At 41.8% G+C, this 269,474-nt stretch overlaps 1 protein-coding gene and 1 long non-coding RNA gene across 2 annotated transcripts in view; both read left to right on the top strand.

The window, feature by feature from the left end:
- The first annotated feature begins 100,740 nt into the window (after nucleotides 1–100,740).
- Nucleotides 100,741–235,320, top strand: LOC116516503. The gene is made up of 3 exons (XR_004256361.1): nucleotides 100,741–100,787; nucleotides 184,924–185,143; nucleotides 235,259–235,320. It is a non-coding gene; the product is annotated as an uncharacterized LOC116516503 (long non-coding RNA).
- An 18,424-nt stretch (nucleotides 235,321–253,744) lies between these two features.
- PKNOX2 (PBX/knotted 1 homeobox 2) overlaps nucleotides 253,745–269,474 on the top strand; it is a 114,976-nt gene continuing 99,246 nt past the window's right edge. Inside the window, exon 1 of the mRNA XM_032229576.1 lies at nucleotides 253,745–253,846. Coding sequence (XP_032085467.1) covers nucleotides 253,760–253,846 — 87 coding nt within the window. The 5' untranslated portion in view covers nucleotides 253,745–253,759. The remainder of the gene's footprint in view (nucleotides 253,847–269,474) is intronic.

Genomic DNA, 269,474 nt, shown 5'->3' with positions numbered 1-269,474 from the left:
GGCATCTAGGAACAACTCCCTTGGCTCCTCCCCACTGCTGACATCTGGATCACACTCCCTTGTCTCCTCCCCGCTCAGGCGCCTCCTGGTGGCCAACCAGCCTCTCTGCGCCCTGCTCGGAGTCGGAACCCTGTCCAGGGTCCTCCACATCCTTCAAAGCCGACTCATAGGGCCCCTCCCTGTCAGAGTTTGGTGGCAGCTCCAACCTGCTGGGCCACAACACAAATGTATGCACACCATTAAAAAAAAGCTGAAAAGTTTACTGCTCACATCAAGCAATGATGGATGAAAAAAAGGAGTTTTCATAGTGCCACATTGAGGAACTTGAAGGTTTAAGAGAAAAGATGGGTTTTAGATCTGAAGAAAAGAATAAAAGGAGCAAAAGAGTCATAGAAAACCACCCCATGCTTGAATCTGTGAGAAAAAGATACAAGAGTTGATCAAAACTTCCAGAGACCATTGAGATACCACTTTTCAGAGCCTGACATGACAAAGATTTCATGTCCTTTCTTAAAACTTTAATATGCTCATTGGACAAATCCGAAGCATCCCACCTACTGTAGGTTGTTTGTGCCATGGAGCACGATGGCTCAGTGGTTAAAAGAGGCTGAGCTCATCAGCTGGAAAGCTGACATCCTGGGTTTGAGACCTGAGCACCATGTGAGGGGATGAGCTTCCATCGTCCCAGCTCCTACCAACCTAACAAATTAGAAAGCATGCAGATGTGAGTAGATAAATAGGTATCACTTGGGTGGGAAGGTAAGACCATCCCGTGCACCTTGGAGTATAGTATGCTGGTCACATCACCATGAATGTGTCCTTGGTCAACGCTGGCTCCCTTGGATAGGAAAGGGGAGATAAGCACCGCCCCTTAGAGTTGGACACGACTGGACAAAGGAAACTTTTACCTTTACCTTAAGATCTGTATCGGCCAGGACTGTCTGATTCAAGTTGGAGTGAATTTATTTCTCCCCCTGCCATGGCTTATTTAAAACCACAGCAAATGGATATTCTCCTGTAAATAATTTCAGCCCTGCAGAGTTTACGCACAGTCTATTTTCTCATTAGTAGTGACTGATTGTGTTTCCATTTTTTTTTTTAAAAAAAGATCTTTGGATATCCAAAGATTCAAACCAAGAGTTGTAAGAGATAAGAACAAAAGTCACCTAACTGGCTGAACTAATTGTTCACTTTTACTTTCTCTTACATGTGAACTTTGGCAAGCCATCAAAGTTATAAACAAGTTTGCAAATGTGGACCAGTGTCTCAGGGGCTGGAAAAAATAAGAGTGGGATTAAATTAATTTGGTTTGTGCATTGCATTGGCTTCTCCAACATGCTTTAGAAGTGTTAGAAGGCCAGCTCTGCAAATTGCCCCATAACTGACTGGGGAATTCTGAGAATTGTGTGTTTTAGATCATCTGAAGGGAATTTCCAGGTTCAGAAAAGTTGAGGTTGTGAATACTACCATTGACCCGATATTTTCAGGCTAGAGTTCCCATTATCCCTGAACTGAGGCAATCCAACATCTTCATTACTAGTGATTCTTCACCCTGCTCCCCATTGACAATCCCCCAAAGGAATACATGATATCTTCCAAACATTTTTGTGCACAAAGATATAACTTTGGAATTTATAGTTTTAGTAGTGCCGTACTGGCTCGATCATCAAATATTAGAACGGGAAGAAACAAGCACTGATGCAAATAAAGAAACATTCTGCTGCTGATTTAAAGACTAGTGAATTGCTAAATATTTTTATTAGCTGCTTGCTGGAACTAATTTCACGCCCCGTAGATATGGTGCTTAACTGGAAGTAGCGTTAAATTATTCTCTTCTAAAGACAAACTCCTCTTTGCCATCCCAAAGCAACCACAAGGTGGCGGGCTGTCTCTCCAGCTCTCATAGAGACAGCCTAAAATCAGAGCTCCATATGGACCACTTTGTCTCCCAATTAAAGCAGAGAGCTTTGGGATCAGAGAGAAGAACTGCATTCCTCTTTTCCCATAAATTAAGACTTTAATTTCACATGAATTATAAATTCTAAGAGGTTCTATTTTCCCCTTATTCGTTTTCTCCAAAGCATTATCTCCCTATGGAGTTCACCACCTGTAACAAGAGACATCGTATTAATATTCAGAGTCGTGGAACCTGAAGCTCTTGAGATGTTGGTGAACTAAAAATCCCAGCAGCTTGACACAGCATGCTCAGTAGTGAAAAATGGTAAGCATTGCCATTCAGCAACATCTTGGAGGCCATAAATTTCAGCTAAGATATTGTTAGAACACCAGTTAGTACATAATCGGTATTCCTGTTTTGATCTCATAATAGATCGTAGCCATGGCCAAGGGAATAATTCAAAGGCTTTTCTGGCAATGTCCAGATAAACTAATGAATGTGTTTGTTGAATGTTTAGAAAGAAGTGGAAGCAGAAATGACCAGAATGCAGCAAAAGACTCTACATGGTGATGGGCTGTCTGATATTATTGAGAAAAGGCACAAGTTAATCCAGTGATCCTGGAAGCTTCTTCTGGCAGTGTCTTAATAATCACCCAGCAGACAATATGCAGGTTTCATAACTGTTTTAAAATACTGGTATATATATTATCAATTCTAAGTAGGCATGAGGAAACTACATATTCAACCTCTTCTAATACTATAATACAAACATAAATTAGAATTATTGGAGAAAACTATAGATTCACTGTATAATGGGAAGGGAAGGGAGAAGTGATGAGAGGAGTAAAAAAATATTCTAGAAAATATATAATAAGCACCTAATTAACTTAATATATACTCTCTGCATAAATGAAGTGGAAACTATTAGAAACATCTGAGTTGAACCAGAAAGTCCTCAATGGACTCCGAGGTATTCAGATTTTTTGATCAACACATTTTAGAATGTCATTTCATATTATAGCAGAGGTGGGTTCCTACCAGTTCGCACCTATTCGGTAGAACAGTTTCGTCAAATCTACCGAACCGGTTAGAAGAGGTTCCACCAGTGGACCCGGAAAGCAGGCCACACCTACAGAAGAGGTTCCAAAATTTTTTGAAACCCACCACTGGTCCTTGGATAGGATTATTCTACACTATCATGCTCATATTTATAAAACTCAGTGCCTCTGTGAAAGGTAAGGATGACTACTGCGTTTGTGGTGCAATCAGAACATTACGTGTGTTGAAGTTGTTTTAACCCAAACCAAAGATGCCTTTTAAAAAACAAGTTTACATCATATTCTTATGCATGGCAGTGCTGTGTGTGAGGTAATTTAAGGTGGTTCTGACAAGTGTCGTCGGCATCTTCATATCCGGTCACATGGGCGGCAAGCCACTCCCACTAGGTCACATGGCCGGCAAGCCACTCCCAGAAAGGAAGCCACACCCACAGAGTAGGTTCGAACCATTTTTGAAACCCACCACTGCACTACAGGATCATCTAAGTGTGTCTATCTGTCTAAGATAGAAAAGGGAAAGAATAAAAACAAAGGTGCAAGTAGGAAGCAGGCCCAGGGACAAGAGGTAGTAGTAAGAAGCACAGCCGCCATTTTGGTTTGAGGTAACTGGATGTTTTGTGGCTGGTGAAATTAGGGACTTGTCAGTGCATTTTGAAATTCATAGCATGGCCGTTGTTTGGTGAATGGATCAATCCAGTCCATGGTAGCCATTGGGCCTCAGTATTTATAATACAGTGGTGGGTTTCAAAAATTGTTCGAACCTACTCTGTGGGTGTGGCCTTCTTTGTGGGAGTGGCTTACCACCCATGTGACCGGATGGGAGTGGCTTGCTGCCCATGTGACCGGATATGAAGATGCCGACGACGCTTGTCAGAACCACCTTAAATTACCTCACACACAGCACTGGCATTTGATGATTTGACGAACCGGTTCTACCGAATAGGTGCAAACTGATAGACACACTTAGACGATCCTGTAGTGTAATGAAAATGAAGACGATACTAAAGGGCTGTCACTTTGCTGTGAAGCATTTCAGTTGCTTCTACTCTTCTTTTTTCTCCATTGCCATGATCACCATCTATTTTCAGACAGGGTGGAAAAAATGGTGGGCACTGAGAGATGTGTCATCCTAATTGAGGGGTGCTTTTCCTAGTTTGCCTGGTACCCTCTTGGCTGCTTTTTCAGTCAAAAACACGCTTGTGGTACCACATCATTTTAAACATCTCTCCACTTGTTGTTTTACTCCTTGTGGCCCCAAACTGGTGGTCTTGACCAGCTGCACTTCTGCACGTTTAATATGTAGTTAGTTTTTCTTGCTGGTTTACATTTTTAATCCCTTCTGCGGGTTGTGTGGAGAACCTGGCAATCTGGCATCCGATAAGGATAAATAATAAATAAAATGCATGAATTATAAACATGTTAAAGTTAATTAAAACAGCGAAGCCTCTGAGGTATCAGTGACATTTGCCCTGAGCTTCCCATATTTGTTTTTTTTAACTGCCCAGATGTTTCACCCATTCTAGATATCTAAGGCTAGCCACTGTTTAATTTGCCTTTCCACAAGACCCAAAGTTAGCATCTTCCAGAGCATTATGGGAAATAAATGGTGGCTGATTTTCATCACCTTAGGACCTCCGGGAAAGCTGCTGTTTTCCACCCTTCCCGCCAAGTGTTTTTGAAATAAATGTTCATTTATTGATTTATTTATTTCCTGCCTTTATTGTTTTTACAAATAACTCAAGGTGGGGAACACATCTAAATCCTCCTTCCGTCTGCTATTTTCCCTACCACAGCAACCCTATCAGATGAGTTGGGCTGAGAGTGACTGGCCCAAAGTCATCCAATTGGCTTTCATAGCTAAGACAGGACTAGAACTCACCATCTCCTGGTAATAGACCCAAGGTGGCCTGTTGTGGCCTAGCAGGAGCCGTTGGAGCTGCCACCAGACTCTGGCAGCAAGGGGCCCTCTGAGTCAGCTCTGGAGGATGTGGAGGACCCTGGACAGGGTTCTGACTCTGAGCAGGGTGCAGAGAGGCTAGTTGGCCACCAGGAGGCACCTGAGCATTGGACCAGTGGGGAGGAGACAAGGGAGAGTGAGCCGGAAGCCAGTAGTGAGTTGTTCCTGGATGCACGCCATCGAAGAGCTACTAGGCGTCAGGAATAATTACGCAATTACAGGAGGTAATTGCACTCAGCTAATGGTCATTAGGCTCCTCTCCAGACTATAAAAAGGCTACTTGTGCACACGCCCTCTTTGCAGAAGTCAAAGCAGGATTGATGTCGGAGGACATTACTGTGAGCTTGGCAGGCTGGATTGCTGCCAAGCCTTATCTATGTTTATTGCTGCCTGAGTTTGTCTGAGTTGCTGCCAAGGTCCTTATCTATTTGTTATGCTTGGCTTTCAGCCACCGAGGTTTTGGTGTCTTGCTATTAAAGTACATTCCAGTTAAGCTTGTCTCTGCATTCGTTACTGGATGGAGGAGGGGGTCAGAACAGTCACCCAACTGGCTTTCATGGCTAAGGTGCAACTTCTACTCACAGCCTGTTCCTTTCTAGCCTGGTGCCTTAATCGCCAGACCAAATTGGCCATGGAGCCCCTTCATTTTAACCAATCCTCCTTCAAACCTTGTGATCAACCTATTTCAGTTCTACTTCCAATAATGCCATTATTCCCTGCTGTATTTTGGGTTTTCAATGAAAGAGAATGCTACTATTGTTCGCAACCAGCTCAAGTTCAAAACCAACATGTAAGCAAAAATAAAACCAATTATTCATTGTGATAGAGAGAGATTCCATCACATTTATTTTCAACATTGGGCACAATGCCGGCTTAATTTTCCTCACAATTTTTCCTTGAGATTTATATTTGTTCTTTAACTGGCCCAAAGATAAGATTTTTGCCCTTTTCTAATGCAAACAACAAGGAAAAGAAAGTTCAAATAATATAGCAGTTTTGTAATGTCTCCTCTGGGGATAAGTATATTTCCCCCTTTCTCACAGGAGCTCATTTTGTATTATCTTTCTCTTGCTGATGGCGGAAATCAATTTTAATAGAACTGACAGGAAATGAGGATGTAAAACTTCAAATAGAACAAATCCTGCAAGGTTCAGAAATAATAAAATGAGATATGAAGTCATTTAAAAAAAAGTTTTAAAAAAATCTGTTATGTTCAAACACACAGCTTTCTGGAAAGATCTAGCACAATGGCTTTCGCTGACAATGCCTCTCCAATAGTTTAGCCAGAATATGATATTATAATGATAATGTTCTGCAGAGCTGAACTATAAGAATATAAATATAAATTGGTAGCAACATTTTAGGAGAAGGATGATAATTTCCTATTTGGGGAAGGCTGTGTGTTTGTGAGAGAACATGTATGGTAAGAAACATCACTTGATTTATCTTGTGTATGAATAAGAAGAAAAAAAAAATCAGTGGATCCATTCTTCTGCTCCTGAGTCACATTGTCAGATACCGCAAGAAAAACCTTACACAATTTTATTCTGCAAATTTTGCGTCCTCATCACCCTCAATTCCTAGGGCCTCGGAATTCAGACTGAATTTTTGGAATTCTGTTATTCCCAGTGCCTGATCCAGCCAGAGTTTGGATTTCTGCCCTGTTTTTGATACAGCCAATTACAAAACACGCTTAAACGAGTGTGTATTACAATCCTTTAATATGTGAAGGTGGGGGAGAGAGAACAGAAAAGTTAATAGAGAAGATTAATTTCAGAGCAAATCAAAATTAATCACCTGCAATAGGTCCATCTGAAGAATAGCCCTCTTGAAGCACTGCCATTTCCTTTGCAACCTTGGGGGGGGGGGAAGGGGATTAACTGGAACTTGTGTGTAATCAATAGTTTATAGTGTTTCGAGGCACCATATATTAGAGCTTAGTAAGGACGTGGAGAAAGGCATGATTTAGGATGAGTTTCAATGTCTTATTTTTGGATATTAGATTTACAAGAACGCTTTCCACCTGCACATTTGATGTCAGAGAGAACAGGACTGGCTCGTGGCCAGAGATTTTGTGGTGGAGGCTTATGGGGGTGGAGAAGCATTGAATCACTGAAGATGTGCCAGAAGATAAAATGCAGGTATCCTAATCCTTTTGAAAGTAATTTGATTACATTTCTTCTCGGTGAATGATTCAGTTGAACACTGCCTGTACAATTTTCTTTTGGTATTTTCCCAAGAAAAACAGCAAGGACATTTTATTTTTGTTCTCTCTCTCTCTCTCTCTCTCTCTCTCTCTCTCTCTCTCTCTCTCTCTCTCTCTCTCTCTCTCTCTCTCTCTCACTCTCCCCTCTCTCCCCCTCTCCTCTCCCTCTCCCTCCCTCCCTCCCTCCCTCCCTCCCTCTCTCTCTCTTAGCATGATAACCACAACTTGGCAAAGTAAGCCAAAATATCCATGAAGGAATAGGCCAGGTGAGTCAGGAACGCTAAATAGGAGACATGGCCAACTTGTGGCCTTAACAACTCCATCGGGCTATCAACTCCATCTCAAAAATTATCTGCAAGGGATAAGTTCAGTCCGCTGGCAAGAAACAGTTTCCTTTCCAAGTCACAAGGACTTTTCAGAACCCCAGAAGTGAGGTTGCCTTCTTTATCTTGAAGTGGTGGGATGTTATTCCAGTGAGTGGGGGCCATGACAGTGTAAAACTGAAGTAAAACTGGAACAATCTCCCTGTGGAGATTCAGACCCTCACCACCCTTCAGGCTTTCCGCAAAGGCGTCAAAACCTGGCTGTTCCAGCAGGCCTGGGGCTGATGAGTTCCCAGCCCCACTTGAATTGCTGTGAATGTTGTGTTGCTTTTAATCTGTTTTGTGTATCTTGTTTTTGTCTTGTTTGTTTTTTGTATCTCCCCCCTTCCCCACTTGTTTGTTAGCCGCCCTGAGTCCCTCGGGAATAGGGCAGCATACAAGTATAATAAACATACAAACATACAAAACTGAAACCCTTGCAGATTGGCCTGGCTACTAAGGAGCCATGACAATACCTTGTCTCTCCACCTTTTGGTTCACTTCTGTAGAATGAACCTCATACCCTACATAGAGGACAAACATATCCAGGTGGCCCAAACTGATAAACTAATGAAAGCCATGCAGTCGTTGATAATGAAACTCAAATTCTCCACTGTAAAGTAGTTCCAACATATGGGGGGAAAACAAGCCTGTGTTGCCCACCTCTTCAGGATACCGATGTTTTCCCTAGACTAAACAGACCTGGAAGTATCTTACCCATAGTCTACATTATCTCTAGAAGAACAATCCATTTCTCTTCAACATCCTTGGTGCGCTCTCAGCTTCATTGTTTTCTTACAGACTTTTCATCATCCAGTTATGTTAAATGATGTCAGAGAGCATCAAGGATCTCACAGTTTAGTCCTGAGCCTCAAATACTCTCTTCTGTCAGTACCATACTCCTTCCCCACTTTTCGGAATAGGTGTGACCACCTCCTGACCCTCACTGATTTTAGATAACACACAGAGGTTCACCTCTGATAATAAGCTATGATTTGCTTATCCTTAATTTGTGGAATAATCCTATTCTGACCCCCTCCTCCGTCCAGTAACGAAAGACGAGACAAGCGTAAAATGGAATGTCCTTTAATAACAAGACCAGAATCTTGGTGGCTGAAAGCCAAATAAACAAACAGATAAGAACCTTGGCAGCAAGTCCGACACCTTGGCAGCAATTCAGACTAACTCTGGCAGCAATCTAGCCTGCCAAGTTCGTTTCTCTTTAGTCCAAGCGTTGACTTCTGCAAGAAGGGTGTGGCACAAGCAGTCTCTTTTATAGTCTGGAGAGGAGCTTAATGACCATCAGCTGAGCGTAATTACCTCCTGTAATTATGTAGTTGTTCTTGACGCCGAGTAGCCCTTCGACGGCGTGCATCCCGGAACAACTCACTGTTGGTTTGTGGATCACTCTGTCTTGTCTCCTCCCCACTGATCCAAAGCTTAGGCGCCACCTGATGGCCAACCAGTCTCTCTGTGCCCTGCTTGGAGTCGGAACCCTGTCCAGGGTCCTCCACATCCTCCAGGGCCGACTCATAGGGCCCCTCGCTGTCGGAGTCTGGTGGCAGCTCCAACAGCTCCTACCGGGCCACAACAAATCCCCAACTGGCTTACTTCAGTCTCTATACAAAGTCATGAAACATGTTTCATATACCATAGCATCTGTATTCCCTCAGCACATTAAGCCCAAACTGGACCAAATGTATGACTGCTCAGCAGGATAAGTAAAAGCAGACGGCTGAAGAGCCCAGCCTGGAGGGTAATTTTGCAAGAGGCTATCAGTCCATCCCATCTCAGGTGCACCATATCGTGGATGTCATTATAATTACAGGCAATCTTCGACTTAACGATCACAATGGAGCCCAGCATTTCTGTTGTTGAGGGGGACATTTGCGAAGTGAGTTTTGCCCCGTTTTGTGACCCTTCTTGCCCTTTTTGTTAAGTGAATCGCTGCAGTTGATCATCTAGTAACCTGGTCATCCAGTGAACCTGGCTTCCCCATTGACTTTGTTTCTAAGACGGTCGCAAAAAAGACGATCGCATGGCCCCGGGTCATTGCAACGGTCACAAATATGAGCCTGTTGCAAAACACCCAGATTTTGATCACGTGACCATGAGATGGTGCAACAGTCACAAGTGTGAAAAACAGTCATAAGTCACCTTTTTTTCAGTGCCATTGTAACCTTGAATGGTCATTAAATGAACTATTGTAAGTTGGGGACTAAACGTCTCTCTGTAACAGCAATATACCTACCTAGCTGCTTATAAATGCAGCCCTTCCATTATCCAGGATTTTTATACTTACTTGAAAGTAACAAAAAAGAGAGAACTTTTCTTCTACACAGATTATTTCCTGGCAGATCTCAATTGGATTCAGTACAGCTGGGTTAAAAATGCTTCCTCCGACATATATGCATTCACACATAGAGAGATCTACAGATGTACATTTCTCTCTCTCCACCTGTTGGTTCCCTGCTGCAGAACACATCCTATACCACCACCACCACCACTAGGACAAACATGGCCAGATGGCCCAAGCTGAGTTCTTAAGAGAAACCAGGCAGTCATTGATAATGGAACTCAAATTCTCCACTGTACAGTGGGTAATCATCATTAGTTCCTTTGGTGTTCCCCATAATAACATTAATCAGGAAACCCTCATTATATTTTAATAGGGCTGCCGTATGTTAATTCGTAGCAATGCTATTGCAGTTTGGCGTTAGCTAATGCCCACTTATGGGAAAGTGATTCATAAGTCTGTTTCAGAATAAAGCTTATGAATTGGGTCTGGTTATTAAAGAGGGGGAAAGAATGTTTTCCTAAATATTAAGGCGTTAGTATTGTGAAATTGTTCCCACTGCTTAAGCAAAAGAAGACACAGAATAAAGCACAAAGGCAATTAAGCCAGTATTGTCAGTATTTATTTGTAAAAAAAAAAATTTATAATATTAGCCATCCATCTTGCCACACGATGGGCAGTTTGCGATATTAATTGTAATGTTTAATTATGCATCATTTCAAATGACACTCCATATGAGTCCAAGCTACTTTTAAGACATGACCCCCCCATTCTTATGTGGGGCAAAGCCTCAGGATGTAAATAAATGGATGGCTAAGAGAGGCAGCGAAGATAAGTTTGGCATAACGATTAGTTAAAGATGTTAAAGTTTCTCACTTTTTCTTTCCGTCTTTCGTTTTTGTCAGTTACATAAAAATTCACTTTTTCAGTTTCTCATTTCTCAGGTTAGAGTTCTTATTTTAAAAATCCACTCGAATGGTTATGCACGGCACACACCTCCAAACTTATTTGCAACCCCTTCTCTAATGTGCTCTGTTTTAGAAGCATCTGAAGCAAAGTGCATTTTTCTAGTGCCAAATTAAATGAATTTGCATTCAGCCATTAACTTTAAAAAGTTCTTCATTCCCCCACTGCTAAGAAGACAATGGCAATATTAGAGTGAACAGTTAAAGCTCCAAAGAGGAAGCATCAGTGTAGTAACTGGCGGAGCATGAGATACACCAACTAGCCTACATGTAGCCATGGTTTATTGATATAGTCCTATGATGTGGAACAGACATTGGGACGAGCTTATACCTTTTCTAAAAAGGTATACATTTTCATGAGCTGCAGCTCACCTCTCTGAGCATATTAGTCTCCGAGGACCTTCCACTACGGATCTCAAAGTAGCCATTTGGAAAAAAAGGAAGTTTAGCAGCATGATTGAGCAAGAAATTGCTGATTTCACATATATTGTTTCAGCCTCTCTCGGGAGGTTGCAACAGGCACAGTGGATTTTTCAGACATTATAATTGTTGTTAATAAGATCCTTTCAATCTGTCCCATGTGTATCAGGCAATTTGCATAAGCAATCTGTCTTCTCCTTCTTTTCATCCACCTCTTCCCAATGTAAATCCTGTGTCAGTTCAGGCGTTCTATGGGTCTGATGAAGTGAGCTGGAGTTAACTTATTCTTCTTTACAAAATGTGTTAGACTGAAGAGTTATTACCAGACTCCTGATTTTGGCCATTATAGGCTACCATAGCTCTCCTCCTACCAGGTTGTCCTCCCAAGAGTCTGGACAACATGCCTTCCAGAGGTCGGTTCCTACCAGTTTGCACCTATTCGGTAGAACCAGTTCGTCAAATCTACCGAACCGGTTAGAAGAGGTTCCACCAGTGGACCCGGAAAGCAGGCCACACCTACAGAAGAGGTTCCAATTTTTTTTGAAACCCACCGCTGGTCCTTGGATATGATTATTCTACACTATCAGGCTCATATTTATAAAACTCAGTGCCTCTGTGAAAGGTAAGGATGACTACTGCGTTTGTGGTGCAATCAGAACATTGTGTGTGTTGAAGTTGTTTTAACGCAAACCAAAGATGCCTTTTAAAAAACAAACTTACATCATATTCTTATGCATGCCAGTGCTGTGTGCAAGGTAATTGAAGGTGATTCTGACAAGTGTCATCGGCATTTTCATATCCGGTCACATGGGCGGCAAGCCATTCCTATCCGGTCACATGGGCAGCAAGCCACTCCCACAAAGGAGGCCACACCCACAGAGTAGGTTTGAACAATTTTTGAAACCCACCACTGATGCCTTCCATGATTAAGGTGACCAGATTTTCAAATTGGTAAAGAGGGACACCTTTGACCGGGGGGGTGGGGGTGGGGGGCTTGATTAAAAATTTTATACGGAGCAACAAATTTTTTCATACAACGCAAAAATAGTATTGTAATATTTTTTTATTTCAACATAACTACAATTTACAAATATAAATTGTAACTGTTGCCAAACATCAAAATTTTGATCACGTGACCATGAGGATGCTGCAACGGTCACTAAGTGTGAAAATGGTCGCTAAGTGTGAAAAATGGTCATCAGTCACTTTTTTCAATGCCATTGTAACTTTGGTCACTAAGCCCATTATACCACCTTTCTTGCCACAGTTCTTAAGTGAATAACTGCAGCTGGTATTTTGTATTTTGGATAGAATCTTTTTTTAAATAGCCTAAGACAATTTAAAAAAAGAATCCACACAGAATAAATTGAAGTAAAACATTTCAAACTATTCTTTCTATGCACAATATATTTCAAAGTATTGTGCATAGAATTTTTAAACATGGTTTCACTTCAATTTATTTGGGATAGAATCTTTTTTTAAATAGTCTAAGACAATTTAAAAAAAGAATCCACACAGAATTTTAAAAAATCCTATGCACAATGAATAAAATATTATTTTAAAATACATTAAAAAAATAAAAGAAAAAAACCCAGCTCACTTACCAGCAGGCTTGCACTACAAGTAAACCCAGAATGATGTAGATGTTAATACAAAGAACTGAGCAAATTGAGATGGTGAAATTAGTCAGGGAAATATTTTTCAAAGAAACTGCCACCATTTTTCAGAGCAGATCTCCAATCTCCGTGCCCCTCCCCTCCAGAAAATCCAGGAAGTAACACTCACGACCTCTCTAGCCATATCCTGGAGCTCTATGGTACCTGGTCATTTTTTCTTATAAAAGTGAGTAAAAGGGGCGGGGGGGGGAGTCCGTTTTGTTGCTTTAACATTTTAATATCTTCAATGAAAGTACTGAGACAGAGAGAGAGAGGGATTAGACAGGGTGTCTTTTGTCTTGCCCCGGTTAGGATTTCTTAAGCAAATCCACTCGGCTTTCAACATGAAGCCAGAAAATGGGGACTTTTTAAAAACCGCCCGGGACACGGGAAAAATTGTTATAAAGCATGACCATCCCGCTGAAATCGGGACATCTGGTCACCTTATCCATGATCCTCCCTATCACCAATCATAGAAGTCATAGTTAGCTGGTGATACTTATCTTTACCATTTCTGTCTACTTCCTGACTTTTTACCACCTTCTTAGCAGCGTAAAACTCAGTGGTGGGTTTCAAAAATTGTTCGAACCTACTCTATGGGTGTGGCTCCTTCGTGGGAGTGGCTTGCCACCCATGTGACTGGATGGGAGTGGCTTGCCGCCCATGTGACCAGATATGAAGATGCCGACAACACTTGTCGGAACCACCTTAAATGACCTCACACACAGCACTGGCATGCATAAGAATATGATGTAAACTTGTTTTTTAAAAGGCATCTTTGGTTTGCGTTAAAACAACTTCAACACACGCAATGTTCTGATTGCACCACAAACGCAGTAGTCATCCTTACCTTTCACAGAGGCACTGAGTTTTATAAATATGAGCATGATAGTGTAGAATGATCATATCCAAGGACCAGTAGTAGGTTTCAAAAATTTTTGGAACCTCTTCTGTAGGTGTGGCCTGCTTTCCGGGTCCACTGGTGGAACCTCTTCTAACCGGTTCGGTAGATTTGACGAACCGGTTCTACCAAATAGGTGTGAACTGGTAGGAACCCACCTCTGGTAAAACTCATCCATCTGATCTTTGCTGGAGACGTGTGACGTGAGTGAATGACATTCATTTCATTTCATTTCATTTTATTATATTTATATGACATGATGAAGCAAGTACATAAGCAAGTTATCTAAAAACCAGAACTACTGATGAACTGCCCAAGCCTATAGTCCTTTTCTTGAAAAAGTGCTTTTTGGTCATGGGACATCTCATCATGCATGGTGGAATGTAGTCTGGAGACCTATGAGGAAGTCCCAGAGGGCAAAGAGGCAGTGGACTTTGGAATGTCTGATAGGCAGAAAGAGGGCAAGGATGGACCCTCCTTGCCATAGCAGCTCACAGAATGAATCTAACGTTAGGCAGATCGTTGCTTTAGTCTGGCAAGATTCTGTCTGTGGGCAGGGGTGGGGGGAACTAATGGGAAATAACTTTATGTGTTGTTCTCAGTTCTTGGGCCTGACATATGAGACCATAACTACTATGCTGGTATCCATTGAGTGATATTCAATGCAAACATTTAATCTTAATCCATTTGTGCATCAAGAAAGTAAATTAAGAATAGACAAATCCAATGAATTTTTGCAGACAATAAAACGTGTCCCTGCAGAGCCTAATGCAAAAATAGACAAGTCACACCAGAGGCCACTTGTTTTTAAAGTCAAAATTCAATCAATACAAACTTGCAAGGATATAATTTAAATGGGGATAAAAAAAAATACTGCAACCTAGTAACTAAAACCACTAAAAATGCAAAGTTTATAGTCCATCTGTCTTTTTGCTTCAGGGAGCCAGTATTAAATTTATTGCTAAATAAAACAAATAAGCTTCACAAAAGTTGGTGCTGAAATCTGCATACTCAAGAGAATTAGCAGAACTCTCTTGTTATGATGGCTGATTCTCAATTTGCATCTTTAAAGAGTTGTGACCACATCTAAGTTCCTGAATGGTCTTATACCTTTGGAGTCCTGCTTGGTTACCTTTTGAACAGGTGCTGTATGTGAGCAGGATTCTGCAATAAGGCTTGGGGGTAATGGTAAGAGAACAAGAATCAGTAAGGATAAAATATTGTCCCAGCCAAAACTGAATGCCATTTACCTTTGGGAAATAATCACATTTGTATCACTATTATACATATATATTAGAAAGCCTGCAGCTGATAAACAGGCTTTTTTTGTTCCATTTAGCATGTGTAATTCAACCTCCATTCCCTTTTGCACTGTAGAAGTTCTAGGCTTGCCAGTTTCCCCTGGCACAGTGTGTATGTGTATGTATACAGCAGTGGTGGGTTTCAAATTTTTTTAGAACCTCTTCTGTAGGTGTGGCCTGCTTTGTGGGAGTGGCTTGCCAGCCATGTGACTGGGTGGGAGTGGCTTGCTGGCCATGTGACCAGGTGGGAGTGACTTGCCAGCCATGTGACTGGGTGGGAGTGGCTTTCTGGCCATGTGACCAGGTGGGAGTGGCTTGCCAGCCATGTGACTGGGTGGGCGTGGCCAACATGTAAAATGTGGTGACACTCACTTAACAACGCCCTTGCTTAGCAACCAAAATGTTGGCTCAGAAACTGGCATTTGAAGCACGCAAGTCTTAAAGCTGTCAAGTTACAAGACCTTTGCACCCCTAACCCTTTAGGAAAAAAAACCCCAGGGGTGTTACTTGTGGACTTCAACTCCCAGAATTGGACTTCAACTCCCCAAATTCCTCCTCCAGTCATGTTGGCTCAGGAACTCTGCCATTTGAAGCATGCAAATGTTCAAGCTGTCAAGTTAAAGACCTTTGCACCACTAACCCTTTGGGAAAAAAAAACCATAGGGGTGTTCAAACTTGACAGCTTTAAGACTTGTGGACTTCAACTCCCAGAATTCCTCCTCTCGCTCTTCATCTTGATGATGTGTGGATGGGCGGGGGTGGGGGGGGTGGGGAGGGAGCTGGAACTGGTTGTAAACAGCACTGTGTATTTTTGGAACCTCTTCTATAGAAGAGGTTAGAACTGGCAGGAACCCACCCCTGGTATACAGCTCCCCCCCCCCCCCATTCACCTCCTTTAGTTGATTGCCGCTTGCTTTCTCTGTCTTCTTATTTCAGCACCCTCCTACTGCTTATGGCAGGTATGGGCAATTCATTTCCCTAAGGGACCACATGAGAAATGGACTGTTGGGGAGGGCTGAACCTGTAGAGCTGTGAAGGTTCATAGGCTTAGGGTAAGCCATGCACGCAACACACCTGCATTGCTTTTATTTTGAAGGTGACTGGTATTTCAATTATTCCATCAGAATAGAGCTGGAAGGGACCTTGGAGGTCTTCTAGTTCAACCCTCTGCTCAACCCAGAGACCCTAGACCAGGGGGGGCGAACCTTTTTGGCACTGAGTGCCTAAATTGGAATGTGTGTGCATGTCCATGGGCCAGAAACTCAAAGACCAGCTGGCCTATGTGCGCATGCCTGTTTTTTGGCTGTTTTTCAGGCTGTTTGGGGGGGCATTTTGGGGGTCTGAAAACAGCCTGAAAAAGGGGCTTGCTTTTTAAACCAGAAGAGCAGCTGGTGACGGCAATCATGCCCACAAAGAGGACTCTCTATGCCACCTCTGGCATGGAAGGGAAGAGCCGAGGTGGCGCAGTGGTTAGGGTGCAGTACTGCAGGCCACTTCAGCTGACTGTTATCTGCAGTTCAGCGGTTCTAATTTCACCGGCTCAGGGTTGACTCAGCCTTCCATCCTTCCGAGGTGGGTAAAATGAGGACCCGGATTGTTGTTGGGGGCAATATGCTGACTCTGTAAACCGCTTAGAGAGGGCTGAAAGCCCTATGAAGCGGTATATAAGTCTAACTGATATTGCTATTGCTATGGGTACCATAGGTTTGCCATCACGGCCCTAGACTATTTCAGATAGGTGGCTGTTTGTCTGTTTGTTTGTTTATTGGATTTATATGCCGCCGTTCTCCCAAAGGACTCAGGGCGGCATACAACATTAAAAAAAACCCCACATATTACAAAAGTTAAAAGGGAAATTAGATAGTATCCAAAAACAAACCCAATTAAGATTAATAATAACATTTTAAAAATTAGATTAAAATTAACAATTAAAGTAGTAGTAGTAGTAGTAGCAAACTTTAGTAGTAGTAGTAGTAGTAGTAGTAGTAGTAGTAGTAATTGTGATATTACTATAGTAATAGTAGCAAATACGCATCAGTTATAGTGGTGTTAATTAGTCCAGTGGCATCAGTGCTGTATTCATCAGCCACAATGGTGCCTCACTGCCCAAAGTTGTAGGAGGTAGGAACAACCTAAGGGACAATTGGAAAAAACACACTGCTCTATTTTTTCCTCTATTTCCACAAGTTAAAAGACAAAAGATTTACTTCTGAAGGAATGACAGCCAATTATTAATGGCGGTTCTGAGATTTATGGTGATATGGATGCCGATTCCCTGAGCCTGTAAGAACAGGTTCTGTTTCTTTGGAATGAAATATGAGAAGCTTTTGGCATTTTGTGATACACAATTTATTTACCGCATTTGCAGGATTAATGTGGAATGTGGTGTGTGTTGGTTTCAGAATTCCGGTAATAGCCTGCTGTCCTATGAAATTCCTGAGGAGAAGCTCTTCACCCTTGGTGTAAACATCTTTTGTCTTTTAACCCCAATCTTTCAACTCACCCAATCTCATGACCCAAAATCCCTGATCTCAAACCACATTGATAATAAACAATGCCAGTTTGATTGGGAAGGAACAAAAACCATCGGCCGTTTGCCAACACCCGCCACACGTGTGAATTTATTGAAGCCTGGCATTCTCCCAAAGGATAGATCCCAAATTTAGATCCAGCATATGAATCAGTGGTGGGTTTCAAATTTTTTTAGAACCTCTTCTGTAGGTGTGGCCTGCTTTGTGGGAGTAGCTTGCCAGCCATGTGACTGGGTGGGAGTGGCTTGCCAGCCATGTGACTGGGTGGGAGTGGCTTGCCAGCCATGTGACTGAGTGGGCATGGCCAACTTGTAAAATGTGGTGAAACTCACTTAACAATGCTCTTGATTAGCAACCAAAATGTTGGCTCAGAAACTCTGGCATTTGAAGCACGCAAGTCTTAAAGCTGTCAAGTTACAAGACCTTTGCACCCCTAACCCTTTAGGAAAAAAAACCCCAGGGTGTTCAAACTTGACAGCTTTAAGACTTGTGGACTTCAACTCCCAGAATTCCTCCTCTCGCTCTTCATCTTGATGATGTGAGGACGGGTGGGGCGGGAAGCTGGAACCGGTTCTAAACCACACTGTAGATTTGTGGAACTTCTTCTATAGAAGAGGTTAGAACTGGCAGGAACCCAGCCCTGATATGAATCCATAAGAAACCAGGCCATTTGAACGACCAATCAAGAGAACCAATCAGCTGCCCAGAATTTAAATATAGTTCCAAACAAACAAGACACCTATAAGCTAAAGAGGGATAGGACAAGAAAATCTTGCTGATGATATTACTTAGTTTGGTCACGAAACGTTCAGAAATAAATTGAAACAAGCTTGGAGAGCAAACTTCCGCCAAAAATCACCCAATCTCAGTCTGAAACCATTGGAATAAGAAGCGTATTCAGTACAGGTAGTCTTTGACTTACAACCCTTTGTTTTGTGACCATTCAAATTTACAGAGGACTGAAAAAGTGATTTACAGCCAGTCCTCCCACTTACATCCGTTGCAGTATCCTACAGTCACATGATCAGGATTTGGGCACTTTGCAATTGGCATATATTAATGACAGTTGTAGCATCCTGGGATCAAGTGATTGCACCTGCAATCTTCCCAACTAACTTCCAGCAATAGCAATGGCCCTTAGACTTATGTACCACTTTGCAGTGTTTTCCAGCCCTCTCCAAGCGGTTTACAGAGTCAGCATAATTGCCCCCAACAATCTGGCTCCTTGTTTTACCAACCTCAGAGGGATGGAAGGCTGAGTCAGAGCCTTGAGCCTGGTGAGATTCGAACTGCCCAATTGCAGTCAGCCGGCAGTCAGCAGAAGTAGCCTGCAGTGCTGCACTCTCACCACTGCGCCACCGCGGCTCTGCAAAGTCAATGAGGGAAGCTGCGTTCACTTAATACTGGCAAAATTCACTTAACAACGGCAGTAATTTGCTTAATCAAAAGAGGTGGTAAAATTGAGTGTGGCTCACTTAACAACCACCTTGCTTAGCAGCAGAAATCCTGGTCCCAGTTGTGGTTGTAAGTCAAGAACTACCTGTATTACTGAATTGTTTGGGTATTGGCTTGAGATTTTCTAGCTTCGTGGAAACTAGAAATTTGGGGAACATCATTAATGTTTCTGCCTTTTTTCCGTGTAAATGTATGTATTTTTTTTTAATTCTTTGCTTGTGTGCTCGCTCTCTCTCTCATTCAGCAGATTCATGAAATAGTAATCAGGTTCACTTTTGACTGCCCCATAAATGGATTCATTGCCCAGAAGTGAGTAATGTGATACTCTTCATATGTTTTAGAACTACATTGTACATCATCAATCAATCCCTGGCACTGGGCATTTGGACTGGGGCTGAAGAGCGCTTATCCCCTAAGCCCGAAGAGATTTTTTTTTCAAGTTACTGCATCATTTGGTTTAACAATTGGGGGAAAGACAATCCTTTTTTTTAATCAACATAAATATATTCATTTGCATTGAAGATAACTTCATTTATATAAAGAATTCTTCCTCTTTCGAATACCTAAATGTGTACTTCCACAACAATAATTTTAAAACTGTGTGCTTTTGAAAGTAGATTGTTCAATAATGTATTCCTTTTCCATCTTATGCATATTTAACAAGCTTTTTCTGTTTATGTACACATAAACCTGTAAGCATTAATTTCCCATTGCAACCTGACATAGTTCTCTGTTAGAGAAATTGCTCACTAACAATAATATAATCTTATAAAGAGAATTTAATTATTTATCTCAAAAAAGTAGTGAAATTACTTTGCAATCAAACTCGGTGCATTTTTCTGCAAGTTGTTTTCTTCCCTAAGCTTGTTAGGCAAAAGTGTAAATGTTATGAATTATCTGGGCTATTTCACTCGTATAGTGTTTATTATTTTAACAAACTTGGAGTGAACTTTTTTTTCTTGTCGCCATTATAACAGCTATTAAAAAATGTCCTTTAGAGTAAACTATTAGCACATTGAAATTATGCTTTTTGCCAGAATATCTTTTCACAGTGCGTAATAGAAATGGTTATCAGTTTTTTGCAGAAGTGTTGTAATATAATTCCTTGTGTAGGTGTGGTCACCCATGGCCCAGTGCATAACGGGGCATGCAGAGCCACGCTGAACCACATAGGAGAAAACAAACTCCTAAAACTCCATAACATCCTGATAGTTCATAACATAACATCCTGAGATGTGCCCTACCAATGACGCCCAGGATTTGACCATATATAGACAGAACTTCCCTGAGCAGTAGATTAGAAATTGTACTTTTACAGGTTGTTTTTAATCACATGCTGATTGCTCCTCCTGCCTTTGTCCTATCTCAATAAAAGGGGCTTCCAGAGTCCAATCTGGGTCGCTCCATCCCAAGAAAGATCGTGTCCATGTCTTTTCTCAACATTGGCCTCATGGACGACCCACGGGTACTTCGCATTTGGTAGCAGAGGATGGTTACTTCACACAGAAGGGAAGAAGAAATACTGATTGAATATAGAGAATCTGATCATTAAATGCAAGAAAGTGCCTAAATATAGGTAGTCCTCAAGTTATGACCGTTCATTTAGTGACTGTTCAAAGTTAGAACAGCACTGAAAAAGTGACTTATTACTGTTTTTCACAGTTATGGCCATTGCAGCATCCCCATGATCACCTGATCAAAATTCAGATGCTTGGCCACTGACTCGTATTTATGACGGTTGCAGTGTCCTGAGGTCATGTGATCCCCTTTTGCAACCTTCTGATCAGCAAAATTATTAGGGAAGCCAGATTCAATTTAACAGCCGTGTTACTAACTTAACAGCTGCAGGGAGTCTCTTAACGATGGGGCAAAACTCACTTAAGAAATGTCTCACTTAGCAACAGAAATTTTAGGCTCAATTGTGGTAATAGGTTGAGGACTACCTGTATATTTTGAGAAAGGACGGGCATACTGATCAATTTTGCATGTGCTCAATTCTTATTGTTCGGCTACTGAATTTTGCTTTGGTCTCATTAGAATGTCAGCTTCCGGATTTAGATCTTTCCCCCAAAGTCTTACCCAAACCTGCCTGCAAGTTTATGGTGTGCTATTTCCCTGTGCATACTTTTCCTAATATGAGGATTTTTATTCATGTTTTGCTGTAATAGAAAATGATATTTTCCTAAAGTCCAGCAAGAGCTTTGCTTTGGTCCCATTAGAATGTGGAGGATGGAATTTTTGGTATTAAATATTATGGATGTTTAGCTAAAACAGGATATGAGGATTTGATGTTAATGAGGATTTTATAAACAAGTAAATGAAATGCTAGCATGTGGTTATGGATTAAATCTTTGGCATAGTTAAGGATGAAAGATGTTTAAATAACTGTAGTCAACTAAAAGTGGAGGTATGATGATGTCAATATGGTAAACATTTGAGTTAAGATATTTGAATTAATATGAATTAATGGAAGAGATGCACAAAAACATGTTGTAACCAGCTGATATACTTTTTTATAATATATACCTGTGTTTTTTCTTTTCTTTTTTTCTCTTTTGTTTTTTCTTTTTTCTTTTTTTCCCTGCCTTGTTTTCTGTTTTTTGTCTTTTTTGTGTTTTGATTTTTTCTTTTCCCACTGGTGTGGGCATGTGTTGTTTATGTAACAAAATAATAAAAAAAATTAATTAAGAATGTCAGCTTCCGGATTTAGATCTAATTTCCCCCAAAGTCTTACCCAAACCTGCCTGCAAGTTTATGGTGTGCTATTTCCCTGTGCATACTTTTCCTAATATGAGGATTTTTATTCATGTTTTGCTGTAATAGAAAATGATCTTTTCCTAAAGTCCAGCAAGAGTAAGGAAAAGTTAAAATCATAGAGAATAAAAATAGGATGTCTACTTGTAAGTAGAAAGAAAGGAAAGGATCTATCAGCATAAATCTTTGACACTCAGACTCATTAATAAATGGGGGACATTAAAGTTAACACCATACTTTACTACAAAATGCATATTCATGCATTCAAAAGTTGAATGCCTAGATAATTGGTTGGTGGACTTCAGCTTCTTATCAAGTGGTCGTTTCTACTATGTTTTCCTTTAAATGTTGAAAGACGATTGTCTTGGTTAAATTGTAACTTTGGAGTTAACTTCATATTATTTATAGAATTTATTCATATTATAATTTAAGCAGGCATTTAAAAGTACATAATATAATATTATCTATATTTCATTGAGCTTTTCCCATGTTTCCAACTCCCCGTCTTAATTTATGTACTCTATATTTTAAACCTTATGGTTATTCTCTTATGCTGTGTTATGGCAGTATATGTATTATGATATATCACCACATTACATTATTAATCATGTATTATATTTTTATGACAGAGTTGCACTATGTTGTTCCAGGGTTACTACAATAAAGCTGTTTTGATTCTGATTTTTATTCTCATGCTGACTTCTTCAGAAGGTGCTGCAGTCAATCAACAGCATCTCAGGTAGAACTAGGAAAGCTTTGTGATTAAAATCCAGACGTTATGGATCAGAGGAGGATATTGTTTTGCGACCAGAGGTTATTATTCTTTTTTGATTTTTCACAACTGGGGGGCGGGTGTTTAAGTAATGATATTGTAGGACTTATATTTTCAGGATTTGGGGAAGCAATTGGATGAAAATTCATGCATTAAATCCACCAGAGTTCTAAACACCTGTTTTTGGGCTTATTGTGTGCACGTTTTTTTTTTTAAAAGGAATGTTTTGTCATTGAATTTCAGTGTGCTGTGATCTTATGGAGGGAAGAGAGGAGAGGAGAAGAGAGGAGAAGAGAAGAGAAAAGAAGAGATCTAATGAGAACAGAACTGCATATAGATCATGAGAGATGGGTTTTCCACCTATGATACAAGGGAGATACTTATCAGACAGCATCATCTCTTGTTTCGGAGCATAACTTCAGAAATAGAAAATGGAATGGAGACTCCCCATCTTCTTAGTTGAAGCTCTATCAATCTACTGCTGAACTACACTGTGGGCTGAAGGAACAAATTTGTATCTTCAGAAAGACAGTCAAGTTCCAGACATGAATAATTGTGTTGTCTTGTCATTTGGGGGAGACATGCAGAAATATTGAAATGATTTCTTTTGTTACGACTTGGCTTCTTGCTTTCATTTTTCTTCTAAGAACAATATGCAAATGTTCCCCTTGACCTAGATATGAAGATATAAATTTTATCTTTTGCCTTAGTTATTTCTCCTACTCCAATTATACTACTACCTTCCTTTCTCTTCTCTTCCTGGAACTAAATCTAGCTGAAAAGCAACTTAGCGATGAAGGCAATTTTTATAGCTTCGTGTCTCCCATTGCTCTTGTGGAATAATAATGAGCGTGTGAAGACCATCCTGTTTTTTGATTTACAAGACACTCCGAGGTCTCTACTGTAGGTGGAGCCCAGAACAGGAAAGAAAAATTATAAATCATTAGTCCCTTCAAACTCTCCAAAGGCATTCTGACAGGGAGGGAGAACCCAGAGTTGCTCCAAGAGATTCCTCCAACAATGTTTGTCACGCTAACACGCTGTGCCGATAGCAATCTGGCTGTGTCTTGCAAAGAAATCTTCTCCATCTGTCTCATTGTCTGAATAACATCCCTCTGATTTATTGCTTTGGTGCAATAGCAAGGAGGCTGTGTCAGAGCTTAGGGACAACAGTGTCAGGACTCAGTGACCTGTTTCTTCACAGTTCTGAGGAAAAAAAATATAAAAAAACCTTGTTAGCTTCCAACTAGCATCCTTCTTAGCCTGCCTCTCTCTATTCAATGCACCCTATTTGTTGTGGCCCAGCAGGAGCCGTTGGAGCTGCCACCAGACTCCGACAGCGAGGGGCCCTCTGAGTCTGCTCTGGACGATGTGGAGGACCCTGGACAGGGTTCCAACTCCGAGTAGGGTGCAGAGAGGCTGGTTGGCCACCAGGAGGCACCTGAGCCTTGGACCAGTGGGGAGGAGACAAGGGAGAGTGAGCCGGAAGCCGGTAGTGAGTTGTTCCTGGATGCACGCCATCGAAGAGCTACTAGGCGTCAGGAACAATTACACAATTACAGGAGGTGATTGCACTCAGCTGGTGGTCATTAGGCTCCTCTCCAGACTATAAAAATCTACTTGTGCACACGCCCCTCTTTGCAGAAGTCAACACAGAATCGAATGTCGGAGAACTTTGTATGAGCTTGGCAGGCTGGATTGCTGCCAAGCCTTATCTGTGTTTGTTTCCCAAAATTGTCTGTGCTGGGTTGCTGCCAAGGACCTGTCTGTCTGTTAATTAAATGCCATAATTTATCTCTGGCTCGGAGTGTGCTTTGGTGTGGAACGAAGGGGGTCAGAACACCTATCCATGTGAACAAATCGGTTCTAGGGAAGCATTGGTTTGCTTTACAAGTGCAGTGTTTGTCTGTAGAGATTCTCAGTCATGGTTGTCTCAAAGGTGCTTTTTCAAAAGGCAGCTGGACTGTTTGTTTTTTTCCTTGAGAAAGAAGAAAAAACTGTTTTGCTTCTCAACCAAGAAGCTTCATCAGTTGTGATGATGGAGGCAATGCATCAAAACAACAACATTCACCATCTTAACTGAGGAAGCTTCTTGGATGAGAAGCAAAACGTGTTTTTTTTTCCTTCTTCCTCAAGGAAAAAAAAAAAACCCAGTCCAGTTGCCTTTTGAAAAAGCACTTTTGAGACAAGGGCAGTGTTTACTTAACAACAACCATCATCATTTTATAGCCACCACGTTTATTTAACTACCACCCATAAAAAATGTTGTAAAATTGGATCGGTCATTTACGAGTATTGCAACATATGACCTTACCGGTCAGGCTCCATCCTAGTCTTATGTTAAGGACTTACCTTTTCTTAAAAATTTAGATCTCTAGTACCAACTATGTAAAATATACGCATAGATTTATTTCGCAAGAAAATGTGTTCACACATATGCATTTAAATGCATTTAAATTTCCCCATCACCACCAAGAATGCAGAAATATTTGGCTTCAGAGTGGAAGGAATTCATGAATGAACTCAGTAAAGTTGGCACAGGATGGAAATATTCCAATCCAGGGATCCCTGGAACAAATTCCTTGAACTCAGCACAGCCTGTTTCTGTGCACAACTGCATTGTCAAACAATTCCATTTATTAATGACCTGCTCTTGAGAATACCATCTAAAAGAACTCTCTGTTGGATGGTTAGCTTATTTCTAAACCCATTATATCTTTTTATTTGCCTGCCTCCAACTGAGACCCACTCTATTACTGTCAGTAATTCTCACACGTAATCTGGTGCCCGAAGGCACGGCCTCCCAAGTTTAAAAAGATTGGTCGATATCATTATTGCAGTTGCCCAGAAAAATGTCGTGACACTCCAGAGCTATCATTGACAGCAAGCTCCCATAAAGCTGATTTAGGGCTCAATTCTTCAAACAACACCCATCCGGAGACAGTGGAAAAACACACACTTGCACACATAGAGAAAGGAAGCAAGCGTACAAAAAATAGCTGAAGTTCAGACTACACTTTGTAAGTACAGCTTCTCAGCAAAAACCGTTTACTTTCAAAGGGTTCTTCAACCCGTGGCACGACAAAACCGCGCTCGCCAAAATAGCGGTGATAAAACCGCATTGCTAATGCCGCGACATCATCACCGCGCGTCATCACCGCCGCGACAACAGCACAGCGATGGAAGGGCGCTTTAAAACAGCGCGGCGGCAGAAAGCCAATTTAAATTAAGGTAAGGGTTAGGATTAGGTTTAGGGGTTTGCTTTAGGGTTAGGGTTAGGTTTAGGGTTAGGGTTAGGGTTAGGGTTAGGTTTAGGGTGCTGAGTGCTTCAGAAGGCGCGGATTTGACCTCCGCGATTATGTCATCGCGGTAGGGTCGCGTTTTTCCTTAGCGCTTCAAACGGCGCGGATTTGCCCTCCGCACTTATGTCAGCGCGGATAAGGGCTTCGCGGTTTTGTGGTGGAACCTCTTCAACCAATTCTGCTCAGTGAGTTAATTGTCTTGCCGAATCTTTCAGCTACACAGTTAATGGCTTATAGCAGGGGTGTCAAACTTGATTTCATTGAGGGCCGCATCAGGGTTGTGTTTGACCTCTGGGGGCCAAGGTGGGCAGGGCCAGCTCAGTGTCACTCGTGTCAGGGGGGGGCAAGTGATCTGCCAGTGATCTGCCAGTGAAATTGCTGGGTGTGGTGCTGGGTGTGATGTGGTCTGTGCTGTGTTCATCCTTGAGATAGTGAAGTGCAAGCACTTAAAGTCCAAGTGATCTGCCAGTGATCTGCCAGTGAAATTGGGCTCCCGAGCTCCGTTTTCGGCTGTCACAACCTCCTGCAACCCTCTGCCAGTGGAAATGGAGCTCGGGAGTGCCTTCCTGAACTCTGTTTTCGCTGGTGGAGGGTTGCAGGAGGCTGTGACAGCTGAAAAGGGAGCTCGGGAACCTAATTTCACTGGCAGAAGCACCGCAGGCTGGTGCTCTGCTGTTTTCAGTGTGGCCCTATGGGCCAATTCTAAGTACCCCTGGGCAGGATCTGTCTCCCAGGCCTTCAGATTGACACACCTGACTTACAGTTATTCACCTGGTGACCATCCACAGTTACAGTAACACTGAAAAAGTGACTTATGACCATTTCACGCTTACGGCCGTTGCAGCCTTCCCATGGTCATGTGATCAAAATTTGGACACTTGTCAAATGGCATTTATTTATGACAGTTGCAGTGTCCCAAGGGCATGTGGGCACCTTCTGACTAGCAGAGTCAATGGGGAAGCTAGATTCATAACCATCGTGTCACAAACTTAACAACTGCAATGATTTCATCCACAACTGTGGCAGGAAAAGGTCATAAAATGGGGCTACATTTATTTAACACTGTCTTGCTTAGCAATGGAACTTTTGGACTCAATTATGGTCATAGATTGAGGACTATCTGGTGTATATCCCATCTCCCCCAGTGTGTCCTGGCACTACCAACTCCTCCACTCCAACCACTTGAGAAAACTGGGCATAATTTTGATCAAGGTTGTATAGAGTAGAATGGGATTCCTAGATGCTACATCCTATAAAGATCAAACATGCATATTTTTTTCTGGGTACATTTAGAAATTTTATACCCATCTGTAGAGTATAGAAGGTGGAGATCTTGCATTACTCAGGAGCAAAAGAAATGGTGTGTACCTCTTCAATTTTTGCACAATGATGGAGGGACAGCAAAAATGGAGGTCATACTGTGATGTGTAACTTGAGATCCAATTCTTGCAAATAGTTGGGGATGCATATTAAAGAAAAAGGATTAATCTAAGTTAAAGCACTTCCTTGTCATCTGAAATGGGCTTCAATCCAGGAACAAATCTGACTTTAGCAACCTGGCATGATTATTCCCACATGAAATATATTTTGTTCCTTAAAAAAAAAAAACCACTAGATTTTGAAGAGAAGGTGCCTAGTTTATGCAGAAATCTATTAATTTGTAAAAAAAATTATTATTATAACCATGGCAAGAACTATTATAAATGGTTGATGCAGGCATTTAGTGCAGCATAATGGGCTGCTAATGTACAAAAATGAAAATAAGAGTGCAAGAAGAAAAGGGAAACTACATCTCTCACACAAACTAATCAAAGCTACTTTAAAAAATACATTCCTACACTCAGCAATTCAGTTATTCATATTTAAATTGGGTTATTTTAACATTAAGAATACCCTCAGAATTAATCATGCAAACTAGCGCAGGCAGCCCAAATGTCTAAATATTTCTCTAATCAAAACTCCTGGCGATAAAATGCTGTCCAAATGCATAGGATGGTATTCTGCTAATACCGTTGATTTGCCGAAAGCTGAGTTGCAAGCCACCAGGAAACATAATGGTTTATCTCACATTAATTCTGGAATAAGGGACATCAGTGGTGGATAGTAAGTGCTCCCATCTTAATTTTGGGCTCTGGGAAAGCAACAGCTGCAGAGTCTGAATTGTAGGGTATCCAAACCTCCCCTTCAAGGCCAGTGTTTTATCTCTGATCTAGGAGAGAAGAATTCAAGTCACCTTATGACCCACCTATGGAATGTTGCCCGGGAGCCATAATTTTACAGCTGAATAACCTAAGTTGGAAAGTCTTAAAACAGTTATGACACAAAATCAGTGATTTTGAGTACTGAAGACGGCAGGTATGAGGAAGAGCAGGCCTGTTCCCCCCCTCCCATAGCTTCATGGATATTAGGGATCTTAAATGCATCCCCCAACCTCAAATAGCATCCTTTTCAATAGGACCTTGTAGTATTTTCAGAAAGGGAGGGAGGGAGGAAGAGAGGGAGCGAGGGGTAGGGTAGGGAAGGAAGTATGACGGGAAGGGGGTGGGGAGGGAGGGAAGGAAATAGTAGGGAAGATAGGAGAAGAAGGAAGGAAGGGAAAGAAAAGGAGGGGAAGGGAAGAATGACAACAAGGGGGATGGAAAGGGAGGGAAGGAAAGAAGGAGGAAGCAGTAAGGGGGAGGGGTAGAAGGAAGGAAGGAAGGAAGGGGAAGGGAAGAATGATGGCAAGGGGAGATGGGAAGGAAGGAGAAAGCAGTAAGGAGGGAGGGAGGGAGGGAGAGTGGGTGGGTGGGAGGAAGATAAAAACCTGCCATTTTTCCATGTAGTTCCGGAGTAACTTGTCTTTCCTTCAGCTGCAGGAGCGCTCTCCTTGGTCCTGATCCCCTTTTCTCTTGCAGGTTCTTCTACAGCAATTAGAAGAATTAGAAGAATTGGTTTCCTCTTTTTGTGATTCTTTGGGTTTCTTACCTTTTACAAAATATATCACTGTAACTCAAGCAACAGTTCCGTGTTTCTGCCACCTACTGTGCCAAGAAATCTTGCTGTGTTTTCGGTTTCCTATTTGGAGCATGTGATATCTGGGGATGAGGTCCCGCACAAGAAAAGGTCAACAATGTTACGCTCTCGGCCAAGTCTGCGGAGAGCTGCCAAAAACTCCTGGAAATAACCAAAATAGAAACAACTTCTGGATTCTTGGCCATCAAACAATTGCTTGTCCCTCTCTCCCCCGCTCCTTCTGTTTCTGCCTTCTTCTTCTTCTTTCTGTATTTTTTAAATTCAAATCTTGAATTGAGCCATATGGTACTACTGCTATTTAAATGGAACGGAAATTTGCCAAAGAGCTTCATGGTAAGTGAAGACGTATTGATATGAATTCATATTAACTGTATCAAGAAATAAACTCCCACTTTCCTAAGTGTACAAAGGGCTAGGTTGGCATGTCATCCCCCATGCTAAAAAGAACTCCAGTTTGAAATATTATTACATTTGTTCACACAGTTAGCCAGCTGTTTAGACTGGATTTGGCATTTTTATTCACCTCTCGAGACCTTTCCAAGGACCTGGGCTAGGCAGATGTTGGTGTTGGATGATGTTAGAGGTAATTGACACAGGATGTAAGCTGTTCCAAATAAAGCTGCCTTTTGCAATTGACCAATGGTGACTTTGTCAATGCCACCAACGGTGTTCAAGTGGTATGCCAATTGTTTTGGGATTTCATCCAAGGTGTTGTCGTCATCCTCCTCCTCCTCCTCCTCCTCCTCCTCCTCCTCCTCCTCCTCATCATCATCATCATCATCATCATCATCATCATTGCTTCCTTCTGCCACAACCCTTCTCCTTCTATTTGCGGGTCTCTGTATTTTGTGATTTTCTCCAGTTCTTTTTGCAATGTGCCTTCAATATTGTTAAACAACACCTTCCAATCTCCGATCCTTGGGAAAGACTCTAAAGGTGGACAGAAATGGCAAAACCAGCCGAAACATCTGACTAACCTGGAGACCAGCCTTAACCAATTTAGATGCTGCCCAGTTCCCCAGGGGCATTTGACTTGAATAAACCCACCCACCCCTTCTTCCTCCTCCTCCTCGAATCCTGACTTAGAAAGCCACTGCTCTATTTTTGATCTGAAGATATTTTCAATCAAATGGCGAGCTTCCCCTTTTTGTACAAATAGTTCCACTTTACTTTAATTATGGCTTTAAAAATATAAATAAATATTTGGAAGCCCCAGTGGGCTGATTTTGTAATACAAGCACTTTTTTGAAATAACGGGACTGTAAGGAATATTTCTGTGTTTGTTTGTTTGCTTGTTAGTTATCCATCCATCCATTCATCCAATATGTATTGGTGACCTGATGAAAAAGTGACTCTGGGCTGCATACAATTTTTTTTTAAAAAAAACCTTTCCAATATGTTCAACTAATTCTAAGCAAATCAGGCGGCCCAGTTTCGTTTCCGTGATTCTGTGGACGTTGGGATGGTTGTTCAATGCAAGGATTGGTTGTAAGTAACACTGCAATTTCAAATGGTTACTAAATGAATCAAACTACCGAAATAAATAGTCTGGAACCCACAAGTCCTAGGTGTGGTGTGCGAACCCAAACTAATAGACGTTGTCAACCACACCTTTGGCTCGAAGGCACTTCATGGTTTATCCAATCTAGTTTCACAGCATCTCCGGTTTGAAGAAAAGTAGAGAAATAAGGTAGAAAATGGCTTTGAGAGTTTATTTCCAGCCGTTGGTTTGTTTCTTCTTAATGCCTGCAACACAAAAATGATACAACAGCAACTGGGGCAGGTTTTCCTTACCCATATGTCAACCCATGGCTGCCTGGGGAATTCTGGGTGTTGACACGTCCACACGTGTTAAAAGTTCGGCAACTTTGAGAAACGCCGATTTAGAGCAGGGGTCTCCAACCTTGGCAACTTTAAGCCTGGGGGAGTCGAAGTCCTCCAGGCTTAACATTGCCAAGATTGGAGGTCCCTGATTTAGAGCATCGCAAGCAGCTTCTCTCCCCAGCCTCGCGTCTGGACACACAACCCCACGGGCCGCTTCCCGCCGGGTCCGCCGCGTCGGTTAAGCAGAGCGAGTCCGCTAGGGGGAGACAGGCCGAGGACCGGAGGGGAGGGGAGGGGGTAGTGATCCCGGGCGCGCGCGCGCGCGTCGGGGGCGTCTCCAGCGCTCGGGGCTGGCCTGGAGGCGGTGCGCGGGCGGCAGGAGGGGGTGTGGCCGCGGAGGGCGGGGCCGGCTTGACGCGCGGCAGGGCCAGGCAGTGAGTATAGGCTGCGCTGTCAGGCCGGTGTCAGTCTGATGAAGATTGGCATGCAGGTAAGCTGTCATTCAGAGAGCCGAGTTGCGGCGCGTCGCAGACTCACAGGGGCGGGCAAAGCGGGCTGGCGCTCGCAGCAGCAGCAACAACCAGCCGCTCCTGCTGCTGCTGCTGCTCCTCCAGCAGCCGCGAAGGGCTAAGCGGGCACCGGCCGCCAGCGAGCTTTGCAACGGGGGAGGAAGGGAGGCGAGCGGGGCTGGTTCTTCGGGGCTGGCTCCGCTCCCTCCGGCCATCCTCCTTCGCCCGGAGTTTTGGCTCGGCTAATTGAAGCCTTGGAGCGGGGGGGGAAGAGGGACGCCGCCGGTTGGGGTGGACGGGGCGAAAGAGTCGCCGAGCGGGCGGGAAGAGAAACTAGTCCGGGGTTTCGGCGGGGCGGAGGGGGGGGGATTTCCAGGGCTGCGCTGCAGGTGCCGGGGAAGCCAAGCAGCAGAGCCCACAGGCGGCGGCCCGAGCCCAGCGGCTGGGCTGGAAGCAAAGGGGACCCGGGCGGGAGGGGGGGGCGAGTGCTGGAGGGGGGGCTGGCGAAGGGGGCGGGGAGAGGGGAGCGGGGGCTGCTTGGGGGGAGTTTGCGAGGCGAAGTTGCGGGAGAGCCGGAGGGCTCCGCTGAAGGCGGCCAGGAGCCCCGCGCGCGCCCGGGAAGGGAGCGACGGCGGCGGCGGCGTCCCGTCTTTCAGGGCTCCGGCAGGGGAAAGACTGGATCGCGGCTGCGGAAGGCTCGGGAAAGTGGGGAGCCGCCGACTCGGCTCGGAAGCGGGTTCACGGCGGAGCCGGGGTTGGGGTCGCCGGCGGAGGGGCGAGGCTGCCTCGGGCGACTCCGGACACCGAGCCGGACGGCCACCAAGCGCTTCGTCGCCGGCCGGGGACGGGGATCGGGCGGAACGGGGCAGGCGCGGGAAGGGGCGGCCGGCAGGGGGGCTTCGGAGGGGCCTGGCGGGCAGCCGTTGCAGTTCAACCGGGCGAGGCGATCCCTTGTCCGCGCGGCGGCGGCGGCAGCGGCCTGGCGAAGGCGAGGCGGCCGATGGGGAGGCGGGGACGAGGACGGAGCGGGACTCGGAGCGGCTTCTCTCGGACGGAGGAGCCGCGCAGTCTCGCCGGGGCTGCCGAGGACCAGGAGGAGGGAGAAGAGGGGGGGCGGCTGGCGCTTGGTTGGCCGGAGCGGAGCAGCCTCCGGGCCGCAACTTCAACCGGCCGCCGCTTCTTTTGCCGGGGAGACAAAGGGAGGCGCGTGGCTCTCCCCGCCGGCACCTCTCCCCCCGCCGTCGCCCAGCCGCTGGGGGGCAGCGGGGCCAGCGGAGCTCCCCGTCCTCGCCTCCTTCGGGTTTTCCCCGTCTCCGCCGCGGCTCTTCCGCCGGTTCGCCACTGACCGGCTCCCTAACTCTCCTTGGCCGAAAGCGGCCGGCGATCCGGGCGGCTCGGAAGCGAGCGAGGCCGGCGCGGCGCACTTCTCCTCGAAAGCCGCTCGCCGGGCTACGGACGAGCGAGGCTCTCCCTGCCCGCTCCCAGGGACCCGCGGACAGGCGAGGCGGCTTCCCGAAATGCAGGCGCGAGAGAGGAGAGCCGAAGCGGCGCCCCCCGGCTGTCTTTTGGCCGCCCTGGCAGAAGCGGCCGACCGGGCTTCTCTAGCGATGGTTCCGTCCTTAGACAACCGGCCGCTTTTAACCCGGGGCAGCGAATTCCCCGTGTGAGCGAGCGAGGGTGGCGGGGATCCCTTTGGGCAGCTGGAGGCGCCGTCTTTGCTCCCAGGTCGGGGGCTGCGTAGAGTCGGGTAATAATATTTCCCGGGATTGTTGATTTAGTGGGCTGATGAAAGAACCACCCGATTGTAAACTTAGAAAGCAAAGAAAGCTTCTTGGGTTGAGATTATTTTTTTCGATGGGGAGGCTCTTCGTTTCCTTCGTTGGTTCGGTTCAGACAGAGAATACCTCTCTCGCTCTCTATTTTCTTCTTCTTCTTCTCTCTCTCTCTCTCTTCTTTTTCTCTCCTCCTTCCCCTTCCTCTTCTCCCTCCCTCTCTCTCTCCCCTTCTCTCTCTCCTTCTTCTCTTTCCTCCTTCCCCTTTCTCTTCTCTCCCTCCCTCTCTCTTTCTCCTTCTTTCTTTCTCTCTCTCTCTCTTCTTTTTCTCTCCTCCTTCCCCTTCCTCTTCTCCCTCCCTCTCTCTCCCCTTCTCTCTCTCCCCTTCTTCTCTTTCCTCCTTCCCCTTTCTCTTCTCTCCCTCCCTCTCTCTTTCTCCTTCTTTCTTTCTTTCTCTCTCTCTCTTCTTTTTCTCTCCTCCTTCCCCTTCCTCTTCTCCCTCCCTCTCTCTCCCCCCTTCTCTCTCTCCTTCTTCTCTTTCCTCCTTCCCCTTTCTCTTCTCTCCCTCCCTCTCTCTTTCTCCTTCTTTCTTTCTCTCTCTCTCTCTTCTTTTTCTCTCCTCCTTCCCCTTCCTCTTCTCCCTCCCTCTCTCTCTCCCCTTCTCTCTCTCCCCTTCTTCTCTTTCCTCCTTCCCCTTTCTCTTCTCTCCCTCCCTCTCTCTTTCTCCTTCTTTCTTTCTCTTTCTCTCTCTCTCCTCCTGTCTCTCCCACCTCCCTATCTTCTCCTTTTTTCTCTCTCTCTCGCGCTCCCTCTTTCTCGCCGTAGGCGGCTTCTTCGGCCGCGCCTTCGGTTGTCCTTCCGAGGGGGCCCGAAAGCGGCTCGTGGTGAACTCCGAGCCCCCTCGCCCTTGGGAGGGCAGTAACTTAGCCCCAGATTTGCATGTAAGGATCTGCGGTAAATTAATGATGAAACGGGGAGGAAAAGATGGTGCGGGGTGCTGATTCCCAGCGGGACTGAGCAAAGAAACCAACAAGCTGGGTTTTAATAAAACAAAAGCGAGCCTGTATTCCACCGCGCTTCCTTTCCCCCCCACCCCTTGGAAAACTACTTTGTCTTGATTTATGGAAAACGGTTATCCGGCCCACAGACCTGCTGGACTCTGAGCTGGTAATCTAAGCAGGCTTGGATGGATTTGAAAGGGACTTGAAATGCACAGGACAAAAAAAAAAAGCCAAGTGAAGTTCTAAGGAAAGGTCGCAGTGCCCCTAATGCACAAAAAGAAGCCCTTTCCCCACTGCATTTCCTAATTTGTTCTATATTTTTTTAAAGAAGGAGAAAACTTTTCCTGGAAGTCTACAAATGAAAGTTGTGTGCAGTGTGATAGGCAGCTTAACTCTTGTATTTAATTAGATAGGTGAGTTATTTTTCCCTTTTCCCTTCCCCTTCCTTTTTCTCTCTTCTCCTTTCTTTTCCTTTCTTTTCTTTTCCTTTCCTTTCCTCTCCTCTCTTTCCCTCTCCTCTCTTCTCCTTTCCTTTCCTTTCCTTTCCTTTCCTCTCCTCTCCTCTCTTTCTCTCTCCTCTCTTCTCCTTTTCTTTCCTTTCCTCTCCTCTTCTTTTTGCTTTCTATTTTCTCCTTTCTCCTTTCCTCTCCTTTCCTCTCCTCTCCTTTCTGCTTTCTCCTTTCCTCTCCTTTCCTTTCCTCTCCTCTCTTTCCCTCTCCTCTCCTCTCTTCTCCTTTCCTTTCCTTTTCTCTTCTCTCCTCTCTTCTCTTTCTCTCTCCTCTCTTCTCCTTTTCTTTCCTTTCCTCTCCTCTTCTTTTTGCTTTCTATTTTCTCCTTTCCTTTCCTTTCCTCTCCTCTCCTTTCTGCTTTCTCCTTTCCTTTCCTTTCCTTTCCTCTCCTCTCTTTCCCTCTCCTCTCTTCTCCTTTCCTTTCCTTTTCTCTTCTCTCCTCTCTTTCCCTCTCCTCTCTTCTCCTTTCCTTTCCTTTCCTCTCCTCTCTTTCCCTCTCCTCTCTTCTCCTTTCCTTTCCTTTTCTCTTCTCTCCTCTCTTTCCCTCTCCTCTCTTCTCCTTTCCTTTCCTTTCCTCTCCTCTCTTTCCCTCTCCTCTCTTCTCCTTTCCTTTCCTCTCCTCTCCTCTCTTTCCCTCTCCTCTCTTCTCCTTTCCTTTCCTCTCCTCTCCTCTCTTTCCCTCTCCTCTCTTCTCCTTTCCTTTCCTTTCCTCTCCTCTCCTTTCCTCTCCTGTCCTTTCTGCTTTCTCCTTTCTCCTTTCCTTTCCAACTTGGGCTTTAGTAATACTTCTCTCTCTCTCTTTTAAATCCTCCCCTTCCTCCACAGTTCCCAGGCTTGTTTACAGCAGCCCTTGGAGATAGGTTAGCACCAAGGGAGCAGCAAGACCCCCGCTCAAAGCAGATTTCCTGGCTGAGAGGAAATCTGAACAAGAGTTTCTAAATCTCAGCAACTCCATGGCTACATTACCCCGCCTTTGCGTGCCAAGATTCGAATGGACTTCTAGTGAAAGTAACAGAGGAAGATGATCTGGTCTTGGGGCAGGGATCCCTGCTTGGGGCAGGGATTCTACAGAATCTGTCCTCTGTGCAACAAACGTTCAGGATGCAAACATATTTTTGAATAAACCTCTTGAAATGTTGCTTTTCTTTAGAAGTCGGAGCTGCTGTCTTTTTTGCTTCCTAAAAACAGTTGTGTTCACCGAGCAGCTGAACCTGAGTCCATTAAATGCTTGAAGGCTGCACTCATGCAACACATTAAGCTCGGTTAGTTTTACGCTTTGTTAGAGTTTGGGGTGAATCTTTGCTTTGATTCACCGGATTCTATAAATATAGGGAAAAAAGGGGGTAAAATTATTAAATCACTTAGGGTGTGAACATGGTTGCTGATTTTGCATATCATGGTTTAGCCTCTGTAATAAGTCACAATGGATCCTAGTTGATGGATTGATCTGTCACATTACTTATCACGCTTCATCTTAGCATGGAATTGGTAGGTCAGTCTTCAAAGATCAGATTTTCAATGAGCTGCCAGAGTATATATTCTATACAGAGAAATGGTGACCTACTTTCTACTCCCCAACCTATTTTTACAGCGCAAGGTATTTGCATTTTAGAAACAGAGAGCGATAAATGCTACGGTACCGAGGAGGAAGACAATAACTGGTGTGGAATTCATAGAAAGTGCTTACGGTTAGCAATAGTTTTAACATCATTTATAAAAAAAAAGTTTCTTGTCCGTGAGGTCAAATCTTCCCATCTTGGCCAAACAAACATTTTGGAACTAAAACTGGATCCCTGTTATGGACCTGGATCTGTTATGATGCCCGTTGACTCTGATTCTGAAGGTTCCACGTTATTGTTATTGGTTCCTTGAATCAGTCCTACCGTAACCCCTGGTGACATTTTTGGCAATTGCTCACCATTAGCTTCTTCCTGGTGCTGAGAGGGAATGATTGGCCCAAGGTCGCCCAGTGGACTTTATGCTTAAGGCATAACTCACAATCCCCTGGTTTCTAGCCTTATGCTTAACCACTAGATCAGTGTTTCTCAACCTTGGCTACTTGAAGATGTCTGGACTTCAACTCCCAGAATTCCCCAGCCAGCGAATGCTGGCTGGGGAATTCTGGGAGTTGAAGTCCAGACATCTTCAAGTGGCCAAGGTTGAGAAACACTGCACTAGATCAAATAGGCTCTCTCTTCATGCTGGAGGTAACTTACAGCAATTGGAAGTCTTATCCTCTGTGAGCTGGTTTAAACTCTTTTAAGCCATCAAAGTTTCCTGCCAATGCTCCCTTTGTGTTATTAGAACACATAACGAAGTACAAAGCTATTCCTCAACCGTATCCATTCAGTAAATTTCACCTTGGCTTCCCCATAGTGGTGGTACCTTCATCCTTTCGTTAGGACACCGAAACCCCTTGTTGTATTATAGGGAGAAGGAAGCAAGGAAGCAGATATAAAAGGCACTGCTCGCATGAAAGCTGTTGTGATTTTAACAATAATTAAATATAGGGGACCAATACTAGCAATAAACCAGGCAGAGTTGACTAGTTAATGTGGCCTCAGGCAAAACATTGGGAAACACAGCTTCCTGTCCAGTTGGTTCACCTTTGGTGAATTGAATAACACCGTAAGATTTATGGGCCTATAAATTATCAAGCAGTAAAGCTGCAAAAAAAGGAATGATGTGGTTCTTAGATGCTGTGCAAGAGAATATCAGGAGTTCACACAAAGGGTGAAAAGAAAGGCAACAAGGATGGTTAGGAGACCAGAAAAAAAAGTCCTAGGAGAGGCTGAAAGAGTTGAATATGTTTAACCTCAAGAAAAGATGTCAGAGAGAGGGATATAGTAGCATTGTAACCTCCCTGCCATGTAGAGGAAGGGAGTGATCTGTAAGTTGCCAAGAAAATTGTAGTGGCTCATTACTGCAGGCCCCAGGTGTTAGTATCAACCCAGGGTTTGGAGTACAGAATAATGATCTTGTTCCAAAAAGGCAGGTTACAATTAAAAGATGAGTGGAATCGTAGGGACAGTTTGACATTAGGACCAATTCTCAAAGAAGGTGATGAATCCTTCAGTGAGATGTTCAAGCAGATGTCCGTCCATCCATCCATCCATCCATCCTTCCATCCATCTGTCTGTCCATGCATCCATCCATGCAATAGCAATAGCAGTAGACTTATATACCGCTTCATAGGCCTTTCAGGCCTCTCTAAGCGGTTTACAGAGAGTCAGCTTATTGCCCCCAACAATCTGGGTCCTCATTTTACCCACCTCGGAAGGATGGAAGGCTGAGTCAACCCTGAGCCGGTGAGATTTGAACCGCTGACCTGCTGATCTAGCAGTAGCCTGCAGTGCTGCATTTAACCACTGCGCCACCTTGGCTCTGTCTGTCCATGCATCCCTCCCTCCCTCCAATTTCTGTGGCTGCCCAATTCATATATGTGATCAGACAGCCAGTTGGTTTCTTGTATGGATGAAGAGGTTGGGATCTTCCAGTGGTTGGTCCTATTGTTGGTCACTCATAGCTAGATGCAAGTAGGAAAAGGCCCTTAGACTTGTGGAAGCATATCTTCTCATGAAGAAAGGTGCAAGAAGACAAGATTGTGGAGTTGTTCTTTCTATGAACCATCTTAAACCTCTGTTCGGGAATCAGTTTCTAGAAGTAAATCTTCCAAAGTAGTTCTGAAAACCAAGGGTTTTCAATATGTTGTCCTACATAAAATGGCCTTGTTTCAGAGCTAGATCATCCCAGTTACAATTTCTGGTTCAAGGAATTTACTTCTGGAAGCCATTTTGAAGCTGCATGGCCCAAGATAAGGTTTGGTATTTTAGAATAATTCTGTTTCAGGATGTGCAAACATTTTACATTCCTAGTCACGTCTTTCAATATGGTTTTAAAGTAAGAAATTAGAGGGCAAGATTTGTTTTAATGTCCCCTCCCCATTTTTTTTCATGAAAAATCCTTAAGAATTTGCTCAGCTCTCCTGTTAAGACCGAAAGATGAAAACCAAAGGATCAAGTTTCTTGACACAATTTATCACCTGTAATTTTGTATTCCAGTTTATTTAGCAAAATATAATATGCGTGTTAATTGTTTCACATGGGAAAAATGCCTCCCGAGTCTCTTTCTCCCCACCCTGCAAAGAATAACATTTCAGTTTGTAATTGCAGATTTTTTGGCTTGCAAACAGTCATCATCCTTTTTCAGAATGTAATTACCCAGGTATGTAGATATCTGAAGAAACATTTCAGGAGGGAAAGTTTTCATGGAAACTTGGGGAGTGGCTCGCACATAGGTTTGTTTCGCAGGTTTAGACAATAAAACACAATTTATAAATAGTTTAATAAAAAATGCAGCGGCATTAACATAATTACTGAGGTTGCAAGTTTAGCTTTAGCAGAGCTGGCTCGGAAAGTGTGGCGGAGAAAAGTTGTGTGTGTGTGTGTGTGTGTGTGTGTGTTGTTTGGATTGCAACAGAGCTAGCTTTCTTTGGTTTCTGGTTACACGAACCTTCCATGAAGGACCTTTACACAAAGATCTGTCTCACTGAATGCACATCCCTCCATGTAACCCTAAACCAAGCAGGATATTTTAAAACTGAAGCAGTGAAGATTAGATTAGGTCTCCTTCAAACCTCTCTCTTCTCTTCTGTTATTATTTTTGGCTGGAATGTGGAGGAAGGCAGCTGTCTCTGACAAGGGTCAGAATGTCAGTTTGGGTTTCAAGAATGGGTGGGATTCCTCCCTCCTCCCTTGTTTTTCTTTCGTCTTTTCTACAAGTCCCTTGGAAAAATCAGGGTGGGATGTTCGTATCCCTCCGAGTTGAGAGAAGACCTCTGCACAAAACTCTATGATGGGCAGGAGAGCTGATCTCCAATTGCAAAAATTGCAATTCACAATTGCCTGTGATAAAATCATGTCTGAACTCCTCACGTTGTCATTTGAGTTTGCAGTGCAAGCTGCCTGAAGTGTTGAATAAACAGAAATCTGGGAGATAAATAATAAACACCATGAAGCATGATAAATACTGCGCGTATTCATGAAGGCACAGGTAGTTGAGATTTACTCAAGAGGTATAGGGAGATTCTCAACCAACCAGGTCACGGTTGCCCCGAACATGCTTTTTTCAAAAGGCAACTTGACTTTGTTTTCCCAAAAACAAAATCCAGTTGCCTTTTGAAAAAAAGCTGCTTTGGGGATATACCCAAGGGGTGTGGATTGGTTCAAACTCCAAAGTCTCCATTCCTCGTCCTCTTAGTCCATCACTTTTTTTGAATGGGAAGGACATAAGTGGGAGGGTCTGTTCTCTTAAATCTAACTTAAAAGACATCAATCTTCACAAAGACAAACTGGTTGGCCAAGAAGGACCCAGACTTTGTTCCCGAGATCTCTGGGTATTTATCAATGTCCCTGCAATACAGATAATATGTGTAATATTAGTGTTGCCAGTCACAAGACGTTTTACGAGTGTCTTCTCCTCAACCACCTCATAGTTTCCTGCTCTACATCTTGTTCAGCGCAGGAGGATCTAAAGGGAAGTAGCAACTGGAGCTTGTTGGTTCGCCGCATTTTTATAGAGGTTAAATACCTCTATAGGGCTGAGGTCTCTGCGTAGCCAGGTAGCCTAAGAAAGCAGGGTTCCTGATCACATGCATTATGCTGCTTCCTTTCAAGCGCATCTGAATAGACCTCCCTCCCAGCCTCCGCACAGGGAAGGTTGTAGACCCGAAGTTTCTGACAGAGCAGCTTTATGGAGTAGCTCCTGTTCAGTGAATGGGTACAAGCAAAGTTGGAGAAGCTTTCTCTACTCAGCAAGGGTTTAAACTCATTTAACTCATTTGTGTTGTGATGCTCTTCCTTCCCTGAAGCAGATCTTGGATGACTGCAGAATTAGTGCTCCGCATTTGAGAGCTGAGATAATGATCTCCAAACAGATTGTATGGAAGGTTCCTTCACCAGGAGACTTCCCCAAAAGTCTGTGTTTTATTTCCAGAAAGCACAAGGAAAGGCAGTCAGCTGCTGAATTATCTTTAATAATGTAAAGATCTTGCCTTGCCCCTAAACACAACTGTTAACCCTTCTGCTTCACAGTAGTTTTAGTTACAGCTAGGCAGATTTTTCCCAATCCAATTAGTATTTTCAGAAGGAAGGGAGTGATGGATTATCTTGGCTTGCTAATCTTGATCAAGAGTTGGACAAAATGATAAAATGCAGAGGTTGGTGAAGAGAAACCAATATAAACCCTTGTAAATTGGAGCTGAAAATAATGCAAACTTGTACGCCGGCAAAACTCCTTGCAAAGAACTTTGATTTAGGCTAGGCTTTAAATTTAATACATACAGACATATCTAACATACTGTCATGCGATCCGCTTTCATGGTAAGCAACATTACATAAAGTGCAGAAGACAAGAATAAGTTAATGAAATTAAAAGTCCTGAGATAAGAAAACATAGCTAAATTCAGTTTATACCATATCATTCACTATATCTTTCCATACTTTTTCCCTCCTTCCTTCCTTCGAAGACTTCAGTTAGTCCAGAATGCAGTCGCATTAGGTACACCCACGTTACACCTATCCTCCGCGAGCTGCACTGGCTTCCCGTTGGTCTCCGGACACGTTTCAAGGTGCTAGCCGTTACTTTTAAAGCCCTATATGGTTTAGGACCTGGCTACCTGAGAGACTGCTTCCTGCCATTTACCTCCCAGAGACCTATAAGATCGCACAGACTAGGCCTCCTCCGGATTCCATCTGCCGGTCAATGTCGGCTGGCGACTCCCCGGGGGAGGGCCTTCTCTGTAGCGGCTCCGGCCCTATGGAACAATCTCCCCGTGGAGATCCTGACTCTTACTACTCTTCCGGCCTTCCGCAAAGCGATTAAGACCTGGCTGTTCCGGCAGGCCTGGGGCTGTTGATTTATCCAGCCCCATTCTCAGCTATGAATATTGTTAATTTTAATGTCTGTTTTTTATTTTTTATATGTTCCCCCTTCCTGCTTTATCTGTAAGCCGCTCTGAGTCTCTCAAGAGCGGGCGGCATACAAACCCTAATAAACAAACATAAACATTTCCTTCCTTCCTTCCTTCCTTCCTTCCTTCCTTCCTTCCTTCCTTCCTTCCTTCCTTCCTTCCTTCCTTTGATGTATTAGAAAGTGGTAGTTTCAGTGGCTACAGAATCTCCTGCATTTCAAGCCAGAAAATTACATTATCCTCAATTACAAAACATAATCAAGAATAAATGAGAAAAATTAAAATGCCAAGCTGAATTTTGTATCAGGCTCAGCTTTCTTCTTATGTAACTTCTGTATTTCACTGGAATCAAACTTTGACTACATTAATATATCAAATCCAAAGTGGATAATAAAAGAGTTGTAATCTCATCAATTTATTTTACAACTCTGCAAATAACTATACAGTATATCATCATTAAGTGTATCTGCTAACACGTGCAGATTATCCTTTCCATATTTTGGTAATTAGTGTTTCTTTTTTTACAATTCCAGTTAGAAATATATTTGATTCCACATCTCAAGGATCCTTTTAAAAACAAAGCTTTGGTGCTTTGATTTTGGTTCAAATGGTTTGAGAAGTAGCAAGAATTCTCCTCCTGATCTTTTATGTCAGGGTCATAGATTTGAAATAGGACTATGCCAGTTAGGCTTCTAGATGACAGTAAAGCATTCTCTAAGACTTTGGTGCCATCTAGAAGCTGTCCAGATCTTTGCAGCCTAGATATGATACCACATCCTAAAACTGAATCTCTCCAGCTACACCACACTGGGTCTCATCTAATGAATAAGGAATAGGCAGCTTTTTAAATATAGGGATCTATGCATTTGGTTTCTGCAGGCTTTCCTCTGAAAATTGAGCCTAGTCATTTAGAGAAAGCAGTTACCATACTATCTGACTTATTTTTTTTAATCTAAAAGACATACATTGGGGATTTGTGGGTCTCTAACCTGCATTCCTTAAAATAGAGATGAATCTTCATCAAATGGACATTTATCTTTAAACACACATACCGGTACAAATAACTGTATTGGTAAAACTCTTGATATTTCTACTTAACTCAAGATCTGCTTTGGTTAATTCCCACCTTAGCAATTTTCTCACCGGAACATTCTCCGGGGAATGTTGCGTTGCTGTGAAATGTCTGAACAAGGTGTTAGTAGATGTAGGATGGATGCATTATTTATTTATTTTTATTTATTCAGCAAGTTTGTTTAACCACCCATCTCACAAAGCGTGACTCCAAGTGGTGTACGCTACACAAATACATCCGCGCAAATTGTACTCCAAGGAATCACAGTGTCCCATGTAGACAGCATAATAGCTGATGGCATAAATTCTGGGCCTTGAATCTCACAACTGGTAAAGGCTGGTCTTGACCCAACATTTTCTGATGTGTCAGAATAGAATAGAGACTATAAGAGAGCTAGTTTGGTGCAATGGTTAAGACACCCGGCTAGAAACTGGGAAACTGGGAGTTCTAGTCCTGCTTCGCGCACAAAGTTGGCTGGGTGATCTTGGGCCAACCACTCTCTCTCATCCCTAAGAGGGTGACAATGGCAAACCAAGAAATCCTGCCAAGAAAACCTCATTGAATTGTCCAGGCAGTCTCTGAGAATTGGAGACAAATGAATGGAAGGAAATAAAAATAAAACGTAAGGTCCTAATCTCCAGACATGGCAGGAAAACATTCTTGTCGGAAATGACTCTTCAGATGTTGCTGAATTCTCAGTGCCCCCTGAGCAGGGCCCATGGTGGAGAGTGCTAGGCACTAAAATACGCTAACATCCGGAAAACTGAGCTTGTGGCTCTGGTTTGTTAACAGTCAACTTAATAGATAGATGAATAAACTATCCACGATACTTCATGAGCCGTGGTGGCACGGTGGTTAGAATGCAGCATTGCAGGCTAATTCCGCCGACTGCCAGCAATTCGATCCTGACTGACTCAAGATTGACTCAGCTTTCTATCCTTCCGAAGTCAGTAAAATGAGGATCCAAATTGTTGGGAGAGATGTGCTGACACTGTAAACCACTTAGAGAGGGCTGTAAAGTACTATGAAGCTGCATATTAGTCTAAGAGCTATTGCTATACTGGAAGCCTGCTACCTGATTCTCCTAATATACCTAGAGTGTGAACGATGAACTATGAAGTCTATGTGTGCACAGCATGCTTAACCTTAATTTGGGTTTGACATAATACATTGAACCGTACAACCAGCCAAAATGCTAAGGTTTACATAACAGTCAACCAAAAACTTAGCTGAAGATAAACTATACGAGTGATGTGGATGAAACTGATATTTGACTTATTAAGGATTTTGTCTGCTAGCACCAATATGGCTTTATATGAGTTTTGGATAATGATATAGATATCATTATCTATATCATGATATGATATAAATATAAATTTATATCAATGATATGATACAAATCCTGGCAATATAGATATTCCCAGGATTTCTGTAGAAAACCGTTGAAGCACATTTTCTTCTGTGCTCCTGACATAGTTGACCTAAAACTAAATCTCGAAGAGAAAATATCTTTCTGTGTCATGGAAATATTTTGTTAGCCAAGATCCGGGGGCTGTAATTCAAGAGTATATGTTATCCTATAAAGAACAGTCAGCTAGCAGCATTATATTAGGAATATAGCAATAGCACTTAAACTTATATATTGCCCACAGTATTTTACAGCCCTCTCTAAGCAGTCAGCCTATTGTCCTCAATAATCTGGGTCCTCATTTTACCAACCTCGGAAGGATGGAAGGATGAGTCAACCTTGAGCCCCATTAGGATCGAACTCAGGCTATGGGCAGAGTAAGTGTGCAATACTGCATTCACCAGGGATATTAGCATCATATGGTAAACCACGTTTAGGATATTTATTTATTGATTTATATAGCTGGCCATCTCATCATGTCATTCTGGATGGCTTACTCACTTAAAGTCAATACAATTATACAATGTAAAACAAACATGAGTTAAAGGGCCAAAAGCAGTCCAGACCAATGAAAACTACATTATGATTTCTAACTAACATTCTGACTCTCATGCCTGGGAATATCTATCATTGTCTGCAGAGTAAGATACAATTAGCTGGAACCATTCAGCATTGTAACACACTGCAGTATGCCAACATTCCAAAAAGAAAAAGAAAGAAAAAGGAAGGAAAGAAGGAAGGAAGGAAGGAAAGAAAGAAAGAAGGAAAGAGATAGATAGATAGATAGATAGATAGATAGATAGATAGATAGATAGATAGATAGATAGATAGATAAGTAGGTAGGTAGGTAGGTAGGTAGGTAGGTAGGTAGATAGATAGATAGATAGATAGATAGATAGATAGATAGATAGATAGATAGATAGATGATAGATAGATAGTTAGATAGATAGATAGATAGATACATAGATACATAGATAGATACATAGATAGATACATAGATAGATACATAGATAGATTGATTGATTTGGGAACAGGAATTTCAATATACTGAAAATGGATTTTTGACTTTCTTGATCACTTCTGTTCTTCTAAGAGAATAAAAGAGAATGAACAATGAATGCACAAACAGTTCTTAATATACATTTTTTTGGGAACAATATTAGCTATTCCTCAGTCCCAATTTGGACTCATCCCAGTACTATTGCCATTGGGAACAGAACAGTGTGAATTCATAGAAGCATCTTGTAAACAAGAAATCCACAAGGGAATGCAATTTTTTCAAGCATCGGATTTCTATGTTAAGCCAAAGCCAAACCAGACATTATGACCTACAATAGTACTTACAATGGCGAGGCCAACTATTATAGTTTATAAATAGTGGGCGAATAACCTGGGGAATTCTGGGAGTTGAAGTCCACATATCTTAAAGTGGCTAAGGTCAAGTGTTTCATTAGAGAGAGAGAATGGGTATATTATTGTAACATTGTGCGTATTGTATTTTATTATATTTGCTGTAGTGTAGTTAATAAATGAGATGGCACATTTTTGTCACTCTACTGTCTGAATAAAGACAAACTTAGTGACACTTCTAAGAGAAGGAAAAGGGCTGGGAAACCACAAAATTTGCACCATGTTACAAATCGTATAACTTACATATTTCGGTTAAAGGATGGAAGCAAGTACATAAGACCAAGGTTTATGTTGTGATATCATGATGTATGTTGCAATATGTTTGAATCATTGTGGTATGTTATAAATATCTATCATGACATCACTAGAAATAACATCTGGCCATGAGCTGCCACTACAAGTAGAAGGATTTTGAAAGAAGAAGAAGGATTTAAAAAGTAGAAGGATTTTGGCAGAAGAGGGAAATTGTCATAGCAATAAAGTGGGGAGGTAAAGGGGAAACTACTTTCTGTTTGATATTTTCTTGCCTGTATCTTCATCAGTGATGGATTCAGAATAACAGAATAACAGAGTTGTAATGGACCTTGGGGGTCTTCTAGTCCAACCCCCTACTCAAACAGGAGACATTATACCATTTCTGACAAGTGTCCAGTCTCTTTTTAAAATGAAGAGTGATGAAGCACCCACAACTTCTGAAAGCAAACCGTTCCACTGATTAGTTGTTCTCACTGTCAGGAAACTTCTCCTTAGTTCTAAGTTGTTTTTCTCCTTAATTAAGTTCCATCCCTTGCTTCTTGTCCTTCCTTGAGATGCTTTGGAGAATAGACTGACCCCCTCTTCTTTGTGGCAGCCCCTCAAATATTGGAACCCTGCTATCATGTCACCAACCCCTAGTCCTCCTTCTCACTAGACTAGCCATACAAGTCCTCCTAGATTCCATTCCTTTCCTCCTAGATGCTACTTCTGCCTATAGGCAAGAAAGCCTCTTCTTTTTCCAGTAAATGCATTCCTTCTCCCTTCCATAAAGGCTAAAGCCAACCGAATTTTCACTTTCTCTAGATGAAATGACTGGATTAGCCTCTAAGAACAGGACATCTTGCCGAATGAAATATTTAATGTGAAGTGTTATGGCTGGGTGACCATGTATTTATATGCTGAAGCTTTACTTGCACGGATTCGTCCATCTGCTGTCACAGAAGTTTCCGATAGCTACAGCTATGAAGGCATGTTGCAGGGCAGAAGGCGTGTGGCAGGGCAGATGTCGCATGGAGACTGAGTCCCAAAATGTGTTCTGTTGTGCAAAGAGCTTCAGCTCTGGGATTCTCATGTGTGAGAGAGGGCAGCTGTCTTCTGTTGTTACTTGTAGAACAGAAAGTTTGGCGTGGATCTTGAACATGGTTTTATTTAAATCCCAGAGGAAAGGGGTATTTTGTGCACAGGAAAAATGCCATCTCTTTCATCCTTAGCCTGAGCTTCCAAGCAAGCAAAGAGATCCAGAAGATGGATCTGTTGGTGCTGTCTGCTAACTTATCCATTCGGCAAGCAAGGAGAGTTGCTCCATTTGATCACTCTGGGTGCAAAGCCCAATGGAGAATTGCTCCATTTGATCACTCTGGGTGCAAAGCCCAAAGCCATTTAAATATTTAAATAGTTCTTTGAGGCTTTCGAAACATGCAAATTGCACCAGCTGAATGGGAAGACCATTGACGTGTTACTGTTTGTTTAACTGTATGCCTGGGGGATGGTGAGGTTTTTTCCCCCTGCAACCAGCAGCTTCAGAAGAGGGATCTTCCAGAGATCTGCTGCACATCCGGGTTACTTTCCTCCTCTGTGTAATTCTGATCCTGTTAAGTATCGGCCTCCTTCCCATCCCAGTTGATAATGTCGTTTGGATTGGATTCCTCAAGCAGCCAAGGAATTTAGCAGGCAGAATGAATAGATTATGAAGGAAAGAGGGTTCCTAAATTAGGGACAGTCCCAAAGGTGCTTTTCCAAAAGCCAACTGGACTTTCTTGGTTTTTGTTCCTCGCCCAAGACGTTTCTCCAATTTAGTTTTTTTTTCTTGGATGAGAAGCGAAACATTTTCAAAGAAAAGAAAAACAAGAAAAATCCAGTTGCCTTTTGGAAAAGCAGCTTTGGGACAAACATGACTTCTATAGACAGAATGATTGACAGTTTCCTGGTCATGGTAAAGTGGACCATGGGAGATTCTACAGAGGTAGAAAGGACAACCTAATTTTGCAAAGATAAGAAGGGATCCCTTTTTTCCACGGGTGAAATAAAAGTATGTGATGCAAGAGACAAGAAGGGAAAACTCCACATTTGATTATTGTCCCCAGTAGCTTGGAAATAGCTATGATGATCCAGCAGATGGCAACCTTCATTGTGAATCAATGGAAGAAGTGTCACACGCAAGGTGCTAGAGATTAATTCTGTCCCTTATTTCCACCTTAATGGACTCCACTGATTAATGGTATGAAAAACAACATCTTCCCTCGAAATAATTGGGGGCTACCTGGATCCATGTCCGTGGGATTTTCTTTGACCATGAGCTGTAGAAGACCACGATCTTTATGCTCTTATGCAGTGGTGGGATTCAAATAATTTAACAACCGGTTCTCTGCCTTAATGGCCAGCTGGGTAGGTGGGGCTTAGTGGTCACGTGACTGGGTGGGTGTGGCCAACTCAATGTCACTCCCGTCGATCGGTGCTTCGCCTTGGCTCTTACAATGTAATCAGGGTTAACCGGAGAGACAGTTTCTATAAGCAGGTCAACAAAGATGAGGCTAGAAACAACACCAGAATGTTTCCTTCCTGCCTTCCTTACAGGATTAGCCCTGTAAAGTGGGGAAAAACAAAAGGAGATTTCTTCCAACAACCGGTTCTCCGAACTGCCTGGAAAGTTACTAACCGGTTCTCCCGAATAGGTGCGAACCGGCTGAATCCCATCACTGCTCTTATGGTATCAACCCCTATGCAGGTGCTTTCTTGATTGGAACAGTGTACGTTCCAATTTTGGCTGTGAGCTTTGGCTGTTGAGGTGTCTACATCACTCCGAACACGCGAGAAGGCATTCTGGCACATCACCATGTGTCTTTCTAAATAGAGGCATTATTTACGCTGGGGGAAAAAGATGGCAGACATGCTATGGTCCTTGACTTACAGCCATTCATTTAGTGATTATTTGAAGTCACAAAATGAGTTACAACCGGTCCTTGCACTTGATTGTTGCAGTAACACCATGGTCAGGCGATCAAAATTTGGTTTCTTGGCAACGGGCATATATTTACCACAGTTGTGTTACTACAAGATGATGCAACTATCCTTTGTGATGTTCCCAGTTGGCTTCTGACCAACAAAGTCAATGGGGGAAGCTGGATTTGCTTAAGAACCAAATGTTTTACCTAACAAATGCAGTGATTTGCTTAACAACCATGGCAGAAATGGTCGTAAAAGCAGGTGCTTCACCATCACCTTGCTTAACAATGGAAATTCTGGTTCCAGTTGTGGTTTAAGTTAAGGGCTGCCTCTATGTACTTTGGTGGTAGGCATGTAAATGTCTCCTCTGCAGAAGTTGGGTGGGTGGGGCTAAAACACTGGAGTTCAACCCCCCCCTCTTTTCATGTTAATAATTGTCTGTGGCCCCACTATTCAGAATCTGTGGGGCGGGGACTTTAAAGACTTCAGTCTGGTTTCCCACATCTGATGTAGAAGAAGCAGTGACATTGCTGTCTCAAAACGGTTTTGTGATGTTCTGAGCCTCAAATGCTATATAAAGTCACATAACTGTTTGAAATTCCTTCTGTGTTTTAATTTTTATATTTGTCATATGTTGAAAGTTTTCCTTATTTTAGATCATCATCATTATCATCATCATCATCATCATCATCATCATCATCATCATCATCATCATCATCATCATTCTAGCCATTGTCTACTGCAGGATGAAGGCCTCTTCTTCATGTTTCCAACTTATATGGTCATGAACTTTCTTTTGCCAATTGGGCTGCGATACTTGCAGATCTCATTGCTCCATATTGCTCTAGATCTCTTTCATGGATGGTTTTTATACAGTGGGATCCATTCAGTGGTGGGTTTCAAAAAAATTTCGAACCTGCTCTGTGGGTGTGGCCTCCTTTGTGGGAGTGGCTTGCCGGCCATGTGATCTGGTGGGAGTGGCTTGCCAGCCATGTGTTTTCTTTCTTTCTTTCTTTCTTTCTTTCTTTCTTTCTTTCTTTCTTTCTTCCTTCCTTCCTTCCTTCCTTCCTCTCTCTCTCTCTTTCCTTCCTTTTGTCTCTTTGTCCCTTTTTCCTTTTTTTCTTTCATCTCTCTCTCACTTTTTCTTTCTTTTTTTCTTTTTTCTTTCTTCCTTTCTTCCTTTCTTTCTCTTTCTCTCTCTGTGTGAGTCCCTCTCTCTCTCTGTGTGTGTGTGTGTGTCAGTGGTGGGTTTCAAAAAATTTTGGTACCTCTTCTGTAGGTGTGGCCTGCTTTCCGGGTCCACTAGTGGAAACTCTTCTAACCGGTTCAGTAGATTTGATGAACCGGTTCTACCGAACTGGTGCGAACTGGTAGGAACCCACCTCTGGATCCATTCCATGACTGCCTTGGTCCACTTGCCATCAGTTCTTCTTGCTATGTGACCAGCCTGCTTCCATTTCAATTCCCTTGAAGATATCATATACTTTCAGTTTGTTCTCTAAAACATGTGCAGGTCCTTCTACCTTGTCTTGTGACAACTGAGCATGTATCTTTCCATGGCTCACTTGTAGCTTTTGTATTGATTGTGAGGTTAGTGTCCATGTTTCATTGGCATATGTTAGAGCAGGTAACACACTGATTGAAAACCTTTCAGGCACGGGGGGGGGGAGGTTGTATAATAATTTAATTATTATACTAATTTTAAATATATTTCTCTTTTAATATAAGATGTTTTGGACTTGGAAAACAAACAAACAATGAATGAATGAATGAATGAATGAATGAATGAATGAATGAATGAATGAATACTGTGCCAAAGCACCTTCCTTCCTTAATTTCTCCATTATCCTCTTGATGGGTCTTGCCTTTAACTTACCCATTGACTGAATCCACAAGGTATTGTAAGCAATACCATTTTTTGCTTCACATTGGGGTGGCGGGTTGTTGTTGTTGTTTTGAGATCACTGAACAAATTGAACTTTATATAACTTTGTGACTGGGTGCATCATATAAGTCTGGCCAATTAAGATTTGCTCAACATGGCATAGTTTAACTATGACTTACACATCTGTAGATCCAGCTGGTTTTAGGGAGCAGATTGAAGCTGGTTTTGCTTCTTTCCCAGGGGAAGAAGGGGAAGGCATTTTGAATTCTCTTAATTTTACCCTGATATAGTTGTGATCTAAAATTATCACCAGGCTTTGAAGGTAAATATTGGAATTGATACAACAACTTGGCAGCTGCAGGAAAGCAGCTGCAAACTTAAGACCTGTTTTTATATCTGAATTTGTTCATGCAAGCTGAAGTTTGTTCCCCATCAGCAGCTGTCTCTCCTGAGCTGACGGCATGTAAGGCTTTTTGGCATCTTCTACCCTTTGGAGTTAGCCACACTTCCTATTTAATTCAGGAAGAGCTACATGCAATCGTGCTTCCCTCCTCCTCCTCCTCCCCCACCCCAGCCTTTTAACTTATATTTAGAAGATGTTTCCTTAAGAGGAACTTGCAAATCCCCTAAACTAGCAGTTTTATTTATTCATTTGTGTACATCTGTTGGTCCTAAACAATCAATCTTCTCTTGAAAAACGTTAGGGAACCATAACAAATTATCACCATGGAGAATAACTTTACTTATTAAATGACTTTGGGGCAAAATAGTTACTGCCCCTGTCTCCATGTATCTCTAGATCTGGAGATAATAATCTGACTACTTTATTCTTTGATGTTGCTTGCTGAGTATTTTGCAGTTCAGGTTAACTCCATACTGAATCTTTGCAGTCTTCCTAAGTCCTGTTTTTATTCAGCAGCTAAGCCAATTAATAGGAAGCTTAACTGAAATGTATTTGCAACTTCAAAAGAGGAAGAAGAGGAGGAGGAAGAGGAAGGAGGAGGAGGAGGAGGAGGAGGAGGAGGAGGAGGAGGAGGAGGAGGAGGAGGAGGAGGAGGAGGAGGAGGAGGAGAAAGTATCACTGCAGCCATAAAGTTCTGCAGGATTTATGGGCGAATTTTCCTATGAGCAGGAAAAAATTAAACTCATTCTGGCCCCTGATATCCCATATTTAGCTCACATAGCATTCTATATCTCAAAGAAAAAAGGTAGCTTGGCAGATTTTCAGGTCGATTTTATGATTATTTTATTTACATCCCACCGCAGGTGTGTTGATGGGGGTGTGTATTTGTAGTTTTAGAAGACAACTGTGCCACATTGGTGGCCAAGGACTGGAGCAATTTGCAGTAAGCATTAGATTGTATGACATAATGAGGAGTATGGATTTGAAAATTAATGTATCCAATATAGTTGCATCCGACAAGGGAAACAGAGCAAACAATTCCTAATTAAACATAAGTGGCGAAAACTGAGATGAAGGTGTGTACCTTGGTTAAGTATTAACTAAAGATAGGAGAAATTCCAAGGCAGGCATAATATAGGCAATGATCAGTATCATAAGTCACAAGTCCCTGTGCACCCTCAAGAGATCTAAATCCAGCCCACCTTGAATGTCTTTCTTATCTCCTGCTCATTTCCCTTGACCACTAGTTGGCCTGATTCTTGTAGAAAATTTAAGCTTGTAATAAATGTTTATATTCATTTGAACTGCCCGAATCTCCTGATTTCCCCCCATGCTTGACATACACGTTGGTATAAAATAGCAGCTCAGGTAGTTTACTATGAGGAATTCAAAACAAAGCAAAAATGACTGGGTATAGGAATGTGATTGTAACTATTATGTGATGGTTTGGTATGTCAGGACAAACTTAAAAATATGTTGCATTGGGATAGGAACTGTGTAGAAGATCAAGCAGAATTGGGGGGCAGACTTAAGCACATCATTTAAAGTGCTTGCATTCCCATAAGTGGTCCACACTCTTTATCTGGTGCCAATTTAGTGTTGAACTTCACTTGGCCACATTCTTGTGTATAGATTTGAATAATTCTTCATGCTTCAACTTCACGAATAGTCCTGATTCTTTGTGCCAGGCAACTGTTTGTCATCAAACAAGAAGGGAGAGTTGAGAATGAATGAGAGCTGAATTGATGCAGATACAAAATCAGTATCCTGTATACAAAAAAATACATTGTCATAGGAGAATGAATGAGTTTCATATTGTAAAACAAATATAAAAGAAGAGTGAAGGGTTGAGAGGAAGGGGGAGATTGAGAAAGCTGTTGGATGGAGTTGATCTTCAAGAAGTGAAAAATACGAGCAACTGCTTTTATATAATTGATTTTTGATTTTTGATCATGTGTTTTTATCCTGCTGTATCTCCATCAGTTGGGTCTGAATGTGGCTGTTGTAAAAAGGTTGTGTCTCATTTTCATTGAGCTAATTCACAGAATCTCTCGTGTTTATGACCTGTGCATGATATAAATTTATGAATTGAATACATTGAATAAATTCCTGGAATTATTCAATAATCTGCCTATTGAGTTCAAAGGGAGAGGGTCAATAATAGAGAAGCTATTTGGAGGTCTTTCTCAGTTGTGAGTTGTATTTCTATGGATCGCCAAATATGAGTATGATTTCCAAGGATAATACCTTAATTGGATGATGACCTGTAAATTGTCTCAGAGTCTGTAGGATGCCTCGAGCAATTGTCTCTGCCAGATAATCTCTTCAAAGATTTAAGTTAAATATATTAGTTCAAAATATGCTGTGTTCTACAATTACAGTCAGATATAGCTAAATAAAAGAATCTCATTTACCCTTAGGTTCTAATGAAAAGCCACTTTTCTAAATCAATCTCCAAATTTGTTTTATAATCTGGTAATGGTCATTTGTGATCTCTAATTTTTTTGTTAAAGTGCTATTTTTCAATCTGGAACTCATAACTAATTTGGGCCCTGTAACTAATTTGTGGGATCATATTAATGAAGTTCTTTGTCAGGGAGGATTTTGTGTCATCTTGAGTATGGGAGATTATCTAAATCCCTACATGGAATCTACTAAACATTCATATGACTATGTGGCTGATGCTTGTCTTTTGAAGGGTTAAAGGCTGTCCGGAGAAGCCAAGGATGAATTGGCTAAATCTGAGTGGTAGCCTCCTTCTGGGATGTATTTCATGGTATGCTTTATTTTGTACTTGGCTGTAGATCATGGATTTTGGAACCGTAACTATTGGTTATGCTTGGCTGAAAAAAAGATCATCCCTGAAGGAAAGTTATCTCAGGACATCATATTCAGACAGCCCTAAAACTTCCCTTTTCTAACATTCCCAGTGGTACATTTGTGCTTAAGATTGTCATGAGAAGAGCCCTCTAATTTAAGGCCATCATGAGGAAAGCATAAATATGGAGACTGTTGTGAGATTCTACTATCTTTCAAAATCTGAGCAGTGGACAAGCAGTTGCTAAACCTAGGCAAAGAACTTCATGCAGCAGGACTTAAAAAGGAAAAGAAAAGGCAGCCAATGGCCAGCAGGTTATGTGGCCCCAAACCAGTGGTGGGTTTCAAATTTTTTTGGAACCTACTCTGTGGGTGTGGCCTGCTTTGTGGGAGTGGCTTGCCAGCCATGTGACCTGGTGGGAGTGGCTTGCCGGCCATGTGTTCTCTCTCTCTCTCTCTCTCTCTCTCTCTCTCTCTCTCTCTCTTTCCTTCCTTTTGTCTCTCTGTCCCTTTTTTCTTTTTTTCTTTCATCTCTCGCTCTCTCTTTCTCTCTCTCTCTCTTTTCTTCCTTTTGTCTCTCTGTCCCTTTTTTCTTTTTTCTTTCATCTCTCTCTCACTCTTTTTCTTTGTTTTTTATTTATATATTTCTTCCTTTCTTTCTCTTTCTCTCTCTCTCTCTCTCTCTCTCTGTGTCAGTCTGTCTGTCTGTCTGTCTGTCTGTGTGTGTGGCAGTGGTGGGTTTCAAAATTTTTTGGAACCTCTTCTGTAGGTGTGGCCTGCTTTCCGAGTCCATTGGTGGAACCTCTTGTAACCGGTTCGGTAGATTTGACGAACCGGTTCTACCGAATAGGTGCGAACTGGTAGGAACCCACCTCTGTCCCAAACCAATCTGAAGCAAACTGTCTCAGAACTGAATCCTTGCTTTAAATCCCTATTATGTCACCAGTGCTTATTTCCTTCTGTTTGCACAGCTGCTACAAAATCCAATATTCTTATGCTGTACCACATTCCCCAGGCTCATCCATGAAAACAGCATAGTGATAACACACAAAGGGCATAAAAAGGTCCCGGTGTGGCAATGGAAAGGGAATAGTCCTTATTTTGTTTTATTGCAGAAGAATCGGAAAACAGAGAGATTCAAATCTATATCCACTAGAAATGTCTTTTTCAAACTTGGCAGCTTTAAGATGTGCAGACGTTACCTCCGAGAATTTCCCAGCCAACAGACTCTGGGGGTTGAACTAAAAAGGAACTTCCTGGCAATGGGAACAATTAACCAATGGGACAGCTTGCTTCCTGGAATTGTGGGTGCACCATCAGTGGAGGTTTTCAAGCAAGGATTGGACAACTTCTTTAAAAAAGGATAAAGTTTACCCCTCAGTTATTCTTGTTAGGTATAATTACTGATTGTACAGTTGTAGAGACTAACTTGAACTTTGCATTTAATAACTGCAGCAAGACTTTTGGTGGCGCAATACTGGAAGAAGGAAGATTTGCCTACTATTCAAGAATGCACATTAAAAGTAACAAACCTAGCAGAGATGGCTAAAATATCAGCATATCTCAAAGATCACTCAAATGAGAGATACAAACTGGAGTGGAGAAGGTGGATTGACTATACTCAAAATAAATATGGGACTAAGAAATTCCAGTTTATGACTGAAGAAACAAGGAATGATATAATCTGTTTAGAGTTAGCCTAGCAAAGAGAAGTTAAAGCTCAAATGAAAGATGATACTAACTTTCTTTTTTTTTAAAGTTTATCTTAGAATATCTTTGTTAAAGAATTTTACCCTGTATTGGTTCTGGGAAGTTGGGGATTGGGTTGGGTGGGGAGGGTAGGGGGGAGGTAAATATTTGTAAAAGTTTTGTTTTTAAATTTTTCAATTAAAAAAAAAAGAAAGGATTGGACAACCATTTATCTGTGATGATATAAGGCCTCCTGCTTGGCAGGGTTCCACCACAAAACTGCGTTCGACTAAACCGCGCTCGACTAAACTGCGTAGCTGACGTCATCAACAGGGCGACAACAGCGCGGAGACAGAAGCACACTGTAAACACTAAACCTAAAATTAACACCTAAACTTAAACCTAACCCCCCTAAACCTAACCCTAAACCTAACCCTAAACCTAACCCTAAACCTAACCCTAAACCTAACCCTTAACCTAACCCTAACCCTAATCCTAACCCTTAACCTAACCCTAACCCTAACCCTTAATCTAACCCTAAACCTAACCCTAACCCTTAACCTAACCCTAAAGCTAACCCTAAAGCTAATCCTTACCTTAAGTTGAATCGGCTTGCTTTCAAAGCGCTATTTAAAGCGCCCTTCTTTCTCCGCGCTCGCTGTTGTCGCCCTGTTGATGACATCAGCAACGCGGTTTAATCGGGCGCGGCTTAGTCGAGTGCGGTTTTCTCGTGCCACGCTTGGCAGGAGGTTAGACTAGAAGATCTCCAAGGTCCTTTCCAGACCTATGGAAACTTAAGTCTGCACATCTTAAAGGGGGTAACGTTGAGAAACACTATACCAGAAGAAAACTCCCCAATCACATATGCCACAGAACGATGATTTTTGTTTGTGTTAGACATTAGATATGTGAGGCAAAAAATAAGAATTGTATTTAAATAATACTCTGTAATTTGAATGAAATCAAATGTCATTTTCCTTCTATGCCTTGGCATGCACTTGGCTCTACCATCCTACTTAGGATGTCACTTGAAGGCCATGTCTTGTGGTAGAAGTAGGGAAGGTTTGAAGCAGTGGTGGATTTCAAAAATTTTTAGAACCTCTTCTGTGGGTGTGGCCTGCTTTGTGGAAGTGGCTTGCTGGCCATGTGACCAGGTGGGAGTGGCTTGCTGGCCATGTGACTGGGTGGGAGTGGCCAACTTGTAAAATGTGGTGAAACTCACTTAACAACGCTCTTGCTTAGCAACCAAAATGTTGGCTGAGAAACTGTGGTATTTGAAGCACGCAAGTCTTAAAGCTGTCAAGTTGCAAGACCCTCGCACCCCTAACCCTTTAGAAAAAAAACTTGACAGCTTTAAGTCTTGTGGACTTCAACTCCCAGAATTCCTCCTCTTGCTCTTCATCTTGATGATGTGTGGGGGGGGGGAGCTGGAACCTGTTCTAAACGGCACTGTAGATTTGTGGAACCTCTTCCATAGAAGAGGTTAGAACTGGCAGGAACCCACCCCTGGTTTGAAGGCACTTGCAGTTAGGGTATGTCCATCTGTTGTGAATCTAAAATGATTGTGATTGTAATTTCTCCATCCTTGACCAGGGAAGCTGATTCTGAACTCCTGAGATGCAGGAGATGATTTCTCCCTAAGAAGATGTGTCATTAAAGAATACCTTTTTTATGACCATCAGGTTTATTAAAACATGGGAGGTGGGGAAGAAGTGATTTACAAAACAATACAATACAATAGCAGAGTTGGAAGGGACCTTGGAGGTCTTCTAGTCCAACCCCCTGCCTAGGCAGGAAACCCTATACCATTTCAGACAAATGGCTATCCAACATCTTCTTAAAGGCTTCCAGTGTTGGGGCATTCACAACTTCTGGAGGCAAGCTGTTCCACTGATTTGAAAAGGGACTTGCCAGACCTCCTTCAAACTTATCATAACAACAGTCTGTTGAGAGGTGTGTTTTTCTATAATTTATTGTCAGCTCTCAAGTAAAATGCACACAAATATCTGAAAATAGATGGTGGATGTGGCTTTTCCAGTAATGCAAAAACTCAGAGAAAAGATCTTGGCAAATAAATCTAGTAGTAGTAGTTGTTGTTGTTGTTTCCCTCCTCCTCCTCCTCCTCCTCCTCCTCCTCCTCCTCCCTCCTCCTCCTCCTCCTCCTCCTCCTCCTCCTCCTCCTCTTCCTCGTGGATTACAAGTACCCCTAGTAATTTTATTTGTATAGCTTTCAACTTTAATAAGGTGTTATGAAGCCTTTAAAAACAAAACTAACAATAATCTATTTTTGCCCAGCGAGTGTGACCTCCATTTACATTTTCCCCAGCCACAACCTAATGCTTTGTCCTGCCAAAAGAAAGGAACAAGAAGAAAAGAAATGAAATCCACTCTGAAAAAATAAGCCATCTTGCAAACTCTTGTTTCCCCGCCTTGTCTATGCAATGTTAATGAATCAAAATGTCATGGATTGTTTTTAGATGTATTGTTAATATCTTATAATATCTTAATATTGTAAGCCACTCAGAGTTACCACACACTAAGATGGGCGGCTGATCAATTTTGCAAACAAATAAATTAATGGATAGTTAAAATAAGGGAGTTTGTTTCGCAGTTTAAAAATGCTTTACCAAAGAATGTTTGATGAACCTCTTGGGTCACACTTCAAATTGCAGCAGTTTAACTTAAAAACTGACCCATAATTATTTTCATCTGGAAGCTTGTTAATGGAAGAGAATCTTACAACATTCAGAATGAAAGATTTGAATATGATTTTGAGCTCAAATCTTTTTACCGCTGACCTGCTGTGATGAGAAATTGGCCAAGTTGGGAAAAGTAGATGCAAGTGAATTTTTGACTTTTATCAAACCTTGCATGCAATGGCAGGGAGAAGTAATATTAAAAAAATCTTCAAGGTGGTTGCAGATTTTGAATTCTCTGCCTTGCTTCTTGATTGCACTTTTTAAACAAGAGATGTATTATAATTGAGTGCATGTTGTATTTTCTGTTTTTAAGTTGTACTGCCTTGTGTTTTAATCTTTTTAAATATTTTTTAAATTGCTTTTATGTAAGCCGCCCGGAGTCCTTCGGGATTGGGTGGCATACAAATCTATTAAAATTACAAATTACAAATTACAAATGTAACTTATCTGAACATACATCTATTGCTGGTCTAGATTCGATCAGCTGGTATGTATCTCGAAGTGCTCTAATATTGTGGTGTGCTAGGAGAAGAAGGGAAACCCAGGATCATGTCCATCCTCAATGAGGAAGTTCACTGGGTGAATTGCAAGCAATCTCTCTCCCTCAACACAGCCTAAAGTTGCATGCATTTCCTTCTTTCTCTGTGGAGATTCTCAGTCATCCAGGTCATGGTTGTCACAAAGCTGCTTTTCAAAAGGCAACTGGACTTTGTTTTCCTTGAAGATGTTTTGCTTTTCTTCCAACAAGCTTCTTCAAAACTTCAGAAGCTTCTTGGAGGAGAATTGAAGCATCTTCAAGGGTGGAAAAGCCCAGATGTCTTTTGAAAAAGCACCTTTGGGATTCATTCTCCTCTTTGCTGCGAACATCTCAGTGCCCTCTAAGTAATGGCAAAGAGTGAGTTTTCTAACCCTTCTTTTAAAGGTAGACCTTGACTTACTACCATAATTAAGCCTGGAATTATAAGTCATACGTCCTTTCAGTTGTTAAGCAGGTATACCATGTGACTGGACCCAATTTTATGACTTCTTTTGTGGCAGTTGTTAAGCAAATGCTATAGTCATTTAAGCAGAATCAATTTTATCCAGTGGGTGACTTTTACCAGAAATTGGAGTAAAAATCTGAAACCGGCCAAAAATATGAAAAGTCTTGGTCATGTGACTGTGGGATGTGGCAAGTGGCTGTAAAAGCATCCAAAATGTGATCAGGTGACCATGCAGAGGTGTCTGTCAAAATTGCATGCCTATCAAAATTCTGAAATTGGTTCATAAATACCTTTTGAGGAGTCAGTTGTAACTTTGAATGATCACTAAACTAGTCATAAGATGAGGAACATCTGTATTTTTGCTTTCATGTAGTGCATTGTGGTTGTTTGAATGTTTGCAACAACAATTTGAAGATCTATGATCGATCTACCAAATCTACGGATCATTAACCATGGCTATTATTTCCTATAATGTGTGACAAGATTTAAAAAGTGCGAAGCTTCGGTGTGCCCCCCCCAAAAGTTAAGTGAAATGCTTCTCACTATCATTTGTAATATTGACGAAGACAATTGCTTTTATGTTTGTGGAAGGAACCACTCAACAAACCACAGTTCATTCTCCCTTTATTTAGGCGTGACCCGTCAAAACAGCGGTCGACAAAACTGCGCTCGACGAAAGCGCGTACCTGACGTCATCAGCAACGCGACGAAAAAAATTAAAAAATAAATAAAATTAAAATTAAAATTAAATTAAAGCAAGCCGATTCACATAAAGGTAAGGGTTAGGGTTAGGGTTAGGTTAAGGGTTAGGGTTAGGTTTAGGGTTACGTTAAGCGTTAGGGTTAGGTTTAGCGTTAGGTTAAGGGTTACCGTTAGGTTTAGCGTTAGGTTAAGGGTTAGGTTTAGGGTTAGGTTTAGGGTTAGGTTAAGGGTTAGGTTTAGGGTTAGGTTTAGGGTTAGGTTTGGGGGGGTTAGGGTAAGGTTTTCGCTTTAATTTTAAATTTACCGCTCACAGCGCGATGTTTTCGTCGCGCTGTGATGACGTCACGTACGCGCTTTTGTCGAGCGCGCAATTGTCTACCACGGTTTTGTGGTGGAACCTATTTAGGAGATATTCTCTTAGTCCTAAATTTATATTTCATTTTCCTGGTATTAGGTATGAGAATTTTGCATTATAACTATCAGTAGTGGGTAATCCCCTCTCTATAACTTACTGGGAGATTAATCTCTCTCCCCATCCTTTTAAAGATATATTATTTTTAAGTTTATTTGAAGGCACTTTATAGCTTAGTAAAGCCTTTACGATGTTTTCTTTAAAAAAAAAAAAGCTACTATAAGCATACAGGGGTGGTTTTAGAATCGCAATTACAAGCTTCTTTATCCCCCAGCAAATTCCCACTGTGACAGTGGATGTAAACTGCTTCAGACATTTTAATGCTCCTAAGCAGTAAATCCAGAGGAGAGAAAAGGTGGGGAGGAAATTCAAGCACCTCAGTTTGTGAAAATGAGAGATGTCACTTCTTAATGCATGCGACAAATAAAACTCTGCAAAATCGCTTTGCGTCTCTTAGTGGAATATGCATATGTGCGTATATAGGTAGTCCTCAATTTATGACCACAACTGAGTCAGAAAATTTCTGTTGGTAAAAGTCTGGATGCTGGAAAACCTGGAGAAAACAGAATAGAAAACAACTGCAGGAAATCACAAACCATAAAAATCCTGCAAATAGAAATGGAAGAGTTGTGGCAAAAGAAAGCAAATATAGTACCAATGGTAATAGGCCCCTTGCAATTCCAAAACTTCTGGAGCTTCACTTGGAACACCTTCAGTCAATTTACCATCAGTCAATTACAAAAGAAAGTTTTATTCACAACAACTAAAGACGTATCCTGCAGGGGTGGGATTCAAATAATTTAACAACTGGTTCCCTGCCCTAATGAACAGCTGGGTAGGCGTGGCTCAGTGGTCATGTGACTGGGTCGGCGTGGCCAACTCAACATCACTCATGTCAATGGGCGCTTCGCCATAGCAGTTACAATGTAATAAGGGTTAACGGGAGAGGCAGTTTCTGTAAGCAGGGCAATAAAGATTAGGCTAGAAACAACACCAGAATGTTTCCTTCCTGCCTTCCTTACAGGAATTAACTTGTAAAGTGGAAAGAAACAAAAGGAGATTTTTTTCCAACAACCGGTTCTCCCAACTGCTTAAAAAGTTAACAACCAGTTCTCCCGAATAAGTGCGAACTGTCTGAATCCCACCACTGGTATCCTGCAATAATACATTTAACACCATCAAACAACACCTCTCTATCCTAGATCCTTGGGAAGGACTTGGGCTCAGTGGTAGTCGTAAGTTGAGGACTACTTGTAGATTCTGGGAGTTGAGGTCAACACTTCTTCACATTGCTAAAGTTGAGAAGCATTGATAGAAGCCCTTTTAATCCAATTCTTTCTGTGGACAGAAATGCATACCAAATGTTCACCATGGAGAGTTATTCTCCTTATATATTTTCTTATCCGTGTGACTTCATTCGTGCAGAAAAAAATCTTGGAAATTTCATCTAGTACATTTTGTATGTTGGTTGCTTTCTAGCTAACAGCAGCTCCAACTCCCTAACCGCAGTGATTAATTTAGCAGCATTAAAAAAAAAAAACCTGGAACATTTTGTCAGCTGAGCTGCTTTCTCTGTTCACAAATTTTCGTTTGTGAACTGTTCTTGAAAGACATTGTTGTCGTGTCATTTAGGGCTATTTTTTTTTTAAAAAAGAAAATTTTAAATGCATTTTTTAAAACCTGTTTGCAAAGAGCAACAGATTTGTGTGGCAAAGGTGAGTGCAGAAGGAAGAATACAGAAGGAGAGGAAAAAATATTTGGATTTAAATTAGATGCTCTTACTCCAAACTTATTACACTACATTGGCAGGAATTTCCATCTCTTCTTCTATCTCTCTTGAGAGACCAGAAACTGAGGATCAGTGAACCAGACATAATATTCATTCATTTAATTTGATTTTTAAATTTTATTCCAAAAATGCACTTCATGTTTTCATTGCCTGTGATTGTTGAACACAGATAACATTCACCTTTGAATCTTGAATCTTCCAACAATAATTTATTTTCATGTTTGTAGGTTCAATTTACTTTGTTAATGTGGTAATGTATCAGATAAGGAAAGAATCTTTGCAAGAATGGCAAACTATCAATATTATCTTTATTACTAATCACAACTACTAATAACAACAGGATTTAGATGCTGGCTTTATATGGCCCCATCTCCCACTGCAGTTGGTTTCATTGTGAATCAGCTTAATGTATTGTGCAAACCCAATTGTTTTGATGTTTTGAATAACAGAAAAACAGGGAACTTTGGAGGTCTTCTAGTCCAACCCCCTGTTCAAGCAGGAACACCCTGTACGATTTCAGACGAATGATTGCAATGTCCAATCTCTTCTTAAAAACCTTCAATGTTGGAGCACCAACTTTCCACTACTGATTGTTCTAACTGCTTTATAACCTAATGTGTTTTATAAACTAATGTGCTGTATGAATTCAGGTGATTGGTCGTCCTTCAATAAGCTATTATTAGCCAAATCATAGTATCTCAACAGCAGTAGTGGGTTTCAAAGTTTTTTAGAACCTCTTCTGTAGGTGTGGCCTGTTTTGTGGGAGTGGCTTGCTGGCCATGTGACCAGGTGGGCGTGGCCAACTTATAAAATGTGGTGAAACTCACTTAACAACGCTCTTGCTTAGCAACCAAAATGTTGGCTCAGAAACTCTGGCATTTAAAGAGCGCAAGTCTTAAAGCTGTCAAGTTAGAAGACTCTTGCACCCCTAACCCTTTAGAAAAAAAACCCCAGGGGTGTTCAAACTGGACAGCTTTAAGACTTGTGGACTTCAAGTCCCAGAATTCCTCCTGTCGCTCTTTGTCTTGATGATGTGCAGATGGGTGGGAGGAGGGAGCTGGAACTGGTTCCACTGTAAATTTGTGGAACCTCTTCTGTAGAACTGGCAGGACCCCCCCCCCCCCCCTGCTCAACAGGCAGGGAAGCATCTTCCCAGCTCTTCCTAAAGACTTTGGAAATTGAATTGGAAATGTCTATTTATCAATCATGGGGCTATTTTGATTCTAGCTCTTATATATGAGTAATTGGTTGTGTAGTTGTCTTCCAATATGAATTTGCTGACAAAGTGAAGCTTAGATCGTGTTCTCGGAAGAGATTCTCTCTGTATATGGGCTGGGTTCACTCATTGTATCAAGACATGGTCTGACCATGATTTATTGAATAATTCAGTTTGGTTGAGTCTGGTCAACGTTCATTTACAAACCACAGTGGCTGGACTCACACAGGCTAAGCCAATATCAAGTAAAGCATTTTTGGCTTTTCTTTTGATGGCAATTTGAAGTGAGTAAAGTTCTAAAACAAGATCCAGCTGCTTTTGCTAATTGGACACTCATTGGTTCTCATGCTGGCTGGGAGTTTCTGGAGTGTCTGTTTTAACACAACTGGAGACAGAAAGGTGGAGCTGACCTTGACTAAGTAATGTCTGAGACTCAGCTTACATTTTGGATCAGGAACTAAGCATACTGTCCTTCCTCTTACAGAATCACTTTGGTGGCCTTCCTGAGCTTTTCATTTTGTACAATACAATACCTATAGGAGAGTGATGCTTAAGCATTTAAATAGCTCTGGCAGATCCTGGCTGAGTTTTTGCCTTCCCTCTTAAGTTATGAACGAAACTCACGCTATTTGCAATCTAAAAAGGTTTGCATAAAGCAGAACTCACAAAATACAGTGGCTGGAGCGCTCAGGGAGAAAAATGTCATTACCTCGGTCAGTTCTGAAACAAATTTGGGTGTTGATAGCAGAGAGAAAGAGAGAGAAAGAGTGAAAGAGATGTTTAAATAATACACATTTAACAATTGCTTTGAATTTTATATCCCAACTGGAATTCTTTCTTTCTTTTCCTATTTTCAAACGTGACCCGAAAAATGCGGGCATGACATAAGCGTGCGGACAAAACCGCGGCGAGAAAACCGCGATGTCAATATAGTGCCCACAACAGCGCGCCCACAAAACCGCGCCCACAAAAGCACGATTAGAGTTAAGGTAAGGGTTAGGGTTAGGGTTAGGGTTAGGATTAGGGTTAGGGTTAGGGTTAGGGTTAGGGTTAGGGTTAGGGTTAGGGTTAGGGTTAGGTTCAGGGTTAGGGTTAGGGTTAGGGTTAGGGTTAGGTTTAGGGTTATTACATTGTTTTGGCGTTGTTTGTTGAAGACACGCTTTTGTCGGCAAGCTTTTGTCTGTGTGCTGTTGTCGGCGCGCTGTTGTGGGCGCTATATTGACCTCGTGATCTTGTCAGCGCGGTTTTGTCAGCGCGGTTTTGTCGTGCGCGCATTTGTTGGTGAACCATTTTCAAATCGCATTTGCAAACATGGATTCTATTGGTCCTGGGACTAGCAGGAAAAAGGAAAACTAAACCTTTAGCTTTGGTAAGATACATTTTAACAGGACTAGGTGATTTAGAATGATTATCTTGATTTTTATAGTCTCAGCAGCAGCTCTTCTTGAAGGCCCTTTGTTGAAGACTTCTTAGGTTTGCATACAGGTAGTCCTCGACTTACAACAGTTCATTTAATGGCTGTTCGAAATTACAATGGCACTGAAAAAAGTGACTAATGAATGATTTTCACACTTAGAACCGTTACAGCATCCCCATGGTCATGCGGTCACAATTCAGACCCTTGACCACTGACTCATACTTGTGATGATTGTAGTGTCCTTGTCAGCCTCTGTTTCGCTACTTGCTTTCGGCTGCCATGAAACGGGGAGGGGGGGCATGGTATTTGGGAGGGGAAGTTTTCTGTACAGGAGTGATTGTAAAAAGGGAGTTTGTTCTCACCATCTACTGCGCGTGCTGCAGATAGTGGATTTGCCACCAAGGCCAACTGTCCGGCATACCAACCTGATGATGCTTTTTGAAGATGTCTCCCACATGACACCTGAGGGATGTGCGGATTGGACTATGGGATGGGGTTACCAGGGGGAGGGAGTTGGGTTCACATATTGATATCTATGATTACGCGCGCTTTTGCCTCAGATCTTGCTTTGCCTAGCTCAGTGTTTCTCAACCATGGCAACTTGAAGATGTCCGGACTTCAACTCCCAGAATTCCCCAGCCAGCATTCAGTTCTGACTGAAAGAACTAAAAATCTCCTTTTAAAACAATAGATAGGATTGCTATTGTGCAGGTGTATCTCACAGCAGCCTAATTAAACTTGCTCTATAGTTGGATTGTTTTAAATATGTTGGTTGGATTTTGATCTATGGCCTTGAGCAGCTGGAATTGCAAAGGCATCTGATAAATTGAGTGAACAGAATCAGTCAAGGAAACCGCACGTCCTTCAGGTAGATAAAGCAACAATGAAAACTTTCATAAAATTCTCTTCAGCAAAGGCACAAAAAAACATTTCTAGAGATGTAAACATTATGCCCAGACTTGTCATTTTGAGGTAACCAATATGATTAGCAATCAGCCATTTGAATTAAATGTGCCAACCACTGAATCTTGCAGATTTCCTTTAGGTTTGCATCCCAATTTCAATGGAAGAAAAACTTGGGTTTGTAAAATGACAATCTCCTCCAATGGCTGACTTCATGTAGGAGAAGAGCAGGCAGGGTGGAGTTAAATGCACCATCAGTTTAGAGTCCTTGCATTGCCACAAGAGATCCAATTTCAGCCTCCCTTGAATTTCATTGATTCTCACCTAGCACCAATTTAGTTAGCTGGCTAGATTCTTGTGTATAGGTTTGAATAAATCTTCTATGCTACCACTTTACAAAAGATCCTGATTTTTAGCATTTCACACAACGTGCTAAACCCACACAACAATGCAGTGGCTGTGCTTACTTCAGCATGCTGTGCACAACCAACGAAGGGATATTAGGCATGATTGAAGGTACACAAGTTACTCCACTAATACGTACTCAGTACTCACCCTCATTTTGATCTGTGGTGCAAACCCAGCTACCTTGTGATCAAGACATTTCGAGAGATTGAAGGAGGCAAATCAGAAAGAGAAAAAAATAATCCTAATCCCTTCTCATAGGGTTTAATTTTCTTATAGCTCAAAGTACTGTAGACCTTGATGCCCTATTTCTTTAGCAACAGGGTTCTCACTGTTTTTCTTGGGTGGCTAATTCCACCATCTAATAATAGTCCTCTCCATTAGGAAAAGCTCCCTGCTACCAGATATTATACATTTATGATGTGATTGCTATCCCACCCACCCCATCTCTCTCCCTCTCTCCAGTCTCACATAGAAAACTTTTTGTAGCCTCCTTCTTCCATCCTCCAGTCTTGATAGCTTCAAATACTTCTTTCTAAAGAAGGAAGCTGTTGGTTGAGTTTTCTCTGCCGCCCCATCCAGTGGTGGGTTTCAAAAATTGTTCGAACCTACTCTGTGGCCTCCTTTGTGGGAGTGGCTTGCCGCCCATGTGACCGGATGGGAGTGGCTTGCCGCCCATGTGACCGGATATGAAGATGCCGATGACACTTGTCAGAACCACCTTAAATTACCTCACACACAGCACTGGCATGCATAAGAATATGATGTAAACTTGTTTTTTAAAAGGCATCTTTGGTTTGCGTTAAAACAACTTCAACACACGCAATGTTCTGATTGCACCACAAACGCAGTAGTCATCCTTACCTTTCACAGAGGCACTGAGTTTTATAAATATGAGCATGATAGTGTAGAATAATCATATCCAAGGACCAGTGGTGGGTTTCAAAAATTTTTGGAAGCTCTTCTGTAGGTGTGGCCTGCTTTCCGGGTCCACTGGTGGAACCCCTTCTAACCGGTTCGGTAGATTTGACAAACCAGTTCTAGTGAATAGGTGCGAACTGGTAGGAACCCACCTCTGACCCCATACCACCAGAGCCTGAACCCCAACTTCTTTCAGAATGTTGGGACAGAGACTCCACGGAGAATTAATACCAAATAAAGTTCTTACACTAGAGGGTTCTTAAGGGAACAATCTGGCTTCCTAATAAAGCTGGTAAGATAGCTGGAATGCAGCCAAGGTTTTCTCAAGGTAGGTCACCATATTGTTTCCTTCCCCATAACCATTTCTGTTCTGATTTTACTCTACAGAAAGACCATTTCCCTTCGTTCAGGTTGATATTCCTGGGGATAGTTCCGCTTTTATCTCTGTGTGAATTACGGAAAGCTTTTCACTCAGAATTAATTGTACCCTTCGAGGGGCTTAGTGCACCATCTCTAGTCTATGATCTTGTCGAGTTGGGATCCCGGCAGGCTGTGACTTTGGAAGACGTTGTTGGGGTTGGGAGCCATGAGGTTCCATTGTTGCAAAATGTGGCACGAGGCAGAGCGGTCTCTGCGTAGAGTGGCCTATTACTGCAAAAACAGGCCCCCCAGATGAGTGCTGTACACACACCGCCTCTTCCAGATGGGGGGCCTTTTCATTTTAGGCTTAAGTCAATTGCTCCGATTCTGCCGGCACGCTTTCTCGGTAGGGGGACGTGAGTTGTTCAATGCTGTGAGTTAGTGAGAAGAAAGACTGTCCCTGTTTGATCTTCTCAAGTCGCCAACCCTTTATTTTTAGAAGTGAAAACAAAGTCAGCGCTTTTATGCGAAGGATTGAGAAATAGTACCTGCAGTGCAGGATGCTCTCAAAGTTTCTTTTCTATTCGTCAGGAGGAGGGGCTCCTATAAGGCTTTCTTTCCTTCTCTCCCTCCCTATTTATTTTTTTCTCCCCCAGCCAATTTCTCTTTTAATAGTCATCTTTGCAAAAAGAGTAGAAATGTAATTTGAGTGCCACTCTGAACACAGAATAATAGAGTTGGAAGGGACCTCGGAGGTCTTCTAGTCCAACCTCCTGCTCAAGCAGGAGACCATATGTCATTTCAGACAAATGGTTGTCCAGTCTCTTCTTGAAAGCCTCCAGTGATGAAGCCTGAAGGCGACCTGTTCCGTTGGCCGAGCGCTCTCACCATTATGAAATTCCTCCTTAGTTCTAAGTTGCTTCTGTCCTTGGTTAGTTTCCAATCATTGTTTCTCATCTTGCCTTTTGGTGCTTTGGAAAATAGTTTGATTCCCTTGATTTTGTAGAAGCCCCTCAAATGTTGGAAATACAAATTTTGGAGATACTCTGCTTAAAATGATAAATATCTTCTGCATATTGCAGTTGTGTTGGGAGAGGAAGGGATGGGATGCCTTTGGTAATGACTGTCTGGTGTACTTATGATACATAGTCCTCAACTTACAACAGTTCATTTAGTGAGTGTTACTGTCTTGATTTTGTAGAAGCTCCTCAAATGTTGGAAATATAAATTTTGGAGATACTCTGCTTAAAATGATAAATATCTTCTGCATATTGCAGTTGTGTTGGGAGAGGAAGGGATGGGATGCCTTTGGTAAAGACTACCTGGTGTACTTATGATACATAGTCCTCAACTTACAACAGTTCATTTAGTGAGTGTTACTGTCTTGATTTTGTAGAAGCTCCTCAAATGTTGGAAATATAAATTTTGGAGATACGCTGCTTAAAATGATAAATATCTTCTGCATATTGCAGTTGTGTTGGGAGAGGAAGGGATGGGATGCCTTTGGTAAAGACTACCTGGTGTACTTATGATACATAGTCCTCAACTTACAACAGTTCATTTAGTGAGTGTTACTGTCTTGATTTTGTAGAAGCTCCTCAAATGTTGGAAATACAAATATTGGAGATACTCTGCTTAAAGTGATAAATATCTTCTGCATATTGCAGTTGTGTTGGGAGAGGAAGGGATGGGATGCCTTTGGTAATGACTGTCTGGTGTACTTATGATACATAGTCCTCAACTTACAACAGTTCATTTAGTGAGTGTTATTGTCTTGATTTTGTAGAAGCTCCTCAAATGTTGGAAATACAAATTTTGGAGATACTCTGCTTAAAATGATAAATATCTTCTGCATATTGCAGTTGTGTTGGGAGAGGAAGGGATGGGATGCCTTTGGTAATGACTACCTGGTGTACTTATGATATATAGTCCTCAACTTACAACAGTTCATTTGGTGAGTGTTACTGCCTGAAGTGACTGAAGTTATAGTGACACTGGAAAAAAAGTGACTTGGGATCTTTTTTCACACTTAGGACCCGTGGCGCATTTCCATGTGATCAAAATTCAGCTGGCTTGGCAACCGATTCATATTTATGACAGTTGCATGTCCTGGGATCATGTGACCCACTTTTGTGACTTTCTGGCAAGCAAAGTCAATGGGGAAGCCAGATTCATTTAACTATTGTGTTACTCACTTAACAACAGCAGTGATTCACTTACCAACAGTGTCAAGCAAGGTAATAAAATGGGGCACAACTCACTTAATAACTGTCTTGCTTAGCAACGGAAGCTTTGGGCTCCATTGCGGTTATAAGTCGAGGACTACGGTACCTGTGTTGTCCGTGTATTTTTCTACTTACCTCCAAATAGTTTTAAAATGTAGGTTATTTTTCTCCTTTGTTAAGATAAATACATACAAAAAAGCAGGTATAATCTATAGTACAGCCAGAAGCACTGAATGCTGATTTTTTTAGAAGCTTAAGGAATGATTACTGTGTTAAAATTTCATGCTTGTTGTTAGTCTTTTTCTAATTAACATGATTTTCTTTTTAGTCTTACCCAAGATTTATCTTCTTTGCTGCTCAATGTCAGCAGCATTTTTATTCCTATGTCTATGTCTCCATGCATTTAACCGTGACACAAAGATGCCCTGACAATATTTATTTTCCACTTGTCCCTTGATGCTGTCCTTACCTTGTCCTAGCCTTTAAGTTCTCATTAGCTGTACCGTCTTGAAGCACATCCAACACTGGCCACCAATAACCTCAACTTATAAAGGCTTTTTCACAAAATTCCATGGAGGGAGGGGGGGAGAACCAGTGACTGCCAGCGACTTGGGAATACAAGCAATAGAGTCAGGATAGGTATCAGCTATGAGAATAGCAAATGTCATGGAGTGTTTTCCTTTCCAGGGTGAGTTGATAGCAAGTCAACTCAACGGTGGAGAATGGCTCCTGAGAGAGATGGGGAACTAGTAAAAAGGGAATGAATATAAAGGGAGGCAAATAGCAGAAGGGAAAGTAAGAAAAAAGTAATCTAACTTTTTTATTGTTTAAAGCCTATTAACAATCCCCAGGAAAAGCAAAATAAATAACAGAAGCCTAGCCAATAACCAGCCCTAACTCTGACTGATCTCTGTTCTTGTATTAGACAATGCATCTGTGTTGACACAATCTGAATTTGAAAGGCAGTATTATTTTGTGTGTGTGTGTATGTATGTATGTGTGTGTGTGTATATATGTATGTATGTATACACACACACACACACACAGAGTATATGTTGCATTTGTGCTGATAAATAAATAAAGGGAGACTAGTATAGATCTATTTCAAGCTATTTAGCTCTCATCAGCTAGCCATACCCTTACTGGGAATCAAACCTGGGCTGTATTACATATTAGGCAGTTATATTAGCCATTAAGCCACAGGCTCTCCTCCTTTATCAGCTAAGCCAGGGAAATAGGTATGTATTGTGTCACATAATGGCTTTCTGCCTGGATGGCTCCCAGAGTGAGCCGATAGACAGAAAAGGGAAGCAGTATGCTCCCTCCCATATTTGGGCATACCAGGGGTTGTGACACACATATATATATACACATTGCCAAGACAATTTCAATCTTACATGGGAAAAGACCCGAATACAACAAGACCAGCATATACTAGTCTTCTTGTATTCGGGTCTTTTCCCATGTAAGATTGAGATTGTCTTGGCAACGTTTCAGTGAGGTCTCACTTGCCATCTTCAGGCTGGGGTTATTGGCTTCGTGCTTGTGCAAGTAAGGCGTGGTCGGAGCTGTCGTCTTTCTATAAATCTTGGTGGGGTGTGTGCTGGCTTTGTTGCTGTAAGTGGGTTGATTGGCTGTGTAGTTGCATCCTGATTGGTCAGCACTCCACACACCTCCACCAAGATTTATAGAAAGAGGACAGCTCCGACCACGCCTTACTCGCACAAGCATGAAGTCGAAAACACCAGCCTGAAGATGGTGAGTGGGACCTCGCCGAAACATTGCCAAGACAATCTCAATCTTACACGGGAGAAGACCCGAATACAACAAGACCAGCATACCTACACCCGTGAAAATCTATGAAAACAAATAGATATATCTTTTATATATCTTTATATATCTTTTCGTCTCTTATTTCTACATGGAATAATTGCTGCAATGGATTTTTTGAAGAATAGAATAGAATGGAATAGAATGGAATAGAATGGAATAGAATGGAATAGAATGGAATTCTTTATTGGCCAAGTGTGATTGGACACACAAGGAATTTGTCTTTGGTGCAAATGCTTTCAGTGTACACAAAAGCTATAAATGACAAATCATTATCATAGTTATCATAAAAATACATTCATCATAAATCGTAAGATACAACACTTAGTGATAGTCATAGGATACTAAATAAGTAATCAACATAAATCATATTAGGATACTAAATAAAACAATATAAATCATAAGATACAAGCAACAAAGTTATAATCATAAAAAAATAAAGAAATAGATAATAGGAAAGATGAGAAGAATAATTTGGATAAACTTTGCAAATCTAACTCTGCAAACAGAAATCAAGGTGAGTCCAGCCCAGGTCACTTTCTGCAGCTCCCTCCACTTCACCTTGATTCTATAATACATTTTATTAGGACAATGATAGTCCAGGCTAATGTATCTAAGGAAGCGCCTGATACCATTGGAACTAACCAGTGGAATGCAAGACCTGTAGAATGGTCTAATTTGGCTCCCTTGAGGCCAAAGAATTTCGACTGGTGAGGTCCAGGAGAAGTGCCTTTTGTGCTCTCCCACCCTCAGAAATATTTTCCCATCGGAAGTGAGATCACCCTGGCAGTGCTGGCCTTTTTGGCCGGCCACTTGGCCACTGGGGGTGTCTGAGAAAATAGAGAAGATTCTCACCCCCCAGGCTACCCATCAGCTTGGCTTTTAATTTTAATTTATAGCTTTGTATTCTACTTTAATTGTTTTTCACACTTTTCAACTTTTATTACATTGTAAGCGGCCCAGATTTGCTGTATTAATGGGATGGGCAGCACAGAAACCCATTAAACAAACAAATAAATAAAACCCCTCTGTGTCATCTCCTGGCCAACTTTTAAAGACCCCCTGCTGGGAGACAGAATCATCCGGGCATGGAGAGAAACAAAATGTTGGAGTAAGAGGGCCCTTGATCTGATCTATTCACACAGTCCTACTTTTGACAGAAGGGATGATATACTTATAGGTGTTGGGTTTAAAAGCACTATGACTATATATGTATTGATGGAAGCAGTTAGCTTCCTCCCATAATTTGGGCTTACCAGGGGTTGTAAAAATCTAATAGATACCATTCACCCTGGCTTCGCTGATAACGGATAAGAGCCTGTGGCCTAATGGCTAAGATTTCTGCCTAGTATGTAATAATGCCCAGGTTCAAATCCCAGTAAGGGTATGGCTAGCTGATGAGAGCTAAATAGCTTGAAATAGATCTATACTAGTCTCCCTTTATTTATTTATCAGCACAAATAAAAAAAAAACACCACAAAATATAACAAAGGCAACAGTAAAAATATTGGGTTTCTGTCATGATAGACTCTTGTGACAAGCCGATTGACAGATGATGGAAGGAGTTAGCTTCCTCCCATAATTGGGGCTTACCAGGGGTTGTAAAAATCTATCTATCTATCTATCATCTATCTATCTATCTATCTATCTATCTATCTATCTATCTATCTATCTATATATATATATATATATATATATATATATATATATTTAGTGTCACAAATAAAACACACACATATATGTGTGTGTGTGTGTGTGTGTGTGTGTGACAGTATATATACTGTTTGTCTTATTTTTTAAACAAAGAAGGAGGAAGATATGTTATGTATATTGAAATGGAATTATAAATACCATCAACACAAAATGGAGCTTGCTCAGAAGCTGAAATACACCATGTGAATGAGATGAAGAGTGGGAAGCAGAGGAGAGAAGTAGGGTAGGAAGAGAGGGATAGGAGAGAGGGCGGGGGGGGAGATGAGGAGAATAAGGAGGAGTGGAAAGGGGAGAGAGGAGAAGGAGAAAGAAAGGGGAAGTAGAGTAGAAGAGGATGTTGGAGGGAAGAAAGGAGGTAGGGAGGGGGAGGAGAGAGGGAGTTGAAAGTGATGGATAAGGTACAAATATGGTGTATGGAGAGCAGAAGAGCCAATAATTGTTTTTTGGGAGCCGATGGTATGATGAATTGATGTAAATATTTAATAATACAACATGATATTGGCTATGTAATAGTATACATGTGATTATAGGTTATGAAAATGGAAAATAAAAAAATATCTTGATTGAGATACACTTATAGAAACCTTCTTGAGGAAAATAAGTTGACTTCTTGGCATAATCTTGTCGTCTATTGCAGCTCCTGCAGGGAAAACTACTATGGAAAATTTCAAGACAAGCTCTTATCCAAAATAGAAAAAAAAATGTTTTTTTTTCCTTACCAATTAATCAAGGTTGTTAAACAGTGAATGAAATGCTACTTCCTACTTACTTCATCTTAGAATCATTGCTACAAACCATATTCTTTTGTGATAGAATGGTTGCAAAAGCCGAAAAGTTGAGAAGCACTTCTTCCCAATAACAAATAAATTCCACAGATCAGAATTTGAGAGTTCCCTAATTTCAACCATTCCATACAAGTAGTCCTCGTTTAACGACTGGTCACTTAGTGTCCATTCAAAGTTACAAAGTTCCCCAGAGCTACTTATGACTTGAGTTCCGAGTTCCAATGACTGGCCTGTCTCCCCCCCCAAAAAAAACCCCCCCACATGATTGTATTTTAGACGCTTTGCAGTTGGCTCGTACTCACAGCCATTTGCGCTGTCCCCCAAGACTGCAATTTTTGTTTTTTGGACTTCCAGTTTAGAAAAAAAGGGGGCCGCTTAATGCCATTGACTTAATGACTGCTGAAAAAAAGTCGTGGCCATCACAACTTATGACCATATTTCTCTGATTCATTGACGGTCATAAGTTGAGGATTGCCTGTACTTGCTTGGAAAAGCACCAAGTTGTGGGCGAGAATAGTATAAAAAGAGTTGCACATTTTTTTTTGTCAAACTAGGGACCACATTTAACATTTGAGTGGCACTTTATTTATTCAGATTTATTGTAGCCACCAGTCAGTGGTGGGTTTCAAAAAAATTTCGAACCTACTCTGTGGGTGTGGCCTCCTTTGTGGGAGTGGCTTGATGGCCATGTGACCTGGTAGGAGTGGCTTGATGGCCATGTGTTCTCTCTCTCTCTCTCTCTCTCTCTCTCTCTTTCCTTCTTTTTATCTCTCTGTCCCTTTTTCCTTTTTTCTTTCATCTCTCTCACTTTTCTTTCTTATTTATTTATTTATTTATTTATTTATTTCTTCCTTTATTTCTCTTTCTCTGTGTGAGTCTGTGTGTGTGTGTATGTGTGTGTGTGTGTGTGTGTGTGTGTGTCAATGGTGGGTTTCAAAATTTTTTGGAACCCCTTCTGTAGGTGTGTCCTGCTTTCCGGGTCCACTGGTGGCACCTCTTCTAACCGGTAGATTTGACGAACCAGTTTGGTAGATTTGACGAACCGGTTCTACCGAACTGGTGCGAACTGGTAGGAACCCACCTCTGCCACCAGTGGATTCAGTGGGGCTCGCAAAACCATAAAAACACTTAAGACCAAACCATATGGACAGTCCGAAGTAAACGCAACACAAATCTAACAAAACAGCTGCCCTCTTCCCAAAATATACAATAATACATTAATCTCAGTCTTGGGACGGATGCCAGGTTTTAAAAGCTTTTGAGACCCCTCTGAGAGAGGGCACTGTCCTTGTCTTGGGGGTGTGTGTTCCAGACCCATGTTCAAGAATGTCCCCTCCTCTAACTTCACTTCATTTTAAATGTATTAACTCTATGTAAACAAGTTAATGTTAGTATGATTGCTATCAAGCCATTAAAAAAGAGACTACAATTAAGATGCAACACTTGGAGGGACATCGGGAGAACACAGATTCTGTGCCCCAATGTAAAATGTATTAATTGCTTGATTAATTGTCAGTTTTAACAACCACATAAATATTCTTCATGACAATCTGTCCTTGACCTGGTCTTTCAGATCTTCCAAAGGTTGATGTAAGATAGAACAGAGTAAATAGACTTGTGGTTTAATTTAGAACAAAGTATTCTCTCCCCCCCCTCCCTCCATCCCTCCCCCCTCCCTCCCCCCCTCTCCATGCACGTGCATTTGGGGAGGTTTATGTGTGTTTTATATTCATTGACAGTACAGTATTTTGTGCAGATGAGGTTTTTTCCCCTATCTAATCTTCTTTTGAGCAGGGAAAAATTCATCTCAAATAGGGTCATTTTCCTGTCTCTGGTAAATTCTGGGAGTCTTAATTCTTATCGTTGCACTAATAATTTGCACCTCCTCAAATGCACACCTCACCTTTGTTCCACAAATAACCTCGATGATGCAGAGGTGTGCTGTGAGCAGCGCCAAGCATCTGAAACAAATGTCTGGTTTAACTCGCCTGGGGATGGATTGAAAGGAGGTGGGGTTCAGGAATAGCGAGCAGAGAAGGAGATTTCTGTTGGACATATTTGTCAGTTTAATAGCTTAAACCATGCCCTCTAGGAACGCAGCAAATTAGAATTTTTGCTTCTCCTTGAATAATGGAAGGTGTTGTGCTTTAGCGAACCCCCTCCCATCTCGAGATAAGTGGCAGATACCATATTCAACTCAAATTAATCCTCATTCTTGCGTTTGCCACACTTTGCTTCTCCATTTGTTTGTTTGTCTTTCAGGTTTGATATTTCATTTTGCCAGTTCCCTGCTGAGCCGGTATTTGGAGCTGGTTTACAAGCTGCTTTTCTTTTTTGCTGATGATGTGCTTGCTTCAAAATATTTATTTATCTAAAAAAAAAAAAAAAACCTCAGGAGTTTGGGAGGGAGGGTTCCCCTCTAACAACCTCTGTCGTGGCTGGTCCAAGGAACTGGCTGGCTTCCAGCTACTGACATACACAGTTCTTCATGAAACCAGACAGAATTAAACCCTTTGTTTCCTGTTCGGCAGAGGGAGAGGGGAGGGATGGAGGAGAAGGAGAAGGCACACCAAGATATTGGAGTTCTCAACAAGACCATCTTTGTATTAATTTAATTAGTTAAATGGGGGAAGGATGGGTGTAATAAATACATTTTTAAGGGGTTAAGACAGTTGTGGCATACCAGAAAAGTGATTTACGTTCCATTTGCCGGCTGAAGTGTGTGGATTCTTAATGACTTGGAGTTCATCATTACAACCTTTTTTTAATATATATACAGCTTGAGCAGTGGTGGGTTTCAAAAATTGTTCGAACCTACTCTGTGGGTGTGGCCTCCTTTGTGGGAGTGGCTTGCCACACATGTGACTGGATGGGAGTGGCTTGCCACCCATGTGACCGGATATGAAGATGCCCACGACACTTGTCAGAACCACCTTAAATTACCTCACACACAGCACTGGCATGCATAAGAATATGATGTAAAAGGCATCTTTGGTTTGCGTTAAAACAACTTCAACACACGCAATGTTCTGATTGCACCACAAACGCAGTAGTCATCCTTACCTTTCACAGAGGCACTGAGTTTTATAAATATGAGTATGATAGTGTAGAATAATCATATCCAAGGACCAGTGGTGGGTTTCAAAAAAATTTGGAACCTCTTCTGTAGGTGTGGCCTGCTTTCCGGGTCCACTGGTGGAACCTCTTCTAACCGGTTCGGTAGATTTGACGAACCGGTTCTACCAAATAGGTGCGAACTGGTAGGAACCCACCTCTGAGCTTGAGGATGCTGACATTTGTGTGTTAAGTTTGTTGTCCAGTAAAAGGATTGCTGTGAGTCTGTTTCAAAGCTAGTTCCAAAACTTTTTGGTTAACAGGATGGGGAGATTGCATTAGCTGGAAGCAAGAGGGCACTTCAACTGTGCAATTTCCTAAACTCTAAATTTCAGCTTTACTTCATCCCTCTGCCAACTTTTTGTCATCCGAAGCAGGAGACCCCAAACCTGGTCCGTGGACTGGCACCAGTCTGCAGCATGCCAGAAACCGGGCCCCATAAACAAGCAAAGCCCCATCCGTGTGATGCAGGCAGTACACAAAACCACACCCCCTCTGGCCCATGGAAAACACTTTCTCCGCAGAACTGGTCCCTGGTGCCCAAAAGATTGGGGCCACTGATCTAAAGCATCCATCTCCTTCTATGGATTGACTGTAGAATGTGTTTATATTTCATCACACAGTGATTCTGTGGAAATGATAACACGTTGGCTCAGCTCCCTAAACCTGTTTGAAGCAGATAATTCTAAAGATAGGATTTACTTCCTAAAGCTAGTGTCATCCCAGCCTTTATTTATGTATTGGTTATTGTAAAGCCAATTGCAACTATTGAGGTAGGGTAGCAAGGTTTTGTTTCAAATTTAGATATGCACATAACACCTTCCCCAAGATCTATTAACTAATAACCAGGCAGTCCAACAGGTTAAAAATAGCATAAATAAATTCAGGTGCCAATTTGCAAACCTGTGTAATTGAATTTCTAATGAATAGCTGCCGAGGAGAGAGTAAGTCTTAGGATTTATTCTTGCCCTTCTAATCTTGTTATTTTACAAGTATTCTAAAGTAAAAATATTTGTGGGGATTTGGAACAAACCAGAACAAGTAATTAAAAATGATCAATAGTGCACACTTCAAAAATTCATGTTCCACTGTTAGTTATTTAGTGGTTAAAGCATGTAAATACTCTTAGTAAGTAACTGTTTTTCAGCTAAGTTATCAAAGCTTTTTTTAAAAATAGCCTTACCAGATGCTGCTTATTTTGAGCATAGCCCCATGTTTCCATTTGACATTTAATAGGATATTATAGTGGCATTATTCTTCTCCATGAGATCAGGAATGTTGTCTTCCAGGAAATAATATTTCCACTCCAAAGTGATCATTGCTGGTCAATACGTACAGGTAGTCCTCAATTTACAACCACAAATGAACCCAAAATTTCTGTTGTTAAATGAATTTTGCCCCATTTTATGGCTTTTTTTTGCCATGATTGTTAAGTGAATCATTGCAGTTGTTAGTAAAGGAATCTGTCTTTCCCACTGATTTTGCTTGTCAGAAGGTAGCAGGACAGGACATTGCAACCGTCATAAATATGAACCAGTTGCCAAGCAGCCAAATTTTGACTACGGGGATGCTGCAACAGTTGTAAATGTGAAAAATGGTCAAAAGTCATTTTTTTTCTCTGCTGTTGTAACTTTGCTCACTAAATGAACTATTGTAAATTGAGTACTACTTGTATTACATTATTTAGGCCTCTCCCCTTTTTAATTTTTCAATAATGATGTTGGTGTTACATTTTTGAACACTTCGAGATTCCTCTGAATCTGCTTATGCCTTTTTCTTAAGTGGAAGATGCTTTTTTGGATTGAATCTAAGCTTGGAATATGAAGATAGTAGTATGGCTGCCTACCTCAATCTTTTGTCATCATTGTCCGCCCCCCGCTCCCCACAGCAGGGATGGGTTTCTGTCAGTTCTAACCTCTTCTATAGAAGAGGTTCCACTTATCTACAATGCTGTTTAGAACCGGTTCCAGCTCCCTCCCTCCCAGCTCCCTCCCTCCCCCTGCCCGTCCGCACATCATCAAAATGAAGAGCAAGAGGAGGAATTCTGGGAGTTGAAGTCCACAAGTCTTAAAGCTGTCAAGTTTGAACACCCCTGGGTTTTTTTTCTAAAGGGTTAGGGGTGCAAGAGTCTTGTAACTTAGCAGCTTTAAGACTTGCGTGCGTCAAATGCCAGAGTTTCTGAGCCAACATTTTGGTTGCTAATCAAAAGCGTTGTTAAGTGAGTTTCATCACATTTTACAAGTTGGCTATGCCCACCCTGTCACATGATTGCCAAGCCACTCCCATCCAGTCACATGGCCAGCAAGCCACTCCCACAAAGCAGGCCACACCTACAGAAGAGGTTCTAAAAAATTTTGAAACCCACCACTGCCCCCCCAGTTGTGAGAATCTCACCTCCCAACACTTGGGATTATTGGACTGGGGAAGAGCAGGTTAAACTTTTGTGTCTCCGTTAATCTCAGACGTGTTTGTCATGCCCTGTTCCCTTGCTGATATTTTTTTTTAATTTTCAAAACTGAAATTTACATTTAAATATTTAATAACTATCTTTGTATACATCTTATCTTTCAACATACATTTCTGTATGCAGTTTAGCCTTGTAAAGTGCCTTACTAACATTACAGCCAACAACTCTTGCAAAATTTACAAAACAGTAAATTTCAGAGGTTAAACAAGTTCTACGTATAAGTAAATCCCTTTAATTCTGTTTCTCTTTTTGGCCTTCTTTCCATGCCACTTCAATTCTAGCTTAAGCACTTAATTCTGGAACTGATGTAGGTGCACTTGCCATATATTTTATCTGGTTATCATCTTCCACAAATTCCTTTTAGATGTTTGTCTGTTCCTTCTTGAGCTCCTGGGTATAGATTTGTGTGTGTGGTTTTTTAAAGAAAGCTTTCATTCTTCTCCACAGACAGCAGAGTTACTGATCACTGTATAAGTGCACATGTTTGTGATTTGGAAGATATGTTTAGGAGTACAAGCTGCATTTCTCCACCAACTAAGCAATCAAGAATGGTATGTGAATCTTTATACTTGCATTTAAAAACCATTCTTTTCTAGGTCTGTGGACGATATTTCTCCTCTCTATTCCACACCAATCAGTTCTATGTGCAGGGAATGTATATTCTAAACTTAATAGCAATAGCACTTAGAATTATATAACATTTCACAATACTTTACAGCCCCCCCCCAAGCGGTTTACAGAGTCAGCATCTTTGCCCCCAGATGCTGAGTCAACCTTGAGCCAGTGAGAATCGAACTGCTCAACTGCTGGCAGCTGGCAGTCAGCAGAATTAGCCTGAAGTACTGCATTCTAACCACTGCACCCCCAAAAGCAATAAGGATTCACCTGTGTCCAGTGTTTTTTAGTGTTTTCATTGACTTTTTTTTAATGTGGCACCCAACAGCATATATATTGTTTCACTGTGCTTTATAGCCCTTTCTAAGCAGTTTACAAAGTCCAAGTATTACCCCAATAATCTGGGTCCTCATTTTACTGACCATTGGAAAGATGGGAGGATGAGTCAACCTTGAGCCGGTGTGAATCAAACTGCCGACAGTCAGCAGAATTAGCCTGCAATACTGCAATTTAACCACTATGCCAACATGGCTCCAATCAATCTTTTTTGCATAACAATTCTGGTTATGAATTAGCAGTAGTTAACTGATCATTCCAGAACTACATTGAGAGGATATTATTTTAGGAACTCAAATCTTGCAACTTCATTTTTCACAGGTTAGAATCAGGTACTGTGTAACAATACTGATACCTTTCATTTAGCCTAGAATCTTTTTTTTCCAGTGCTTTCTTAACTTTGCATGGTCACTAAGGGAATTACTGTAAGTCGAGGACTACCTGTATTTCAAGAATAATTTAGTAGCGCTTCACAGCTCCATAGGTTAATGGTCATATGATAAATCCCATTTTTGCTTACTATAAAATTCTTGCCCCCTTTTTATTGTTAGAAAAGAAATAACCCCACAGAAATGTTCCCCCAAAGAATTTAAAGTGACTGTCAAGAACTGATTTGATTGATTTGATTTGATTTGATTTGTCTTGTATGCCGCCCACTCCCAAAGGACTCCGGGCGGCTCACAATAGACAAAGGAAAGGGGGAAAACTAGAGAAAGACAACACTTTAAAAACAAAACCACAACATTCACAATTTCCATGGGGCTGGATATTTCACAGCCCCCCCCCCCCCGGCCAGCTGGAGCAGCCAGGACTTGGTGGCTTTGCGGAAGGCCGGGAGGGTAGTAAGGGTCCGGATCTCGACAGGGAGATCATTCCAGAGGGCTGGAGCTGCAACAGAGAAGGCTCTCCCCCGGGGGGTCACCAGCCGACATTGGCTGGCAGATGGAATTCGGAGGAGACCTAACCTGTGAGATCTAATCGGTCTGAGGAACAGCTCTTCCTTTCTTTTCCTATTGCAAGCACCCCAAATAGTGTGTTTTTCTTCTCCTCTGCTACAAGTTCAATATGAAGATGCTTCAGAAACTGCGTGGCTGTTGCTTATCCCACAGAGACCACTTAAAAATCACTTCTTTCTGGGGCTAAAGGTTGCAGAAGAGACAGGTCCCCATTGACCTTTGTCTCTTACCAATCCATTGAACAGGAGAAGAATTCCTAAGTCTTCTTTGCCGCTAGGGAATAAAATGTGAACTTCAGAAGTTTAAAATACCCCGAGGATGAACTCTTGTCTTCAAGGCCAGATTAAAATGCAGCCTAGATCCATAGGTAGAATTGAACTCTCTGGGCTTTCAACCTTCTTTGGCAGCTTCTTTACTTATTTATGTTTGTCTACCTCTCTGTCAAAGAGCCTGTTTGTGTGTGTGCACACCAGTGCGTGCATACACAATGCCTTTGGAATGTGTATTGCTGTCAATATTTCCATCCAAAAGAATCAGATTGTGTGTAAAGAAAGCCTCTCCTTGAAATTTCCAGGACTGGACTGTACAGTGGTAAAAATGCTTGAATAAATGGGCTTCAATGTGCCGTACACTTTCCATACATTATGTGTTTTTATTTTCAACAACCTTGTAAAATAGATCAGGATGATAACCTAAAGCCTTATCCAGCTGTTGAGTGAGTGGATAAGGCAATGTTGAACATCTGTTTTTTTGGATTAAGGGCCATTTAGCAGGTTTGTCAAGAGCCACAATTGAAATTTGAATTTATTTTTAACAGTTGCATGTTATTATACCAATGCAAAAGATTGGTTTGCTTTTAATTGCGCTGAGTGAGAAATAAAATACAGTGGCATATACGGTAAATGTAGCCTGCTCAACTCTCTCTTACCAAACATTGAACATTGGAATATTTGTTCTTGAAAATGAAAGGATGGACGATCCATGTATATAGTTATTGGAGAGACTGAAATGATTGTAGGTCTTTATACATCTGACTCCACTTTACAACTTTTTTTACTGTTGCATTTGCTGAAAACCACAGGGTCCTTGATCCAATCGTCCAGCCCAGAATATTCTTCCTTGAAATGTCCAATCCCAGATCAATTATCTTGATGTACAGAGAAAGCCCTTCTTTTGATGCAGCAATCACATCCATTCTCCCAGCCATCCTACCACCTCCTTCTCTTTTCCATGGCTTTTATGCAGAACAAGCCACAATGATTGCTAGTTTTCTCATGGACTAGACTGTTCAGAGGAACTTCCAAGCCACTGGTTTCCTTCAGGAGATATTACTCATTCAGGTTGCCAGTAATTCACCAAGACTTCATGCCAAAGATTTCCAGTTCTTCTATCTCAAATCCTTTCTTAGCAGGAGATAAGAGGGAGTTCAGTGTTATATATCTGAAGTGTTTGCTCCTTTTGTCTGCTGTGGCCCTCTTCCCTAAGGCAACCTCATAAACAGGGAGCAGCAGCTATTATCAATAAATGTTTAATGCCATCAAGGCATTAGACTATCAGCAGTAAATTACAGTGAGCTGTATATTGCAGGATTGGTGAAATAGGGCCTGGGGAAAGTAGGACACCCCCCACCCCCCCGAGCTCCCCAAATTTAAATTAGTGGACTGTTCCAAATATCGCGTTGAGTGATTTCTTTGGAAAAATTGTGAAGATGTCAAAGATAGAAGGTTGGAATATTTATTCTTGGAAATGAAAGGATAAATGATCTGGGCATGCAGTTATAGAAGACACTGAAAACATTGTTGGTCTTTATAGTTTACAACTTTTTTTTCCTGGTTTTCAGCTTTTTCTGGCAAAAAGAATCTGTCGGAATGAATGGACTCACTTTATTTTCACAACATATAAACAGATTTAACCATAGTTTCAATTGGGAAAATGTGACAATCCTAAACCAGGCCATGTCCAAAAATGCCAGGGAATTTCTAGAAGCCCGGCACCAGTTGTTGGGTTTCAAAAAATTGTTCGAACCTACTGTGTGGGTGTGGCCTCCTTTGTGGGAGTGGCTTGCTGCCCATGTGACCTGGTGGGAGTGGCTTTCCAGCCATGTGTTCCCCCCCCCTCTCTCTCTCCTTCCTTCCTTTTGTCTCTCTGTCCCTTTTTTCTTTTTTTCTTTCATCTCTCTCTCACTTTTTCTTTCTTTTTTCTTTCTTCCTTTCTTCCTTTCTTTCTCTTTCTCTTTCTCTCTCTGTGTGAGTCCGTCTGTCTGTCTGTCTGTGTGTGTGTGTGGCATTTTGCCTCTCCCTCCCTCCCTCCCTCCCTCCCTCCCTCCCTCCCTCCCTCCCTCCCTCCCTCCCTCTGTGTCTCTCTATGTCAGTAGTGGGTTTCAAAAAATGTTGGAACCTCTTCTGTAGGTGTGGCCTGCTTTCCAGGTCCACTGGTGGAACCTCTTCTAACCGGTTTGGTAGATTTGACGAACCGGTTCTACCGAAGAGGTGCGAACTGGTAGGAATCCACCTCTGCCCGGCACTCTGACAAATCAGCATTCAATAAACACATAGCCATTAACAACTTCTATAGACTATGCAAAAGAGACAGACAACCAGCCCAAGAGGGAAAAAGACTCCAGTACCTCTCCCCCAGATGATCATAGATGAGCTCCAAGGTTAACTTCAGACCAACAATCAAATAAGCAATACCCCAGTCAAGAAACTGCCGAAGAGCCATCAGTAAACAGCCCAACCAAAGAATCCCTAAGACCTCCCTCGCCCACATAGACAAGCAAGTCACCAGAATATAAACTGACAGCAAAGTTTAAGTTTTAAGTTTAAGTTTAAGTTTAAGTTTATTAACATTTATAGGCCGCCCTTTTCCCTGGGGGACTCAGGGCGGCTCACATAAAATCAGGAAGGGGAATACAAACAATGACGTAGACACACATAAGTAAAAATAATAGGCAACATTCATTCATCATTCGGGAGGGGCGGCTATCTTTGTCCCCAGGCCTGACGGGCTAGCCAGGTCTTAAGGGCTATGCGGAAGGCCTGGACGGTGGTGAGAGTACGAATCTCCACGGGGAGCTCGTTCCAAAGGGTCGGAGCTACTACTGAAAAGGCCCTCCTCCTTGTAGTTGCCAGCCGGCACTGGCTGGCAGATGGAATTCGGAGGAGGCCCAATCTATGAGATCTAATTGGTCGCAGGGAGGTAATTGGCAGAAGGCGGTCTCTCAAGTACGCAGATCCACTACCATGAAGGGCTTTGTGGGTGACTAATAGCACCTTGAAGCGCACCCGGAGATCGACAGGTAGCCAGCGCAGCTCGCGGAGGATAGGTGTTATGTGGGTGAACCGAGGTGCACCCACAATCACTCGCGCGGCCACGTTCTGGACTAGCTGAAGTCGCCGGATGCTCTTCAAGGGCAGCCCCATGTAGAGCACATTGCAGTATTCCAGCCTAGAGGTCACAAGGGCCCGAGTGACTGTTGTGAGAGCCTCCCGATTCAGGTAGGGTCGCAACTGGCGCACCAGGCAAACCTGGGCAAATGCCCCCCTGGTCACAGCCATCAGGTGGTGGTCAAAGGATAGCTGTGGATCCAGGAGGACTCCCAAGTTGCGAACCCTCTCTGAGGGGTGTAAAATTTGACCCCCCAGCCTGAGTGATGGAATATTGGTCGAATCTTTGGGAGGGAAGCACAACAGCCACTCGGTCTTTTCTGGGTTGAGTACAAGCTTGTTAGCCCTCATCCAGTCCATAACGGCCTCAAGGCCTCGGTTCATCACGTCTGCCGCTTCATTGAGTTGGCACGGGGCGGACAGATACAACTGGGTATCGTCCGCATATTGATGGTATCTTATCCCGTGCCTGCGGATGATCTCTCCCAGCGGTTTCATGTAGATGTTGAATAGTAGGGGGGATAAGACCGAACCCTGAGGCACCCCATATGTTAGGGGCCTAGGGGTCGATCTCTGCCCCCCCACTAACACCGACTGCGACCTGTCCGAGAGGTAGGAGGAGAACCACCGCAACACGGTGCCTCCCACTCCCACCTCCCGCAGTCGTCGCAGCACCAGTAGCACTGATGATGTTACCGAGTTAGAGTAATGAAACGTCTGCACGAAAACAAGCAAGCTCAGAGAGCCCCAAGGGCTCCTTGAATGGACTCACTTTATGACTTTTGCAAGAAAGGTCGCAAAGTCAGGTCATACATATGGGTGCCTTGATGTACAACTATCCTTAGAATGGAAATCCCAGGCTCCCAGATCCCAGATTTGTACATCAAGAACTACTTGTATTCAAATAAAGCATTGTATGCACGAAGCTTTACCAGAGAGAAATTGTGCTTACTCAACATTGTGCAGTAAGCATGGTTCTGTTTCCTTTGTTACAGTCTTTAGGGGCACAGCAATAATCTCATTACTTATTCAGTTCCTTTTATGCTTGTTTAAACATGCCCAATTACTGATAAATGCTTACCTCCCTGTGCAGGGTGGATATAGGTAGTTCTCAGTATATCTCTGGGACACTGTGAGAAAATCAGTGTTTATCGTAACATTTTCCCCCTTGGCAATCGGTCTCTTGAATTAAGGAGTCATTTAAATTCTACACCGAGATCATCCCTCGAAGGATGTTTTTTTTCCTCCTTTTTTAGAAAGTTTTTTTCCCCTTTTCATTTTTGCAGTTTGCAACATCCTGTGACAAGGGATTGATGAAAATAAAATGCAAATCTGTCCGTAACATTTCTATTTAAAAACAAGAAAGTATCTTTGCGAATGTAAAGGAAATAACTCAGTGAAGAATGTAAGTTGTCTTACATGGAGACAGATTTTGTTATTCTCAGCTAAACTAATTCTCGGCTAAATTAATTCTTCAGTTGTGAGGTTTTGTGTCTTTTATTTAATTTATTTATTTATTTTAGATGCCCAGTAGCCAGAAATTTTTTTTAAACAATTCCTGAGAAGAAAAAGTGACTTCTGAATTATTTATTTATTGCATTCTTCAAAAAAAAATTTACTGATATTTCAGGGTAGTAGAAAAGTGTTAATTTGGTAGGAAGGGAGGGTTATCATTAAGTGGGCTGTACTGTTTTCTTTTAACTGCTTTTTAAAGAGTGCTTTCCACTACTACAGAGACTGTGGAGCTGCAACTAATGGCAGCTTGGGGACATTCCTTACTGAGAATGTCTCAGTGGGAATGACACTACATCAGGACATAATGTCATTCCCAGGGGCATTTTTGTTCCCCACAGTTGTTGGCTACATCAGTGAATCCAGAATCAGAATTGCACAGAGCAGTTTTTTCCCCCCATTCTTATGCTGACCAAAAGTATTGAACTTCAAAAATATATAATCCTGGGAGCTTCCTGGGTGGAGCCTGCTGGTGGTGGCAGCAAAAAACCAGCTGCCTCCGAATTCCTGGCTACGTACCTGTTTAGAGGATCTTCCATCTGACGTCTTATCAGGTTTTCTTATCCTTCAGGCAAGAAGGAAAGAAGAAATTGTTTTGCTGGCAAATGCTCTTCGATTTCTGCAGCTTTTGTGCTTGCAGGGAGAGGGGGGCTAGCCCAAAGCAGAACGGCTGTCCGTGCTGGGAACTTCAAACTGCCTTGTGCAGGACAAAGTAGGTCTCCCCCACTCAGTTCAAAGTTTTGATTGATTTAATCTTATCACGAGCTGGATCCGTATTACGTGGGCAATAATTGTTTATCAAGATTTTAGCTTCTTTTCTTTTTCTCCTCCGAAAAACTATTTACTTAGAGGCTTTTAAAATGGCGCCGAGCAGGCTGGTTTCTCCGGTAATAATGAACACTTTTTGTTAACTATTACAAGAATTCAAAACAAAGGAGAATGCTTATCATTTGTTTTACAATCGGCCAGCAGAAGCTTTTTAATTAGTTTCATTTCTACAAGATTTTCACTCCCTCATTAATCTTGCTTATCTGGAAGTTAAATGGTGATGAATGTGTCAGTGGGAATGACACTACATCAGGACATAATGTCATTCCCAGGGGCATTTTTGTTCCCTACAGTTGTTGGCTACATCAGTGAATCCAGAATCAGAATTGCACAGAGCAGTTTTTTCCCCCCATTCTTATGCTGACCAAAAGTATTGGACTTCAAAAATATATAATCCTGGATAAGAGAGATCTGAATTTCAAAGGCTCTGAAGAAGATCAAGGTGAAGAAAGACGAGGTAAACTTAAGGTCCAATCTCTCCAGCCAACTCTGAAAATGGAAGCAAACAATAACATTTTAAAATGCACTGAGGCATGATAAGCTCAGATATTTCTAAACTTTGCTTCTCCTTTTACTACTCTACTTCCTAGGGATATGTTGTATGGCCCTAGGTGACTTTTCCAGTTCTTAGGGGTGGAGATTTGTGGCCCTCCAAATCAGTGGTGGGTTTCAAAAATTGTTCGAACCTACTCTGTGGGTGTGGCCTCCTTTGTGGGAGTGGTTTGCCACCCATGTGACTGGATGGGAGGGGCTTGCCACCCATGTGACCGGATATGAAGATGCCGACGACACTTGTCAGAACCACCTTCAATTACCTCACACACAGCACTGGCATGCATAAGAATATGATGTAAACTTGTTTTTAAAAGACATTTTTGGTTTGCGTTAAAACAACTTCAACACACGCAATGTTCTGATTGCACCACAAACGCAGTAGTCATCCTTACCTTTCATAGAGGCACTGAGCTTTATAAATATGAGCATGATAGTGTAGAACAATCATATCCAAGGACCAGTGGTGGGTTTCAAAAAATTTTGGAACCTCTTCTGTAGGTGTGGCCTGCTTTCCTGGTCCACTGGTGGAACCTCTTCTAACCGGTTTGGTAGATTTGACAAACCGGTTCTACCGAATAGGTGCGAACTGGTAGGAACCCACCTCTGCTCCAAATGTTTCTGAAATACAGTTTCCCGCAGTCCTGGCCATTTGTAGGAGAAGAGCAATCAGAGCTGGAGTTAAGTGTGTCATCGGTTTAGAATCATTCCATAAATAGTCTAAATTCAATCTGTCTTGAATTCTGTTGACCCTTATCTGGTGCCAATTTAGTACTGAACTTTAGTTGACTAGATTTTTGTGTATAAGCTTAAGCAATAAATCTTCTGCACTAAAATTTAATATATGGTCCTGATCCTTTGGGCCTGACAATTATATTGGGAATAGTAGTTCAACAATTCCTGAAAGATTCATACCTCCCTTATCTCCCTGTTTACCTGTCTTTCTTTTCATGGACCAATGAAAATTTTTTGAGTCCTCAAACAGGAGACTTTACCCCAGTAAGAGTTTTGTTAGATCTAAAGTGCCTTTATCCTGGAAATACTAAAAATGCTATATTTAAAATTTGATAACTCAATTATCCAAGGTTTTTTTAAAGGGTCCAAATACTGTATTGCTGATTTGTATCAAGATTTTTATTCATGTGCTAGGGAAATTGTTATAGAAAGGACTTGGATTAAACCAGGGTTTACTAATAACAGTCAAAATAATGCAGAAACTTGGGTTACCAGATGGGCAGATTCTATATAACTAATTTGATATTTTATTTTCCATATTTTATTGGTACCCAAAGAGCTAGTTCTTGTCCCTAATATTTGTGAAATTTAATTCTAAGGCAACCTTGATACTGTGGTCTTTGGGATCTGCTAAGGGCCCACCTTGAGCAACCAATCAGCATTTGCTTGAAGAGCAAGATGTAACTGAGAAAAAGAACCTACTTAAATGCTTATTATATACTGGGAATTTTATAAATCCTCTTACTGGTTTTGAATTTAGGGTCTCTGGATGCATAAGAGGCTGAACAATATTACAATGTAGAGTATTTTGCCTTCTATGACTGATGATGTTTCCCTCCCTGTTCCTTGCTCTTCCTCCCCTTGTCCAATTCTACAGCAGACAACCAGACACATTTGTTATCTTCTGTCAGATGTTAGGAGATATAACTCATGTGTTTGTATGTGCACACTTTTAGTCCCCTGTGAAGAAGTTGAATTAAGAAATCATTCTGTTAACTTAAGATCCAGTTCCATCAACTAATATTTCTTTAACGCTTCCCTGCTTCCCTCTTAGAAAACCTCCTGCCATGTTGACAATCAGTAAGTCATAAATCACCAAAACATTAGTTTCCATCTTGTTTTTCTTGCCTAATGTTCAGAAGAAAAGCTTATTAATGAAGGCATTTTAATAATGCCTTACCATGATTACATGTGTTTGAAAATACACTCAGCCCCAGATTATTTACAAGTCTTTGTCATCTACCAACAGAGAATAATGTTACCTAGTTTGGATAACGAAATGCCTGCAAGAAAACAATCAAGTTCAGAGAGGACCAGTAACCCCTCTTGGTCATATCTTTGTGTTAAACCAACCTTCCTTCCTTCCTTCCTTCCTTCCTTCCTCCCTCCCTCCCTCCCTCCCTCCCTCCCTCCCTCCCTCCCTCCCTCCCTCCCTCCCTCCCTCCCTCCTTCCACATTGGAAGCATAACATTTCAAATATATAAAACAAATACACGATTTCCTTTAACTTTTTAGTTTGGATTGTCTGCTGTATCAGCTGGTTTATTTTCTGTAGAAATAATCGAATAAAACATAAAGCCTTCAAATCAAATGTATGCAAATTAGTAGAATAGGGTTGTTGGTGTCTGAAGCAAATTGTACTTTCAACTCCAGAACTGAAAAAAGATAGTTAACTGATTTTATCCCCTAGACAAATGTGTCTTCCGACCTCAACTTCTAGAGTTCAGAATGAGCATTAAAAATGCATGAGTCTTATGCATCTTGAATAATTCTTCCTGTCAAATCCCCTTTACTGAGTTCTCTCCTTTAATGTTGGAGAGCATAGTTGAAGGTCTGAGAAGGCTTTACAAAAGCCATGCTTCAAAAGGGAGGTCTGAAAACATTTCACAGGAATGTATTGACAAGCTTCCCAGGATGGGGTTGGATGTCAGGGTCAGGCAGAAAGTGTGATGTTATTTTATCTGGGGAATAAGTTGTTTAGTAAGCAAGGAACATTTTTAATCTTTCATAAACGCCCAGAAGGCTGGGGATGAACATTAAGTAGATTTTTGGATGGTGCAAGGTGATATCATGGATCTATTGGGAATCCTCATTTCAAACAAAATATATGATACACACACACAAACACACTGCTAGGTAAGCTCCCCGTTGGGAGAGCGAGTACGTTCAGCGAAGCGTTGTGAGAGTTGTATTGGAGAACACACAAACCAGCATACAGAGACACCGTAGTTTCAATAGGCTTTTACTTTCGTGGAAATAGAGATATCAGAGTCCATCAAACAGTCCAAGTCATACACTGATAAGACAGTCAGTCATCAATGTCTTTCAGTTAAGGGACAATCCAAATAACATAATCCAGTATCATATAAACAGTCCGGTACACAAAGTTTGCTAACAGTTGCAAACCTTACAATAGCTCACGGCACTTTCTAACAGCCAGCTTCCAAAACACTCAGATCAGATCAGCCCAGCATCTAACGAACAGAGAACTAATAGTCATTCTGGCTCCCTCTTATGGCCGATTGGGGAAAACAGCAACCAATCACATTTTACAGTTTGATTTAAAGAAACAGGTATAGCATTGTTACATGATTTATATATTGCCAACCCAACCGTTAGATTATATTCCTAACACATACATGCATACATGCGTACATGCATGCATGCATGCATGCATACATACATACATACATACATACCAGAGTTGGGTAGTTGCCGGTATTAGCGGTGGCGGAAGGCTCCACCCACCATGCGCAGAAGCGACACACTGGGGAGCGTGCTCGAACCAGTAGTAAAAAGATTAGCAACCCACCTCTGATACATACGTTTATAAGAAGAAAGGAATAGGAAAGGAATAAAAGGAATAAAAGAGGAACAGAAACCAAAATGCAGAAAAGAAACATAAAGAAATGATTTCCGATTTTCTTTCACAGCTCTTATAAGCATAAATGTAAATTAACCACCACATTGTTTACAATTTTTCTATAACCTATCTTTTTCCTAATCATTTCACCTGTGCCTCATTGGCAGAGGTGGGATATTCTGTCAGTTCGCCCCGGTTCAGACAAACCGGTAGCTGCCAGTAGCAACTGTAGTGGGACGCTCTACCCAACTATCCAGATGTCATCACTGACACTCTGTGGGCGCTCCTGGTTCCGAACTGGTATCGATGTTGAGAGGATTTCATGCCTGCTAATTGGGCTGGGCAAAGTGTTTCAGTTGCTTCAAAATGCTTCACATAAAGCAATAAACCCACCCCTCCTCTTTCTAAAGAGCAGTACAGTCCCATTGCTTTGTTATCCCTTATTTCTGGGCTTTTCTTAGTTTTCTTAGATTATATAGTTTGTTCTTTGTATGTACACTGAGAGCTTATGCTCCATTGACAAATGGTGTGTCCAATCACACTTGGTCAATAAAAATTCTCTTCTTTTCTCTTCTCTTCCCTTCCCTTCCCTTCCCTTCCACTCCACTCCACTCCACTCCACTCTACTCCACTCCATTCTTTTTGTGCACCTGAGAGCTGATATTTCTGACCCTTCCTGGAAATCCCTAAAGATGATTTTGGAAATGCAGAGGAGACCCCAGAATCTTCTTAAGCCCATGGAGGAGGCACATTGCATTGTTGCAATTGATGAGACACAAGGCACGTGTGCTTAGTACTGCTCTACCAGCTACCTGCTTATTTTTAATCACTGTTCTAAGCTGGTGTGACTATCAAGCCTATGCATGTTCCTAGGAAAAAAATACAAGTGCCTGGACATCAATGGTGGGTTTCAAAAATTGTTTGAACCTACTCTGTGGGTGTGGCCTCCTTTGTGGGAGTGGCTTGCCGCCCATGTAACCGGATGGGAGTGGCTTGCTGCCCATGTGACCGGATATGAAGATGCCGATGACACTTGTCAGAACCACCTTAAATTACCTCACACACAGCACTGGCATGCATAAGAATATGATGTAAACTTGTTTTTAAAAAGGCATCTTTGGTTTGCGTTAAAACAACTTCAACACACGCAATGTTCTGATTGCACCACAAACGCAGCAGTCATCCTTACCTTTCACAGAGGCACTGAGTTTTATAAATATGAGCATGATAGTGTAGAATAATCATATCAAAGGACCAGTGGTGGGTTTCAAAAAATTTTGGAACCTCTTCTGTAGGTGTTGCCTGCTTTCCGGGTCCACTGGTGGAACCTCTTCTAACCGGTTCGGTAGATTTGACGAACTGGTTCTACCTAATAGGTGCGAACTGGTAGGAACCCACCTCTGCTGACTTACCATGAGAAGAAATGGCAGGTGGAATCCTATTTTCCTCTCAAGGAATCCTTCTGTGTGTAATTTATCAGCATGAAGAAATCTTGGCCTTCTTTCTTGATATGCCAGATAAAAGCTTTGTTTGCAGGTGCAAGATGCAGAAATCATGTCCCCGGATTTCTTAGTATCGATCTGTCTTTTCTACCTCAGATGGGGTCCTTGATACTACAGGTAGTTCTTGACTTAACAACTATTCATTTAGTGACCATTTGAAATTACAACATCACTGAAAAAGCGGGCCTTCTAATGGGTTTTCAGATTTTCATAGTTCATTGCAGTATCTTCGTGGTCACTCGATCAAAATTTGGGGGTGTGGAAACAGAAATGTATTTATGATGGTTACAGTGTCTTGGGGTCATGTGATCACCATTTGTAACCTTCCCAAGCTGTCTGTCAAGCAAAGTTGAGGGAAGCCAGATTCAATTAACAATGGCATGATTCACTGAACAATCATGGCAAAAAGATAATAAAATCAGGCACAATGCATTTAGCAGTTGTCTTACTTGGCCACAGAAATGTTGGGCTTAATTGTGTCATAAGTTGAGAACTACTTCTAGATTCAAGGTTGGCTGTAGGAAAACCCTTGGTCTTTAAACCTGTCCACAAAGACCATATGATATATTGATTGTTTTCTAGTATGATTTGATTGCTTATTTGTACCCTATGACTATCATTAAGTGTGGTACCTTATCATTCGTGACGAATGTATCTTTTCTTTTATGTACACTGAGAACATGTGCACCAAAGACAAATTCCTTGTGTGTCCAATCACACTTGGCCAATAAAGAATTCTATTCTATTCTATTCTATTCTATTCTATTCTACTCTACTCTACTCTACTCTACTCTATTCACTTATAAAACTATGTTTTGAGAGCCTTATTGTATGCACCATGCAAGGATGAGCTGTGTCTTTTGTTTTCAAATGTCCAGCCCAAACCAATATTAATTAGAATAGTTATAATGTGTCTTCATTTATTTGGCTGTTGCTTGAGCTGAGTAGTATTCCATTTATTCTAAGTCTCTGAGGTAATGATTTTTTTAAAAAAAATTATATAGGAAAAGAGTTGAATTTTAAGGATAGTGCCAGGTGATGTCATCTGCCATGAATAGGAATTGATAGTACAATGATATCCTACATAAATTTCAGCTGTCTGTCCTAATATAACTATTGGAGGAAAAGCAATGATTTTTTTCTAATCTAGCAAGCACTTGGTTCAACCAAATTAAACTTCAAACTAATCAAATTAACTTCACCCTGCCTTTTTTTTTCAGTACAGCCTACTTACCATTCTTTTTATGTGATCCCTAAATACATTTGGTACTAGTCAGTATGCTTATCCATAGCTGATAATTAATGGTTTTGGTACCATTGCAGATTACAGTTAAAATCAACTTTATTGATTGCTTATGTTGTTAATGCTGATTGATTAACATTATGACACACCAGTGCATTTTTCATTCCATTGGAGTAAGATATTGGCTGAAACAGATACTAAAGTTTATGAAGATTCTTAGTCATCCAGGTCATGGTTGTCCAAAAAGTGCTTTTTAAAAAAGGCAGATGGACTTTTTATCTCCAGTTTACAACACAGTCCTTTCAGTAGTTCCAAGAAGGTTCCATACACCCATTTGCACTATTCAGGTGACCCTGAGCTCACAGGTAACCCTCCCAGTGGCCTCAATGGCTCTCAGAGAGAGTTCTAATGACCTCTAGGCTGGAGTACTGCAATGTGCTCTACATGGGGCTGCCCTTGAAGAGCATCCGGCGGCTTCAGCTAGTCCAGAATGCGGCTGCGCGAGTGATTGTGGGTGCGCCTCGGTTCGCCCACATAACACTTATCCTCCGCGAGCTGCACTGGCTACCTGTTGATCTCCGGGTGCGCTTCAAGGTGCTTCTTACCGCCTATAAAGCCCTTCATGGTAGTGGATCTGGGTACTTGGGAGACCGCCTCCTGCCAATCACCTCCTCGAGACCCATTAGATCTCACAGATTAGGCCTCCTCCGAGTGCCATCTGCCAGCCAGTGCCGGCTGGCCACTACGCGGAGGAGAGCCTTTTCTGTAGCAGCTCCGGCCCTCTGGAACGATCTCCCCATGGAGATTCGTACCCTCACCACCCTTCAGACCTTCCGCGCAGCACTCAAGAACTGGCTATCCCGTCAGGCCTGGGGGTAAAGACTTGATTCGCCCCCACCCGAATGATGAATGAATGTTGTTTATTTTTAATTACGTGTTATGTTATATGTTACTGTATGTATCCCCTCCCCATATAAGTTGTTAGCCGCCCTGAGTCCCCTCAGGGAAAAGGGCGGCCTATAAATAAACTTATTCCATTCCATTCCAGATGACCACAAGGAATATAAATCCTTCCATTCTCCACCATGCAGTCAGAACTGAAGAAGCTTCTTGGATGAGAAGCAAATCTTCTTCAGGGAAAGTCCAGTTGCCTTTTGAATAAGCATCTTTGGGAGACTAAAGTTTGTTTCATAAGATGTTTCCTGGATGTTGATGAATTACATTCCAAGACTAGATCATAAAACTTAAAAAACAACCGTACACAGCCTCAGATATCAGCAAATTCTAATAAATTGGTGAAGATGTTGAGTTTGAACATAGGAAAGCTTTATAGACTGGACTACAAATATAGCATTTGTATAAGCTATTTCAGAGTGCTTATCATTTTGGAAACATTCTTAAATATCATTGGTTTGAATGGCCAGACAGTTTCTCTATTAAGAGTTGGATTACTTGGGAACGCTGATTCCTTATGAAATCAGCACTGCAAAAAAGGCATGTTCTCAGTTTTCAATTTCATCAAAGGCCCAGGGGCATCTTCAATAAGAAAGGGAGTCTCTCTTGTTATCTTGCCATAAGTGCATCCCTGATTACAGAAGGAAGGGCATTGGGCCACAATATAGAGAAGCCCCAGCAATATTGAATTGGATAACTTATATCGGTACAATATTGTGTGGGTTGCAATTTCCTTGATTTGTTATAAAGTTGATATAGCTTTGGGCAACTGCAAGGTTATTTTGAAGTCCCATTTTTTCTAGCCTTTGTTTGATGTCCTCCTTTGTTTTATCAAATCTCAGGGTTGAAAGGAAATCAGGAGACATATATAAACCTATCCTGGCCCTTGGTGGACACTACATGCCTTGATGGTTACTGCTTCAACAGCTTTGGAGGGTTTTAAGACATTGCTTTAAAACCCAGGCCCGAAGCAATATCAAGATAAGTGTGGCTATTACAACCAGTAGTTGTCTCTATAATATAACTATCAACTTTCACAACAAACATTCATCTCTTTCTAGTCACTAGGATCTCAAAGTATGTTTGGAGATAAATTCCACCAGAGTCGATGGAACTAATCTTCAAATAAAAGTGCATTTTGATTTTAAGCAATATTGATTGCAATCATTCAGTGTGCAGTAGAGGAATAAGTTATATCTTTGGATCATATCATCAGTAAGCAATTTATGGGTGAGCGAAGGTACCCAGCTAAATATAAATGCCTATGTTTGTGTATGTCTCTTTCTCTGTGTGTCTTTTAACTTCAGAATTCCGATAGGTGACGCTTAAAAAAGGATGGTTTGAAGAACCATCTCTGCAGATCCTGGAATGACTGCAAGATGCAGAAGATTGTTCTGATCCTTTGAAATCTGATGCCACTTGAATTGTTATTTTGGGGCAATTTCTTACAGGTCTGTGGTCTAGTAATAAAAAAGAGACCAAAAGAGACCATCCTTAATGGATGTACTGAATATTTATTTTAGAATAAGTAAGAGATTTCACCAGTGCACAAAAATGTTGGTTTCCTTGCCAATATAATGGAAGACATGCTTATTTTTATAGTTTCCTATATGGAACACAGGAGCTTGAAATAAAAAGAAATGCAATAAAATGCCTCTCAAAACTCTGTAGATATTTATGGTAATATACCCAGCTTGTGCAGAAATAATACGTTTATTAGTAACTTTGGTAACTTCCAAGACAATTGGAGCTTAAAACAAAGAAGAACTCAGCCAAATGTCACTACCTCTTATATATTGCTTTCCATTAAAAGTAGATTATTCTGAATTAGCTAGGGAGTTCAGATGTGACAGAAATGTCACTTTATTGCCTGGGTTTTCACTGAGCAGCCTGGAAAACAGTATAAGTTGGTTAGCTGAGTTTTTTAAAATTGCGTCTACAGCATGGAACACGCCATTGTGACCAGAGGTGGTATATATCAAGGGAAGTTCTAATTGCATTTTAACAATAAGAATGTATATACCTTTGCTTTTACTGCCTTTTAAAAACACCATTGGCTATGCATGGTTGCAGATTATTTTTTTTCTATTGTAGCCACCACTTGTTAATTTACCTTGGTCTGCATTTTCCAGATGGGGTAATTTTGTTAATCTTGTTATAGTGAATACATTATTTACCTACATCTATTGGCCCTTGATAGAGTATTAGATTTGTTTTGGCATACAACCAGAATCTTGTATACAGAGGCTGTATGTGCCTGAAAGTTGTGATCGGATCACAATGCAGTGAAGAATATTTTCCACCTTTCTGTTTGGTTTTGGGGTTTCCAAATACCTCTTTTCTGTTTGGCTTTCCAAAGAAATAGAGTTGATCTGTGTTAGAACATGGTAGTGATTTAATCCATGTGGAACTTCCCTGTGATTGGATTCTGATTCATTAGATGAATCATTATAAGCAACGATTATACAGTGCAAGAACATCCCCTTTGAATAAAAATAAAAACTGAATAAGGAATTACTAATCTCAGCCAAAATATCTAGGAGCGTAGAAGTTACGCAGGGCCAGATCTGGCTAGTACTTGGATGAGATGAACACCAGGGATGTAAACCAGACTAGGAAGAACATCAAGAAAATCTTCATAGTTGTGTCTGTTAGGAATATAATCTAATGGTTGGGTTGGCAATATATAAACCATGTAACAATGTTGTACCTGTTTCTTTAAATCATACTGTAAAATGTGATAGTTTGCTGTTTTCCTCAATCAGCCATAAGAGGGAGCCAGAATGAGTGTTAGTTCTCTGTTTGTTAGATGCTGGGCTGATCTGATCTGAGTGTTTTTGAAAGCTGGCTGTTAGAAAGTGCCATGAGCTATTGTAAGTTTTGCAACTGCTAACAAACTTTGAGTACTGAACTGATTATATGATAGTGGACTATGTTATTTGGATTGTCCCTTAACTGAAAGACATTGATGACTGACTGTCTTATCCGTGTATGACTTGGACTGTTTGATGGATTCTGATACCTCTATTTCCATGAAGGTAAAAGCCTACTGAAACTGCGGTGTCTCTGTATGCTGGTATGTATGTTCTCCAACACAACTCTCACAACGCTTCTCTGAATATACTCGCTGTCCCAACAGGGAGCTTACCTAACAGTGTCCATGAAGTCATCAGAAATTGAGCTCAACTTTGATGAACTCCCGTGAAAAAGAAATCTAGATAGAGATGGTGAAAAGCTACCAGGCAGCCCAAAGAATGATACTGTAGGAGCTCATCCTTCAGTAGGATCTTTCTTACCATTTGTTGGGGCAAATAAGGGAAAGCTTGAGTCAGTCTTCCCTATTGGGGTGACACTGCAAGGGCTCCACTATTGAAAAACCCAGATGGAAGGAATTTTTGCACTAATATCTTCTCTTGGGAAATTACTGATGTCATAGAATTTAGCATGTGGTTTAACAGGTGATAATTAAAGGCAAGGACCTTCACTTGATGCCTTTGCCTACCTTGTCAAGAAAGAGGTAAGACAATTATACTCCAGCCACCTATATTTCATGAACTTTCTCTACTAGTTTGATAGAATTTCCAAAGTCAGTTATCTTCCAAGTATTGCCTTTTGTCTTTCTCCTGGTGACATTATAGCATCACCCATGGAAAATCTGAAGTCCTCTCCTTCTCCTTCTCTCCAGCATTATCTGCTGTGAAGCCAGGTTTCTGGCTTTGAGTTTCCAAAGCATTCAGTAGAACAACATTTTTTGAAAGGGTTACTGAAGCCCTGATGGAGACCTCATTCTCTATTCCAGGAACACTCCTCTCCCCCCTGTGTTGCCTCTGGGCTGGATTTTGTGGGTGTTACTACAGCTGTGCATGCTGGTAATGATCCTTACACAACATATTTCTGGTCTGCTATGTTCCCTGGAGGATCTTGTGAGCTTCAGTTGAACTGGGTCTGTTTTATGAGTGATTTAATGTGGTGTAAGCAATCTGCGTACATTGTGTATGAGTGTGTCAGAATGAGACAGAACGCACTGCTGCTGTTGATATCACATTATTTTATTAGAGTTTCAAAGCTGATATTAAGTGGACATGATTTCTTCCTATGGACCATTAATTTTGTTTTATTGCTGGCCTGATGGCCGTTACCCTCCCCTTCTTGCCAATACACTCCTCCATTAGGCTTGTACAATTAACAAAATATGAACTGTTTAAGGCATTGCTTTGAACAACGAATGGTGCAAAAGAGGGGTGGGAGGGTGTAGAGGAAAAAATTGTGGTAATGGGAGGCTGAGGAGTGGAAGGAGGCAAAGAAGAAGAAGATTTGTAAGCTCTGGAAGATTACGAGCTCTTTCACACGAGATATTTTGTGGTAAAGGGCAGATACATATGAAGTTTCCCATTGGGTAACCATGCACAAACTGGAAAAAAATGCCCAAGATTAATGTAAGAAATTAATCATGAATGGCTAACTTGTTAACCAGATACTTGTAATACTTTTGCATATGATTCAAATATCTTTAGTTTGAGAAAAAAGGGTGAAGGCAATGTGGAGAGACCTATCATAAAAGTTATTTATTTTATACAGACAGGAAAAAAAGGAGTTATAATCTAAAGCTGCCCTTTCCCGTTTTCTTTATATAATTCTCTAAATCACATAAAGTAATTTAATCTAGCAAGGCTTTAAAATTCTAGATTTTGGGGGGTAGGTATGTTTTCTATCATTCAGTGCTTCTGTACGTAGCTTCACTTAAATATAATATGTGTAGTGGTTCACATTTATTCTTTGAAAAAACTAGCCCTTTAATATACAGTTCCCTGATTATCCAGGATGCACTTTTGTAAATTGACATTTTTCCGATGTAAGAACTGTTTCTCTTTACATCACTACATAACACTTAGACTTATATACCACTTCACAGTGATTTAGAGTCCTCTCTAAGTGGTTTACAATGTTAGCATCTTGCCCCCAACAATCTGGGTCCTCATTTTACTGACCTCGGAAGGATGGAAGGCTGAGTCAACCATGAGCCAGTCAGGATTGAACTCCTGGCTGTGGGCAGAATCAACCTGCAATTCTGCATTCTAACCACTGCACCACCATGCTCTACATTTTTCAATGTGTAACTTTTATAGATGTATTTATTCTTGAGCGTGTTGCTCATACACATTTTTGTGAAGATTTTGATGTGAGAAAAATGGATGATAACCAATGTATTAGTTACACCACTCAATGCTGAAACAGAGACTATTTGAACTCTTACATTTATCCATTCCTAAAGGAATTTGTCAGAGATTTATTTTATATGTCTTATCAGCACTACTGCTGACAGAAAGTTTGAAACTGAGCTTTGGTTGGCTTGAATCTTAGTGTTCCACTCACTGTATCATATTTGAGGATTTTAATTTAATGGTGGGAATCCTCAGATCTAATGACGTAAAACAGTATAAAACTTTTACAGACTAAAGTCAGTCATAAAACAAAATTCCACTGCAGCAAAAGGCAGCTGTAAAACTGTGTTTCCTTTCAAAGCAATTGTGACAAGAAATGAAATAAAAGAACCCAGTTAATGAAGAAATGCAGTTTAAATACATCAGAAGTTAAACTTCCCATCTTGCTTTAACCTTCGATGATGGGTTAGTTGTAAACATATTTTCATCAATTAGCAGGTATTTTTGAAGTGGAAGATTGAGGCATTTGTTTTTCTAAAGATTTATTACTACTGGTACCATTTTAAAGGAGGTATTCAATATGAGGCAGAATCCTGATCTTTTGGCTAAATCTCCTTGCTCCTTCAACACTCAGTCCCATATCCTTTAGACTTCCAAAGAGTGCTCAGTCCTTCATAAATTAGTTTCTGATTTAGTTATCTGATTACATTTTCACAATTCTGATTATATCTTAACTTTCCAACTTTGGATTTGTCCTTTTCCTTTTCCAACACTTGTCAATGTTGCTCCATTCTTGCTGAGATTTTGGCCCTTTCTAATACAATATTCTCTGCTGTATTCACAGATGGTTACTGGAGTTGGATCCTGAGACTTCTGTCTTTCAAGCTGGTAAGTGAAAATTGTTTCTAAATTATCCCGACCTTGGATGTTAAAAATCGTATCAGAAGTGTGATGTTTTTGCCGTGCCACAAGGTGTCTTATAAGCAAAGTAACCCTTACTGTTTTAAAGCTTTAATAAAATTAATATGTTCAGATTGGATGAAAAAAAGCTCATAGGGAATCTGTTTCTTTAGTTAGGACTTTCTGGGTAGTAAACTACAGTGTGCAAAATCTCTTTGAGCTCTGCAAACCTGTGGAACTCTCAAAAAAATTGAAGTTGATACTAAAAATAAAGCTGACAAAGCTAATAGCCAGCATTTACTTTGATTTCTTCACCATCTTTATAGAAAAAGGCCAAATGGATTCTTCCTTTTCAAAGCAGTGCCTGGTCTGACTTGACACTTTCAGAACTCCTGTTGACTTCTGATTTGTAACTCAGTCAATCAAAGTAGAAGCATAGAATCATAGGGCTGGAAGCAGTGGTGGGCTTCAAAAATTGTTCGAACCTATTCTGTGGGTGTGGCCTCCTTTGTGGGAGTGGCTTGCCGCCCATATGACTGGATGGGAGTGGTTTGCCACCTATGTGAACGGATATGAAGATTCCGATGACACTTGTCAGAACCACCTTAAATTACCTCACACGCAGCACTGGCATGCATCAGAATATGATGTAAACTTTTTTTTTAAAAGGCATCTTTGGTTTGCGTTAAAACAACTTCAACACACGCAATGTTCTGATTGCACTAGAAACGCAGTAGTCATCCTTACCTTTCACAGAGGCACCGAGTTTTATAAATATGAGCATGATAGTGTAGAATAATCATATCCAAAGACCAGTGGGGGGATTTCAAAAATTTTTGGAACCTCTTTTGTAGGTGTGGCCTGCTTTCCAGGTCCACTGGTGGAACCTCTTCTAACCGGTTCGGTAGATTTGACGAACCGGTTCTACCGAATAGGTGCGAACTGGTAGGAACCCACCTCTGGTTCATACTAAAAATAAAGCTGGCAAAGCTAATAGCCAACATTTACTTTGATTTCTTCATCATCTTTGTAGAAAAGGCCAAATGAATTCTTCCTTTTCAAAGCAGTGCCTGGTCTGACTTGACACTTCCAGAACTCCTGTTGACTTCTGATTTGTAACTCAGTCAATCAAAGTAGAAGCATAGAATCATAGGGCTGGAAGAGACCTTGGACATCTTCCAGTTCCAACCCCCTGTCCAAAGCAGAGGTCCTTATATCATTGGGCCATCATGCCACGTTCCGCCTTTGGCACCCTGGACATTGTTTCCTTTGAGGGTAGGCAGAGTGGGTGTTGTGATCATGTCTAACCTCAACCCTTGGGGAGACTTCTCAGTTGGGGATGAAGTCAATCACAGATAATTCTGTGATTGTCAAGAGCCGAGATGGCACAGTGGTTAGGGTGCAGTACTGCAGGCCACTTCAGCTGACTGTTATCTGCAGTTCAGCGGTTCTAATCTCACCGGCTCAAGGTTGACTCAGCCTTCCATCCTTCCGAGGTGGGTGAAATGAGGACCCAGACTGTGGGGGCGATATGCTGACTCTGTAAACCGCTTAGAGAGGGCTGAAAGCCCTATGAAGCGGTATATGTCTAACTGCTATTGCTATTGCTATAATTAAAATCCAAAGCACAAGGCTGGAAGCAGTCTCATGAAATGACCAACCTTTCTATTATTTATTAATAGTATCAATATTTATTATGGTCCCAGACCAGCATAAGGTTTGTTGCCTGTTAGCAAATGTGACACTTGTATGGGCTTGGCAGAGTCTGCCAAAGTGTCAAGCTTCTGTCATCCTAGGAAGGATCCCACTAATGACTCAGCCATTGGTATGCACTAACAGTAATAGGTACACATGTTAATGGCCTCAGTCATGGTGGGGATAACATTAGCAGAGGCTATACATCACTATGAAGAAATGCTCCTAGATTACTTCCGATATGCCTGTTCAACTTCTCTTCCTAGGCACTAAAACTGCCTACATGGAGAACGTGGTAATAGCTATATCCTAGTTTAAACTACATCAAAACTTTGAGTAGTTTGGGGGCAAAACCAAAATATCATCTGGTGGACTGAATTGAAGGGAAAATTGTTGCAGTCAAGTAAATTGATGCACGTCAATAACTAATCATATATGATTTTGGGGCGGGGAGGGAGAACATCTCAAAAAGGCCTGCCACAAATTTTAAAGGCAGGGGACTGAGGATAAACAACGTAAGTGCTGTGAATTGGCCAGGAATAGAGTAAAGAAGCTCCAGTTTCTGCAAATCTCCAGAAATACAAACCAGAATATTTTGAACTCACTAGCTCAGAACTGACTTTAACTTTGAAGCTTGTTTGATGAAGAAATGCTACCAAATATTTCCTGTTAGTGCTGGTATTTTGTCTGAGCAGTGAGGATTTTGGGGGGGATTAATGTTTTGCATGTGTGCTTCCTATCTGATTTTCTGCGTAGTCTTTCTGTTTTGCTCCCCTGGATTCCTAATTTTTGGTTCCCTGTGACTCAGACTTAATCTTGGTTAAACAGTTGAATCTTTTCCTCCCCTGATCATCTTTAAATGGTTTACAAAGTCAGCACATTTCCCCCAACAATCTGAATTCTCATTTGACTGACCTTGGAAGGATGGAAGGCCAAATCAACCTTGAGTCCATCAGGATTGAACTCCTGGCTCTGGGCAGTCTGCAATACTGCACTTTAATCACCAGGGCTCTTGAATATTGTTTGAAAGCTTAAGTTGAATAGCAATAGCAATAGCAGTTAGACTTATATACCGCTTCATAGGGCTTTCAGCCCTCTCTAAGCGGTTTACAGAGTCAGCATATCGCCCCCATAATCTGAGTTCTCATTTTACCCACCTCGGAAGGATGGAAGGCTGAGTCAACCTTGAGCTGGTGAGATTTGAACCGCCGAACTGCATATAGCAGTCAGCTGAAGTGGTCTGCAGTACTGCACTCTAGCCACTGCGCCACCTCCTTTTTCAGCACTCTTTGATCCTCTGAAAGAAAGAGATGTCTTCAAATATATGACAGAGAAAGACATTTAAGAAATGTGGGGAGGTTTGGGACAATCTAAGGCAAGGTAGTAGCCTTTTTTCCCTTCCCTAACAGTCAGGCACTACTTCCAGTTCACTCATGGATGCGCTTGATGCACAGTGCAATAAAAATTATTCTACATATTCGGGGGCATGGTAGGCCTGGGTTGCTGCTGGTTCCAGCAACCTAGGCCGCCAAACCACTACCGGTTCTGCCGAACCGCTCCGAATCCACCACTGATGTGTGGACTTCAATTCCCAGGATTCCCCAGCCAGCATGTTGGTTCAAATCTGGGAATTCTGGGAGTTGAAGTCCACACACCTTAAAGTTTCCAAGGTTGAGAAACACTGCCATGGAATGTTCCTATCTAACTCGATTTCATTGAGGGTCACATCAGGGTTGTGTTTGACCTGGGGGATGGGGTGAGCTGAGTGTGGCCAGGGTGGGCATGGCCAGCTCAATGTCACTTGTGTCAGGGGTGCCTGAGATGGCCCGAGTGGGCTCTATTTTCGGCTGTGACGGCCTCCTGCAACTCTCTGCCAGCGAAAACGGAGTTCGGGAGGGCCACACACAGAGCCACATCTGGTCCTTGAATTTGACACCCCTGTTCTATGGCATCGTAAAGGCATTAATAAAAGAGTGGTACATTGCAGAGGAGAAGCCGATACAAGACTCCCAGATTCCTATGGAATCCAGCACAGTAGCACTGATATTTCCATGCAGAAATGCCAGGTTTAGTCCCAGCATCTACAGGTGGGGCTGGAAACACGTTGAACTCTGGAGAACCACTGCTAGTGGTTAAAGCTAATATTAGCTTCAATGTCACTTAAATCTGAATCAGTATACATCTAATCAGCCCTTGATTTACAATCACAATTGGGATTACTTTAACATTGCTAAGTAAGGCAGTTGTTACGTAAGTCATGCCCAATATTCCAACCTTTTTTGTCACAGATATTAAGGAGTCATTGCCGTTGTTAAATGTCTTACGTGGTCGTCAAGCAAATTCAGCTTCCCCGTTGACTTGTCTTGTCAGAAGCCAGATGTGAAGATCACAAATGGTGATCACATGACTCCGGGACAGTGCAACTGTCGTAAATACAGTCCGATTGCCTAGTGCTCAAATTGATCACATGACCATGGAGATATTGCAATGGACATTGCAAAAGAGCCATGGTGGCGCAGGAGTTAGAATCCAGGATTGCAGGTTAATTCAGCTGATTGACATTTGCCAGCAGTTTGGCAGTTCAAATCTCACCAGCTCAAGGTTGACTCAGCCTTCCATCCTTCCGAGGTGGGTAAAATGAGGATTGTTAGGGGCAAGAGGCTGACTCTGTAAACTGCTTAGAGAGGGCTGTAAAGAATTATGTAGCGGTATGTAAGTCTAAGCACTATTGTTATAAGTGTGAAGTTTGATTGTAAATTACTTTTTTCAGTGCTGTTGTAATTTTGGTCACTAAAAGAAGGGCTGAAAGTTGAGGATTTCCCATTAAGCAGTTTTCTTTGTTCTTATATTCCTGTTTTATTCTTACAAACCAAATCCAGCCAGATTTCTGTTCAAATTATGACTGCAGAGTAATGTTCATTTGTTGCTCATCTGTTAGTCACAGCTAAAATTATACGAAGCGAAGGAGACTGGCAAAGGATTCTGTCCTCCCACACAGAAGGAATGGTAATCAAAATGTTTAGATCTTATGGAAACAGTGAAACAATCTCAGGAATGCTATTAAAACAACGACAGCATTTTAGCAGATAAGTGAGCTATCAATTACTGATTTTTTTTTGCAGACATGGAAGATCTGTTCACAGTATAACTTTTGTTCTCAGGGTTTATACAATATTTTAGATTCAGTTATTTCACTTCTATGAATGTCTGTCATATCGTAGACAGAGGCTGATTGATCCTGGCATCCGAAAAGTGACTGTATTGCAGTTCAAAAATTCATGGGTTGTTTTTTTTAAAGCCAGGATTAGACTTTCAGGAAATGTTAAGGAGTAGAGGCAAGCCTCAAAAGAGTTCTTCAATTTCTCTGAAAGCTTCAAAAATGTAAGAGTTTGGTTAGAGAGAGCTAGATACACTTACTGGCATTCTGCCTTCTCAGAATTTTTCACGTCGAATTGCTCTATCCCAGTTAGAGTACTATTATCACAAATTGTCTATGAAGATTTTCAAATCATCCAGGTGATGGTTGCCCCAAAAGTCTTTTTTCCAAAAGGCAACTGGACTTTCTTGATTTTATTCCTTGAAAATATTTTGCTTCTCATCTATGACCCTTTTTCAGTTAGAAACGTCTTGGTTGAGATGTGAAACATTTTCAAGGAACAACCCCCCCCCCCCAAAAGCCCAGTTGCCTTTTGGAAAAGCATGTTTGGGACTACTATCACAAGGGGACTTCACAGAGCAAGTGGGGATTCCTGCAGGAAATCTTTCTGATGAGAAACCTTGAAAGACACACGCTAGTAGCACTGGTTGATCTTGCGTGTGAATCAGAGTTGGGTTCCTACCAGTTTGCACCTATTCGGTAGAACTGGTTCATCAAATCTACCAAACCGGTTAGAAGAGGTTCCACCAGTGGACAGAAGAGGTTCCAAAAAATTTTGAAACCCACCCCTGGTCCTTGGATATGATTATTCTACACTACCATGTTCATATTTATAAAACTCAGTGCCTCTGTAAAAGGCAAGGATGACTACTGCGTTTGTGGTGCAATCAGAACATTGCGTGTGTTGAAGTTGTTTTAACGCAAACCAAAGATGCCTTTTAAAAAACAAGTTTACATCATATTCTTATGCATGCCAGTGCTGTGTGTGAGGTAATTTAAGGTGGTTCTGACAAGTGTCATCGGCATCTTCATATCCGGTCACATGGGTGGCAAGCCACTCCCATCCAGTCAGAAGGGCAGCAAGCCACTCCCACAAAGGAGGCCACACCCACAGAGTAGGTTCGAACAATTTTTGAAACCCACCACTGGTGTGGATAGGTCTGCAGAATGGCCGGGTTATACCTACACTTGTAGCTTTATTGGAAGTAGGTCTTCTCCACTGAAGAGTTTTGCAGAAGCATGGCCATTGCAAGAAGCACCACAGGGGCTGCTGTTTGATGACCTTGTAAATCTTAAAAAGTCAACGTAACCTCATCTATGGATGTTTTTTTCTTTTACAAAAAAGATGGATAGACCCATCAGCAATAAAACTCCACCTTAGCTACTGGAGATCTTTGCAGCAGACCTCTTTCAATCCTTACTGTGGGGAATATTCTTTGCTTTCCTTTTTGTGTCACTCGGATGCTATGCTTGGCTTTTGATTGGCTCGGTTTTCTTTTCCTTTCTCTCTTCAGAAGCGTTTGCTAGCCATTCTGCTTGCATGAGCCTTTCCTGTTTTTTTGAACCTTTGTTATTGATCTGGGAAGCTCAACACGCATTATGCCGAAAGCTTGATAACCAGATCCACATTCCGTCCCATTGGGGGGAAGGAAAAAAAGAGAACTCCACATGTTTCGCCAGCTGTTTTAGCACAAAACGCCTCTTGCTTTCTTTATGAAACTAACCCCTTTGATCATCCCCTTGGAACATTGATGTCAAAGGTCAGGACAGATATAAAGACTCTGAGATGGGCCAAATGTTAGCAGTGGGACCAGCATAGCAAAGAGGAACCGTTGCAATGCTGCATTTGGTAATGTGCAATTAAAGTATTTTCTTGGAATTCCTTTTGGCTGTGCATTTCAACGCATCACAAGATCCCTTGGCTGGGTTTCCACATTCAAATCTCATGATAGAATGGAATCAACCCACCCTCTGCTATGGACTTTGCTTTGTTTTAAAGCTAGACTACGGTCTGTTATGCATGCAAGAGATTTAGAGGGCATGGAGTCAAAATGTGGCTTGGTTAGGGTTGGATTCATGTGTTCAGTGAGCCACATTTTAGCCCTTTGAAGAGGAGAGCCGTGTTAGTCCATCTTTGCAAAAAAAAAAAAAAAATCAGGAATCCGGAAGCACCTTTTGCCACTAACAAAGGGATTAAAAATTCATGAGCTGCAGCTCTCTTCATCAGATGCCTATGATTCTAATCCACGTTGTGTGGCCTATCACTGTCCTGTGTTCAGTAAACAGTAAACCACATCATAGTTTACTATGAATTTAGCTCCAAGGACTGAAGATGAGAATAGTTGCGATGTGCAAAGGTAATTCCACGTAATTTGGGGGTGCAAAAAGATGTCCATGTTACACTGAAAATCCCAGAGCAGGTCTCTGTAGGAAGCCAGAACTCCAACCTGAGGTCAGGTGGGAATTTATTTTGGAACTCTTTTGTAATAATAAAAAAAAGAAGGGGCACCAAGTGGCTTTAAAAAGGTCAGTGCCAATGTTCCTCCCACCTTCCCCCCAGTTGGTACAACTGACAGCATGCTGGTAGATTGCATATAATCCCTTTGTACGGTTCCTGCTTTGCTAGGTGAGCACAAAAGCTTTGGGGAAAAGCTCGGAGGGTTGTGCTGCAGAATGAAACGAAGAGGCAATTTGCCTTGTAGAAAGAAGAAGATGCTTCCTTGTACCTTCCTTCCTTCCTCCCATCCTTTTTTCTTCCCTTCCTTTTCCTGCATCTTCTCTCCTCCCTCCCTTCCATCCTTTCTTCCTTTCTTCTTTTCCCTGCCTCTTCCTCCCTTCCTCCCATTCTTTCTTCCTTCTCTTCCCTGCCTCTTCTCTCCTTCCTTCCTTCCTTCTCTCCACCCCCCCATCCCTGCATTGAAACGTAAAGCCACTAAGACAAAGACAGTTTGCCAGCTCAAAATCCTTGTGGCGATAGAATCAGGGAGCAGCAGGAGAGCCGCAGTTACTGCAAAACAATGGTTTCTACTGGGGGTGGGTGGGTAATTTTGTCACACGATTTATCTTAAACCTCCTGGAGGGATTTTCCCTTTTGACCTCGGAAGCGGGGGCACATCTCTGTGAAAATAAGCCTTTGATGCTAGCTATCCCCAATATGATCAGGATTTCCCCCCCCTGACATTCAAGGTTGAAGTGTCTGGTTTTCTCCTTGCACCACAGGGGAGATGGGGCAGCAGGATGGAAAACCTTGGATGCTGGCTGTTGGGAACCACCTTAGAAATGCCAGCCTAGGTCTCATGAGTTAATCAAGGTTGGCTGCTGGCTGGGGGAGAACACAAGAAAGAGAGTCTAGACCAGATTTATCTGACCTAGGGGTTTTGGGTGCATTGGGATAAGACAACCCTACAAATAAGAGCAAAAAAGAAAATGCTGAGAGATATGAATGGAGCTTATAACATACTTTCAATGTTCATCTTTTTAAATGGCATTTAGTAGATTTGCGTGAGACCAATTGACCTGAAATCAGTAGTTCTTTCTAAATCCTCAACTGCAATGTGCTAATGCTTTCAGGGCAACAGATCTCCACCACCTATGCCCAGAGCCCTTGAAAAAGTCATATTTGAAACAAGTTGGGACTGATTAATAAAGTTTTCTTCATCAGCATTTGAGACTCTGTCGTGCCAGCAGAAGATAAAGCAGAGTTTGGGGGGGAGGGGTTAAGTGTGCTATCCGCTTAGAGTCATTACGTTGCCACAAACAATCCAAATCCATCCCCTCTTGAATTCTGTTGACCCAATTTAGTATTGAATTTTAGTTGATTAGGTTCTTTTCTACAGGTTTGAGCAATAAATCTTGACCTGCTACTTAACCAGAGGTGGTATTCAGCCAGTTCTGACAGGTTCTGGAGAACCAGTAGCAGAAATTTTGAGTAGTTCAGAGAACCGACAAATAGGCTGGCCCCGCCCCTGCTGCCTCCCAGCTGCTCTTCTTTTGTTGCCCTGAACAGGAGAATGAAGCTGGAAAGCAGGTTAGAGGGGTGGGGAGGGAATGGGGATTTTGCAGTAACCTTCCCTTGCCATACCCACAAAGCCACGCTCACAGAACCGGTAGTAAATTTTCTTGAATCCCACCTCTGTACTGAATGTATGATTCTGATCCTTTGCGCCTGACATTTTTTTGCTTCGTGTTGTTGTGCTGCCCTCTCAGAACATTCAATCATTGATCAGTATCATTCAATCATTGATTGATACATACTTAAACTTGGGAGTTCCTATGCTTATAAGTGGGAATGACTTGTCATTAGTTGAACTCCTGCATTCCTCCTTTCCTGTAATCAGATGTGTAAAAGACTTTGGGAGATGGGGCAAAGAATGCTACCGAGGGCAGTGGTCACCAACCTTGGCTACTTTAAGACTTGTGGACTTCAACTTGTGGACTGAATTGAAGTCCACAAGTCTTGAAGTTGCTAAGGTTGGAGACCCCTGGCCTAGGGAATGGTCAGATAAGAGATAGCATAGCCTGGAGCTGGATACTGGATAGGGCAAGAGACTAAGAAGGGACTCTCCCTAATTTCTTGGGTTGCAAAGCAGACAGGGGAAGAACAGTACATTTGGATTTGCAAGAGTATGTTAAATAGCATTACAATAAAGTAGAATTAGCTTATCTAATTCTAAGATGCCACAGTGGTTAGAATGCAGTATTACAGGCTAACTCTGCTGACTGCCAGGAGTTTGATCCTGACCAGCTCAAGGTTCACTCAGCCTTCTATCCTTCCGACTTCAGTAAAATGAGGACCCAGATTGTTGGGGGCAATATACTGACTCTATAAACATCTTAGAAAGGGAGCTGTAAAGCACTGTGAAGCGGTATATAAGTCTAAATGCTATTGTTGTGGCTATCTGATCATGTTTCCTGTCTGGTTTGACATTTTCCCGTGGCCATTTTCAGAATTCAGTTCTCAGGAGCTTGAGATGTCATGCCTTTTTGTTTGCTTCTGCCCTAGTTAATAATCTCGACTGAGTTTTCTGAATCAATAAACCAGTCCAATAAAAGACAGGATACTGGAAAAAAAAGTGTTTGACATTTAAAGCTTGCCTTCATTTAATGTGTTACCCTTATAGGTTTCTCTTTTGCCACTGGGATTCTTATGCGATCTTCTGCTTCTTTCTTGACTTCTCAAATGCTCAGGAGAATCTCTTTCAGAATAAGAAACCAATTCCATTTGGCCACCATTGTCCATTAATGTGACGTACACTTAAATGTTAAAGCTGTCACCTGCTTAATTCGACAGCATTCAATGGATTCATATGAATTAATCGGAGAAGAATGAACCCCAGTTTAGTCAGGGATTCGTTAATTGGTTAGTAGTGATCATTTCCCCCCTAAGCAGTTCAGTCCAGCAAATTAAGGCTCAATTCAGGAGGTCAGTGACAGCCTTTTAATGAATTGAATTAAACCTCGAATCTATCAAACAGTTTTTTAACTGATGAAAATATCCTCAGCTGGGTATTTAATTTTTTAAAAATTTTAATACTGAGGCAGGAACTTCTGACAGCAGTTTGAGCAAAGACACTCACTCCATTTTGTGCAGGAAGAAATATCTCGCTGAAATAAATTCAAAGTATGTAGTGCATACAGGTAGTAGTAATACATGTGCTTTCCTATGAAAACTGATACAGATTTGATTGATTTGAGTAATGGGCTGAAATAGTCTTGGTATATTCTCCTCCTCCTTCTGTCTTTTGAACAGGAGTACCGCATAGCATTGGTAAGATCATTCTTTCCCCCCTGTGATGACAGTTGGGTTAAGAAAGAATTATCCAGTTATCTAGAGAACTTTTATGGCTGAGGATAAATTTGATGCTGATTTGCCTCTTTCCTCATCCAACAGCTTCACCACTACAAGTACTCCTTGACATACAACTATGTCATTAGAACCAGAATTTCCATTGCTGAACAAGACAATTGTTAAATGATTTGCACCCAATTTAAGGTCCCTTTTTTGCCACAATTGAATGTTGAATGTTGATTTTATTTATATGCCGCCCTTTCCCCCCGAAGGGGACTCAGGGCGGCTCACAACTCAACCAGGGAAGGGGGATACAAACAGAAAATTAAAACGACACAAAAACAATACATAATTTAAAATACACAACAGTCATACCAATTCGAGACGGGGGCAACAGTTCTTTAGCCCCAGGCCTGTCTGAACAGCCAGGTTTTAAGGGCTTTGCGGAAGGCCTGGGGGGTGGTGAGGGTTCGAATCTCCACGGGGAGTTCGTTCCAGAGAGTCGGAGCAGCCACAGAGAAGGCTCTCCTCCGGGTAGTCGACAGTCGACACTGGCCGGCGGATGGAATTCGGAGGAGGCCTAATCTGTGGGATCTAATCGGTCTAGTGGAGGTAATTGGCAGCAGGCGGTCTCTCAAGTACCCAGGTCCAATACCATAACAATTGTTAAGGGAATCCAGTTTCTCCCTTGACTTTGCTTGTCAGAAGCTGGCTGAGAAGATCATAAATGGCGATCACATGACTCCAGGACATTGCAGTCCTTGTCAATATATGCCGGTTACCAAGCGTCCAAATTTTGATCACTTGACCATGGAGATCAGTGGTGGGATTCAAATAATTTAACAACCAGTTCTCTTCCCTAATAACCAAATGGGTAGGTGGGGCTCGGTGGTCATGTGACTAGGTGGGCATGGCCAATTCAACATCACTCACATCCATGGGCTCTTCGCCTTAGCTGTTACAATGTAATAAGGGTTAAATAGAGAGGAGTTTCTGTAAGCAAGGCAATAAAGATTAGGCCGGAATGTTTCCTTCCGGCTTTCCTTACAGCCCTGTAAAGTAGAAAAAAACAAAATAATATTTCTTCCAACAACCGGTTCTCTGAACTGTTTAGAAAGTAAACAACCGGTTCTCCCGAATAGGTGCGAACTGGCTGAATCCCACCACTGATGGAGATGCTGCATCGTAAATGCAGTTGGAAGTCACTTTTTTCAGGGCTGTTGAAACTTCAAACGGTCGCTGAATGAATGGTTGTAAGTTGAGGACCAGCTGTACAAGGCATTGATTGTCCTTCAGTTTGATGAAGGAGAATTTCCTTTCTGAGAGGAACTGAATGTTAATGGAATTCTCCTGGGTGCTGTGTGATGCTTTCTTAAGGGGTGCCACTGATGTATATGGAGATTCTCAGCCATCCAGGCCATGGTTGTCCCAAGGGGCTTTCTGGTTTTCCTTTGAAGACATTTCACTTCTCATCCAAGAATGAAGAGCTGAAGAACCTTCTTGCATGCGTGTGTGTGTGAGAGAGAGAGAGGGAGGAAGGGAGGGAAGGAAGGAGAGAGAGAGAGAGAAAGAGAGAGAGAGAGAGAGAGAATGCTCTGCCTTTCATTGTTCTATCCTCTTTCCAACTGTTTATAATTTTTGATTGGAATTTAACTCTGGTAGGAAAAGCCAGGAAGGCTGTAACCCCCCTAAAACAGCGGCACTAGGGGTGGGTTACAGCTGCCGCTACTGCCACTTTGCTCAAGGGTGTGCGTGCACTGTGCATGTGCACACACACTTCATTCGCGCTACGTGCATTTGCGCTGTGCAACAAAAATGGCTCTGCACATGCGCAGAAGGCAAAAACAAGATGGCGGGGCCTATGGCGCCACCGAGAAAACCAGTTTGGTATCGTGGCAGGTCTGGGTCGCTGCCGGTTCCAGTGACCCAGGCTGCCAAGTTACTACCGGTTCAGCCGAACCGGTAGGAACCCACCTCTGAGTGGCACCCAACCTTTTGGGCACTGGTTCTATGGAGAGGGTGTTTTCTGAGGACCAGAGGGGTCATGGCTTTGCATGCTGGCTGCATCCCATGGAAAGGACTTCATTTGTTTGTATGGCCCAGTTGTTGGCCTGCACAGTCCAGTGCCATTCCATGGACTGGGGGTTGGGGACCCCTGCCCTAAAAGATTGCTGTCCAATGAGAAATGCACAGCACATACCTCAGGCAGGTAATTAAGCAAGCACAGGAACCTTGCACATCACCATGAAATTTCACTGAAGTTTCTTCCCCATTTTGGAAAACAAACAGAACAAACCGATAAACAAATGCAGAAGACATGCTTATCAGACATCACCAACCTGAATGGTGCAACGTAGCCTCCCCCCCCCCCCAAATGGGCTGCCCATAATGGGGCAATGTTTCATCTCTGAGAAATGCTTCGAGGGAGTGCGGTCTCCTTCAGAAATTTCGAAGAGATGGGAACCCCGTTTCAAACTTTAGATGACCACAGCCATCCGCCAGCTGCACAGACCAATTTTGTTTTTCAGTCAGAACCTTGAACGTAGCCAATTATTTTTATTACCCAATTGGATAGCTTTCGGACGGCGTACTCTGTACAGAACTGAATGTCTGAAAATAGTCTTTGAATAACCCTGGATTCCTTCCCAGAGGATTGCTTTACGCCCTTGGCCTATAATTGTTTCCCAGCTAGCTCTGTTGGCAGGGCCACTTCTACCAAGGAAAGCTATAGAACTGTAGGATGACCTCTGGCACAGCAATCTGGAACACTTAAGAGGACCATCAAAGGGCAGTTGGTTTACAGCTTCTTCATCAACACAAAAAAGATCCCAAATGCCCCTTAAAGACCAAGGATAGCAGAGTGGAGGCCTGGCCAAATTGCTCTCCTTTCTCCCCGTATGACTGGAAATAGTTCCTGGACACCAGATATTTTTTCCCCCCTACTTTCACTATGAAATGATATTCCCAGATGCCATCAAACAGAAGCCCATCTGTTTTGTCTGGATCCGCTCACATGTGGAGCGGCATGGTAGCCAGCTAGAAATAGATTTATATATTTTGTTTTGATTGTGGTTTAATTGTGTAATAAGTAAAATTAGGGTTGTTATATTTTTCCATCTGTGGTTCTTCCGTATCACTTCCACTTGCATTCTAGAGCCGGGGAGGGAGGGGGCAACGGGAAGAGAGAATATCAGCCTTCGTAATTTTCCATCTAGAGGTGGCTTATTTCATACCCTGGAAAACATTTCCAGGATCTTTGCTTGCAGAATTAGGAAAAAGGAACCGGCATTCACAGAAGGCAAGCTGAACAGAAAAAAGGGGTACGTTTTATTTTTTTTATTTTTTTTAAAAAAGCTTCTATGAAATGCCTCCAATTTTTATTGTGATAGTCTGCAACTAAGTTGTGGAAGTAAAACACAGACAGGACCAGTGATGGGACTCAAATAATTTAACAACCAGTTCTCTGCCCTAATGATTTCTTCCAACAACCAGTTCACCAAACTGCTCAGAAAGTTAACAACCGGTTCTCCCGAAGTGGTGCGAATTGGCTGAATCCCACCACTGCCCAGGACCCATTCCCTTTCCTTGACTTTACACAGCCATATTTATTTATTTTTATTTTACTCTTTTATTTATATCCCACCTTTATTATTTTTATAAATACTGAACAGCTGTAAAGGCAGAGCATCCAAACTGCGATCAAGTGAACACAGAGAGGACGAGGCCATTGGGACTTCACATACAATACAGGCCAGGGGAGGTCCTTCATAACTGTGGCACGACAAAACCGCGCTCGTCAAAATAGCGGTGATAAAACCGCGTCGCTAAAGCCGCGATGTCATCACCGCCGCGACAACAGCGTGGTGACGGAAGGGCGCTTTAAAACAGCGCGGCAGCAGAAAGCTGATTTAAATTAAGGTAAGGGTTAGGATTAGGTTTAGGGGTTTGCTTTAAGTTTAGGGTTAGGTTTAGGGTTAGGTTTAGGGTTAGGTTTAGGGTTAGGGTTAGGTTTAGGGTTAGGTTTAGGGTTAGGTTTAGGGTGCTGAATGCTTCAGAAGGCGCGGATTTGCCCTCCGCAATTATGTCATCGCGGTAGGGTCACGTTTTTCCTTAGCGCTTCGAACGGCGCGGATTTGCCCTCCACAATTATGTCGGCGCGGATAAGGGCTTCGTGGTTTTGTGGTGGAACCCTTCATAACTTCAAGGGGTTGCTAAGCTACCAGCTATAAATTAAGGACTACCATATTGTCCCAAAGGTGCTTTTTTCAAGAGGCAACTGGACTTTCTGGTTTTTGTTTGAAGACATTTTGCTTCTCATCCAAGAAGCTTCTTCAGCTCAGAAGACAAAACTGGAAAAGCTGAAGAATTCTTCTTGGATGAGAAGCGAAACGTCTTCAAAGAAAATCCAGGAAGTCCAGTTGCCTCTTGAAAAAGCACCTTTGGGACAACCATGACCTGGATGGCTCTAGGATCTCCCTAGGGAAGGACTACCATACCTTAGTTCTAAACTGGAGGCTTCCACAGGTTATGTTTTAAAAAAATCAAACCGGCAGCCACAACAGTATGATTGAGTAACAGTCGTGGTGGCGCAGTGGTTAGTATGCAGTACTGCAAGCTACTTCTGCTGCCTGCCGGCTGCCTGCAATTTGGCCATTAGAATCTCACCAGGCTCAAGGTTGACTGAGCCTTCCATGCTTACCAAGGTGGGTAAAATGAGGATCCAGATTGTTGGGGGCAAAGAGGCTGACTCTGTAAACCGCTTAGAGAGAGCTGTGAAACACTGCGAAGCGGTACATAAGTCTAAGTGCTATTGCTGTCACTATTGATACTCCATCTGATTTTTACATGTCACACATGTGCACCCATTATATATGTATACAGATAGTCCTCAACTTACAACCACCAATGAGCCCAACATTTCTGTTGCTGTGCGAGATACTTGTTAAGTGAGTTTTGCCCGGTTTTACAGCCTTTCTTGCAACAATTGGTAAGCAAACCATGGCGGCTGTTAAATTAGTAACACAGCTGTGAAGTGGATCTGGCTTCCCCATTGACTTTGCTGGTCAAGCATTTGCAAAAGGGGATCACGACGGAACACTGCAACCATCGTATATACGTACCAGTGGCCAAGCATCTGAAAATTGCTCATGTGAGGATGCTGCACCAGTGGAAAGTGTGGAGAACACTGCATTTTTCAGTGCCATTGTAAAAGGTCACTAAATGAATGGTCGTAAACTGAGGACTACCTGCAATGGATAGAGCTTCCTTTGTGGCCAGTATGTTGGTGTTTTTTTTTTAACCATCCCCTGCCGACAGTCTTTAAGGCTGCTGATTCAGATCATGAGTAGCCTGTCAGCGTTCCAAGTATCATGTAGAATTAAATCAGAGACCAAGGCAAAACTATCCTTAAAGTTCCAATTTAATAAATCAGACATCTTGGCATTATGCTATGGAATCCCAATACTGGAAATGACATCAGAATCCCACCCAGTTAAAAGTTCATGATCTTGTCCCTACACCCACAATCCACTACATGGTCCAATCTTCTTCTTCCACGCTGGCATCCACACCCAGCTGCTTCCGGTCAGGTGTACTAGTGCGGAGACAAAAGACGACCTTGGCTTCTAGAAAAGAATGATAACAATACATTCCACAATCTTACTCCTGTCTATTCCCCCCTCCCATCAACTATACTAATGAAACAGCATAATGAAATAAAGGAAAGTGTGGCAGGCCAAAATTCTAAAAGGAATATAATTGCAGGCCTGACATAGCCTTGAGCAACATGATTATATGAAGCTTCCACCACTCCCCTCCGGTCTGTGTAGCCCATTGTTGTAACTCACAGTTCCATAACTTTTTACCTTTATCAGAAGGGAGGCTAGTTCATTGCAGTTCTTTTTTCCTTGGGCAGTTCTGGAGGAGGTTAGAGGGATAAGTCACTTGTCACCTTTCCTTCCTTTAAATTGAATTAGCAGGTTACAGTGATGTTGTCGCTGCTGTTTTAAACCGAGCCCAGAATAAATAAAGTTAGCATCTAGCTTAGCTGGAGGGAAAGGTTGTAAATTTTTATTTTCTTTCAAGGCCGGAGCAGCTTAATCGAAGATAACTCTTAGGAATTGTGAAACATACTTGGGGACTTAACATTTGGAAACAGAGAAGGTGCATTCAGTGTAAAATGCAAAATGCCTGCATGAAATGAAAACAGGATTTTCAGTCTTGCCTACAAAGGTGATAGATCTGATTGCATGCTTCCCCTTTTCAAAAAAAATTCTGGTTTTTTTTTCTGTTCAGTAAATCGTAGCTAATTTTTCATTATTATTTCTTTATCATCAACAAGCAGTCATAGGCCCAATACTTGCTGCAATAGCTTATGCATGCTGTGAAAATAACATCTCGATTAAGAGAACAAAAAGAGTAAATTCAGAATGTTATGTTCACGTCTAATGTATTGATGGGAAAAGGTGGCGGGGGGGGGCGCTCTTAGAAACACTATGGCTACAGAGCAGATGAGATCATTTCAACGCTTTCCTCCTTCCCATGTCAACAGAAAGTAACAATCAACTATACCACACTGTATTTTTTGCTGAGTTGCAGCCATGCTCAGATTGTCTATAGTTCAGAACAACCTCAGCTCTTGCTATGAGGAGACATGGAAGTCATTCAGTTGTGGGAGCAAAGCTTTGACGTAGCACTAGCACTGGCAATAGCACTTAGACTTATATACCGCTTTATAGCCCTCTCTAAGCAGTTTACAAATTCAGCATATTGGCCCCAACCAGAGGTGGGTTCCTACCAGTTCACACCAGTTCGGTAGAACCGGTTCGTCAAATCTACCGAACTGGTTAGAAGAGGTTCCACCAGTGGACCCGGAAAGCAGGCCACACCTACAGAAGAGGTTCCAAAAAATTTTGAAACCCACCACACATACGCACACACAAACACACACACACACAACGACTCACACACAGAGAGAAAGAGAAAGAAAGGAAGAAATAAATAAAGAAAGAAAGAAAGAAAAAAGAAAGAAATGTGAGAGAGAGATGAAAGAAAAAAAGGAAAAAGGGACAGAGAGACAAAAGGAAGAAAAAGAGAGAGAGAGAGAGAGAGAGAGAGAGAGAGAGAGAAAGAAAACACATGGGCGGCAAGCCACTCCCGTCGGGTCACATGGCCGGCAAGCCACTCCCACAAAGGAGGCCACACCCACAGAGTAGGTTCGAAAATTTTTTGAAACCCACCACTGGCCCCAACAATCTGGATCCTCATTTCACCGATCTCGAAAGGATGGGAGGCTGAGTTAACCTTGAGCTGGTCAGGATAGAATTCCTGGCAGTGGCAGATTTTGTCTGCATTACTGCATTCTAATCAACGCACCACCTCAGTTTGTTCAAAGATCTGGACAAACTCACTTCCCATAAATGTCTGTCCCCCCCAGCTTTTGAAGAAGAAGAAAAATCTGTAGGTCAGAGTTTTTCAAAGTGTAGTCCTAAGACCCCCTTGGAGTATGAAAATGCTAACTTCTATCTCCGACTTGCCAAAGTATTTCTTTTTTCTTTTGCTTTCTTTCTCGTCCTTGGGATATTTTAGAATTTCTTTGGCATCTTTTGAAGGCATCTCTCTGGCTCTGCAGCCTCCTCTGAAAAAGCTGCATAGGAGGAGTTCACTCCTGAGCTCTCGTCTTGAAATTAATGGAAGTATGAGAAATCAAGGAGGATGTAGACTGCAGAAAAGAGGATTGTAAGAACACAACCAGAGTGGTCTTACATACCTCAGCTACCTGGTCACTAAGGTGAGCACAAAAGCATTATGAAACCCATGAAAAGTCACCTTTATTTTTTCTCCCTTGGAAAAAGGAGGAGGAGGAGGAGGAGGAGGAGGAGGAGGAGGAGGAGGAGGAGGAGGAGGAGGAGGAGGAGGTGAAAAAATATTTGGTCTGGTCAAACTCTTCAAGATTTTCCTCCTACTGGCAAGATTGAATTCATGCTTGAAGTTGGGCTCCCATTAAAGGACATTATTAATGCGTATTCCAAAGGGGAGCGAATGGAGCGATGTATTGGCCTTTTAAGCATCTCTGGTCCAGTTCATTTAGTTATGGCTCATAAACCAATGAGAACAGTTCTCCCTTGAGTTTGGTAGAGAAGTCCCAGAAACATTTCTCCCCTTCACCATTCTGTTTTATACAACGGATAGCCAGAATTCCAGCTGGGTTGTCCTTATAGGGAGTCTAAGGGAATTTAACTGGGATACACACACACACACACACACACACACACACAAGCACATATACATACACACATACATATAGATACATACACACATACATACATACATACATACATACATGCATGCATGCATGCATACATGCTGTTTCAAGACATATGGTAGAACAGTGCATTACTTAAAACTTCCTTTTTGGCCATCAAAGCTTACTTATTGATCTTCTTTAAATGTCTGTTTTTATCTGCTGGTGGTGCAAAACTATCTCAAATACATAATCCAAGAAGAGATTTTGCATTGACAAAGCAATCCCTGATGACAGCTATTCTAAGGGTACATTTTGTCAATATTGTATAGGTAAAAATTAGAGCATGCTTGCGTTGGCTCCAATTTTCATATCCCAAATCATGTTGATATAACTTCTTTGCAGAGAAGAGGGAACCAACTGATCCTAAATGTTGTTGGCGTTTTAAGACTTTGCTATCTCGATAGATTTCTAATAGTAGATCATATTTCTGTGCCAAACAGCTTTTTGGTGTGAACCAGAAATAACGTATCCATACAACTGGAGTGCCCTATTTATTCCTGGCATGCTTTTCTGTGCCTTGTTTCAATCAGAAAAATATAAAAATAATAAACGAGACATTTCAATTGGTTTATCTTACTTGGGAGTCAGTTTGGGGTAGTGAGTAAAGACTCAAGCTATAACTAGGTCAGTAAAATGAGGACTCAGATTTTGGGGGGCAATATGCTGACTCTGTAAACTACTTAGAGAGAGCTGTAAAGCACTGTGAAGCGGTATATAAGTCTAAGTGCTATTGCTATAATTGTTAAGGAAATTGGATGGAATCTTTGAGGTCATCTAGTCCAACCTCCTGCATGAGCAGGAGACCCTATACCATTCTAGTGGCTGTCCAATTTCTTCCTAAAAGCCTCCAATGATGGAGCAACCCACAACTTCTTGAGTCAAGTCATTCCACTGCTTTATTGTTCTCACTGTCAGGAAATTTCTCCTTAGTTCTAGGTTGATTCTCTCCTTGATTGGTTTCTATCCATTGCTTCTTGTCCTGCCCTCAGGTGCTTTGGAAAATAGATTAGACATTCCCAGTTCCTGCAACCATTCTTCATATGTTTGAGCCTCCAACCCCCTAATCGTTTTTGTTGCTCTTCTCTGCCCTCTTTCCAGAATCTCAACATCTTTTTTTTAGATTGTGGTGACCAAAACTGGATGCAGTATTCCAAGTGTGGTCACATTTGATTAGGAAAGGGAGAGTATGAGATATAGCCTAACGTTTGTCATGAAAGTCAACTAGGTGACTTTGGGGCCAATTTCTCAGCCACTGAAAGATGACTAGGGTAAGTCATTTCTGAAAATGTTGCCAAGAAAACTGCAGGGATTAGTTCTGGTGGTCACCAGGAGTCAAGGTTGACTTTTTATATCACTTAGGGAAAAAGCCAAGTGGAATTAGCAGAATGCTCAGGGGGAGTTTATAATTAATTTGTAGTTGTGGCTTCACGTTGCAACAGGGGTGTTTAGATTTTCAACACTGCTGCATTTTTAAAATCAGTGTTTTCACTCCCAGTATTGAGTTCCTAGGAAAATCAATTCAAATGGCAACAATATCATATCAAGGTAAATGTAAAAAGGACAATGCCCTTTAAAAAAAAAGTATGTGTTCCTAATGGGTGATCATTTGTGTTCTTCGTCCACAGTTTTAATATACTGAATTATCCTTTGTTATTGATTGCATCTAAAGACCCTTGATCTATTGCCATAAGTAGCAGCTTGCAATTTAGAATCTATCTATGCATCCTTCTTTTTTAAAACGTGTGGCAAGGCTCCAGTTTAATAGGTGTTTAGAACTAGAGTAATTAATGTGAAATATCATATCCTCTAGCATTTCACAGATGAAAATAAGGGCATTGTTATGTACTTGTAATGCCCCTGTTTTCACGCCAAGAACTGCAGCTCCCCAGCCTCACAATTACACGTTGCTAAAGGCCCTTTGCTAGCTGGATCTTATGCTCATTTACTTTTGCAGTAGTCAGGCTTGCTTTAGTGTTAAAAAAAAACACACACAAAACACCCAAAGAGCTTTTGTTCATTAAGCTAAAAGATGCATTGGAAAAACACAATTGTCCTCCACATTAGTGTCTGTTCAGCAGTTCAAAACAACCTTCATTGTTCCATGTGCAACATGACAAACTGTGCATTTCAAGGTGATTTTAGCTGCATTCATTCAACCTGTTCACCCAAGGTTAAAACTGAGGAGTAGAAATGAATGTGTATCTTGACTTTATTGCTGCAGACAATCAGTACTTCTGGTGCATTATCACACTAACCAATCTACATTTGCTAACACTTATTTTTTTCCCATCGATATATTGTGTAAAGTTGGGAACTTGGAATGTTGTGTTCTGGGCACCTCTGTTGTCCAGGAATATCATCCTAGAACATTCTAATGCTATCCAGGGAAATATGATCTCAACTCCTATTTATACACATAATTGATGGAGGATACCTTATTGAGCCAAGAACCTGCAGGAAAAACCTCCAGGAAGAACATAAACTAAGGAGAAGTTTCCTAACGGTGAGATTAATCAGTGGAACGACTTGCCACCAGAAGTTGTGGGTCCTTCATCACTGGAAACCTTTAAGAAGAGATTGGACAGCCACTTGTCTGGAACGGTATAGGGTCTCCTGCTTGAGAAGAGATTGGAGTAGAGAACTTCCAAGGTCCCTCCCAAATCTGTTATTCTGAATGGGGGATAAATATGGTAACCCTCACCTTTGGGAGGGCTGCTTCCAGGTAAACCCACCAAGTAGCCATTTGGCTGAGGTTTCTTTCCAACCGAAGCTAGTCCTGTATGAAAAGCAATCAAAGGAAATGATGGAGAAGATTAAGGAAGCAGGAGAAGGTGTATACGTGGAGGACGTAAAGGATGCATGTAGTGACAGAATGCTCCAATTTGGATCCCAGAGCCGAGGTGGCGCAGTGGTTAGAGTGCAGCACTGCAGGCTACTTCAGCTAACTGTTAGCTGCAGTTCGGCGGTTCAAATCTCACCAGCTCAAGATTGACTCAGCCTTCCATCCTTCTGAGGTGGGTAAAATGAGGACCCGGATTGTTGGGGGCGATATGCTGACTCTGTAAACTGCTTAGAGAGGGCTGAAAGCCCTATGAAGCGGTATATAAGTCTAAGTGCTATTGCTATTGCTATTGCTATCCTATGTTTTGTTGAACAATAGGCACTTCCTTTCCAAAAACTTTTAGCACAGTTTTTCTCAACCCTTGGCTGCTTTTAGATGTGTAGACTTCCCAGAATTCCCTACCTAGCCACCTCTTAAAATTGCCAAGCTTGAGAAACGCTGGACCGATTTGGACATACAGATTAAGGGGTCTGTTGGAACTTCCACGACACCCAAAATCTTCGTTGTTTTGAAAGGCCGGCCTGCCATCGTGCAGGTGGAGATGTAGCTCCCTGGTTTTTCTTCAAACATTTATTATTCAAGTATGTTGGATGCCTCCTTGACTATTTGGATAACATGTCACTTAATCTCCCAGGTTTAGCACAGCTAAGGGCAGGCCCAAACTGAAATAAAACCCTTTGGGGCTTAAAAGATCTTACAGATGAAAGGACTTCAGGGACATTTATATGCTTGTGTGGTATCATCATTCCTATTCTGGTTAATCAGCTTCATCTACAAAGACACGCAGCATCTTCATTTTAATTTAAGTGTTGTTCCTCCCCCCACAACCCATTCAAATCTGCCTGCAAAGTATAGACTTTTGTGGATTTTTTCCCTCTTTTTCTTAAAAAAAAAAGAAGAAAGAAACACTGCTCTTCTGCCAGTAGATTGCAATTTACATTATGCAAATAGGCATTATGCAATCAAGCCATTTTTACCGAAATCTGGCAAGGAAAGCCTGTTGATGAGATGCAAAAAAAAATAAAATAAAAAATAAAAAATAGATCCAGAGCCCTGATTCTTCCGCCTCCTGCTGCTCCCACCCACATTTCTGAAACGCTTGGAGGGGGAAAACCTTTCCATTAAGAGTCTAGTCAACTCAACCCTGAAGAGGTAAAATGGAGCCAGCATAGAGGATGAATGGATTCTGTGAGCTACTGAAGCTACTTTTTCAATTAATGGCTTTGTTTAATCATACCCCCTGTCCAGAGGAGGATTGTCTTACGGATAATTTCATTTGCCTAACGAGATTTTGCTAATTAAATCTCCTTTTGGTTGGTGTGACTCTCTCTCCCTACAGGGATATGGGGGGAAAACGTCGGTGAATCTTCTTCTCCCCACCCCAAGCTCGCCCCACTGTTGGCTAAATAAACCTTTCCATTGCTACGGAAGGAAAACAAAACTCAAACCAAATCAGAAATGCTCGTCTCCTAACAGCGACTGGGAAATTAATTAGCTTTCAAAGCTCCCAGAAATGATGCTCTGTTGTGTGCAAGGCAAGGGTGGGTGATTCAATTCTGGCCTTCCAGACGGCTTTAAAGCCAACCAGCTTTATTCCGCCTCCCCTCTGGTTTTCAAGCTTTCTGCTCAATCAAGGAGCTGCAGTTGTTTTGTCCACATTTTTTTTCCTCCTCTCTGCGGAAGTGGGTCCCTGCAAATTCAGATCCTGGGTACAACCGCTAACTTTGAAATGCCCTTCCAAACCAGGACCAGCATTGAACGCCAAGTGATTAACGCACCCCATAATTCTAAAATGATGCTGGAAGCTTGCTTCTTCTCCTAATGGTTTGTATGACGCTGGAATTGCAGTTGCCTGAATATTTCATTGACGCTCTGGGCATCTTCTCCATCGCTCTCCTCCATTTCATAATTAAATCCTTTCGGAGCTGTTCTTCTGTTCAGTCAGGGCTAGCTGAAATGCAAACGACAAGCGCTGTCAGTAATGACACATATTGCCACTTGGCTCTGAGGGCACCGTCTTGGCCCAAGGTGTAGAAAGTTCATCCGTACCCCATAGTTTGTGGTTTATTGTGCTGGCCAGGAATAGAGTAGAGCGTCTTCTTTACATTTGCAACAGGGCAAGCCCGACATGAGTTTACAGCTCTCTGGGATCACTTCCAGGCCAGTTTTAATCTCTCTCCAAGTAAACCACAGCTTGGAGACATGATGGGTTTTTAATGGAAGCCTGGCCAGGTTTCAAGGCCCTAAAAAGAGGGCTCATCAAAAGCCCATTTTACTCAGGGACCCCCTCATACCAGGAGCTGGCTTGGGTGTGTGAACAAGATGATTCATAATAAAGCTGGGTTCCAAATGGTACAGATCCTTTTGAGTGGAAAACCAACTTTTTTCCAGTGGAATTGGAAACTGGAAGAAAACACCCAGCCTCCTTCCAAATTGCAGGAATACATTGTCAGTTGATTGATTTGCTCTGCTGTCTCATTCTGGCCATAAGCATTTTTCTAGACTTTTTTTTTTTCAAAGGGAATGTTTTCCAGACTTTCTGAGTGACCAGACAGTTTCTGTAAACTATATATTTCACGGGGCACTTCTTGTGGGCACAAAAGCGAAGAAAACACAAGTAGAACATGAGTCAAATAATGACTGAACTACACAAGGTTTTAAAAAATGTCATATGTAGGTGGTTTTACCATTTTTTAATTAATGTTAATAGAAGCATTGTGAGTGCTTGGTAGCCGTGCCCCTTGGATTTACAAAATTCATTTCTCATCTCCGACATGATAGTGACTTTTAATATTTTTTAAAAATCCATTGGTGCCATGGAGAATGTCCCTATCTATTTTATAATTTCTTGAATGTTGCTTAGGGAGGCCAGTCAAGGGCATGAAAAAATATTGAGGAGGTTTAAGTCATGTGTGTGACCTTGGACATCTGCACACTTTCTCCCACTGATCAAAAAGAAAATGGGACATACACAGTAACTTAATGTGGTGTATAATCTTATCCTTTGTTGAACTTTTTCTAAAGCCACAAGAGTAGTTGGCCTCTCCCCCAAGTTGATGGTTGGAAGGGAAGCATAATGACAAGAATCTCACCTGAGTACCTGTAAGTTGAAGGTATGGAGTCGGGAGAAAGTATCTTGATTGAATTGATTCTGCAGTATCTCCGTGATGTTGGGCACTTCACAATAGTGAACAATATTTATGTCTCCCGACCAGCTCCTGTTGGTGTCAATGACAAATCCTTGATATGCTCTGTAGCAATTTGTGGCAATGTAAATCATAGCTAACAGTTTAATGAACTGTAGCTCTACTCCTTGAAGTTCTGCTCTTCCCTGTGTGCTGTCCTCCTTTTAAATCAGTTCAGGGATACTTCACTTGCAGTGTGATTGGTGAAAAAATTGGCAAGGTATAAAAGAGATCTCTCATGAAGCCTGAACTGAGCCTTCTCTTCTTACATTCAGCCCATCATCAGAATCTTGTGCAGGAAAAAGAAACACAATGTGCCAACTTCACATTGTTCAGTCTATGAAATGATGGCTCCAAACAATTATTCTCTTCGAGTTAGCCTTTGTGGGTATGCGTGGGGTATTTAGCTGCTTGAGGACAAACTTCATACTAGTGATTGAAATCCTTATTTTACCTACTAAGAATTTATTTTTCATTTACTTTTAAGCAGTGTCTTTTTTGTTTTTGTTTTTTTAAAGCTGTCTGCATTCTCTTTATTTGGTTGCTTGGTTGTTAGTTTTATACCACATCCTTCCTTCTGGAAATCAAGGTGGTATGCACAGCATACCCTCCTCCCATAGAGAGCGGAGGTGGCACAGTGGTTAGAGTGCAGCACTGCAGGCTACTTCAGTTGACTGTTAGCTGCAGTTCGGCTGTTCAAATCTCACCGGCTCAGGGTTGACTCAGCCTTCCATCCTTCCGAGGTGGGTGAAATGAGGACCCAGACTGTGGGGGCAATATGCTGACTCTGTAAACCGCTTAGAGAGGGCTGAAAGCCCTATGAAGCTGTATATAAGTCTAACTGCTATTGCTGTTGCTATTTTTCTCCACAACCTTTCATGGATTTGATTGAGTTGGGTTGGGTTGAGTTGAGTTGGGTTAGACAGAGAGATCATGATTATCCTACCTAAGGAATTTCTGTGCCTAAAAGTGGACTTGAACTAGAAACTCCCCCAATCTCTCCAACCACCATCAAAGAACATTGTAAAAATATATACTCACCACCACAACATCCAAATATCTGCAGATAAGAAGGCTAGTGAAGTTCTCTAGAGCAACCACACCAAGACACTTCTACATGGGCCAGTTGATATATCCTTGAATCAAGAGCACCAACCTTATTATATTTTTGATGCCAGATATTATCCCCAAATTTTCCATAACGAACAGGTTAAAGGCTTGCAGACAAGGCAGGAAGCTTGGGGAAACACTTGCTTGGCTTTGTCAATGAGAATGCATTCAACAGCCCAGGGCATGTTTCTGCTAAAAGAAGACCAGTAGCCTCAGACAGAAAGTGTAGCTGAATTATTTGCCTGCCTAATAAAAGCAGTTCTGCCCATGTCTGAGGTGCTTTCAGAAATATATCTTAAGCTGTCCCAACAGGTGGCCAGAAATCTAATACTCATGAGTTCCAGCCTTATTGAATCCACATTAGTGAGAAACATTTGGCCGGGAGCCCAGAATGCCACCCTGGGATGAAGGTGGGGGATGTTGCAAGAGGCAGAGGGCACAGCTCTGACACCAGTTCAGACCTTGTGAAACAGAAAAAACAAACAACAGGACCCACCAAGGGTCCTGGCTTCCGCTCCTGCCTCTTGAGCAATAGCACTGGTTGACTCCCAGTTCCACAGGAAGCAAGAAGGGGAGGCCAAAATAATTGAGGCCTCTTTGGGAAATTCCACCAGAGGTCTGTAAGGCTAGTAACCAAGGTGCAGAGAACAGTTACAATAAAAATGCCTGTTCAGTTACAAGAACAGCCAAAAACCAACCAGAAAAATGAACGTGTAGATGAGAAGACATTTCTCCAAGATTCACTTGACGAAAAGCTTCACTATCCATTTAAACTAAAGTCTTGTACCTTGGGCTGATTAGATCACATCTGCAATTGGAGCAGATGTAAGCAATCTAACAGTGGTGGGTTCCTACCGGTTCAGAACAGTTTGGCCGAACCGGTAGTGGTTTGGCAGCCTGGGTCAGCGGAACCAGCAGTGACCCAGGCCTGCCATGTCCCCAAACCGGTTCTCTAATTTTGTTTTTGGCTCTTGTGCATGCACAGAAGCATTTTTATAGTGCTGTGCATGTGTGCACGCAGCACGCATCAAGCACGCATGCACTGTGCAACCATAAGCAAACCAGCAGTAGTATCTGCCAGAACCCACCACTGAATCTAGAGAAATGTACAGATTGAATGTTACCACAATTTTGTTGCTCTATGTCAGGGTTTCCCAACCTTGGCAATTTTAAGATGCGTAGATTTCAACTCCCAGAATGCCCCAGCCAGCCATGTATCTCACACCTCAAGAACTGGTATTTCCAAATAACTAAGCAAGATCATCAATGTACATGTGCATGCTTGTAGTAGAGGATGGCTAGGTATCTTACTTCAGTAACACCAGGTGTCTATTTAGTTGAACATCTCTCAATAGACGTCTTCTACTTGAAATAAGTCTGGAAACACATGGCCACATGAAATTCCTATCCCATTTGTGGATGGAGAACTACAGGGGATTGAACTGACCTATCAGAATCTTGGAGGGGAGGGATCAGATTGCTGGAAGGTTGGTGATACAATAGTACTAGCACTTAGGCTTATATACCACTTCGTAGTGCTTTACAGCTCTCTCTAAGCAGATTGCAGAGTCAGCATTTTGCCCTCAACAATCTGTGTCCTCATTTTATCAACCTCGGAGGGATGGAAGGCTGAGTCAACCTTGAGCCCACCAGGATTGAACTCCAGACTGTGGGCCGAGTTTGCCTGCAATACTGTATTCTAACCACTACGCCACCATGGCTCATCATGACACAACACAATGGAAGCAGGTCAATCATTTACCTAGGTTTTAAAAGTGCAAGAACATGAAGGTCCTTCCATGAGAATTTCTCCATGTTTTTCTCTCTCTCACATGAGAAGAGAATGCCAGAACAAGTTCTTTTTCAACAAATGAAAGGAATTTGATAGAAAAGAGATTCCAAACAAATCTGAACATGTCCTCTGTGTTTCTGGTAATTTAAATAAATAAAGAGTGGGGTGAGTCTTAGTCTAGATGACAGACTGAGGAACTGCTCATGGTGTTACCTGCTAGGATGACCTGTAATTATTTCTTGATGTAATTTTGTAAATATAAATCTGCATACACAAATGTTATACAAATCTTTGGAGGGATGATACATAAATATTCATCCTACTAGAGCAGTGTTTCTCAACCTTGGCCACTTGAAGATGTCCGGATTTCAACTCCCCAAATGCTGGCTGGGGAATTCTGGGAGTTGAAGTCCGGACATCTTCAAGTGGCCAAGGTTGAGAAACACTGTACTAGAGATACTTAAAGTGGTCTTCAGCGGAGAGCATTAAAGAAATGGTACTGATTGTGTTTTAACAAAGTACTTCCAAAGGATAAATATAAAGTTATTGTTTGATTAGGAACTAGTACAGGTAGTCCTCGATTTATCACCACAATCGAGCCCAAAATTTATGTTGCTAAGTGAAACATTTGTTAAGTGAGTTTTTACCCATTTTACCACCTTTCTTGCCTCCGTTGTTAAGTGAATCGAGCGATTCACTGCCATTATTAAGTGAATCTAGCTTCCACCTTGATTTTGCTTCCCAGAAGGTCACAGAAGTTGATCACATGACCCTGGGACATTGCAACCGTCATAAATATGAGTCAGTTGCAAAACGTCCAAATTTTGATTATGTGACCGTGGGGATGCTGCAAAGGTTGTAAGTGTCAAAAACAGTCATAAGTCACTTTTTTCACTGCTGTTTAACTTTGAACAGTCATTAAATAAACTGTTGTAAGTCAAGGAATACCTGTACTATCAAACAGAATAACCACCAGCAAACAGGGATTGTCTCTACAAATTTAAAACATAGATCAGTTGGAAATCTCCAGCAATCTTTTCTGTCAAGAAAAGTGGGGTGATGGTTAGGGTGTTGTTTACAGGAGCTTAAGAAGCATCTTTACGTTGATGCATTGATGCCTAAAATACTTCTATTTTGTGGGATTTGTGCGCATTTATGGATTAAAAGCCGCTGCCCTTTTGAAGGAGAAAGAGAAGCAGTCAGATATTCCATCCACTTGGCAATCAAGGGATTCTACTTTGCTCCTCCTTCCCTTCCTCCCTTTTTTTTTTAAAAATAACTCTTATTTTGGGCATATTGCAGCTCCAAAATTCTATTTTCTTTATTTCAAACAGCCGCATGTCAGCCTTCTCTCCTTGCCCTGCAGCAACATCTGCTCTGGGAGGAGATGTACACCTACACCCTCTGTTCCAGCTGTTCTATATGCCGTTGCTGCCCACAGCTATCAGGGCAACGCCATGTGAAGTGATACCACAAGTATTTGCAATGTGCTTTCTCTCCCTTCCTCCAGGAGGTGCTAAGAGAGAATAATTCCCAAAGGGGGGGGGGACCCTAAATCTGTGCATTGATTGGTTTCCCCCACAGCCCTTTAAAAACAAAAATCTGATGATGCAAAATGAATTGAGGTTTTGTTCGGGTTTTATCTTCGGTGTTCAGCTAAGCTGCACTCAAAGAGGATTATCACATTATATAAAATACAAATTTAGTTATAACTTATAAGGTGAGGGGAACTCATCCCTGGGGTGGGGTGGGAGCGTGGGTGGAGGGACTGTGGGAGGAGAGCCGGAATATGCTCTACATTCTGTAAAATTTGCATTTTATGCAAGCACATTCATTCTACCCTATTTCACCTTAATCCTTCGTCTTCCTCTAATCCGCAGGAATATCTGTATGCAACCTCATATGCATTAAAAGGTCTGCATTTTCTTGTACACAAGAAAATGCATGTATTTTCATGTATTTTTCATCAGGGAATTGCCTCAGGTTTAGAGAACTGCGGGGAAAAAACCAAAAGAAACATATATGTTGGTTTGCCTATCAATTTGGAAACTATAAATTCATTTAAGTGTTATTGAAATATGGGCCAAGCTCATTTTAGCCCCACCCCTGGCATTAACTATATTTGAAAATCAAATAGGTCATTCTGTAACTGTCAATAAGAAGGTCAACCAGTGGAATTTCTCTAAGAAGTTGCTTGGTGTCACAAGAGGAAAACCTCAAGAATAATTCCAAGCTAATATATTTCCAGAATCAAAGCAAGTAAAAATATACAGACTTGAAGGAGAAAATTTAGGGAGAAAATCCTATGTCGGTGTGTTTTTCCATGTGCATATGCACATGTGTGTTTACTTTCAGATGTTCCTACCTCAAGAGCTCTGATGCTGAGGATGGTGTATATGAAGAACTAGGTTCACCGACAAAAGGGCGACCAACAAAAGCGTGCCCGACTAAACCGCAGTGACAAAACCGCGAGTTCTAAAGCGCTCCGACGAATGAGCACTGAATCACGCCGACAATAGCGCGGCGACAGAAGCGCGCTGTAAACCTAAACCTAAACCTAACCCTAACCCTAAACGTAATGCTAACCCTAACCCTAACCCTAACCCTAACCCTAACCCTAACCCTAACCCTAAACCTAACCCTAAACCTAACCCTAAACCTAACCCTAAACCTAACCCTAAACCTAACCCTAAACCTAACCCTAAACCTAACCCTAAACCTAACCCTAAACCTAACCCTAAACCTAAACCTAACCCTAAACCTAACCCTAACCCTAACCCTAAACCTAACCCTAACCCTAAACCTAACCCTAAACTTAACCCTAAACCTAACCCTAAACCTAAACCTAACCCTAAACCTAACCCTTACCTTAACTTAAATCGCCCTTCTGTCGACACGCTGTTGTAAATCGCCCTTCTGTCAACGCGCTGTTGTAAATCGCCCTTCTGTCGACACGCTGTTGTAAATCGCCCTTCTGTCGACGCGCTGTTGTCGGCGCGCTGTTGTCAGCGTGTTGATGACGTCGCAGTTTTAGCAATGCAGTTTTGTCGGCGCGCTTTTGTCGTGCACGCTTTTGTTGGGTCAAGGAAGAACTATATGGGATATTAGGGTTCTAATTCACCAGCTTGATACCATCTCAATCAATTGGATTTCAACCAATTTCTCCGATGCCTACATGAAATGAGGGAGTGTGGGCCAGTCTTCTTTGTTATCACCAAAATGGTATATAATGTATTGGTTCTGAACATACAGTTGATAGATTCACTCTTGTTGTTTAGGAAACTTTTGAAAACCTTGCCCCAAAGGTGCTTTTTCAAGAGGCAACTGAGCTTTCTTGTTTTTCTTTGAAGATGTTTCGCTTCTCATCCAAGAAGCTTCTATAGCTCTGACTGGATGGTGGAGAATGGAAAGATTTATATTCCTTGCGGACAGCTGGTCAACGACTCTCTAAAAGAATGCAAATGACCAGCTGTCCGCAAGGAATATAAATCTTTCCATTCTCCACCATCCAGTCAGAGCTGAAGAAGCTTCTTGGATGAGAAGCGAAATGTCTTCAAAGAAAAACAAGGAAGTCCAGTTGCCTCTTGAAAAAACACCTTGGGGAAAACCAGGACCTGGATGACTGAGAATCTCCATAAACGTTTGAAAACCTTCCTTTTAAAGTGGTGTGTTGATATTTGAAGCCATCTGGGGAAGAAAGATAGCTATCTTTTTTTGTACTTTTGATTAGTTGTAGTTGAAGTCTGATTGTAGTTTAAGATTGCTATTGCTGTTCTTGTATACCAGAAGTATGAAATTGGAATAGTGTAGAAACTCGTGCCCTTGTGACCTCTAGGCTGGAGTACTGCAATGTGCTCTACATGGGGCTGCCCTTGAAGAGTATTCGGCGACTTCAGCTAGTCCAGAATGCGGCCGCGCGAGTGATTGTGGGTGCACCTCGGTTCGCCCACATAACACCTATCCTCCACAAGCTGCACTGGCTGCCTGTTGATCTCCGAGTGTGCTTCAAGGTGCTACTTGTCACCTACAAAGCCCTTCATGGTATTGGATCTGGGTACTTGAGAGACCGCCTACTGCCAATTACCTCCACCAGACCGATAAGATCGCATAGATTAGGCCTCCTCCGAATTCCATCAGCCAGCCAGTGTAGACTGGCAACTACCCGGAGGAGAGCCTTCTCGGTGGCTGCTCCGACCCTCTGGAACGAACTCCCCGTGGAGATCCGGACCCTCACCACCCTCCAGACCTTCCGCGCTGCCATTAAAATCTGGCTGTCCCGGCTGGCCTGGGGTTAAAGATTCTAACCCCTACTCGAATTGCATGACTGTTGAGTTCTTAAATGATGTAGTGTCTTTATGTTGTATATTGTTTGTCTTTCCCCCCACCCCTTTTGAACTGTGAGCAGCCCTGAGTCCCCCCAGGGAAAAGGGCGGCATACAAATAAAGTGACTAAAATGACTAAATATGGATGGATGGATGGATGGATGGATGGATGGATGGATGGATGGATGGATGGTCGGACGGACAGACAGACTGGGAAGCCATGGCAGTATGTGATATGTACTGATTTCTTCCTTTGATATTTTGCAATAGTTAAACCTGAGGAACTACATTTGTTCTTGAGTTCATCCAATTTAATGTGAGTGTAGACAACTGCCAAGAATGTCTCCTTTGGAGACAAAATCTGATTGAAGGGTTGTAGCAGTCTTCCTTTGTCACTGTAGTGCTGTTTTTCATTGAATGTTCCAGCATACCACCAACTTCTAAGGGGTCAAATTCCAAAAAAATACAGTGTAGTTTCTCAGGAAAGATGTGATAAGGACTTGGTTTTTTTCCCAATGTCCCTTCTGCTTGAATTACTGTATCTGGTAGCTACTATTGCTCAGGAAAAGCCAAACAAACATTTCCAGTGAAGACAGAAGCTTAAGATTTACGTATATCTGTATTTTTGATGGGAGGAGTGCAGGATTCCTAGGACTAGATTTTAAATTATGTCTGTAAACCAGTGGTGGGTTTCAAAATTTTCTAGAACCTCTTCTGTAGGTGTGGCCTGCTTTGTGGGAGTGGCTTGCTGGCCATGTGACCGAGTGGGAGTAGCTTGCCGGCCATGTGACCAGGTGGGAGTGGCTTGCCAGCCATGTGATTGGGTGGGCATGGCCAACTTGTAAAATGTGGTAAAACTCACTTAACAATGCTCTTGCTTAGCAACCAAAATGTTGGCTCAGGAACTCTGGCATTGAAGTGTGCAAGTCTTAAAGCTGTCAAGTTACAAGACCCTTGCAACCCTAACCCTTTAGGGGGAAAAACCCAGGGGTGTTCAAAGTTGACAGCTTTAAGACTTGTGGACTTCAATTCCCAGAATTCCTCCTCTTGCTCTTCATCTTGATGATGTGCGGACAGGCGGGGGGAGGGAGCTGGAACCAGCACTGTAGATTTGTGGAACCTCTTCTGTAGAAGAGGTTAGAACTGGCAGGAACCCATCCCTGCTGTAAACCTAAGAGCAGAAACACAAGCATTTGTCCTGTATCTATGAACTGCAGGAATGCTTGACTCCAACTCAGCTTGAAAAAAAGGAATATTAAAGGATTGGAGGGGAAAAAATGAGGCCAAAATAAGGGCATCTTAAGTGCTATTGCTAAGTGTAGATCTAAACACAAGCCTTGAAAAGGCATTTGCATGAGAGATGATGTACAGTGTCAACATTTTCCACTTAATAAAGAAATGTTTTCACATTAAATAAAAAGGATTGCATCTCATCCCATAATTCTTGCCTTAAAAGTTACAGTAAATAAATAATGGCTTATCCCTTATAGTGATAAATTTTATTGCCAGATTTTTTTTTCTGACAAACTAGCCTGTATCACAGTTTCTTGTTTTTTTTCCTTTCTTGCAAACTGACATCATTTTCCATCCAGCCCAAAGAAATTATTTTCCCCCATAGGTAATATTTTCTTCCTCGTGTTTTTCTTTCATATAGATATTCCAGAATAATGCTTAAAGTTCCTTTTGTAGATCAGATGTCTTTCTGGCAAGCATAAAATAAAATATAATGTGGTTGCCATTATGAAGGTAAGTTTTCCTGAGGCTAGAGGGAATGTAATTAAGCGATAGTGGGAAAGTAAGTAGGAGAGAGAGAGAGAGAGAGAGAGACAGAGAGAGAGAGAGACAGAGAAAGACAGAGAGACAGAGATTCAATTTTTCCTGATTTAAGAAGATAAGTTTTTCCTCTTCCTCCTCCTCCTCCTCCTCCTCCATAGATTCCTGTCAATCTTGATTTTTGCTTTAATATGTCCAGTAGAGAAGGAGAATTATTGTCAAAACTTTGCCATGCTTTCTTTTTCTTCCAACTTCCATATGAAATGAGGCATAATTTTTAGAATCTCAGTGTTACAAACTCTATCTCTTATGACTGTATATATTTATTTAAACTTATTTATCACTCAACTGATTTGGGGTGGCTCACAATATATTAAGCAATGAAAACATAACGTAAAGCAAAAATTAGATGGGATCTGGACACTTGATACAAAACCATATACCAAAACACATCTTTACATACATACAGACAGTTTCATAAATCACCCAAATTTATGAGCAGGCATCATGATATTGCAATGCTTGTTTTTTTCCCCTCTCTCTCCTTACTCAACCAGGAAAACTTTCAAACTTTGCTTTAAGTCTACCTTAAGGCGAACTCATATCTCATATTTGTACTTAAAATATGTACTTTTTAATATCTCCTGTCACTTACTCTAAGGGGGAAAAACTTGTAAAATGTTTTTCAGAGGAAGAAAGAGTTTGAATGAAATTCTCATACTTGCAACTGTTTAGTTTCAACGGTGAGCAGCTTTATGAGAATGTTCTGTCTTTTATCATACAGTCTCCTTACAACAGTCTGTAACTCCCCATCCTTTAAGAAAACCCATAAGGCACACCTCATGGGATATTGCCTCCCATATGTCATCTTCAGTTGGGAGGTCTAGTTAGTTGGAAAGCTGCTGAGAGCTGAAAAGATAGATACAGAAACCAACTACTCTCTGTCCATCAATAAACAAAGCTCAAAAGCACCATCAAAAGAAATTTAGAAAGAATTGTCAAAAAGCCTGAGACTCAGGTAGAAAAACTGAATCCTTAACACAATGCTCTAAGCACAGTTTGCAAACTGCAATAGTTGGATTCACACAAAATGCATGACCAAAAGCAGATAAATAAGAAACAAACCAGGCCAGGCGAGCATACAGTTTGAACCAGGCTAGAGTGATCCATTCAGACTTCCTGCTTTGCACTCATCTTGAATAGCTGGTTCACACAGAGGGGGATTCAGCCAGAATGAAGCCGAGGTGGTGCAGTGGTTAGAGTGCAGTACTGCAGGCTGCTTCAGCTGACTGCTAGCTGCAGTTCGGCAGTTCAAATCTCACCGGCTCAAGGTTGACTCAGCCTTCCATCCTTCCGAGGTGGGTAAAATGAGGACCAAGATTGTTGGGGGCAATATGCTGACTCTGTAAACCGCTTAGAGAGGGCTAAAAGCCCTATGAAGCAGTATATAAGTCTAAATGCTATTGCTATTGCTATGAAACGAACCACATTTGCTGGGATGAGAGACCCTAGCCTGTGCCTAACCATTCACTACCTATCTCATGTCATGCCTTCTCTTGCAAATCATCTTCGTCCCCATCTGGGTTTTATGGAAGAGTTTGTGACTTTGCTCAGCTCCTTTTAGAGGAAATCAGAAGAACCTGGAGATTTGGGGAAGCATTTCCTGAGGATCCCTTAGTTTCAGAAAACAACCCACCGGTTTTAAAACGTGGAGAAGTTCTCTGTGAGTTGCAAGCCCAAGCATCGGCAAAAATGATTTTCTGGCCTGGCTTTTCAAGACCAACTTTTTGTAATCATTTTTTGGCATCCCGGATCCTGCCTGCACAGAGAGCATCTCCCTCGTCCATTTCTCTACGGGTCACTCCTGTGCTGAGATCTGAAGATCCAGTAAATAATTGAGTTCATTTCACTTTGGTCCCCTGTCCCCCTCCTCTTCCCATACCCGCCAAGCACTTGCCACCCTGCTGTCTGTTTTTCCTTGCCAAGGTTCAGTTCTAATTATGTTGATTTTCTTCAGCCCACCCCCTCCTGGAAGCTTATTAGGGTGAATATTTTTATTTATTATCATTTCGCCCAACTCCTGCCAGCATTTCCAATTACTCTCGCCGCTTCCTTGTAATTGTCTTTCTGTAATGGCTCTGAAACAATTGCGCTAAATGAGGTGTCTCCAGCAAGATGAGAGTTTCACTTCATTAAAGGCTAATGTATTCGCAGCTCAGACTCTGTGGGGCTGACTTGGAAAGGAGACATTTAAACAGCTTCTTTTCTTTCTTTTCTTTTCTTTCAAATTGTAGGGAGCAACTTCTAGTGGCAAGGAAGGTTTTGTTTTTGCATGTGCTTGTATGCTCATCGTTTTTTTTTTCCGCCCTCAACTGCCTACCCTAGTTAGAATGCAAGAAAAGCTGAGGAAGCAGCAGTTTGTTGCTCAAAAATGAGATAATTTCTCCTGTTTGGATGTAGCTTTCCTTATAGGAACAGCCTATGTCTCTGCCCAAGTCGCTTTGTTCTTTTTTAGTATTTCTTTCTCTCCATATATCTTTTAAGTTTATTTCATCTATCATTCTGAAGAAGGATTTCGGGAGCAATTTTCTATTTAGCTTTGTTGTCTTGTGTGTTTTGTAGTCTAATGTTCTGGTTTACAATGCCATTAAAATCTCCCATCATACAAATATCAACATAGTCCAAGATTTTTTTGTGTGCAGTTCTTTTGTAAAATACAGCTTGCTTTTCATTAGGAGCATAGATTCCAATTAGAAGTATTTTTTTAAAAAAATATCCATGATTTCCACCATCAAAATTCTTCCCTCTTCATCTGCATGAATTAGTTTTGCTGGAATATTATCTTTAATATAGAAGATCACTCCTCTTTTCTTACAATTCGCCAGTGTAGTAAACATTTTCCCAAGCTTTGGTTGTGTTAGTCAGTGTTCATGTCTCTTTTGAATATGTACTTCTTGTAGGCAGATTATGTCAAGTTTTAGCAATAGCAATAGCAATAGCAGTTAGACTTATATACTGCTTCATAGGGCTTTCAGCCCTCTCTAAGCGGTTTACGGAGTCAGCATATCGCCCCCACAGTCTGGGTCCTCATTTCACCCACCTCGGAAGGATGGAAGGCTGAGTCAACCTTGAGCCGGTGAGATTAGAACCGCTGAACTGCAGATAACAGTCAGCTGAAGTGGCCTGCAGTACTGCACCCTAACCACTGCGCCACCTCGGCTCTTTCCAAGTTTTAACTTTTCTAATTTGTGAAATATTTTCTTTCTTTTAATTGCTGAATTAAGTCCATTAATATTGAGTGTGAACATTTCCCCCCCCTCCATGTTTATACTTTATATACAGGATTTATGCCCAACTCGCTTTGCAGATGAAGATACAATGGCATTAACATTTTTTGTTTTGTTTTGATCAGTCTTCACGGCAATCACCTTGCAGGATTTCTTACACAAAATTACAGGAGATAAAGTCTACGGAGATTCTCAGTCATCCAGGCCATCCTTGTCCCAAAGGTGCTTTTTTTCAAAAGGCAACTGGACTTCCTTGGGTTTTTTTTCTTGAAGATGTTTCACTTCTCATCAGGACTGAAGAAGCTTCTTGGATGAGAAGGGAATTGTCTTCAAGCAAAACAGAGAAAGTCCAGTTGCCTTTGGAAAAAGCACCCTTGGGCTAGGAGCTAAAGTGCACCAGCCCCTATTAGTAAGCATTTCTTCAGACTCCACCTAGATGGTGGCAGGAGGCCTAAATCTCCTGGAAAAATAGGTTCTGAGTTTCCTTCCTCTGCAAGAGAGGAAGGCTCTGTCTTTCTACCTCTTTCTCAAGGCGCTTGAGCATTTTTCAGAGAATGTTGGGAGGGTGTTTTTGAGCTGATGCATTGGATAGAAGGCGGCCACTGCATTTCAGTCTTCTGTAACTGATCTTCCCAGCATGATCTAGCTTCCTTCCTACAGCAGCTGCCCATGTGGCTTAGTCTAAAAAAAGACCTATAGCAGAAAGCTCCTTCAGGAGGTCTCTTCTCTTGGGATTTAATGGAAAGTTGGAATTTAGGAAGACGATTGCTCAATGAAAGGTAGAACAGTTCCAGTTATGTACTATATATTCCTTGCATCCAGACATTCATGGTTAAGACATTAAAACTATTTTTCCATGATGTAAATTCCTCCTAATATAACTTCCTTTATAATATATGATAAAGGGATGTGGTGGTTCAGTGGCTAAGACCCTGAGCTTGTCGATCAGAAAGCTCGGCAGTTTGAATCCCTAGTGTCGCATAACGCAGTGAGCTCCCATTACTTTCCCAGGTTCTGCCAACCTAGCAGTTCGAAAACGTAAAAATGCAAGTAGAAAAATAGGAACCACCTTTGGTGGGAAGGTAACAGTGTTCCATGTGCATTTGGCGTTTAGTCACGCCGAATGGCCATATGACCACGGAGAAGTCAGCGCTGGCTCTTTGGCTTTGAAACAGAGATGAGCACCATCCCCTAGAGTCAGGAACAACTAGCACATATGTGCGAGAGGAACCTTTACTTTTACCTATAGTGTATGATACATCAAGATGTCTCTTCTGGTTCTGGGAAGTCGGGGGGGGAAGGATGTGGGGGTCGGGGGGTTGGGTGGGGAGAGGGACGGATATATATTAGGTTAGACAAGATGTGTTAGATCTCAATGTAATGTGACTTCATATGTATACTGTTCTTTTTTTAATTTTTCTTTAAAAATAGGATAGGCCAAGTATATTGACATGTAGCGGAAATACACCAAGGAGCAGAGGAGTGGGAATGAAGAAAGATGGGCAGAGAGGGATGGGAGAGAGGGTGGGAGGGAAAGGTGAGAAGGAAGGGGGGGAGTGGATGTGGAGAGAGGAGTGGTAGAGCGGGAGGGGAAGTAGGGTAGAGGGGGATGATGGAGGGAAGATAGAAAGTTGGAGGGTGATGGAAGAAAGAGGTGTATGGAGAGTGGAAGAGTTATATTGGGTTTCTATTTTCTGGGGCATTGTTGACAAGAGGAATTGATGCAATTATTGTTTAATGCTGTATGGTGTTGGCTATGTACAGTATACATGTGAGTGTATGAAAATGAAAATAAAAAATTGTGGGGGGGAAAAAAGTCTCTTCTTGGGATTTGATGGAAAAGGAAATGCGGGAAGCCAATGGAGGAAAGAGAAGAGTATTTCTGCATGTGCTCATATTCCTAACCTATTTCATAATTAAGTTAAGCACCAAAAGTGGCAACTAAGCAGCAAGAATTTCAGCAAAATTTTCTTCTTTGGGGGGAAAAAAAATTGAAAGCAATTTATTTTCCATCAGATTGAATGACAATGGCTGGAATAATGCAGGGAAAAAATTGGCAGAACACTCATTAAAACTAAATTAGTTTTAAGACTCTAAGGAGCAAATTGCACAATATGTTAAAAACAAGCACCAAATTAGTCTTTCATTTGTTTTTACATTTGAATATGCATATAGTGAACCCATCCAGATCAAGATCCCTGTGTTTGTGTTTGTGTTTGTGTGTGCGTGTATGTGTGTGTGTGTGGGTGTGATATTTCTTTCCTAAGATTCTTGTTTCAAAAAATGGATTTGTAGAAAATTTAATTGCTGCCTTTATTAAATATAGTGTATCTTCTCCTTTATTTTAAATGTCTGATATACAACTTAAAAACAAAGAATAAAATGGTTTGCAGTAATATTTAAGCAGCCATTTAGATACATTCATATTTTCCTAGAGCTGATATTAGTAAAAATATAAATAAATAATTTCCTATTGCTAATACAGCAATCCTCGGCTTACGACCCCAATTGAACCCCTCCCCTGAATTTATGTTGCTCAGTGAGAAATGTGACTTTTGTCCCATTTTATGACTTTTCTTGCCATATTTGTTAAGTGAGTCCCTGCAATTGTTAATTTAGTAACACGGTGTTACGTGAATCTTGCTTCCCCGTTGACTTCGCTTGTCAGACAGTCGCAAAAGATGGTCAGATGACTCAATGACACTGCAGCCGTCATAAATGTGAGTCATTTGTCAAGCATCCAAATGTAAATCACGTGACCACGGGGATGCTGCAACAGTCGTGTGAAAAATGGTTTGTAAGCCACTTTTTTTCACTGCTGTTGTGGTTTTGAATGGTCACTGATTTAGCTGTATTGGGAAATTCACTATGTTCCTAAAGCTGATATTAGTGAACGTCAGTGATTTCATTAACGGTCTCACGTGGCACTGCCAATGAAGTCCTTATTTATGTCATCCATCAACATGTGCTTTCTTTCAGTTCTTCTTCTTATTGTCCCTCTTTCCATTGTGATAGGACACGATGCTTAGCATGCAGAAGACTTGGGGAAAGCTACTTGCCCAGCCCGAGATCAGCTCTACAGCTTTAGTGAACTGCTTCATTTGCATCTCCTGGAATTATTTTAGTGTGGTGAATGATGGTAATTGGTTCCATCAGGGAAACAACCAATGTTTTTATTGGCTTCTTACACTGATATGCTAATAAAATATTACCATTTGTTTTGTCCTAGCTGTCAGAGAAGACCATGAATTCTAAGTGTGGTTCTCTGGAACACCTCGCATGCTGCTTTACTGATGGGCTTTAATATCTTTGCTAAATCACTGTTCCTTACTCCTTCCTAAATTTACTATGGAGGGAATGACTTGTTTAAACTTACCATGTTTTGGGCGCTGGGTGGAAAGACTTTTGTTTATTGAATCACCTTATTGTTTGCTGGGTTAAAGTTGATGGATGTTAATTATTATTTGATTAGTCTTCCCTTTCATCTGAAAAGGAGGAGTGTTGCCATGCTTATGCCTACTGCCACCGGTAGCCTCCCACCATCCAGTGCGATCCCACAGAGTTGGCCTCCTCAGGGTGCCGTCGGCCAGGCAGTGTAGGCTGGTGACCCCCAGGGGGAGAGCCTTCTCTGTGGGAGCACCTTCCCTTTGGCATGAGCTGCCCCCGGAGCTTTGCATAATCCCCGACCTCCGGTGCTTCCGGCGCGCCCTAAAAAGTTGGCTTTTCCAGCAAGCTGGCCTGGCCTGAATAAATTATTAATTTTAATTGTTAATTTTAATCCAATTTCTAAATCTCATTGTAAATGTCTATTGGGTTTTTTGGATATTCTATTTAATCTTTCTTTTAACTTTTGTAATATGTGTTTTTATGTTGTACGCCGCCCTGAGTCCTTTGGGAGAAGGGCAGCATATAAATCCAATAAATCTAACAAACCTAACCTAGATTCATTATATGACCATTGTTTCTAAATATATGTAGTCCTTGACTTTCAATCATTCATTTAGTGTCCACTCAAAGTTACAATGGCATTGAAAAACCTGACTTACAACCAATCCTTACACTACAGCTGTGGCAGCATCCTCATGGTCTCGTGATCCCAATGTGAGAACTTGGAACCCAGCATATATTTAGGAGGGTTGCAGCTTTCTGGGATTATGTGAATGCAACCTTCCCAGCTGGCTTCTGACGAGCAAATTCAATGGGGAAACCGGATTTGCTTAACAACTGGAGTGATTTGCTTAACAACCACGGGGGAGAAAAGATCACGAAATTGTGTGTGACTCACTTAACATCTGCCTTGCTTAGCAAGAGAAATTCTAGTCTCAGTTGTGGTCGTAAGTGAAGAAGTACCTATACTGAGATAGATCAGGCATAGGAAGGTCACCCTAATCCAGGGGTTGGCAAACTTAAACACTCAAAGAGCCATTTGGACCCATTTCCCACAGGAAAGAAAACACTGGGAGCCACAAAGGTCCTAACCGGAAGGGCCCTGTTCAATTCTGGAGCTGACCGGAAGTTCAGTTCCTCCACCATAGAGTCTCCTCCTAGTGCAGCATACTTTTTCCTCCATAACCGAAAGCTCTATCAATTGTGGAGACAACTGGAAAACCCTCCCCTTGCCATAGAATCTTCTCCTGGCACACTGTGCTTCTCCCCCCACCCACCAGAAGCTCCTCTCAAAATTGTGGTGCTGGCTGGTGACGGAGCTGCAGCAGAGGGAGGAAAGAGCCACATGAGGCTCCAGAGCCGCAGTTGGCTGACCCCTGCCCTAATCAGTTGGTCAAGTAGGTTATGCCTGATTTGTGTTCTGGGGTTTCAGCAGATTTACTACTGGTAGATTTATAAGTAAGATTAAGAATGATTTCAACTCATGATCTCAGAGGTGGGATTCAGCAGGTTCTGACCAATTCTGGAGAACCGGTAGCAGAAATTTTGAGTAATTCGGAGAACAGGTAAATACCACCTCTGACTGGCCCCACCATCATCTATTCTCTGCCTCCTGAGTCCCAGCTAATCGGGAGGGAATGGGGATTTTGCAGTAACCTTCCCCTGGAGTGGGGAGGGAATGGAGATTTTGCAGTATCCTTCCCCTGCCATGCCCACCAAGCGACGCCCACCAAGCCACGCCCACCAAGCCATGTCACACCCACCAAGCCATGCCACGTCCACCAAGCCACGTCCACAGAACCGATAGTAAAAAAAAATTGAATCCCACCGCTGCATGATCTGTAACATTCTACTAAATCTGAAAAGATCAAATAAATTTCAAATTTAATCTATAATAGGCTTCTTCAACCTGGCATTCTCCAGGTGCATCAAGGATATATACATTTTTTTTTAATTTAAACATACATCTAGCTGGATTAAATTTTGATCCTTTGGGGTGCGATGAATCAATGATTTGTTCTTTTCCAGCTTTAATGAATTAGCACATTACAGTCTTACCATTGTTGGTGAGAAAGAGGAATATACCTTTAATGAATAGAAGCCCATGTAGGGCATCACTGTTGGGGTGGAGGTGCAGTTTGTAGAAGATATCATGGCAAGCCCAGCAAAATGAAATAACAGAAGAAATGCATGAAACCAGGGCTGAGTCATACTGGCATGGAAATAAAGTGCCTGGCCCAGTTTAATTTCCCATGTTTCCCCCAAACTAAACACAGTATGGAGGATTAAGACTGCATTTTCCAAACTCACCTGTCTGGCATTGATTAGCATCCTGGGTTGAGATTGGGTATTGTCAGCTGTAGAGAAATTACATGCTTTTGGTTAAATCTATAATTGAAAAAATAGAATCATCTATGCTACATTATTAGTGGATAAAAATATTACTTCATGTATATTTCCAATCTTTGCAGTAGAGACAAGGGAGGTCTACATCCCACCTCAAAAACACTCATAGCCGTACTAATGGCTTTGTTTATTTTTTAAAGGCACAATAGATGCAAGAGATACAACAATGTATTTAAAATATATCCAAAATTAGAGGAAGCCAGAGAGTTTAGTTTAGACAAGGCCTACGGGCCACATCCATCCCATGATGTGGTTAGATCTTGTCCACAGGGCTGCCCTGGAGACAGTGAGGGGCCGGCCCCTGCCAACGTAGTACTTTATAGTACTCTGAGCAGCAGGGACGTGCAGTCACTAGAGGCAAGGGAGGCGGAGCCTCACCAGTCTCCTCAGGAAAAAGAAAGAAATTTAAATATTTAAATTTAAATATATTTTAAATAATTAAAGCCAAGATAGTTGCTACCAGATTCCAGGTCACAGTGGCTTGGTGTCTGCTAAGTGTTAACCAAAGCAGAAAGCGAGAGAACTCGGGGCCTCCTTTCCATAAGGAATTTTTCGCCTTCTAAAAGTTAAGAAAGAGTTAAAAGGCAAAAAAGTTCAGATGCAAAAGAGGCACTAATTCTTCCGCCTCCTGATCTGAAAGCAGCAAATCGTGTCTTCTTGAGCACGCTTACGTTGGGTGGGGCGTGCTTCAGAGGAGAGAGGAGTGGGAGAGAAGGAGGAGGCTGGCTCTTTGCTGCAGACCTGGGCGCTTGGCGGCTCCCGCGATGCAAAGTGCCCCACCGTCCCCGATGCTGCCGCCCGCCCGCTGCCCCGGCCTTCTCCAGGCTCCGCCGCTGGAAGTCCCGGATCGCCTCTGGGGGAAAGCTGGGTGAGAAGTGGAGTGAAGTTTCTCTGCGGCCTCCCGGCGCTGTGCAGAGGCTCTCGCAGGAGCGCGTGTCAGCGGCCGGCGGCCTGGAGCAGCCCTGGCTGCGAGACAAGGGAGCGCTTAAAGCAGCCGCTGCCGCCGCCACTGCCCCTCCTTCGCCCGGCGGGGTGGTAGTGGCGGCAGCGGCAGTGGCTGCTTTAAGCGCTGCCTTGTCTCGCAGCCAGGGCCGCTCCGGGCCACAGGCTGCTGGCACGTGCTCCTGTGAGAGCCTCTGCGTAGTGCCGGGAGGCCGCGGAGAAACTTCGCTCCGTTTCTCACTCAGCCTTCCCCCAGAGGCGATCCGGGACTTCCAGCGGCGGAGCTTGGAGAAGCAGCGGACGCAGGCCGGGGCAGCAGGGGGGTGGCGGGGCACTTTGCATCGCGGGAGCCGCGCTTGGTTGCTCCCACGATGCAAATCCCCCCCCCCCGCCGAGGCCGACCACTGCCCTGATGAGCTGCTTCGCAAAAGGATGCCCAGCTGAGCCTCACCAGGTATAAACCTCACCGCACGTCACTGCTGAGCAGTTTGTAGAGTCATCATATTGCCCCACAACAATTGTCTTTTTGTTCCTCGGAAGCATGGAAGGCTGAGTCAACCTTGAGCCGGTCAGGATTGAACTGCTGGCAGAGTTAGCCTGCAATACTGCATTCTAACCACCACATTCTCACCTGTGTGTATGTGTGGATAGATAGATAGATAGATAGATAGATAGATAGATAGATAGATAGATAGATAGATAGATAGATAGGTAGGTAGGTAGGTAGGTAGGTAGGTAGGTAGGTAGGTAGGTAGGTAGGTAGATAGGTAGATAGGTAGAGATAAAAGCAGTAACCAGGTTGAGCTAAACATTGCACTAATCTTCAAATCCTTGTGTTAACCATCTGTTGTTATATTTAGCACATACAAAGTCCATAAATGGTTTCCAGTCTGTTTTAAGGTTGGTTGGCCCATTATCTAATCAAAGCGGTTAATTTCTCCATCTCTGCTGGCTTCAGTAATATTACCATATCCAAGATGCCCGTATACGCATGCCAACCCTACAAGCTTGTAGACCACGCAGTTCTCTCCGATTTTCCCCTATTTGTACAAAGGCCGGGCCTGCAATGTGTAGGGTGCTTACGAGCCCAGCCCCCCTCCCTTATCCTGTGCTCATATTTTCTAGGCCTGCCAATGATCAGAATCTTGCATCCACAGTTCTTTTCCTTTCTGAGCAATAGCAATAGCAATAGCAGTAGACTTATATACCGCTTCATAGGCCTTCAGGCCTCTCTAAGCGGTTTACAGAGAGTCAGCATATTGCCCCCAACAATCTGGGTCCTCATTTTACCCACCTCGGAAGGATGGAAGGCTGAGTCAACCCTGAGCCGGTGAGATTTGAACCGCTGACCTGCTGATCTAGCAGTAGCCTGCAGTGCTGCATTTAACCACTGCGCCACCTTGGCTCTTCTGAGTCATATTCCCAGCCTTGCAAGGCAATGTCAAACTAAGGCCACTTCTGAAGAGCAGCTGCTGCAAACCGAACCTCTTGAACATTATTATTGTTCCTCTAGGTTTACAGTTTTATCCCTCCTCGGTCTACTTCTTGGACAGATGTATAGCTTTGCATGTTAACCTTATAAGGGCGTTCTGCTTTGTCTCAATCCTGGCTGGGTCTTAAACTTCTCCTTTATCTGCAGTTAGTACCTGTGTTGATAGGAGGCCCCTGATTCTTTGCTTTCCTCCTCCTCCTCCTCCTCCTCCTCCTCCTCCTCCTCCTCCTCCTCCTCCTCCTCCTCCTCCTCCTCCTCCTCTTCACATGCCACAAAAGAGAACTCACATTTTCATAAGCCATCAAAGCAGATGGTTGACAGAGCTGGAGAGACTGTATGTGGCTTCAGTATGCTGTCCAAGTTGATGAGTAATTTTCAAGCATCTTTTATCTTCTCCCCTTTAAACTAGGATTGGATTGAGCCCTTCCCTTGAAGCCCTGAGCATCATCTGATAAAAGATTCTGCTTTGCCTTTTTTGCTGTGGTCAGCACACACACGTCGACAGTATTAAGTGTGCATGGAGCGAGTGTGCACAGATTCCAAAGCTTCATTGCCGGGCTCTTTTCCCAGGCTGCCCATCCCAGAGTGACCTGGAGGTAGTTGAGGTAATTAAGGTGGATTTACAAGTCTTCGGTGATAAGTATGATGCCTCCTGGTCAATGATCTTCTTCCTCCTCCTCTTCTGCCTTCTCCTCCTTACTCAACTCAGGCACCCTGAAACCTTTGGAGAACACTGTACTTCATTGACGATGGCTCTTCTCCAAATTTTTCAATGTGATAGGTTCATTACACAAAAGCATTCAATCAGAATGCATACTTGAGAAAAAAGCTTTGAAAAAAATCATAAATATTAGAAACAAATTGGTATATGCACATATTTATTAGATGGAGGGCATTTATGAATAGAAAATTATGTATGGAAGTCCAGGTGATTTTTCCTTCCTTCCTTCCTTCCTTCCTTTTTTCCTTCCTTCCTTCCTTCCTTCCTTCCTTCCTTCCTTCCTTCCTTCCTTCCTTCCTCCCTCCCTCCCTCCCTCCCCTCCCTCTCTCCCTCCCTCCCTCCCTCCCTCCCTCCCTCCCTCCTTCCTTCCTTCCTTCCTTCCTTCCTTCCTTCCTTCCTTCCTTCCTTCCTTGGTTGACTCAGCCTTCCATCCTTCTGAGGTTGGTAAAATGAGGAGCCAGATTGTTGGGGGCAATATACAAATAATGTTTAGAGCAGGCTGTAAAGTGGTATATAAGTCTAAGTACTATTCCTTCCTCTTTTGTGCAATGGGCCTAATTTACAGTTAGAAAAGTAAAAAAATGAGCCTCTCAGACATGGATAGATTTACCCATTGGCTGAAATTTCAGTCTAGTCCTGGGACAACTGCTCCTTAGCCCAACCATGCATAGATAACATGTTTCCCTTATTAATAGACGAATGATTGCAAATTCCTTTCTTTAAAATAGTCGTTCTATGTGTGCCAACTCCCCAGGGCAGACAATCAGTTCTCTGCAGGTTGATGAAATCGCTGGCTGATATGCATACATTTTCCTTATTCAAATCCATATAATAGCGACAGAAATGGAATAAACATTTTGCCCATATCCCGCCCATCGTATTTTGCTTTGCTTTTCTAACAATAACAATTCTTTCCTTGCTGTTTCTATCTGAACAGCACTCAGACAATAATAGATACTTTTAAACTATTAATTTGTTTCCTTAAAAAAGGATTTTTTTTTCTTTAAAAGAAACTCTTTGGGAGGGGAAAGGAGTCCTGCTAAGCTCAGAATCTTTTTATTTGCTGCTATTAAATCTCTCAGAGCAGCTTTACATACTGTTTATCTCGATGGTAACTATTATCCTATCAGCCGGAATCATTCTTTAGAATGCACTTAAAATTATGAAAGAGTTCCTGAGAGTTGTTTCACTAGTTTGTGACATTCAGGCGGGGAGAAGGGGGTGGGGGTCGGTGTCAGACTTCGTTTTGTTGATAAAACAGTATTTTCTCACTTGGCAATAAAACTGTTCATGGGATCAATCAGGAAAACAGGTTTTTAGAAAGATGGGATGTTAGCAATAGCAATAGCAATAGCAGTTAGACTTATATACCGCTTCATAGGGCTTTCAGCCCTCTCTAAGCGGTTTACAGAGTCAGCATATTGCCCCCAACAATCCGGGTCCTCATTTTACCTACCTCGGAAGGATGGAAGGCTGAGTCAACCCTGAGCCAGTGAGATTTGAACAGCCGAACTGCCGAACTAGCAGTCAGCTGAAGTAGCCTGCAGTACAGCACTCTAACCACTACGCCACCTCGGCTGTTAAAACAAGCATGCCTTCATCCAACCCAGAGGTGAGTTGTTCCTGGTTCAGCCCGGTTCAGTCAAACCAATAGTGGAATTACCCAGGCCTGTCACACCCCTGAACTGGTTCTCTTGTTGCCGCTGGGCCGCCGCCAGTTTGGATTTTAGTGAATGAGCATGTGCAGTTCACTGCAAATTGTTTTGCGCGTGCACGAAGAACAATTTACATTGAACAGCGCACAGGGTGTGTACCAGTAGTAAAACCGGCAGCAACCCACCCCTGATCCACCCCTAGTAGTTGTAATGTCATTCAAGCATGCATAGCAACCGTTTGAAGGGTAGATCTACATATGATATGATTGGGCCTTTAGTTCAGCGGCCTAACAGGGTCTATAATTCAAAGTCCTTGAACCTCAGAGAGAGTTGCTATTGAGTCAATGTTGCTTGATCTGGCTTGCTGTAAGAGAAATGAATGGTGTGACAATGCTGTTTGCTTTCACATACACTATCAAATCTGAGAGGGTAGCTAATGGTCAAAGTAGTCCATAGCGCCAAGGCATATGGAATTCAACCCAAAGGTGATTTTTCAAGAGGCAACTGGGCTTTCTATTTTTTTTTTTCTTTGAAGATGTTCTGCTTCTCACCCAAAAGCTTCTTCAGCTCTCTCGGATGAGAAGCAAAACATCTTCAAAGAAAAACCAGAAACTTTTCAAGTTGCCTCTTGAAAAAGCTCCTTTGGGATAACCATGACCTGGATGACTGAGAATCTCTATAGACAATCCAACCTTGACTTTTTCTAGGCATGTCCAATAATTTTATTGCAAAATACACATCTGTGTGCTACGATAATCGGCCATTGGTTTTGAGGAGTCTGGAACAGGAAAGCACATCTGCATTCAGGGTCTCAGGTCTTGATGTTCGGCCCAAAGCATTGCTGATCTTGGCTGGGCTGGGCAGCCAAGCAGGATCAGGCCAGGTGAGAAGTGGGATGGGAGAATGTCAGCAAATATCAGAGATGTTGGCTATAATACAATACATCCTTGTATATATAATATTCAAAATCTACAATACAATACAATACAATACAATACAATACAATACAATACAATACAATAGCAGAGTTGGAAGGGACCTTGGAAGGGACCTTCTAGTCCAACCCCCTCCCTAGGCAGGTAACCCTATACCGTTTCAGACAAATGGCTATCCAACATCTTCTTAAAGACTTCCAGTGTTGAGGCAAATTGTTCCAGGAAATTTCTCCTCAGTTCCAAGTTGGTTCTCTCCTTGATTAGTTTCCACCCATTGCTTCTTGTTCTACCCTCTGGTGCCTTGGAGAATAGTTTGACTCCCTCTTCTTTGTGGCAACCCCTGAGATATTGGAACACTGCTATCATGTCTCCCCTAGTCCTTCTTTCTATTAAACTAGACATACCCAGTTCCTGCAACCGTTCTTCATTTGTTTTAGTCTCCAGTCCCCTAATCATCTTTGTTGCTCTTCTCTGCACTCTTTCCAGAGTCGCCACATCTTTTCTACACCATGGCGACCAAAACTGAATGCCTTATTCCAAGTGTGGCCTTACCAAGGCCTTATAAAGTGGTATTAACACTTCACGTGATCTTGATTCTGTCCCTCTGTTTATGCAGCCTAGAACTGTGTTGGCTTTTTTGGCAGCTGCTGCTAGATTGAGATGTGGGGAAAGCCATTCCCATGGAGGCAACAGTGAATCACTTCTGCACTGCTGCCAAGAGGGTTGCATTGATGAGTTCAATGGAAGTCAAACTTGGCTCAAAGGTTTTTTATTTTACAGAAAAAGTCTGTTTCTCTGAGCGCATCCCTGAGCGAAGCCAGAGCTTGGGAAGCCAGCATAGCCCTTCCGAGACAGGCTTGCAAATTAATAGACGCAAGAAGAGAGTTTCTAGCTTAACCAACTGAGAGAAGAATCCTTTTAACCATTAAATATTCATAGACCAAAACCTTGAGTTAAACAGTGTTAATGAAAACCAGAAAATGTTTTGAAACATTTTGCTGAATTCCCAAAGCACAATTTTTCACCTGACTATGGAAGGAAATCCCTTAATTTTCTCCTATCCTTCCTTCTTTCCAGTAGATGATGCATGGGAAAAGACCCCCTGAATCCACCTCTAGAAAAAGTCGAGGTCTTTTCCCATTTAAAAGTGATAGGATGCACATTGTTGATAAATAGCAATAGCAATAGCAGTTAGACTTATATACCGCTTCATAGGGCTTTCAGCCCTCTCTAAGCGGTTTACAGAGTCAGCATATCGCCCCCACAATCTGGGTCCTCATTTTACCCACCTTGGAAGGATGGAAGGCTGAGTCAACCCTGAGCCGGTGAGATTTGAACCGCTGAACTGCAGATAACAGTCAGCTGAAGAGGCCTGCAGTACTGCACTCTACCCACTGCGCCACCTCGGCTCTTGCCAAAAAGTGCCAAAAATAATTCTTGCAGATAGCCATGTCATTTAGGCTTATATGCCACCCTATAGAGCTTTACAGGACTCTCTGGGAAGTTTACAATGTACAAGCATTATTTACACATTGCCCCCCAATAATCTGGGTCTTTATCAAAATCAGAAGGATGGAAGGCTGAGTCAACTTTGAGCCCTGTCAGGATCAGCCTCCAGACTGTCGGCAGAGTTTGCCTGCAATACTGCATTCTAACCACTGCGCCACCAGGGCTCAATGGTTTACATTTCAATCCTTATTTTTAGTTTTTATCTTTATTGATGCCATAAAGCCCTTTTTTTAAAAAACCACAAGCGGAGATGAGTTTCATTTTGGAATATCTAGTCCTGTCAATCTTTCTCTTCCAAAGATTGATGCTTCTGAATGGCAGATGAGGAAGTACAAACCTCATTCTTTAAACATGAAAAATCAGCTTAGTACCATATTCAAAGCTCTTGAGTTCTGCACCTGGAGGACGTCAATTGCTCCGTTGCAGAAAATGAAATCTTTGGGGTAGTTTGCAGTGTGGGATGAAAGTAATTTATGGAGGTTGGGAATGGAGACTTGTTTGGAATCGTTGAATTGTTCCAAAGAAGTCCAAGATACACAGATAGACCTGTAGCCTCTATAAAGTCTGGTTGAGATTGTTCCAGAAGGTGCTATAGTAAGTTTACATTCTCGGACCATGGGGCAGGAGGATTCTTAAATGTGTAGGAGATCATTGTATTAGCTTTATTTTAGTTGTATCTTAATTAAATCAAAATTTGATCTCATCCTGACTCCACCCAGGTTATTCTGCCCCACATGCTTTGGGAATGACAATCTTGGCATGTTACTCCATGTTTTATTCATATTGAGGAAGAGCTGCTGCTCTTGGGCTGAACCTGTCCAAGCATCTCTTATCTCCAGTCAGATTTTAAGCAGGAGCAATTCTAATGCAGGTAGTCCTCAACTTAGGGCCAGTTGCCGGTTGTCTTCCAGGTGCGATTTAAGGTACTAATTATGACCTTTAAAGCGCTCCATGGCTTAGGCCCAGGATACCTGTGAGACCACCTACTGCCACCAGTAGCCTCCCATCGTCCAGTGCGATCCCACAGAGTTGGCCTCCTTAGGGTGCCGTCGGCCAGACAGTGTTGGCTGGCGACCCCCAGGGGGAGAGCCTTCTCTGTGGGAGCCCCTTCCCTCTGGAATGAGCTGCCCCCGGAGCTTCGTATAATCCCTGACGTCCGGTCCTTCCGACGCGCCCTAAAAAGTTGGCTTTTCCAGCAAGCCGGCCTGGCCTGAACAAAACAAAATACAGTATTGATCACTGTTAATTTTAATTCAATTTTTTAAAAAAAAAAATGTATTGTCAATTTTAATTGGGTTTTAATTGGGTTTGGGATATTCCATTTAATTTATTTTTAACTTTTATATATGTGTTTCTTTTAATTGCTGTACGCCGCCCTGAGTCTTTGGGAGAAGGGTGGCATTTAAATCTAATAAATCTCAAATCTCAATCTCTCAAAACTGAGCCCCAAAGTTTTTGTTGCTAAGAAAGACAGTTATTAAGTGAATGTTGCCCCATTTGGTGACCTTTCTTGCCACAGTTTTTGAGTGAATCATGCAATTGTTAACTTAGTAACACAGCTGTTGAGCAAATCTTGCTTCTCCATTGACTTTGCTTGCTAGTTGGTCACTAAAGGTGATCATATGACTCCGGGATATTGCCATCGTCATAAATATGAGACAGTTGCAAGTGTCTGAATTTTGATCACATGACCATGGAGTTCCTTCACACATATGTGTTCTAGTCGATCCCGACTTTAGGGGGTGATTCTCATCTCTGTTTCAAAGCCAAAGAGCCAGGGCTGTCCGAAGACATCTCTGTGGTCATGTGGCCGGCATGACTAAATGTCAAAGGCACACGGAACGCTGTTACCTTCCCACCAAAAGTGGTTCCTATTTTTCTACTTGCATTTTTACATGCTTTCGAACTGCTAAGTTGGCAGAAACTGGGACAAGTAACAGGAGCTCACTCCATTACACAGTGTTAGGGATTCAAACCACCAAACTGCCGACCAAGCTCATATCTTAGCCACTGAGCCACTGCATCCCTAGCGGTATATATAGAAGTATTCATAGCTTCTCAGGGAAGGGAATTCTAGGGTTGTTAGGATCATGATTAAAATTTCTAATGTGATTAAGCCAAGTGGGTATGGATGGCAGTGCTTTACAGCCCTCTCTAAGTGGTTTACAGAGTCAGCATATTGCCCCAACAATCTGGGTCCTGTTGTGGTGTGCCACTGACCTGCGGAGCTGGCAGCAGAGTTGGACAGCGAGGAGGTTGGAAAGGAACATGGGCCAGTCCTGGAGTCTGGGAAAGGCTTGGACGATGGCTCTGCGTTGGAGGCAGAAATGGGGCCAGGGCCATCTGGGAGTTATATGCTGCCTCCGGAGCCTCCAGAATCAGACAGCAGCGAGGCAGATGAACAGGCTCCTCCTGTTCCCAGTGCACACATGCGCAGAGCTGCCAGAAGGCAAGAACAGTTAAGACAGAAGGGACGACTTGGGAATAAGGCTTGGAGGTGATTGGCCCCTCCCATAGGACATAAAGGAGAAGCAAAGGGACGTGAGTCTTTGCAGGAAACAACTTGGTTCATGCTGGTCAGTTTACCTTCTGAAGCTCTGTTTTGACTTTTTGCTCCATGTGGCCTTGCCAAGCTAATTGCCAATTAAGTCTTTGGCAGCATTTCAAGGAAGATAAAGGTGGGTGCTTTGGCAGCCTACTGTAGGACTCTTTACAACTATTTGGGATTCATGACGGGCTGGAAATGAACATAATTCACAGCCTTTGAAATAAAAAGAGAGTTTTGGGGACTAAGCGTGTGCTTTTTACTGTATCAGGAAGAGCCAGGATTTCCCATAGTTGCAGTTGTTTATCTGGCTTAGGAGAGAAGTTTTGAGAGCACAGCACCTTGTATTGTGACATCATTGGTCTTAGACTACGCCAAGCCCCTTCTAATGCTACTTACATGGTGTGTTTGAAAATGGCTGAAAGCCAATGCAGCAGTGGTGGGATTCAAATAATTTAACAACTGGTTCTCTGCCCTAATGACCAGCTGGGTAGGCATGGCTCAGTGGTCATGTGACTGGGTGGGCATGGCCAACTCAACATCATTCAGGTCAATGGGTGCTTCGCCTTAGCTGTTACAATGTAATAAGGGTTAACCAAAGAGGCATTTTATGTAAGCAGGGCAATAAAGATTAGGCTAGAAACAATACCAGAATGTTTCCTTCCTGCCTTCCTTACAGGATTAGCCCTGTAAAGTGGAAACAAACAAAATGAGATTTCTTCCAACACCCAGTTCTCCAAACTGCTTAGAAAGTTAACAACCGGTTCTCCCGAACAGGCGCGAACTGGCTGAATCCCACCACTGCAATACAGGTAATTCTCAAGATACAAGTGACCACTTAGCTACCATTCAAAGTTACAATGAATTTTCCCCAGATCTACTTCTGTCTTTAAAGTTCAGGCTCCTGCCTTCACTCCTACCCTACCCCACAGTCACATGATCACATTCTGGTTTGTGCCTTTTAAGGCAGAGGATAATTGAGTTGTATTTCAGCACATTGTTTACTGTTACTTTGAATAGATCTCTCTTCAACAGAGGCTTATTGTGGGGTTTGTATGTCTGTTTGTGGTACTTTCTTCATTATGCTGCAGTTACAATCACCGTTTTTCTTATTATTAAATCTTGGTAGACACGATACACACTGCCTTTGAACTGCACTGCCAACCATTAGCATCCAAGTTTACGTTGGCAAAAGATAGAATGTTGTCCTTCAGAAAACAAACAATATTAACATTAAATAGTGATGATTCTTGTGTTTTTTTCTATAACACCAGTTAGACAGTTAGCATTTCAGCTTTGTTTGGGGCTGCCTTGGCAGCCAAAGAAACAAATGAGTGTGGATGAGAGTTTAATTCTTCGATACAGAGAGCGAAAGAAATCTTTATCAGTCAAACAAGTCAACAAATCAAGGCAAAGCATTGAAGAGGTCATCACGAATGCTGTATTGGAACAAAGGCAAAAATTATGCCTGGCATAGGTTACATTTTATGCTTCGTGGTTGTTCATTCCATATGTCATAGCCTTTGAAATGAAGCTTGCTTTTGTGCATTGTCTCTTAAAGCTACTGCTACCCCAGGGGTTCCATGGTTATGGGCTGATTTGTCACAATGGAAGCAATGAAGTGGGAAGTGCTTTGCATATTGCTATGATGATCGTCAAATATGGAAAAATCAGTTTACCTGAAAGTTGGCTTTTTTTTATCCCCATAACCTTCCGCAGTACAGGCTTAAAGCATGGGCTCTGTTAGCAATTGTGACTACTTGGTGATGCAAATCTCAGTTTCCTACTGTTGCAAAACAGCTTTCTGATAAAGTAGTGCCTTAGTTGTGCACTGGTGAAAAAGGAAAAAGTCCAAATATCTGGAATAATAAGGACATAAGAGCACCTAATGTTAATCAGAAAGATCAACTGTTGTTCAATGAAAAGATCAATTTCTGCTAAATCGGAAAGACCAATTGCTGTTAAATCAGAAAGATAAATTGCTGCTAAATCAGAAAGATCAGTTGCTGTTAAATCAGAAAGACCAATTGTTTCATCTTGTTTTAAAATTTCGGCCATTCTAATTTAAATTGTAGCACATATATTGAAGTTTCCAGAAAGTATAAAATGCCATCCAAGGCCCCCAAACATGAAGCCAACCAGAGAATAAGTGGGACATGACACACTCATGGGCAACTGGCTGCAAAAAATGTTAATTGTTTTAATTATTAAATACAGGGTTGCCAAAGAGCTCATTAATGGTTAATGATCATGACAGTTGTCCCTTTCCTCCCCCTAGAAAGCAATTTCGGTTCCCAGGCAGTTACAGGAAGCTAACAATTCAATTTATTGTTTGTGCAAAAACTACACACACTCATTAGTCTTACTTGAGTACTGGGGTGTGTGAACGGGGGCAGCACAGCCATTGTTGGCTTCTTTCCTTGCTCCAAAAAGTGGTTTCCCCATTCCATTAACTAAGGTGTGCTTTCAGAATGAATATCAAATTCTTGTGGGAATTTGTTTCAACAACAGTAATTGGGAGTTGGGTAGATGCGTTTAATGAATTATTATCATTAGTAGTATATGCATGAAAACATGCAGTCCCAGCTGCCAATTCTTTAGTAGGTGTTGACCTTCATATGTATTGAGTTCTTCCCAAGAATCTAGAATGCCATCATGTGTTTTCATAGTGTATGTGTGGATCCAAGCAGTGCAGTCCTTTGCAATTGACTGATGGGAATGTTGTCAATGCTTACATTTTCTAAATGCCATCCCAAATGCGTTGGTATAGTACCCAGTGTCCACTGGAACCAGCATGGCCAGTGAATGCCATAATCTTTCAATTTCGAATCTCAGATCTTGATATTTTGTGCCACATTAATTTTCCATACTTTCTCCTTTTCAACTACAGTTAAAATATTTTGTTATTTTGTTATGAGCTGAGACTTATTGGTTTATATATTGATAATCCTGAAATATTATGACCAGTTTATTTTCAACTTTTAACCTTATTATTATTATTATGGTTGGTCACATAGTCAGCCAAATGTTTAGGCAGAATTTGGCATTTTTATCCATCTTTCAAGTCCTTCTGAAGGAGCTGGGATAGGCAGATACTGTTGCTTGATTGGGTTCAAGGTATCATTGTAGGTTGTAAGGTGTTCCAAGTGAATCTTCCTTTTGCAATTGACTGAAGGTTTTGTCACTGATGCTGATGTTCGAGTGATGCTCCAGTTGTTCTGGGATTGCATTCAAGGCATCTTATTGCTATTTGTACTACCTTTGCTCTCTTTTGCCACAGTTCTATTTCTACTTGCAGGTCTTCGTATTTTGTGATTTTCTCCAGTTCTTTCTCTTCTACTCTGCTGTCTCCAGGCACTGCCACATCAGTGGTGGGTTTCAAAAATTGTTCGAACCTACTCTGTGGGTGTGGCATCCTTTGTGGGAGTGGCTTGCCACCCATGTGAACGGATGGGAGTGGCTTGCCACCCATGTGACCGGATATGAAGATGCCGACGACACTTGTCAGAACCACCTTAAATTACCTCACACACAGCACTGGCATGCATAAGAATATGATGTAAACTTGTTTTTTAAAAGGCATCTTTGGTTTGCGTTAAAACAACTTCAACACATGCAATATTCTGATTGCACCACAAACGCAGTAGTCATCCTTACCTTTCACAGAGGCACTGAGTTTTATAAATATGAGCATGATAGTGTAGAATAATCATATTCAAGGACCAGTGGTGGGTTTCAAAAACTTTTGGAACCTCTTCTGTAGGTGTGGCCTGCTTTCCGGGTCCACTAGTCCCGGAAACGTCTTCTAACCGGTTCGGTAGATTTGACGAACCGGTTCTACCGAATAGGTGCGAACTGGTAGGAACCCACCTCTGTGCCACATCCACTATCCAAACATTTTTAAAATCTTTCTTATCAACAGTTATTATGTCTGGAGTGTTATGTAGCAGGTGCTTGTCTGTTTGAATTCTAACATTTTATTTTTATTAGAGAAAATAGGTGTTCAACATTTTTTTTAAAAGTCTTCTACCTCCCCCTGCTCCACTCATACATATTCATAAGATTTCAATATTCAAGCTTTCTTTTTTTTTCTGGATAGTCTTGGCAATGGCTGCTTTTCTCAATCTGTACTTCTGGCATTGCAAAACAGAAACAGAAACACAAACAGGCTTTCTCCTGAGACAAACCAGCCTCAGAGCAGTTCCAACTGCCACAGATCACAGAGGCAGAAGCGTCACCTCATCATGCGATCAATCAACAGAGAAGGAAGCATCCTTTCCTTCTTCCTGAATAGGCGTCCAACTGGTATTATGTAGCCAGCTTCCATTTGTGAAACCCAAATCAGCACAAGAACATTTTTACTCTTCGCGAGCAAACCTTCCCTCATGCAGAGAAAGAGCTGAAATGGCTTCAGATGCAGCTGAAGTTTCCCCCACAGCTCTGTCTTCGTTTTAGTTAAAGCCTAATCATTTTGACCAATATATCCTGTTCTATATGTGAATGTCCCCTTAGCCTTTTATAATTATGTTTACCTAGATAGAGTAGAATGAGCTTGAAATATCTAGCCTTCTGTACCTTGCCAGCTTGCAATTCCCATTATTCCTCACTAAGAAGGTTGATGGAAATTTAAATTTAAAAATATGGGTGGGAGGACACAAATTACTCCTATCTATCTATCTATCTATCTATCTATCTATCTATCTATCTATCTATCTATCTATCTATCATTTATCTATCTATCTATCTATCATCTATCTATCATCTGTCATCTATCATCTATGAATCAATCAATAAATCTATCTATCTATCATCTGTCATCTATCATCTATGAATCAATCAATCAATCTAGCAATCTATCTATCTGTCTCTCTATCTATCTATCTAGCATCTATCTATCTAGCATCTCTCTAGCATCTAGCATCTATTATCCATCCATCCATCCATCCATCCATGATCTATCTATCTATCTATCTATCTATCTATCTATCTATCTATCTATCTAGCATCTAGCATCCATCCATCCATCCATGAATGATCTATATCTATCTATCTATCTATCTATCTATCTATCTATCTATCTATCTATCTATCTATCTATCTAGCTATCTAGCTATCTAGCTATCTAGCTATCTAGCTATCTAGCTATCTAGTTAGCTAGCTATCTAGCTATCTAGCTAGCTATCTAGCTATCTAGCTATCTAGCTATCTAGCTATCTAGCTATCTAGCTATCTAGCTATCTATTCGTGTTTCCCAAAAAATAAGACAGGGTCTTATTTTCTTTTGACCCCAGAAATAAGCACTTGCCCTATTTTCAGGGAGGTCATTATTTTTGAGGTGCAGTAGGCAGCAAGCGTGGTCACCTCATGGCTGCTGCTGTGTTGCAATATTTTCGGGGAGGAATTATTTTGGGGGGAGGACTTATTTTAGCACATGCACTCAAAAGGCCGATTGGGCTTATTATCCAGGGAGGTCTTATTTCAGGGAAACAGGCTATCTATCTATCTATCTATCTATCTATCTATCTATCTATCTATCTATCATCTATCTATCATCTATCTATCTTTGTATCCCGCCTTTATTATTTTTACAAATAACTCAAGGCGGCAAACATATCCAACACACTTTCGTCATCCTATTTTCTCCAAAACAACAACCCTGTGAGGTGAGTTGGGCTGAGAGAGAGAAAGTGACTGGCCCAAAGCCACCCAGCTGGCTTTCATGACTAAGGCAGGACTTGAACTCACAATTTCCCATTTTATAGGTCGATTCCTTAACTACTAGCCCACACTGATTCTATTATTGCTTTGCTGTAGTTCTGAATGTACTAAGTTTAGTGTGTATCTTAGGCACACATTTGCATACATTCTTTCATTGTCACTCTCCCCGCCCTTCTCAATTCCCATTATCTCTAACCCATATACTTCAGGAAGTTTAATTTGTTCTTGGTAGTAATCACCATTAAATAGAAATTGTTGTCTTCTTTGTAAACACATCATTAGTGAAACTGGTTTCTGCAGTGTCCAGATCTCATTTTTATTAAAATGAAACACTTTTTTAGACTCCACACTGTGTCCAAGAATGAACGGTATAATTTTAACCCATTGGGCTGGCCACAGATAATTGGACTGCCATTGGATTGGTCGATTAGAGAAATTCTCCTGTCTCTCCCATCTCATGTGCTACAATTTGCATTTCCCCCCTTCTTCTCTGGATCTCAGTCATGGTTTCCTACCCAGGCAGTTGTAATGAGCATTATAAATCCCTAATGAATACATTTTCACATTCATTTTATAGGCTTGTTTTTATTGCCAAAGATCGGAGGGGAGAAAAAAACAGGTCCAGTTAAAACGGTGTGGGTGATATGATTGTACAGTTTTGTCTGGGGAAAGGCAGCATAGTTTCTGCTGCTTCTTCTTTTTTTGGCTTTTCATAATGACAAACTCTAAATGGAAAGAAGGACACTTGATTTATGCAATAAATACAGGTCTTTGTCAGTTCAGCAGAGTAGAAGCTAACTCTTCGATTTAACCAATTCAGAGAGAATACAAGGCACTCCTTTCCCAATATACATATTTAATTTTGACATTTATCTTCTCTCCTCCTCTTCCCCCATACCCTTTCTCCTATCCTTGCACTATCATGGTAAGATAATAATACTTAACTTTAGCCTTATCACCTGAAGATAGTGTTTTTGGATCGTGTTCATCAGGAATGATTTAGGAGGCAATTCATCTCTGAGGTTTTAGGAGACAAATAGAGGGATAGGGATCTTTTTTGAAGTAGATAACCATGGTTCTAATTTGGCACTCTTCCTTAAATGTTTTTGAACTATGTTGCTTTTCTGAAGCATCTTTTCCTGAACTTTACTTACAAGTTAATATTATCTTTTCAGAGACGACCTTACAGATACTCTTAAGTTACTCTGTTTTGTCACTAAGCAAACTGGGTTTTTAGAAATTCACTTAAAGTATATTTGGTGCAGACAGAATCACAGTTTTTTTTATTTTTCCATTTTCATAACATATAATCCACATGTATACTATTACATAGCCAACATCATATTGTATTATTAAATGTTTACATCAATTCACCTTACTATCAACTCCCAAAAACAATTATTGGCTCTTCTGCTCTCCATACACCATATTTGTACCTTATCCATCACTTTCTTCTCCCTCTCTCCTCCCCCTCCCTCCCTCCTTTCTTCCCTCTGTCATCCTTCTCTTCTCTACTTCCCTTTCCTCTCTCCTTCTCCTCCCTCCCCTTTCCACTCCTCCTTTCTCTCCTCCTCTTCCCCCCTACGCTTTCTCCTATCCCTCTCTTTTCCTCTTACCTCTCTCCTCTACTTCACACTCTTCATCTCATTTACTTGGTGTATTTCAGCTTCTGAGCAAGCTCCATTTTATGTTGATGGTGTTTATAATTCCTTTTCAATATACATATTTAATTTTGACATATATCTTCCTCCTTTTTAAAAAAAAGAGAACAAAAAAGTATACATATATCGTCATTGTGCTTTTAAACTGCCTCCCCCAGCCTATTTTTGGCTGAGATGTAGACCCAATTACAATTGCCAGCTGTTCTCATCATTATTTTTATATAATTATACATCCTTACACACCCCCAATTTGTGATTCTGTCTTTAAATCTCAATAATTTCCCATTGTAAGTATATTTCATGTCCCCTCTCCATTTTACCATACCTTGGATTAGATTACCCTTAATTGTTCATAAATGGCAATCCTTACTGTTCAATGTTCATTACAATTCCCTTAATCTACTATATAGAATTACAAGGGATACACATCTCCCTTTGTTCATCATCTTAAAGGTTCTATATATGTCAATGTTTCATATATTTTAACCCATGCTTAATTGTCCTTCTATTGTCATATTCAATCAATTAGCAACTCAGTTTAATTATCATGTAAAAAAGTGAATCACAAACCTCTGCTTTACAATCTCCCCATATCAATATTTGTCCATATTCCATATATTTTAACCTTTATTTAATTATGTTTCCATTATCATATTCAATCTGTTAGCAACTCCATTCTATTGTCATATTTAGGAATAAACCCCTTATCAGCTTTATATTTTCCCATATAACAATTTCTAGTTGCCTGATTTTTTTTAGTAAGTCTTTTGTCCCTCTTCTCTGTTCCTGCCTTTTCCCTTTTCTTTGTTTTGACACATCCACCCTCTTCAATTTTCCCCACTCCACCATCAAAAGGTTCTTTTATATTTCTCTTTGTTGGGGCATAACCTCCTACTTCAACTTTCCTTATGCTACTGTCAACCTCCGAAACCTCTTTTGTCTGCTTTTTATTCCCTTTTGTTGGGACTCATTCCCTCTTTACCATTTTCCCTATACCACTCCCAAACCCAATGGATTTTTTTGTCTGCTTTTTATTTCCCACTGTTTCTACCCCTTCGTTATCTTCCCCCCATTCTTCTTTTCCTTCTTCTTTAAATACCTGTTTCTCTGGGTTCAGAATTCTATTTAGGCTTGATTTTAATGATTTATGCATATATTTTTTATAATTTCATGTAGTTCTTCAAATTCACAGCTTTCCATAATGTCCCGTTCCAAAGTTACAGTTAGTTAGACAGATCTTCTTTCAAAGTTCTGGTCCATCTTAAATTTATCTACTTCAGCTGCTGTGTGGAAGAGCGACGGGAGCTATCTTGATCTTTTGTTCTTCCTTAATGTCCAGTTCCAAAATTACAGTTAGTTATACAGATCTTATTTCGAGGTTCTGGTCCACCTTAAATTTAGCTAATTCAATTAATATAAAAATGGAAGAGAAGCTGGAACCATCTTGATCTTTTGCAGAAAAAAAAAGATGAAAAACGTCATAGTTTCCCAGTTCTAGATTTTGTTATTATTTTTCTCCCTGCTACCTTCCACCTCCGGTTGGTTATAGCTGCTCAAAATATATTTATTGGAACAAACATGGGAACAGCCAGACTCGGGTATGTTTCCCTTCACCTTCTGCTTTTCCAAATTCTAATTTATGGCAGTTGTTTAATTAAAACTTCCCACCTAGTTAAGATTAGGTTATCAGTTATCAGTGAGAAGATAGGGCTTTTTTCTTGATTTTTCTCCCCTGTTGCATTTCATCTCTCATTAATTGGAGTCGCTTAAGATATGTTAGTCGGAAGAAGTTCAGAGGAAGTAAATCCCTTGGAAAGTTTGGTTTCTATTTCAAACCCAAAACCAAATTTAGAGTTTGTATTTGAGTGGGTTTGTCAGTTCTCTGCTTTTTCCCTTTCTGTGCAAATTGTTTCAAACAAATAACTTTTTTTGGAGGGCTAGTGTTTCAACCCTCCATTTTCCCTTTCTTTTTTTCCTTTTGCTAAAATCCAGATCTGTCTATGAATATTATTGGTATTCTCAAGATTTCTTTCCTTTTCCAACTTTTGATTTATGACTGTGAGTTAAATGAATCTTCTTACCAGTCTTTCATCTTGTCTCCTGCACGCTCCTGTTCAGTTGCTTTGGCTGGAAGCCAGCTTCTAGTGCAGCCATGTTGCCATGTTGTCACCCCTACTCCAATTCAGAGGGCAAATATCTGACCTACGAGGGACCTGTTGCCTCCCCCTGGGTCTGATGAGATGCTGCCCCTTCCCCCCCCCTTTACAGGGGGTTCTGATCCCAAAAGGATCTTAGAATAGCTTTGTCAGACAGGGTTCATGTGAAGCTCTTGAGAGCTCACCCCCCCCCCCCCGTTCAGCTGGAGAACTTCCGGTCGAAACTGTGCTGTGTGTATTTCTGTACTCAATTTATTTAACCACCTGTAATATACAGTTTTTGTATATTGGCTGCTCTTAACGCACTTGCTTTTGGCTATGCAACTTTCCAAACATATGCCGGTTTATAGGGAATTTTCTAAACTAAACGTTGTTTTTCATAACATTTTTCCAAGAAAGAATATGCGTGATGAAAACATTTTGCTCCTGTAGCCTGTGCTATGACAGAGTCCACTTACATCAACCAAAATTCATTCCGTTTATTATTTTTTACATTCTTCTTTAAAACTCAAGTAGAATTTATAGGCATGAGCTATAACAATGATCTTTGCAGAAAGTGAGACAGATGACTATTAATCACTATTAGCCACAAAGGTGCTATGAAACCCCCCATTTCATAGCCAAGGAGTGTGAGTTGTGTAGGTAAGTGAGGAGCATTATGTGACTGAGATTGGTTGGTGGTGACTAAGGTGAACCTGATCTTTTTCTGGAGAGACCCTTGGATCTATATCCTGAAGATGTCGAGTTCCACCTCTAACTCAGCAAAGGAAGCTCAACTCCTCTCTAACATGAAGAGGCATAGTTCATAACTGCTTTATATACTTTAGGTTGTTCATGAGAAAGTCTTGCCGTGTAAGATTTTGCAAGGACCTTTTAATGACCTGCAACTGAATCTTGGATGGAGCTCTCAAGCAGGGTATAGCTGGTTCTCAACTGATGGCCACATTTGGGAACAGAATTTCCATTGCTAAGCAAGGCGGTTGTTGAAATAAGTCACACCTGATTATAATCATGTCTGATTATTAAGCAAATCGCTGCCATTATTCATCACATGGTCAAATCCAGCTTCCCCATTGACTTTGCTTGCCAAAAATTGGCTGGGAAGGTCCCAAATGGTAATCACATGACCTCAATGCACTGCCCTCATCATAAATGCATGTCCATTGTCCGTGCAATGAGGCAAAAAGTATTGGAAAATGATTCAATCATGGTTAGAACAAATGGTGGGAGACCAAATCTTGTTTAAACTGGAAATTTTTCTCCTAGGCATAATACTGGAGGGGTTTAAGAAAGATACACTTTATTTAATTATACATGTACTAACTGTGGCGCGCATAACTTATGCACAATATTGGAAAAAAGAAAATACACCATCAGAGCTAGATATAATCAGAAAAGTGTTGGCCTGTGCAGAAGCAGATAGGCTCACTCTTGAACTTAAAAATAAAGGAGAATCAGAATATTTTGAAGTCTGGAACAGATTTTATGACTGGTATAAGACAAGGTGACAAGACTGGAACAAATGTATATATTGTGATTGGACAGAAGGATAGAAAATACAAGTTTAATAAAACTAAACTACTAAACTAAAATGTGTTAAGTAGGCCAATTGTTAATGGTTGAGACTAGCTGTATATAATGTGAATGTATGTTCACTTCGACTTTGCGGTACTGCATTGTTTTAAATGTAAAAATAATAAAAATATATTAAAAAAAATAAATGCCTGCCCATTGTCAAGCACCCAAATTTTGATCTAGTGGGGATGCTGCAATGTTTGGAACTACAAAGACCAATAAAAATGGACTTTTTTCAGTGCTGTTTGTAACTTTGCGAAATGAACGACCACTTAACTAATGATTGTAAGTTCAGAATTCCCTATACTTAATATCCCCTCCTCCAATTTCTTTTCCCTCTAACAACAACTCTGAAAGGTAGACTGTGCTCACAAAAGAGGCTGATTCAGCAAAACTGGCCTTATCACCCCTGCAGCCCACAGAGCAACATATATTGGGATGGCCCAAATTCCACCTTAATTGCACCTCAAGTTGCAGAAGGGCCTCCAGGCTTGCAATATATGGCCCTGATTGGGCCATGTGATGGACATGGGGGTGCTGGGCAGGGGCTTGAACTTTGGCTTGGGTGGGGAAAACCTGGAAACTTTCAGATTTTGGGCTTTCCCAGATGTGCCAATATGACGTGTGTAATAAAATGGAAATTTGAGGAAACTCAAGTCTTGGAGTCTTCTTTCATTGGGGGTGTTACCTGGAACCCTTACACAGTTTTATTTCCCTGTTGTGTAATATTCAGGGCAGGGTTGGGTTCCTGCCAGTTCTAACCTCTTCTATAGAAGAGGTTCCACAAATCTACAGTGCCGTTTAGAACCGGTTCCAGCTCCCTCCCCCCGCCCGTCCACACATCATCAAGATGAAGAGCGAGAGGAGGAATTCTGGGAGTTGAAGTCCATAAGTCTTAAAGCTGTCAAGTTTGAACACCCCTGGGGTTTTTTTCTCTAAAGGGTTAGGGGTGCAAGGGTCTTGTAACTTGACAACTTTAAGACTTGCGTGCTTCAAATGCCAGAGTTTCTGAGGCAACATTTTGGTTGCTAAACAAGAGCACTGTTAAGTGACCTTCACCACATTTTACAAGTTGGCCATGCCCACCCAGTCACATGGCTGGTAAGTCACTCCCACCTGGTCACATGGCTGGCAAGCCACTCCCACAAAGCAGGCCACATCTACAGGAGAGTTTCTGAAAAAAAATTGAAACCCACAACTGATTCAGGGCAAATTATAGACTAAATGAATCTGTATGACAAGTTCTTCATGGATAGCAGAAGCATGACAGAATCCCAGAGGTTCAGAACAAACAAACGAAATGTCAGTAAGGAAATGAGAGTTGGTAACTGATCTAATCTGCTTCGTCTGTTTAAGATCAAGAACTTTGTGTTTATTCCCACGTTTTCCTAGGGTTTGATGTTTGGTGCTAGAAACTGTTGCTGTGGATATCGGGTGCTGCCCGACAGATTTATGAGCTTTTTTTCTTAGCACTGTACTAAACCAGAAGGGCAAAGGAAGTTTACTGCAAGGAATGCATTCTCCACTACTTCCGTAAGTCACACAAATTGCAGAAGAATACAGGTATTCCTCGACTTATGACCAAATCGGGACCAACGTTTTCATTGTTAAGCAAGAATGTTGCTGAACCATGCCCAATTTTATGACCTCTTTGCCATCATTGTTAAAAATGAATCATTGCCGTTGTTAAGTGAGTCTTGCAGTCATTAAGTGGATCAGGCTTCCCCCCCATTGACTTTTCTTGCCAGAAGCCACCTGGGAAGGTCACCAATGGTGATTACGTGAGTCCAGGACCATCAAATACATGCCAGTTGCCAAGCACCAAAATTCTGATTACGTGACCAATGGGATGCTAGGATGTCTCTAAGTGAGAGGACCAGTTGTAAACCACTTATTTCAACGATGATGTAACTTCATACAGTCACTAAACAAATGAGTGTAAATCAAGGACTACGTGCAGTCCATAAGCAAGGTGAGGATCCCATTCCCTGCTCTAGAACATTAGGGAGGTAGTGCTGATGTAGCACACATTCCACCTAATTTCTGCAAACTTGAGAAGGTCCCCTATGAAGCTCAGTCTGTCTGCAGGAACTGCAGCCTCCAAATAAACTGGGGCTATTTTGCAACAATGGATGGCTGTGAAGGTTGGACCATAAGAAAGGCTGAGCGCCAAAGAATTTGAGGCCTTTGAACTCTGGTGCTGGAGAAGACTCCTGCGAGTCCCTTGGACTGCAAGATGATCCAACCGGTCGGTCCTAGAGGAAATCAACCCTGACTGCTCTTTAGAAGGCCGGATCCTGAAGAGGAAACTCAAATACTTTGGCCACCTAAGGAGAAAGAAGGACTCACTGGAGAAGAGCCTAAGGCTGGGAAAGATTGAGAGCAAAAGAAGAAGGGGATGACAGAGAATGAAGTGGCTGGATGGAGTCACTGAAGCAGTAGGCATGAGCTTAAATGGACGCCAAGGGATGGTGGAGGACAGGAAGGTCTGGAGGAACATTGTCCATGGGGTCGTGATGGGTCGGACACAACTTTGCAAATAACAACAGCAACAATTTTGCAACTCAGTCAAGGCATGGTGAACCCTGACTATCCTCTTCAGGGCAAGCTCCACGCAGGTGCTGCTGATTGAATTGACTGATTTACAAGACTTTCGACAATCGGTTCCTTGGCAGGATTACTTAAACAGCTCAGTGCCAGGTTTATTCCATTCCATCCCTCTCCCGCCAGTCCTAAAAGATGAAGGAATCAGGAACCACACCGGGCTTTTCTTCAGCACAGGTAATCCCTGAAGCCTCAATGCAAGATGGGAAAGCTCTTTCAGGGGAGATTTGCAAGGGAAGCTTTGTGTCAATGAGACACAAAATGATTGCGCTGCTCCTAAATGCCCACTTCTGAAAAAGCGGGCCAGAAAAAGCTTGTTCTTTGCCATGACCCATTTTATGGAAGGGAAGGGGAGTGTATATAGAGTGGGGAGAGAAGAGGCAACAATCCAGTTAGCCAAACTGAAGAAGAGATAGATAGATAGATAGATAGATAGATAGATAGATAGATAGATAGATAGATAGATAGATAGATAGATAGATAGATGTTGTATTTGTGCTGATAAATAAATAAAGGGAGACTAGTATAGATCTATTTCCAGCTATTTAGCTCTCATCAGTTAGCCATACCCTTACTGGGATACGAACCTGGGCTGTATTACATATTAGGCGGATGTGTTAACCACTAAGCCACAAGGTTCTCCTCCTTTATCAGCTGAGCCAGGGAAATAGGTATGTATTTAGTGTCACAACCCTTGGTATGCCCAAATATGGGAGGAAGCCTACTGGGGTTGTGACACTAAATACACACACACACACATGTATATGTATATGTATATGTATATGTATATGTATATGTATATGTATATGTATATGTATATGTATATGTATATGTATATGTATATGTAATACTACTATATTCTACTATATAGGAATAAATGAAGAGGCCAGAAAACAAGAGCAAACAAACGAAGGACTTTCTGCTGTTTCCGACTGATGAACACAAATACATGCATACATCATACACAAACCCCACCCAATTACTTGCCTTTAGTCTATTTATATCAAATGCCAGGGTGGATCAGACTGATTGCAGTCCTGCTGCTTTGCCGTTTACACCTAAAGCCTCTTTATCCAGGGACGGCTGGGACCACTTGGGGAGAAGCAAAGGATTGTGGGATTTCAGCTAATGGCTAAGTGCAGAACATGTTAATCGTTTTCCTTTTTCCTTAAATGACTTTGCAATGTCCAGGGTGGAACAATTTTCTACTCGGATAGGATTGTTATAGATGATCTTTCTGAAACCAGAACCATTAAATTTCGCCTGAAATAAAAGGGAGAGAGGCCATTCTCCCTTCTACTATCATCACCACTTCCCACCACCATCAGTACGGTATTTCTTGGAGAGCATTAGCCAATGCATTAGTAGAGGGGATTGTTTGCAGAGAGAGAGACTCCTATTTAGGGCATGGCAAATGTCATTGCTCTTCTGATTTGCTGTTCTGGGTGCATGTCTTGGGAAGAGATGCCTTCCCTAGGAAGTCAGCTGTTGTGCATTACTGTTGTGGCCCGCCAGTGGCCAGTGAAGCTGGCAGCAGATTCAGACAGTGAGGAGGTTGGGGAGGAACATGGGCCAGTCCTGGAGTCTGGGGAAGGCTCTGATGAGGCCTCTGTGTCGGAGGCAGAGAGGAGGCCAGGGCCGTATGCCAATTATCAGCTGCCTTCAGAGTCAGACATCAGTGAGGCAGACAAATAGCTGGAGCCTGTTCCCAGTGTGTGCATGCACAGAATTGCCAGACAAAGGGAACAGCTAAAGAACAGGGGTTGACTTGGGAGTAAGGCCACAGGTGGATGGTGAATGGCCCCTCCCAGAGGAAATAAAAGAGGAGCGAATGGGGAGTGGTGTTTGCAGGAGACAATTAATTTGCTTAATTGGTTTGTGACCAGTGGTGGGATTCAAATAATTTAACAACCAGTTCTCTGCTGGGTAGGTGTGATTCGGTAGTCATGTGACTGGGTGGGTGTGGCCAACTCAACATCACTCACATCGATGGGCGCTTCTCCTTAGCTGTTACAATGTAACCAGAGAGGCAGTTTCTGTAAGCAAGGCAATACAGATTAGGCTAGAAACAGCACCAGAATGTTTCCTTCCTGCCTTCCTTACAGGATTAGCCCTGTAAAGTGGGGAAAAAACAAAATGAGATTTCTTCCAACAACCGGTTCTCCCAAATAGGTGCAAACTGGTTGAATCCCACCATTGTTTGTGACTCTCCGAAACTCCTTGCCAAGTTCAGCAGATCTCGGGCTGTCAGCTCTCCAAGGCCTGTGACTGTAAATCCTCCCTCGAAAGTCTTTGCTGGATGTGAATGAGCAGAATTCACTGGAAATTAATAAAAGGGATTTTTTTAATTAAATTTTATTTCTCATATATACATTCACAATTATATGATCTCATAACTGTTATTAATAATATGTATTTGTAACAATTTTTCTCCCCTACAGTTGACAATATAATTGAAATTGCTTTCTTACCATCCCATAAACCCATCTTATTTTACAACAATCCTACTTCTTCTTCCTTCCTTCCTTCCCTCCTTCCTTCCTTCCCTCCCTCCTTCCCCCTTCCCTCCCTCCTTTCTTCTCTCCTTCTCTCCTTCCCTCCTTCCTTCCCTCCTTCCTTCCCACCTTCCCTCCCTCCTTTCTTCTCTCCTTCTCTCCTTCCCTTCCTCCTTCCTTCCCTCTTTCCTTCCCCCTTCCTTCTCTCCTTCATTCCCTCCTTCCTTCCCTCCTTTCTTCTCTCCTTCCCTCCTTGCTTCCCTCCTTGCTTCCCTCCTTCCTTCCCCCTTTCTTCCCTTTCTTCTCTCCTTCCTTCCTTCCTCCTCTCCTTTCCCTTCTCTCCTTCCCCTTCCTCTCCTCTACCTTTCCCCTCTTCTTCACCTTTCCTCCCCTCTCTCAAAGGGATTTTTTGTTGGGACAAGGAGTTTTCTTCATGCTCTTGGGAGGTCCAGGTAGAACAATTTCTATGCATGTGTCTGTGTCTGAGTGTGACTGATCTTTGGGGTTCAGAGTTAGATCCCACCTATCAAGGTCACCTATAATAAATGGCTCGACGTGTACAGCCCATCTTCACACCTGTCCAATTCAAGAGACCCTCCGTTCAGCCAGCTCTCTCCACATTTACGATTGCTAAGGTCTCCCGTGCAGGATGGATGCCGCCGCGGCCTTGTACATCTTGTTTTGCACAGTGACAACAGCAGCCCCAGCCCTAAGCAAATATTAATTCGTCTCAATCAAAGGCAGGCTGTCTTTGCTGGCAGCCCAAGCTGAGTTGTTTGTGGCAGGAGGGAATTCTCCCTTACAACCGGGCTGAATCTTACCCAGCAACAGCTGCAGTCCAGCTGCTGGCAGCCTTGCTGCGCCGAGTGCTAAACCTCTCAAGGGTCAGAACTGTGGTATGTCGGTCTCCATAGCAACCAGCCAATGGGCTACTTCTGCAGAACAATTCCTCTCCTCAGGCTGAGTTGGAGAGTTAGCTCAGCCGATGGGTATGCGTCTCCAAGAGCACTGGGTTAGCAAGGTCTGGGGGGGGTGTATATTTTGAATTTCTTCTTAACCCTTGAGATGCAGGAGGAGGAGGAGGAGGAGAAGGAGGAGGAGGAGGAGGAGGAGGAGGAGGAAAGGGGTGCCGTTCGTCTGGCCACCCTGAAGGGAGAGATTTTGGTGGGATGAAAAGGTGGATACCTTAAAATTTGGGGAGGGGGAGAGAAAAAAACGACAACAGTAAAAATGAAATTGGCAGAGGTGCACAAGTCCCTTGATTGTGCCCTGGTCTGCTTCTTCCTACGGTATGGATACATATCTGCATATAATTCCTACAAATTTCAAGAATTTAATAAAATTTCCAATTTAATAAAATTTGTATGCCGCCCACTCCCTAGGGACTCTGGGCAGCTTACAGACAGATAAAAACATTAAAAAAAAGGTACATTATTAAAATTGCACATCATCCATCCAGTGTAGGTGGAGCTGGACATTTGATCAACAGCCCCAGGCCTGCCGGAACAGCCAGGTCTTGGTGGCTTTACGGAAGGCTGGGAGAGTGGTAAGGGAGGAAGAGAACTTCTCAGCCATCTTAGGGGGGTGTGTGTGTGTGTGATTTTCACTCAAGTAATCCAAGCTCAGAAGCCATTAAACCAGTTTAAGAATGTGGCCAGGGATCAGCAGTGATCCAAAAAGAATCAGAATTCTCAGCTTGCTTCTGTTAATTGAGAACTGTTGTCCCTATTCACAAAGAAGACAATTTCCTCTTGTGTCTAAGTGTTCTGTTCTGTTCTGTACTGTACCATACCATTCCATTCTATTCTTAGAAGGTGCAAGAGAGATGATCATGTTGCTATCCATTCAGTCATGCCTGACTCTTGACCATTCAATGGGCCAGGTCTCTCCACTTCTTCTGATCTTGCACTGCTTCTTTGAGCATTTTCTATGCTCTGGCTGGTGTCAGCCTTGATGGGGTCCAGCCACCATGTTCTTTGGCTCCTCTCCAGACTATAGGTGGCGCAGTGGGTAGAGTGTAGTACTGCAGGCCACTTCAGCTGACTGCTAGTTCAGCAGTTCAGTGGTTCAAATCTCACCAGCTCAGGGTTGACTCAGCCTTCCATCCTTCCGAGGTGGGTGAAATGAAGACCCAGATTGTGGGGGCGATATGCTGACTCTGTAAACCGCTTAGAGCGGGCTGAAAGCCCTATGAAGCGGTATATAAGTCTAACTGCTATTGCTATTGCTATTCCTTTTACTGGTAACTCTTCCAAACATACTTGCTTTCTCCAGTAAGCAAGAGTAGATAGGGGCTAGGAAGCCCTTCTCAGCCATGGAGCTCATTAAGTCACTCTGGCCTAAGCTGGTCACCTTAAGCATCTCCTTGAAATTATTGTAATAATTGGAATGATAATTGGAGGGTAAAAGGGGAATTTTAAGAAGAAACATTTAGAAGCTTTGGGTTGTTTTGAACCTGGATCTGTATGTGTGGTGTTCAGTTAAACTAGTTCCTTTGCAGTGAATGATCTGTATTTACTGACTGTTCGTATTCGTTGCAGGCCTATCTTTTTCTGTCCAGAGCATAAATCACATTTAGCTACCAAGTGCGGTAGATTAATACTGTATATACCGGTTGCCACAAAATATCTTGAGCCACTTGAGGTCCTTGACTGGGCAGTCCTTTAAAGTTGTTAAAGTTCATTCTCTATTTCAGGGAGAGGTCCCAGGTAGCTCATAGCTGTGTGTGACTCTTTGCAGCCTCTTGTACAACTATTTGCCTAGCAACCATTAGTTTGGTATAGAGTTTCCTGCTTGAGCAGGGGGTTGGAGTGGAAGAATAACAGAGTAGAATAATAGAAGGGACCTCAGGAGTCTTCTAGTCCAACCCTAAATAAATTTGAGGGGCTGCCCCAAAGAAGAGGGAGGGTCAGCCTATTTTCCAAAGCACAAGAAGGCAAGACAAGAAGCAACGGATGGAAACGAATTAAGGAGAGAAGCAACCTAGGACTAAGGAGAAATTTCTTGACAGTGAAATTAACCCGTGGAATGGTTTGCCTTCAGAAATTGTGGGTACTCCACAGTGGTGGGTTTCAAAAATTGTTCCAACCTACTCTGTGGGTGTGGCCTCCTTTGTGGGAGTGGCTTGCCGCCCATGTGACTGGATGGGAGTGGCTTGCTGCCCATGTGACCGGATGGGAGTGGCTTGCCGCCCATGTGACCGGATATGAAGATGCCGACGACGCTTGTCAGAACCACCTTAAATGACCTCACACACAGCACTGGCATGCATAAGAACATGATGTAAACTTGTTTTTTAAAAGGTCTCTTTGGTTTGCGTTAAAACAACTTCAACACACGCAATGTTCTCATTGCACCACAAACGCAGTAGTCATCCTCACCTTTCACAGAGGCACTGAGTTTTATAAATATGAGCATGACAGTGTAGAATAATCCTATCCAAGGACCAGTGGTGGGTTTCAAAAATTTTTGGAAGCTCTTCTGTAGGTGTGGCCTGCTTTCCAGGTCCACTGGTGGAACCTCTTCTAACCGGTTCGGTAGATTTGACGAACTGGTTCTACCGAATAGGTGTGAACTGGTAGGAACCCACCTCTGGTACTCCATTACTGGAGGTTTTTAAGAATAGATTGGACAATCACTTGTCTCAAATGGTATAAGGTTTCCTGCCTCAGCAGGGGCTTGGTGTCCCTCTGGGATTATGGCGGCATACAAGTTTAATAAACCATAAACCATGGTGTAAAAGACCTTCAAGGTCCCTTCCAACTCTTGTTATTCTGTTATTCTGTTGCCAGTTTAGCATACTACCTGATAGTACACCCGAGCTCTGGCAGCATTGTCCTGCTGAGGAATGACACATTTTTACTTGGAATGGTGGCAGTTGAATTCAGATGCCTCTTAAGAACATAAAAATAAGGAAAGTTGTTTTAAAAAGCAATTCCAAGTCCCAGAAATAAATGCAGTGATTTAAAACCTTCATGGAAAACTCATGGAAAGTTATCAGCCAATCAGAGCTGGGGACAGTTCACTTACACAGTTTCACTGTAGCTGTTTTAGCTGGCATCTGCTTTTCCTTGCTTCAAAACTCCCAAGTAAGTGGCGATGTAATAATGACCATTAAGTTATCTCTTTATTCTGTACTTGGTTTGAAGCGTCCTATTTTTGAACTTCAGAATTTGTATATTAAAGCACTCACTGGAGTCTCAGTTGGTAGATTTAATTGAAACTCCATCTTCTGTAGCTAGGCAGAAACATGAGTATTTATCTTAGACTGTATAATGTTGGTCAAGAGATACCCAGTGGTATGATTAAGTTATTACAATATTTGTCCCAGTTTGTTGAAGTGGAAATGATTATGCTGTCTATATCACCTCTTTTCCTCTTTCATGCATTAAGACAACATTTCTTGGCTTCTTACAATGCCATTTCCCACGACATCTGAAAGAAATTCTAATCGGAGTAAACTTACTGAAACCAGAGTTTGATACCTTGATTTTTAGGGATTTTTTCAAACTCTACTTTCTAATTTTGGATTCCGTTTGCTATCACTTAGGAAATCAAAGGCTGGGAAAGTAGGCTCCAAGTTTCCTTCTTCTGCAAGAGAGGATTCTGTCTTTCTACCTCTTTCTCAAAACGTTTGAACATTTTTCAAAGAATTTGGGAAAGGTTGATGCATTGGATAGATGTGTGAAGGAGGCTGCTGTATTTCAGTTTTCTGTAACTGATCTTCCCAGCAGGATCTAGCTTCTTTCCGACAGGAGCTTCCTGCTTGAGCGGGGGATTGGACTAGGCGGCCTCCAAGATCCCTTCCAACTCTATTACAGGTGTCCTCAACTTGCAACAGTTTGAAAGTTGAAACAGAACTGGAAAAAGTGAGTTATGGTCATTTTTCACAATTACGACGTTGCAGCATCCCCAGGGTCATATGATCAAAATTCAGATTCTTAGCAGCTGTCTCATATTTACGATGGTTGTGGTGTCCTGGGTGGGGGGACATGTGATCCCTTTGCAAAAATCAATGGGGACACCAGATTCACTTAAGGACTGGGTTACTAACTTAACAACGGTGGCAAGAAAGCTCATAAAATGGGACAAAACTCATTTAACATACGCCTCACTTAGCCACAAAAATGTTGGCCTCAATTGTGGTTGTAAGTGGAGGAGGAGTATCCATATTCTGTTAAAGCTTGTTGGAGGGGAAAGAACAGAGAGTGAAAGAAGGCCAGGGCTTCTGCTGAAAAGGGCTAAAAGGTCCCCTTAAGGCTTCCACGTATCTTACAGGTGGAATCTTGTTTTATATATTCTTCTGCATTGGGAAGTATTGTTTCAGTGGGTCAGGAGGTGGAGCGAATTCGTTGCTTCTGAGAAACCCCCGGGGCGTGCAAAGTGCAGCTGCCTTGAACTGGTTCAAAGGAATGATCCAATTTGTACAAGACTTGGTTTTAAGGAAGCAGGATGGCTGGGTGCCTGCCACTTTAGTTGAGCCCCCTCCCCTCTTTTCTGTTGTCCTTATGCTTCTGCCCATGCATAAACATTAGGCAGTAGACTGCCAAAAGCCCTTGAAGTGGCTGCTTTGATGGGACTTGGCCACGTCAAGCCTTTGATATGTTTTGGGCCCCTTTGAGGCTTTGCAGAATAGCCAGAAAGAAGCTGTTTGGGAAAGCAAGCCTGGCAATTGAGGCAGCCTGCTTCTCCCAGGCTTTGCACAACCTTCAGGAAAACACTGCAATACCTGAAGGATTTTTTTTTCAAAGGTGCACAAAGCTCTTCCTTGGGTAATTCATTTACATGATCCAATAGCACTCTTTGAAGATTAGACCTGGCGGGAAATTTGTCGTACCTCTGATCCAACCTCCTTCCTTGAATTAGAAAACATTTCAGAACTTTTTCCAATACATCCTGCAGATAGGTTATGCTAATGAAATCTGCATTATAGACCACGGATTCATCTACTTCAGTATTCTTTTATTAGTCAAGTTGACAAGTAATAACAAGCTATCGGTATTAGCAAGTATTAACAAGAGAAGTGACGTTTTCCAACAAAGAACCCTTCGCGAAATCCTAAAGATTCACTATTCTGACTATGTCACTAATGAAGAAGTGCTGCAAAATAATTTCTCCTGCAAACTACACAACATTATCACACGCAGAAGACCCCAAATTGCAGGACATATTCTATGCATGGAGAACAATTAAATTCCCATGGTGGAAGTGAGATGGACCCCATCCCCGCCCCATGCCAAACCATCAACAGGATCCTCTTGAAATACATGATGAAGAACATTCATGGAAGGCTTAAAGACTTTAAACATCACATGAAAAGATGCTGAAATACCACCAATGACCAAAAATGATAGAGAACCCTTGATGCCCGATATGCTACATAGCTTGGGAGGATCTAATGCTTAAGCTAATGCTAAATCTGTCAGGGGGGAAATCAGGAGATTCGGGCAGTTCAAATGAGTATAAAGATTTATTGCAAGCTTAAGCTCTCTACAAGAATCCGACCAAATAATAGTCAAGGGAAATGTGTGGGACAGGGGTGGGTTTCAACCGGTTCGTGGCGGTCCCTGCGAACCGGTTGGTCGCCGAACCCGGAAGTAAGTAACTTCCAGGAACGGCGAAGGGCACGCCCGCCTGCCCGCGGTCCTTACCCGGTTTTGATGAGTTCTGCGCTTCCACGCATGCGCAGGACGCATACAGCATCTGCGCGATCGTCCAGGAGCAGCTGGAGCATCGCACAGATGCTAGTACGCATGCGTGCACCGCGCGCGTGCACGAGCACGCCACCGGCCCCATTCCAACCGAACCGGTTGGAACAGGGCGAGAAACCCACCCCTGGTGTGGGAGATAAGAGAGGCATTCAAGGTGGGCTGGATTTAGATCTCTTGCAGGCATACAGGGGCTCATGACTTATGACACATTTGACCCCTTCCTTGGGTTCAGCCTGGTCATCTCCTACAAAATCCGGTTGGCAACAGGTCTCTAAGACTTGGAGCAGATATAGTTCCCAAATATATACTGTGGTGTAACTGAAGCCATCCAGCCTCAAACCTTTCTCTGAGTGAAACATTTCTCCTCTTGTGAAGTTGTAATCATTGGCCACTAACTTTGGCACTTGAATTCCTTCTGAGTTCTTTATCTAAACTGTATATTTTGGAACAAGTCAGCACGACACATGGTGTGGGTAAATAGCTCCTTCAATCTGTTTCAAACAAACACAGGTTGTTATTAATAAATTGTGTTCCAACACAATAAATTGCTGCCTATTTATGATTTGGCTATATTAGACCTCTGCAGAAATATTAATACGTTCAAGTCTGAATTACAAGTTTTGTTGCAATAACCAAAGAGTTATATAGATTACACCAAATTAATTAGAGTCTTTATCTATGCACTATGTTTTAATGTATCAACACAGTACAAAGGGTGAAGAAACAGCTTCATAGATCTCCTTAAAACTACGTATTAAGAACAGATTACAAATTCAATGGTGCTCCTAGGAAGTATGTCTTCCTTAACTAAATATGTAATTTTGCAGAGGGTGACGAGTTTCCTTGAGTGGAAGGAATATTATGGTCTTAGAGAAAGGGGCCAAAAGGCTTTACAGGAACAATCAGATACTCTGATCTTGTAGAAAAGCAGACAAAATTGGAGGGAGGAGTTAAGTGTGTTATCAGATAAGAATCATTATGTTTGCCCCCAAAAATCCAAGTCCAACCCCTCCTGAATTTCGTTGGGCTTTACCTGATGCCAGTTTAGTATTGAATTTTAGTTGCCCATATTCTTGTATATAGGTTTAAATATATCTTCTTTTCCAAGGCACCTGAGGGTAGAACAAGAAGCAATGCGTGGAAACTAATCAAGGAGATAAACAACTTAGAACTGAGGAGAAATTTTCTGACAGTTGGAACAATTAATCAGTGGAACCGCTTGCCTCCAGAAGTTGTGAATGCCCCAACACTGGAAGTCTTTAAGAAGATGTTGGATAGCCATTTGTCTGAAACAGTATAGGGTTTCCTGCCTAGGCAGGGGGTTGGACTAGAAGACCTCCAAGGACTTGCTTGGAGACCTCCAAGGTCTTCCAATTCTGCTATTGTATTGTATTCTGTATTGCAACCTAACCTAATTCTTGTAACTGACAGACCTCTATGTAATCTCTATGCACAAAGGACAATGCATGAAATGCATTCCAGAAATCAAGACAATGGATTCTGCAGTGAGTTTATGCAAATAGAACTAGGCCAGGACCAGTGGCCCAATCCTGATGTATGCATACTGATATATTCAGAGGTTGCGTATTTGTCTCAGAAAGAACCATTTGGTTTTACCGCATTCCTAAGGCTGCAAAGGAAAATGTTGTGGGAAAACGCTGGAGTATTTGATATAAATAATTTCTGTGCCTGTGGGGCAAGTGTGTGATTACCCTTGTGCTTTTTCAAGCCCATGTTGTCAGCTTCTTCAGGAGCTCATCTACGACCCGTCATTTCTGCAGATTAATTGCAAAGTATCCACTAGCTACAGTGAGTCATCTTTTCTCTTCATGATGAAAATGATATCCAAATTATGTTGATTACATGCCGCTAAAGTATGCAAATGAGGTACATTTCCTACTGCTCATGATGCAGTTTCTGATGAGTCTCTCAGGGTTCTAACAAGTTCCTTACTTCTGCCTGGAGGGGGTGGTGGAAACAATTAGTTTTTTTAAAAATAAATAAATAAATTGGAAACAAGGCTGTCATCTTTTCAAATGGTCATGTGAGACAGGTATCTAACCCTGCTGTCCAAGGATAAAGTTCTGAGTGAAGATCATTGGAAGGTGTTTGGTCCAGAATGCCGCTGCGCGGGTTATCATGGGGGCACCTAGGTGCTCCCATGTTGCGCCTCTTTTAGGCGGCCTGTACTGATTGCCGGTTGTCTTCCGGGTGCGATTCAAGGTACTAATTATGACCTTTAAAGCGCTCCATGGCTTAGACCCAGGATACCTGCGAGACCACCTACTGCCACCGGTAGCCTCCCACCGTCCAGTGTGATCCCACAGAGTTGGCCTCCTCAGGGTGCCGTCGGCCAGACAGTGTCGGCTAGCGACCCCCAGGGGGAGAGCCTTCTCTGTGGGAGCGCCTTCCCTTTGGAATGAGCTCCCCCCCAGAGCTTCGTATAATCCCCGACCTCCGGTCCTTCCGATGCGCCCTAAAAAGTTGACTTTTCCAGCAAGCCAGCCTGGCCTGAACGAAACAAAATAAATGATTGATTATTGTTAATTTTAATCGATTTTTTAAAGATGTTATTGTTAATCTTAATTGGGTTTGTTTTTTGGATACTCTATCTATTTTTTTTTTAATTGTAATATGTGTTTTTTTTAATGTTGTACGCCGCCCTGAGTCCTTGGGAGAAGGGCGGCATATAAATCCAATAAACCAAACCAAACAAATTCCAGTGATATGACATGCTGCTGGATGTGCCAGGTATTGGGGGGAAAAAAGAATATTTCAGAAAGGCTGGCTGGGTAGGAATAGCATCATATAGAGTTATATTGTTTATCTTGCATACAAGAAGGCCAGACCATAAAGAAGAGGGATTCAACCTATTCTCCAAAGCATCTGAAGGCAGGAGAAGAAGCAATGGATGGAAACTAATCAAGGAAGCGAACCAACCTTAAATTAAGGAAGGATTTCCTAACAGTGAGAACAATTAACAATTAGTGGAATGATTTGCCTCCAGAAGCTGCAGGTGTTCCAACACTGGGGGCTCTTAAGAAGACGTTGGACAACTATTTGTCTGAAATGGTATAGGGTTTCCTGCTTGAGCATGGGGTTGAACTAGATGACCACCAAGGTCCCTTCCAACTTTGTTATTCTGTTTGGTTAAGATCTTGGTTAGATGAAGCTGTTGTTGTGGTTCCAAAAACCTTCAGTTGCTGTCAATAACCATGTCCAAAAGTTAACAGAAAACAGAAAAAAAGTTTTGCAAATCCGGATTGTTATTCCCACTTTACCTTGTAAAGACAACAGTTGTTTACTTTCTTCAAGTAAATAGCTATTTGTGGGAAAGTCCTCACATATATCAAGGCTACAAAGCATCCTGCACATGATAGCTTTAACCATAGAAAGGGAATAGCGGACTATTATTTAGCTTGACATTATGACGGGGAATGTTACTTTTTGGCGAGCCAGTTTTTTGTCTTGATCCGTTTAGGAGGCACTGAGGTATGATGACTTTTCCAGCTGCTCACTCAGGCTTCTTACAGGGAAGATTTGAGTTAGTTTAGTTTGAATTTGAACAGCATTGTTAAGGTCTCTCTTTCATTAAGTCATGCCTTCAACCATCTCATCTCAAAAACTTAAGAGATGTCATTGATTTCCTCATTGCTGCATGCTCAGGTCCAGCTTTAAACATTCACAGGAAGAAACATTTGAATTGGCTGCTGTGTGGTGATCAATGTTTGACTGTAATGTGTGAATGATGGCACAAATCTGGGTTACTTCTCCCTACCACCCACCAGTATCCCCTAACAATTGTCTTCTGGTTATTGTTGAGGAAGGTCATTGATTGTCACTTTTTTTCCCTCCAATGTTTCTCAACTTCTGACTCAACTTTGGATGGAAGTTAATATGGTTTTGTGTTCTGACCCCCCTCGTCCCACACCAACACACTCCGAGCCAAAGATAAGTTACAGCATTTAATTAACAGACAGACAGGTCCTTGGCAGCAAACCGGCACAGACAAGCTTGGGCAGCAATCCAGCACAGATAAGCCGTGGCAACAATCCAGCTTGCCAAGCTCACAATAATGTTCTCCAACATTAGTTCCTGCGTTGACTTCTGCAAAAGGGGCATGTGCACAAGCAGTCCTTTTATGGTCTGGAGAGGAGCCTAATTACCACCAGCTGAGTGCTATTACCTCCTGTACTTGCGCAACTGTTCCTAACGCCTATTAGCTCTTCGGTGCCGGGCATCCAGGAACAACAAAAACTTAAACAACTTTAACTTTATTAAATCTCTGTGAAGCATGAACCTGAGAAAATGGGCACTGATCCAAGAAACATTAGATTGGGGGGGGGGGGGGGGAGTTTCCAAGCACATCTATACAACTGATAGAAGAAAAACATCAGAATCCTGGAGGACTAGAAGAACTGAAGTATCTCCAATTCCCTAATTTCTTCTATGTGAAAGAAGATGTCCTTTTCCTGCCTTGTTTTCAGGAAGTTTGAGAAATTCTTTTGGATCTTTACAGGAGATGCTTTTATTTAGTTAGTTGCTCTCTTGGAAACGGTGTTACTGTAGTTGTTACTCAATCTTCTGAACACCAAACTTCTCCTCTCAGAAAACCTCCCTGGGTCTCCCGTTAGGATTTTGCTCAAGGATAGGAAGCCAGGAAGACCTTAAACTGAAAGTAAACGAAAACAGTTAAAATATCAACCATTTTTCCAACACAGCTCTAGAAGCTGAAGAAGCTGAGAGCCGAGGTGGCGCAGTGGTTAAATGCAGCACTGCAGGCTACTTCAGCTGACTGCAGTTCTGCAGTTCGGCGGTTTAAATCTCACCGGCTCAGGGTTGACTCAGCCTTCCATCCTTCCGAGGTGGGTAAAATGAGGACCCGGATTGTTGTTGAGGGCAATATGCTGACCCTGTAAACCGCTTAGAGAGGGCTGAAAGCCCTATGAAGCGGTATATAAGTCTAACTGCTATTGCTATTGCTAAGAACTATTTAGTTCTTTGGATGTGATCCTTAGTATATTACACTGGAACAATTCGTGTATTTGTACATTGTCTGCCATTGCCCTTGGAGATTTGCAATAATTGAGCCAGAAGTTATCACAAAAATGCTTTTTTAAAAGGCAACTGGACTTTGTTTTTTCCCTCGAGGAAGAAAACACTTCGCTTCTCACACAAGAAGCTTCATTAGAACTGATGAAGTTTCTTGGGTGAGAAGCAAAACTTCTTCCTTAGGGGGGGGGGGGGAAACATTGTCCAGTTGCCTTTTGAAAAAGCACCTTTGAGACAACCAGGACCTGGATGACTGAGAATCTCCATAGACAGAAATCATCACTTTACATAGTAATTACTGCTTGAGTTTTTTAATCAGCTGTCTTATGCACAATGTCAGTTGCATTATAATTGCAATAATAGCCACTCTGTGAAATTCTACGTGCTTACCTATATGTGCATTTCAATGGAGATCAGTACCTTGGTTTCCATCCAAAATATTGCCAGAATTGTCTTATTTCTTATTAGGTTCATTCTGAGCTGGATTGCTAAATCTCTGAGAAACACCAGTATGGGGAGATTTGCTTATCGCTGGCAAGTTGTCCATATTAAATGTGACATCAAATGCTACAAAATTAGGAGGGTTTTTTTTTGCTCCTCTCTTGCAGTATTTTTCTTCTAACTGAACCGAACAATGCCGTTGCCATAGAAACAGCCTTTCTGCAAAAGGTCACTTGCAAGAAACTGTATTTTAGGTGCAACTCTAGGAGATTATGGGGGATTATCTATATATACAGTGTGTGTGCATGTATGTAATGTATATTCCTCCCCCCCCTCTTTCTTTCCTTGAAATAATATAAACACCTATCCAATTGAGCTGCAAAGTTCTTACAGTAAATTAAAAAAATCAGTGATAAAAGCTTTATTTATGCAATAAAGTGGTAGCTGAAATAGTTACTCTCTGAATGTGTGTGTATGTTTAACTTGGTTTTAATTAAACCTCAGTCAGAACTGCGACTGTGGTAAAACAAGATAATTTCCAAATTCCCAGTGCAGTTTTTAAATGTTGGCTTTGTTATAAACCTCCTGATGGACTTGAATCCTCAGAACTGAGCTTATGCTGTCTTTTCCATACCCTACAGCAGTGTTGGCGAAACTTTTCGGCACTGAGTACCAAAACAGGAGCATGCACGTGGGTGACACCGGAAACCGGAAGAGCAGTTCCCTGGTGCGCATCCATGCACCAGGAAGCTGAGCTTCCGCTTTCCAGCATGCGCATCAGTCACTTGGTTTTCTGATTTCTGGCATGCATGCACGCGCGAAGACTAGCTAGCCGGAAGAGTGCATGCTCCCGTGTGCACCAGCCAGCTGGTCTTTGCGGGCGGGCAGCCCTGGAAACTGGAAGAGCAGCTCCTGTTCTGCTTAGGCTTCCTTAACAAACATGAAGCAAAGTCTGGGTCCTGGCAAAACCTCTTTTATTGACAGGATTGTGTCCTTTCATTCACAGTCAGCCAGGCTTGGCAAACAGTCTTTCAGAGGAATATTTATCAACACGAACCTTATCTCGCTTGGCGGACTGCCAGGTAACTAGTTTCCAAATGCAGGGCAAGTCAACACTTGGCACAGCGTCTCTTATAATCACAAACAGAACTTTCTTCTCTTGAAACGACCGAAGAAACAAATTGTTTCCTGCAAAAGTCCACTCCACATTCGCTCCTCTTTTGTTTCCTCTGGGAGGGGCCAATCACCACCAAGGTGTGGCTTCACTCCCAAGTCGTTGTTGTTCTTGTCTTCTGGCAGCTCTGCGGATGCACACACTGGGAACACGCTCCAGCTGTTCCTCTGCCTCGCTGCTGTCTAGCTCCCTCTCTACCTCCGACATAGAGCCCTTGTCTGAGCTTTCCTCAGCCCCCAGAACTGGCCCATGTTCCTCCACAACCTCCAGACTGTCCAATTCTGCTGCGAGCTCTGCTGCCCACTAGCGGGCCACAACAGTTCCCGGGTGCACATGCACACACACTGGGCAATTGAGCTTCCACTTTCCAGTGTCTGCATGCACACCAGTCATCTACTTTTCCGGATTCTGGCATGCATGCATGTGCGAAGACAGGTTGTCCAGGAAGAACAATGGGCGATAGCTAGCATTCATGGAGAGATGGCTCTGCATGCCACTTCCGACACACGTACCATAGGTTTGCCATCATGGCCCTTCAGTGTATTGGAAAGAACCACTCAAGGTGAATGATTGTGGAAAAATGGGGACATGCGTTCAAAAAAAGTGAACTTAAGGAAGAATTGCTCCATCAGAGCTGCCATTTTGAATAAGGCTTTCACCCTTGCAAACAATCCATGTTGTGGACATCTTCTAAATCTATAGAAAATGTACACAAATTGGGGGGGGGGTGTCTCAGTGATATGCAACCCTTTGCCTCAAAAGCCTTGTTTGCAATTTTGGGGATTTCTCTAAAAGCGGCCTCTACCTTGTAATAAAAAGTGGGTTTTGTTCTAACTGAATCAGCTTGTTTGAATATGGTTTCTGGCACAGCATTCAAAAGTCAACTTTTGGCCCATGTTTCAAACCATTACTATGAAAACAAAATTTAAAGGTGCTGAAAATGTTTATGAAAATATCCATGGGCTTATATCATGGACACGCCATACAAATTTGGTTCACGTAACCTCTCTTTTTATAGGATTGTCTGTCTATCCCAGGGGTATCAAACTTGACTTCATTGAGGGCCGCATCACAGTTGTGTTTGGCCTTGGAGGGTCAGGGTGGGCATGGCCAGCTCAATGTCACTCGTGTTGCGGCCGCCTGTGGTGGCCCGAGTGCTCTGCCAGTGAAAATGGGCTCCCAAGCTCCATTTTTGGCTGTGATGATCTCCTGAAACCCTCTGCCAGCAAAAACAGAGTTTGGGAGTGCTGCTCATGGCCCTTGCGAGCTCCGTTTTCAGCTGCGATGGCCTCCTGTATCCCTCTGCCAGCAAAAATGGAGCTCGGGAGGGCTGCACACAGCCTTCCCAAGCTCCATTTCCCCTGGCAGAGCACCATGAGCCAATTCTTCGCCGTTTCCAGGGCAGCCCGCTACAATGGTCAGCTATGATGCAAACTGTACGTCCTGCAGAATCACCTTTATTTATCCTAATAAGAGGACTAATCTTTTCCAGAATTTTCCACTTGAATATTTCCTCAGAACTGCATTATCTGTGGAGATAGATGGAGATGCTACACTCATGGTCGGTAGTGAAGATTGATGGGACTTGAGTTCAGCAACCTCTGGAAGATCACATGTTCCCATCTGTCCACTTTGTCTCTATATTTTCGATGCTTATATAGGTAAACTGTGAATTGTTTTTTTTTCCAGGTCGTTCCTTCCACTGATGAAGATTGATTTGAATTCTTATCCTGCCTACCAAGTTCTCGATGGTCCATGGTGAAACTGTAAAGCCTTTAAGCTTGATGGACCAGTCTCCACATTTTAATTTACACCATCGATGAACAGAATCTGAATAGACCAGAACTGAGGAACTGCACTTACTACCTCTTGCCAATTGCAGAACAATCCATTAAAAAGTCATTTCTAGGTATGAATTTTCAATTGATTCTTAATCTATCCAATAATTATTTCAGATTAATGCATTATATGTTTAATCAATTACATTTATTGTGTCAATTACTGTCAATTGCCTCAGAAGATGCTATTTCTTGAAAAATCCATCGTAACTGCTCACTGCATATCTATTCATTTTCTGTCTGGCATAACTGTTGCTGAAATTAATGGGAAAATAATAACTATGATATTGCACTTGTTTCGCACAGGTAAAACTCTAAGGAAGTACTGGAAAAAAATCTCCTAAGACTTTATATGGCCTATGCCAAGCAGAGTACCCAATGTTAGGTTAAATAGGCATAGTTTGAGCTACATAAGGCAGTCTTCGACAAGTAGACCGACAAGTCCCTCACTGGGACCATCAACTTGGTTCCCCCAATCATTAAATGAAGCAGGAACTAAGTGAAACATCATGATTTTGCTATTACCAACCTGTGAAGGTCATAAATACAAGGATTGCTCGTAAAATTACTTTTTCATCCGATCATAACTGCAAATGTTTGCTAAATGAGGGCTGCCTATACATCCTTTTAATCAATAATGAGATATTTGCTGTTGATTACAGGGCAACCAAGATATCTTATTTTGATAGTATTGCTGTTGAAAAACCCTCAACAATATTATTCTGAAAAGGTTAAGCCAATTCACATATTATGGAGTGATAATAGGGTTGTAATTCTCAATCAAATTCTTTCTGCTGATTCAGAAAATGAAAGCGTCACAAAATCTGGTTAGAAGGTATTGACGAAGGTTTCTTGCTCATTCCTTGTTGAAAGTTTGCGATGTGGAAGGAAATATAGGGTCATCTCCTTTCTTTAGGACTGGTTTCATTAAAGATTTAGCCGAAACATTTTATTATATTTGTTGGTGTAAAAAGCCTAGGAAAACTAGGCTTCGATTCTCATCTCTCTTGCAACCTGACTTCATGGTATGTGTAGCTTATTCTTTGCGGTACATTCTGTGATTTTTGCAATAAAGCTCATATGAACATTTTCACATAGTCATAGTTATTCCGGAAACTAATCAAGGAGAGAATCAGTCTAGAAATAAGGAGAAATTTCCTGACAATTAGAACAATTAATCAGTGGAACAGCTTGCCTTCTGAAGATGTGAGTGCTAGAGGTTTTAAAGGAGGGACTGGACAGCCACTCATCTGGAATGGTATAGATAGGGTCTTCTGCTTGAGCAGGGGATTGGACTAGAAGACCTCCAAGGTCACTTCCAACTGTTGCTCTGTTATTTTGTTACATATATCTGAATAGCAGAAGGAGGAATAAATACACCTGTTTTTCCCATCAATGACTCCATGGTCAACAAGTATAAGAAAAGAACTTTGGTGTTTGTAGCTCCTTCACCCAATCTGGCCTAACAATCTAACCAGAATTCTTGCTCAACCAGAGCAACGCTAGTTCAGTGCGTATTACATGGATATGAGGTTACTTTTCACACCTCTCCCCAAATGAGGAATAGATAGATAGCATCAAATAAACACAATTCATACAATTAGTGTATGAAACTCCATGTTTCTGTTCTATCAATTGAGGATATTATGTATATATGTACTGTAGGTTTCTATGTGTGCGTGTCTGTATGTTTGTGTCTTTTCATGCTCATCAGTTTACCCGTAGCTTTCAACACAGGCAATGTTTGCAAAATACTTTGAACTTTTACATGGCTTTATATATTGACTTGTTCATTGAACTAAAAAACATTTTTATTCCTCCAGTTAAAAATGTTCTAGTTAAGAATATGGACTTATAAAGAAAAAATGGAACATTTTATACTTTGGGAATTTTGTTCAATTCCATATCATGCTATTGAATAATTTGTGTGTCTGTGTTTAATTGTTTTAGACACAAAGCATGTGGACTGATGAATATCTTTCAAGTGCAGACATAAAACAATACTATAAATAGATAAAATATTGTATGAGCATTTTTCCATTAAAGCATACAGATTTACCCCTTTTCAGTTTTACCAATTCTCAATTGTAAGTTGTATATCAACTAATTATGAAAGAACAGCAAGAAAATGTATTGCTGCCATATACACATTTCCCCACATATGTATTTTATACTCCATTTTCCTTAACATGCACATTTCCAAACTGAGAATATATTTGCAAAATATAAAGAAATGTGGAATTTAAGTATATGGACCAAAAGAATTCCCTGAGGTTGGTCTTCATTTCCATATATATTGGTAGCTTTAATTGCTATGAGGTTTTTAATTGGTTCTTATTAATGGATATTTCTAATCATCACCTAGAATATTTTTAATGGAAAGGGAGTGTATGGATCTTTATAGATATTTTTTTTTAAAAATGATTTTTTCCCGCAAATATTTCCCACACATAGAACCAATGGAAAGCAAAACCAGTGGCAACAGAATATTAATTTGTAGGATATCAATGCCCTTCAAATTGCTATCTCCCAGCAGGATATTTCATACATTAAAACTATGAAATTCAGTTCTGTGGTTATCTGGGAAAAAATGGTGCTGTAAATCACAGACCTGCAAAAATACTCAAAGGAAAAATATAATTAATAAAATGTTAATATAGGGCCCATATGCCTTTCTCTACCTCCCATTGCTCAAGGACAGATTTTTAAAAAATGGCCTGGGAAATCATTTGGAGCCTCTTTTGCACAATCACTTGACTTTAAGCTAGGTTTAATTTTCTTAGCAGATTTTTTTAACTACCACTCATCTTCCCTTCACCCCCTTTAAAAAGAGCCCGTTGCATCAAAGCCATCTGTCAGCTACTTGAACAGTTCTGATTTATATTGATCAAGCATTTGATAAGCTACTATTGCAATAGTATAGTATATACTATAGTTAGTGTGTTATTTGTGTGTGTGTGTCTGTGTGTGTCTGTGTATATGTGTGTGTGTGTGTTGTATTTGTGCTGATAAATAAATAAAGGGAGACTCTGTGTGTGTGTGTGTGTGTGTGTGTGTGTGTGTCTGTGTCTGTGTCTGTGTCTGTGTCTGTGTGTTTTCGTAGATTTTCACGGATGTAGGTATGCTGGTCTTGTTGTATTTGGGTCCGGTGTAAAAGACCAGCATATATACAGTGTGTGTGTCTGTGTGTGTGTATGTGTGTGTATGTGTGTGTGTGTAGATAGATAGATAGATAGATAGATAGATAGATAGATAGATAGATAGATATAAAGATATAAAGATATAAAGATAGAGATAGAGAGATATAGATGTAGATGTAGATATAGATATAGATATAGATGATATAGATTAGATATAGATAGATATAGATATAGATGATATAGATATAGATATAGATATAGATGATATAGATATAGATATAGATGATATAGATATAGATATAGATATAGATATAGATATAGATATAGATATAGATATAGATATAGATATAGATATAGATATAGATATAGATATAGATATAGATATAGATATAGATATAGATATAGATATAGATATAGATATAGATATAGATATAGATTAGATATAGATATAGATATAGATATAGATATAGATATAGATGATATAGATATAGATGATATAGATATAGATATAGATATAGATATAGATATAGATATAGATATAGATATAGATAGATATAGATATAGATATAGATATAGATATAGATATAGATATAGATATAGATATAGATATATAGATATAGATAGGGGTGTGTGTGTGTGTGTGTGTGTGTGTGTGTGTGTGTGTGTGTGATTGACCCATGCAATATTAGTAGAAACTGCTCAAAGTATGATCTTGGATACCTATATTACGTTGACCTAACAGGCTTGTTGAATTATGATGGGTTAGGAAGAGAAAGCTGTAAATAGAGTTTAGGGTGACAATTCAAATTATTAAGTAATAAATTTAGATATATTTATCTGTTGGCAAAATTTGTTCAACGTGGAGTCTTGAAGAAGAGGGCTGATATTTCTGAATGATAGCCACTGTTCAAAAAATGATTTTTATTCCTAATTCAGTTATTTTCCTATGGTTTATCTTGTTTCGTTTGGCTCATTTAGAATATTTTATTGTACTGATCTATCTATCTATATCTATCTATCTATCTATCTATCTATCTGTCCATCCATCTGTCCATCCATCCATCCATCCATCCATCCATCCATCCATCCATCCATCTATCTATCTATCTATCTATCTATCTATCTATCTATCTATCTATCCTTGACTTAACAACAGTTCATTTAGTGTCTGTTCAAAGTTACAGAGGTATTGGAAAAAAGTGACTTATGACTGTCATAAATATGAACCACTTGCCAAGGGTCTGAATTTTGATCACATGACGATGGGTATGCTGCAACAGTCGTAAGTGTGAAAAACAGTCATAAGTCCCTTTTTCAGTGCTGTTGTAACGTCAAGCATCACCTGTTATTTCTTTAAGATTTGGCCAACTTGTATGGTTAACTTTCCAAATGAACTGAATCTGGTCAAAGCAAAAAGTTGTTTGTTTGTTTTTTAAGAAATCCGCAATTCCTCCTGCACCTTCTTCTATGTATGATATCAAGTTTTTCTACTTCCTAAATGTTTAGTATTAGCAGCTACTATTTCTTTTTGATTGACAGCCGAAGAAGCATCTCTATTCAGAAAGTCCATTTGTGGATTCCATTTCTATCCCCGTTCTTTTCTTTCTTTTCTTTCCCCCGTCTTCAGTGGGCACTTGCGGAGACTAGGACTGAATATTCCTTTTTGGCAGTTCAGTGGAAAGATATATGAATGGAGTGGAGAAAGAGAGAGACACTCATGAATCTGTGCTGAAAATATAATTTGATTTCTTTACCATATACACAGTTTCATAGTCCAGAAGGCCTTGCGAATTTTCTCAAAATCAATAGTCCAGCAGCATAGTAAATAAGCTTGGACAGATTCATATACGAAGTTGTTGCTTTTCCGTTTTCCCTCCTAAGACAGTATTTCCAATATTCTCTGATAGCGAAAAATCTGCATGGAAAACAAAAAAAGGATTTTGATACCGTTTAATAAAAACTATGCATGCTTCTAAAATGATTTGGGAGAAATGCGTTTCCACCTTCCACAATCTCTGGTATTGGTGAAAGGAGACTGCCTCTTTTCAGACTTCTTTGCCAGAGTTACAGCCATATGCTAAATAAATAAATAAACAAACAAACAAGAGTTGCGTTAACTTTAATGAGCTGATTCCTTAAAGGGCCCGTAATTTTTTTTGTACAGGCTCAAACAGAAGCCTGAAAAAAAGATGAGCTGGTTTAATGGACACCAGAGATGTGCTTTGTTCGTGCAAATTTTGAAGCACTTCTTAATCACTTTTGATATATGCACAGACAGCCCTGCTGTTAACAATTTATTTTTAAATCTAGTGGCTCCCAAAATAAGCATGTCTGTTTCCTCTCAATAATCCACATTGCAAAATCTAGAACCACTTTCCTATCAAGTCACCTGTTCATTTAATTTTTTTTGCTTTTTGTTTGATTTCGGCTGAGAACTACACCAGGACTTTCAAAGGAATGTCAACAGCATGTGGTAACATGTACTTCCCAAGAGCTCCGAGAATTGAATTCCACTCTGGCATCCTATTGCTGAATCTCACAATCTGGAGAAATTAGTCTGCTTGAAATGCTAATACATTAGACACGTGCACCCAAAAATGTTTTCTGAATTTTTTTTTTTAAAAAGCCTGGAAAGGAAACCTCTGAAAAAGTTTCTCTTCTTTTGCCCGCTACTTATACCTTTGTTGGTGGTCATTGAACAAATAGTGTAATGGTACTTTCTCGGTTACTGAAAGTTTCCTATACTGTTTTAGTACTAAGTACTGGTGTATTACATACATTACAAATATATGGAATATGGACTAACTTGCCTCCAGAAGGTTTGGGTGCTCCATCACTGGAGACTTTCAAAAAGAGACTTTGTCTGAAATGGTAGAGTCTCCTGCTTGAGCAGGGGGTTGGATTAGAAGACCTCCAAGCAAAGCAAGCAAGCAATAGTTAAACTTATATACCGCTTCATAGGGCTTTCAGCCCTCTCTAAGCGGTTTACAGAGTCAGCATATTGCCCCCAACAACAATCCAGGTCCTCATTTTACCCACCTCGGAAGGATGGAAGGCTGAGTCAACCTTGAGCCGGTGAGATTTGAACAGCCGAACTGCTGAACTGCAGTCAGCTAAAGTAGCCTGCAGTGCTGCATTTAACCACTGCGCCACTTCGGCTCTATAGGTTCCTTCCTATTCTGATTATTCTATTCTATTCTATTCTATTCTATTCTATTCTATTCTACTCTACTCTACTCTACTCTAATGACATAAATCTATGATTGGTAACATAATTCCTAGGTCAGCAGTGTGCAGCATGTAAATACATGGAGGAATGTAGACCTGGTCTTGGGAATGGGAAAGATTGCTGAGTCCTAGAAAAGGAGGAAGAAAGAAAGAAAAACTCAAAATATCCCTGCCTTCATTTTGTTTGGTATAAGACGGGGTAGAGAGAAACTCTGGCAGACTTTCCAGATTCAGTTATTCTATCTACTACAAGAAGGAGCATTGGTTGCTGACCTCAAATGGCTAACAGTTTGTACTCAACAATTGAAATTACCCAATCCAATGCATATATTATTCCTGCAAGATCTGGATCCGGTCAGTCACCAGGACAAGAGGTGTGGTTTTCTGAGCTTTTGGACTCATGCTGGAGCTCATCTTTGCATATATAATATTTTGCCTGTATATTGAAGGAAAAGGTAGCAAAAAAACGTGAAAAAATTACGCAGCTATTAGGCATTGCTGGGAATTTTGGCAGAATTTGGTGCATATATGGTACCGAGATCTATGCCCCAGATGAAGATAAAAGTGGTATTCTACAAACAAAATATGGAGAAAATTGGTGTTGGTGGATTGGAATGGAATGATTTTCCCACAACAGAACCTCAAAGAAAAATATTTAAATCTCTCAAGGCAAATGGCCATGTTTTAAAATTTGATGGACAATTTAGAATTGGTTGATGTATGGAGGTTTTGTATGTGTGTTTGTATATGTGCACATGTGATGAATGAAACTGGATTGTATGGAAAAAGGAAACAACCAGCATGGAAAAAGTAGCTTGAGGAAGTTTGATCTTAAGAAAGAACAAATGGGAATAGATTGCACACCCAGTGAATACAGTACTGGAAGAGTAAATGTGTTAAGAGAAGGGAGAAGACTGAGAAAGTTGCATTTGGATGGAGTTGATTCTCAGAAAGAGAAAAGTTAGAAGTGTAAAGATAAAAGACAATATGTATAAGGATATACAGGTAGTCCTCAACTTACAATGACAATTGAGGCCCAAAATTCTGTTGCTAAGTGAGACATTTGTTAAGTGAATGTTGCCTCATTCTATGACTTTTGTTAAGTGAATCACCGCAGTTGTCAAGTTAGTAAAATGGTTTTTAAGTGAATCTGGATTCCCCATTGACTTTGCTTGTCCGAAGGTCACTTGACCCCAGGACACTGCAGCTGTCATAAATATGAGCCAGTTGCCAAGCATTTGAATTTTGATCACATGACCATGGGGCTGCTGCAACAGTCATAAGTGTGAAAAACTTTTTTCAGTGTCACTGGAACTTCCAAGGGCCACTAAATGTACTGTTGTAAGTCGAGAACTACCTATAATAGAACAAAGAGTGCTTGTAAAGGTAGAAAGTATGAAGAAATACAGTGAATAGTTTTGGTATACGCTCATTGTAGTTCTGTTTCTGATCTTCTGATTTTAATGTGGTGGTGGGGTTAGTATGTCTTCTTTATCTGTTCCCTACATACTGCTGTTTTCCCAAAAGGAATTGCATTATTGGTATGTATTTATGTACCACGCTGAGAGATCCTTCTGAAAATCTCATTCCAAAGAAATTCCTTTCTGGTGCAGGCAGTGATTTAAAGCTTGTTTGAGAATTTAATGTGCCTTAAAGAACTGGAATGCAGCAATGCTGCTAGGGAAGGAAGAAGGCTCTTAAAATATAAGCAGTCAAGAGAATTTTTGCACCTAGAGCAGTGACAAGATGAAAAATGACGGCCATTGCTAACTGGGGCCAGAAACTTCTTAACTGGCAAGTCCCGTTTCATGACAGGAGGGAGAAGACTGCAAAGCAAAGGGAGAATTTCCTTTTGCATTATTTTCTAGTTCTCTTGACAGCTGCTTTCATGGAGAATCTGGATGTGATCTCTGCTCAAGGTCTCCAGGAAAAAAGACAAAACTTTCTAACAATTGCAATAAGCAAGTGTTGATTTTTGAGAATTGCTCACAAGAGATTGCAACACACACTATTTTCCTCCGGAAAAATGGATCCACAGGACCAGACCTGATGGTTGCTTTCAAGTCTGCTTTGTATTACCAGCTCAGTGATAGAGCACAAATAGACCAGAAATGTTACATATAGAAAATTCCTGACATTTTTCTCTGTGGCTTAGGAAGCCCATTGCATGGAAGAATGTCTAGAGATACGTTTCACAATCTTAACTATAGATAGTCCTTGACTTACTACCCTAATTAAGCCCAGAAGTATGGTCATTAGTCATTGCAGTCATAAACTGAGGCATTGTGTGATCTGAATTTTTGACATTTTTTTTGGCAACAGTCATTAAGCAAACACTGCAGTCATTAAACAAATCCATTTTTCCTAATGGACATTTTATTTTTTTTGCCAGATCTAGAAGTAAATATTGGAAACTACAAAAAGCATTGCAAAACATGGTCGCATGACTGCGGAATATTGCAAACGGCCATGAAGATGAGCTGGTTGCCAAGTGCCCATAATACAATCTTGTGACCAGGGGGGTGAGTGAGGGCAGTAAAACCATCATAACTTTGAAAATGGATCATAAGCATCTCTGATGAGGTCCACTGTAACTTAGAACAGTCATTAAGTGATCAGTCATAAGTTAAGGACTTATAAGCATGACTCTATGAAGTAACACTCAGAGATGCTGAAGGATTTTATACGGCCCCCATTTATAAACAGATCGATTTGATTTGCTATTCTTGGTCTCATTAGCAGTTGGAAAATGGTTACCCTTGATTTGTGTTTTTTAATCAATTTTGCTGGGTGGTTTTAAGTTGAACAACTGAAGAAAGCAGCACATAAAATAGTAGGTTTTAGTTTGTGATGCACAGAGATTTTTTTTTAAGAAAGCCACCTTGTATTCCAAAATAGCAATAGCAGTTAGACTTATATACCGCTTCATAGGGCTTTCAGCCCTCTCTAAGCGGTTTACAGAGTCAGCATATTGCCCCCACAATCTGCGTCCTCATTTTACCCACCTCGGAAGGATGGAAGGCTGAGTCAACCCTGAGCCGGTGAGATTTGAACCACTGAACTGCAGATGGCAGTCAGCTGAAGTGGCCTGCAATACTGCACCCTAACCACTGCGCCACCTTGGCTCAAAATGATGGGAATTGGTATTGTGGCGGGGGGAATACACACTAACTCAGAAATGGAAGTGACATACTTGAGACAAACTAGCAGAACAAGGGTGGACTGAAAATGGGCTCACTTATCCATATCTTGAGCCATGGTGGCACAGTGATTAGAATGCAGTATTGCAGGTAACTCTGCCCACTGCCAGGAGTTCAATCCCAACTAGCTCAAGGTTGATTCAGCCTTCCATCCTTCCGAAGTCAGTAAAGTGAGGACCCAGATTGTTGGGGAGGTGGGCAATAGGCTGACTCTGTAAACTGCTTAGAGAAGGCTGTAAAGCACTGGGATGTTATATATAAGTCTTGATTTAAACCCATCTGTAATGTGCAGGACATCTGAACACAAAAAAAGTTCTATTACTTCCCCTTTTATCATGGACATAATGTGCCCATTCAGGAATATTTTTTCCTTATTGGTTTCTTTTTCAGCTGTAAATAGATCTCAGAAATGCTGGGTGGGCAGAAAGAGTTAACTACAGGTGCTGTACAACTTACCTTAATATTTCCTTTTATGCAGATTTCTTTCTTCTCTCTGCCTGGATGTGTGTGTGTGTGTGTGTGTGATCCTCTGAACTATTCCCCCCCTCACTCTTACCCCTCCCTTTCCCCTTGCCTGAATGTGTGTCTTTGTCTCTTCGCAACTCAGGGTATTAACATGACAGCAGAAGCATTAATATTGATGTGGACTTCCCTTAGTCGAAGCTTCATTTCTGGGAGCGCCAGCAGCATATAAATAGTATTGCTGGGTAATTAGTGAGCATCAAGCTGTGCTTATGTTTATCAGGATTTTTATGTTTTGCATCTTGCAGTTCCCATGCCGGGCTGCACGTAAAAAAAACAACAACAACAACCCACCACTGGGCACTACTCCTAGGTAGCTGCATCCCAATGAACTGGAGCAATTCAAAAGCACAGGGTGATGTTGCAGGATTCCTATTCATCTCCATGAAACTGGTGCTTACGAGCCAAATGCAGCTGCCAGGATTCTAACAGGGGTACCTGGCATGGCGCATTTTCTTGCCTCGAAGCTACAGGTAGTCTTCAACTTGCAACCATTCGTTTAGTGAACTTTCAAAGTTACAACAGCGTTGAAAAGAGTGACTTGTGGCCATTTTTCACACCTCCATTGCAGCATCTCTATGGTCCCATGGTCTCAATTCAGACGCTTGGCAACTGTTCATATTTAGGATGGGCCATGCAATCGCCTTTTGTAACCTTCTTATGAACAAAGTCAACGGGGGAAGGCAGATCCACTTAACAGCCGTGTTGCTAACTTAACACCTGCAACAATTCACTTGACAACGGTGGCAAGTCAGGTCATAAAATGGGTCAAAGTTCACATAATTGTGGGCAATTGGGCTCAATTGTGGTTGTAAGTTGAGGTCTGCCTGTATTCCTCTTTCAGCCGGATCAAAGATGTCCTCAGTTTCACAAGGAAGTGAAAGGAAGTCTACTCTTTAAAAAGGGTCTAGAAGACCCGTGGAATCATCTGCTGATGTTTTCCACAAGTATCTCAGACTCCAGGATCAGAGGTGGTATTCAGAGGTGGAATCAAGATCACCTGAAGTGTTAATACCACTTTATGATGCCTCGGTAAGGCCACACTTGGAATACTGCATACAGTTTTGGTCACCACGATGTAGAAAAGATGTGGAGATTCTAGAAAGAATGCAGAGAAGAGCAACAAAGATGATTAGGGGACTGGAGACTAAAACATATGAAGAACAGTTGCAGGAACTGGGTATGTCTAGTTTAATAGAAAGAAGGACTAGGGGAGACATGATAGCAGTGTTCCAATATCTCAGGGGTTGCCACAAAGAAGAGGGAGTCAAACTATTTTCCAAGGCACCTGAGGGTAGAACAAGAAGCAATGGGTGGAAACTAATCAAGGAGAGAAGCAACTTAGAACTGAGGAGAAATTTCCTGACAGTGAGAACAATTAATCAGTGGACCAGCTTGCCTCCAGAAGTTGTGAATGCCCCAACACTGGAAGACTTTAAGAAGATGTTGGATAGCCATTTGTCTGAAACGGTATAGGGTTTCCTGCCTAGGCAGGGGGTTGGACTAGAAGACCTCCAAGGTCCCTTCCAACTCTGCTATTGTATTGTATTCTACTGGTTCAGACCAGTTCACCCAAACCAGTAGAATAAATCACATGAGACCCTGTCCACCCGCCCCGGCTCTATAGCATCCTATTCAGGCCCCCATTTTTTTTGGCTAAAAGCGCGTGCATGTGCTCACATTTGCGAACCAGTAGGGAATAATAAATACCACCCCTGTCCAGGATGGTCATATGTTCTGACACCCCTCGTCACACACCAACACACTCTGAGCCAAAGATAGGTTATGGCATTTAATTAACAGACAGACAGGTCCTTGACAGCAAACCAGCACAGACAAGCTTGGGCAGCAATCCAGCACAGATAAGCCCTGGCAGCAATCCAGCCTGCCAAGCTCACAAAAATGTTCTCCAACATTCGTTCCTGTGTTGACTTCTGCAAGAGGGGCGTGTGCACAAGCAGTCCTGTTATAGTCTGGAAAGGAGCCTAATGACCACCAGCTGAGTGCAATTATCTCCTGCGCAACTGTTTCTGATGCCTATTAGCTCTTTGGTGCCGGGCATCCAGGAACAACTCACTGCTGGTGTCCGGATCACGCTCCCTTGTCTCCTCCCCCGCTCCCTTGTCTCCTCCCCACTGGTCCAAGGCTCAGGTGCCTCCTGGTGGCCAACCAGCCTCTCTGCGCCCTGCTCGGAGTCGGAACCCCGTCCAGGGTCCTCCACATCCTCCAGAGCCAACTCATAGGGCCCCTCGCTGTCGGAGTCTGGTGGCAGCTCCAACGTCTCCTGCTGGGCCATAACAGTCATATGTCCCATTTCACAAAGGACAATCAATTCTGAATGTAGAAAGCTAACAGTGGATTAAACGGTTCACCGACAAAACCGCGCCCGACTAAACCGCAGTGACAAAACTGCGTGTTCTAAAGTGCTCCAATGAATGAGCGCTGAATCGCGCCGACAACAGCGCGGCGACAGAAGCGCGCTGTAAAACTAAACCTAACCCTAAACCTAAACCTAACCCTAAATATAACGCTAAACGTAACGCTAAACCCAACCCTAAACCTAACCCTAAACCTAACCCTAAACGGAATGTTAAACCTAACCCTAAACCTAACCCTAACCCTAACCCTAACCCTAACCCTAACCCTAACCCTAACCCTAACCCTAACCCTAACCCTAACCCTAACCCTTACCTTAAGTTAAATCGCTGTCGCCGCGCTGTTGTAAAGCGCCCTTCTGTCTCCGCGCTGTTGTCGCCGCGATATTGTCGGCGCGTTGATGACGTCGCGGTTTTAGCGACGCGGTTTAGTCGGGCGCGGTTTTGACGTTCGCCCTTTTGTCGGGTCACGGATTAAACAGTTTTGAAACCATGTATTGTTTGAGAAGTGGAACATCCGTGGGTTTGCAGGTGGCTCCCCAACCTCCTTGTTCCAGTCCCTGGAGGCCCATTAAGACCACATGCCTCTTGTAATAAAACAACCCAATAAGAGAAAACACCTTTCCTAGTCTTTTGGGATGGGGAGGGGGGGTCAATTGGACTATATAATGGGGCATTCTAAGGCTGGGATTGTTGAAAAAGGCCTAAAAGAAAACATTAATCTTGATGGTAGCATCCTTCCATCACATAAAGTAAGCTTAGAAATGAACCAAAAAAAGCTTCTTGGATGGGAAGTGAAATGTCTTCAAGGAACAAAATCCAGTTGCCTTTAGGCAAAGAAAAGGAAAAAAGCACCTTTGGGACAATCCCAAAGTACTTGAGAGTACTTGAGAGACCGCCTGCTGCCAATTACCACCACTAGACCGATTAGATCCCACAGATTAGGCCTCCTCCGAATTCCATCCGCCGGCCAGTGTCGACTGGCAACTACCTGGAGGAGGGCCTTCTCTGTGGCTGCTCCGACCCTCTGGAACGAACTCCCCATGGAGATTCGAACCCTCACCACCCTCCAGGCCTTCCGCAAAGCCCTCAAAACCTGGCTGTTCTGACAGGCCTGGGGCTAAAGAGCTGTTGCCCCCGTCTCGAATGGTATGACTGTTGTGAGTTTTAAATTATATATTGTTATGTTTGTTTTTTTAAATTTTTTGTCTGTATCCCCCTTCCCCGGTTCGAGTTGTGAGCCGCCCTGAGTCCCCCTTCGGGGGGAAAAGGGCGGCATACAAATACAATAAACTGAACTGAACTGAATCCCAATCTTGATGACCGAGACTCTCCGTAGACACTCAGAAATGCTATGCATACAATTACACAAATTTTCAAGAAAACCGGGGAATAATTCCAAAGAACAGCCGCTGATCATGAGAAGAAAACTTTTGAGATAGAAAAGCTTTGAAATGAAGAAGGTTTTGGGGCACAGTTGTTTCAAACCAAAGTGCAACCCGCAGCAACAGCACAGTTGCGTTCTTCTATTGAAGAGCTCTGAAAAAATAGCCTGTTTGAAGGGTGGCGCAATACAAGTCCATTTTAAAAATCATAAAAGGGGGGAGGGCGATTTGCATTGCCAATCAATATAAAGCATTTGGTTTTGAGGCTGAGAGTATACAGAAATCAGAGGTTTTCTCTGCTGAAAAGTATTATTATTATTTCTCTTTAACTTACCTATATTTGAAGTTGTGCATTGGTTTGCAAGTTGACACCTATGCATCTCAATAAGCAAATACTTCTAGGGGTGACATGATAGTAGTATCCCAATATCTAAGGGGTTGCCACAAAGAAGACAGGGTCAACCTGTTCTCCAAAGCACCTGAAGGTAAGATAAGAAACAACGGATGGAACCCACAGACTAGGCCTCCTCCGAATTCCATCAGCCGCCCAGTGTCGACTGGCGACTACCCGGAGGAGGGCCTTCTCTGTGGCTGCTCCGACCCTATGGAACGAACTCCCCGTGGAGATTCGTACCCTCACCACCCTCCAGGCCTTCCACATAGCCCTTAAAACCTGGCTGTTCCGACAGGCCTGGGGCTAAAGACTTGCAGCCCCACTTCGAATGGTATGATTGTTGTGTTTTTTAACTGTGTATGGTCTTTATATTTTGTAACTTTGTTTGTTTCCCCCTCCCTTGAATTGTGAGCCGCCCTGAGTCCCTTTCAGGGAAAAGGGCGGCATACAAATAAAGTAAATTCAAATTCAAATTCAAACCTAATCAAGGAAAGAAGCAACCTAGAACCAAGGAGAAACTTAAATCAATGAGCTTTGGAAAAAAATGGTATGGAGTATTTCCAAAGCTTCTTTTGATCAACACAGAGTCTTAAAGCTATGATGTGTAGATCACCACCTTAAAAGAATACAACACTCATTTTCTGCCGAGGTGGCGCAGTGGTTAGAGTGCAGCACTGCAGGCTACTTCAGCTGACTGCAGTTCTGCAGTTCGGCTGTTCAAATCTCAACGGCTCAAGGTTGACTCAGCCTTCCATCCTTCCGAGGTGGGTAAAATGAGGACCCGGATTGTTGTTGGGGGCAATATGCTGACTCTGTAAACCGCTTAGAGAGGGTTGAAAGCCCTATGAAGCGGTATATAAGTCTAACTGCTATTGCTATTGCTATTTTCTGTTCTGCTCTTCTTCATGCCATAATTTGAGGGGGAAAAATGGTGTGGAAATGGTTGACGACTTCTTTCTTTGCAGACAAACAGCTTACAACTTATTCTATGGCGTGTCAGAGATGGGAAAGCATTAGAAGTACAAACCAATGTCCAGATATCTGCTTTCTATGTAGCTCATAGGACATACAATTGGCTTTGAATTGAATTGAATTGATTTTATTTGTAGGCCGCCCTTTTCCCTGAGGGGACTCAGGGCGGCTCACAGAAACCAGGGAGAGGGGAATACAATACAATACAGTACTAAGACAACAACACATAATAAAAATGATACACAACATGCATACAACATTCGGGCGGGGTAATGGTCCTTATCCCCAGGCCTGACGGGCGAGCCAGTTCTTCAAGGCTGTGCGGAAGGCCTGGACGGTGGAGAGGGTACGAATCTCTACGGGGAGCTCGTTCCAAAGGGTCGGGGCCGCTACTGAGAAGGCCCTCCTCCTTGTGGTTGCCAGCCGACATTGGCTGGCCGATGGGATGCGGAGGAGGCCTAACCTATGAGATCTTATAGGCCGTAGGGAGGTAATTGGCAGAAGGCGGTCTCTCAAGTATCCCGATCCACTGCCATGTAGGGCTTTATGGGTGGTCAACAGCACCTTGAAGCGCATCCGGAGATCGACAGGTAGCCAGCGCAGCTCGCGGAGGATAGGTGTAATGCGGGTGAATCGGGGTGCACCCGCAATCACTCGCGCGGCTGCGTTCTGCACTAGCTGAAGTCGCCGGATGCTCTTCAAGGGCAGCCCCATGTAGAGCACATTGCAGTATTCCAGCCTAGAAATCACGAGGGCCCGAGTGACTGTTGTGAGGGCCTCCCGGTTCAGGTAGGGTCGCAACTGGCGCACCAGGCGTACCTGGGCGAATGCCCCCCTGGTCACAGCCGCTATATGATGGTCGAATGACAGCTGTGAATCCAGGAGGACTCCCAAGTTGCGAACCCTCTCTGAGGGGTGTAGAATTTGACCCCCCAGCCTGAGTGTTGGATTAGTGGCCGAATTTTTGGGAGGAAAACACAACAGCCACTCGGTCTTTTCTGGGTTGAGCACAAGCTTGTTAATCCTCATCCAGTCCATGACGGCTTCGAGCCCCCGGTCCATCACGGCAACCGCTTCATTGATTTGGCACGGGGCGGACAGATACAATTGAGTATCGTCCGCATATTGATGGTATCTAATCCCGTGCCTACGGATGATCTCTCCCAGCGGTTTCATGTAAATGTTAAATAGTAGGGGGGATAAGACCGAACCCTGCGGCACCCCATATTTCAGGGGCCTTGGGGACGATCTCTGCCCTCCCACTAACACCGACTGCGACCTGTCCGAGAGGTAGGAGGAGAACCACCGTAACACGGTGCCTCCCACTCCCACCTCCCGCAGTCTTCGCAGAAGGATACCATGGTCGATGGTATCGAAAGCCGCTGAGAGGTCAAGGAGGACCAGGATGGAGGGATGTCCTTCATCTCTGGCTCTCCAGAGATCATCCATCAATGCGACCAAGGCGGTTTCAGTGCTGTAACCGGGTCTGAAGCCTGACTGGAAGGGGTCTAGGTAGTCTGCTTCCTCCAAGGCTTTGCTTTGTCTCGATAGAAAATCCTGCAGGTTTATCCAAAAACTCCTTAGATATCCCAGGAAATGCAGCTCCATCATGGGTAGCAGGCATAGCTTGCTGAATTGGTCATTGTCTGTCTGTCTGTCTGTCTCTCTTCTCTTCGTTTTCATCTTATACATCAGATGAAAAACTGTCCCCATTCAGTTAAAAGGGAAAAATGGCAAAAATGAGGCAATGGTCTTTCATTCCCACCGCTCTTTTTTTTCCTTGTAATTTTGCAGCAGTAGAAGATTCATATTTAAATCCTGCATGAATAATTGAAGAATACTTTACATCTTTTATACATCTGAAATCCAGTGTAAAAGAATTCTGTTGTATGAGCAGCCGGTAAAACGGAGAATGGAAACCTTTGCAATGCTTTAAAAAAAATAGGATTTTTATCAAGTAAATTTGGTTGGAATAGGATGAAATGTTGGTAGTTTTATTTTTCTTTAAGTATTATTAATTATAATATAATTAATTATTATTATTATTGGCCAATTGATTGCTCAAAACAACAAACTTGCAGATCTCCTTTTCTCCTTACAAGAACTCTGCAAAATAGATTGGGTTGAGATATAAATAGTTCCATGTTCAGCTGGAGAATCAGAGTGGGACATGAGCCCCTGCAATTCTGGTGTAATATCATAACTGTTATATAGGTAGTCCTCAATTTACGGCCACAATTGAGCCCAAAATTTCTGTTGTTGAGTGAGACATTTGTTAAATGAGTTTTGCCCTAGTTTATGACTTTTCTTGTCACATTTGTTAAGTGAATCACTGTAGTCAATAAGTTAGTAACTTGGTTATTAAATGAACTTGGCTTTCCCATTGACTTTGCTTGTGAGAAGGTCACAAAGAGTGAACACATGAAAATGGAACACAGCAACGGTCATAAATATGAACCAGTGGTGAAGCATCTGAATTTTGATCACATGACCATGGGGATGCGGCAAAGTTCATAACTGTGAAAAATGGTCATGTCACATTTTTTTCAATGCCGTAGTAACTTTGAATGGTCACTGAATGAATTGTTGTAAGTCAAGGACTATCCATAGATAAATAGGCACCACTTTGGTGGGAAGGTTCCATGCTCCTTTGGCATGAATATAACCATGCTGGCCACATGACCATCAACAATGTCTTCGGACAACGCTGACTCATAAGCGACATTTCTCATTGCCATTGTAACTGAATGGTCACTAAACAAACTGTTGTAAGTCGAGAACTATCTATATTATGCAACCAAATCAACTTAGAACTAAGGAGAATTTCCTGACAATGAGAACAATTAATCCATGGAACAGCTTGCCTTCAGGAATTGTGGGTACGCCATCACTACAGGATTTTAAGAAAAGATTGGACAACCATTTGTTGGAAATGGTCTAGAGCTTCCTGCTTGAGCAGGCGGCTGGACTAGAAGGGTTCACCGACAAATGCGCGCTCAACAAATGCGCGCCGACAAAACCGCGCCCGCCATCAACAAACAACATAATGGAACGTGAAAACAATGTCATAACCCTAACCCTTTATAACGTTGTTTTCGCGTCCCACTATGTTGTTTGTTGATGGCAGGCGCGGTTTCATCGGCGCGGTTTTGTTGGCGCGCATTTGTCGGGCGCGCATTTGACGGGTCACCCACTAGAAGACCTCCAAGGTCCCTTCCAACTCTGTTTTGCAAAAATATGCATTGGTGGGACCAGCTGTTTTACTCTTTCAGGGTGGAGGATCTATCCCTCATTCTCCTGGTACTGGAAATTCCTCTATAGGCTTCTGAGATTTTGGGTTCATCCCTTTGTTTGTCTGTGTTTGTATCCAGTGACCTTTAAATCAACAGTTCTTCACTTTTAAATCCTTCTTTGCTGGGAAATGAATCCTTTTACGTCAAACAATTACTATGTGTATATTTTACATGCCCAATGTTTTTCCCTGCTAGCAATAATGGGGCCTTTCGTGAGTCCTTCAGAATTAAATGTTCTCGAGAGATTCTTCTGCTTTTCTAGTTCCAGATGTTTCACCAGTTCGTCTTCATCACTGCGAGCTCTAGAACTGGTTTTTATGATTACTTGCTTTAGACTCTTTCCAGCTGAATTGGGAACTATAAGCCATTAACACACTAATACTTACACAAACACAACACACACACACACACAGACAGACAGACACACACACACACACACAAAAACACATATAGACACAAAGAGTGTCTTAGGGTTGGAGAAAAAATGTTTGCAGTCATGCTCTTATTTGAGAAACATGGATAAACCAGGCTACATTTTTATACACCAGGGTTCCCTATTTTGGTGTGGGACTACAACACCTATGGTTGCTGCTCAAGATGGGATTTCATGTGGTAAGAATTCTAATAGTTGCAGCTCTACTATGTCTAGAAGTCCAATATTAATAGCTTACTTCTTTTTTATATTTTAAAATGAAACATTAAGTGATTTCCCCCTATTAAAAATATCCAACAGTATATTGTATATCAGGCAATTAATTCATCTATTAAATCTGCAGTATCTGTAAGAAATTAGTTTGGGAGCAAGAAGCATAGGGGTTTTTTTTTTCTCCTTTAATTTCAGATGATGCAGGCATGCCTGCTAAGGCAGATGGTATAAAAAGAAGTAGAGATTAATCCGTGGGCTTAAATAAATGCATCAGTAGATAACTAAATGAAACCTCAGCTCCAGTTTCAGAACACTGCCCAGTATCACAAGTTGTTCAGTTCTTGTGGACTTTCTGGTTAGAAGGTCCACAGCTCAGAGCATACAGTATACATCACACATACATCACAAGGAACTTAGATTCAATTCTTAACATTTTAGATAGGATTTAAAAAATGTATTTTGAACCCCTAGAAAGGCATTGATCAAGAGTGGAGTGGAGTGGAGTGGAGTGGAATGGAATAGAATAGAATAGAATAGAATAGAATAGAATAGAATAGAATAGAATAGAATAGAATAGAATAGAATAGTCTTTATTGGCCAAATGTGATTAGACACACAAGGAATTTGTCTCCGGTGCATGAGCTCTCAGTATACATACAAGCAACAAGCGATAAATTATGATAATCATCATCATAAAATACATTCATCATCATCATAATAAGTGATAATCATAGGATATTAAATAAGCAAGCAACATAAAATACTAGGGTACTAAATAAAACAATTAATGTAAATCGTAAGATACAAGCAACAAAGTTACAGTCATAAGAAGATAAGGATATAGGTCATAGGAAAGGTGAGAAGGGTAATAGTAATACAATCCTACTAGGTAGTTTGACAGGGCTGTGGGAATTCGTTGTTTAGCAGAGTGATGGCATGCGGGGGAAAACGGTCCTTGTGTCTGGTTGTTCTGGTGTGCAATGCCCCATAGTGTCATCTTGAGAGAAGACATTGAAACAGATTATGTCCAGGATGTGATAGAAGGTGGCACAGTGGTTAGGGTGCAGTACTGCAGGCCACTTCAGCTGACTGTTATCTGCAGTTCAGCGGTTCTAATCTCACCGGCTCAAGGTTGACTCAGCCTTCCATCCTTCCGAGGTGGGTGAAATGAGGACCCAGACTGTGGGGACAATATGCTGACTCTGTAAACCGCTTAGAGAGGGCTGAAAGCCCTATGAAGCGGTATATAAGTCTAACTGCTATTGCTATTGCTATGTGATGAGTCTATAGATATTTTCACTGCCCTCTTTCTGGCGTGTGCACTATACAGGTACTCAATGGAAGTCAACAGTAACTAGAATAACTGAACCAAGTGCAACTCTCAGTATAAATCAATTGACCTTTGGGTGATACAGGTAGTCCTCGACTTACGAACACAATTGAGCCCAAAGTTTATGTTGGAAAGCTGACAGTCTGGGTTCGAGACCCGAGAGCTGCACAATGGGGTGAACTCCCATTCTACGGCCCAGCTGCTGCCCGCCTAGGTGCTCGAAAGCATGCAAATGCAAGTACGGGTAGTCCTCCACTTATGACCGCAACTGAGCCTAAAATATCTGTTGTTAAGTGGGACATTTGTTAAGTGAGTTTTACCCCACTTTATGATGTTTCTTGTCACATTTGTTGAGTGAATCACTGCAGTTAATAAGTTATTGAATGAACCTGGCTTCCCCATTGACGTTGCTCATGGGAGGGCCGCAGAAGGGGGATCACATGACCGTAGGAAACAGCAATAGTCATAAATATGAACTAGTTGGCAGGCATCTGAATTTTGATCGCATGATCACGGGGATGCACGGGGATTCATAACTCTGAAATGAGTCACGTTTTTCAGTGCCGTTGTAACTTCGAACTGTCACTAAGTGAATTGTTGTAGGTCAAGGACTATCTGTAGATAAATAGGCGCCACTTTGGTGGGAAGGTAACAGCATTCCATGCTCCTTTGGCGTGCAACCATGCTGGCGACATGACCACAGAAAATCTTCGGACAACGCTGGTTCCTTCGGCCAAGAAATGGAGATGATTACCGCACGTTAGAATCGAACATGACTGGACAGGGGGAGCTTTTAGCTTTTACCTTGGATTGAAAAGAGTGAGGGGGGGATCTGCAGCCCACCCAGAGTCAAAAAAAGCCTGGCTACCGGCTTTCAGTTCAAAGTACCAGCCTGTGATATGGAACACACCATAAAACTGATGCTTTCCAGATGTTGCCAAGAATTCTCCATCCATTTTATCTCCTTGAATGTTAGGAGTAGGGAATGTTTTTTCTTTTTCTTTCACCTCCTCATCCCTGTTTGCTAATGCTCAACACGTTGATGGATTTAGGCACTACTGGAATGTCGGTAAGCTGATTGTGGTTATTTGTTTTTCCCCAGTGCAGTAGCCAGCCTGCTAAGGAATGACTTTGCAAAGTGGTGTGGAGAGTGAAACCAAACACCTTCGGTTTCCTCTTGCTACTGGGCGACTGGTTTTTAATTGATTTTAAAACCCACAATAAAAGTACAGTATAAATATTCATTATAAATTCACCGTGTAATCAGGCAGCCATAAATTAAGACAGCCACCAACGTAATAAATCTTCAAAGGCAAGGATGAATTTTAAAAAATTGCAACTGGAAAGAGATGTAACTCACTTTCTGGGGGAGGCATTTACAGGGAGGAGGCAGCGAAGAGAAGTTGCTCTTCTTGGGAGATGCCAGGTGAAATGTGCAAAGAGTTTTGGATTCAAAACCCAATCAAGATTACGGGTTGAAAAGGGCTGTTCCGACCTTACCATAAATGCTCTAAATCTAAAAGTTCTGTTTTAAGGTTGGTCAGTTGAAGTAGCTGTATCGGATTTCCCAACCTGTGGCACTTAATGCTTAAAGTTTGCCAACCTTAGAAAATTGAAGGTGAATGGACTTCAACTCCCAGAATTCTCTGTGACTCCCAGTGGAATTCTGGAAGTTGAACCCCATATGTTTGCAAATGTCCAAGGTTGGGGAACCCTAATTTAATGTGTCTTCCCAAATCCCGAGCCAATTGTGGGTGAAGAGAACTGATCTTATACTTCTTAGCTGCATGGCAACTAACGGGCATATGCAAATACTTTCCACTGTAAAGCATCTCTCCAGCACTCATCAGCTTCTCTGAGTTTTTTTTTTATCTATTAAATCACAAGGAGAGATTTCAGGAGAGAACTGGCAGACCACAGAGAAAGGACTAACATGTCCTTTCTCCACCCCACCCCCACCCCCCGGTCTTTTTTTTTTAGTACTGAGGTATTACAGTTATTGTAGTAAGTGTCAAAATGATTTTTTTTTATTTCTGAACTCTTTCCTACATCAACAGAGTCCTGACCCAATCCATTTTTTTGAATGTGGCTCTCAGCCTTCTGTGCCAACCTGATGCAGCCTTCTAGCCAGAGGTGGGTTCCTGACTGTTCGCACCAGTTCGGTAGAACCGGTTCGTCAAATCTACCGAACTGGTTAGAAGAGGTTCCACCAGTGGACCCGGAAAGCAAGCCACACCTACAGAAGAGGTTCCCAAAAATTTTGAAACCCACCACTGACACACACACACACACACACACACACACACACACACAGAGAGAGAGAGAGAGAGAGAGAGAGAGAAACAGACTCACACAGAGAAAGAGAAAAAAGGAAGAAATAAATAAAGAAAAAAAGAAAAAAAGAAAGAAAAAATGTGAGAGATGAAAGAAAAAAAGGAAAAAGGGACAGAGAGACAAAAGGAAGGAAAGAGAGAGAGAGAGAGAACACATGGCCGGCAAGCCACTCCCACCAGGTCACATGGCCAGCAAGCCACTCCCACAAAGGAGGCCACACCCACAGAGTAGGTTCGAAAAATTTTTGAAACCCACCACTGCTTCTAGCCAATGGAGGTTCTGTATCTTTCTTCCAAGCTGGAGAAATTCTGATGCTTTGCTGTCGATCATTAACATGAGTCCCCTTAGCAAACCCCCAAAAGTAATAGCAAAGCTATGTAGAGAAAGAGGTCCTAGCGATTGGGCAAAGGGAATCTTGGAAAAAATTACTATTCATTGCAAATATGTTGTTGCATACTGCTAATTAATTTTTAAACAGGCTCACTAGGGACTTCATTGCTAAAACATGACGATTTATCCTTGGGCACAATAACTGTTAATCCAAAACAAAACACAAAGAAATCTTGTGAAGATCGAGTCTCACTCAGCAGGCGCAATCTGCTCCTTGTCTTGCCCTTCAAAGTATTAATAGAGCTTCCAAAAGGTTTTTCAAGTTTGAGCTTTGTGGGATCCTAAATTTGACTGCAAAACAGCACGATTTTCTTTTTTTCTTTTTAAGTGAAAATAATAACCCTCCCAGAGCATTGGAAAAGTGTCATTTGCACCTAAGTCTGTTTTTAATATGAATCCCCTGCTTGCACGGGAAAGAAAAATATAATTTGAAAGATGAACCCGCATCATCTTTCATATAGAATCCCCCCAGGATTCATGACTCCCCAGCTGAGTGTAGTTGGACCTTCAAGAGATCATCTCAGATCCTTACATAAAGCTATTCAGCAGGAGAGAGATTCTGAGGTCCGAGTCAGAGGCAGCTACCAGCAGTGAGTTGGGAAGCATCAGATCCAGAGAGATCTTGTGGCTCAACTTATGCCCTGTTTAAGTAGTAAGCTTTTCGTAGTCTTTCTTGCGCAAGAAGGAAGACCCATCACAATCAGGTGGACCACGAGACAGCATGCTTTATAATCAAGAAGATGCCTCACATGACAGCTGTACTGACTCTCCAGGGAAGACAGCCACAGATGAGGCCAAGGGCTCCTGAAAAGAAGTCTTATCCACATGTCTGGTAACCTCTTCTGTAGGTGTGGCCTGCTTTCCGGGTCCACTGGTGGAACCTCTTCTAACCGGTTCGGTAGATTTGATGAACCGGTTCTACTGAATAGGTGCGAACTGGTAGGAACCCATCTCTGGAGATCTGTCAGATCCTTCAACCAATGAGATTAAACCTCTGTTCCCGCCGGAAACAGAGGTTTATGCCAGGGAAAAAAACATTCTATTTTCCTTGAAACATTTTTAAGTCAGCTTTACTTTGTCTCTTTCCAGACCTGCTAATCATTAATTTTGGTCAACCCTCCAAAGCTTTAAACACTGGCCTTCAAACCACCAATGTCTATTTATAGAGATCTCTCTCTTGATTTCTTTGGGGCAGCTAAGTGGAACCGAACCAGAAACGCAGAATTTGGGGTGCCTTTAGGGATATTTCGTTTGGTCTGGACTTTTAGCTGAGTCAACTCTGTTTGCATGTCTCGTTGACAGTATATGAATTGCTTAGTTGTCAGGTATATCTAAACCTGATAGAGCGAAACCCTCGATGCAAAAATCTACACATTCCATATGAAAATGTACAAATTAGAGAAGGCGGTGTGGAGGGAAAAGAGAACATCCAAAATGCTTATTTGGGTGAAAGTTGCATTTCCAGTAAATTTGAACTTTTCCTTTCTTAACTCCGAAGGCTAATTTGTAAATGAAAGATGAACATGGGCTAAGGAATCCATGCAGAACAAACCCAGATGGACTCCCTTTTCCATCTCTAATGATGGCTGGGGGTCCATTCATGTATGCCACGCACTCCCTCCGAGCTGCTTTCACCATCTCTGTATCGCCACTTGCTTTGAGTCTCATTCTTCTTATTTTATGTTTCCTGTGTCTGCTCCCACAGAAAATCTATTATTAGTCTCTAGGGTGAATGTCAGCGAGTAGGATTATTTATACATGTAAATCGGAATGACTGGAGGATTGAAGTTATAATGACAAGCTCCTTCAGTCTTGACGCAGGTGATTACGACCTGGCAGGTTTCATTCTTTCTGCCAGAATCCACAACCTCGTCAAAACGATTTACTGTTGGTGGGGATGTCAGGCTATAAATCAGAATGCAAGCTGTGTCCACTTCCTTCCGTCTTAGCTTCATTTGTGCTTTTCTCTGGTGGTAAATCTAACGCCATGCACCTTGGGAAAAAAAGGGGTGGGGGTGAGGAAAGGGACTTTCAGGTAGTCCTCGACTTACAACTACAATTGAGCCCCAAATTTCTGTTGCTAAGTGAGGCAGTTGTTAAGAGTTTCCCCCTGTTTTTACAATCTTTCTTGCCACTGTTGTTAAGCGAATCACTGCCGTCGTTAAGCTAGTAACATGGTTATTCAGTGAATCTGGCTTCCCCATTGACTTTGCTTGTGAGAAGGTCGCAAGAGGTGATCCCAGCACATTGCAACCGTCATAACTACCTGCCAGTTGCCAGTTGTCTGAACGTCAATCACAGGACTGTGGGGATGCAGCAATGGTTGTAAATGTGAAAAACTCTCATAAGTGATTTTTTTAAATTGCTGTTGTAATAACTAAATGAATGGTTGTAAGTTGAGGACTACCTGTACTGAGTTTATGGAAGATGTTGCTTAGATAGCCTAACACTTGTGTCAGAAGCACCAAGGCACTGGAAAAGATTGGCTGGTGATGTCACTGTTGCCGGGGAGATATCAAGTTGGAGTCTCCATTCATGTCCCTGCCAGGAGCTGGAGTGAAGGATGGGAGCTGAGCCCTGACCCACAGCAGCACTCGGGTCTCTAACATGGGCTTGCCAACCTTCAACCCAGCCCCCTAACCATCGAGCCGCTGTGGCCCTAACTGCTTAGGATCTGTTCTGACCCCCTCCTCCATCCAGTAATGAATGCCGAGACAAGCTTAACTGGAATGTACGTTAATTAGCAAGATACCAAAACCTCGGTGGCTGAAAGCCAAGCAGAACAAACAGATAAGGACCTTGGCAGCAACACAGATAAGGCTTGGCAGCAATCCAGCCTGCCAAGCTCTCAGTACTGTCCTCCGACATTCAATCCTGCGTTGACTTCTACAAAGAGGGCCGTGTGCACAAGTAGATTTTATAGTCTGGAGAGGAGCCTAATGACCACCTGCTGAGCGCAATTACCTCCTGTAATTGCGTAATTGTTCCTGACGCCTAGTAGCTCTTCGATGGCGTGCATCCAGGAACAACTCACTGCTGGCTTCTGGATCACTCTCCCTTGTCTCCTCCCCACTGGTCCAAGGCTCAGGCACCACCTTGGCCAACCAGTTTCTCTGAGCCCTGCTTGGAGTTGGAACCCTGTCCAGGGTCCTCCACCTCCTCCAGAGCCGACTCAGAAAGCTCCTCGGTGTTGGAGTCTGGTGGCAGCTCCAATGGCACCTGCTGGGTCACAACAATATCCCACAAGAAATCAGTCTTCAGCATTTCTAGCTTTCTGCTCCGATGTTGCTCTGATGGAAACATGAATGGGCTATGCTCATAATCTCCTTTCCCGGGCACAGTCCTGATGCTCAAAGTACTATCTATCCATAAAGTAATCGAATGGGTTTTATTGACCGGATGGGAGCTAAAAAAACTCCAAGCTAAATGTGCATTTTTCACGGTATAGCTCTAGGCCTATTACAGGAATGGGCCATCTCTTCATGGTTGGGGGCCTCACTTAAAAGGTTTGGAAAGGTCACAGGAGACACAGGAGGCAGGACAATCAGTCAAAGGGATCAGACCTTCAGGTGAAATTATGACTGACTCTTCTTACTTGCCCCTGGGGGGAGGAGGAAGGAAGAAACTTGGATTTTCCAACTTTTGTTTTGTTACATTATATGAAGTCACTTTTAGAGTTTCCTTTACCATTTGCATGTATCTCCACCCTCAAAGTGGTCTGCAGCTTCCAGTGGTTACAGCTGTGAGCCTACAGAAAGTTATTTTGGCACAATCTCCGATGCTCAGGTTTCATCTCTACTAATCTAGTCTTTCTAAGAGGCTGTCACTCTAGCAAATGTTCCCCAAATTTCAGTTCCCAAAATATCCAGGAAGTGATGTAATTTAATTTACTTTTGTTTGGCCAGTTCAGGGTAACTTAATATTAAATGGAACTCAGATTTAGTTTCATTGTGGAAGCTAACTGCACACTGTGGTCTCACCAAAGCTACAATTTTAGTGGGCTAGCAGAATGTTCCTGCATGGATAAAAGGTTTCAGATGTTCTTTCCATGGTTGGAAAGTGTGAGGTTTAAAAGAGGAGGATGAACAGATTCTTTAGCAGCCTAGTTTACTTCATAACTTCATCCCAGTAAGTTTAATGGAAGTAGCTTTCTGTTTTAGTTCGAACAGTTAGCTAGAAAAATTTGGATGCAACCAGAGCAAATGTCTTTTCTAACATTTCTAAGAATCTAAAACTCCTGGGGGGGGGGGGGTGTTGTGACTCAGCAGAAGTTTGTTGTGAGTTGAGTCGGGATGCAAGATTAACAATGCAGCTGGGGCTCGTTAGTGGCATCTTCTGATGATAAAAGGACAGATGGTGCCACGCCCTGGTTGCAGGAGTCAACGTTCATCATTCATTGTTCATCGGTCGTGGTTTGTTTGTGAGAGACACTTGGAGAAGTGCTTTGCTTTCTTTTTGGACACCTGGTTTTGCCGTAAGAGATTTTTGTTTTGCATTCTGTTATATTCTTGTCAGAGACTTTATTTATGTTTATTTTTGGGCTCACAGCCAGTCTGAGCCGAGGACTGATAAAGTTCTTTCCTTTTAAGTTTGTCTGCCTGTTGTCTGTTAACGAGCGAGGAAGGGGGGGACGAAACAGGTGGCTATGACAACTTGCCATGGCCATCTCACCACAGGACAACTTGCTGCAGGATAAGAGTTATACTGGTGACATGGTGGCATAGAATCATTAAAGAAAGGATCCAAAAAGGAAGGGCAGAATGAAATGTGAATGACAAAAATTAAAATAAATTTTATTTATTTTAAATAATTAGAATTGTTAAATTGTCCAACAGTGAGTTGTCCCACAGCGAGTTGGCCATGATGATGAGTTGGCTATGGTGCAGCAAGTTGGCTGTAGCAAGTTGTCCTGTTTCCCTACTGAGTGGCCTTGTGTCCTTCCAAGATGGAAGCAGATAGATGAGTGAAAAGGAGCAGATCCCTATGACATTACTGTATCTAATATATCAAATCCCAGTGCCACCATTTTATATACTGCAGGGCCCCAAGAAGAGGGAAGAGTGGTGAAAAATTGCTTGGTCTCAGGAAGAAGAATCTCAAATTAGCAAAGGTGATTGTAAAGTAGAATAAAATATGGATTAAAAATATACGAATGAAGACGTGGCATAAAAGGGACAGTTAGAAGTCTGCTTAAAGGAAATGTCATCGGCCTCTAACCACAAGATGTTCTAGCCAACGTCCCTCTGTCAAAAGTCCAAACCACAAGGTTCAGATAAAGTTCGTTAATGACACGTGGTCCATACCTGTAACAAAAGGAGAAGTAAGGCCCTCATCTACTTATAAGGCTTTCCCCCCAAAATAACCAATAAGAAATGAGTTAAGTATTTCCATGTTGCGATGCTTTTGAGAATGTATAAGAACACGTGCTTTGGTGATGAAGGTTGTTCAGAATTTGCAATGTTAGCCATTGAATGTTGAATGTTGAATGTTGATTTTATTTATATGCCGCCCTTTTCCCCCGAAGGGGACTCAGGGCGGCTCACAACTCAACCAGGGAAGGGGGGTACAAACAAGAATTTAAAACGACATAAAAAACAATGCATGATTAAAACACAACAGTCATACCAATTCGAGACGGGGGCAACAGTTCTTTAGCCCCAGGCCTGTCGGAACAGCCAGGTTTTGAGGGCTTTGCGGAAGGCCTGGAGGGTGGTGAGGGTTCGAATCTCCAAACGCTAATCTCCAAGTTGTGCTAACTTTCTGACCCTGGCTGCCGAATAAACTTTTCCTGTATCCTGAGAAGTCTAAAGCCTGTCATTTTCTGCAACAATTGGGCTGAAGAAGGAGAGTGGTTGTGATTGTATCCCTTAGATCTGTACTATGGAAATGATGGGTCTATGACAACTCGCCATAACCAACTTGTCATAGCCAACTTGCCACAGCCAACTTGCCACAGGACAATTCTCCATGGAACAAGAGTTACACTAATATCGAAAAAATAGAGTCATTAAGAAAACTAAGATCATGGCATCTGACCCTCTCAATTCCTGGCAAATAGATGGGGAAGAAATGGAGGTAGCGACAGATTTTATTTTCCTGGTTTCCAAGATCATCACAGATGGGGACTGCAGCCAAGAAATTAAAAGATGCTTTCTCCTGGGGAGGAAAGCTATGGGAAATCTAGACACCATACTAAAAGCAGAGACATCATCACCCTGCCAACAAAAGTGTGTATAGTCAAGGCTATGGTTTTCCCATTTGCAATGTATGGCTGTGAAAGTTGGACCATAAGAAAGGTTGAGCACCAAAGAATTGAGGCCTTTGAACTCTGGTGCTGGAGAAGACTCCTGCGAGTCCCTTGGACTGAGAGGTGATCAAATTGGTCAGTTCTAGAGGATATCAACCAGGGGTGGGTGGCTAATCCCGTTCCAACCGGTTCGGTTGGAACGGGGCCAGCGGCGTCCTCGGGCACGCGCGCAGTTCACGCATGCGTCTTAGCGCCTGCGCGATGCTCCAGCTGCTTGTGGAGACTCGCGCAGGCGCTGTATGTGCCATCCAGCTGCTTGCAGAGAATCGCGCAGGCGCTGTATGTGCCATGTGCCTGCGTGGAAGCGTAGAAGCCTTCAAAGACCGGTAAGGAGCGCGGGCGGGCGGGTGGGCCCTTCACCGTTCCCGGAAGTTACTTACTTCCAGGTTCGCCGAGCAACCGGTTCGCGGGGACCACCGCGAACCGGTTGAAACCCACCCCTGATATCAACCCTGATTGCTCTTTAGAAGGCCAGATCCTGAAGATGAAACTCAAATCCTTTGGCTACCTAATGAGAAGGAAGGACTCACCGGAGAACAGCCTCATGCTTGGAAAGATTGAGGGCACAAGAAGGGGATGACAGAGAAGAACGTGGCTGGATGGAGTCACTGAAGCAGTCGGTGTGAACTTAAATGGACTCCGGGGGATGATAGCGGACAGGAAGGCCTGGAGGAACGTTGTCCATGGGGTTGCGATGGGTCAGACATGACTTCGCAACTCACAACAACAAAAACAGTCATTAAAGAAAGGATGCCAAAGGAGTGACAAAGTGAATAACAAAAATTAAAATATATTTTTAAATTATTTTAAATAATTAAAATGAATTGTTGAATTGTCCCACAGTGATGTGGTGAGTTGATCTTGTTGAGTTGTCCCGCCGTAATGAGTTGGCCATGGAGAATTGGCCACAGCAAGTTGGCTGTGGCAAGTTGTCCCATTCTGACAACCTCTTTGAAGCGATAGTCACTCCAGCCAAATTCAGATCCAAGACTGAAGCTCACTCAAAAGGACCTTGTGAACTCTGAAGAGCAGTGAATTTTCCATGTGTAAAAGTAATATGATACCTCATTTTATTTCCAGCAGCTGACAGCTTGAGGTCTATATTTGTGTTGTTGTTGTTGTTCTTGTTGTATGGAAGAAAAATAAAGTTGAACTGTGTGGCATTATCAAGGATTTCTGCACTCCAGGAACTCCACATATAAAAATGGAAATTCTAGCCACAGAAATTAAGCCACAAGTTAGAGTATATAAATTTATTACTTTTATCTCGTTCTCTTGCAAGCAGCCCTGAAAGTGTCAAAAGATCATCTATTGTTCCATCATTTATGAATATTTTTTTGTTTTGTTTTTCAATTGCATGTTTTTTTAAAAGAAATGCATGGTTTCTGCAAAGATGGGCAAGAAATTAGAACAGAAATTAGAGGGAAAAACCCCAGCCTGGTTGAAATTAGTTGGCAATACTACTAGCACTTAGATTTCTTACATTCCAGTCCTTAATTTAATAAATGTAATTAAGGTTGAAATGGGGACCCCGATTTTTCATTTGCCCCAGTTGGAAAAATTAAATTGAATGCAAATTTTGTAATCAGATGTGGAATTCAGGAATGCTAACTGAGAGGGAGAAGCGCTGCAGCTTAATAAGAGATCCACTTTCCTTAAACATTATCCACATTTTAAGGGCTGGGATTATTTAAATAATTGAGTGGTATTTGATAAAATATTTGATTACAAGTGTTTTCCTTAAAATCAAGCCCTTGTCATTTTCCACCAAAGAGGATTCATTTGGGTCAAAGCATATGCTGGGAAAGGGGTGGGGGGCGGAGAGCAGGCTGCTTTCTCAGAAAATTTGTTCTTGAATTATTGGCTTCTAAAAAGTCCTCTTAAATCTGCATTTACTCATCTGTAATATAAATTTATCTGCAAAATTAGATGATAGATAGCTAGATAGCTAGATAGCTAGATAGCTAGATAGCTAGATAGCTAGATAGATAGATAGATAGATAGATAGATAGATAGATAGATAGATAGATAGATAGATAGATATTGATTAATTGATATAGATAGCTAGATAACTAGATAGATAGATAGATAGATAGATAGATAGATAGATAGATAGATAGATAGATAGATAGATAGATAGATAGATAGATAGATAGATAGATAGATATAGATTGATTGATATAGATAGCTAGATAACTAGATAGATAGATAGATAGATAGATAGATAGATAGATAGATGATAGATAGATAGATAGATAGATAGATAGATAGATAGATAGATAGATGATAGATAGATAGATAGATAGATAGATAGATAGATAGATAGATAGATAGATAGATAAATTGCTTCTTGCTTGAACCCAGAGGAGTTCTATAGCCAATGTTACCAAAGATGATGTAGCAGATGACCAGGCTGAGCCTGAGGGATGGATTAAACACATCATCAGCCAAGAGTCCCTGCGGGTCCACAAGAGTTCTAAGTTCAGCCCATCTTGAATTCCTTTCTATTCTTAATATGCCACTAATTTCTCTTGACCGTTAGTAGGTCAGATTCTTGTAGAGAGCTTAATTTTGCAATAAATCTTTATACTCATTTGAACGTCCTGAATCTACCAATTTCCCAGGAGCTTGACAAATTTTTCTGCAAAAAAGAAAAATTGGAAGCAAATATATGGTTTCCAGAGCCTAACTGGACATAAATGGATAGCCTTGATCAAATCAGATCAATCTATCTACCTAGGCAACTGCCCAGAGTGGATTCCTAGTGAGATGGGTGGCATATAAATTTTATCTGTCTGTCATCAGACTATCTATCATGGCTGGCTGGGGAATTCTGGGAGTTGAAGTCCACAAGTCTTAAATTTGCCGCAGCTGGGTGCCCATGATCTAATCTAACCCTATGATAAGAACATTCCTGCCAGTTCAGATTGAAGAGTCATCTGAACAGTTATATTATCTCCATCAACTGCTGTATATCTCTCTGCAAAGTTCTGAAACAGGATGTAAAAAATAATAAATTTCTGTTTCCCTTCCGCTAGTCGTTTGGTTTGTTTGCTTGTTTTAGTTGAAAGCAAAGTGGCTGTTAATGAAGGAAAAGGTGGAATATATCTAAAAGGCAGTTTGGCTGGTAATCTGAGATGTCCTTCAGGTGGAAACATCTTTTTCCTTCTCCGTTGATATCTTTTAAGATTTATCTGGGAATAAATCCAGTTTTGAGAAACAGGGTTTATTTTTATTTATTTTTAAAGGCTTTATTTTTTTTAAAAAAAAAACCAGTCAATATTACGGTATTTGAATTGAACCCAACCCAACCAAGAAAGGGATTTTTTTTAAAACATCCATTTGGATAGGTTGGGTGTTATCTTAAGTTCTGTAAATTGCTTGTTTGGTATTTCCAGCTGGAGTTCTTAATTCAGAACAATTAACATGTAGTTTAAGACTGAGATGAAGCATATGGCAGTGGTCCCAAAGAAAAGAACCTCTCTTTTTTTATGACATCTCTTTAGTATCAAAGAGGGAGTCTAGGAAACAGTCTGTTTACAGCAGGAGGCAGGAGAGCCCGTCCCATGTTGCTTAGGAACAGGTGCAAAATCATTTGCTTCGGCAGGGAAATTTATGAAGGTGGGTGTAAATTCACAATTTGAATCCTAGAACAGGGATGTCCAAGGGACTGCCCTTGAAGAGTATTCGGCGACTTCAGCTGGTCCAGAATGCAGCCGCGCGAGCGATCGTGGGTGCACCTCGTTTCACCCACGTAACACCTATCCTCCGCGAGCTGCGCTGGCTGCCTGTTGATCTCCGGGTGCGCTTCAAGGTGCTTCTTGTCACCTTCAAAGCCCTTCATGGTATTGGACCTGGGTACTTGAGAGACTGCCTACTGCCAATTACCTCCACTAGGCCAATAAGATCCCATAGATTAGGCCTCCTCCGAATCCCATCAGCCAGTCAATGTCAACTGGCAACTACCCGGAGGAGAGCCTTCCCGGTGGCTGCTCCGACCCTATGGAACGAACTCCCCGTGGAGATTCGTATCCTCACCACCCTTCAGACCTTCCGCATAGCCCTTAAAACCTGGCTGTCCCGACAGGCCTGGGGCTAAAGACTTTAACCCCACCCGAATAGTATGACTGTTGCGCTTTTTAATGATGTATTGTCTTCATGTGTGTATTTTGTTTTTGTTCTTCCCTCCCCCTGGATTGTGAGCCGCCCTGAGTCCCCTCAGGGAAAAGGGCGGCATATAAATAAAGTAAAATCCTAAAAAATCCTAAATCTTGGCAACTTTTAAGACTTAGGGACTTCAACTCCCAGAACTCATACAGGGCTCATTGTTTCCCACCCCTGTCCTAGAAGGTCCTCTCCTTTCTACTTTCTATGGCACCCATCCCAAGAACCTCTTCCCTCCAGAACTTCTTGAGAAGGTTCTGAAGGCGTGTCTCTGGCACTGTGCCTGGGGATTTGGCAACAGTGAAGAACTTTTACAGTGGCTATGTTGAGATGATGTAGTAATAGATTTTACCGCTGGTTAGGATGTTTGGGGGGGGGGTTGGTCTTAGAACTATTACTGGTGTTTTTACATGTTTGTCTATTGCCATTTAAACTTAATTTTATTGAATTGTGTCAGTCATCCAGGTCAGGGTTGTCCCAAAGATGATTTTTCAAAAGACAAGTGGACTTGCTTTTTTCCCCTTGATGATGTTTCACTTCTCATCCAAGAATCTTCTTCAGTTCTGTTGGTTTTATTGGATTGCTTTTCACCTGGAGTGAGCCAGCCAGAATTGCTTAGATAGGATAGGCTGCCATAAAGATTTAAAGAATAACAAATAATAGTAATCTCCAACCATGCTTATAGTCTGAATTTGATTGGAAAGCACTATGCAATTCTTTTCAAATAAATGAAAACATTTGCATGCAGGAAGCGTTTTTTCCCCTTGTATTTCTATTTATATTATTGGTCCCTCTGTTTCAAACTAAGAAACTCCAAATGATTCAAACTAGAAACTCTCTTATTTTTTCTGCAGGCTTTTGTAGATCGTAAATTTATCTTTGCTAACTTGTAGTTTAACACTTTCACTGAGGTACACTTTGCAATAAAGTGGTGCGCAATGTTTCTACCATTAGTCTTCCTAGCTTTTGTGCTATCTCCTAGGTGACAGATCTCCAACCTGAAGAGTCACCCTACAATTGTCTAATATCACTGTGCATACTCTAAAGTGCTTCTGGCCACTTCTGGCCACTTCTGCCTCCCTGGGGTGTGTTTGTGTTGACACTTGTCAGCCTAAGCATTGAAACTCATGCGAGATATCCAGATTTTACTAGCAATGTCAGAGGGTGAAAGCATTCTCTCGGTAAGAATAACGAAATGCTGGAACCCTCAAACACAGGTGCAAATAAGGAGACCGGCCTTCCCATAATGAAATACTTACAACACTTAATGGAAGCTGGAGGCGAGACAAGCATGAAGTGATAAAATCCATCTTTCTTTTTAAAAGGGGAAGAAAAATAGCAATAGCACTTAGACATACATACCATTCACAGTGCTTCACAGCCCTCTCTAAGCAGTTTACAGAATCAGCCTATTGCCGCCAACAATCTGGGTCCTCACTTTATCAACCTTGGAAGGATGGAAGGCTGAGTGAACCGTCAGCCAGTAAGAATCGAACTGCTGGTGGTCGGCAAAATTAGCCTGCAGTACTGCATTCTAACCACTGTGACACCATGAATAAAATAGAATAAAAGAATTATTCCAGACATGAAAAAGCCAAATATATTTAAACAGCTAGCTAATTTATTGGCCACCCATCTTGCCACAGGTAAATCATTCTTTTACTAAGAAAATTTAAACTACTGAAAGTGCTTTTTAAAAAAAATCTTTTAAAAAAAAGAATAAAATACAGTTCTCTTGAAGGGAGGTGAAAAAAACGAGGACAAATAATGGATTTAAAATAACAGTTCTTTCATAAAAAATGATGTTAGGATTTTTACCTGTGTTGGGGGGGAAGAGGCATTCTGGGACTTCAAATATTTTGCCCCATGAATGCCATAATACATTTCTGTTGAAGGAAACCATCAAAATTAAAAGAATGCTGAGAAGATTTTCCCCCCTGGTTTTGATAAAATGCATTATTTTTCTGGTTGCCAATTCCCCCCCCCCCCCATTGCTAGGACATATTATAAATTGTTCAAGAATTGCTTGGTATTAATATTACTGTGTTAATAGATACCCAGTTTTTTTCAGTTTTGTAGCCCTGTATGGTTAACAAATCATTTTCTTTAGTAAACTTTTATAATGATGGAGTGGGCCACTCTGAATGAGTTTAGAAGAAAAGGACCATAGAAATAAAGTGATGAGATTAATATTTTGGGGATGTCATTCTCAAAATACCCCAAGGCATTCATAAAGTTTACACCCAAGTTAACGAACCCATGGTAGGATCTCTTCTCCCTAGTAAATGGTGACGTTACCTGAGAAAACGTTCATAAAAATTGTTATGTCCACCATAAAAGATGTAATACAGCATTCTGTGGGACCTAGGCATTAACATTTCTCAGACTGTGAAATAATGGTCCCAGCTATAATTCAGCTCTAATGTTCTTTCAAGCAAATGTTATGGAGGAATAAATGACTCCTCAATTACATTGAAGGAGAAAGCTTGGGAAAAAAAAGTTATTTGGATGTAAAATTCATTTAGTGATTCAGAAATGATGGAAAGCGGGGGGGGGACATTTGTGATCCTCTTAAGCTTTAGGTAGTCTGTTTATTAAAGATACCCCCCTTTGTTTAAGTCTTATATGAATATGTTTATATCCCATAGCCAGCAATAGTTTCTTTAAGTTACATTTCTGAACAAGGGGGATGGAATATATTGTGAATAGCAATAGAAGTTAGACTTATATACCGCTTCATAGGGCTTTCAGCCCTCTCTAAGCGGTTTACAGAGTCAGCATATTGCCCCCACAGTCTGGGTCCTCATTTCACCCACCTCGGAAGGATGGAAGGCTGAGTCAACCTTGAGCCGGTGAGATTTGAACCGCCGAACTGCAGATAGCAGTCAGCTGAAGTGGCCTGCAGTACTGCACTGTAACCACTGGGCCACCTCATTGCATCATGTCCAGTGGTGGGTTTCAAACTTTTTTAGAACCTCTTCTGTAGGTATGGCCTGCTTTGTGGGAGTGGCTTGCCGGCCATGTGACTGGGTGGGCGTGGCCAACTTGTAAACTCACTTAACAATGCTCTTGCTTAGCAACCAAAATGTTGGCTCAGAAACTCTGGCATTTGAAGCAAGCAAATCTTAAAGCTGTCAAGTTACAATACCCTTGCACCACTAACACTTTAGAAAAAAAAGCCCATGGGTTTTCAAACTTGACAGCTTTAAGACTTGTGGACTTCAACTCCCAGAATTCCTCCTCTCGCTCTTCATCTTGATGATGTGCGGACGGGCATGGGGAGGGAGCTGGAACCAGTTCTAAACAGCACTGTAGATTTGTGGAACCTCTTCTATAGAAGAGGTTAGAACTGGCAGGAACCCACCCCTGATCATGTCATATGTATAAGTAGTTAGACATAGGTCTGCTCCATCATATCTCTAGCTACCTGCAAATATGAATTAGCAAACAAATGAAGATCTTGTCAGGCATTGGCTGTCTGCCTTGCGAGGTGATAGACACACCTTGCTGGATGCCATGTGTCAACTAATGATTTCTACCCTGGAGAAGGAGTTGGACTAGATGATCCACAATCCTAGTATGTTTTAGACTTTGCTTTTATAAGAAAAATTTAGCTCTTTGGAAATGACCCACAACTACGGTAGCTTTCAACCTTATAATCCTGCTTGGCTTCACTTCTTAAAATAAGACATGAGCTCACTAAGCCTCAAGTACCAAGGTCTCCAATCCATGCAGGCTTATTGCTATTACTAGAATGGAAGATGGTTAGAATTAGTATTCTGCACCTACAAAATATACTTATGCTTCTCCATCAATGGGCAAAGATGTATTGGGAGCATAATCTTCATTAGACTGTGCTAGCATTTCTGTATCATGGATACCACTGACCATCGTGCCTCTCTCAATCACAGTTTGCTTTTCAAACGCTTTAAATATGGACCTGGAAGCCTCAATCTTCTCCAATGATCAGCATCTGTTGGGGGGCAACATTATCTGTATAATCAATGATAATAATCAAGTTGGAAGATTATGGCATGAAACGGTTGTAATAGTCTCAGGGGTTATCAGCAAACTGGGTGCCATACCAAAGAAATCTTGGATGGAACTTAGAAAATCTGCACATTGACAAAATGTCCATCTGTCAATTACAACAGGCAACATGCCAACATGCATTACAACATCCTAAATTCTTGGGAAGAACTCAGTGGATATGAAGGCCAATGCCAGCTAAAGAACTGGCAGCTATGATTTCACATTGTTGCATGTATAATAATAATTTGTATGTTGCTGACTTCCACCTTATTCAAGGCAGCTCATAGGAAATTACACCAAACCATGTATATTTTTACTTATTTCAATTTATATGGCTGCCCAGCTCATGCAAGCAACACTAGGTGTGGCAAACACAGTTAAGAACATCAATATAATTATAAAAATGGAAATACATAACAAAAATAAAGCAACAGATAACTGCCCTGGGACAATTTCTGGAGTACACAAGAATGTACAGTACTAAGTGATGTACTTTCTCTTGTCCTCTTGAGCCAAGGTGGCGCAGTGGTTAGAGTGCAGTACTGCAGGCCACTTCAGCTGACTACTAGCTGCAGTTCGGCGGTTCAAATCTCACCGGCTCAAGGTTGACTCAGCCTTCCATCCTTCCGAGGTGGGTGAAATGAGGACCCAGACTGTGGGGGCAATATGCTGACTCTGTAAACCGCTTAGAGAGGGCTGAAAGCCCTATGAAGCGGTATATAAGTCTAACTGCTATTGCTATTGCTATATGGCATACATTCCTATTCTGTTCCCTCGGATGTTTTCCAATTACAGCATTGGTATTGTGAACCTGGAACAAAGATGAAATTGAGATAATCATTTCCCTCAGGCATAAGTCATTATAGTTGATGAAACAGGCTGATATGGTGGTACATCTGGGTGGAATTAATAATAATGATGGTGTGGGACCATCATAGGAGGCACAAGGATGAGACTCTCAATGGGCAGACTAAGCCTGGTTTGGTTACATCATCTTCAGCTGCCCCTGAAGAGTGTTCCAAGCCTTCAGTTAGTCTAGAATGCAGCCGCGCGAGCAATAGTGGGTGTATCTAGATACACCCACGTTACACCTATCCTCCGCGAGCTGCACTGGCTTCCCATTGGTCTCCGGACACGCTTCAAGGTGCTAGTCGTTACTTTTAAAACCCTACATGGTATCGGACCTGGCTACCTGAGAGACCGCCTCCTGCCATTCACCTCCCAGAGACCTATAAGATCGCACAGACTAGGCCTCCTCCGGATTCCATCTGCCGGTCAATGTCGGCTGGCGACTCCCCAGGGGAGGGCCTTCTCTGTAGCTGCTCTGGCCCTATGGAACAATTTTCCCATTGAGATCCGGACCCTTACTACCCTTCCGGCCTTCCGCAAAGCGACCAAGACCTGGCTGTTCCGGCAGGCCTGGGGCTGTTGATGTATCCAGCCCCATCCTAAGTTATGAATGTTGTAGAATTTTTAATGTTGTTTTTTATTATTTTTTTGTATGTCCCCCCCTCCCTTTTTTACCTGTAAGCCGCCCTGAGTCTCTTTGAGAGTGGGTGGCATACAAACTAATTAAATAAATAAATAAAATAAATAAAATAAAATCTTTGTTCCTTATGCCAAGATATGGAGATGGATTTGAGGATGTGCTTTGAATGTAGAAGGCCCCAAGTTCAATCCTCAGCATCTCAGAATGAGATAACTGAAAGGACGAACTCTCTGGGCGTGAGATCATAAAGAGCTAATGTTGCCAAGACAATGTCTGAGGAGCTGAACAAAACAGTGTGCGTGTTGAAGACCATTCCTATTGTTGGTTGTGGAACAACCTGCTGAGATGCACTGGAAGTGTTGCAGCAGATAGAGGTTTGTAATCTACTTACGAAAGACCAGGACTTGATACCACGAAGGAAGAGAAACAGGTTTATTGGATGCATCGAGTTCAGCGTGTTCACACACCAAAATCTGAACTGCCTGGGCTCTGCCCAGGTTGCTACTTTTATGCCGTGTTCCACACGGTGCATTCTCAAGGCGTTTCCATACACGAGACAAGCATGACATTTCGAAAAGGGGAAGTTCATTTGGAATGTTACAGCAAAGGACATAGGAGAAATACAAGAAAGAGCAGTTCCTATAATGTCTTAAGTTGTCAGCAGTTTTTTTTACCTCTGTTCTATCTCTCCCCCACGTCTGGCTTCCTGTGCCTCTCCTTTACAGGGTCTTGCCACACTGTTCAGCCCTATTTTTAATACTTATGAGGAAGTTGGAGAGAAAAGTTCACTCCAGCTAAAAGTCAACTTTGGGACTCCAGGGCACTAGAATGAAAAGCCAAACTAATATGACTTTATAAGGTCCATTCTATTAAGACCACCTAACCTGGCCAGCCACTGGTGGGTTTACCTGTGCAACCCCTGCTGCATCAGAAGGAGAGCAATGAGGGAAGGAAGAGACCTTTGCAATCATCCTTTTTTCTATAACATTTTAATTCTTCATTATCATTCTAAGTTTACTTCTCTGCTTTCTTCCATGGTTGCTGTTTGTTCTGGTTAAGCTACTCTTCCTTCCTTCCTGATCTGTTCTCCCCATTCAGCACCCATCAGGCAGGGTTTTTTTTTTCAACAATAGTGTTGCTGTTACCAGAAGTCTTATCCAGGAACTGTCTTCTTTGGACATTGTAACCCAAAGTTTTTAATCAAAGCACACTGGAGGATTACTTTTCCAGTAAGAAGAATGTACTCAGGTTTGAGGTAAACCCATCATTCTTTGGGAAGAGACAGGATTTAGATGCTGCTAAGCCAGCTTCATGCAGCCTTCTGCTTCTCATTGTGATCTCCCTCTCTTTGCAAGCCAGAAATAAAGAAAGGTGATGGCATGCTAGATGCTCTCCGTGAAACCTGAATCATTGCAAGATATAAACTTGTGAAGCTGAGTGGTTTTGCCATGTTATGGCCAGAGCTGGCTTAGAAAACAGAAGGAGAGTGGGAAGAATATCTTTACTGTATTTTTTTCTTACCCATCCTCCTTTCCTCTCCCTCTAGAAGGATGGATTGAGGCAGTGTAAGGAAATCTGAATAACTAATCAGAGTCCTCATTAACCCCCTGCCGAGATGCTCAAACATTCACTTTGCTGTTTATGAAGCAGAAAAAAAAAGCTGCATTAAAATTGATGTGTTATTAATCCCACTGTTCTAGCCCTTTGGGGCACTGAATTCCCTTTATTTTGCCTGGAGCCAAACAGTATGAAGCCACTTTCTATAGGACTAGGTGACTCTTTATTATTTATGGGCCCAGCACAGATTTCCCATTGAGCAACTGTATTAACCCCAGCCACTTTCCTGCCATGTTTTCCACCACTTCATCCCTGTACATGCAGACAAACTCCATTCTCTCAGTTATTCAAATGTATTCACACATAATTTTATTCCCAGAACATAAAAAGTAACAGAAGAACAGAGTTGGAAAGGGACCTTGGAGGTCTTCTAGTCCAGGCCCCTGCTCAAGCAGGAAACCCCATACCATTCCAGACAAATGGTTGTCCAATTTCTTCTTAAAGGCCTTCAGTGATGGAAGACCTGCAGCTTCTGGAGGCTAATTGTTCTAACTATCCAGAAATTTCTCCTTAGTTCTAGGTCGCTCCTCTCCTTGATTAGTTTCCACCCATTGCCTCTTATCCCACGCTAATGACCCAACTGTTGAAAAGCCCAAATATTCACATGCACACAATCATCACTATCCTTCATCTGTGTGGATTTCTGTATCAGGAAATATAGCAAAAATACTCTTTGAATTCGCCAAAGTCTTTTTGGTACAATTAGATTTGTAAATTGCCCCAGAGTCATCTTACAGGGGAGAGTGACAGCATAAAAATGTAATCAATAAATAAAATAATTAAAATAAATAGTTGAATAGGACCATATTTCCTCATCCAGCTAGTATTTCTTACTCTGATGAGCAGCAGATCTCTGCTTCTCAACCTTGGCAACTTTAAGGGATGTGGACTTCAACTCCCCAAATTCTGGGAGTTGAAGTCCACACCCCTTACAGTTGCCAAGGTTGAGGAACATTGCTGTAGACCAGGAGTGTCCAACCTTGATAACTTTAAGACTTGTGGACTTCAACTTCCAGAATTCCCCAGCCAGCAGGTTGAACTCCACAAGTCTTTATTTATTAAAGAGTTTTAATAGATTTTACAAATATTTCCCCTTCCCTCCCTCCACCCCAACCCTACCCCCCCCTCCAACCCTCTCTCCTCCCAACCTCCCAGAGCAAAATACAGGGTATAAACATTTAACAATCATACACTAACATAAGCTAACTAACTATAGCATCCTACCTCCTCTTGTACTTTAACTCCCCTTTTATTAAGCTAAATTTAGATAAGTTATAACATTCCTTGTTCATTCATAAGCTAATTGAAATTTCTTAGTCCGATATTTATTTTGAATGTAGTCAATCCATCTTTTCCATTCCAACTTGTATTTCTCAACTGAATGGTCTTTCAAATATGCTGAAATTTTGGCCATCTCTGCTAAGTTTACTACTTTTAACGTCCATTCTTGGATAGTAGGCAAGTCTTCCTTCTTCCAGTACTGCGCCACCAACAATCTTGCTGCCATTGTTAAGTTCAGAATCAAATTAGTCTCTATAACTGTACAATCTATTACACCTAGCAAGCACAGCTGGGGAGACTCCACAAGTCTTAAAGTTGCCACAGTTGAATACCCTTGCTCTAGAACAGTGGTTCTCAACCTGTGGGTTGGGACCCCCTTTGGGGGTCGAACGACCCTTTCACAGGGGTTGCCTAAGACCATCAGAAAACACATATTTTCGATGGTCTTAGGAACCGAGACACCAATTTTATGGTTAGGGGTCACCACAACATGAGGAATTGTATTAAAGGGTCACAGCATTGGGAAGGTTGAGAACCACTGCTCTAGAGTCCATTAAGTAGAAAACTATTTTCATCACCTGATCCTGATTCTTGCAGCTAGCCTGAATTTGTTAAGTTCTAGATGTCCTCTCCACTGAGGCAAAGTTCAATTAATACTGAGAGTAGCTAATGTGTTGTGACTCAACAGAAGCCTCCTGTGAGTTGTTTCGGGATGCTCACAGGAGAGGATAACACGCAGCTGTGGCTCGTTAAGGATCTCCTCCTGCGAATAAAAAACTGATGGTGCCACACCCTAGTTGCAGAAGTCAACATTCGTTCGTTCGTTCGATTCATGATTCATGATTCAAAGAAACCAACTTGGAGAAGTGGTTTGCTGTAAGAGTTTGTTTTTGCATTTGCTGTTTAACTTTTTGCCAGAGAATTTATCTATGTTTATTTTGGGCTTGCAGCCAGCAAAAGCCGGGACTGATAAAAATATTTCCTTTGAAGTTCTGTCTGGCTGTCGTTTCTGAACGAACAAGGTGGGGGTCAGAACATAATGTTAACATCAAAGGTGACCCATGCAACAAAACATTGTGTACTTTGATGGGAATATTAACTAGCTGTATGGATGATAGATCGAAAGATGGCTAGATAGCTAGATAGCGAGAGCGCGAGACAAATTCCTTTTGTTAGTACATTTCTCATTTTTACACACACACACCAGTTTTGACATAATTTTCTGCATTTCCTAATACTTCACAAGTTTCTACTTTTTCTGACTTCTCTTAAGAGATGCCAGCACAATGGTGTGGGCTGTGTATATGCAAATGTGTGCCGTCTGCCTCCCACAAGGGATCAGTATGTAAACTGAGGCAGTTTGATAGATTTCAAGCTGAAGCTAATATATGAGTGAGTTCTGTCACCCCTGCTGGCCCCAGTTTCCAGATTCGCTTACCTCCCATGGTGTTCTCCTCCAGCCAAACCTGCCTGTTAATTAGGCATTTGGGGAGAGACAGCTTGATATCCATCCCATTGGCCATTCCGTAGCCTCCAGGCCAGCTGGTTAGAGGGAAAGCAGGTTAATCAGAAGTCTCCCCAGGCTCCTGACTTCTTATTTTGGATTAAAGTTGGTCACGGATGTGTCTTCAAGATGGATTTTTTTATAAGTAACAAAGAATCATGTGGCACCTTAGAGGCAAATGTGTTTATTATGATGGAGCTATTTGTGGATCTCCACTCACTCCATTAGATGATTCTGGTAAAATAAACTGAACTCCATGGAACCTGTGGCCCTCCAGATGGTTCCTAGAATAGAATAACCAAATATCAGAGTTGGAAGGGACCTTGGAGGTCTTCTAGTACAACCCCATGCTCAAGTAAGAAACGGTGTACCATTTCAAACAGATGGATGTCCAATCTCTTCTTAAAAACCTCCAATGATGGAGCACCCACAGCTTCTGGAGGCAAGTTTTTCTACTAATTAATTTTTATGTCAGGAAATTTCTCCTTAGTTCTAGATTACTTTTCTCCTTGATTAGTTTCCATCCCTTGCTTCTTGCCCTGTCTTCAGGTGCTTTGGAGAATAGGTTGTGGATCAATTTTTATGTACCCCATCACCTGTGGGGGAAAATGAGGGATGCAACCTTTGGAAGTGAAACTCATGTTTTTTCCACAATATGTTAAACTGCAAGCTCCTAAAACGTTTTGGGAGGGGAATGAGAGAGAAGCTTGGATCATATGTAAAGAGGAAAACACATTATAAAAGTATCTTCTGACATGAACATGAGATGTTTATTTCATGGAACGTATTTTTCGGAGTATAAGACGCACCTTTTTTCCTCTTAACAGAGGCTGAAAATCTGGGTGCGTCTTATACACCGAATCAGCATTTTTTGCCTTCCAAAGCCCCGCCCCTTCACCAAAATAGCCGTACATAGCCTTATGGAGGGGTTTAGAGCACTCCTGGGGGCCTGGGAGGGCAAGAATGAGCAAAAAACGAGACGTTCCACCCCACCCCCAGCAGCACTCTATAAGCCTCCATAAAGCTATGCAAAAAACAGGCCATTTTTTGCTCATTTTTGCCCCCCCCCTTTTCCAGGAGTATTCTGCAAGCCTCCCCAAGGCTATTCATGCCTTTTTAAAAAAAAAAATGGGCCCATTTTTGCGAAAAATGGGCTGTTTGGGGGAGGTTTGCAGAGTGCAAAAAAAAAAAGTTTCCCTTTCGGAAAACTGTATAGTTGGAGTAGTTGATGAGAATTACATTGATCAAGTGCTGTCCCAGCAGAAACAAAGTTTTAGGTGCTACAGGTTGTCAGCTATTTCCTTCTCCAGCACATGAATAAATACACCTGGAAATATCTACCTACCTACTCTCTTTCTCCCTATCTACCTACCTACTGTATCTCTCTATCTCTCTCTCTATCTCTCTCTCTCTCTCTCTCTCTCTCTCACTCACTCACTCACTCACTCACTCTCCCTCTCTGCCTCTCTATCTACCTATCTACCTACCTACTTACTCTCACTCTCTCCCCCTACCTATCTACTGTATTTCTATTTTTCCCTCTCTATCCCTCTACCTACCAACCAACCTACTCACTCACTCTCTCCCTATCTACTGTATTTCTATATATATATATTTCTCTCTCTCTATCCCTCTACCTACATACCTATCTACACTCTCTCTCTCCCTACCTACCTACTGTATTTCTCTCTATTTCTCTCTCTCTCTCTCTATCCCTTTACCTACCTACCTAACTCCTCTCTCTCTCCCTACCTACTGTATTTCTCTCCCTCCCTCCCTCCCTACCTACCTACTTTTTTTTTAAAAAATTGCCTCTTCAAAACCTGGCTGCGTCTTATACTCTGGTGCATCTTATACTCCGAAAAATAGGGGTACTTCTCTTGTTTGCACACCATAATATAAAGCTACATTGATTCAGAATAATCTTCAAGTCCTGTGTACATATCAGGACTTGAAGGAGTCATTTGTGCAAATCATATTTGACTATAATAAGCATTGTCAAGCCATGGGTTTGGGTTCTAATAGAAAATAGTACTTTGATCTGAGATTACCCTAAAACGTTCAAAGTGAAGGAACCCTTAAACTTGATGGATTCTCATATGAAAATATCTTAAACATTTAACAATGTTGTGTGAGTATATGGGTGTGTGTACAAACATGTGTGTATACACACACATTCATGAATGTGTAATATACATGTGTATCTAATATACATACACATAGACACAATTCTTTGATCTCCATGATTTAAGCAATGATCCAGCACTTTGCTGGAGTAAGTACCTCTGCCCTTCATGGACTGCACTGGTAAAGGTTAGGAGGAACAGAGTTTGCTGTTGGTTTTTGTTTGGCTGTGGGATACTTTCCCATTCTGAGTTTTTGCTACACTAGAATGGAATGGAACGGAACGGAACAGAACAGAATAGAATAACAGAGTTGGAAGGGATCTTAGAGGTCTTCTAGTCCAACCTCCTGTTTAGGCAGGAAACCCTACACCACTACAGACAAATTGTTATCCAACATCTTCTTAAAAACTTATAGTGTTGGAGCATTCACAACTTCTGGAGGGAAGTTGTTCCACTGATTAATTGTTCTAACTGTCAGGGAATTTCTCCTCAGTTCTAAGTTGCTTCTCTTCTTGATGAGTTTCCACCCATTGCTTCTTGTCCTGCCCTCAGGTGCCTTGGAGAATAGCTTGACTCCCTCTTCTTTGTGGCAGACCCTGAGATATCGGAAGACTGCTAACATATCCCCCCTAGTCCTTCTTTTCATTAAACTAGACATACCCAGTTCCTGCAACCATTCTTCATATGTTTCAGTCTCCAGTCTCCTCATCGTCTTTGTTGCCCTGCGCTCTTTCTAGAGTCTCCATATCCTTCTTATATTGTGGCGACCAAAACTGAATGCAGTATTCGCACAATGTTCAGAAAGAATTTCCACTAAAATTGCTCAGATCATGATTTGAAATGTGTGTTCCCTTGGTTTCTCCGGTTGCTATTCTTGCTGTCGAATGTTGGAGGCTCAAAGCCTTGGCCATACTGTGCAGCCAAGTGAACAGAAGGGGGCTCGAAGAGGCCTATGCATCCTGGTAGCTTAACGATGGTGACCATACTTTCACACTTTCCATTTTGCCTTCATATCACTCATTTCAGCTACACTTCAAAGTGTGGCAAGCTGGCAGATAAGATATGATTAAGCAGGAGTATTTCAACCTGAAACACTTTCTCTGAGCATTTGTTGAAAAAATGAACAGAAGAGACATCACGCAGAGAGAAAGTTTGCAATGTAAGTTCAAAATATAAAATCTGGTGACTGTGAGGAACCTAACCGCCCTCAACTCATATCCTGGGCCCAATGCCTTCAGGAACCTCCAGCCAAGACATGACTTTCCAGAAGGCTAACAGTGTTGGGTATGCCATTATTAAATGTGGCAATTCTCAGCTAAGAATAATTGTAAACTATATTTTAATCCTGTTTTTATTTTGTACAAGTCAAGAGGGGATGCAGAATGCTGCCTCCTATTGTATCCCAAAACCTTTTGACTGGACTGAAGTCATTCAGTGGTGGGTTTCCATTTTTTTTACTATCAGTTCGCTTGTGGGCATGCGTCAGAGGTGGGTTCCTACCAGTTCGCACCAGTTCGGTAGAACCGGTTCGTCAAATCTACTGAACCAGTTAGAAGAGGTTCCACCAGAAAGCAGGCTACACCTACAGAAGAGGTTCCAAAATTTTTTGAAACCCACCACTGACACACACACACACACACACACACACACACAGAAAGAGAAAGAAAGGAAGAAAGAAATAAAGAAAAACAGAAAGAAAAAGTGAGAGAGAGATGAAAGAAAAAAAGGAAAAAGGGACAGAGAGACAAAAGGAAGGAGAGAGAGAGAGAGAGAGAGAGAGAGGGAGGGAGGGAGAGCAAACACATAGCTGGCAAGCCACTCCCACCAGGTCACATGGCCGGCAAGCCACTCCCACAAAGGAGGCCACGCCCACAGAGTAGGTTCGAAAAAAAATTGAAACCCACCACTGGCGTGCGTAGACGCATTCAGGGGAATGGGCAGAGCCTCCCACGCCGCCACTACGATCCGGGCTGAATCGGGAGCAACCCACCTCTGAAGTCATCCCAGCCAACTGCTAAAGGTTTCCTAGTTTCTAGTCTAGCATCTCAACTATCTTACTTTCCCATAGATGCACATGCCTGATCTCAGAGACAGACCATAGACCTTGGAAATTAATTAAAGCTTGACAGCAATCTGGATACAAATACAGCAATTAATTGTACACCGTTTCCTGCAATGGCTTTTTTTTGGGGGGGGGGGTGTTGCGATTTCTATAATATGTTTATTTGAGCCAAATAGTTTATAAACTGTTTATTGTATCAGAAAATGTTTTTACTCTTCATTAGCGTTGTGAAAAAGGGTGAAAGTTAAAGTATTTTAAAGTAAACACCAGCCTAGTGGGACACTAGAACCTTAAAAATATTGCTTTAATTGCCAAGCTCAGATAAACCCTCCTTAAACCTAATGGGGTCAATTCATCAGTAAAGCAATGGGGAAAAAATCAACCTTTTCTGCATACAATTCTGAATCACAAAGAGAACTTGTCACCTCACTCAAGGATCTCCCAAAAGCAAGACCTTCTTGTTGACGTTTTTTCCAACATACAAATGTATTTAAACATAACTGTAGGAAATTAATGGGCTGAAGACCTTTCTTAAGTTGTGGCTAGGATTGTACAGAAGGTATTTTAAAACGCATTTAGCCTTCTAGCCCCTCATCTGATCACCAATATGGTAGATTGTTAGAAATTCCACAGGTGAGCTCGGAAAATTAGAGCAAGTACTGTAATATAGAAGTTCCAAATAGTGCTTTAGCCTTGCAGAGGTGAAATCCTACATTGGAGAATTGCAAGGCGGACAAAGTCTTCTCCATTTTTTTTTTAAAAAATCCCTTTTCTCATTCATTTGATTGAATCTGTATTCAGAATTCTTTCAAGGGAGAAAAAAAATTCCCAAATGTTCATGGAAGGAGTGAAGCAGTGGTGGGATTCAAATAATTTAATAACTGGTTCTCTGCCCTAATGGCCAGCTGGGTAGGCAGGGCTCAGTGGTCACGTGACTGGGTGGGTGTGGCTAACTCAACATCATTCCCGTTGATGGGGGCTTCGCCTTAGCTCTTACAATGTAATAAGGGTTAACCGGACAGACAGTTTCTGTAAGCAGGTCAACAAAGATGAGGCTAGAAACAACACCAGAATGTTTCCTTCCTGCCTTCCTTACAGGATTAGCCCTGTAAAGTGGGGAAAAACAAAAGAAGATTTCTTCCAACAACCGGTTCTCCGAACTGCCTAGAAAGGTACCAACCGGTTCTCCCGAATAGGCGTGAACCAGCTGAATCCCACCACTGGAGTGAAGTCTTCTTGCTCTTGCTTAGAGGGACATGAGAGGGACTCACTGGAGAAGGGCCTAATGCTGGGAAAGATTGGAGGCAAAAGAAGAAAGGGATGACAGAGAATGAGGTGGCTGGATGGAGTCCCCGAAGTAGTCAGTGTGAGCTTAAATGGTCTCCAGAGGATGGTAGAGGACAGGAAGGCCTGAAGGAAGATTGTCCATGGGGTCGTGATGGGTCGGATATGACTTCGCAACTAACAACCAGAAGATGGGCATGTCAATGTTTTGTGCCCGTGAATGTTCTTCCTCTCAGTGCTTCCCCCCCCCCAAAAAAATTTTCTTTCCTTCCTCCTCTCCTTCCTTCACAGTCCTTAAGAGCAATGAAGTCTACCAAATGAAACTGTAATCCCGTTCTACAACATATCAAATGATTTTAGAAGAGTGAAATTGCCAGAGTTGCTATTGTCCAGGATTGGAAGAAAAGGGACTCAGAGAGAGAAACAGATCCTGGAGGAAGGGAGAGTGTCAGGAGGAAGATATAGGGGGGTGGGAGGGGGGGCAGGAAACCGGAAAGTGAGCCCACAAGAAGTATATTTTGTCCTACCACAGCTTGAATTGCACTGTGGGTACAACAGCAGAGAAACCGATGGAATGCGGCACAACCATTTGTGGTACAACCAACACCAGTGTGGTCTGCATTCTTTCTAATAACAGGCTGAGCCAAGGATGCAAATTCTAGACAAAACATTGGGGTATGCAAGCCCCCCCAAGGAAACAGTGGAAGTTCTTTTGGGTGGGTAGAAAAACCAGATAAGAGGTTGCTTGACACAGCTGGACTCGAGTAGGGCCTCCCCTTCTAGAAATCGGTACTAGCAAATTTGTCTTTCTCAAAGGAGGGGAGAGCTAAATGGGATCACTCTGTGGGGTGATTTTTTTTTCAAGGTTTTCCACGGCTAGCTCATTATTTTTTTTAAATTAAAATGAAAAACGATAAGAAATCAGTTTGGCTTGTCTGTGGACTATATCCAGTAGCATTCTTTGCAGATTTGGGTAGAAATCACCCGAGTTGCAGTTAAAGCTCTGTTGCTTTTGCAGAGGGGTTTGGGAGAGGTTGGGATTTGCAATGAAGAAATGTCCTCCTCCCCCACCCCTGCTCTCCATCTGATAGTTTCATCTGTCTCTTTTCAGGTCACTGTGGCTGGAAGCAGCAGCTTTTGTGCGGCTGGCAGTGGGGAGAGTTTAAAAAGGCAAGTGCACTTAACAATGCTTCATGGTAAGCGTTGCTTTTTGATCGGTTTGCATAAAAAGGCAACAGCATGGATTGGCTTCCACCCCAAGCCAAGCCAGTGAACAAAAAAAGCAGGCTGGCTCGTACCTGGAACTGATGAGGAACACACATCTTTGTTCTGACCCCCTCCTCTGTCCAGTAACGAAAGCCGAGACAAGCTTAACTAGAATGTACTTTTAATAGCAAGAAGCCAAAATCTCGCTGGCTGAAAGCCAAGCAAACGAACAGATAAGGACCTTGGCAGCAAGTCCGACAAACCTTGTCAGCAATTCATACAAACCTTGGCAGCAACCCAGCCTGCCAAGTTAGTTACGTTCTCTTTAGTCAATGTGTTGACTTCTGCAAGGGGCAGGGGGGCACAAGCAGTCTTTTTTATAGTCTGGAGAGGAGCCTAATGACCACCAGCTGAGCGCAATTACCTCCTGTAATTGTGTAATTGTTCTTGACGCCGAGTAGCTCTTCGATGGCGTGCATCCAGGAACAACTCACTGCTGGTTTCTGGATCACTCTCCCTTGTCTCCTCCCCATTGGTTCAAGGCTCAGGCGCCACCTGGTGGCCAACCAGTCTCTCTGCGCCCTGCTCAGAGTCGGAATCCTGTCCAGGGTCCTCCACATCCTCCAGGGCCGATTCATAGGGCCCCTCGCTGTCAGAGTCTGGTGGCAGCTCCAACGGCTCCTGCTGGGCCACAACACATTTTGATATTTCATGGGGTGGATTATTAGAAACTCTGTGTGCTTGTGTGTTTGATGTATCTGAGGATGTATCAGGATCTCATGTAGAAGCTTGTTTTGGGAAAACGATGATTCAGTTCTGTGATGGCAAACCTATGGCACATGTGGCACAGGTGCTCTGTGGGCACATGAGCCATTGACCAGCTTAGCTCCACCTCCGTGTCCCTCCTGCCAGCCAGCTGATTTTTGGGTCTCTGCCATGCATGCAGGAGATGTGTGCACATACGTGTGGGGATCACATACGGGGGGTCACATGTGCAGGAGGTGGGGGATCATGTGTGTATGCGCAGGGGTTGGGAAGCATGGAAGGGTGCAGTGGCCTCCCCTGCGCCCCATTTTTGGTTTCAGGAGGCTTCAGGGATGCCTACGAGGCCCAAAACAGAGCATGGGGGAGCATGGGGGGGAGTCATGCATGCATGCACAGGGGGCAGGGGGCATTGCATTATGGTTGTGGGCTAGGATACACAATTTCGGCACACAAGGAGAAAAAGGTTAGCCATCACTGATTTAGATCACCTGTCTCCATGTTCACATAATTATACACATCAGAACACACTCATAAAACAATACATACAGGGGGGGAGAGGGTGGACAGGTAATGTTCACATGAGACATGGGTGTTGGTGCAAGGAAAGTTAACATATAAGGTCTATTAGAATGGAACACTCTCCAAATGTGAAGTTGCTGTGTTCCAATGAAAGAAGCAATTTGAAGATACTCAGAGCATTATGACTCCAGGAAGAAATCTGTTCCTGTGGCTTTGAACAATTTAACTGATTAGTTTTTAAAAAGCATGATGCTTTTAAAAACACACACAGAAGTGCTCCCTCCGATGACTCTTTTACAGAAAATGCAGTTTTCCTTGGATATCTGGAATTTAGTTTCTTGCTCTATCACTAGGACAGCTTTTTCAAATATTATTAATCCAGATCTGCTAGTAGACGAGCATATAAATTGTCTCCTCCTCCTCCTCTTTATTCTTCCTTTTTACGTACTCACCGTCACTTATTCACTTCCCAGCCCCTCCTCTGAAACCTCTACTCACAACTTCTTCACAAAATCCACATCTGTACATACTTGAGAGACCGCTTGCTGCCAATTACCTCCAATAGACCGATTAGATCCCACAGATTAGGCCTCCTTCAAATTCCATCCGCCGGCCAATGCCGACTGGCGACTACCCGGAGGAGAGCCTTCTCTGTGGCTGCTCCGACCCTCTGGAACGAGCTCCCCGTGGAGATTTGAACCCTCACCACCCTCCAGGCCTTCCGCAAAGCCCTTAAAACCTGGCTGTTCCGACAGGCCTGGGGCTAAAGAGCTTTTGCCCCCTCCCTCGAATGGTATGGTTGTTGTGTGCTTTTAAATTGTGTATTGTTCTGTTCGTCTTTTTTATTCCTTATCTGTACCCCCTTTCCTTGACTTGGATTGTGAGCCGCCCTGAGTCCCCTCCGGGGAAAAGGGAGGCATATAAATGCAATAAATTCAATTCAATTCAATTCAATTCAATTCAAAACATACATGGAAGAAGTTAGAATGTCTTTCCTCCCAAATTCCACAAGGTTTTCCCTGTGAATGCATAGAGACCAAGGCAGAGCTATTTGTCCCACTCCATATCTTCAGTCTATCTAGACTCTGTGAAAAGGGATGCTGTTGCCCTGCAGGATCAGATCAAAGATTTATTCCACCCTGTTTCCCTACAGTGATCAGCCAGATGTTCCTAGGAAGCTCATCAAAGCAACCTGAGGGCAAACCCCCCAATTCTCCCGTTATTCACCAGGCAACTGCCTTGCTCCTTGAGATGGCTCTTAGCCATTCACAGCTCCTCTTTTAAGGCATTGCTATAGTCCAAACATGATGTTAATGGAGCATGGTTAATGATGCAGAGGGCAGGACTACCTTGGAAGGTCACAGCTGGTACTCCATCCAAAACTGATGAAATGTTATTGTGCTAGTAAGCTAGTCCAGGTGGAAGGTGACCTAAGCCAGAAGTGTACAACCTCTGGCCCTTAGCCTGATTTCATGCAATCCTCAGCTTAATTTCAAAAGCCCTTTGCAAGCAATCAGTTCAGACCTCTGCTAAGACCTGGTTTTTTCTTTTCCTGAGAACCAGCTGCTGAGGAGAAAGAAACGGACAGCAGAAGGAGAATTAGAGAAAGGCATTTCACTGTGAAAATAAATAAAAAAGTGTCTGGAAAAAAAAACCTACTTTTAGATTTTTAGCTCCAGTCACTGCTTGCCACCATTGTCCTCCAAAAGATTACTTCTGAGGGGGGAAAGCAGTCCCTAAAATCTCCTGGGTGAAAAGGAGGATAAAAAATGTCATAAAGGAATGAATGAAAATAATGTTAATGATCAAGGTATTGCATACTAGCCTTGTAGGATTCATTAAAAACCCGTTGCAGCTGATCAGCGCTAAAATGGCCCTTAATTTGCTCTTTAAGAAGATGGGAAAGACAATAAAGAGTTTCTTTATTCCAGTTTCTGTGTTGTGAAAACTTCCACATTGTTCCAGAATACCCTGGTATAACTTGGATTAGTAATACTAATCCAGCTGATAACTTGAGCATTGGCTAATGCTCAATGGACTGTCTGGAAAAGTTGACTTAGAATCTGCTCCAAGAACAAGGAGGTGTTTTCAACAGCCTTAGATCAACTTAAATGATATATTATTTTTCTTCTGTAATGAAAAATCAGTAGACCAAGTATGGAAGATGTCTTCATTGCTGATTTCTGTACAGTTTTGTTAGGCTGTTGTAAGAACTTTGAAGAAGTATAACTGTTGCACATCCCAAATTGTTTATTCTGCTCCAGAAGGTTAATTCCAAAGAATATTGTTTGGCAGTGGATGTTTTTCCAATTATGATTCTGATTCAGTACTTTGCAAGAATAACCAGGACATTTATGGGCTTCTGTACAAAAGGTTGTTGAGTTAATATGTGCACATTCTTTTTCAGCCCAGATAAATAATTTCTCTTGCTAACTGTATTTAGATGGAACTCAACATTGGGAAAAGGGTCCCTTGCTTATTTTTCTCGCCTGGCAGCCTGTGCAATGTCAGAAAACTAGAAATAGTAAGAGGGAGAACAGTTCTTCTAACAGAGTGTCCTTCTGGGGCAATGGAAAATGTTAAGATGATAGCTAGAGGCAACCTTTAAGCGCTCCTGGGAGCATTGTCAACATACAACGCCTAACCATTTGCTAGAAACAAAACCTGCACTTCCAAATCTTGATAATTTAATTATCAAGACACAGAGGCACAGGGTTCTGGTGTGTTTTAGGACAGAGCAAAGTTTGAAGAAGTTTTGAACAAAGCTTTATCAGCTTCTGCTGATAAATAAATCTAAAACTGCACAACAACACCAGAAAAAGAATTTGGTTTTTCCCAGGAAAAATCCTCCCCCCCCCCTACTTTCATACTAGTGATATCACTAATCTTCCCAGGATATTGTAGACTTCCAGAATTAGGAGAACACATGGGCCTATGTATTGGTGCTCTGGGTTTGAAATCTCCCAATCAGTGTATCCAACTCATATAGCGGGTCACACGCTCGACCTCGTGTTTTTCTCGGAGCAGTGGAGACGTGATCTAGATTTGAGGGGAATTAAGATCTTGCCCTTGTCATGGTCAGATCACTTCCTATTGAGGCTCGACTTTCGGAAACCAATCCCCCACTGTAGGGAGGTGGAACCGATTAGGTGGTTCCGCCCCAGGTGCCTGATGTACCCTACATGGTATTGGACCTGGCTACCTGAGAGATTGCCTCCTGTCATTCACCTCCCAATGACCAATAAGATCGCACAGGTTGGGCCTCCTCCAGGTGCCGTCGACTGGACAATGCCGGCTGGCGGCTCCCCGAGGGAGGGCCTTCTCTGTAGCTGCACCGGCCTTGTGGAACGAGCTACCCGCAGAGATCCGGACCCTTACCACTCTCCCAGCCTTCCGTAAAGCAACCAAGACCTGGCTGTTCCGGCAGGCCTGGGGCTGTTGATTAATATCCAGCCCCACTTGATTGAATGGATGATAGATTAATTTTAATAATTGTATTTTTAAATTTTTTATGTTTTTACTTTTGTTGTGAGCTGCCCAGAGTCCCAAGGGAGTGGGCGGCATACAAATCTTATTAAAGTTGAAAGTTGAAAGTATTCCCAGGATCCTGATTTGTTTTACCATCTTCAATATCTTTTATTCTTCTTATTGCCATGTAGATAAAGAATGGTTGCAGGAATTGAGTATGTCTAACTAGTGGGGGGGGGGGGAAGGACTAGGCATGACATGATGGCAGTGTTCCAATATCTAAGGGGCTGCCACAAAGAACAGAGGGTCAACCTGTTCTCCAAAGCACCTGAAAACAGGACAAGAAGCAGTGATGGAAACTAATCAAGGAGAGAAGCAACTTAGAGTTAAGGGGGAAAAAACATTGTGACAGTTATTAGAACAATTAACCAGTGGAACGGCTTGCCTAGGTGCTTTACCAAATTCAAAGATTGAGGAAACAGAGAGAGACAGAGAGAGAGGTTTAAAATATTCTTCCTCATCTGAAAAATGTGAGCAACTGGGGGCATTCCTCAGGATTAGACAGCCCCATTAATATAGAGGCAGCATGAATGCACATATATTCATTTGAAAGTAAGTCCCATGTATTCATAGGGGTATTTGCTAATGTTTGTAGGCACACTAGCAAGAACAATTCTGTCTCTATGTTTGTCTCTGTCAAGCAATCTTCAGTTTTCCAAATGGGAAGACTAATTTTGGTTGGGAGAGCCAGTTTGGTAGAGTGGTTAAAGACCCGAGGTTAGAAACTGGAACACCATAAATTCTAAACTTGCCAACTGGATTACTTTGGGTCCTGGTAAAACAAAAATAACTTCCAAAAATCTTGCAAAGAAAACTGTCAATACACTGCGGAGTCTCAGGAACCAAAGCTGGGCTTCCATGTTTTTTGTACCACAGCAATAACAGACAATTCGGTCTAAAGTCTTTGGAAATGGATTGACATATCAGGCAAATGAATATTAAATAAACAAAAAAAATGTGGGATATTATTGGCCAGCCAAGTAGCCATGTGTCCCCTGAAATGCCTGGCAGATGGGGCATTAACTGGGATCTATTTGGGGGCTCCCTTGCATCGCTAAATGGGTCTGGGAAGGTCTTAACCAAGCAGTTTTTGTACAAGCCCTGTAGAAAGTGGTGAATTTCACCATCATAATGCAGGCAACCAGGCAAAGGAAAGAATGAAATATTCAGCCCGCTATTTACAGAATTGATTTGAAGATCAAGAAGTTACGAGCAAGCTAGATGAAAAGGATTAAGTCAGAAGCGTGAATGGAGGCATGCCATGGTGCAGAATTAAATTGGCATTTCAGCTGCTCAATACTTTATGAAACAAGGAGAAAGCGAGGCAGGCCCGCTGATACAGCCATGCTTTTCAAAGGAGGAAGCAATCTTTCTTTCCAGTGGGGAGGCATGAGGCGCCTTTCCCCACTGCCAGCAACCACCTCCTCCTCCATCTACCTCCTTGGGTCTAGCTCTTTTCCCTCAGCTTGACAATAGGCAAGGAAGTGACATTCTGACCCTCACTTCGTGACCTTTCCCCGTCAGCATAACCCAGGGGAAATGAAGGCTTTGAGTGATGGAAGCAAAAGAGGCAACCCCTTGCTTTTTTATTGCCTTTGGTGGTCAAGAGAGTCCAATCTTTAGCCATTTCTGCATTTGTGATTAGATGTGAGGCACGGCTGCGTTGTCTTAACCTAGTTCTCCCCACCACTAGGTTACTGTTTTGTTGCCCTTAAGAGAAGGAGATTTAGAAATAATGGAAGCTGTCCAATGACTGGTTCAGATACCCACATTTTGGTAAACTATAATGTGGTTTATTTAGACTTGGCTTAGATAGTTATATGATTTCAAGAGCTGTTTGGTGTACTCGGGCAATGGGGGCATGAAAGAATGTGTGAAACTAAGAATATTTGTTCATCTAGCTCAGAGATGTCCAACCTTGGACACTTTAAAACTTGTGAACTTCAGTTTCCAGAAGCTAGAGAATTCTGGGAATTGAAGTCCATAGGCTACTAAGGTTGGAGACCCCGGATCTAGATAAATATTGCTTTCTGGACTTGCTTTCTCTATACCTAACAGTAGGGCCAGCCATCTAAGAGGAATTTGGAAGAAAAGAGGAGATCATGAGTAGATTATATACGATTTTAACTAGGACTACTTGAGGATGGCATGCACTTCAAATAAGTGCCATTTCTCAAGCATCTCTGAGTCACCCTTTATTTTCTTTTGAGTGATTCAGCAGCATATATTCCAACTGAGTGTCTTTAAAAAATACTGCTGCTTCATGAAGTCATGCCATTAATCAAGAGAAACTGAAAGAAAATAGGCATGAGGATCAGTTTTATGCTACTTTAGTTGATGAACCGACTTCAGGGTAGGCGATTAGATTAGTCTTCATGGGCAGCTAAGAGGAGAAAGACAAAAAAAGTAGTTTGTTGCCTGTTCCATCTGCTTTTTTATGGTTTTTTTTTTTTTTTAAGAGAACTTTTTTATTTTTCTTTGAAAAAAAACCAAACACAAATATGTCATCATTTGTCAATCATTAAGACATTGAAATACAATTTTTTTTGTTGTGTGTACCCCTCCCTCCCTCCACCCCCCCATCCCCCCTCCTCCTTCCCCCCCCGACTTCCCAGAACCCGTACACGGTATGGATTTTTAACTAACACAGTCTAAAATCTATTGAGAAAAGAGAAATAAAGAAATTAATGACATTCTAGATTGAACTTAGCTTCTTCTTACTGAACTAACTTTTAACAGTTTAAATCATTTCTGATCTTAAGCATAGGCTAACTGGAATTTCTTAGTCCCGTATTTATTTTGTATATAGTCAATCCATTTTTTCCAGTCTCGTTTATATCTCTCATTTGAATGATCTTTGAGATATGCCGATATTTTAGCCATTTCAGCTAAGTTTGTTACTTTCAATGTCCATTCTTGGATTGTAGGCAAGTCTTCCTTCTTCCAATATTGCGCCACCAACAGTCTTGCTGCAGTTATCAGGTGCAGAATCAAATTGGTCTCTACCACTGTAAAATCAGTACATATACCTAGTAAAAATAACTGAGGAATAAACTTTATCCTTTTTTTAAAAACATTTTGCATGACCCACCATATTTTTATCCAAAATGCCTTAACCTTTTGGCAGGTCCACCATATATGATAATATGTAGCATCGAGAGAACCACACCTCCAACATTTAGGCTGTACATTCGGATACATAGAAGCCAACTTTTTAGGATCTAAATGCCATCTATAAAACATCTTGTAAAAATTTTCTCTCAGATTTTGAGCTTGTGTAAATTTCACATTTCTTACCCAAATTCTTTCCCATGTATCCAACATTATTGGTTCCTCAATATTTTGAGCCCATTTTATCATACAATCTTTAACTAATTCTGTTTCCGAATCCATCTGTATTAATACATTATATATCCTCTTTATATGCATTAAGCTTTGATCTCTTATTTGTTTAAACAGATTATCCTCAACTTGAATAAAGCCAATTTTTTGATCTATTTTCCACCTAGCCTGTAATTGCCCATACTGGAACCATGTTTGAACTACCTTCTCCTCTTTTAATACCTCTAAAGATTTTAATTGTAATACCCCCCTTTCCGAGGTAAGAAGCTGTCTGTAAGTAAATCTATCCTGTTTTTGTGCTGTATTCATATTTTCAATTGCATGTCTAGGAATTGCCCACATGGGTATCTTGTCATTTAATTTATATTGGTATTTCTTCCAAACCCGCAATAAAGCATTTCTCAAAATATGACTTTTAAAGTTCTTATCCAATTTTTTGTTGAATAACAGGTAAGCATGCCAACCAAATACCAGATCGTGTCCCTCAATGTTCAATATTCTATCATTGGTTAAATGAATCCAATCACTAATTACAGATAATGCCACTGCATCATAATATAGTTTTAAATTAGGTAGTTTCAATCCTCCTCTCTCACGTACATCTTGCATTATTTTCATCTTTACCCTCGGCTTCTTTCCTGCCCACACAAATTTGTTGATACCCTTCTGCCATTCTAAAAGGTTCGCATCTTTTTTAAGTATAGGTAACATTTGGAAAAGAAATAAAAATTTTGGTAAAATGTTCATTTTCACTGCCGCTATCCTGCCCAGCAAAGATAAGTGCAATTTCTCCCATTTTTTCATCTCTGTCTGTATGCTATGCCAAAGTGGTTCATAATTATGCTTATATAATTTCCCATTTGAAGTTAAAATGTTAACTCCAAGATATTTGACTTTTTTAACTACCTCACATCCTAGCATCACTCCTAATTCTTCCTTTTGTTTAATATTCATATTTATAGCTAATATTTTGGTTTTTCCTAAGTTTATTTTAAAGCCAGACACTTGACCATATTGATTAATCGTATTCATTAAAACCATACTGGATTCCTGCGGTTGTTCCAATATTATAACCAAATCATCCGCAAAAGCGCGGACTCTATATTCTTGCTGCCTAATCTTGATCCCTTTTAAACCATCCAAGCCCCGTATTTTATTCAACAATACTTCCAAAGTTATAATAAACAATAATGGGGACAAAGGACAACCCTGTCTTGTACCTTTTCCAATTTGAAAAGAGTCTGTTAAACTTCCATTGACTATGATTTGTGCTGTTTGCTGTTGGTATATTGCTTTAATTGACTGTAAAAAATTATCTCCTATCTGCATTTTTTGCAATATCTTCAGCAGAAATTGCCAGTTAACTCGATCAAAGGCCTTCTCAGCATCCAAAAATATAAACGCAGCAGGGATCTGGTGTTCTTTCCCAAATATTCTAATGCATTAATAATTAATCTGACATTACTTTTCATCTGTCTCCCTTGTATAAAACCTGTTTGGTCCGTATGTATCAATTGTTGAATGACCAACATTAACCTATTTGCTAATATTTTAGTAAAATTTTTTTATGGTTTTTATTGTCTTAGTAATCATGAATAAGCAGGATCTTTCAGATCACATGGACCCCTTGAAGTTAGGTTATGCCACACTATGTATGGATTCAAATTAGTCATAAAAAAGAAAAATGAAAATAGCTAGGCTGAGTAGATGCCATTATTTGTTCCTGATATCTTTCAGTTGTCTTCATTCAAGGGCTCCTTATACTAGCTAGAGCTCGGAAGTAATTCAGTCCGGATTCTCATAGGCATTTAAAAGGTCTGTGATAGAAAGCTGAAGTTGGAGCAGAATTTCATGGCCATTCCTTTAAAAAAAAAACCAGGTGAATCAAGAGGTGGAAAACCTGTAGGATTCCTGATATGGTTGAAATGTAGCATGATGGATGTTCATCTAATTCATTGGGATGGCTGCTGGTCCCCCCCATTCCTGGTTTAGCCTGAAAGACATTCAAGGTTATGAGAGCCAAGTATGAACATCTCCAAGATTTAAAGGATTGTCCTTTCCTTTGCTCAGAGCCGAGGTGGCACAGTGGTTAGGGTACAGTACTACAGGCCACTTCAGCTGACTGTTATCTGCAGTTCAGCGGTTCTAATCTCACCAGCTCAAGGTTGACTCAGCCTTCCATCCTTTCAAGGTGGGTGAAATGAGGACCCAGACTGTGGGGACGATATGCTGACTCTGTAAACTGCTTAGAGAGGACTGAAAGCCCTATGAAGCGGTATATAAGTCTAACTGCTATTGCTATTGCTAGAAGGATCCTTAAAGATGATCTGGGGAAGAGAAAGGGGAATGAGAGCAGAAATCCTAAGTAAATTAGGAACTGCTTCAGCTATTGTCTTTGAAATGGTTATCCGTCTTTTAAAAGCTGGCGTTTGACGGGGCCGTATGAATGTTTGTTGATGTTTATCTGAAGAGGCTCTAATTCATTGATAGATGAGTGCTTTTGTTGTCATCTTTAACACATGGGAAGGGCTTTCCTATAATGTTGCTCCTTCAAGATGTCATGGTCTACCCTTTGGGGCCTTTTCAGTATAAACAAGCTGTTTCAAGTGCCTTTTCCTGAGACCACCGTGCATCCAAATCCATAAATAAGCCAATTTCAAGGACATACAAGTTGTATGTTTTGATTGAAAGCACAGTAGCCCATTTTAACAGAAGGCTGACTGTGAGGGTCACCGGATAAGAAGGTCATGGTAAGCTGTATATGAACTCCAGAAAAATCTGGCTCATATAATTAGCCCATAAGTAGAGACTTCATACACCAACATTCCAGTTTGTATCCATGATTGTAGAACTAATCCATCCAATTTGCTCTTCTTTGGTCTTTAGCTACTGGGATTAAGGATGGTTTTTATCCCCTCTTAATGCTGTAAGGATCCAGCCCAGCTCCGTTTAGTCCTTGGTGACTTTTTCCAATGCTCAACATGTGTATTTTTGCAGCAGATACATCCCTGGAACTGCATGAAATCTGTGACAGCTTTACACCATTATTTCAAGATTCATAGCTGTAGGTCCCCAGTGAGAGAGAGCTGTCCAAATCTTTCCAGCAAACAGAATGCTGTTCCTGGCATATTTACGGCAGCAAAGCGAATTTGTGTCCCAGAGATAAATAGAGTGTTATCAGCAACAGCTGTCTCTCATTTTTATTTGTTTTTATATTTAACTATGGGTTCAATTCTCTCTCTCTTAAAAAAAAACAACCAGAACTGTAAATCCTATGACAGGCGGCCCTGAGATTTAGTAGCTCAGGTTGCTTCGGGGCTGTGATTTAGGAATGCATTTATGGTTCACAAGACAATTATCTAACGTGCCATAGTGCCACCCTCTGGAGTATGCAAAAAAAAAAAATCAGAATGAAGGGAAAAGTCACATTTCATTCATAATGCAGCTGAAATTGCCATTTGTTTGCCCTGGGCAGTGCCTATCTTGGTGTGTCTTTTTTCTCCTCTGAATAGTTTGGGAAATTAAGTTCACTGCCTTCTTCCCAAAGCACTCAAAACGTAACCATATCTTAGTTGAAGACTGGACCAAAATAGGATGCAGGGCAGAATTTTTACTGGTATTTGGCTTCTTAATTTGGATCCATCCAATTCAGGGACTTCTTATACTATCTGGAGTTCAGAAGTGATTTAGTTTGATTCTCACAGGCATAAAAGCTCTGTGTTAGAAATCTAAGACAGTTGGAGCAGAATTTCCTTAAAAAAAACAGTTATGTCCAGTAGAACTACAGCATTCCTGTAGTTCTCACCTAGCATGGTGAGGAATGCTGGGTGTTGTATTTTAGCTAGATAGACGCTACTCCCCCAATCCTGGATTGGCATGAAAGGCATTCAAGTTATGAGAACATCCCCAAGATTTAAAGGATTATCATTTCCTTTACTCAGCTCAGAAAGTTCCGTAAAGATGATCTGGGCAAGACAAAAAAGGAATATTAGCATAAATCTCAAGTACCAAGCAGAACATTTTTCCCAAAAAATAGATTTGGGAAGTCCACCTTGCCCAGAAATTTGGCTCCTCATCACTTAGCCAATTGCTAGCGCTACAGTAAGTTCATGACTTACTGTAGCTGCAGCACTTACCAAAAATCTCAGTAAACTGCAATTAAGATGATCAAATAGCAAATTCTATGAGTAGACTCTAGAGCAGTGGTTCCCAACCTTGTTTTGATCATGCCCCACTTAAGCATCTCTAAAATCCTGATGCCTCTCCCCCTCCTTCAAGGGAGATAGCAATAGCAATAGGAGTTAGACTTATATACTGCTTCATAGGGCTTTCAGCCCTCTCTAGGCAGTTTACAGAGTCAGCATATCGCCCCCACAGTCTGGGTCCTCATTTCACCCACCTCGGAAGGATGGAAGGCTGAATCAACCTTGAGCCGGTGAGATTAAAACCGCTGAACTGCAGATAACTGTCAGCTGAAGTGGCCTACAGTACTGCACCCTAATCACTGCGCCATCTCGGCTCTTTAGTTCATTGAAATATTTATATCTTATTTCTCGATTGCAGCATCTACACAAAATGTGATTATAAATTAGCATACAAGAACACTTTGAAAAGATTCCTATCAATCAATTTACTTGGAACACATTTTTAAGAACAATCATTGAAATTGGTAACAGTCAAAGATGGTGGAAACCATGGCATTAGGGCCAAAAGACTTAGGAAAACCAAAATGTTTAAACTTGTTTCCTAAGTTTTGAAGAATTTATATTCCAGGTGTTTTCTGGACAGAGAATCCTGACTTTCATTTGATGAGAAATATTTATCTGATGCGTAGCATTTTTACTTCCTTTGGTTTAATGTCATTTATTTATTTATTTCATATGGCATTATTTTGAAGACTGGCAATATCAATTGTAGCTTTAAGTCAAATGGTATTACTCCATTATCCTCCTGATAATTGAGAGGTATATACAATCTTTGAAATTCATCATTTCTTCTTTCATTACAGAATTTGTTTTCCAAGCAAGAAAACTGAATATACGTTGCCATTATTTTTTAATGCAATAAGTGTCCAGATTCTAACATTTAGAATTTCGATTTTAAAATCTTAAAATGTTTTTTTTAATTGAAAATTTCAAAAGGCTTTTACAAATATTTATCTTCACTCCCCCACCCCCCACCCGAACCCATCTCCCCCCCCAACCTCGCCCCCTGACTTCCCAGAGCAAAAACAGGGTATAAATCTTTAACAATCATATTCTAAAATAAACTAAAAAAAACTTTAGCATCACCTTTCACTTGTACTTTAACTCCACTTTTGTTAAGCTAGCTCTAAAGAGATTATGTCATTCCTTGCTTTTTCAGTCATAAGCTATCTGGAATTTCTTAGTCCCATATTTATTTTGAATATAATCAATCCATCTTCTCCACTCCAGTTTATATTTCTCATCTGAATGATCCTTAAGATATGCTGATATTTTAGCCATCTCTGCTAAGTTTGTTACTTTTAATGTCCATTCTTGAATAGTAGGCAAATCTTCCTTCTTCCAGTATTGTGCCACCAACAGTCTTGCTGCCTAAAATGTTAAAATGTTTTCTTAACATATTTTACTTTATTAATGTTTTACCGTAAGACACTTTTCTAAAGCTGCATTCTGTTTCATAGCTTAGATCTTTAAGGTCAATTTTAGAGAGGGAAATTGTAGGAGAAAGAGGGGTAGAGTTAAAAAAGGGATCAGCCTAGAAACCGAAAGTAGCCACAAGTAAACTGAATGGTTCCACCACAAATCTGCGGTAGACTAAAGCACGCTCGACGAAAGCGCGTACGTGACATCATCACAGCGCGACGAAAACGGCACGCTGTGAGCGGTAAATTTAAAATTAACGCGAAAACCTTACCCTAACCCCCCCAAACCTAACCCTAAACCTAACCCTAAGCCTAACCCTTAACTTAACCCTAAACCTAACCCTAAACCTAACCCTAAACCTAACCCTTAACCTAACGCTAAACCTAATGCTAACCCTTAACCTAACCCTAAACCTAACCCTAACGCTTAACGTAATCCTAAACCTAACCCTAACCCTTAACCTAACCCTAACCCTAAACCTAACCCTTACCTTTATGTGAATTGCCTTGCTTTAATTTTATTTTAATTTTAATTTAATTTATTTTTAATTTTATTTGTCGCGCTGCTGATGACGTCACGTACGCGCTTTGATCGGGCGCGCTTTAGTGGAACGCGCTTTTGATGGGTCACGAACTAAATCCCCCCCCTTGAATTCCATTGATCCTTATCTAACTCCTAGCAGGTGCTAATCATTAGTTGAGAAGATTCCTTGCCACAGGCATGACTAGCAATAAATCAGTTTAACTGAACCTTCATGTATGGATCTAATCTTTCATACCTGACAGGAGGGGAATCTGTTTCTTTGGAAATCTGTTTCCTTGGAAGTAACCCCTTATTGTTCAGTAAGTCTTCTCTCTAAGGACTTTGTCCAAAGTTGCACAGGCTTAGAGACAGGAATTCATTAGTGCTACATTGACTGGCAATGAATTAAACTCTAAAGAATTTTAGGTCTGGTAACAATAAAATTACAAAATTATTATGTTTTGTTTGGGATAATAACCATCCACGTTGCACACACTGTATATACCTTTTCTTTTTGCATTGTCAATTTTAATAGTGCTATTAAAGTAGTGGCTATTTACTTTCTATCCAGATGTTATTCGCAGAACAAATGGAAAACAGGTGTATAAAATCTTTTTTTAGTTCCCTAATACGTTCTACAGTCTTTTGTCTTCTTCCTCTTAAAATCAAACTTGTCCTTGCTGGGTTAGTTCCATTGAAGTGGAGAATGTAGCATTCATATCTGTTGTTGTAATGGGTTTTATCAACATTTCCCAAATCTGCTATCTTTCATATATGTTGAACTTTAATTCCCCAAAGAACATTCTGGCTTGAACTTCTGAGAGTTGAAGTCTAGCATGGTTGAAAGCCAACAGATAGAGAAGTTTGGAATGAGTAACAAGCAATACTATATCAATGAAAGAATGTTGAAGTCTTGTTTTGCTTTGAAGGAATCCCTTCAAGCTTGACAATTACATCTGGTTTATTTGGGGGGGTTGCTATTAATTTCTGCATTGGAGGACACACCTCTCAAGTGCTCACAGAGCAATTAACTTGATGCGGTATTAACTCATTGCTGCTCTGAGGAAGACTTAGTGTCATTTTAGTGGGATACTAATTGGCCTAATGGGTTTTGTATCAACCGGATATAATGAATGCTTCTTTAATGAGCAGATTGTTGGGGGGGGGGGGGGACAGTTTTCAAAATTCACTTTATTGATAGTAATCCAATTCATTCCTACATAATAAAAGTTTCATAAAAGTTATGGAAACTTCAGTATGCAGTAAGCTCTGGCATAGGTCTAAGTGCCTGTGCATGTATGTATATATAAAGAAATGGCATGCTTAATATTGTTTTACAGCACCCTCTGATCGTTTACAGTCAGCATATTGCCCCCAACAATCTGGGTCCTCATTTCACCGACCTTAGGAGGATGGAAGGCTGAGTTAATCTTGAGCCAGTCAGATCGAACTTCAGACTGTGGGCAGAGTTAGCCTGCAATATGCATTCTAACCACTGCACCATCAGGGCTCCTGGTATACAATACCAAGATATTGTGTGCGTGCCTGTATGATATCTATATATTGTATACAAATACTGAACACACACATAGCACCTTTGAACTCATATCCTAGAGAAAATTTCAGTTCAATGTATTGGATTTGGGTAGCATCCACAATGATTCTGGCTAACTAATAGGATGGCAGAGTAGCTGTCTAAAAGTAGTGAGGTTTCAGTTTAGATTCCTGTTGTGGCCCAGAAGGAGCCGTTGGAGCTGCCACCAGACTCCGACAGCGAGGAACCCTATGAGTCGGCTCTGGAGGATGTGGAGGACCCTGGACAGGGTTCCGACTCTGAGCAGGGCGCAGAAAGGCTGGTTGGCCACCAGGAGGCGCCTGAGCCTTGGACCAGTGGGGAGGAGACAAGGGAGAGTGATCCGGCACCAGGAGTGAGTTGTTCCTGGATGCCCGGCACCGAAGAGCTAATAGGCATCAGGAACAGTTGCACAAGTACAGGAGATAATTGCACTCAGCTGGTGGTCATTAGGCTCCTCTCCAGACTATAATAAGGACTGCTTGTGCACACGCCCCTCTTGCAGAAGTCAACGCATTGACTAAAAGTTGGAGAACTTTTGTAACTAGCTTGGCAGGCTGGATTGCTGCCAAAGTTTGTCTGAGTTGCTGCCAAGGTCCTTATCTGTTTGTTATTCTTGGCTTTCAGCCACCGAGGTTTTGGTTTCTTGCTAATAAAGTACATTCCAGTTAAGCTTGTCTCGGCATTCATTACTGGACGGAGGAGGGGGTCAGAACAGATTCCTAACCTTGTTCTGGAGATGGAGGGACCATCACACCACCCTAAATTTCTTAGAGAAAAGAAGAGTTTGAAAAATATCTTGTGAGACTAATGTGATTAGCATTAAATATGGTTAGAATTAACCATCCCATTCTCATTGCTCTGTTTAGGTTCTGGGCTCATCAGTGGGACTACGGTATTTAAAAATAATGAACCTCTAAGTATCTTTGACAAAGGAAGAAATACTCCAACTTCTGCTAAAATTAAACTTTGCATCAGCAAGGGTAGATAATTTAAACTCAGTCTGATGGGAATAATCTCAAGAGTTTTGGTACCTTAGCTATTAATTAAAACAGGTCTTCGATTTGAAGCCATGGAAGATTCTCTTGTCTTGATGAAGAAATGAATCCTGATATTTTATCCCATCATCATTCTGGCAAAAGAAAAAGAATGATTACAATACATAACTGGGTCTTTCTTTTAGATCTTTGCATCTGGAAATGCCTCTTAGTGAATATCAAATGATGTAAATGTTGTGCTGTTTACAGTGGATTTATAACCCTAATGTTAAGTGGTACACCTTTAGGAGATGTGGCTGCACCTAAATATTAGATTATGCGTCCTCATGAAACACAAGCACTCACACACAATATGTATGTATATGTGAGATAGATTGATGATGATGATGATGAAGAAGAAGATAGATAAATAATAGACAATAGACGATAGAGAGAGCGATGATAGATAGATAGATGATTGTTCTGACCACCCTCGTCCCATACCAACACACATTCCGAGCCAAAGATAAGTTACGGCATTTAATTAACAGACAGACAGGTCCTTGGCAGCAAACCGGCACAGACAAGCTTGGCAGCAATCCAGCACAGATAAGGCTTGGCAGCAATCCAGCCTACCAAGCTCACAATAGTGTTCTCCGACATTAATTCCTGTGTTGACTTCTGCAAGAGGGGCGTGTGTACAAGCAGTCTTTTTATAGTCTGGAGTGGAGCCTAATGACCACCAGCTGAGTGCAATTACCTCCTTAACTGCGCAACTGTTCCTGACGTCTATTAGCTCTTCGGTGCCATGCATCCAGAAACAACTCACTGTTAGCGTCCAGCTCACTCTCCCTTGTCTCCTCCCCACTGGTCCAAGGCTCAGGTGCCTCCTGGTGGCCAACCAGCCTCTCCGCACCCTGCTCAGAGTCGGAACCCTGTCCAGGGTCCTCCACCTCCTCCAGAGCCGAGTCATAGGGCCCCTCGCTGTCGGAGTCTGGTGGCAGCTCGAACGGCTCCTGCTGGGCCACAACAAATGATATATAGATGAGAGAGAGAGAGAGAAAGAGTGTGTGTGTGTGTGTGTGTGTGTGCGCGCGCGCGCATTTGTACACATATCTATAAGCATCTGGGTTTTCCTAAAGCAACAATGAAAAATATTACAATATATTCCATGATTTGTTGGGGGCCGTTATTGTCATCAACCTACTGATGTTTGAATTAAACCTTTCTCCAAGGAGTGCTTTTAAAAAGAATGGAGTCATGTAATTGCAATAGAGGAAAAAGTACACCTCCTATAGGATAATTGTTTTCAATAAGTATATATTCTCCTGTTGTCTTGCAAAGGTGTTCCTGGGATTTGCATTAAAACATTTTTCTTACATATCAGGGAGATACCAGAATTGGAAAAATTCTGTATATACATTTAGGAAGCATCTATCTGGTATGGAAAGATGACTTGGGTTAATATTGTGCTAATAATGTCCTCTTTTCTCTTTTCTTTTGTAACAATTGAACTTTCTTCTGTCAATAGGTCCTAGATGTGAATCAATCCCATGATGCAACATGTCTCCCCAGCGCCATCTCTGACAATGATGGCCACACAGACTGTACCCCCTCCCCCTTATCAAGAACCCCAACAGGTGAGTATTCCTTTTGCAAGCACACCAGTCTGTTTTACAACATGTATAGTATTGCAGAGAGCAAGTTAAAAGCAAGAAGGAGCAATGCAAATTTTAATCGTTCCAACCACATCTTTTTCCCATACTTCCATCTGCATATTACAACCAAATATTTTAGCTCAATCTATCTTTCACTTCTTCTTCTTCTCTTTTAAATTTCAATACAAGGTTATACATTGTAGCAATTGCATGTTCATCAATGCTACACAATTCTTTTTCAAACTCAGCTTTACAATGTTCAGAACCATAAATTATTTTGTCTATCATGAATCTGCGTAGATAGGAGAACCATTGACAATTATACCCCTCTGCCACCAATTCTTCTCTTGATTTTATTTTACATTCCCCTTGACAAAACATGGAATTCTGGGTGCTTTTTCTTTCTAGACATCAACCGTACAACTTACAGGATTTGGAAGGAATCAGCTTTGGAAGAAGGATGTTGTATAAATTTGCCAACTATAAGGAGGCACGCTTCTATTTCTCTGTTAATATTTCCCTTGGAGAACTGTAGAAGGTTTAAGGTCTAGACAAAAGAAGTGATATCACTCTGTAGCTTATGCCCATAGCATACCAGAAGACCCTTGGGCCACTAACATCTGCCCACTAATATCTTAACATCAGTTGGTGATGATAGTTATTGTTGTTGTTATTTTCAGGCTAAGAAAAGATTGTCATAATTCTGAATTCCTTTCAAAATAATAATTTTTAGATATTGATAGAATGACTGCTAGGAGGGGGGGAAATCCCCTTCATTTTTAATACCAGTTGCCATATTTTTTAAACAGAGTGTCAGCGTTGCAAGTATCATGTAGAATTAAATCAGAGTCCAAGACAAAACGATCCTTAAATTTCCAATTTAATAAATCAGACATTTTAGCACATCTGTGTTAATCCCAATTCTGGAAATGACATCAGAATTCCACCCAGTTAAAAGTTCATGATCTTGTTCCCACACCCACAATCCATCACATGGTCCAATTTTTTTCTTCCACACTGGCATCCACACCCAGCTGCTTCCGGTCAGGTGTAAAAGTGCGGAGACCAAAGATGTCTTTGGCTTCTAGAAAAGAATGAAAACAATACATTCCACAATCCTACTCCTGTCTATTCCCCCCTCCCCGGTTCAAGTTGTGAGCCGCCCTGAGTCCCCTTCGGGGGAAAAGGGCGGCATATAAATACAATAAACTGAAACTGAAACTCCCATCAACTATACTAATGAAACAGCATAATGAAATAAGAGAAAGTGTGGCAAGCCAAAATTCCAAAAGGAATATAATTGCAGGCCTGACACAGAGAGAGTTTCCTTCAAAAAATTGTCCAAAGGAAAAGAGTACAGGTAGTCCTCAACTTACAACAGTTCATTTAGGGACCATTCAATGTTACAACAGCACTGAAAAAAGTAACTTATAACCTTTTTTTCACACCTACAACTGTTGCAGTTATCCCCATGGTCACGTGAACAAATTCAGGCACTTGGCAACTGACTCATTACTTGTGACGATTGTGGTATCCCATGGTCATCTTTTGATCCTCTTTTGTGACCTTCTGACAAGCAAAGTCAATGGGGAAGCCAGATTTACTTAAAAACCGTGTTACTAACTTAACAGCTGCAGAGATTTACTTAACAATTGTGGCAAGAAAGGTCATAAAATTTTACACTTTACAGTTGTCTCACTTAGCAACATATATGTGCTCAATTGTGGCGATAAGTCAAGGACTACCTGTGTTTCTGATAAATCATTCCATGTGGTATAGGGCAGGGGTCTCCAATCTTGGCAACTTTAAGACTTGTGGACCTCCGGTCCCAGAACTCTGAGAGTTGAAGTCCACAAGTCTTAAAGTTCACAAGTCCCCAAGTTTTAAAGTTGCCAAGGTTGGAGAGCCCTGGTGTAGGGTATTCCTGCATTGATTTAGTTATGAAGGCCTTCCTTGAACAATCCTCTCCAGTGTTCGTAACCTCATAGACTTTCCATGTTTCCATAACCCCAAGAGAACTTAAGAGGAACCAGCTTCCTACTGATTTGTTCACTAGAACAGCTACCCTGATATCTGGGGAAGTCCTGCCCTCTGGGCACTTGTTTGGAGAAGTTCTTCTCATGGAAAAATGTGAATAAAATAACCCACCTATTTCCCTATCTACAAATCTGATGGTCCATTTGCAGGCATTTTTGACCAACCGTCGGTACCACTAAGTCTCAAAATGCTAGGACATATTGAGAGCACTTAAGGAAAAGTTGCCTCTTGGGAATCTAGTTCAGGGGGTAGAAATTACTGTACCTTATGGGTCAAAAACAAATCTATTTTGGATTTCTAGATTAAAACTACCAGTAGTTGCCTTGATGCTATCAACATTTTTCTTCCTCATTATGTTTTATTCCCAGTTCAATTTGTAGAAATTAGAAGAGAGCAGAAGGAGATCAAGAGGGTTAGACTAAAGGTCTTTATTGGGTTTGGGGCTTCCTATGGTGGCCAAGGATGCAGTGGCTCCAGTGGCTAAGATGCTGAGTTTGTCGATCAGAAAGATCAGCAGTTCGGCGGTTCAAATCCTAGGCCGCGTAATGGAGTGAGCTCCCGTTACTTCTCCCAGCTTCAGGCCAACCTAGCAGTTCAAAAGTACATAAAAATGCAAGTAGAAAATTAGGAACCACCTTTGGTGGGAAAGTAACAGCGTTCTGTGTACTTTCGGAGTCTAGTCATGCCAGCCACATGACCACAGAGACGTCTTTGGACAGCACTGGCTCTTCGGCTTTAAAACGGAGATGAGCACTGCCCCCTAGAGTCGGGAACGACTGGCACATATGTGCAAGGGGAACCTTTACCTTTACCTTTATGGTGGCCAAACATAGGGAAGTTACTGTATAAACAGAAGGCAGATATTAACCTTCCTCATTATTTATGGCCGTGAATTACAGCTTTATCCTCCATGAATGCATCTCATTCCTTTTCAAAGCTTTATAAATTGTTGTCCTTCACAAACCTTGTGGAAACAAGCTTCATTATTTAGTTATGAGTGTACTATGTTCTTGTGTGAAGTAATATTGCCTCTCCTTCTAACGTAAGCTTGAAGTAATAATGGAGAAAAAGCTGAGTGAATCACATCCAGGATGAAAGGCTTTATATATATATATACACACACACGTATACAGTACATACATACATTGTGCTTATGATCCAGGTATCATGTTAACTAGAACTAGCAACTAACCTCTGGCTGACCAAATGAAGAACAAAATAATATATAACTTGTATTTAACAGGTGAATCCTTCTGTTTCCGCAGATGAGGACTTCAAGATTCTGTTTTCACAATGAAGGATCACATTTTATTTTGCATCCAGGATAATTAAATCTATGGAACTCACTAGGGCAATAGAATTAAATCTGTGTCTCTGCCAAATGTGTGATGATGGGCATTGACTTAGATGACATGAAATGGGATTAGACACATTCATACAGGAGACATCTGTTAAAGGCTATTTATGACAATAGCTACTTGTCTGATATCTTCCATGGTGGCTATTGCTAACGGATACAGATTAGACAAAATAGGTAAAATAAAAAATATGCTACCTAGAGTCACTTCTGGTGAGATGGGCAACCATATAAAATTGATATTTTTATAAAGGATGGAAAAAGTCAACATACCCCATTGTGCCAGCTGCTGAGGAGCACAAGAGGGAATAAAACTCTTCAGTGGGCAAAGGGAACATCTGTTTGAGGATTATTAAAAACAAAGTGGCTTCTTTAGATCAAGTTTACTTGATGGTGGTGCAGTAGTTAGAATGCAGCATTGCAGGCTAATTCTGCCAACTGCCAGCAGTTCGATTCTCACTGGCTCAAGGTTGCCTCAGCCTTCCATCCTTCCGAGGTTGGTAAAATGAGGACCCAGATTGTTGTGGGCAATATGCTGACTCTATAAATAACTTAGAGATAGCTTAAGGCATGATGAAGCATTATATAAGTCTAAATACCATTGCTATTTTATTTGGATCTCATGTTAGTTTCTTATAGCAGACCAAGCCAATACTCACAGCATTGATCCTCTCCAACAGGTTAAAAATCAAAGCTGAATGAATTGATTTCTTGTTGTTGTATTATATATTTATAATTAAATTTAGTTTTAAACTCCATCAGAGTGAAATCAAGGGTTTTTTTAAACTACAATAAAGAGCTGGTTCAACTATAATTCTTCTTAGAGATTTCAAAATAAATGTGTTTTGTTTGTGGAAAAGGAAATCTTGGGCTTGCGTGACCAAGTTTTCATACCAGGAATATTCCATATTTACATAAGCTTTCTGATTCCCTTAAGTTAAGGTTTTGTTTTGTTTTCTATAAAGCTCCAGCTGCTAAAAGTAGGGGGATTTCAGCTTTCATTTAGAAATAAGGGGGCAAATTGGAAGAGCCACAAATGTGCTGCAAAAACCTTGTAGTTTGCGTCTTAAAAGTCTCATAAATATAAAGAATCCCTACAGATTATTGTAAAATATTTGCCATCTAAGAATGGACATCCTTGTCTTATCAAAATGTCCCTTTCTATAGTTTAGAATCTTTCTAGGCCTGTGTGAATTCAAAGCTTTGCGTTGGGAAAATTCTTTGCACCACAAAGACAGGACTGATTTTCTCATCTCTCTCTCTCTCCCTTCAATCTTCTTAACATCTCTGTCTGATCCACAAAGTGACCAACTCAAGGTCAACCATTCAGCTTCATGGATAAAATGAGATTTAGACACTCTAAAATCAGATAGGCTCCAGAGACACAGATGAAGTTTTGAGGATATGTTGTGGGTCTTCTCCCAAAATGGCGTCCTTGAGGTTGTCTAGTTATAAAATGGTTTCCGCCAGTAGGAATAGTTCAATCCAACATACTGATTTTACCAGAGGCAATGTTTGAGCTTCTGTCTGCCAGCCTCTTTAATTTCCTTCAAGATAGGCTGTCTATCACCTTAGTTTACCTTTGCCTTTTTTCTCTCTCTCTTCAGGGCAAATAGATGCTCTTCCAAAGAAAAATCCTGAGTTTTAGCCACCTTCTCTTTTTATTTTCTAAGAATATGTGTAGTGAGGCTTCTCATAAAGAAAAAAAAATACTTTGCAGCATATACACTTTTCTTCTTTACTTTAAAAGGGATATTTGAAAAGAATATCAGCAAGAATATCAGCAGGAAGACGGGAGGCATTGAGGGAGTTTTCAAAGTTGATGCTCCATGTTTTAATTGTTACACAATGATATCTCTAAGGAGCACTTTTATTGCACATGTAAGGATAAGGACTTCACTTATCATTTCTGTCTTGAGAAACGGTTCCTCTAATTGATATCTACAGGGGGATAAGAACAACAGAAGAATTAAATTAGGTCACAACACAAGCCCTGCCCCTTTGGGTATGTGTCTTGGCATTGCACATGTGTGAAAGGGATAGAGATTATTTATGGATGATCTGTGTTTTCTTCAACCTCATGTCCTCAATTAGACGCCTGGAAATTTGAGGATTCTGCACAATACCTTAGCTGTTTCTAGCACTGCACTCTTATGGACAGAGTGCTTTGATGTTGTTCCTGAGATCTGTTGGATCTATTCTCCCAGCCTAGGAGTCACAACCCTGAGTGTTCCTATTACTACTGAGAACTCTCTATGTGTCCGTAATACGAATAGTAAAAACTGTGGTGGCAATGTGTGGTTTAATTCATACCATTTTTAATCTTGTTGGATTGCAATGTCCTGGATTGAAAATATTATTTGGTTTAATGGTATAATTCCCTCTCCTCTCAATTTATTACAGTGCTAAGACCAGGACAATTAACAAAACTCTTAGGAAGAAAAGGCCTGACTAAGATAAAACTGGGATAAGTGAGCTGAGCCAATTACCCAGCTCCTAGGATTCCAGGAACTAATTCTGGACTCTCAGTACAATAAACCTTTTATTTTTTTTTCAAGTAGTCTAATCTGTCCTTAGAGGCAGCTGTATGTATCTTTGTAGATTAGGAACACTTTAACACAGCTTTCTCCAACCCATCCCTTCTATATACTGTATGTTGAATTTCAATTATTGTAAATGTTCATGAAAGTTTTTGCTAGTTTTCTTTCCGGTGAAATGTGTCAACAGTGAAAGAAATTCCCAACAGGACTCAAAAGAAAGATATTGAGCCAAAATTGGATTGACGAATTCACCCATCGCGTCTGCGAATGTGCACAGAGGTGTTGGCACTGAACTTTTAAGTACCCATGCATTTCGAGACTGGATGCTAAATGGATGGAAACGGATCCATACCATTGGATTGCCCTTCATATTATAGGACAGTGTTTCTCAACCAAGGTGGCGCAGTGGTTAGGGTGCAGTGCTGCAGGCCACTTCAGCTGACTGTTATCTGCAGTTCAGCGGTTCTAATCTCACCGGCTCAAGGTTGACTCAGCCTTCCATCCTTCCGAGGTGGGTGAAATGAGGACCCAGACTGTGGGGGCGATATGCTGACTCTGTAAACCGCTTAGAGAGGACTGAAAGCCCTATGAAGCGGTATATAAGTCTAACTGCTATAACTGCTATAACTTGAAGATGTCCGGACTTCAACTCCCAGAATTCTGGGAGTTGAAGTCCAGACATCTTCAAGTTGCTAAGGTTGAGAAACACTGTTATAGGATATTATGGCTGATATTTGCAGCACCCTGCCCGATCTAAAATTCTAACATGAAATCTGGGCAAGAGGCTGTTGGAGAACACTGGCTGCTTTGTGTTTCCGCACAACCCTGAATGCTTCCTTTCCTGTTAATTAAGGCTAAGAGCTTTAAATTGGGGGTTCTTATTATCTTGGTAGAGCCTAGCAGCTTTAGGATTAAGTTTTCTGGCCCTGAATGTTTGGAATCCTTCCATAACTGCTGCAAACCAACAGCTGGGAGAAGTTTGGAGCTGAAGGGATTAGGCTGTTAGCAGAATCAGAAACCTCAAGTGTTACAAAGAATGCAGATTGAGGTTAGTTAAGTGTGAAGAGCCTAATTTAATTCACATTATACTGTGGATTAACAAATCACAGCTGCTGAAAGAACCCCGTGGCTCATCACTGTGTCAAAACACTTTCATGTCCCAGGAGAAAGTGATCACGGCGTCAAAATACATGTGTCCTGGTTAGCCAAAATTGTGCCAAACCACACTTCACTGTTTCTACACTGGAAGTACCGAATCTAACAATAGATCTGTGACATCAGCAAAATTTTGAGTTTTTAGGAAAACTTGCAAAAGTTTTTTTCCCCAAAAAAATGGGGTTGTGTTTCCGAGATAGCCTTTGGATGGCCAAGAGCCGAGGTGGCGCAGTGGTTAGAATGCAGTACTGCAGGCCACTTCAGCTGACTGCTATCTGCAGTTCGGCGGTTCAAATCTCACCGGCTCAAGGTTGACTCAGCCTTCCATCCTTCCGAGGTGGGTGAAATGAGGACCCAGACTGTGGGGGCGATTTGCTGACTCTGTAAACCGCTTAGAGAGGGCTGAAAGCCCTATGAAGCAGTATATAAGTCTAACTGCTATTGCTATTGCTAAGTCATTTGCCATCAAAGTTGGGTTAGAGAAAGGGCTTGCGTTTTAAACTACAACCTGACAAAGCCTTTTAATTGCTTCCTTGTATGTTAAAGTCTTGATTTTGTAGTGCAGGACAATTTATCTTCTGCTCTTTAACCGTTTTTAAAAAAAAATGCTTGCAGCTTTCCAGAAGGCCATAAAATAATTGTTTATGTTGGGGAAAAAAATAACTGGAATGCAACCGGAACAGATTAGATCTCATTGGATTCCTGGCTAGTATTGATAGAAGTGCACTGATTTCCAGTAGAATCTCCTCCAACATCATGAGAAGAGTCTTTTTAGGATCATAAGAAAAAAGTGAACCCTAAACCATTTTACATTAGCCTATTGTATTATTTACTCAGGGATGATTTTATCCTCTGACAATGTTGGATATGGTCCAGAACTTGCCAAAATTGATTGGCTGAATGAATGATCAAGTTTATAAGGCTGCCGAACACAAGAAATGTGACTCTGAATTGTTATATTGAGTGTTACAGGAGAAAGCAGCGGGTTATATAGGGAGTAATTATGCTAATCGTATTTTAAAAATTAAACGTAAACCAGTTTCAGTTGTGTCATTCCTTGCTCCCTTTTTGTCCAAATCCTGGTTGCTATTGGGAGGAAACCCTAGCACAATCCTCAGAGCAACATCTATCTTGAAAAAGATCTTGTTATCCCTGATCCTGAAATCACCTCACAGATCGGCTGTTTTGTTCACTGTTTCAGCTCTTCAACGCATAGATGTGTTTCCAAAATGCCACATTATATTGAATTGGTTTAGCCCTATAGTTGGCTTCAAGCATTCTTGGCCAATTGTCTTCCTGATTTTCCTTTCCCTGGTTGTTTTATTTAGCAGGCCCTAGGAATTACTTGCATTCACATAATGCGGTGGTTCCCAAACTTGGCAACTTTAAGACTTGTGGACTTCTAGCCGAGATGGCTAAAACATCGGCATATCTTAAAGATCACTCAAATGAGAGATATAAACGAGACTGGAAAAAATGGATTGACTATATACAAAATAAATACGGGACCAAGAAATTCCAGTTAGCCTATCCTTAAGATCAGAAATGATTTAAACTGTTAAAAGTTAGTTCAGTAAGAAGAAGCTAAGGTCAATGTAGAATGTCATTAATTTCTTTATTTCTTTTTTCTCAATAGATTTTAGACTGTGTTTGTTAAAAATCCAGACCATGTACGGGTTCTGGGAAGTCGGGGGGGGGGAGGAAGGAGGAGGGGGGTTGGGGGGGTGGAGGGAGGGAGGGAGGGGCATACAAAAAAAATTGTACTTCAATGTTTTAATGATTGACGAATGATTAAATATTTGTGTTTTTTAAAAGAAATAAAATAAATATTTGACTGGGGAAAAAAAAAAGACTTGTGGACTTCAACTCCCAGCAGAGCTGGCTGGAGAATTCTGGGAGTTGAAGTCCACAAGTCTTAAAGTTGCCAAGTTTGGGAACCACTGACATAATGCAAACTACAACTAGCTCTCATCCCTCAGCTATTCTATTTTTATTCTTATGAGTCTAGCCATTTCTGCTACATCACTTTGCTCAGTATTTCTTCTGTGGATAACGTGAATAGGATATTTATCAAAAATCGGTATATCTAATCCAAATTCCGTATCAGTTGAACCGATCGGTGTGTTTCTGGATCCCAGTTTAAAATCAGCTTTCATGTCTTGAATAACTTATGTAGAAAAAAAAGCTCTGACAAATCCCGCCAATACCCATCCAGGCTAGCTTCAGTATTGGCCAACCTGATGCATTTAGAAAGCTCACAAACATGATATTGCCTCTTGGCAGCTGTTGGGTCAGCTTGCATGAATCTACAAGTTGGAGACTATCCAACATTCCACCAGTTGGGACAAGCCCAACTAAAGGACTCTTTGCATTTGAGTGGATTTATTTGGATCTTGCTGGACTCTCCTATCACTGATAAGATGAGCTAGAGGGTCTGGCACAGAAGTGTGGCCTCATTCCAGTGGTGGGTTTTAAAAATTGTTCGAATGTACTCTGTGGGTGTGGCCTCCTTTGTGGGAGTGGCTTGCCACCCATGTGACCGGATGGTAGTGGCTTGCCACCCATGTGACCGGATATGAAGATGCCCACGACACTTGTCAGAACCACCTCAAATTACCTCACACACAGCACTGCCATGTGAATATGATGTAAATTTGTTTTTTAAAAGGCATCTTTGGTTTGCGTTAAAACAACTTCAACACACGCAATGTTCTGATTGCACCACAAACACAGTAGTCACCCTTACCTTTCACAGAGGCACTGAGTTTTATAAATATGAGCATGATAGTGTAGAATAATCATATCCAAGGACCAGTGGTGGGTTTCAAAAATTTTTGGAACCTCTTCTGTAGGTGTGGCCTGCTTTCCGGGTCCACTGGTGGAAACTCTTCTAACCGGTTTGGTAGATTTGACGAACCGGTTCTACCGAATAGGTGCGAACTGGTAGGAACCCACCTCTGCCTCATTCATAGAGAACCTCCCCCATGAAATGGACAAGTGGCTATTTCCCTGTTTTTAAATGGTCATTAAAGAATTAGAAGTTCCCATCTGCTTTCAAATGAATACATCCTCACTTTATGAATTGGGGCATTTACAGCTGTTAAAATATCAAATGTCTCAGGCTGTCACTTCCATCAATTTATAGTTTATACATTATTACTATAAAAATTATGTGTTTTTCAAAGCTTCTTTGAGGAGGCTTCATCAATTTATCAGGGTTTACTATTTTAAATAAGTTAAAAGTAAGGACAAAAATAAGCAAGCAAGCAGGCACATATTCTTTGTGTGTGTGTTCGCATGTTTGCTTAGTAAATCTAAGGGACTTCTAGGTGGGACTGAAATGAAATCATATTGATTGGTTTCTTTCTGAATACACCTGTTAAATCTACAAAGCGGCTTGCTTTTAGCATACCCTCTTTCTATATTTAAAAAAAAAAATCTGTTCTGTACATAATTCTTTTTTATTTCAGCCCAAGTTCTCTTTTGCTTTGCAAATGAACTATATACATCGATAGCTTTGAGTCCCTTAGAATCTTCATGGGAGCTTTTAACTGACAGGTTCACATCCATCAAATGTCCTTTCATAACTTAAACATTCCCTTAAAGATTCCTGAGATAAATCTAAATAAAAAGCCCATCTCCTTTACTTCAGCAAATGATCTCTGCTGATCATTTTGTGTTCCTGCTTTCATTTTTAAGGTTATTGGATCATGGGGTAGTTACAAAGCTATTGACTACTCAACTCCTCCAGCTGCCCATCATTTTCAACAAAGTTCCCTTAAGTTTGAGACCTCCAAAGATGTCCATTTGCACAGAGGATGTAAAAATCATGATGGAGGGTATCAAGCTTCCTAAGTGTGCAAGATCCTCTTCAGAGCTTTAGTTGGTAAGGGAACAGAAAGGTTTGAAGAGGTGGTTTGCCACCTAGAAATTTCCTGCTCCAATTCCAATCCTTACTTCTGTAAATGAAATCATAGCATTGTCTGGAGGCATTAAAGGTGTTTACATCATGAAGGCAGTGGTAGGGACACTTGTTATAATAAGTTTAGTTAAGACAGGTTCCTTCTCTGGGACATAATAGGACCCTGCCGCAATTAAAAGACTAATGTATTACATGAGATTTCATGGATTGCCACCTATTCCTTGCAATTGAGGAAATATTGTGTTCCATAAATCCTATATGACACTATGTTTTTTTTAAATCTTAATATTTTAAGGTGCCACAAGTTTTTTACATATTGTTTCAGAAGAAAGGAGCATTGGGGGGGAGGGGAGGGGGATTAGAAACAAGCAGACAACAGTTTAAACATTTGTATTCCATAGAATGATAGCTATCTCAAGAAGCATTAAAAATAAAGACTTTCTTGGGGCAAAATTAATTTAAAATTATGTAGATTAGGAGAACTGAATAAAAATGACTCCATATGTTTAGGAAGGTAAACATCTGCAAAAAAATTGGTTGGATTAAAAAAAATGCAGAACAAATAAACAAAACAAAGATTGTTTAACACAAACCATAAAACCAACTAAAGTTTTATTTTACTTAATTGCACATCTGTACCTCTCACTAGCTATTTTCTCATTTCCCCAAACTGGAAACTGAAATGTCCGCCGTTAACCTTGTACATTGAAGACCCCAAATTTAGTTTTTGGCTTCTCAAGTTAGAGCTTGACGGAAAAATAAGCCCTTCCTAAACTTCTGATCGCCATCACTAATTGGCATCAACAATAAATGCTAAATGGAGCACTAGGCCAATATCTGTCTTTGATTTCCCAACCTGTGGCTTTCATATGGTTCAGACCACAATCTCCTGAATTCCCAAAGGAGGTGCTAAAAAGGAGGTACACAGGTTGCTAGCTCAAAATGGAGTTGTAGTTCCACAATTCCAGGGGGATCGCAGGTTGGAGAATATACGAGCGAGCAAGAATTACCAGTTCAAAGACTAAGTAATGTATTATATCAAAAGATGTCATGGATTATCCCCTCCTTGCATTTCATGAGGTAGACTGGGATCCATCAATTGTCTGTGACAATGTCCCTGGAGATTCTGTCATCCAGGCCATGATTGCCTCAAAGGTGCTTTTCCAAAACACAACCGGACTTTCTTAGTTTTTCCTTGAAGACATTTCACTTCACATCCAAGAAGCTTCTTCGGTTCTGACTGAATGGCGGAGGGTGAAAGTATTTATATTGCTTGCAGTCATCTGGCCATTAGCAATAGCACTTAAGTATCGCTTCACAGTGCTTTACAGCCCTCTCTAAGGGGTTTACAGAGTCAGCCAATTGCCCCCAACAACCTGGGTCTTCATTTTACGGACCTCAGGAGGATGGTGTCAGCCTCTGTTTCGCTACTTGCTTTCGGCTGCCATTGAAACGGGGAGAGGGAGGCCTGGTATTTGGGAAGGGAAGTTTTAATTACAGGAGAGATTGTGTAAAGGGAGTTTTGTTCTCACCATTTGCTGGGCATGCTGGAGATAGTGATGGGAGCCGCCAAGGCCAACTGTCCTGCATACCAACCTGATGATGCTTTTTGAAGATGGAACTCACATGACACCTAAGGGATTTGCAGATTGGAGTAGGGATGGGGTTACCAGGGGGTGGGGGTTGGGTCACATATTGATATCTATGATTTCGCGCGCTTTTGCCTCAGATCTTGCTTTGCTTCGCTGCTATCTTTTCATAACCAGTAAAAGTACTCTTAATTCTGCGAAATGGAGTTAAGTGGTTTCTTTCTTGGTTGCTGAGGGAGGCTGGCTTGACAGATGGAAGCTGAGTCAACTTTGAGTCAGTGCGATTCGAACTGCCAAACGTCTGGGCAGCTGACAGTCAGCAGAAGTAGCCTGCAGTATTGCATTCTAACCAGTGGTGGGATTCAGCCAGTTCGCACCTATACAGGAAAACCGGTTGGTAACTTTCTAAGTAGTTCAGAAAACTGATTGTTGAAAGAAATCTCCTTTTGTTTTTTCCCCACACTTTACAGGGATAATCCTGTAAGGAAGGCAGGAAGGAAACATTCTAGTGTTGTTTCTAGCCTCATCTTTTTTGACCTGCTTACAGAAACTGCCTCTCCGGTTAACCCTTATTACATTGTAACAGCTAAGGCGAAGCGCCCATTGACCTGAGTGGCCTTGAGTTGGCCAAGCCCACCCAGTCACATGACCACCGAGCCCCACCTACCCAGATGGTCATTAGGACAGAGAACCGGTTGTTAAATTATTTGAATCCCACCCACTGATTCTAACCATTGTATCACCATGGCTCTCATTAGCACTCTCTCTGAGAATTGTTGAGGCCACTTGGAGGTCTATGACAATACATATTCTTTAAACTTTAAGATGTCCTAAGTCCTTGATCCTTACAGAAGGCTGAGAGCGATGGAAAAGAGTTAGGAACAAACCAACAACAGTTTAAACATTTATATTCCATAGCTTTCTCAATGGAATATAAGATGCTACAAGTTCTCAATGGAATATAAAGTGCTACAAGTTCTTTATTTATTCTTGCAGAAGATTGAGATTTATTGGGGGGGTGGGGGTGTTTAGAAACAAGCAAACAACAGTTTAAACATTTATACTCCGTAGAATGATAGTCATGTCAAGAAACACTAAAGACTTCCTCGGAGCAAATTCCCAAACTGCACAGGTAAACAGAGATGTCGTTCTACCACACCAGGACAGCAGGTGGAAGAATACAAGAGTGAGCCAATGTCCCTTTGTCTTGCTTTTAGTCTTTCCAAGAGATCAGGGCAAAGGTGCTGTGCTCAACAATGCGGAGATGGCTTTGCCACCTTGTCAAGGAGTGTAATCTTTGATGAGGAGCCTCTTCTCCAAGTCACACGGGCCTCGTTATCTTCTTCTCTCAAATGACTCCCTCTGGTGAGAAAGGTCACTTTGCACAAATGATACCTGGGGGGGGGGCTTTTATGGGACTTCTCTGTCATTGTTCCCTCGCTTGGCTGCCCCTCTTCGTTCCTTCCTTCCCCATCAGCCCACCCCTGCTCCAGGGCCTGAAAGTGGAATAGACCTGGTGCTTTACTAGACGCGGATCCAGTCCTCATTAGCTATTCCTTGAGAGTGGTTTTTTTTTCCTGCTTAGGCAGCTGAAACTAGAGGCAGAAGAGGCAGCAGGGAAATGTAGTTAACAGCTGTGGGGAATTGAAAGACATTTTTGACAATAGAAGAGCTTCATCATTGTCAGTCTTTCTCACCAAAGTCAGGCTGTTGGGGGAATTTTTTTTTTTTGCCTCCTAATTTTGCGAGAGGCTAGTGGGAAAAGACTGATAAAAATGAAATGTGACATTTATGGCAGACAAGCTACCCCATCCCACCTCAGCTACGGCCAATCCATTGGCTCAAAGACAGCCTTCAAACATCAGAAACGGCTCTGTGGGGTTTTTTTCCCCCAGTCCCGTCTTAAAATAGGCTTTGTCAGTTCTCAAAAACTTTCTCCCTCTGAGAAAGAGGTTGGTGGGTTTCTGTGATACTCTCTGCTGGATTCACATGGGATGCGATCTGTGTATGTAATAAATAAATGCTTAATACTAAATAAATGATGATACTTATGATGACCTTACTTTCCACATAGAGTAGTTTAGAAAAAATAAATTGAGTCCAAGAAAGAGATAAATACTTGATTAATTTAGTTGACTTCGCAACTAAATTAGGTGGCGCAGTGGTTAGGGTGCAGTACTGCAGGCCACTTCAGCTGACTGTTATCTGCAGTTCAGCGGTTCTAATCTCACCGGCTCAAGGTTGACTCCGCCTTCCATCCTTCCGAGGTGGGTGAAATGAGGACCCGGATTGTTGTTGGGGGCGATATGCTGACTCTGTAAACCGCTTAGAGAGGGCCGAAAGCCCTATGAAGCGGTATATAAGTCTAACTGCTATTGCTATTGCTATTTAGATGCAAAAGGTGTGTTGGTAGTTGTAAAAGGCTTGGAAAAATACATAAAGATGGAAGAAGGCTTGTTAGGCAGTGCTTTGATCAGTCCGTAACATCCCCCTTCTGATTCCATTAAGGTTGAAAAAACTCCATAGTTTTGGAGCAGAAATCTTGTTAACTGATGACAATGGCCATTACGTTCCAATGAATCAATCCTTGCTTTACATTCTTCCCAAAAGCTTCAAAATCCTTGCATTACACAGATCTCTGTTTTGCTGTGAAATGCATTCGGTCCGGGGCAGTATGGATGTAATATGATTTGGTAAAATCCTGTTTAGAATTTCCACAGCGATTCGTTAGCTGTGTCCACCCCATCAACAATAAAGATAACAAGCTGTTTTCACCATGCATTTCTGAGGAGTTTTAACTCTGAGAGCCTCCTTTTATCCTTCCTCTACTTCTGCTGCTTGTATTTTGTTTAAAGGCTGTTGCTTTCATTTACTCTGAAGTTTTCAGCTCATTTCCCCATGAGTGAGAATCTGCTTTCATTGATGCTGGCTGGGATGCATTTTTCTTAGTGTGGGGATTTAATAGAACAGAGTAACAGAATAACAGAGTTGGAAGGGACCTTGAAGGTCT

This window comes from Thamnophis elegans, chromosome 13 (assembly GCF_009769535.1).
Source record: "Thamnophis elegans isolate rThaEle1 chromosome 13, rThaEle1.pri, whole genome shotgun sequence".
NCBI lineage: Eukaryota > Metazoa > Chordata > Lepidosauria > Squamata > Colubridae > Thamnophis > Thamnophis elegans.
Note: the sequence above shows the minus strand (reverse complement) of the source record. Positions and strands in the feature narration are given on the sequence as shown.